We start from the raw sequence: 275,226 nt of genomic DNA on the forward strand, positions 1-275,226 counted from the left end.
TTAGTACGATCCATCTAGGCACATACAGTGGCTTAAAAAAATATTCACCCCTGTTGTGAATTCTGCTCTTGGGTTACCTCCGGTGGTTGTTGGTGGTAATGCAGTTGTCCCTGGGTTGCAATCCTGGGCAGGTGTCCCTGCTGATTGCAGCTCTGACCGGGGTATTTAGGTGTGCAGGATGCATTAGTCCTTGCCAGTTGTCCATTGTTCCTGGAGGTTTTGCATCTCTGTCTGGTTCCTCCTGCCCTGCTGCCAAATCAGCCAAGATAAGTGTCTGGTTTTTGTTTCTTCAGCACACATGCTGTGTGCTTACAATTCAGTGCTATTCAATGTTTTTTCTTGTCCAGCTTAGACTGTGTTTGGATTTTTTCAGTCAAGTTGGATTCTCAGGAGATGCAGATATACATTCCATGTCTTTAGTTAGATGGTGGAATTTTTGTATTACCTGCTGTGGATATTTTTAGGGTTTTAATACTGACCGCTTAGTGTTCTGTCCTATCCTTTCCTATTTAGCTAGAAGTGGCCTCTTTTGCTAAATCCTGTTTTCTGCCTGCGTGTGTCTTTCCTCTAATACTCACAGTCAATATTTGTGGGGGGCTGCCTATCCTTTGGGGTTCTGCTCTGAGGCAAGATAGAATTCCCATTTCCATCTATAGGGGTATTTAGTCCTCCGGCTGTGTCGAGGTGTCTAGGATGTGTTAGGTACACCCCACGGCTACTTCTAGTTGCGGTGTCAGTTTAGGGTTTGCGGTCAGTACAGGTTCCACCTACTCCAGAGAAAGTCTCATGCGGCTCCAAGGTCACCGGATCATAACACACCCCCTTGGCTATTTACCTATTTTTTTACATTACAAATAGTGATGAGCGAGTATACTCGTTGCTCGGGTTTTCCCGAGTATTCTCTGGTTTTCCCAAGTATTCTCAGGTGTCCTCTGAGTATTTTGGCGTGCTCGGAGATTTCGTTTGTGTCGACGCAAGCTCCATGATTTTCGGCTGCTAGACAGCCTGAATACATGTGAGGATTCCCTAGCAAAAAAGCAAACCCCCACATGTACTCAGGCTGTCCAGCAGCCGCAAATCATGCAGCTGTGTCGACAAAAACTAAATCTCCGAGCACGTCAAAATACTCGGAGGACACCCGATCATGATCAGGAAAACCCGAGCCATGAGTATACTCGCTCATGACTAATTACAAACTGTGTTTAAATATTTTTGCAATCCAACTTGTGTATGATGCATCAGCACTACATAGTCTAAGTTGGTGAAGGCAACTGAGAAAAATATAGGCATAAAATAAATTTATGGGATAAAATAAATAAAATTGTCATGTGCATATGTATTCACACCTTTTGCTATTAAGCCCCTACAAATGTCTGGTGCAAGCAGTTATCTTCATAAGTCACATGCTTTGTGATAGAACATCCACTTGTGTGCAATCTAAGTGTCACGTGTCTGTCAGTGTTTACACTTTACCTTTTCTGAAAGGTCACAAAAGCTGCAACACCATGAAGCAAGAGGCACCACCAGGGGCGTAACTACAACAGGTGCAAGGGTTGCAATCACACCCGGAGCCTAGGAGCCCTAAAAGTCCCTTTGGCCTATAGAAAAAGACTATTGCTATTAAAGATTTAAAATATTTTGGCGCCCCGTTGGAGCTTTTGCATCGGGACCCATGAGTTTCAAGCTATGCCACTGGGCACCACTAACCAAAAAACACCATGAAGACCAAGGAGATCTCCAAACAAGTCAGGGACAAAGTTGTTGAGAAGTACAAGTCCGGGTTGGTTTATAAAAAAAATTCCAATCTCTGTTGATCCCCCAGAGCACCATCAAATCCATTAATATCAAATGGAAAGAACATGATACCACAACAAACTTGCCAAGAGAGGGCCGCCCACCAAAACTGACAAGGAGGCTAATATTCAGAGAGGCAGCACAGAGACCAAAGGTAACCCTGAAGGAGCAGCAGAGTCCAAAGCAGAGACTGGAGGATCTGTCCATATGACCACAATAAGTTGTACACTCCAAAGAAGTGACCTTTATGGAAGAGTGGGCAGAAAAAAGCCTTTACTTACACAGAAAAATGTTAAGGCTCATTTATGGAGAAAGGTGGTGTGGTCAGATGAGAGCAAAATTATACTTTTTGGCTACCAAGGTAATTGCTATGTCTGGCTCCAAACCAACACAGCTCATCACCTCATGAACGCCATCCCCATAGTGAAACATAGTGGTGGCACAATCTTGCTGTGGGGATGTTTTTTGGCAGCAGGTAGAGGGAAAATGGTCAGAGTCGAGGAGATGATGGATGGTGCAAAATACAGGGAGATACAGTTTCAGACTGTCAGTGATTTGAGACTGGGAGGAATGTTCACCTTCCAGCAAGACAATGACTCAAAGCTAAAGCAACTCTTGAATGGTTTAAGGGGAAATGTTTAAATGTTTTGGACTGCCTTAGTAAAAGCCCAAACCTTAATCCAATTGAGAATCTGGTCAGACTTGAAGATTGCTGTTCACCAGAGGAAACGTTCTAACTTGAAGGAGCTGGAGCAGTTTTGCCTTGAGGAATGGGCAAAAATCCCAGAGGCCGGATGTGGAAAGCTCCTAGAGACTTATCCAAAGTGAACTGCAGCTGTAATTACCATACAAGGAAGCTCTACAAAGTACTGACTTTAGTGGGGTGAATAGGTATGCATACTGAAGTTTTCAGTTCTTTTGTCCTATTTTTTGTTTGCTTCACCAAAAAGTAAAACCAAATGTTCACGGCTGTAGGAATATTCTTTACATGAACTGATGCAAACCCTCAAGAAAAAAACATTGAAATTCCAGGTTGTGAAGTAGCAAAACACGAAAAATTGCAAGGGGGCGAATACTTTAGCAAACCACTGTAAAACATCATGTTTTCAGCAGCAAATTTCCCTTTATGCAGGACAATACACAGGATAATCTGCTGCAGAACAATAATTTTTAGCTTATTTAGTAGTCATCTTACCTGAAGAGTGAGCATTTTGCTTGTCTGACGAGTCATTGCCGTTAAGACAGGATGAGAAATAAGTGTTCCAAAGAACACCTGTCTAAATTCACCCTTCCATTATCAACTATAATTGGGGTAAGTGAATTTGTTAGGAATGGGGCATGGTACATGCTAAAAGTAAGGGGACGGAGGCAACCTGGTGCATGCCCCAATTCTCTAGGAGCCCCATAGAAATCCTCGCCTCTGTGGTATGTATTACCTTTAGACTATTTGGACTATCATTACATTATTATTCCACTTCTGGAATTCTTTGAACTATTAAAGGGCATATAATTTATTTTTTTGTAAAAGTGTAGAATTGTAATATCAGTGATTAATAAATTAATAATATAACAAGATACTGTAAGTATTGGCTGATTAGTAGTCCTTTTATCCCAAGTTGTTAATAACTCTAAACAGCCATATGTTAGTTTTACCGCTAACACTGTGACCATATCTGCAGCTATCAAATGTCACCACTTCACGAGACCTGCCTACTTATTATACAGCTATAGATAAAACACTAGGCGCACCATAGGGTAGTATAGTATTAAACATTCCTAGTTTTAAGATTGCTCACCTGTTCATGCTGTACATACAGTAGGGTTGGCGAATGGTCGGGTTACTGCAATCTTCCAATTGTTGGTAGACTAGGTCCACCAACATTGCACAGACTAATATTTATATCAGGAGCATCCAGTTATAGGAAGAGGCATGAAATATGTTCTACTGGAATAAATATTGATGCACCTAACTTTGTTGTTTACATACATTTTAAACTTATGATACAAACTTTTGAATCCAACTTGTCGAATTTGATGTTTAGGAATCCGGGAGATTTATCACTTTGGTTGTCACCCAGACCGCTCAGAAACATACAATATCTAAGAACTAGATTAAATTATTGTAAACAATGTAATATAAAAAGACATCTTGGTTTTTTTTTTTTGCAAATGATACAGGTCGCTACTTCTTCATCCTCAACAATCTGAAATGTGAATCAAAACGAACACATCCAGCCCATGAACGGCAGCGCTTCCCAGGACTCACATCCAAAGATGATATTTTAATTTTTTTCTTTTTTTATTAATAAGTAGGAGAAGATACAACGCGTTTTGGATACAGTACATATACTTCTTCAGGAATCATAAAAACACAATACAATTCCTGAAACACTCTGAAATATGGCATGAATGGTTCTTTAACAACTTCCCTATACTCAGTCCCAAAGCCCTGGACATTTGTTCTCAACTATACATGTTTACATCTAAATTTAGCCTGGAAATTAATTCATAAAAATTACATAATTTGGTGTGCACATGATAGAATGATGAGCAGCTGATCTTTATAAGTAATGAGTCACAAAGAGGCCTAATACTATAATTATGATGAAACAGTTACATAATAATGTCACTAGAACAGTGTGTCATACTTTAAATATCTTGATCTTGATTCAGGAAAGAAATATATCTTGGTACCGTGTTAGCCAGTAGATAGAAAAATATTTAGAATTGAGAGTCCTCAGTGGTTGATACCTTTTAATGATCTTTTGATCTTTTGATCTTTTGATCTTGTTTGTGATTTGATGATAAAGATAAAATATTGGTGACATTGACCTTCTATATTAGTGGAAGGTCAGATAGGATTGATTAGGAACCATTGTTACAATCCAGCTTTACCTTTTTGAAAATGGAAGAAACTGATTTCCACTTTAAGCTCTTTTCACACTGTATATTTTTCTTAGTGAAGCTGTTAACTAAAATAGGCTATCACAGGAAGACATAGCACAACCAATCCACTTATTAGGCCCTAAAATCACATTGGTAATCATCCTGTCTTCCTTGTATTCACATCTAACCTTTGATGCAGAGGCCGAAAGGTTGTATCCATGAAGTGAGCAGAGGAAAGATCTTCCAACTAACTGGCTAACAGCAAAAGACTTTGGGAAAGTGATCAAATTTCAGAAGTCCAGAGGTTTGTGCAGAAGAATAATCCAAATAGTCTAGGGGTCAAGTCCAAATAAGTGCACCAGAGCTGTCTATTAGACAATCACTTTCAAGGGACGGGTAAAAGCTGATGATTTAATTAGGGTCCCGTGCAATCCAGTTGCCCTCTAAGCCACCCTGTCATTAGTCCTCAGACTGGGTACAGCTTCTGGCTTTGGGTCAATTCAAATAGGCTACCACAGAGAGATAAGGTGCAAGCCACTCCGCTTAGCATGTCCGAAGGGAATTCGAGTGTTCACCCATCGTCTGGCCCTAGCTGAATATATCCACAGACAGCTGCTGGCTGGTGGAGCGAGCTGAGCATAGAGATGTCTGCTTTCTACGTGAGGACCAGAGATTTAAGGAGAATGACAAAATCGACAGAATGGCTGGGTTCAAGTCCCAAGGTCAGGCAGAAATATGAAGGAGAATGATAATCATACTGGATAGGCTTCAGGTCCAGTAAGGCACCCAGGAGGAGAATGAGCAGCTGTACACATTAAAACAACTGGGCAGCAATGTATTGGGTGCAAACATGATATCAAACATTCATGATTTTATATTTTTCATTAATTGATAATCTCACAAGTATGTGTCCAGTTCATATAGATTTCCATCAATAGTGCCAGAGCGTGGCTATTCCTTTTTATTTAACTAAACCACAGGCTCTATCAATTTCTATGTTTATCCCATTCTATTTCTTTTCTGTACTATTTACATCTATATTTGTCATATTACATTTTTTCGTGACGCAATATTTCTATATAAACTAGGTGTGATTCACACTCCATTAAATCCTATCTAGTCAAGAAAGACACGCACATCCTGATCGCAGGTCAGACACATCATAAGAATTCAGAAGTAACAAATGGAGGCTAAAATAAGATGAAGCAGTAAATATGGATTAACTGTAATTTTTATAGCACTTTAGGTGTCGCTTGCATTGATTTACAGACAGATTTAGCGATTATTTTGGATTCATTTCTGACAGTATTTCAACATTAGTGTGTCATGCTAAAACTAATCACCCATCAACTGTGTCCACTCACCCGGTGTGTCACATTACTAGAAAGGCTATTATATGAATAATCTAAGCTACATAGGGTTAAATGGTTTTATTATTTTTTTAAGTTATGATTCAGCCTGTTTTGCGGTAATGAAAGAAAAATCTCTCATCATGTTCCATGCAGTTATGTTAGGAAGCCTTATTTCATCTGTGTGTTTCTTTTTTTGTGTGTGTGTGTGAACATATCCTTTGGTCTTATGTAGCTATTGCTCGGTACTTCCAGGTTTGTGAAGCTGTAGTTTGGCACTGATAGACCTCTATGTGGCCCTGCCGTACCTTCAGGGGTGGGATTCAGCCGGTACGACCCGGTACGGGGCAGCCGTTTACTAAAATTTCTATCTGCCAGCGTTCCGGTAATTGAAAATTGTTACCACGCCCCCGGACCGCCCCCGGCTACAACAATTATTAGTTTCACGTCTCCGCCTCGCCAGGATTTTACTCCCTGTTGGATCCTATAAACTCAATGTTAGCAGACTTCCTCACTCATACACTTTATGTATATTATAATGTATAATATATATGTGTATGCTTTATACACCTTCATGAGATCAGTCAGTGATCTGCAGACAGAGCGCAGCGCCCGGACGCAGACTCGCCCTCCCGCCTCACATTACCTCATTTTTTCTGGACGTCACTCACAATATCTCCTCTGCTCCACTTCCGGGTGGTGGAATAGTCATGTGACCGCGCATCATGGCGGCCTGGCTGTGGCTTCTCCTGTGTTCAGGTGAGGAGATTGGTCACCAGTGTTACAGCTAGGACGTGTCATGGAGTCTGAAAGCCGCAGAAGCGAAGGCAGTGTTAAGGTGCCGTTACACTAAGCAACTTACCAGCGATCGCGACCAGCGACGTGATCGCTGGTAAGTTGCTGTGTGGTCGCTGGGGAGCTGTCACACAGACAGCTCTCTCCAGCGACCAAGCGACTTCGGCATCGCTGAAACTGTCTTCAGCGATGCCGAAGTCCCCATGTAAAAAAAACAAAAACACTACATACGCACCTTCTGTCGTCCTTCATGTCCCTCGGAGCTTGCCGTACTGACTGTCTCAGCGCCGGCCGGCCGTAACAGCGGTGCCCAGCGGTGAACCGCTGTTACTGCAGGTTCACCGCTGGGCTCTGCTTTACGGCCGGACGGCGCTGAGACAGTCAGTACGGCAAGCTCCAGGGTACGTGACGGACAACAGACGGTGAGTATGTAGTGTTTTTTTTTTTACTTTTACCATGGTATCCATGGTAAATATCGGGTTACTAAGCGCGGCCCTGCGCTTAGTAACCCGATGTTTACCATGGATACCAGTGAAGACATCGCTGGATCGGCGTCACACACGGCGATCCAGCGGTGTCAGCGGGAGAGTTGAGACGAAAGAAAGTTCGTCCACTCTCCCTGCAACCAGCGATATCCCAGCAGGATCCAGATCGCTGCTGCGTGCCAAACATAGCGATATCGCTATGCAGGACGCTGCAACGTCACGGATCGCTGGCGATATCGCCTAGTGTGACGGTACCTTTATTCTGCGTTAGGGCAATCCGTTTAGCGCTAGCGCTTGCGGATTGCGCTAACGCAATGTTTTTGTAGGGGCCGCATTTAGGGGTCGCGCTAACGTCCCCGCTCTCGCAGATCCCCGATCTGCGAGAGTGGGGAACGGACCTCGGGCGCGCCGCGGACGCTGCAAGCAGCGTCCGAGGCGCGCTACAAAAGAACGGCACATCGCTAGCGCGAGCCGAAAAAGGCACGCGCTAGTGATGCGCTACAGGCGAAATTTACATTGCTGTCAATGGGTGCGCTAACGGACCCGTTGCACGGCGTTAATTGCGACATTTTCGCCGTGCAACGCTGTCCGTTAGCGATCACCCACTAACGCAATGTGAACCTAGCCTAAGACTGTCCTGTCACTGCGTTCTGGGACTTGTAGTTCCTGCCATAGCCTTAGAGAATTCTGGCACTTGTAGTTCCTGCCATAATCTCATGTAATTCTGGGACTTGTAGTTCCTGCGGTAACATCAGTGCATTCTGGGACTTGTAATTCCTGCAGTAATCTCAGGTAATTCTGAGACTTGTAGTTCCATCTATAATAATAGGGAATTCTGGGACTTATAGTCCCCGCAGTAATTCTGGGAGTTGTACTTCCTGTAAATGCTGTATTGTGGGGCCTGTAGACCTATTAGCTGAGCTATGCTGGGACTAGTAGTTCCCCTGTGTGCCCATTACATGATCAGGATAGATTTGATTGGCAAACAGAAGAGATCCTGCCCGCACCGTATATTGGGACCACCGCACCGTATATTGGGGACCCCGCACTGTATATCGGGACCACCGCACTGTATATCGGGACCACCGCACCGTATGTTGGGACCACCGCACCGTATATCGGGACCACCGCACTGTATATCGGGACCACCGCACCGTATGTTGGGACCACCGCACCGTATGTCGGGGACACCGCACCGTATATCGGGGACATTTAACTAAGGATGTTGTGGACTGATCAGCTAAAGCACCTTGTACACGGACAATTGTCCTGTGCAGTACATTTGCTTTAGTCGTTTGTTTCTTTGAATGACTTTAATACCGTATGTCACAACGTATTCTTGTCATTAAGGGAGACAAACTGCTTCAAAAAATATGAATCGTGCCACTGGGCGTGGCTTATTAGTATGGGCGGGGTTATTGAAAATGGGCGTGGCCAAAATTCCGGCCGCCGCGACTTAGAGGACCTGTTGTTAAAAATTTGAATCCCACCCCTGCGTACCTTCATATGTGTTTTGCATTGCATTTTGATATTCTGTTTGTCTGTTGCTTTCTTAGAAACATACAGAATTCATGCACAGTCATGGCTGAAAATATTGGCTCCCTTGTTCCACAAAATGAAGTATTACTCCCAGAAAATTATTGCAATTACACGTTTTGTTATACACATGTCTATTTTCTTTCTGCATATTGGAACAGCACAAAAAAAAAAACAGAGAAAAAAAGGCAAATTGGACATAATTTCACACAAAACTCCCAAAATGGGCCTGACAAAATTGTTGCCACCCTCAACTTAATATTTGGGTGCACATTCTTTGGAATAAATAACTGCAATCAATCACTTCCTATAACCACCAACAAGCTTCTTACACCTCTCATCTGGAATTTTGGAGCACTCTTCTTTTGCAGACTGCTCCAGGTCTGTCATATGTGAAGGCGCCTTCTCTCAACAGCAATTTTAAGATCTCTCCACAGGTGTTCAATGGGATCTAGATCCGAACTCAATGCTGCCACTTCAGAACTCTCCAGTGCTTTGTTTCCATCCATTTCTTGAAGTATGTTTTGGGTCATTGTCCTTCTGGAAGACCCATGACCTAGGACGCAAACCTAGCTATCTGACACTGGGCGCTACATTGCAACCCAAAATCTTTTGGTAGCCTTCAGATTTCATGATGCCTTGCACAGAGCCAAGGCACCCAGTGCTCCAGAGGCAGTAAAACAACCCTAAAACATCTTTGAACCACCAAGATATTTGACTGTAGGTTATGTATTCGTCTCTTCGTAGGCATCATTCCGTTTTCGGAAACAATACAATGATGTGCTTCACCAAAAAGCTTGGTCTCATCTGTCCACAAGACACTTTCCCAGCAGGATTTTGACTTACACAAGTACATTTTGGCAAACTGCACTGTAGCTTTTTTATGTCTCTCTGTCCTCCTGGGTCTCCTGCCATAGTGTTTCATTTTATTCAAATGTCGGCAAATAGTTTGGTTCTCAAGTCCTCAGACAGTTCTCTTTTCCTGTTTCTCTTCTCCATGCTTAGTGTGAGACGCACAATGCATAGATTGAGTCAACTTCTCTCTTATATCTGGTTTCAGATGTGATTTTATTATTGCCCACACCTGTTACTTGCCACAGGTGAGTTTGTACGAGCATCACACGCTTTAAACAAAGTTGTTTACCTACAATTTTGCAAAGGTGCCAACAATTTAGTTCTCCCCATTTTTAGAGTTTTGTGTGAAATTATGTCTGGTGTTTTTTTTGTGTTGTTCCAATACACATAAAGGAAACAAAACATATGTAATTGCAATAATTTTCTGGGAGAAATACTTCATTTTCTGGAACAATATCAAGGGTGCCAACACTTTCAGCCATGACCGTATATATATATATATATAAATGGTTCTGCTGCATAAGTGATGCAAACGGATGCAGTGGGACCCTATTGTTTAACCATTTTTAGAAGGAAGAAAAAGGGCATCATGCATAACTTTTTTTGCATTAGAAAACTGGCACAAAATGAAATGCAGACGGACCCCATAATAATTGAGTATTCAATAATTCACTCTGGTCAACTCAAGCAGTCCTTGTAGCAAAAGTAAGCGGATTCATCTTAATAGCCGCCATGTAATACTACATTTTTAATGTAAGTGTAATGTAAGCGAACTGCAAGGCTTGCCACAGCTTCCCCAGTTCATAGTGTTGCTAGGACATGGTCCAGGAGCTGCATTCTCAAAAAGTTTGTCTCTTTTAAGACACCCTCTTAAAAAAGACACATCACTTGCTATTAGTGTGCATTTTTACCAGGTATGAATGCAGTTTTTCTCCTGATTCTGGTGTCATCTTTTTATTTGTTAGTGTGCCTCTACATCGCTGAGATATGGCTCTTTCTTCTCTGTATGTAGATCTAGTCTTTTAAGCCAAGGGTCTGTTCCTCAACTGTTCCCTATGGGTGTCTTTTTGATATAACAATGTTCCATTGGCTAAGAAGACTAAAAGGAACAGATCACTACAGTATATCTCAGTAAGGCCTCATTCAGACGTCCTTTTTTCATGTGTGAGTGCTATCCGTGGTTCACATGTCCGTGATTTTTCGCCGACACAGAGATCCTCGACAAATCTTGGAGACATGTCCGATTTGCATCTGAGGGTCAGATCAAACTTGGCAATGCAAGTCTATGAGTCCGTGAAAAAATTGGACTGCATTTCCGTGTGTCATATGAGAGAAGGTGGAGCTTTTTTTTTTCTACGTACGAGAAAAACAGATGACACTTGGACTACACTCTGATCAAATCTTGATAAAAATAATCAGTCGGTTTTTTCGTAGGTACGAAAAGCTCATGTCTAAATTATGCCTGATCTAGAGGAACAGAAACAAACGCAACAATTCCAGATTCAGAAGAAAAGCTGAATTTTGACAAGCTAAAATCAATGACATAGTAATGGCATGTAACAAACCTGATTTATTAATTTTACTTGCTTATATAGCACTTTACAGACATTACCATCACTGTTCCCATTGGGGCTCACAATCTAAATTCCCTATCAGTATGTCTTTGGAGAGTGGATGGAAACCAAAGAACCCAGGGGAAACCCACGCAAACACGGTGTCTTTGTAGATGTTACTCTTTATGGGATTTGAACCCTGGACCCCAGCGCTGCAAAACAACAGTGCTAACCACTGAGCCACCATGCTGATTCAGTTCTGGTTTACGTGTCAATAAAATGATGACCTATGAATGAGGATGTATGAATCCCTACCATTTTATTCACTTTTTGTGAGGCTGCAGCGTTTTAACACAACATGCTTTTTTCAGCATATTTCCCATAAACATTCCCGGGAATAACACGATAGGGAAAGCTGCATGTACAGAACACTACGCAACTTACATGTATTATTATCCACTTTGTTATACAGAGTAAAATAATTGAGGGACTTTATGGCACAAGCCACGCATGCAGTTTTGTTTCAGTGTACTGATGAAATAGTGGAAACAAACTAAAAGTTGGTGGAATGAGGACAAACTCATCAAGAAGGGAATTATTGATATTGGACAGCACTATGGAATCAATGGTGCTATATATATATAATAATAATATTGGACATGGATGTGGCAGACAATAGGAGCAGAACACTGGCCAGATATGTCTTGTGTGAGCCCTCCTCCTCCTCCAGGGGAGGTACTAGGGATAAGGCAGCCTGTTCTGCAGGAGGCTGGGGCACTGCACACACTTCTGTACTGTGCACCCCACACCATCACACAACACTACAACACACACCATCTGCACACAGGACCTAACACACTGACTACACCTAGGCCACTTGGACACCAGCCTCACAGAAATCTGCTTGCAGGAAAGTTCTTCTACGCTCAGAAAGTTTTCAAAAGTTTTCCAAAAGTTGCTGAGAAGAAATCACATTCCATCAGGGAGCCATCGATCCAGCAGATACCCTCAGAAGATGCCCAGGAGACCCTGAGTTCAGCATGGAGCTCCTGGGTGAGCAGTGTGGCCCCCAGCGACCAGCTCGCAGGACCCAGTGGCTGGTAAGTGCCCTCGCCCATCACTACGGGCTGGACCACGGGCTGGATAATGAGATCATCGTCCTGGCCACCGGCTTGGATCAGTACCTGCAGGAGGTCTTCCATCACCTGGACTGGCAGGCACAGGGCACCGTCTCCAGGGAGGAGTTCCGGAGCCTCTGCATGGTCCTGGGGCTGGAGCCCTGCACTGAGGAGTGTGAGGAGCTGCTGGACGATCTCCCGGAGAGCCTCACTTTCAGACAGTTCCATGCCAGGCTGTGCGGGTACTTCAGCTCCAGAGCCGGCACTGCCCGGCTGCCCGTGGGGAGGGAGAGCGAGCAGATCCAGGAGCAGATCCGGCGGAGAAGCCCGCAGATGGCGAGGAGCCGGGCACGATCTGCCAGCGGAGACCGGCTCCGGAGGCTGGAGGGGGACAACCAGCATCTGCGGCAGCTGCTGGAGGAGCTGAAGGGGGCGCTGCAGAGCAGTGATGCCCGCTGCCTGGCATTGCAAGTAAGTGCCAACACACTGGGGGGCCCCAGGGGGTGAGATCTAGCAGAAGGGACACTATAGCAGACTATTGGATACCAACTGTTGTCACCAATTTATATCTGTATATTATATATCTAACCACTCCACCATTAGTATTTCCAGGTCAGAGATGCTGCTTATGTTCTAACTTATATGTTTTTTGCACCATCTTTTGGACATTACATGCACCAAGTTATATATCCCCCTTTAGCCTTTCAAATGCATGCAAGATTGGGGCCATACTATTCTAACTCTATGATGGTGAGTGCAGAGACTGCAGATGCCCCTATAAGCCCTGCAGCTTAGGGGACACTGTGATGCAGATGAGAAGACCTATGATCATAGATGGGACCTGTTGGAGACTGCTTTATGGTCAACAGACATCAAGTTATGCCACTGGCTATTGCCTTTATTTTGCTGGGTAAACTTTCCACCATTGAGGGAGTGCCTGGCCCCAGGAATACAGAGCAAGCAGGATCATGAACTCTTCTACAGTCATTGCACGTGTACCATGTGAGCAGTGGGAACTACAAGGCTGCATGGAAACTGACCCCCTAAACACTGACCTTCCAGTGGATTGTCTTCTGTTTGACCTTGTAGGTTGTGTTTATGATTATAGAAGATCTGCAGGTGCAGCCGTCCGATCAGGAGCGCCAGTGATCTTTGGGGCAAATTAGAACAAAGTGTTGATAATATACAGTCCTGGCTAAAAGTTTTGAGACTGACATTAACTTTGTTTTAAACCAAGTTTTTCTGCTTGGGTGTTCTAAGGTCTTTGAGTCGGATGTTTCTCTGGTTACTGAAGTGCAATTGTCATCATTTCATATGTTTTTAAACTTTTATTTACAAGTACATCAAATTTATGCAAAAACTCAATATTTACATTATTGACCCTTATTTTTCAAGACTTCTGTCCTTCGTTCTGACATGTAGGATATTGATTTCTGGGCCTAATCCTGACTGATGACAACTTACCTAATCAGTGCTAGAAGTTTATTGCATTTTCTGTATCTTTGTTTGTCCTCCCTCTTTTTGATGATTGTGCACAGGTTCTCACCGAGAGTGAGATCTGGGGAGTTTCTTGGCCACAGACCCAAAATCTCAAAGTTTTGTTCACTGAGCCACTTAGTTATCATTTTTACACTGTGACACGATCTCCATTATGCTGGTAAAAGCATTGTTCATCACCAAATTTCTCCTGGATCGTTTCGAGAAGTTGCTCTTGAAGGATCTATAAATCCCATTCCTTAGGCAAAATTTTGTGTCAGCCCACTCCATTGATGAAAAGCATCCAAACACACATTGTTGAGTCTTTACTTAAAGGGAATCTGTCACCCCTGGACGATTTTGAGCTATTAGAGCATACAGGTAATAAATAGAATGGTTTAACTATTCTTACCCGTGCACCTCCTAGCTTTTGCGCAGTGACTCGCCGGCACCTGCACAGAAGATCGATGAAGACTCTGCCCATAGAAGCGCGGATAAGGTTCACATAACCGCGTGAGGGGAAGGCGCATGCGCAGGATTACAGCGCCGCAACTGCATGTCACAGGTCGGTATGACATGCATGGGAGGGGGTGCCATTATAATGAAGTCAGGAGGCAAGGATTTCTTCCAGGCACCACATGCCCCGGAGCCTGGACGAAATCAATAACATAAAACATTATTATAACTGCATTTCTCAAGATCTACCCGCAGCCATGAGGCATACAGGTAAGCATAGTTAAACCATTCTATTACCTGTATGCCCATAGTTATAGCTCAGAAATGTCCCAGGGGGTGACGGATTCCCTTTAAACTTGATGTATTTGTCAATAAAGTTTAGAATGCTATGAAATGCTGATAATTGTACTTTAGTAACCAGAGCAGTATTTGACTACAAGATCTAAAAACAGTGAACAGCATAGTGTATGAAAACAAAAACAACATTTGTGTCAGTCTCAAAACTTTTAGCTATGATCATATAGCGTATATTCCCCCAAGCTGTTACAGTTTACCCATGGATTCTTTAATGGGTAAATGTGTTAAGCTGTATCACACAGCAGTTTTGTGTGATTGAACAAAACTTGATAAGGTCACAACTGAATTCATTCCTATGGGATCATCAGGAAAGTTTTTTGCCGAATCTAGTTGTAGGAAAGACCTTCTTGATATAACTGGGCGAGATCCAATCAAATATACAGAGCCGTAATGCTGCCCACTGCAAGGAAAATCATAATACCAGGCATAAAAGGAAAGGCGATATGATAATATAGACATTAATATAGATGTATATTACTTCCTATGAATAATTAAATGTCAAGCTGCCCCAAAGTGGGAAAAATTCACTCCCCTAAAGGTGAAGATGTAGTATGATACTGCACATGAATGTAATTTTTCGCAAGTTCTGTTATGTCTTAAAGGTAACCTGTCACCCCCAAAATCGAAGGTGAGCTAAGCCCACCAGCACCAAGGGCTTATCTACAGCATTCTGGAATGCTATAGATAAGCCCCCGATGTATCCTGAAAGATGAGAAAAAGAGGTTAGATTATACTCACCCTGGGGCGATCCCAGTACAATGGGTGTCGCGGTCCCGCCCGGGGCCTCCCATCTTCTTACGATGACGTCCTCTTCTTGTATTCACGCTGCGGCTCTGGCACAGGCGTAATTTGTCTGCCCTGGGCCTTTCTGACCTTTCCCGGCGCCTGCGCACTGCAGTGCTTTGCTCTGCCCTCAACAGGGCAGACAAAGTACGCCTGTGCCGGAGCCGCAGCGTGACTACAAGAAGAGGACATCATTGTAAGAAGATGGGAGGCCCCGGACCGGACCGCGACGCCTATCGGACTGGACCGCAGCGGGACCGCCCCTGGGTGAGTATAATCTAACCTCTTTTTCTCATCTTTCAGGATACATCGGGGGCTTATCTACAGCATTCCAGAATGCTGTAGATAAGCCCCTGATGCCAGTGGGCTTAGGTCATCTTCGATTTTGGGGGTGACAGGTTCCCTTTAACGTGCCACCCATTGGAAGTATCAATCCTAAAAGTCAATATCAACCCTGTAAAGGGCCTTGCTACATGACTTAGAATGTAAAGCGAAACCAGAAACTCCATTTACAGACACATGTTTAAGGGTGTTTGCCCCTGATCAGTGCAAAGCAGGAGAACTGTCCCTGTTAAGAGTGCCAAGCTGGAATAGAGAGACTCGTAAAAAACCCCAAACATGTTTCTGCAAATGAAGATTTTGGTTTGGCCTCTTATTCTAAGAAGTCATGGCGTAAGGCGTTTTAAAGTATCGATACTAACTTTTAGCATTGCCACTTCCAGTAAGCGGAACTAAAGTTCATTTCTTCTTCTCTAAAGAGGCAATTTGCATATTTAAATTTCTAGGGTAGCAGTGCATGGCCTATAAGTCTCCCTATACCACAACTTATTTCTCTCTTCAAGAAAAAACTTTACTCCTTAGAACCCATATCTTAAGGTGGCAGAAACATTCAACAGAATTAAATTAGTGGTGGGAACACCATATAACACACTTTCGTTCACTTTGGCTATTACACTTGTGTAAAGAGGACCTTTCACCAAATGTTTCATACTGAATTGGACATACGCTGTAATAGTGGCCACAGAACAGAATAAACATTTTTTTAAATTAATTTATTTTAATTTTCCATTGCGGAGATATTAGCAATCAGAGAATTTGGCACCTAATGAATTAACTTTTCTAAGTCCAAGTGGGTGTTATCAGACAGTTCTCATGGGGGGCGTGTACTTTTCGCCTGTATGATGCTGATCAATCATAAGCAGGCAGCTAGACTCAAAGGAAAGAAGAATGGCTCCCCCTGACCTCATAGCTTAGAGCAGGTTTCTTAGTGTGAGAGATGTATGACAGGCGGCCCTGATCTCCTGGTCTAAACTCATGCATGACTAGGATGCACAGATGACCAACTACTTTCAGATAAGATCCCTGTGGGGGAAGGAGCAGCACAGCTGAGTTAAGCTGTGTCACATTACAAATCTTTCTATATCAGCTCTCCTCTTCATCTTTGCTGTATTGATCCTCTCCTCACACTGCCTGTTGGGATATGTGTCAATAATCACACTTATGTCAGCTGTGCTCAGGCAAGTTGTACTCCCTCTGCAGTGAGATCAGAGCAGGGTGTTATCACACCTCACACAGGATTACCGCAGAACAGTTTGCTCCTGTATGAGATGTAATGACAACTTTGAGCTCACTGCAGGGCGATTACAAATTGCTTGTGCACAGCCGACATGAGTGTGATTAAATTTGACACATTGAGAAACCGGCTCTAAGCTTTCCTTTGAGTGTTGCTGCCTACTTATGATTGGTCAACATCATACAGGGAGAAAAAGTACTCGCCCACAGGGAAAAAGGTCTGATAACACCCACTTGGACTTAACAAAAAGTTAACTCAGTAGGTCCCAAATACTTTTATCACTAATATCGCTGCAATGGAGAAGCGAAATAAAAAAAAAGCTTTATTCCACTCGTCAGTCACTATTACATCGTGTTTCCAGTTCATCGTGAAAAATTTGGTGAAAGTTCCTTTTTAATCAATCTGGATGAAATACAAAAGATCCCTCTGGGAATCTTCTCTCATTAGTGGGCGAAGCAACTTTCATAAGAATGAAAGGTCTTTTGGCTAAACTTGTTGTTTATTGTGCTTGAAATCATCCATTTCCATGAAGTTTAGCTTAGTGTGTACAGACATTAGAAAACTCATTTAGAAGAGTAAAAATGTGCTGTAGATTATGATGTATGCAAATGTCTTGTCATTAGTATGGCTTACTCAATTCAAGTGGTTAGTCAGGGTCTCAAGCCTGGGATCCCTCACTGGAGTAACACTTCAAAATAAATAGTCATTTAAAAATGGAGTCTCTGCAGTGATAGGACAGCCAGGCATTTTCTCGTAGATGCCATAGCTGCGAGGATTCACCGGTTTTAGACCCGAGACCGGAGGCTATATATGCGTTATACATACTTCCAGCCAGGGGCGCTGCCTCGCTTCTATCGCTTCCGGGTCCGATGGGCGTCGCGGTCCGGTCCGGGGCCTCCCATCTTCTTACGATGACGTCCTCTTCTTGTCTTCACGCTCCGGCGCAGGCGTACTTTGCCTTGTTGAGGGCAAAGCAAAGTACTGCAGTGCGCATGTGCCGGGAAAGGTCAGAGAGGCCCGGCACCTGTGCACTGCAGTACTTTGCTCTGCCCTCAACAGGGCAGACAAAGTACGCCTGGACCGGAGCCGCAGCGTGAAGACAAGAAGAGGACGTCATCGTAAGAAGATGGGAGGCCCCGGACCGGACCGCGACGCCCATCGGACCAGACCACCCCTGGGTGAGTATATTCTAACCTCTTTTTCTCATCTTTCAGCATACATCGGGGGCTTTCCTACAGCATTACAGAATGCCGGTGGACTTAGCTCATCTTCGATTTTGGGGGTGACAGGTTCCTTTAAAATAGAATCTATAGTTTAGCTTCTGAGATTAGATGGTAAATTTACCTAATGTCAGATTGTGTTGGCAGATACCACTCCAGATTGACCTCATACCCTGCTGGTGCTTCATGTAGACAGCCACCCCTCCTTTGACATCTGGATTGAATAGACATATGTCTCCGATTGATTTATTTTTTTTCTTTATAAAGCAGTATTTGCCAGTTTTAGGGTCAGTTGCATAAAATGTGGGGAAATTGTATTCCATATGGTACAGATTATATACCGGAATACTGGCTCCTTACAGCAGAAGACTATTACTCACAGTCACAATTCTGGCTTTGTAATGGCTTATAAGTGTTTACCATATGGAGGGAAAACCAGAAAATCCAAGGCAAAACTAAACATATGCAAAATCAAACCACACATGTGGAATACAGAACACAATGTGATGTGCGGCCAATGCAACATGTCTACCTTTATATATACGATTGGCAAAGAATATGTGTACAATGAGACATGACCGTAATGGCATCTCTGAACTTGGTCCTTGAGAGTAGATGCGAAGCATTATAGTTTATAATACATCTAAAATGTTGGTTTACATAGCCTTATCTATGTATGAAGCTTTTTTTAGGGCAAAGACCCCTTTTGGAAAGTTCACACTTAGCAGTTTTGCTGCTTTTGTAGCGTCACAGAAATTTACAGTAGGGTGCAGATGTTACAGTGTGGATGAAAGGGTTTCCCATTATTCATTCTTAAGAATTAGACTGCCATGAATAAAACTAGTCTATAGGATTCGGCTTCTTAACTTTTTTTTATGAATGTTGTGTATCTATAAGGGTAAGTTCACACTAGGCGTTCTTTCAGCGTTTTCCTTGTTTTTTCTTTCATTTTTCGTGGCATTTTTTATGCGTTTTTGTAGCGGTTTTGGCATGCTAGATTTGTCTCCTGTGCATGCTGATAAAGTTTAGTGCTGAAAAAAGTTCTATTCCATAGAATCAGGTTTCAGCACAAAAAAACGCAGCAAAACCCGATACCTGCATTTTTGGTGCGTTTTTCGTTACCCATTCAAGTCAATGGGTGAAAAACGCTGAAAAAGCTCTGAAAGAAGTGACATGCTCTATGTGCAAAAAAAACACGTAAAGCGCAAAAAAATGACAAAAAAACCCCAATGTGTGTGCATAAGATTTCTGAAATTTCATAGGCTTTGCTGGTACTGTAAAACGCCGCTGAAAAGTAGCATTAAAAAACGCAGCAAAAACGCATAGTGTGAGTTTAACCTAAATAAAAATCCAAATCTCCAGAGACTTCTAATTAACTAATACATATGTCAAAGCTGTTTTTGCTTTCTGATATTGTAGGTTGGCCTGTATAGAAGTCGTACATCGCAGCCCATGGAGGTGACAGCTACCACCGCTGCTAACAGAAGGGTTTTATCCCAGAGCTACACTGTTACAACCAGATGTGTCCAGAGGGAGATCAACGTGATACAGGGCTCCAAAGATGGACAAATAGAGGACGCAAGTACAATGAAGAAGGACTTGGAAGAGAAATTGAGTAAAACTGAGAAAGTTTTGGTTTACTTGGAGGAATCTAACCAGCAACTGTTGAAGGAACAGACAGAGATGAGACGGAAGGTGGAAGATGCCCGTCAAGCAGTCCTGGCATGTTATAGTAAAGTGAAGGACCTGGAAGAAAAATCAAGTAAAGTTCCCATTCTCCAGATGCATATAGACCAGCTGGAAACTGAGCTACAGTATTATAAGTAAGTGATAACATTTCTGGAATTAGGGCATTTTGAAAAGTGCGGAATATTGTTGGGGTATGTTGCAACTTACTGATGCTTAGTGATTCAACTGCCCGGACAGATCTCTAGGATGCAGACACTGTGATAATTTTGTTTTAGCTCCTCCAGTCACCACCCCCAACCTGGACATGTGCATAGAACTGCAAGCAAAGTCCCATTTAGTTAATTCACAGTGCCGTAAGAGTCAATAAAATTTATTACTACCGTGTCGGTTAGTTCTAGGAACTGGTGAAGTTAAACCACCATCAAACATTAATATTAGACATATCTTACCAACATGTCATAACTTAAAGGGTTATTCTCATCTTTCTTCACTTCTCCCCTGGCTCCTGGCTTCCTCGAGATCTGGCTTCCATGGTTGAGCCTCTCACCCGAACTGCACACTATCCAATGCTACTAGCAAAAGCAGGAGCACAAAAACTGGCGGCACCCAGCAATCCAGCCAGTTAGCTTCAAATCAGTGCTTGCAAGCGCTAGAGCAAAGACCTTGTAAGTGCTGCATTCTGTGCCTAGGAATCCTTTTGCCTCTGATAGACTACAGAGGTGGCTGGTAACCTGAGCAACAAACAGTAAACCTTAAAATTAAGAGTCACTCTGTTTTTGAGGCCAGAGAAGATTTTTAATAAAAGGTATGTTGAAAAATTGCTTATTTTTGCAAGCAGTTTTCAATTTTCCCCATCTATGATTATGAGAAAACCCTTTTTAAAGGGCATCTGACAGCAGATTTTTGAGCAAGAGATAGAGGCTGAAGCACAGAATTCTGGGATGTGTCACTTGTCAAAGTGTGTGCTGTTTACTATCTGTGAAGGATTTATCACTAAGAGATTAACAGACTACAGTAGTCTGGTAATGCCCCCTCATGTGATAAGCAGCTCACTGTCTATGGACTTTGTACACAAAGAGCCTTGTGTGGGCAGGGTTAGCAGTGGTGTGGGCGGGGTTAGCTTTCTCAGCTCTGCTTTATTCTAGATTTAAAAGCTCTGATTGTGTGAGAATGGCTGCACTCAACAATCTAGGTGATACATTGATGGATTGAGCTTCTCTTTGCCTACATCATGCTGATCTCAGATGATGTAAAAAAAACCATTGCTGACGGATTCCCTTTAAATAGTGTGAAAAGTTTTATTTTTTATTTACATAACATGGATAAGCGACATAACTTCTGTCAGGGAGTGTAGGCTCAGGCACATGTAAAAGTGCCCCGGTGGAAAGGGCCCCTTATAATGTATTTTTAAAGCGAATCCGTCACCAGGTTTGGCCGTTACGGCCACTGCCTTTCAGGGCTTATCTACAGCATTCTCTACAGCATTCTGTAATGCTGTAGATAAGCCAACGATCCAACCTGCAAGAGAAGAAAAATAACTTTTATTATACTCACTTGCGGGGCGGTCCGGTCCAAGGGGTGTCCCTGGTCTTGGTCCGGTGCCTCCCATCTTCTTGCGATGCCGCCCTCCTGCTTGCTTCATGGTTCCCCGGCATTGGCTCCTGCACAGGCGTACTTATCTGCCCTGTTGAGGGCAAAGTACTGCAGTGCTCAGAGAGGCCCAGCGCCTGTGGACTGCAGTACTTTGCTCTGCCCTCAACAGGGCAGATAAATACGCCTGTGCAGGAGCGCGATGCCGGGAAGCCATGAAGCAAGCAGGAGGGTGGGATCTTAAGAAGATGGAAGGGGCCTGACCAAGACCAGCGACACCCCTTGGACCGGACCGCTCAGCAGGTGAGTAAAATAAAGGTTATTTTTCTTCTCTTCCAGGTTGGATCGGGAGCTTGTCTACAGCATTATAGAATGCTGTATATCAGCCCTGAAAGACGGTGGCCGTAACTCATATCGGCCAAACCAGGTGACAGGTTCCCTTTAATTTACTGGTAATTGCTTGATTTTAGTAGAAAATGCTTTTTAAGTAGAAATCCCGCCAGCATCAGACACAAACTTCCCACATCACAGCAGTGTCACAAATTGTATGTTTCCTGATATTACTGACATTAGCTGGTGATTTTATAGGCATCAAAGAAAATACAAAACTGCCACTGGCAAAAACCAGGAGGCTTTACAGCTCCTCAATTAAGAACCATTATTAATGATTTCTGGCTCTTGATGCCTCTGGGAGTTAACATGTTCTCAAGCAAAAGAACGAAATCAATAAGTATTTTATCTGCAGCAGACTCCTGCCATGGGCGCTGCGACTATAAAACTAATCTGTAAATTATAGCTGTACACAAGGAGAGGCATTGCACCTAAAATTGTCCTGTTTAAATGGGATTAAATCTAAGGCATGCTTAAAGGGGTTTTCCCTTTTCGTAAAGCAATGGTATATTGATTTATGTTTGGTGGGAGTCTGAAATCTGAAACTTTCATTTTCTGAGAATAAAGGGTACACCGCCTTGTTTAGTGCTGACTGAGCCCTCTTCTAATTTTTGCTCTAGCACAGCGATGCTCCCAACCACCCGCTTATGCTGGGATTGGAAGTGAAATTTTACCCTTTTCAACGAAGAAGGAAGAATAGTAATGGAGATGCAGCCCAGTACCAGCCTGTTGTAGCTATTTTTGTTCTGATACAAAGTCAGATATGGCGGATCACCAGTGAGGCTGAATTAAGTGATTAGGTCCTCAAATAACGAGCGCTCAGAGAAAAGGATGACACTTGTGAGCAAGACGATTTCTGTTTATTCACACAAGAAGGCTGTCTCTTATACCATTTACCACAATGTAACGTATGTAGGTCTTTTATTAAATAAAAAATACTTTCACATGACACTAACTATGATACATTACAAATAAAACACAACAGAACAAAACATAAGAACAAAGCTCCAATCAGACGGCAACAAACGACAAAAAGAAACCTACAAATCAGGGACAAGAAAGAAAAATTCCGATAAAATAAAGAAAGCAAAAACAAAAGACAACAAACAAAATACTCTTAACTTACATGAATACCCCTGTAAAAATTATAAATAATAAATAGTATAAAATCATGTAAGACCCCCGGCCCAGCTTCATTCATACTACTATATACAACCCCAACTACATTCACACCGTCCTATATACAATATTATGTACAATATATACACTATAAACACATTATATACAGATTTGTACAATGCCGCAAACACAACAAAACCCTACTGGTCCCACTGCCTCACCTTACAGCCACCCGATTGCACCATCACATTCACCCTACAACAAACCTAAATACAATATAGTGTACAAAATTAACATTTTTTTATTTTTTTTTTCCTTTTTTTCAATATATATACACACCTACTCTAACTATCCCGCCACCCCTGACCCAGCTCTGGCCACAAAGTTCAGGAATTATCCGAGCTAGGATCAGGCCCCAAAGTTTTTCCCCAGGCGGGGCCTGGGCCAGGCCAGATCAGTCTCTTATCACCGCCGTTGAACCCCCCAATCCCCCCACCCAACCTATCTAAGACCCTCTATTATACACACTATATACAATATATACAATACACTATACAAATATATACATAAACCAACATCACAGAACACAACCTACATACTCACCACCCAAGGCTCAAGTTCGATGCCTGCAAACCTTCTATTCAAGGAACAGAAATACAAAACAAAAACCTAGGGTGTAAAGACATCAGCCCACCACCAGGATATAGGAGCGCTAACGGACTAAGGCACCCCGAAGGAGAAACCCCTCCAGAGATGGGCCGCCCTCCGGGCACCCAGTCTTTCGCACTCCAGAGAACGCACCTTCACCAGGGCACCTAGGATGCTGCTACAAACTTCATCTACACGGAGGATTTTACTCTGCGTCGAAACTAAAACTCGTGCGTTCCACGTGAAGTACCTGACCACTGCGCTGACTAAGAATAAAGTGGCTCGGTCCCTTCTCCCGAGGTCTCTGAACGCTCCATAGGCCCACTCTGCATAGGACAGAGTGGCCAGCCGCGGCCAACCAATGGAAGCGCCCACCCTGTTGTACACCTCTGTATTAAAAGGACAATGAAGCAGGAAGTGCTCCATGCTTTCCAGCATGGTAGCACAAGCCTCACGGGGACAATTCCTGTCCTCGGAGCTCCTGTACTTCAAATTGTCCTTCACATACAACTTACCTTGGAAGCAGCGCCAAGTCAAGTCCCAATACTTCTTGGGGATCCTGCTAGAATTTAACAAACTTAACCCAACCTCTAGATCCCGACTTGGGCAGTCCTTGAGGACCAATGGTTTCTGAAAATGCGAAAGCAAGACCCGCATGTCGAGGAGTTTCCTCGGGAGGGACCTCACTTCCCACATTCCCAGACCCCACCGGCGCATCATTTTCAGAACCGGGGTAACATAAGCCGGGAGATGCCCGTGCGGTGTGCGGAGATCCTTCAATCTTCCCCCTGTCTCCCATTCCTGGAAGAAAGGCTGAAACCATCCCTTGCAGGAGAATACCCACGGAGGAGCCCTCTCTTTCCAGAGGTTTGCCACGTTAACTTTCAAAAAGGTGTTCACTAGAAACACCACGGGGTTCACCATATTCAACCCCCCTAGTCTCCTCGTGCGGTAAGTGACCTCCCGTTTGACTAGGTTCAGTCTATTCCCCCATAACATCTGGAAGAACAGACTGTAGACCCGTGTCCAGAGAGGCTCTGGTAAGACACAGACGCTGCCCAGGTAGATTAACAAGGGGAGCAGGAAAGCTTTGCACAGGTCAACCCTTTCCCTCAGGGTCAAAGACCAACCCTTCCATTGGTCCACTCTTTGGGCGACACCTTTGATTCTGCCTTCCCAGTTTTTCGTGGGGTAATCACCCTGGCCAAATTCGATGCCTAGGACTTTGGCATGTTCTTGGGGTTCGGGGAGGGTGTCCGGAAGATCAAACGCGGGATCCCCGCCTCCCAGCCAGAGACTCTCACACTTGTCCTGGTTGACCTTGGACCCGGATGCCTCCGAGTAGCTCTCCACTTCTGACATCACCACCATCGCCTCCTCTTGCGAAGAAACAAAGACAGTAACGTCGTCCGCGTAGGCCACTACCCTCAGGATAGCCTCCGGCGCCACCCCGCCCATCCTCACCCCCGCCAACGGTCCACAATCGACCCTTCTGAGGAAGGGATCGATCGCAAACGCGTAAAGCAAAGGGCTAAGAGGGCAGCCCTGACGGACACCAGATAATGTAACGTATGTAGCCCCCCTCCTTTACCCTGTTACCAATCTCATGATAATTTTATTTACCATGTACCCATAACATGCAGAATCTTAAAAACATTCCATATGAGATAAGATGTATAAACTCCTTGACTATGAGACTACTGTGAGCCCCAGGTCCTGGCTGATCCATTCTGGGCCTGTTTTACTACTTCAGCCAGCCCCCTCCTCTATCCACCCCTTTATGTGCATCACTGGTCATGTGCCGACACAGGATGTTCTGCTTTGCGTTAAAGCCAATGAGAAGAGGACAACTCATTTAAGCCATGATTTCTGCGTGTGCACTGTTAGGCAAAAATCACGTTGTGGTTTGGTTTCCATTCGGTGGGACCATTTGCAGTTGACCCGCTAAGTGTATGGTCAGACATCATAAACCGTACCGTTGCATTAATCTGCTATTAAAGGGAGCATGTCACTAGATTCATGGTGCCCTAGCCTCCAGCAGAATGAATCAGAATATGGTTGCCCGATTGCCACTCAGTATGTTTTACTCTGAAACGCTGCGTGTATGAGAAAACACAGTTTGAAAAGTCATCCAGGGACATGACAAGTCCAGGCTGATCCATGGGCCGCCAGCCCCTCTTCACTTGATTGGTAGATCTCTGTGTGCACACGTGGGAGAGGCCTGTCAATCAGCTGGAGCAATGCGAGGAGATGCCAGCCAGGGACACATCCGGAATAGTCACGGCTCTCCCTAGACACGATGCTTCAGAGTAAAACATACATGGTAGCAATTGTGCATCTCTGTCTTACTTCATGCTGCCTGTGGTTTGGGCAGCATTAATATATTGATAGGTTTCCTTCAACAATAAATTAAGCTATACCACAAGGCGTAATCGTCTCTGCTTTCCAATACAGTTGGGGCTGTGGGATCCCATCCATAAGAGTTCCAGGTAAAGGCGAAAACGGCCACATGTGGTGATGGTAGATGACAGTAGTCACAGGAAGAGCAATCATGTGATTAATTAATTTATATCCAATAGACAACTCTTCTACGGAGCCAATATCGTGTGCATGAAACCCAACAGGCGCCACCTGGAGTATCCTTACATAAATCCTCCAGTCCCAGACACATAAAATTCAACAATAGCCACCTCTTTCTATTCATATTAGCTCGTGAAAAATGCAATAGCCAGACCAGATCCAACGCTGTACACAGACCATATGTTGCTTATCTGAAGATTAATACAAGTTTGACTCAACGCTTTTGGTTACGGCCTGACCACATCTGCTCATTTGTGTAATTAACATCACATTTCTCACAGTTTGTCGTGGCTCAGTGAGAATGAATGGTGACGGCTTTGTTCTATAGACCACAGCCACATCCATCATCGGCATAATAATACTCATGTTGTCAGGAGCAAAAATCTTCTTGGGACAATATACTAAAGACTGAGTGTTAGTAATATAGATTTTACTTTTTGTGTCTTTCTCCGTAATGTACTATATACGGTATTGTGTTGTTTAAAAACTAAAAAACGAACAGTAAGATAGGCAAGTTTTACTCTTGGAGTAACCGTAAAGGAGTTGTCTACTTTGGACAGTCCTATTTTATAATATGTCAAAGTGTTCCACATCGGAGTGTCTCAGCAATTAGCTGCAATATCAGTGGAACCTATATTCTTTGATATTAGAGAACCTTTTAAAATTCAAATTTGCCAGATTCGCCAAATTTTCCCAGGAAATTTGATTTATGGTGAATGGAAAGTACTCAACAGCTTTCAGCTGTTGCGGGTGTGTTGTGGTTGTAACCATTTTGAAACCGCAATGTTCTGACTGCATTTGGAAAATCGTGGCAAATGTTTTTCATTTTTGTTCGATTGTAACAAAAAAAACATACACTGTGAATGCAGCTTTACAGTTTCTTTGCTGTTATATGGTTTTCTATCCTTATCCCGATTACTAAGTTGTGAGCTGTGACATCCTCTAAAAATTCAAATTCACCATAAATTGGCTACTGCATTTCCTGCCCCGGCTTTTATTCAGGCTATTATATCATAATCCCTTTGATTAGATGTGCTATATCATATGATGTCATTATGGTGAACCCTGACCAGTTATACCCGAGGTCATGTGAGCCTAGTCTGGCTAGCGCAGTCTTCTGCATTGTCTAAAATGGCTGCAGCCATTTTTGGCAATACTCACAAAGCAGTTCGCAAATTGGTCAAGTATACCGTGTCCAACAAATTTCCAAAACTTTTACTGTTTTCCATCAAATCAATTCGCTCATCTCTATTTGATATAGATTCCTAAACTAGTCAACTCCATACAGATGTTGTCCACGATCAGATTTAAACTTAGCACCCAAAAGCTGCAAAGCAACAATGCTAGCCACTGGGCCACCATGCTGTCCAAAAGGGATCACACGTGTGACACAAACGTATGCCAATAGTATGGGAGATCCGTTTTATTGCAAAAAAAAAGTCATGAGACAACTGGAAATTGTTAAAAAGTGTTAACCTGGAGGGAAGTGAAAATATTATAATTCATTGCAATGCAGCCAAAAAAACAGGGAGTACTTTTCCTGTGTGTGTTGCACATCTATTTGGTTTGGCACCAAAGGTTCAACATACAAAATGGCTATTGTATAATTTTTTTGCTTCTTTCGTATGAATTTGACTGTACTTATTACCATGTTTCTCCAAAAATAAGACAGGATCTTATATAATTTTTTCCTCCGAAAAATGGGTTAAGGCTTATTTTCAGGTGATGTCTTATTTTTTTTCCATGACCAACAATCCACATTTATTCTTGAACGATATAATCAACATTTATTCAAATCTAATCGTCATCATACACACATATATACGCACACACTGCACATACACATGTATACACAAACACCCACTGCACATATACACTCACCGGCCACTTTATTAGGTACACCATGCTAGTAACGGGTTGGACCCCCTTTTGCCTTCAGAACTGCCTCAATTCTTCGTGGCATAGATTCAACAAGGTGCTGGAAGCATTCCTCAGAGATTTTGGTCCATATTGACATGATGGCATCACACAGTTGCCGCAGATTTGTCGGCTGCACATCCCAAAGATGCTCCATACAAGGCAGGATGGATCCATGCTTTCATGTTGTTTACGCCAAATTCTGACCCTACCATCCGAATGTCGCAGCAGAAATCGAGACTCATCAGACCAAGCAACGTTTTTCCAATCTTCTACTGTCCAATTTCGATGAGCTTGTACAAATTGTAGCCTCAGTTTCCTGTTCTTAGCTGAAAGGAGTGGTACCCGGTGTGGTCTTCTGCTGCTGTAGCCCATCTGCCTCAAAGTTCGACGCACTGTGCGTTCAGAGATGCTCTTAGGCCTACCTTGGTTGTAACGGGTGGCGATTTGAGTCACTGTTGCCTTTCTATCAGCTCGAACCAGTCTGCCCATTCTCCTCTGACCTCTGGCATCAACAAGGCATTTCCGCCCACAGAACTGCCGCTCACTGGATTTTTTTTCTTTTTCGGACCATTCTCTGTAAACCCTAGAGATGGTTGTGCGTGAAAATCCCAGTAGATCAGCAGTTTCTGAAATACTCAGACCAGCCCTTCTGGCACCAACAACCATGCCACGTTCAAAGGCACTCAAATCACCTTTCTTCCCCATACTGATGCTCGGTTTGAACTGCAGGAGATTGTCTTGACCATGTCTACATGCCTAAATGCACTGAGTTGCCGCCATGTGATTGGCTGATTAGAAATTAAGTGTTAACAAGAAGTTGGACAGGTGTACCTAATAAAGTGGCCGGTGAGTGTATATACACACTGCACATACTCATGTATATACAAACAATACACATACACATGTATACACACACACTGCACATACTCATGTGTATACAAACACTGCACATACTCATGTATACACATACACTGCACATACTCATGTATATACACACACTGCACATACTCATGTATACACATACACTGCACATACTCATGTATATACAAACACTGCACATACACATGTATACACAAACATACAAACATTGCACATACACATGTATACACAAACATACAAACACTGCACATACTCATGTATACACACACATTGCACATACTCATGTATACACACACTGCACATACTCATGTATACACATACACTGCACATACTCATGTATACACAAACACCCACTACACATATATATATACACACACATTGCACATACTCATGTATACACACACTGCACATACTCACGTATACACACACACTGCACATACACATGTATACACACACACTGCACATACACATGTATACACAAACATACAAACATTGCACATACACATGTATACACAAACACCCACTACACATACATATACACACACACTGCACATACTCATGTATATACAAACATTGCACATACTCATGTATATACAAACACTGCACATACTCATGTATATACAAACACTGCACATACTCATGTATACACAAACACTGCACATACTCATGTATATACAAACATTGCACATACTCATGTATATACAAACACACATTGCACATACACATGTATACACAAACACACATTGCACATACACATGTATACACAAACACCTACTACACATACATATACACACACACTGCACATACTCATGTATACACACACACTGCACATACTCATGTATATACAAACATTGCACATACTCATGTATATACAAACATTGCACATACTCATGTATATACAAACACTGCACATACTCATGTATATACAAACATTGCACATACTCATGTATATACAAACACTGCACATACTCATGTATATACAAACATTGCACATACTCATGTATATACAAACACTGCACATACTCATGTATATACAAACATTGCACATACTCATGTATATACAAACATTGCACATACACATGTATATACAAACACACATTGCACATACTCATGTATACACACACTGCACATACTCATGTATATACAAACACTGCACATACTCATGTATATACAAACACACACTGCACATACTCATGTATATACAAACATTGCACATACACATGTATATACAAACACACATTGCACATACTCATGTATATACAAACAATGCACATACACATGTATACACACACTGCACATACTCATGTATACACAAACATTGCACATACTCATGTATACACACACACTGCACATACTCATGTATATACACACACTGCACATACTCATGTATACACATACACTGCACATACTCATGTATATACAAACACTGCACATACACATGTATACACAAACATACAAACATTGCACATACACATGTATACACAAACATACAAACACTGCACATACTCATGTATACACACACATTGCACATACTCATGTATACACACACTGCACATACTCATGTATACACAAACACCCACTACACATATATATATACACACACATTGCACATACTCATGTATACACACACTGCACATACTCACGTATACACACACACTGCACATACACATGTATACACACACACTGCACATACACATGTATACACAAACATACAAACATTGCACATACACATGTATACACAAACACCCACTACACATATATATACACACACACTACAAATACACATGTATATACATACACACTGCACATACGTATATACAAACACTGCACATACACATGTATATAATATACACACACTGCACATACATATATACAAACACTGCACATTCTCGTGTATATACAAACTATGCACATACTCATGTATACACACACACTGCACATACTCATGTATATACAAACACTACAGATACATATGTATATACAAATACTGCACATACGTATATACAAACACTGCATACTAGTGTATATACAAACATTGCACATACACATATACACACACACTGCACATACACAATCACACTGCACATACTCACGTTTATACAAACACAACAAATACACATGTATATACACACACACTGCACATACTCATGTATATACAAACACTGCACATGCACATGTATACACACTGCGCATACTCATGTGTATACAAAGACACGTGTATATACACAAACACTGCACATACAGTACATACCAGCCTGCCTCCTATTCAGTTCCTCTAGACAGTTAGACGGCAATTGGTGACATCATGGTCACAGGACCATTATGTCACCAAAGGTCCTTAAGTAGTTTTAGCTTCGAAATAAAAATGCTGGGATGCTTATGAGAATGGGAGCCCTGTGCAATTGACCAGTTTGCCCGCAGCCCACCCACCCCCAAACGCCGGTCCTGACTGTAATTATGGCAGGTCTTATTTTCGGAGAAAAACCGTAGTTTTATGAGGGATTAACAATGCCATTTTAGCTCTCTTTTTCACTCTATTTTTTTCTTCTTCCAGTCACTGTTATTATTTTCTGATTCCAATAATAACCCATGGTGCCTGGCCTTGTATCTTGAGCCATGGTTAGTAAATATATTTCAGCATTCTTTCCATAAAATAATGATGATGTAAATTGGGAGGACTCCAAGTGTCAGCAGATGTGAACTCCACTGTGTTTTTTTCAAATTAGAAGAAAAGCTGAGCTGTTTTCACATTTTATATTGAATAGAGCCTTTAATGTTCCACGCTTTTTTGTAAGATAAAGTCTTTCTTTCTCCCTCTCGATATGTATATAGGACATATTGGCAGCACTCGGGGTCAAGCAGCAGCTGCAAAACATCTACAATTTTAGTATGTGTAATAATAATTCTAAAGACCTTGTAAGACCTCACCTTGAATATGAGGTGCAGTTTGGTACTCAGCACCCCAGTAATGATACAGGAAACCTCACTTGTTTTGGTAACAGTTCCTGGCTATGCTTGGCATAGAGCAGGGGTGGGGAATCTTTTTTCTGCCGAGGGCCATTTGGATATTTGTATCATCCTTCGGGGGCCATACAAACTCCGTCCACAAAGTGCATCCTGACTCTGGCACTGGTTTCAGGACGTAATCTTTCATTGCATGCCCTTCAATGTTCAGTAGTGAACACTGCATGTTCGCACTAACAGAGCACGAAGAAATTAATGAGCTGGCTGTAATCAAAATACACCTCCCTGCCCAAGAATGCGGTCCCTGAGAATCTGCTTGGGGGCCTGATAAGAGGTCATCGAAGGCTGTAAATGGCCCTGGGGCCTGAGGTTTCCCACCCCTGGCATAGAGCATGGATTTCCCAGAAGCGGTGGTATTTCGTTTTTGTCAGCTTCCTGGGTAGAAGGCACTTTGGAAGGTGCTGGATGATCACCTGGACACTAGTTGACTTCATCAATCTTCGTCTTGGCTCTGAATTTCGGAGTAGTCAGTGGCTCACCATACTTGTGAAGTGTGATGACTCTCTCATGACAGAAGTAATACACCTTCTGAATTAGTGAGGGATGGCCTGATATCTTCACCATTGGTTCCACATCAGATGACTTGATTCTCAACAACATCATAATCTTTTTCATATCAGTGATCACCTCCAATGCCTTGAGTTACCTTCGTTCCACATAAATTACCCTTCATAGAGACATCTTTCCCTTGACAGTGGAAATCCAGGATCAAGTGATCCTTCAGGGCTTTGCACAATGTTTCCTTCTGCCCTTTTCATTATTGATGTGCCGGTTCTTGGCAGAGGAGAATAGCTGTACCTCCTCCCTGGTTTAGTATAAGCCATGTACCCCAAATCTGTAGCATAATGACTGGTGAAATTAATCCAACACATACCACATCATGGATGAACCAAACACTTCAAACATCCATGGAAAATAAAGAAAAAAAAATGGAAATAAGGAATGAAAAAGTTGAAACCCAATAGATCAATTACAGATTTCTCTTGTGCTAGAATGTATAGCTTACCCCAATGAATTGTGCTGTTATTTATCTATTTGTCTTCTAAAATATTGTTGGCATCACCACGGGTATGATGAATTTTGATGGTGAGAACATGGTGAGAATAAGTACACGTATCTCAAATTCATAAATGTTTACACTGTGGTAGGTTGGTAACAGGGGGACACAACAAATCTATGAGCTGAACTTATGGTATTATGAAACGCTTGTGTATGCCTATGACCAAGTAAAATATATGATTCACCCTCTATGTCTGACATAAATACCTGAATCAAAATCTGCGAACCTCTTGGGTCAGGAAATGTCAGTGATGTGTTTGCTATGGACTGCTTTGTACATCAGGAGATTCCCCTGGTTTAAAAGGGGTTGTCCTTTTCACTAAAGTAGATCACAAATGTTTTAAAATACCGAAAATAACAAACACAGCAGGTACTTACCCTCCCCAGATCCTGCACGGGCTCTTCTCGGAGTCTCGTGGTTTTGGCTGCAGCATTATTATTATATTCCAGACGAGAAAATAGAGATATATAAAAGATATATAACAGGCATGCTCATGTCCTAACCTAATCGTAACAATAATTCATATATCATATGGATAGGACTTGGATACTCACCTCAAACATCCGTAGAGGTGGGTTGTTGGAGATTCACAGGACAGATTTGCATTAAAAGGGTCTTGGAAGACATGAAAGTATCAATGGATTCAATTATAAAAAAAAATAAAGCACGATTTCTATAAGATCAGCTACCCTTCAAAATCTGTAATAAAAGATGAATAACTAAAATTATTTTGGTACTGTAGGGCTTCAAAGTGAGACTGCGGCGAATTTTCAAGCAGGGATTGCTACTCGGCCACATTGCAATTCCTCCCATATAGTATGCCTCCCTAGTGTAGACAGTAAAGCTCAGAGTTGGTATACATTATGTTGCACGAAAGATCACATCTGTAAGGGCAATCTTACTGTAGTTGGCACTGAAAATGTGGGAAAACAGCAACAGTTCGTGAGTAAAATTGTTCCAAACTCATTATTGGCAAAAGTGGGATATCATCAAGACTATCGGGAACACTTAAATCCAGTTCTCCGACAACGATGATTAAATGAAAGTTGTTTTTTTTACTCATTTCAAAGTCTCATCATAAAGTTCCATCATGGCAGAAGAATATGTAAAAAAAATGCAATAAAATATATTCACCGCAATATGCCAATTTCAACGATTTGTAGTTCATTGACAGCTGCACAGAGCGGTAGTAGTAAGGAGCGACATACTTGGACACCTGCATCAATTAAATGCTTATCTTACTTAATCCACATGTCTTCACCTATATAGACGATACTATGAATGAAGCCACTTCACTACATCGAAAAGACTTGATTCAATCTGACATATTTATTTTAGAAAATATCACATTTTTTTTCTCCGTATGTCCGTATTGCGGAAATATGTTCATTTATCCGTATTCCAGCCATTCTTGTACTTTGTCGCATACAGTTTGCTGCAAAGCCTGTTTGATAGATTGATAATGTTCTTGCATTCGCTCATAAAATACCTTCGTGCATAGGATTACAGTTATTTTTGCCACACTCACACATAATAGAAGTATTATTCTGACACCAAAGGCATTCAGAAGTTCCTTGTGTACAGGTATCTAAAAATGCCTGTCTTTATTTTTTTGGGGTCATAATGTGAGCTCTTACCAACTGTTTAGCAATAGTTGTCCCTTTCCAGTAGACAAATCTTGGTTGTAAAACTACAACATACTGTTTTTAAGTTCTTTTCTAAATTACCATTATTTCAATATAGCTTTCCTAATCAAAAGGAAATTTAAAAAGTATTGTTTCATGACTATCTATCCTCTTGGTCACTCAGTTTTCGTTCAATTCTACTTAGTTCTGCTACTGTCACAATCTCGTCCTCTTAAAGGGAACCTGTCACCCCCAAAATGGAAGATGAGCTAAGCCCACCGGCATCAGGGGCTTATCTACAGCATTCTGGAAAGCTGTAGATAAGCCCCCGATGTATCCTGAAAGATGAGAAAAATTGGTTAGATTATACTCACCTCGGGGGGGCGGTCCGGTCCGATGGGCGTCGTGGTCCGGACCGGGGCCTCCCATCTTCATAGGATGACGTCCTCTTCTTGTCTTCACGCTGCGGCTCCAGCGCAGGCGTACTTTGTCTGACCTGTTGAGGGCAGAGCAAAGTACTGCAGTGCACAGGTGCTGGGCCTCTGTGACCTGTCCTGGCCGGAGCCGCAGCGTGAAGAACAGAAGAGGACGTCATCGTAAGAAGATGGGAGGCCCCGGACCGGACCGCGACGCCCATCAGACCGGAACGCAGAGGGACCGTCCCTGGGTGAGTATAATCTAACCTCTTTTTCTCCTCTTTCAGGATACATCGGGGGCTTTTCTACAGCATTGCAGAATGCTGTAGATAAGCCCCTGATGCCGGTGGGCTTAGCTCATCTTCCATTTTGGGGGTGACAGGTTCCCTTTAATAACCTCTGTTCAAACTTTGCAATCATTCTATCATTGTGTTTATCTTACTCATTATCAGTAATGCCAGAGCCGGCTCCAGGTTTTTGTGCGCCCCGTGCAAAAGAGTCTCAGTGGCCCCTTTAACACATACCATGATTCATGATGCACAGATACTGCAGAGAAATATAGGTATAGTACAATGCCAAAGATTTCACTTACTTCTTACATTACATGAGTGATATATCTATTATAAACTCTACAATAGCTCAGTAACCGGTGAACCCTTGCAATGCAGAGTGTGTGTGCTGGGGAGATTAAAAAGTCTGCAGTCAGTGTGACTGCAGACTTTTCAGTTTAGACTGGATAGTATAGTTATCCATACAGTAATATGGGCTCCATTCAGTATAATAGGCCCCATATATTGCTCCATAAAGAATAATGGACCCCATATCTTGCTCCATACAGGATAATGGACCCCATACATTGCTCCTTACAGAGTAATGGGATAAATATAATGCTTTATACCGAATAATGGACCCCTGTTATGACCCCAATGGCGAGGGTCTCAGAGGAACGTGGAAGTCTGCAGAATACAAAAATCCAGCTCATAGGGCAGTGGTAACTGGGTTGACCATATATCTACTCCTAACGCCAACACTAGAAGTAGCCGGGGATCATTCCTACGTTGATTCTAGATGACACGCGCCAGCCGGAGAATCTAGCTACCCCTAGTAGAGGAAAACAAAGACCTTTCTTGCCTCCAGAGAAGGGGACCCCAAAGCTGGATAGAAGCCCCCCACAAATAATGACGGTGAGGTAAGAAGAAATGACAAACACAGAAATGAACCAGGTTTAGCACAGAGAGGCCCGCTTACTGATAGCAGAATAAAGAAAGGTAACTTATATGGTCAACAAAAACCCTATCAAAATCCACACTGGAAATTCAAGAACCCCCGAACCGTCTAACGGTCCGGGGGGAGAACACCAGCCCCTAGAGCTTCCAGCAAAGGTCAGGATATAGATTTGGAACAAGCTGGACAAAAATACAAAACCAAAACAAATAGCAAAAAGCAAAAGGCAGACTTAGCTGATATAACTGGAACCAGGATCAGTAGACAAGAGCACAGCAGACTAGCTCTGATAACTACGTTGCCAGGCATTGAACTGAAGGTCCAGGGAGCTTATATAGCAACACCCCTAACTAACGACCCAGGTGCGGATAAAAGGAATGACAGAAAAACCAGAGTCAAAAAACTAGTAACCACTAGAGGGAGCAAAAAGCAAATTCACAACAGTACCCCCCCCTTAGTGAGGGGTCACCGAACCCTCACCACGACCACCAGGGCGATCAGGATGAGCGGCATGAAAGGCACGAACTAAATCGGCCGCATGAACATCAGAGGCGACCACCCAGGAATTATCCTCCTGACCATAGCCCTTCCACTTGACCAGGTACTGAAGCCTCCGCCTGGAGAGGCGAGAATCCAAGATCTTCTCCACCACGTACTCCAACTCGCCCTCAACCAACACCGGAGCAGGAGGCTCAGCAGAAGGAACTACAGGCACAATGTACCGCCGCAACAAGGACCTATGAAATACATTGTGAATAGCAAACGACACAGGAAGATCCAGACGAAAAGATACAGGATTAAGGATTTCCAATATCTTGTAAGGCCCAATAAAACGAGGTTTAAATTTGGGAGAGGAGACCTTCATAGGAACAAAGCGGGAAGAAAGCCACACCAAATCCCCAACGCGTAGTCGGGGACCCACACCGCGGCGGCGGTTGGCAAAGCGCTGAGCCTTCTCCTGTGACAACTTCAAGTTGTCCACCACATGATTCCAGATCCGCTGCAACCTATCCACCACAGAATCCACCCCAGGACAGTCAGAAGGCTCCACATGACCCGAAGAAAAGCGAGGATGGAAACCAGAGTTGCAGAAAAAAGGCGAAACCAAGGTGGCGGAACTAGCCCGATTATTAAGGGCAAACTCAGCCAACGGCAAGAATGTCACCCAATCGTCCTGATCAGCAGAGACAAAACACCTCAAATAAGCCTCCAAAGTCTGATTGGTTCGCTCCGTCTGTCCATTAGTCTGAGGATGGAAAGCAGACGAAAACGACAAATCAATGCCCATCCTACTACAAAAGGATCGCCAGAACCTGGAAACGAACTGGGATCCTCTGTCTGACACAATATTCTCAGGGATGCCGTGCAAACGAACCACGTTCTGGAAAAACACAGGAACCAGATCGGAAGAGGAAGGCAGCTTAGGCAAAGGAACCAAATGGACCATCTTGGAGAAGCGATCACATATCACCCAGATAACGGACATGCCCTGAGATAGCGGAAGATCAGAAATGAAATCCATGGAGATATGTGTCCAAGGTCTCTTCGGGACAGGCAAGGGCAAGAGCAAACCGCTGGCACGAGAACAGCAAGGCTTAGCTCGAGCACAAGTCCCACAGGACTGCACAAATGACCGCACATCCCTTGACAAGGAAGGCCACCAAAAGGACCTGGCCACCAGATCTCTGGTGCCAAAAATTCCCGGGTGACCTGCCAACACCGAGGAATGAACCTCGGAAATGACTCTGCTGGTCCACTTATCCGGGACAAACAGTCTGTCAGGTGGACAAGACTCAGGCCTATCAGCCTGAAATCTCTGCAACACACGTCGCAGATCCGGAGAAATAGCTGACAAGATAACTCCATCTTTAAGAATACCAACAGGATCAGCGACTCCAGGAGCATCAGGCACAAAGCTCCTAGAAAGAGCATCGGCCTTCACATTCTTTGAACCTGGTAAATACGAGACAACAAAATCAAAGCGGGAGAAAAACAATGACCAGCGGGCCTGTCTCGGATTAAGGCGTTTAGCAGACTCGAGATACATCAGATTTTTGTGATCAGTCAAGACCACCACACGATGCTTAGCACCCTCGAGCCAATGACGCCACTCCTCAAATGCCCATTTCATGGCCAACAACTCCCGATTGCCCACATCATAATTTCGCTCGGCAGGCGAAAACTTCCTAGAGAAAAAGGCACAAGGTTTCATAACAGAGCAACCAGGGCCTCTCTGCGACAAAACGGCCCCTGCCCCAATCTCCGAAGCATCCACCTCAACCTGAAAGGGAAGTGAGACGTCAGGCTGGCACAAAACAGGCGCCGAAGTAAACCGGCGTTTCAACTCCTGGAAAGCCTCCACGGCAGCAGGAGCCCAGTTAGCTACATCGGAGCCCTTCTTGGTCATATCCGTCAAAGGTTTCACAATGCTAGAAAAATTAGCGATAAAACGACGGTAGAAGTTAGCGAAGCCCAAGAACTTCTGAAGACTCTTAACTGACGAGGGCTGAGTCCAATCAAGAATAGCTCGGACCTTGACTGGGTCCATCTCCACAGCAGAAGGGGAAAAAATGAACCCCAAAAAGGGAACCTTCTGTACACCAAAGAGACACTTTGAGCCCTTGACAAACAAAGAATTTTCACGCAAAATTTCAAAGACCAACCTGACCTGCTCCACATGCGAATCCCAATCATCAGAAAAAACCAAAATATCATCCAGATAAACAATCAAAAATTTATCCAGATACTTCCGGAAAATGTCATGCATAAAGGACTGAAAAACTGAAGGCGCATTGGAGAGCCCAAAAGGCATCACCAAGTACTCAAAATGACCTTCGGGCGTATTGAATGCGGTTTTCCATTCATCACCTTGCTTAATGCGCACAAGGTTGTACGCACCACGAAGGTCTATCTTGGTGAACCACTTGGCACCCTTAATCCGGGCAAACAAGTCAGACAACAGCGGTAAAGGATACTGAAATTTGACAGTGATCTTATTTAAAAGCCGATAATCAATACAAGGTCTCAAAGATCCGTCCTTTTTTGCCACAAAAAAGAATCCCGCACCAAGAGGGGAAGAAGACGGACGAATATGTCCTTTTTCCAGAGACTCCTTGATATATGAACGCATAGCGGTATGTTCAGGTACCGACAGATTAAACAGTCTTCTCTTAGGAAATTTACTGCCTGGGATCAAATCTATAGCACAGTCACAGTCCCTATGAGGAGGCAGTGCACTGGACTCAGACTCACTGAAGACATCCTGATAATCAGACAAATACTCCGGAACTTCCGAAGGCGTAGAAGAAGCAATAGACACAGGCAGGGAATCCTCATGAATACCACGACAGCCCCAACTTGAGACTGACATAGCCTTCCAGTCCAGGACTGGATTATGGGTCTGTAACCATGGCAGCCCTAAAACGACCAAATCATGCATTTTATGTAAAACCAGGAAACGTATCACCTCGCGGTGTTCAGGAGTCATGCACATGGTAACCTGAGTCCAATACTGCGGTTTATTTGCTGCCAATGGTGTAGCATCAATACCCCTAAGAGGAATAGGATTTTCTAATGGTTCAAGAGTAAAACCACAGCGCTTAGCAAATGAGAGATCCATGAGACTCAGGGCAGCACCTGAATCTACAAACGCCATGACAGGATAAGATGACAGTGAGCAAATCAAAGTTACAGACAGAATAAATTTAGGCTGCAAATTACCAACGGTGACAGGACTAACAACCTTAGCTATACGTTTAGAGCATGCTGAGATAACATGTGTAGAATCACCACAGTAGTAGCACAAGCCATTCCGGCGTCTATGAATTTTCCGCTCATTTCTAGTCAGGATTCTATCACATTGCATTAAATCAGGTGTCTGTTCAGACAACACCATGAGGGAATTTGCGGTTTTTCTATCACATTGCACCGAATTAGGTGTCTGTTCAGACAACACCATGAGGGAATTTGCGGTTTTGCGCTCCCGCAACCGCCGGTCAATTTGAATAGCCAGTGCCATAGTATCATTCAGACCTGTGGGAATGGGAAAACCCACCATAACATTCTTAATGGCTTCAGAAAGGCCATTTCTAAAATTAGCGGCCAGTGCACACTCGTTCCAATGTGTCAGCACGGACCATTTCCGAAATTTTTGGCAATACACTTCAGCCTCGTCCTGCCCCTGAGACATAGCCAGCAAGGCCTTTTCTGCCTGAATCTCAAGATTGGGTTCCTCATAAAGTAAACCGAGCGCCAGAAAAAACGCATCAAGATCAGCCAATGCCGGATCTCCTGGCGCCAGCGAAAAAGCCCAATCCTGAGGGTCGCCCCGTAAGAACGAAATAACAATTTTTACTTGCTGAGCAGAATCTCCTGATGAACAGGGTCTCAGGGACAAAAACAATTTACAATTATTCACGAAATTCCTAAACTTAAACCTGTCTCCGGAAAACAGTTCAGGAATCGGTATTTTAGGTTCTGACCTAGGATTTCTGATAACATAGTCTTGTATGCCCTGCACACGAGTAGCCAGCTGGTCCACACTTGTAATCAAGGTCTGGACATTCATGTCTGCAGCAAGCATAGCCACTCTGAGGTAAAGGGGAAGGAGAGAAAAAAAAACAAAACTCAGAATCTTCTTTCTTATAATCCCTCTTCTGCAATGCATTAAACATTTAATACTGGCCTGGCAAACTGTTATGACCCCAATGGCGAGGGTCTCAGAGGAACGTGGAAGTCTGCAGAATACAAAAATCCAGCTCATAGGGCAGTGGTAACTGGGTTGACCATATATCTACTCCTAACGCCAACACTAGAAGTAGCCGGGGATCATTCCTACGTTGATTCTAGATGACACGCGCCAGCCGGAGAATCTAGCTACCCCTAGTAGAGGAAAACAAAGACCTTTCTTGCCTCCAGAGAAGGGGACCCCAAAGCTGGATAGAAGCCCCCCACAAATAATGACGGTGAGGTAAGAAGAAATGACAAACACAGAAATGAACCAGGTTTAGCACAGAGAGGCCCGCTTACTGATAGCAGAATAAAGAAAGGTAACTTATATGGTCAACAAAAACCCTATCAAAATCCACACTGGAAATTCAAGAACCCCCGAACCGTCTAACGGTCCGGGGGGAGAACACCAGCCCCTAGAGCTTCCAGCAAAGGTCAGGATATAGATTTGGAACAAGCTGGACAAAAATACAAAACCAAAACAAATAGCAAAAAGCAAAAGGCAGACTTAGCTGATATAACTGGAACCAGGATCAGTAGACAAGAGCACAGCAGACTAGCTCTGATAACTACGTTGCCAGGCATTGAACTGAAGGTCCAGGGAGCTTATATAGCAACACCCCTAACTAACGACCCAGGTGCGGATAAAAGGAATGACAGAAAAACCAGAGTCAAAAAACTAGTAACCACTAGAGGGAGCAAAAAGCAAATTCACAACAGACCCCATCTAATGCTCCATATAGAATAATGGACTCCATTTAATGCTCCATATAGAATAATGGAGCCCATATAATGTTCCAAACAGACTGTGCCCCATATAATGCTGCATACAGAATAATGGAGCCCATATAATGCTCCATAAAGAATGGGCCCCATATAATGTTCCATACAGAATAATGGACCCTATATAATGCTACGTACAGAATAATGGACCCCATATAGTGCTGTATACAGAGTGGGCCCCAATGTCCCATTTAATGCTCCATACAGAATGGGCCCCAATGCCCCATTTAATGCTCCATATAGAATGGGCCCCATATCATGCTGTATACAGGGTGGGCCCCATTGCCCCATTTAATGCTCCATACAGAATGATGGCACAGTATAATGAGCCCTATATAGTGCTCCATACAGTATAATGATCCCTATATAGTGCTCCATACAGTATAATGAGCCCCATATAGTGCTCCATACAGTATAATGAGCCCATAATAATGCTCTAAATAGTATAATGAGCTCCATATATTGCTCCATACAGAGTAATGTTCCCCATATTATGTTCCATACAGAGTAAGGGACCCTATTTTATGCTCCATACAAAATAATGGACGCCATGTAATGCTCCATACAGAATGGGCCCCATATAATGCTCCATGCATAAAAATAAATAATCAAGTACTCACCATTCCTTGTTCCTTGCTGATCATCTCAGCATCTTCTGACCCTCTGCAGAAGATGCATAAGAGACCAGAGCTGCGAAGAAACAGGGAGACGTAAGTATTTTAAACAGTTCAAAGCACAATGGGTGGTGGCGCCCGCACTACCATTGGGCCCCTCCAACTCACAGACCTCATAGCATGCCGGTGTCCTCAACGGTAAGTGGGCATTCCCCGCTTGCTTAGGGCACCAGCACTTGCTTGGGTGCATCGGCTGGTGACACCGGCCCTGAGTAATGAAAATGTGACATTCCAAAATGATCTGGCTTTTTGGAATGCTGGTGAATGTTTGATGTGAATGAATCTACAGTCTCTTGTTAATAAAGTATTTCTATCAGTATGCTTGGAAAAAAGTGGTATCCAAAAAAACAGTTAACCTAGTCCTCCTTACTCATTGGGCTACGTGGACATGGAGGTCCTGATTCATAAAAACTGGCATTACGCTGGTCTTGGTAAGTGGTCTTGCTGGAGTCAGACTCACCTTTTAATGAATTAGGAGCATCTGACGAGTAGCATGTGCCTCTTGCACCATGCCACAAATGTTATTAAAGCCAGGGACTGGCAAAAGTAACGCCACAATTCATCATGAACTAGACAAGCTGTGACGTCACATCCCTACCTTGCCACAGCTCCAATGATTTTGGTTGGAGCTGGAGGAAACGGTAGTGAAAATGCCTAAAGTCGTAAAATTTTGTGATTTTTCAAAGCAATTTATGACAGAATTCTGGCGTAATCACATTGCGAAATTGAGACTATAGTTTTTAACGGAATCTTTTGAGCAGAAACTTATCAGAAACTCTCCAAATCCTACTCCTCAAAACTGTGCAAAAACTTTTCGGTTTCTTCTCAGTTTCTGCTCTGAAAACTCAGGAAAATGACTCTGTGTGCACATAGACTTACTTAAACATCCAAAAACCATATTGCCAGGTCATTTTTACTGCAGCTATGCTTATCACCAGTTGCCCAGTGACTGAGTTTCTAACTGTTAGGGGTTGAGTTCCCGCCTCTGCACAGGGGAAATCTTGGTCCATCTCCGCTGCGGTCTCCCATCCTTCTCCTGCTGCAGTGGAGCCTTCTCAGCGGAGATGTCGGTCCCAGTGTTCTGCTCAGTCTGACTCTGTGCAAAGGGTTACTGCTGCTTTTCCAGCTTCTGCCTTTGAAGCCAGTGCTGGGCAGCGGCGAGAAGACACTTTTGGGACTAAGTCCCGCTTTTCTCCTTCTGAGCATGCCCAGGGTAAGATCTCTCATTGGAGATCGAGGGTCACATGCTTAGATACTGCAGCAAAGGCCATTGGTTCTCCTGGAAGGTCCTGAAGGTGCTCAGGCTTTGTGGCAGCTTCTCATTGGTCCTTCTAGGAAGGTCTTGTTCGTGCTTCAGCTATAAAAGGCTCGCATGGTCGCACGGCCATGCGCTAGTATCAATTCAAATATGTGCTTTGTGCCAATATGGTTATGCATGAATGTGTTCAGGGACCCGGCTGAAATAAGCCCCTAGAATACCGGCTTCTCCGGTGAGGAGATTGTGTGTGTGCATAGTGCAGCGCCCCAGAGTCCTGGTCGTTGCAGTAATGTCGCTCTGCCACTAAGGGGAGTGATGTTACGTCTGATTGCACTAAAGGAGTTTCTCTGACCAGGTAACACTCACACTACACTTCACACTCCGGCCACCAGGGGGGGTGGTTCTATCTAGTAGGCCACTCCTCACACTCTGGTAAAACTGGAGGTTGGACAGGAAGACAGAGGGAGAAGTAACTGGGAAGAGCTAGTGAGAGGACCTGTCAGGGATGGGATCCTGGCAGACTCCTAAGAGCAGAACTAACCAGTGAACAACGGGAATACAGAAAAGAGGCATTAGGACCAGAAGGAGTCGTGCTGTTAGACCGAGGCAACATCCTTCTGAGGCGCAAACAGTCGGTGGCCGGAACGCCGAGCAAGTAAGAGACTCTAAGTACTACTGCAAACCACGGCCGGACAGCCAATTATAGGTTGGCTGCCTCACACATATCACCTAAGCAGACAACGGAGGCAGCTGTGAGAGAGGGGCGACTCTAGGGTCCCGGAAGAACTCCAGGCCTACCCCGTCATACGGGTGCGTCCTACCATATCATCTGGGGGACGGAGAGAACGAACATTAGAGACAGACAGACTCAGTTGTGAGGACTATCCCGGGAGCTCAGCAGGGAAGGACTACAACACACAGCGCTAGAAGGTAGACACTGATTCCCACCTGTAAAGAGAACTCCTGATGTGCCTTTGGACCGGCCGGTCTCTGACAGCCCTGTTGACAGCACTCTGGACTGAGGACTCTAAAACCTTCAGTAAAGAGGTAAAGAGACTGCAACCTGGTGTCCTCGTTATTTACTACGACCTACACTGCACAGCAATATCACCACCATTTACCACCACCTTTCACTGGACGCCCCTCAGCAGGGTCACGGACCGGGTCTAGCCACCGTGACAACCCCAGAACAGAGACTCAGAGGCCCGGTACCGGGTACCCCTCGGCCCTGCGGCAGTGGGGGCGCTCCAATAACCACTGACTACTATCAGTTCGGCAGCAAGCTTGTGCTCCTGTGAGGCTAACAGGGCGCAGTGCTTTCCTCTCACGGCTGCTCTGTGAGGTAACAGAGCTAGTCTATACCGCCAAACAGTGCCACCATTCACTAGCAGCAGGTTCTCCTGCACCGTGGACCCCGGGCTGCGAACGCACCATTTATAATAAACATCTATTTTTACTCGGTGCCTTCCGCTAGCCCTAACACTAACAGTATGTGAATAGGAAGAAGCAGGCAGGCAGCCTTGCATTCTCCTGCAACAAGTTTATTGGCAACTGTGTAATACATGAGCATGCCTTAGGCTGGGTGCCAACGAATAGGAACTAGCTTTGGACAGACTTTTGGACTTTGGCTCATGTTCGCTGCATTCAAAGCGCTGCTGTCTATTGAACGTAGATAAATCCGCATGTGTTCACTAAACCGTGCGGATTCACAGCATTCAATACATTCCATAGCATCACGGCAAGAGAAATTGACATGCTGCAGTCTGGAAAGACATGCCGCATGTCAGAATCCGCGGGTGATCCGCAGGGATCTGAGGACACATAGTGGGCATGGGATTTCTTGAGATCCCATCCACTATGCTGTAATATCTGTACGCTGCGGTTTTGACACTGCATATCAAACCTGCAGCAACTTTGGATCGTAGGCACATACCCTTATTCTTTTTGTAGCAGTTCGTGGACTATAGGAGGTGTCAGACTGTGGGTCCCTCTCAAGGGCATATGGATGGAGTTGTCCATGTGATTTTTGGGTCACTGTCGCAAATGCAATACTATAATGTATTAAAGTTAAGAAATTGAAATTCTAAGTTTGGAAAAAAAAGGTATTCTACCTCTAGAATATTTACAGTTTCCTTCTTTTAATGACTGATGTGACCTGGGCAATAAAATCAAATGAAAAAATCCAGTACATAACAAATTAGAGAGTTTTATCCATTGAAAGGAAACATGTTTTTCGCTTTAGATAAACATCCTTCACGGAGCTGAACCATGGCCTTATCCTGACCTGAGAGAGGAAGGGTTTAAAGCCCGCCGCCAGTAAAAAAGAAAAAGTGGAAAAAACACAGAATCTGTAGAATAAAAGGGGCGCTGAGCATTGTTAGAGGGCAATCACCAGCTGGAGACAGATGAAAATGCTCAGCTGTGTGTTCCTGCTTTTTATTATCACACAGTGCAAATGTTTCACAAAGGTTCTGCCAAGGAGAAGAGGCTTTTCTGTGCAACAATAAAGTCTGGAAAATGGCAGAGACCCTCAAGCTTTGGCCTAATTCTCTAGAGTGGGACAAGGGCCAGGGAACAGGGGAGCTGTTTGTCTCACCCCTCGACACTGCCAGACAATGGGGAGGAATAATCAGCACTGACAGCTCCAGGAGTTACATTTAATTGGTTTCCTCTTTGTAAATACAATAAAATAGTAGAGAATGATAATAATAACCCTTTATTTAATATGTTGCGTCCTAGAAAAATCAAGTATATTGATTCATTCCAACACTGATATTTCAGGACATATTGCAAGTAGTATTTTGTCAAATGGGGCATTGGAAGAGACCTAGAAAAAATAAGAAATAAAAGGCATTTTGGTATCAGAGTATCTACATAGCGTAGTTCCGAATATTGGCTAACCACCAGAGGAAATGTAGGACATTTTAATGAACGCTAACATTTCTTATAATTGGATAATCCTAGTGTAATGATGACCTAAGGAGAAAAATATATAGTAAAGGAACCTGTAAAAAGAACTTTCCAATATAAATATACTGTATTGCTTTTTTTTCCTGTGCAGAAATAAGTTACATTGGTGGTAGTGATAACGCCACTAGTTTGTCGTCTTGTGTCCAACATCAGGCCATGGTGGACCCATATAGTGTCATTGCTGTTCTTCTCCCAGCTCTGACTTCAAAGTAGTCCGCCTTGGTCGTGCTTTTTCTCTACTTGTCAGTGCAGAAGTGGACAATATGCAGCCACATTTTCCTTCTTTTACATATGAGGAGATCCTGAAGGGAATATAGTGGGCTGGAATGTATCTGCACAATGGATTATTTTATGGCTGCCTGGGGGAGGGAGCCTAGAAGACAAAACTTTGGCGCAGCATCAAGAGTGTGACACCCACAAGATAGCAACAGGGCATAACAGTAATAAACAAACTAAGAAGAGAAATGTAAAAATTGGGGATTAAAATGATTTCTTAAAGGGGTTATCCAGGACTATATAAATTTTTTTCTGTGGGGCTAAGAAGTAACCCAGACCAGCGCAGATCACTGCCGGCACAGAGCAGTGACTGAAGGCTCCTGCGGAGATTCTGTGGCTTCCACTGACATTACATCAACGGAGCAGCGGCTTCTCTTCCAATCTGCTCAATTGACAGGGCGTGACTGCCGATGTCATTCTGATTGACAGCCGGATCCCTGCTTCATAACTGCAGGAAGCCAGCAGTCAATCAGCATGATTTCGGCAGTCAGTCCCATCGATAGAGCAGCCCAGAAGGGAAGCTGCTTTGGTGACGTGGAGCAGCTGAATTTCCGGCAGTAGTTGTCAGTGACCACATCGAGATTGCACTGGATAGTTTTTTGGTTCATAGTAAAAAAAAAAATTTAGTCCCGAATAACCTCATGTACATGTATCTGTAGATACGTAGCAAAAGATCTGGTGTGTATGAACTGACCTGAACACTCTCCACCGAATTTCACATATCCAAAACAGATCCTACTATGATATCATGTCCTTCCCCAGCTGGAATCAACAAACTACAATAAAGTAGGAGTGGTAGTAATAGGGTTAGTGACTATCTAGCTGACCACAAACGTGGGCTTTTCAGTAGATCCATTCAAGCTGAAAATCCAATGTCTTTAGGGACAGTCCAAATGTCCCACAATGTCTTATGGGGAAACTTGAATTTGTCAGGATGGAGAGAAAATTTGAAAGCGAATACATGACAAGTTGTAGTGGACTATGATGTATTTGATAGATTCGTAAAATTAGAATTATCCATTTATTTATATTGAACCTTTGCCAAGTGGCTATTCCACACTGTATACGTGTGGTTTATGTTCTCCGATGAACTGACTTAAGTATATTATTTTCACAAGGACCATCCTCTTATTGGTTTTTACTTGAATTTTAGCTTGATGTTATGGTCAAGATGATACTCTTACATGTACAAACTATGCTATGTACCGTACCTTATAATGATTTTAACAGTTACTGGTTCCCTATTTTGCATTTATTTTCAAAAGGTAGAAATATTTTGGTTGCTTTAATGTTTTCGAACCCTGTCTGATCTTATTGCTTTCAATAATATGAGCAGTGTCAAAGATCTATGGATGCCGCTTATCTCATTTGCTCAACTGAAATAATTCAAGAAAGATAGCTGTCAGCTGAACAGTCATTAAGCCAACTACTGTTTTATGTCTACTGTCAAGAACATAGTACCAAAGGTAAAGGAAGACAATATCAGCAAGTTGTCTCCTTCCCTTATTCAGTTTCATCTTCCAAGTAAAATTAAAAAATATGTAAATAAATCTTTATGTGACTGAGGAGGTCAGCCATATCCCCCCCTTCCATCCTGATGGTACTGTATCAGACTGAAAGACAACTAGTTGCAGCTGGGGCCTCCCCCTCTGCCTCATGAAGGACACAAAAAATAGTTGGCTTAGGGCTTCCACCTTATTTATTAGCCATGTCTACAAAAATAACAACTGATCAGTAAGAAATTAACCACAGAGTTCTCTTCAGAATTTCTACAAAACATGCTTCCATGTTTCAGGAACATGAAGAAAATCCTTCATATTGATAAAGAATGGGGAAAGTTTCCACCTATTTTCCTGGTTTTCTTCATTTCTTGGCTTAGGACTGTTCAAAAATATCCTGTCATCTCCTAAAATGCCATGTACCTGCACATATGGCAGAAATCAGATAAATAGTATTTAAATCGTGTTCGTCTGACTTAGGCTGGCATCACACTCGCAACTACAATGTGAAAAACTTGCACGAGTCTCTCGCCTCATTACCCGGCACTGCCGCCGACACTCGGGACAGAGTATGCGGCTGCATGTATTTCTATGCAGCTGAACGCTCCGGTCCGAACCGCCGGCGGCAGTGCTGGGTATTGAGGCGAGACATTGCAATTTCAAGTGTGACACCGGCCTTATTAGAAGTGGATCGCTCCCATGGGGCCGTGGGGTACTCGGTACCGGGTCTGGTACTTCACAGGGGGATGTCATGGTGGCTGACCTGGTCCGTGGCCCTGGTACGTCCGTGTAAAAGGGAAATGTCTTTAAAGGGGTAAAGTTTGTGTTTGTGACGCCACCTGTGGTATTCGGTCAGGGTGACCGACGCTGCTTTAAGGGGTCCGCTGGGGTGATGTTATGTAGGTTAGATGGTATACCTTCCAACAGGTGAAGTATGTTCCCAGGGCTTCCCGGTGTGTAGATGGTGAGAGGCGCAGAGAAGAACGAGGACACAAGGTTGCAGTCTCTTTACCTTTACTGAAGACTTCAGCATCCACAGTCCAGGGCACTAGATCACAGGGCAGGTTGAGTCCGGCCGGTTTGGAGGCAAGTCTGGAGTCCCCTTTGTCCAGGTGGAAATCAGTAGCCTTCCCTTGCACTGCAGTGGTGTAGTCCCTTACTGCCTATGGCTTCACATAAAGGTCTCACAGATGTGGTGTCTTTCTCTCTGTCCCCCATATAGGATAGAACTAACCCGTATGACTGGTGGCTTGAGGCTGTTTATAGGGACTTTAGCATGCCCCGACCTTCATGGGTTGCCACCGTGCCCCCTGGGTGTAGGGCGGACAGGTAACTTGCAATTAGCTGTCCTGCCGGTCTCTGGAGCAAAGCATAAAGGTCCTTACTCCCTCTGTGTTCCGGCCACCAGGATTCTGCGCGTCAGAAGGAGGCAGCCTGTGTAGGGCTGGTCCCCTTCTGGTATCCTCTTCTTTGCTACAACTTCCTTCATGCTCGCTGCAATACAGTTCTGCTGTCGATGTCTCTTCCTAGGAGCTGCAGCTCTGAGGGCATGCACAGCTCCCTGTCCTTTCTCCTTCATTCACTGACAGGATCCCACCCCTGTCAGGGACCAACTAACTGAGCTGAGCTCAGCCAGCAACTGACTAACTTTCCCTACAGGCGACCAGTTTTACCTATGTGGGGAGTGACCTAATGAATAGGAGCAGAAGCTCCGACTGTTGGCCTGGAGTGTGAAATGTGTTGCATGTTTGTGATACCTGGATGCAGTTATCCTTCATTGCCTCCAAACGTAGCATCACTCTCCCTGAGAGGAAAGCAATAACACTGCGACGACCAGGACCCTGGGGCGCCGCAGAAGCACGGCTACTGGAAGCACGGCTACAGGGAGAAAATGAAGTTATATTCTTCCAGCAGCCGCTCAGCTCCAGTCATCTGGGCGGAGCAGGGAGCCGTTATTGTCACTGCTGAACATACAGTAAATGTGATGTAGTCAGGCCCCCCTGCACATTGGCTGACAGCCTGTTCTGCACACATCCACACATACACATGTGCTGCACGGCAAACTGTCAGTCAAGAAAGGCCGTACTGGGCCCCCCGGGACATCAAGGGAGGCCGCCATGACGGGGTCGCATGGGAACATCAGGGCCACAGGGGTTTAATGGGCACTGCGGGGTTAAATGGGCTGCATAGAGTTTTTTGAATTGAGGAGGGGGAAGGACGAATGAAGGGGGTGGAGTTGAGGAGGTGGGGGCCGAGAGCTTGCACGGGCGGTTAACAGAGAAACCGCCAAAAGAGGACACGTCACCCAGACTGCTGGAGCCTTCTCTTACCGGCCGGTCTGCCATTGTAAGAAGCTCCGGTTTTTTCGGACGTCATGGAGGTGGAAGCGCTCCTGCAGAGCCTCCGCGACGCAGCCAGCACGCAGGGGACTGCGTGGCTGCAACAAAATGTGAGCAGCCTTCTCCAGGGGGTGGCAAGTGGATCTCCCCAGGTCCCCAGCGATGGGCGCCGGCTGCGGCGGTCACGGCCGCCGGCACGCCTAAGCCCTGATGTCCCCCCCCGGGCCCGTCGCCGAGTTAGGAGCCCCTCCGGGGACCCTCCAGCTAGTAGCGCGCGCCGTGGGAGTGCTGGGTCCCGAGGGCGAGCTGGGAGGAATCCAGCCACACGGCGGGGCCTGCAGCAGGGGGAGGTGTCGGCCTCCTCCTCAACATCCGGATCTCGCAGGGTGACAGGAGCAGGAACGGCCGGGATCACTGGATCAGGTGAGCCGGCTCAGCGTGTGACCAGCAGGAGTGACCCTGTACGAGGGCCTGCCCCGCAGGTGCCTCAGCGGGGGTTTCAACGCGGGCGGCTGGCAGCTGGCCTCAGCAGAGCCGCTTCACAAGCTACATCGCAGGGCAGCAGGGGGACGAATATGGAGCGAGTACGTGGGTCGGCGTTGGACGCTGCGAGGGCCCCATCCCCCGTTTCCACAAGCAGGGACCATCACCGGCGCCAGTCCCTGGATACTTCAGGATCTCAGTCCCCAGCACATACTTCCGTCAATCCACCTGGAACACCTGGGAGGCATTCTCAGAACACATCCCGCATGGTCCAGGGCTCTTTGGATCATGAAAAGAGGACAGAGGAGGAGAGGCAGCATCGGGATTCCGGATCGTCGGCTGCCGGGTCCACAGCCCCCGGGCAGCTTGGTGAGAACACCTCATTTTTATCTTACCCCCCTTTGTTAGCGTCCCTTGGGAGTGGTAGTCAGGATGCAGTTTCAGGGGGTGTTAGTGGGGGATTGAATATGCTTATGCACGGTCTGAGAGATTTAGCCCTTCTGTGGGGGTCTGGGGGGGGGGTCAGTCAGTTTCCCTCCCATCCACTGCTTGGTTGGGATGTATGGGTAGGAGTTCTGGCGGTTTTGGTGAGGTATCGAACATACAGGCTAGGGATTTACCAGCAGAAGGTTTAAGGAATGAAAGTAGTGGGGCTGGGGCCGTTTCATCTGCTGCAGCATCAGTGACTAGCCAGGCTGGAGATACTGAAAAGGAGAAGGAAGATACTGTGAGGTTAGACGATACAGCAAGAGGAGAGGTATATGTCTGTTTCGAAGGGCCTTTGGGAGCCCATCTTAAAAGTGAGGTTAGGGAAAAAATATGGAAAGGAGAGTATGTGGAGATTTTTTCTTTGTTGCCGTTGGAGCGTTTTAACTTAGATAGAGTCAGGAGGGATGATTCTAAGAAAGAGGACGAGGAAAGGAGAAGATATAGATTGATTCCGAGAACTTTCACAAATTGGCTGCAGGCGTTTGCCATTTTGGCTAGCGTCATAGGCGAAAAGGCTCCTGAAAATTGTTCGGGACTATTTTGTTATATGGACGCTATAGGCGAGGCTTGCCGTGTTTATGGTGGGCAGGGGTGGTTGAGATATGACGAACAATTTCTTCAGAGGAAGGCTGTTAGGCCTAACATTCGGTGGGACCATAAGGATATCGCTCTGTGGATGCGGGTGATGGTCCCATCCAGAGCTGTACCTAGCACCCAGTCCTTTCCCGGGAGCGCCGGGGGATATAGTCAGTCAGGACACTCAACGGCTATGCAGAAAGGTTTGTGTTTCGCATTTAACGAAGGGGTCTGCAGATTTGGCGCAAAGTGCAAGTTTAAACACGAGTGCACAGTTTGCGGAGGAGCACATGGATCAGCTAAGTGTTTCAGGGGAGGCAGACAGAGAGGAGTTGAGGGATCTGAAAAAAGGAGTGATGCCAATTCGGCTAGCAGAGATGGTACTCTATCTAAGTAGGTACCCAGATAGGACAGCTGCGAGATTGTTGGAAGAAGGTTTCAGGGATGGTTTTCGTATCCCGTCAGTTAACTCGGCAGCAAATTTGTCTAAAAAAAATTTAAAGTCTGCGCGGCAATTTCCAGAGGTGGTGTCGGAGAAGTTAGAAAAGGAGGTCAGTTTGGGCAGGATGGCAGGCCCGTTTGCTTGTCCCCCTATGAGTGACTTAAGAGTTTCACCTCTAGGTATAGTCCCTAAGAAGGAACCCAATAAATTTAGGATGATACATCACCTGTCATTTCCTAAGGGGTCGTCTGTAAATGATGGTATAGATCCGGAATTATGTTCAGTTGTTTATACGTCTTTTGATGCAGCTATGCATTGGGTTCGGTTATGCGGTCAAGGCGCCAAGTTGGCAAAGACAGATATTGAGGCCACTTTCTGTCTTTTACCTGTTCATCCTGACAGTATGCGTTTGTTAGGGTGTTTTTGGAATGGAGGTTATTTTGTTGACCGTTGTCTTCCGATGGGATGTTCCCTATCTTGTGCGTATTTTGAGACCTTCAGCACTTTTTTAGAATGGGTGGTAAAAGATATCTCAGGTTTGAATTCATGCATTCATTACCTTGATGATTTCTTATTCATAGGAGCGGCTCAGACGGCAGACTGTTCTATACTATTGCATTCGATGGAGAAAGTTTCTAAGAGCTTTGGGGTACCATTAGCGGCGGATAAGACAGTGGGCCCTGTGACGGTTTTAAGTTTTTTAGGTATTGAAATAGACACGATGGAGATGGTTTGTAGATTGCCAGAAGAAAAAGTTGGCGCGTTGTGTGATGAAGTGTTCAAGGCGCACATGGCTAAGAAATTGAGATTACGCGAGGTGCAGTCGTTGTTAGGCAAGTTAAATTTTGCCTGCCGGATCATGTCGATGGGCCGGGCATTTTGCAGGAGGCTATCATTGGCTACGGCAGGTGTAAAATCTCCCGTTCATTTTATTAGACTGAGGAAGGAGTTGCGGGATGATTTGGCAGTTTGGGCGCGATTTTTAGAGGATTACAATGGCAAGTCCATCTGGATCGAGCCGGTGATAGATGCTGATGTTTTGGGTCTTTTTGTTGCAGTTGTAGACGGACGCGGTTTTGGTTTGTTTTTTCAAGGTGCTTGGTTGATGACGGAATGGCCTGAATTCTGGAAGGAGCAAAGGTGGACAAGGAATCGGGTGTTGACTTACCTGTTTCCCATTTTGGTGGCTTTGTCGTTATGGGGTGTGGCTATCAGGAATCAAGATACGCTTCCCATGCAGGTCAGAAAGTGAGGCGAGGGTGTTGAATTCGTTGTCAGCGGATTCTCCATTAGTGGTTAAAATTTTGCAACGTATGGTTTTCTTGGGGTTATCGTTTAACTTGTGGATTGTGGCCGAGGTCAGGTCACTGGTGAGTAACTCAGTTGTTGATGCTCTTTCTCATCTCCAGGAGGACCGTTTTCGAGAGCTGGTGCCTCAAGCGGAATCAACAGGCATGGAATGTCCGGTGGAGTTGTGGAATCTTCCTGGCAGACTTTAGAAGGTTTATGGGCAAACTCCTTATCTGATAGGTCATGGAAGCAATACGATCATGCTTGGGGTGTTTGGGAGGATTGGAAAGGTTATTTAGGGGAGCGTTTGCAGGATGAACCCAGGTTGCTGTTGTTGATTGGACACCTAAAAGAAAAGGGTTGGTCCGTTTCTAAATTGAACAAGATGCTAGCAGGATTAGCGTTTGGTTTCAAGGCCCGGGGCGTTAGGGATGTCACAAAATCGTTTTTGGTTTGTCAGGCGTTAAAAGGATGGAGAAAGGGTTGGAAAGTTGAGGATCTAAGACGCCCAGTTTCATATGAGGTTTTATTGGTTTTAGGTACACAGTTGTCTACGATATGTATTTCACAATGGGAGATCGACCTTTTCAGGGTAGCATTTGCTTTAGCCTTTTTTGGTGCGTTTCGCCTTGGGGAGTTGGTTAGCCCCTCCAAAAAAAAGGGAGGGGGACTTCGGAGGGAAGATATCAATGTGTTTAGTGATAGGGTTGAGTTATTATTACGGTCTTCTAAGACCGATGTTTGCGGTAAAGGCTGTAAAATAGCCTTGTTTGCAGTTCCGGGTTCTATCATGTGTCCAGTGTTGTGTGCAAATAATTTCATTAGACGAGATGGTGTGTTATCTAACCCCTTTTTGATACATGAAGATGGTACCTTTTTATCGCGTTTCCAGTTTATTGCTGTGTTCAAGCGGTGTTTGGCAGCTGGGGGTGTGCCGCCTACGGATTACAGCGGGCATTCATTTAGGATTGGGGCCGCGACGGAGGCGGCAAAAAGAGGTTTGGGTGAAGATGTGGTTAAGAGGATTGGACGATGGGAATCAATCAGATTCAGATCTTATATTCGCCCAAACTTAGTGTATTAGCGGTTGTATGCCTTGTACGAATTTTTTCTTACTTGCGTTTTCGTTATTTATTTCAGGCGGCACACCCCGTTTGGTCTGGATTTTAGGCCATTCTTTCGTGTTCTGGGCGGCTCTTAGGGCGGAGGTTCGGCCCGACGGGTGTCAACTGGGCTTTCAGAGAGATTCCGCGACATTGCGTTGGATCGGGAAGCGCGGTATGGTTTGGAGTCAATTCCTGCCGGAGTTTCACCGTTTTGTACGCCTAGATCGGGCTCCGGATCTGGTGGTGGTTCACTTGGGCGGGAACGATTTAGGAAAGAGGCCTTGCCGTGAGTTGATAAAAGACGTAAAATTTGACATGTTGCGGTTATGGGCATCGTTTCCAAGATTGATGGTTATATGGTCTGACATTGTTCCTCGGAAGGTGTGGCGTGGGGCAAGGTCGGTGGAAGGAATAAACAAGGCAAGAATAAAAGTGAACAGGGCAATTTCACGCTTCATGGCACGAAATGGGGCAGTGGTTGTACGACATGTTAACTTAGAGTCGGGAAAAGTGGAATATTGGAGATCTGATGGGGTTCATCTAAACACTGTAGGGATGGACATGTGGTGCCTGGCCATACAGGAGGGCATAGAAACCGGCCTCAGAGTTTGGAGGGACATAAATGTTTGAGGTGGCAGAACATTTATGCTGGTGGCGGGGGAGGGAGGTCCTCGAAGTTGGTGGAAAGGGCGATGGTGGCTTGGAAGGGGGGGGGATCTATATTGGTCCTGGACTCCCCTGGAGTAGTTTAGGAGTGGATGTGGCCGATCATTCGGTGGAACGGATAATTATGGGACTTGGTATTGGATGGTTTTTGGCCGGGCTGGTCATTAGTTGCCTCCGAGCTGGTGCTTCGCGGCTGGGGGTAAGATTAAGCCTGGAGGCCAAAAAGGAATAGTTAATCGGAACATTGGAAACACTTAATTTGTGGCTTCGAGGACCACCCCTTCCTAGTTTGGGTTATTGTTTAATTTTTGTATTTGTATGTTAATAAAAGGCTGCTGTGGCCATTTAATCCAAAATCAGGTGTAATGTCATATTTGTTTTGAGGGAAGAGGGGGTTTAAAAATAATGGTATTATGGTGTGGAGGTGGTATGGATAAGTGAAAGTGGTAAGAAGGGTAAAATATCAGAGGCCTGTGAGTCAAGCGTACCCTGTACGTCAAGGTGCTGAGGAGTAATAACAGCGCTCTATATAGTGAGCGGTGACTGTAACAGCCTTCTGCACCACCTTGATAACTGGAAGTAAGCAATTGCGGGAAGAGTAACTTCATATTCTTCCTTTTTTGCTGCACATCCAGTAAACCAGACAAATATTATTTAAATGCTGTTTAACTGCAGATTACCACTAACGATAAATAGCATTTTTGGTGGTGACAGGTTCCCTATACATTCCTGCTGATTAGTTTCTTGAATGTAAGCTCGCACCTGTAGAATGTAAGCCTGCAAGGGCAGGGTCCTTACCCCTCTGTATCAGTCTGTCATTGTTAGTTTGTTTACTGTAAGTGATATCTGTAACTTGTATGTAACCCCTCCTCATGTACAGGACCATGGAATCAATGGTGCTATATAAATAAATAATAATAATAATAATAATAAAGCCCCCAATACACATTAGATTAATGTTGGACGAAACTACTGACATCAATGAGTTCCTCCGACACTCTAATGTGTATAGCAGTCTTCTCCAACTCCAGCCCTCAAGAGCCACCAACAGGTCATGTTTTCAGGATTTCCTTAGTATTTCACAGGTGATGAAATTCCTGCTTGTGAAGGTGATGCAATTATCACCTGGGCCATACTAAGGAAATCTTGAAAACATGACCTGTTGGTGGCTCTTGAGGAGCGTAGTTGGGGAACACTGGTGTATAGCTTAGACATGCATCATTTTCAGGAGCGTACGCCTACAGGAGGCGGACACTCATACATAGTATACGGCGTCTGGGTGACCACCTCCAGTAGGCGTACACTCCTGAAACTGAAGCACATCAGAGCACATGTTTGCTCTCCCGGCACCATTACAGTCTATGGCCCTGCCGGCATATACGTCCGTAATCTGTTTTGCGATTGGTTCGGACGTAAACCACGATGGGGCCACTGATTGCAATGTGAAAATGCCCTAATACAGAGCAATCTAGAAGAAAATGCAGGATACCGTTGCTGCTGATAAGGACCATCCAAAAGAATAGAAGATGAAGTCAAGGAGCTTTATGTCCTGATGAAGACATCAATTTGGTATTAAAACGCATTGTCTGTATATCTTACCAGAAAAGGAACCTTGCCTACATCTTATATTCATAAGCAATGGAGGAAAGTTTATCTCTTGTTCTCCTCTTTTCTTTTTTCTAGCCTATAATTAAAAATACATCTGAAACTGTGGGTTCGAGGATCTTACATTTTAACTGGCTCATGAAATTGCTTAACATTAATCTTCGTTAAAGTCATTTATGAAAGAAGATGGTTTTACTTAGGAAATATTCAGTGTCTATTCAATTTAACATGCCCCGAATATACAGTATGTCTGGGAATTGTGTTTGTTGCAGATGTTTTCTAGTGATAGATTAATTATATCACGGAACGTTTTTATTGAAAATGTTCGTAGTGTTCTATCAAAGAGCAATTAGCAAACCCAGACTGTTCCCTTAATTTTAGATATTAAAAATAATATATCCCTCTGGGGTTGGTAATTTTAAATAGAGCCCTAAATTGCCTCATTGTCAGCATATACCGCTTTCAGAAGTAATATACAAGCTGTGCTGAGAGGCAAGACTGACTGCAAGCGAGGGGAAACCTTTTTATATCTGGATTTATGTTGAGGGCTATTAAACTTTGCAGCCTTTCTTATATTATGGTAAAAGCTTGGCCTATAATAAACACAGGAAGTGGTCTGTCTGTGTAGCCCCTAACTGCTAACATCTGGAGTCTGTCCCATCGCACTCCTGTACTGAGATCTGACATAGGCCAGGTTGTCCTAAAAGCAAACATCAAAGCTTGAAATGTACACACAAGTACATCAACTTATCAAAAGTCATCAGAGTAGAAAACAAAAAAGTTTATGGTCATTTCTGCGATACTTAAAATAGATCTGAGCAAGTAGACAAGGGTGAGCAACATAGAGCAATCTCTGTGTAGCAGTTCCATCAGTTCATTTTCATTCTATTTTTTCAAACATTTCAGTATATTAAAGAGACTGGTGGAGATTTATCAATACTAATTTTTAGTAGACAGTCCTAAAATGCAGCAGATTTATCATAGTGGTTCATTCTGTTTATTAAATTTGCTCTATAGTTAGATAGTCTAGTCTATGTTTACGCCACCTTTTGGTTGGCTTAAAGGGATTATTATTATTATTATTTATTATTATAGAGCCATTTATTCCATGGCGCTTTACATGTGAGGAGGGGTATATATATAATAAAAACAAGTACAATAATCTTGAACAATACAGGTCATAGCTGGTACAGGAGGAGAGAGAACCCTGCCCGCGAGGGCTCACAATCTACAAGGGATGGGTGAGGATACAATAGGTGAGGGTAGAGCTGGTCGTGCAGCGGTTTGGTTGATCGGTGGTTACTGCAGGTTGTAGGCTTGTCGGAAGAGGTGGGTCTTCAGGTTCTTTTTGAAGGTTTCGATGGTAGGTGAAAGTCTGATGTGTTGTGGTAGAGAGTTCCAGATTTAGGGGTGATGCGCGAGAGAAATCTTGTATACATACATAGTTACATAGTTATTAAGGTTGAAGGAAGACTTTAAGTCCATCTAGTTCAACCCATAGCCTAACCTAACATGCCCTAACATGTTGATCCAGGGGAAGGCAGAAAAAACCCATGTGGCAAAGAGTAAGCTCCACCATGGGGAAAAAAATTCCTTCCCGACTCCACATACGGCAATCAGACTAGTTCCCTGGATCAACGCCCTATCAAGGAATCTAATATATATACCCTGTAATATTATACTTTTCCAGAAAGGCATCCAGGCCCCTCTTAAATTTAATTAATGAATCACTCATTACAACATCATACGGCAGAGAGTTCCATAGTCTCACTGCTCTTACAGTAAAGAATCCGCGTCTGTTATTATGCTTAAACCTTCTTTCCTCCAGACGTAGAGGATGCCACCTTGTCCCTGTCTCAGGTCTATGATTAAAAAGATCATCAGAAAGGTCTTTGTACTGTCCCCTCATATATTTATACATTAACATAAGATCACCCCTTAGTCTTTGTTTTTCCAAACTAAATAGCCCCAAGTGTAATAACCTATCTTGGTATTGCAGACCCCCCAGTCCTCTAATAACCTTGGTCGCTCTTCTCTGCACCCGCTCTAGTTCAGCTATGTCTTTCTTATACACCGGAGACCAGAACTGTGCACAGTATTCTAAGTGTGGTCGCACTAGTGACTTGTATAGAGGTAAAATTATGTTCTCCTCATGAGCATCCATGCCTCTTTTAATACATCCCATTATTTTATTTGCCTTTGTAGCAGCTGCCTGACACTGGCCACTGAATATGAGTTTGTCATCCACCCATACACCCAGGTCTTTTTCATTGACGGTTTTGCCCAGAGTTTTAGAATTAAGCACATAGTTATACATCTTATTACTTCTACCCAAGTGCATGACCTTACATTTATCCCCATTAAAGCTCATTTGCCATTTATCAGCCCAAGCTTCTAGTTTACATAAATCATCCTGTAATATAAAATTGTCCTCCTCTGTATTGATTACCCTGCAGAGTTTAGTGTCATCTGCAAATATTGAAATTCTACTCTGAATGCCCCCTACAAGGTCATTAATAAATATGTTAAAAAGAAGAGGGCCCAATACTGACCGCTGTGGTACCCCACTGCTAACCGCGACCCAGTCCGAGTGTGCTCCATTTATAACCACCCTTTGTTTCCTATCCCTGAGCCAGCTCTCAACCCACTTACACATATTTTCCCCTATCCCCATTACTCTCATTTTATGTAACAACCTTTTGTGTGGCACCGTATCAAAAGCTTTGGAAAAGTCCATATACACTACGTCCACTGGGTTCCCTTGGTCCAGTCCGGAACTTACCTCTTCATATAAGCTGATCAAATTAGTCTGACATGAACGGTCCCTCGTAAACCCGTGCTGATACTGGGTCATGAGGTTATTCCTCTTCAGATACTCCAGTATAGTATCCCTTAGAATGCCCTCCAGGATTTTACCCACAGTAGAGGTTAAGCTTACTGGCCTATAATTACCAAGTTCAGTTTTTGCCCCTTTTTTGAATATTGGCACCACATTTGCTATACGCCAGTCCTGTGGTACAGACCCTGTTATTATGGACTCTTTAAAGATTAAAAATAATGGTCTATCAATGACTGTACTTAGTTCCTGCAGTACTCGGGGGTGTATCCCATCCGGGCCCGGAGATTTGTCAATTTTAGTGATTTTTAGACGCCGCCGTACTTCCTGCTGGGTTAAGCAGGTGACATTTAATGGGGAATTTTTATCACTAGTCATTTTGTCTGCCATGGGATTTTCTTTTGTAAATACTGATGAAAAAAAGTCATTTAGCATATTGGCTTTTTCCTCATCCACCATTTCCCCCAGACTATTTTTAAGGGGGCCAACACTGTCATTTTTTAGTTTCTTACTATTTATGTAGTTAAAGAATATTTTGGGGTTATTTTTGCTCTCTCTGGCAATGAGTCTCTCTGTCTCAATCTTTGCTGCCTTGATTTGCTTTTTACAGAATTTATTTAATTTTCTGTATTTATTTAACGCCTCATCACTACCTACTTCCTTTAATTCTCTAAATGCTTTCTTTTTGTCCCTTATTGCGCCCCTTACAGCTCTATTTAGCCATATTGGTTTCCTCCTATTTCTAGTATGTTTATTCCCATACGGTATATACTGTGCACAGGTCCTATTCAGGATGCTAATAAATGTCTCCCATTTTCTTTGTGTATTTTTGTGTCTCAGGATATTGTCCCAGTTAATTGCACCAAGATCCTCTCTCATCCGTTGGAAATTTGCCCTCCTGAAGTTTAGTGTCCTTGTCACCCCCCTACTACCCATCTTATTAAAGGTTACATGAAAACTTATTATTTTGTGATCATCACTATTCCCCAAGTGACCCCCAACCCTTATATTTGATATGCGGTCTGGCCTGTTGGTTAATATTAGGTCTAGCAGTGCCCCCCTCCTTGTTGGGGCCTGAACCAGGTGTGAAAGGTAATTGTCTCTCATAGTTGTCAAAAACCGATTACCTTTGCTGGAACTGCAGGTTTCTGTTCCCCAATCTATTTCAGGGTAGTTGAAGTCCCCCATAATAATGACTTCTCCTTGAGTCGCAGCTTCATCTATTTGCTTTACGAGGATATTCTCCATTGCTTCCATTAATTTTGGAGATTTATAACAAACCCCTATCAGTAATTTATTATTTTTCCCCCTCCCCTTATCTCCACCCACAGGGACTCTACATTTTCATTAAATTCACCTATATTATCACGCCGGATGGGTTTTAAGGAAGATTTTACATATAGACACACCCCTCCCCCTCGCTTATCTGTACGGTCATTTCTGAACAGGCTATAGCCCTGCAAGTTAACAGCCAAGTCATGGCTCTCATCCAGCCACGTCTCAGATATCCCCACCATGTCATAATTATGCTCCAACAACATTAGTTCTAATTCGTCCATTTTGTTGGCGAGGCTTCTGGCATTAGTATACATGCACTTGATGTTACTCTCTGTACCTCTATTCTTTCTTAAATTACTAACTGTTCTAACCCCACCCCCCATGCCACCGCCACCCCCAACTTCCTTATTTGTGCCCAGGTCTCTATCTGCACTATCTTCCCCTCCTATAAAATGAATACCCCCCCCAATCCCTAGTTTAAACACTCCGCCAACCTTCTAACCATTTTCTCCCCCAGCACAGCAGCACCTTCCCCATTGAGGTGCAGCCCGTCCCTAGCGTAGAGCCTGTAGCCAACTGAGAAGTCGGCCCAGTTCTGCAGGAACCCAAACCCCTCCTTCCTACACCAATTCTTGAGCCACTTATTAACCTCCCTAATCTCCCGTTGCCTCTCTGGCACAATACGATTGTGGGAAGAGGAGATGAGAGGGGAGTAGAGAAGGAGATCTTGTGAGGATCGGAGGTTGCGTGCAGGAAAGTACCGGGAGACGAGGTCACAGATGTATGGAGGAGACAGGTTGTGGATGGCCTTGTATGTCATGATTAGGCTTTTTTACTGGAGTCTTTGGGTAATAGGGAGCCAGTGAAGTCATTGACAGAGGGGAGAGGCCGGGGAATAGCGGGGGACAAGTGGATTAGTCGGGCAGCAGAGTTTAGAATAGATTGGAGGGGTGCGAGAGTGTTAGAGGGGAGGCCACAGAGCAGGAGGTTACAGTAGTCGAGGCGGGAGATGATGAGGGCATGGACTAGGGTTTTTGCAGATTCTTGGTTTAGGAATGTACGGATCCGTGAAATATTTTTGAGTTGAAGTCGGCAGGAAGTGGAAAGGGCTTGGATATGCGGCTTGAAGGAGAGATCAGTGTCAAGGATTACCACGAGACAGCAAGCTTGTGGGACTGGGGAGAGTGGGCAGCCGTTTACTGTAATGGATAGGTTCGTTGGGGGGGGGGTCACGTGAGAAGGGGGAAAGACAATGAATTCTGTTTTGTCCATGTTAAGTTTTAGAAATCTAGCGGAGAAGGATGAAATAGTGGACAGACATTGAGGGATTCTGGTTAGTAAGGAGGTGATATCTGGTCCAGAGATGTAGATCTGTGTGTCATCAGCATAGAGGTGATACTGAAAGCCATGAGATTCTATGAGCTGTCCCAGGCCAAAAGTGTAAATGGAGAAGAGCAGGGGCCCTAGAACTGAACCTTGCGGGACTCCGACAGATAGGGGGCGAGGTGAGGAGGTGGTGTGTGAATGGGAGACGCTGAATGTTCGGTCAGTTAAGTATGACGAGATCCAGGATAGGGCCAAGTCTGTGATGCCAAGGGATGAGAGGGTTTGAAGTAATAGGGAATGTTCCACTGTGTCAAAGGCAGAGGAGAGGTCCAGGAGGAGGAGGACAGAGTAGTGTCGCTTGCTCTTGGCAGTTAATAGGTCATTGGTGACCTTAGTTAGGGCAGTTTCAGTGGAATGGTGTGACCGAAAGCCTGATTGTAAGCGGTCGAAGAGGGAGCAGGAAGATAGATGGGAGGACAGTTCAAGATGGACGTGTTGTTCCAGTAGTTTTGAGGCATAAGGGAGAAGTGATATAGGGTGATAGCTAGATACAGAGGATGGGTCAAGAGAGGGCTTTTTGAGGATAGGTGTGATTGAGGCATGTTTAAAGCTTGAGGGGAAAACACCAGTTGTTAGTGATAGGTTGAAGAGATGGGTTAAAGTTGGGATGAAGACTGTGGCGAGGTTTGGGATGAAGTGGGAAGGGATCGGGTCAAGTGCACAGGTGGTGAGGGGTTGTCCAGGGTTGGTATTCAAGCAGTGGTGGACACAGACAGAAGAGGGCCCTTGTGTAGTAACAGTAATTATGCACAACTCAACTTGTATTGGAGGTGGTAGTGAGCCGCCTTACATCTTACAGGTTACACCAATGAAATGTCCTCCCTTGTTCAAGTCCGCAGGCACTATATGTGACTGTAGACTTGTGGATCCTCGCAGCACACGCACTGCACGCTTTCAGGATTCTCCAATGATGGGAGTGGGCGGGAACATGACAGTAAGTATGTTATTTGTTTACATGCAGTCACATGCTGACTAGACGTACGCAGCCTCACTCAATGCAAGTGAATCGAGTGAGACTGGATATGTCTATTCGGAATGTGACCGTAATTATGCAAATCGTATGCTTGTGGTGACATGACTGCCTGCGTCAGAGACCATGGCAGCGTGCACTGTGCGCACTGTGAGTATTCATAAGTCTGCAGTCACGTAAAATGACTGCATATTTGAACCCCAAGCCTGGACACTCCTTTAATTTTTGGTATAAATGTGTACCACAATTTTGGCACATGGTGTGACACGTTGAGCCATGCCAGCAAGGCACGCCTCTTTTCGTCAATATCATGCCCCATTGTTGAGTAATGTGCAGAAAGTGTCTATAATAATAAATAATAATAATAATAATAAAACACATAACTAAATTTCCAAGGGGAGCATTGCATGACCTATAAGTCTCCTTACAATGCCATGTCAGACGTCTCAGTGAAAAGATCATTTCACCTGACGAAGCAGCGTTTTGTTCTTTTTGGGTGATCGGCAGCCTGTTTACACTGAAATATTATCGTAGCCACCTCTAATAGGTTACAATTGAAAACAGCGTTGTTCCTTTTGGAGGAGTGCTAATTTGCATAAAGTAACTTGTAAAGAATAGATGTGTGTATTTCTCCTACGTGGGATACAGAAATGTAGCCTACTTGGCAATTCTTTGTAATGTGATGCAGCAAGAGCAAAAGTAGGTGAGTTATGGGCTTCAATTAAGGATTGCAAGGGCATTTAATTATTGCTCAGTGACAGTCCAGGCTGTTTAACTATGTCACTGAAACTGATGGGGGAAGAAATAAGTGGTGCATTATTTGTGCACACATTGCACTTCCAGCATCTGTGCCACTCACAGCGCCAATAAAACTGTGCTGACACCATACTAGGCTGTACATCACTCTGCCGCACACTGCTCAGTAGCAAAACCTTTACTTGTACTATTTGCTAAACAGGCTTGATAGATTTACTCAAAAGTAATAATGAGCACTCAACTATAATTCTTGTAATACAGATAATATTTTGTATAAATTGGAACATAAATCACTGCGTGATGTACAGGAATATGATTTGTGTCAAGATCCACTGAATTAAATCTTTGGGCATCTTGCGTTCAATTTATAGCTACCGTAGTTTCTATTAATGAACTGTTCTTTTTTTTATTACTCTATTTTGCTTAGCACTCACAAAATTTGCACTTGCCATTTGCCTTATTTATGATTGGGACAGATTTTTTTCAGATCGGTGCAAAACATAAAAAAATTTCTGTTTAATTAACATGGGTAAAGGGCTAACCAAAGCTGTATCTTGTAAAAAAAAAAAAAAAAAAAAGTCTCTGTCATTTGTTGATGATCACAGATTGTTTTTTTTTGGATGAAAGAATAGACACTGAAACATTACATACACTCGATGCAAGAAAATGCTCGAGTGTTATCCAAATATTTTGGGGGTGCTCAAATAATATGTCCGAGTCCCCGCAGCTGCATGTCTCGCGGCTGTTCGACAGGTACAACACATGCAGGGATTTTACCAATACTTTTAAAGGGAATCCTCAGATTGGCAGGCTATGTAAATGTCCTGTGTCCGGTCCGATGGGCGGTGTTTCGTCTTCCTTCCTCCACCCCATCCTTCCCCGCTGTCCGCAATATTTTCGGGAATTTGAGTAGGTGTCCTCCATAGTTTGCGCTTGCGCAATGCAATCTTGCCTCACGCATGCGCAGTATGCTTTGCCCAACTGCGGGCAAAGCCGAAAAGCATTACTGCGCATGCGCCAGCACACTATGTCTCGAAAGTATTTAGCTGTGTTCCGGGACACAGTGAGCCAGCGCATGCGCAGTAATGCTTTTCAGCTTTGACCGCAGCTGGGCAAAGCATACTGCGCGTGCGCGAGGCAAGATTGCTTTGCGCACGCGCGAACTATGGAGGACACCTACTCAAATTCCCGAAAATATTGCAGACAGCGGGGAAGGATGGGGTGGAGGAAAGAAGAACACCGCCCATTGGACCGGACACAGGGCATTTACATAGCCCGCCAATTTGAGGTGACAGATTCCCTTTAACAATAAAGAACATGCGTCGCTGGTTTCTATTTCATGCATTCAATTTATATTTATGTATATTCATTTTTAGTGTTCATTTCCACTTCAACACAGTCAGCTCAGACAATAACTTGTTAATACATTTTTTATTATTTTTGATGTATAATGATTTTTTTTACAATCTTCATCTCGTAATGTGATTTCAAACTGCTGACGGGCTGAAACGTCACCATGTCATATAATCTTCCTGACCCCCTTTTTTCTCTCTTTCTTTCTTGCGCCTTTTCTCAAATGTCCTATTTATACCTGCTCATGCTGTTTGTATCTTTATTGTGGTTGTCCTGATGAATTAGTTGTGTACTTTGAAACGCGTTGACGAATAAACCACATGCTGCTGTATTGGCATCCTCCATTTTTTCACGGGAACGCAAAACAACCCATTTACTTCTTCTTTTTATGTATTTATAGGATCTAAAACACTACAAGGGCCCATACATGTGTCCAACCCGCAGCTGGGAGCCCTGGTCCAAATTTTGCATCAGAGCTCATAGGACTGAAGTTGCTCAGCTGCGGACTGTTATTCATCATTGTCTCTCATCTGATTTTTATCAGTGTTTGGTTCGTGCGTCAGTTTTTTACCATCAGTGTTTCATGTGTGATTTTCACTTCTGAAAAACTAAGAAAATTGCAAAGCTTCCCCAATTCATTGCAGTGTTGATTACTGACTGCACACTGATAACATCCATATGCTGTCCATTATTTTCACGGACCCATATACTTCAATGGCTCATTTTAATCTGTGACGCGAACCAAAAACGGACATGTCTCTGATTTTTTTTGCAGACACACAGTCCACAAAAAAACAAAACAAAACACGGACATGTGAACAGCCCCACTGATAATAATGGGTACGTGAAGAATCGGTGAAGAATATTAATAGAACACGTGCGTGACTCACTGATGTCACAATGATGCCTTATAACGCTCTGGCATTTCAGAAAAAATTTGGAAGAAACCTGACTAGTCTGATTACGTCTGTGGCCGACATCTTTGTACCCCATTCCAGATGATTGACAGGTGGCATCCATGTGGTATCTGTTCATATCATGGACACATTGGATAAGAGTCTGACATGTCCTTAGTTTTTGTTTTGTGGATATTTGTTACGCAAAAAAAAAAAGTTTGAGTTAATACACCCATAAGTTATAATGTATGATAGCGAATAGCACACATATACAAAACTAACTGTGTGATTGAGACCTAACACAAGATCAGTAACACCCAATTCTGTGTTCTCCTTTTATCTGCTGCTAGGGGAGAGTAAGGAGGCCTCCTTATACATTAGTTAATTGGCCGATCCAAAAAAATATGCAGACACAAAGCTCTTTTATCTAATGTATTTGACTATTTTAGGTTTTGGATGGAAATCTTGCTGAGAGCTGGTCTGGATTTGGTTTACCTAATCTGTAAAATATGTATGTCCAGTTTGTATAAAGTTATGAAGCAGTAAATCATTATTGGAATTATTAAGTATGAAAATAATCATTTTTTTGCACATACAACAGCCTGTAGATTAAAATGAGGAACTCTAATTAAAAATAAGAGCGGCACAAATGCACCAGAGCAGAATTATCAGCCGCATTGTAATTAAGTCTAGTAGTAATTACCTGTAATTATCTCAAATCTGGCCCATAAGAAATAAACGCCTTCACCTTCCTGCAAGAGTTACACCGAAAAGAATATAGTTAGAGAGCGGAGAGAAATCCCTGCACAATGTAAACACCCCCAAGAACAAAGATGCAGTAGAATAATAATAAAGCACACGGGTGACAGACTGACACGTATAGAGTCACTGGCTGACAAGCGCTGACCTTTTGGCTTGTGCTTTCCATCCAGATGGGAGGGCTGGTGCGTGGACAGACTCTCTGATGAGCTATGGAGTTGATCAGGAAGGCAGGTCTGTTAGCCAGAAGGCCAGGACACTGCACGCTCCTCAAGGTTATGGAAATCTTTGGGAAAAGAATTAAGTTTAACGCAAGTCTTTAAAAAGTGAGACGTGTAGTACATACCGTATATCTATTTTGTTTTTTTGGAAATGATGGATAAATGTTGGCACAAACTTGCTGGTAAGGGGAAGGATCTAATAATATACAACTTTCGGACAAATCTCTAAATCGATCAGCAAATTGTCTCTTCAGAGAGGAAGAGGACTAGAACTCTAGTGCCACCTATTGGAAGTAGCAATCCTAAAAGTCAATGTTGACCCTTTACCGAGCCTTGTCACATGACTTAGGATAAAAGCCAAACTATAATCTTAATTTGCAGACACTGTGTTTCGGGGTACTGCCCCTAGTGAGGGCAATGTTTGAGATCTGATTTGGCTGTGTGAGTGGCTTCTGACCGGGATGCAAGAAGTAACTTTTCTCCTTGCGGAGAGTGACATGTTAAGCATGCAGAGGTGAGGAGACTTAAAGCCGCAATGCTCCTCTGGGAAATATGCAAATTGTCTCTTCAGAGAGAAAGAGGACTAGAACTCTAGTGCCACCTATAGGAAGTAGCAATCCTAAACGTCAATATCGGCCCTTTAACGAGCCTTGTCACATGACTTAAGATAAAAGCCAAACCAGAATCTCAATTTGCACTATCTAAGTACACCCCATGAGGACATACACCCTAGTTTTGCTTTTGTGGAATGTTAACGCTAAGCAATTACCCCCTCCATGAATTGGTAGGTTTTTGTGAGTGGTTGTCTCATCAGTATTTTGCACCTATGTTGCCGCCATCTTTATTTCATGGGGTTGCTGCATCCTGCTAGTGCATTCGTTCTGAGACCCGGGCAGGTAAATACTGCTGCCCCCTATTTTTTGCTGTGTTAATTCTTAAACAAGAAATTACAGTAACCACAAAACTCAACAGTATGTCTAACGGAAAAATGTGAATTGTTCTGATAAGAAATTTCTCTATTTAATGTTATTTTAAGAATAGTGCACTATTGTAGCAATATCAGAATGTTTGCTCCGTTGTATTTAAGCTTCTTAAATGGGTTGCCGCTACTGTGATGTTGCTGAGCTATCTTTAGAAGATGGGAAACCCTTTAATCTATCTAGCGATTGCCACATCCAACGAATATTTAAGTGCTTTCCAAACACCACTCCTTTTTCTGTATCCAGACTGAAAATGACAACTTGACACTTTTCGGCACTCCTCCTCTGTCACAGCACACTTGGCTCCTTCCTCACTGAGAATCACAACCTGTATCTTCGTCAGTCACAATGTCATTACTACTCAGTATCATTATTTGGCTGGCACTAGTGAGAAAAAGTAAAACCAGTCAGTCAGCATCTCCTTTCCAAAAGTCTACAGGACTAGGGCCTGGGAATTTCGGTTGAAGGAAGAGGCTGCCATGGATCACAGTTAGGGGAAAAGTAGTGGCCTCATATTAGCGGTGCGTGGCGGCGGCTTTTCTCTAATGGCTCATTAAGAGGTCAGTTTTCCTTTAACAAATGCTATCCATGTTTTTCACTTGTACCTATGGTAGTCTTTGGGTTAGTTCACATGTTCAATTTTATCCTCGAGTGTTCTACAGAAAATTTCACTCGAAGACTTGTGCAATATTGATCCGAGTTTCAGATCAAACTCACCAATTCAATTTTATGGATGCGTGAAAAAATCAGACAGCACTCGGATTCTTGTCTTAGACTGTTTGATAGGAGATGCTTGAAAAAACTTTTTTTTTCATCCCAGAAAAACTGATTGACCTTAGACCAAGCTCTGATGGTAAAAACTGCCACTGACCAAACTCTGATGACGCTGATCAAAAGTACTGATGAAACACGGACCCTTTTTTGAGAATGAGAAAAATCACTGACTTGAAAAGGAGCCCTTATTTAGCATATCTAACTTGCTCGATGGATATATTAAAATGATGACATCTATGGTGGTAGTAAAGATTTTGGAATTGGTCTGGGGGATATCTACTAATGCATAATATAATGTCACAAAAGGAAAGTTGCTTATCTTTAAAACTGACCGTCACATTCAAACATAGACTAGGTGTGAACAGGTGCTAACCTAGAGTCACCAACTCATATACAATCAAATAAATAAGGTAGCATTCTGTAGCGCCATAGCTTGCAAACATGAAATATGAAAATTGAATTGCATTACTGCACTAGAAATATGAAAAATTGAGAAAGCTTAGTGCATAAATTGGCCAATACATGTGTACCTGGTAGCCATGGTAAGGCGTTTCTCGTTACCAGTACCTAACTTAATGCCAATCCTCTCTTACAATAAAATCTTCATCTGTATGGGAACCTGTGAGTCCTCTCTTAGACTGAAATCTATATATCTGTGGAGGGGTAGGGTCCTGCCTTGATTAAAAACACCTGAACATAAAGATTTTGGAATTGGTCTGGGGTTTATCTACTAATGCATAATATGATGTCCCAAAAGGAAAGTTGCTTATCTTTAAATTATATTTTGATCTTACATAGTTTCCACAGCCAGATTTTCTCATTTGGACCCTCTGCATAAAGTGGCTTTCAATTGCTTCCATAACCAAACTACTCACTCTCTTAAAGAAAATGTGCCCCACCTAGACTCTAGACAAGTTATCCAGTTAAGCCCCAACTGGCAACATTACACTAATGTTGGTTAAATCCACCGATATCAAGAGATTCAGCCGACAGTTTAATGTGTATGGAGACACCGGACGCCTGATGTTTGGGAAAGATGTCGATCATGCATGTCCGATTTCGGATTGCCGATCACATAGTTCTCCTGGAGATAAGCCACTAGCCGACATGTCAGTCAGTAGCTTTCTCATAGAGTACACAAGAGTAAACAGGAGTGCTCGGCCAAACGACAGCTTCTGTGGATGGCAGAGTGGACGGAGATGACTGTTGGCTGAACCATCGGCCGAAGCATCGTTCTACCGTTAGTCATCTAATCTGTATGTCTGTATTTAAGCTCTCATTGCTTGAAGTGCAACCCACTGATCCCAGGGGAAGTCAGATTCATATGGTGTAGCTGTTTTCTATTCTCAGGATAAAGATCAGACCTGAGCACTCCCGTGTGATCGCATTTTGCCCTACCATAAAGAACAGAAGACATACCGTACTTCTTTTCTGCCTCTGTTATGTGAACACTGTGGTATCTATTTTATCTTCAGCTTCTTCTTGCTCTATTCTAGCTGATTGACAGGTCTCACCCATGTGTGTACATGTACATAGGAAGAGACCTGTTAATCACCTGGACTGGGGCGGGGAGAAGCTGACCAGGGACATCGCTGGACAAGTCTCGTCTATTCCAATAGTCCATTCTGTTTCTTCAAACTATGTTTCTCTGAAACGCCGTCAGAACATTTCAAAGAAAGCATACCTGGCTACGGTCATGCCACCAGGCTCTTAGTCATGCTGCCTGTTTTTTGGGCAGCGTGAACCAAGCGATAAGTTCCCTTTAATTCCCAAAGATATAATTCTTTGCAGTATTGCTAATCATAGTAGTATCTATATAATACAGTAGTATTTGTTTTATATGACCGCAGTGCTCATACAGTGGTGCCTGCAGGATATCAAACATTTTCCATACAACCACTTTAATCTCACCACTGAGCCCTTTGATGTTCTAGTGGGTCACGTAAACTCCCCGTTGTGCTCTTATGGAAGAACTTCCAATATTCTAAGAAATAGACATAGATTTAGTACAGAACCTAGAAGATATTAGCGAGAAATGGCATCTGCCATGGTGCAAGGTTGTTTAGGGACCACAGCCTGTCCCAATATAAATGATATGAAGACCAGCTGGAGAATACCATCGATTTTCTGTAAGTATGTTTCCTACTCTCGGAAGATTCAGTAGGATAATCCAGGACCATGAAGCATTAATACACAACAGGAACATGATCTGCCCTGGGTGCAGCTCTGTTCTTAAGAGAATATATTACAAGTCTATATTTATTTATTTTCTTTCTACAGAGATAACCACGATTTCTGTAGTCCCAACAGGTTGTACATTTAATTAACTCAATGTTGCACTTGCAAAGTGGTATCTCAGTGACTTAGCTCATTCCATTATCCTGCACAAAAGAAAAAGAAAGTCTAAATAGATCTTAAATATTATAATTAGGGGAAAGCAGATTTGTAGGCAGAATAAAGGAGAGCAAGCAAGCACACAGCTAATTTCATGCCTGAGAGTCTTCAGCATAAACACAAAAAAACAGCCAGAGAATAAACCATCATTACAGCTCGAAGTGAGAAAACATATTTCCCCGAGAGGCTCTGACATCCACAATAGCGCCGGCTAATCCTATTATGAAAATAGGCATTTTCCGCATTAAAGCTTTGAAAGTCTAAGAATGTAAATCGGACTTAAAGCTGTAAGTGATATTATTGACTCGTCCCTTATTTTTATTTGATTGGAAATAATACAATTGGGCAAGGTGATGAGAATGCTTCCGGCATTGAATGGCTGTATGCTCCACAGTGTATCGGTGTGATTGGCTTCTATTACATATCATTGTATTATGTTACCGATGGATTTACATAAATCAGATGTTTGGGCAGAAATATGAGCTTCATCATACACTCCTTAACATTGAATTTGCAATACCAAGTCTTGGGATTATGAAACTAACTGGATCGATAGACAAGTTAATGATATTCAAATGATTGAAACGTGGAAACAATGGCTTTGATTAAGACTGGCTTTCTGTACGCTAGTCATAGTGAGGTGCGTGCAGCAATAACATGCGCCGTAGAGATGCACGCCATTTAATACATTGGTTTAATCTTCTCTGTGGAGTTCGCCTCTGTGTTCATCTCTAAAAATGTTATTCAAATCAGGAAGTGAAGTAGCATTTCTGGTGTAAAAAACGAAGCCACTCCTTAAAAGTTGGACTGGCAGATATAGCCAAGTCCCGTCTCACCCCCGGTCTTCTCCGACTCCAAATATTTTTGTGCAATTTTGCATTACATAAGTATTTTTTGACTTTCAAAAGTGTTTGACAGCAGTTTTCTCCTTAAACACTTTGATGAATCCTTGTCAATTTTAAAGCTTGATAGTGAGGGATTATTTGGGGTTCTCCCCAATTTGTTAATAATTAATGTATCCCTCCAAAGTCTTTTTCTATCCTTTAATTTGGAGCTATGTATTACTAATCATGGCTTTCAGAGAGAGAGTTATTACTATTTAAGGCTCTATGGGGGACTGCTATTTCAGATGGGGGTACTCTGAGAAGATATACTATTGATACCAGTTTGAGTGGCTTTATTACAATTTTTGGCGCCTTGGTAGACTTGCTATTGGGGGTACTATTGAAGAGCACTCACTGTTGAAGTCATACTGGTTGGAACAATTGATGGCACAGTAGGGGTGCATTATCACTCTTGAGGGCACTCTGCCTGGCACAATTATCTTGGAGTGCTGTGCGGGCACTATTACTATTGGGCACACTCTTCTTCTCACAATCTTTTGAAAGCATGGTCATTGTTACTGTCAGCCTGGCACAAATGCGCCTACTAAGTACAATCGAAGAAGTACAAGCAATGCCATAAATATTGGATAGGTTGGGGTCCGTTCTCTGAGACTCCACTCTTTGGAACATGGAGGTATTGAGAGATCTAAATCTGGGACCCAGGGATTAGGGTTGTTTATTATAGCTGCCAGAGGGCCCAATGGACTACATGTTTGGCTTACTCGGCAAGGTAAGATTTGCATGACTATTAAATGAGAAATACACTTTAAAGTTTACTGTGCAGGAATATAGAATCTGTATTTCCAGCTTCATTAAAATAATTGCTTTTTAGCTTACGATGATTAATGCTTTCCATTAATCACTACTTTCTGTATCCTTAATTGGTTAATTGGTTGACATTAACAACTACAGGCAAATTAATTTATCACTGGGTCATATTACCAGCAGAATCTGAAAACGCAATGAAGAACATAATTACTAAGTGCATAAATTTAAGAAAAAGGTTAAATGTCACGTTCATTCGGATAATAAAGTTTGTGATTTTACAAACTAAAGCCTATGGGGGCTAAAAATGCAGTCTAAGATTACTGCTGTTTAGGTGAACCTAGAGTAATTAATCTACGTATAAATAATATAGAAAAAAAAAAGTTTGATTAAAGGGGTTGTCCAGCCACAGACAACATGGCAAGGTGCTGCTAGCAGCTTCTGCAGGGGAATTATAGTATGATATGGAATCTCTTGACATTATTATTCACTTTTTTTCCTCTTCTTATATAAATAAATCATTGTAAGAGTATAACAAAAATGTTTATAATATATTACAATTTTTATTGGATTATATGATTTATTTAATATATCCTTTAAAACTACTAAAATTGACTTAATAGGTTGGATTATTGCACCGTCTTTTGCCTATTATGCATTGCCATTCATATCCACTTTAAAGGGAACCTGTCATGTCTCCAGATGCTGTTAACCTGCAGATATAGGGTTAATCTGAAGGTTAATAGGGTTACAAAGCTGTCTGGAGCGCATCTGCCACAGAGCAAGCTGTCAATTAAAGTGCTTAGACGCGCTTACAGCTACCGCTCACAATGTTGTAACTGATGACTGTAATCGTTCCGGGCATGCCTCTATGACTGAAAGCCAGCGGCTGCCGGGAGGAATAAAGTGAACTGTCGCCTGGTAGCCGCGTTTTCACTAAGGAGGCCTGAAACCTTTGTTAACACTATTATCCTGCTGATTAACCCATATTTACCTGCAGATTAACCCTATATCTGCAGGTTAATAGCAATTGGGGACATGACAGGTTTGCTTTAAAGAAGTTCTTTCACCAGTTTTAGCATGTTTATCTGGCCACATCATTGGATAGTGGCTGCAGAGCTGAATTAAAAGTATTTTTAGTTTTTACACTCTATCTATATTTTATGATAAACCCAGAGATGTTTCTGTGGGGCATGTACTTTTGTCCCCTTCATGATATTAAAATGTCATAAGCAAGAGGCGGGGAAAAATATCATAAGCAAGAGGCAGGGGAAAAAGAACACACCTTTTTCTCAGCTCTGATCTTTTCAGCTAATGTGTAATGTAGAGCAGAGCAGTGTAAATGTAAACACTTCTAGATCTCCTCTGACAGCAGTCAGTGTGGGAGTAAAATATAGCAGAGGTAAATTTGATTACAAACACATCCAGATCTCCCAGCAGGAAAGTCACTGTGGGGGGAAAGAGTACAGCAAAGCTGAGTGTGATTATAAAAACTTCTAGATCTCCTTTTACAACAGTATTTGTGTGGATGGAGGGGCAGAGCTGCAGTTGCAGAGGTGTTTGTAATGAAACTGTAACTAGGACAGACCATACTAAGTTTTTAACGTCTGTAAGGTGCATTAGTTTTACTTCTGAGTTTCGACTAGCTGATTTATGACCACATCAAAGATCAAAACAGCGGAAAGCACGTCAGAAAAAGACAGATAAGATTTATAAATTATCTGTCAAATTGAGCTCACTGAAGGATTCTTGGTTAAGTAATTTTTCAACTATAAGGCTATGTTCACACATTCGGAATTGCCGTGGAAATTTCCGTGGCAATTCCACAACTCCCTGCCGCGGGAAATACGCATGCAGAATTGGCATGCGTATTCCCGCTGAACACAAGCGTTTTGCAAGCGTTTTTAGCTTGCAGAATGCTAGCGTTTTCCAAGCGATCTGTAGCATCGCTTGGAAAACTGATTGACAGGTTGGTCACACTTGTCAAACATAGTGTTTGACAAGTGTGGCCAACTTTTTACTATTGATGCTGCCTATGAAGCATCAATAGTAAAAAGATATAATGTTAAAAATAATAAAAAAAAAAAATCATGATATTCTCACCCTCCGGCGGCCCACGCAGCCTTCCCGATCCTCGCAATGCTCCCGGCAACTCCCGTTCCCAGCGATGCCTTGCGACAATGACCCCAGATCACGCGAGACCACTACGTCATCACAGGTCATTGTCGCAAGGCATCACTGGGAACGGGAGCTGCTGGGAGCATCGCTAAGGCCTGGGCTGGATCCGGGGGCCGCCAGAAGGTATTATAACTATTTTTTATTCCCAGGGCCTGGAGGATAGTCTCCTCTCCTCCACACCCGGGTACCATCCACACATGATCCGCTCACTTTGTGCATGGTGGGCATAGCCCCATGCGGAAAGTAAGCGGATCAATGCATTCCTATGTGTGCCGTAGAAAAATACGCAGCATTAGCACAGCATTGCGGAATCCCATTGAATTCAATGGGTTGTGTTGTGTATGAGTTTTCGCGGCGAAAAAAAAAACGCGGCAAAAATGCATACATAGCCTAAATGTGCAGAAAAACAAAGAGCCTGTAGAATCCAAATGGTTAATTTTTTTAAAATCAAAGCCAATAGCAAAACAAGATTATCCCCAAAGCTGTCCATATCCTTTCAGTGGTCACAATTCGGCCCTCTAGTTTAGTTTTGTTCAGATATTCTCACCTGTGGCCTGGTTCAGAAAACCCATTTATATATTTCCCATTGAGATATTCTGAATTTTTACAGGTGGTCTCTCATTATGACCCTCATGTATTAGCAGCTAGAGAGGTTTAAAAGCTTTTCTCACGCTCTGTAGAACTTGTGTTTATGCGTGCGGGATTTTTATTGAAACAGTGGAAAGGTTCAAGGGTTTGGACATTTTTTTTTTTACAAATATGTTTGAGTCATCATTTTTTGCACTTACTAATATATAAGTATTGCTGATTCCTGTACCTGATAATGTAGCCTTCCTCATGGACTACATGGTTCTCCCCTTTATAAAATGATTATTCATGAAGGGGGAGGCAACCATAACCAGTCCTCCAGTTGAAAACGTTGCACATGATTTTCAATTTGAGGAGGATGATGGACAGGTCTGGTCAATTGCCCCTTCGTCAATTGCCCCTTCATCATCTGCCATTTGGAGGATGTGAGAATTGAGTGGTCTCTGTGGAAGGCTGCACTAAGAAGTGGCACTTCACAAAGGAGGAGAACCTGATAATATATGGCGTTGAATGTAAAGTGGCTGCTAGGGTTGAGCGACTTTCATTTTTTTAAGATCGAGTAGGGTTTTGGGAAACCGGATTTTGTCCAGAGTAGAGTCGAGTGCAGCCGGCCGATTATCGCTAAAAGTCGGGGATCGACCGAAACACGAAACCCAATGCAAGTCAATGGGGAAGCATAGTCGGCAGTGAGTGGAGGCCAGGAAAACACCTACAGTGCCCATTTTAATGCCAAAAACATCCATTCTTGTTTCTGAAGCTTGTCAATCTTAATTAACTTTATAATAATAGTTGGGCATTGGAAATTGGGGGTCATTTGGCCAAAGTTGTGGGGGGAGTAGGGCTGGTTCAAGTTTTTCGTGGGCCCAGGAAACGCGGACTACGTCACGGCGGTGGAGCAGGGAGAGGTAAGTATTTCAACGTTGCAAGTGCTGTGATCCTGAGCAAGCAGGGGGGCCCACTCGTTCGCATTGGCACTGGCACAGGGCCCCTCAAAGTACGGCGGTGTGTTTGCATGGCGGGGGCGCCTCCCACCAGCAGCGACACTTTTGCGTACTCTGAGGGGCCCTGTGCCAGTGACGTAGCCAACGATTATGCCCCCCCCCACCTGATGAAGGAACCTGCACTTTCATCTGCACCTTCCTCTTTGTCCCTGTGTAAGGTGGTATAGCATGCGGGAAGGGGAACCTTACTTTCAGCAGGGTCAGATTCTGGCTGTGTAGAGTGCAAGGGGAATGTAGTGGTCTAGGTCAATGTACCAGCAGACTCATCTAGCAGTGGCTGGGCAATGGGCAGGATGAAGAGGAAACAGATATAGGGCCAAAGAATAAAGTAGGCTAAATGCAGTTCAAAATTGGTAACAGGACTAAACAGGCGGCATTGCTTTGTTCAGTGGAGTAGCAAACCCAAGAGCAGCAGACACTGTTTCAAGGGCCCAACCACACTAGTAGGCCAAATGCAGTTTAATATCTGATAGTATAGGCCGAAAGCCAGAAGGTAGAAGCTCAGCTTTATTCAGTTGAGGACAACACCAGGCAGGGGCAGACACCGTTAGTAGGCCGGAACCACCAATTTTTTAAAAAACAGCAGTTAATCAGAGCCAGAAGGTAGAAGCTCAGCTTTATTCAGTTGAGGACAACACCAGGCAGGGGCAGACACCGTTAGTAGGCCGGAACCACCAATTTTTTAAAAACAGCAGTTAATCAGAGCCAGAAGGTAGAAGCTCAGCTTTATTCAGTTGAGGACAACACCAGGCAGGGGCAGACACCGTTAGTAGGCCGGAACCACCAATTTTTAAAAAAACAGCAGTTAATCAGAGCCAGAAGGTAGAAACTCAGCTTTATTCAGTTGAGGACAACACCAGGCAGGGGCAGACACCGTTAGTAGGCCGGAACCACCAATTTTTAAAAAAACAGCAGTTAATCAGAGCCAGAAGGTAGAAGCTCAGCTTTATTCAGTTGAGGACAAACACCAGGGAGCAGCAAACAGAGGTATTAGGCCCCATCCAGCAATTAAAAAAAAAAAAAAAAACTTAATCAGAGCCAGAAGGTAGAAGCTCAGCTTTATTCAGTTGAGGACAACACCAGGCAGGGGCAGACACCGTTAGTAGGCCGGAACCACCAATTTTTAAAAAAACAGCAGTTAATTAGAGCCAGAAGGTAGAAGCTCAGCTTTATTCAGTTGAGGACAACACCAGGCAGGGGCAGACACCGTTAGTAGGCCGGAACCACCAATTTTTTAAAAAACAGCAGTTAATCAGAGCCAGAAGGTAGAAGCTCAGCTTTATTCAGTTGAGGGCAACACCAGGGAGGGGCAGACACCGTTAGTAGGCCCTAAACACCATTTTCTTGTTTTAAAACAGCACTTAGTGAGAGCCAGAAGGTAGAAGCTCAGCTTTATTCAGTTGAGGACAACACCAGGCAGGGGCAGACACCATTAGTAGGCCGGAACCACCAATTTTTTAAAAAACAGCAGTTAATCAGAGCCAGAAGGTAGAAGCTCAGCTTTATTCAGTTGAGGACAACACCAGGCAGGGGCAGACACCGTTAGTAGGCCGGAACCACCAATTTTTTAAAAACAGCAGTTAATCAGAGCCAGAAGGTAGAAGCTCAGCTGTATTCAGTTGAGGACAACTTGAATTAGGGACTGCAGACAGACTTAGCAGGCTGTCCCCTGTGTGGACCATGCATCCAATACATTAACCCATTGCGCCATAAAGGACACGTAACCTTCCGTGGCCATGCCTACAGGTCCATGTGTCTGTTGTCAGGTGTACCTTTGGACTCACAGATTGACAGAATGCAAGGACAATGCGGTCTTTAACATGCTGGTGGAGGGGTGGGATGGCTTTTCTCGCAAAAGAATTGTCAACTGGGTAGCTCATAGCGTGGTACAGCGTAGTCCATCATGGCTTTATTAATATTAAATAAAATAAAAAAATAGGCTCTATGCACTGTAAAATAGGTTCCAGGGGTACACGGGCAGCAGTGGTCTGGTCAGTGGAGGCCTAGTGGAAGGAGGGACCGCAGACAGGCTTCGAAGGCCTAACATAATAAAATGGGCTGGCTGTAGGCACTGTAAAATAGGTTCCAGGGGTACACGGGCAGCAGTGGTCTGGTCAGTGGAGGTCTAGTGGAAGGAGGGACCGCAGACAGGCTTCGAAGGCCTAACACAATAAAATGGGCTGGCTGTAGGCACTTTATAATTGTTTCCAGGGGTACACGGGCAGCAGTGGTCTGGTCAGTGGAGGTCTAGTGGAAGGAGGGACCGCAGACAGGCTTCGAAGGCCTAACACAATAAAATGGGCTGGCTGTAGGCACTTTATAATTGTTTCCAGGGGTACACGGGCAGCAGTGGTCTGGTCAGTGGAGGCCTAGTGGAAGGAGGGACCGCAGACAGGCTTCGAAGGCCTAACACAATAAAATGGGCTGGCTGTAGGCACTTTATAATTGTTTCCAGGGGTACACGGGCAGCAGTGGTCTGGTCAGTGGAGGCCTAGTGGAAGGAGGGACCGCAGACAGGCTTCGAAGGCCTAACACAATAAAATGGGCTGGCTGTAGGCACTTTATAATTGTTTCCAGGGGTACACGGGCAGCAGTGGTCTGGTCAACGGAGGCCGATTGTAATGAGTGTCTGCCAGTTAGTAGTCAAAAACAACAATTAAATGTGAATGTCTCGCATTAAAACAAAACAAAAACACTAAAGGGTGCAATCATTAGGTTCAGGGGTGGGATCCTCTGCGTTGTTTCAGACCTACTAATTTAGCGCTAAGTATTTACTGTGGTAAATAGAGGACACTGCCCCTGACTATGTTAAGTACCATCATACATGTCAACACAATGGTATTGTCAGTGGCAGGTATGGAAGGATGTCAGCGCATAGACTAAACATTGGTGGAAGTGTGAGAGATAACTGTGGAAGTGGTAGAGCAATGTTTGACCTGGGGGTGGGTGAACTCTCTTGTGGCCGGCGGTACAGGCCCAGGGCCCCTCATGTTACAACAGTGTGTCTGACGTTGGGTGCGCACCACCACCGCCAGAGACACTTTATTGTACTATGAGGGACCCAGTAGCAATGCCGTCGACCAAAAGCAAGCACACCCACCTCTTCAGACAAACAGCAGTCTCACGGGTGCTTGCGCCAAGTCGCGATACCACGGCCCCGTGTGGGGAGTTTGGCCATTTAGGGAGGTGTAAACATGTCGTATGCTGGACAATCAGCTGCAGAAAATTAGACATTAGAAAAGTAATTCACAGTAGTCCACAGGCAAGAGCTTTTCATAGGAAAGCTAGGTGTCGGCCGGGCAAGGTGGGGCAAAAGATTTCGAAATCCAGTTGTGGTTCATTTTAATGAATGTTAGATCGTCAACATTTTGGGTAGCCAGACGAGTCCTTTTTTCAGTTAATATTGAACCTGCAGCACTGAATACTCTTTCTGATAGGACACTTGCTGCCGGGCAAGCAAGCTCCTGCAATGCATATTCTGCCAATTCTGGCCAGGTGTCTAATTTTGATGCCCAGTAATCAAATGGGAATGACGGTTGAGGGATAACATCGATAAGGGATGAAAAATAGTTAGTAACCATACTGGACAAATGTTGTCGCCTGTCACTTTCAATTGATGCAGCAGTACCTGTCCTGTCTGCGGTCATAGCAAAATCACTCCACAACCTGGTCAGAAAACCCCTCTGTCCAATGCCACTTCTGATGTGTGCACCCCTAACACTCCTAGTCTGCTGCTCCCTGGAGCTCGTGTGAGAACGATCACGTGCGCTGTGTGCTGGGAATGCCTGAAGCAAACGGTCAACAAGAGTTGATTGTTTGGTTGCTAATATTAGTTCCAAGTTCTCATGTGGCATAATATTTTGCAATTTGCCTTTATAGCGTGGATCGAGGAGGCAGGCCAACCAGTAATCGTCATCGTTCATCATTTTCGTAATGCGTGTGTCCCTTTTTAGGATACGTAAGGCATAATCCGCCATGTGGGCCAAAGTTCCAGTTGTCAAATCTCCGGTTGTGATTGGTTGAGGGGCAGTTTCAGGCAAATCTACGTCACTTGTGTCCCTCAAAAAAACAGAACCCGGCCTTGCCACGCAACCAATTTCCAGTGCCCCCGGGAAAGCTTCCGCATTAAAAATATACTCATCCCCATCATCCTCCTCGTCCTCCACCTCCTCTTCGCCCGCTACCTCGTCCTGTACACTGCCCTGACCAGACAATGGCTGACTGTCATCAAGGCTTTCCTCTTCCTCTGGTGCAGACGCCTGATCCTTTATGTGCGTCAAACTTTGCATCAGCAGACGCATTAGGGGGATGCTCATGCTTATTATGGCGTTGTCTGCACTAACCAGCCGTGTGCATTCCTCAAAACACTGAAGGACTTGACACATGTCTTGTATCTTCGACCACTGCACACCTGACAACTCCATGTCTGCCATCCTACTGCCTGCCCGTGTATGTGTATCCTCCCACAAAAACATAACAGCCCGCCTCTGTTGGCACAGTCTCTGAAGCATGTGCAGTGTTGAGTTCCACCTTGTTGCAACGTCTATGATTAGGCGATGCTGGGGAAGGTTCAAAGACCGCTGATAGGTCTGCATACGGCTGGAGTGTACAGGCGAACGTCGGATATGTGAGCAAAGTCCACGCACTTTGAGGAGCAGGTCGGAGAACCCAGGATAAGTTTTCAATAAGCACTGCACCACCAGGTTTAAGGTGTGAGCCAGGCAAGGAATGTGTTTCAGTTGGGAAAGGGAGATGGCAGCCATGAAATTCCTTCCGTTATCACTCACTACCTTGCCTGCCTCAAGATCTACTGTGACCAGCCACGACTGCGTTTCTTGTTGCAAGAACTCGGACAGAACTTCCGCGGTGTGTCTGTTGTCGCCCAAACACTTCATAGCCAATACAGCCTGCTGACGCTTGCCAGTAGCTGGCCCATAATGGGACCACTGGTGTGCAACAGTGTCATCTGCCGATGGAGTGGTTGGCCGACTGCGGTCTGTGGAAGAGCTGTAGCTTCTGCAGGAGGACGAGGAGGAGGAGGAGGGGGTGCGAACGCCTACAGCCAACTGTTTCCTAGACCGTGGGCTAGGCACAACTGTCCCGAAATTGATGTCCCCTGTGGACCCTGCATCCACCACATTCACCCAGTGTGCCGTGATGGACACATAACGTCCCTGGCCATGCCTACTGGTCCATGCATCTGTAGTCAGGTGCACCTTTGTACTCACAGATTGCCTGAGTGCATGGACGATGCGCTGTTTAACATGCTGGTGCAGGGCTGGGATGGCTTTTCTGGAAAAAAGTGTCGACTGGGTAGCTCGTATCGTGGTTCAGCGTACTCCATCAGGGCTTTGAAAGCTTCGCTTTCAACTAACCGGTAGGGCATCATCTCTAACGAGATTAGTCTAGCTATGTGGGCGTTAAAACCCTGTGTACGCGGATGCGAGGATAAGTACTTCCTTTTTCTAACCAGAGTCTCATGTAGTGTGAGCTGGACTGGAGAGCTGGAGATCGTGGAACTTTCGGGTGTGCCGGTGGACATGGCAGACTGAGAGACGGTTGGAGACAGTATTGTTTCCGCCGGTGCCCTAGATGCAATATTTCCTCCAACAAAACTGGTGATTCCCTGACCCTGACTGCTTTCGGCTGGCAAAGAATCCTGCACAGATACTGCCGGTGGTGCGGAAAATGGTGGCCTTACAGTGACGGAAGGGATGTTGCGTTGCTGACTAGCTTCATTGGCCGAGGGTGCTACAACCTTAAGGGACATTTGGTAGTTAGTCCAGGCTTGAAAATGCATGGTGGTTAAGTGTCTATGCATGCAACTAGTATTGAGACTTTTCAGATTCTGACCTCTGCTTAAGCTAGTTGAACATTTTTGACAGATGACTTTGCGCTGATCAATTGGATGTTGTTTAAAAAAAATGCCAGACTGCACTCTTCCTAGCATCGGATCCCTTTTCAGGGATTGCAGACTGAGCTTTAACCGGATGGCCACGCTGTCCTCCAACAGGTTTTGGCTTTGACACGCGTTTTGGGCCAGATACGGGCCCGGCAGATGGAACCTGTTGCGATGTTGATGCCTGCTGCGGCCCCTCCTCCACCTCCGCTTCTGAACTACTGCCGCCTGCACCCTGTTCCCCCAATGGCTGCCAATCAGGGTCAACAACTGGGTCATCTATTACCTCCTCTTCGAGCTCGTGTGCAACTTCGTCTGTGTCACTGTGTCGGTCGGTGGTATAGCGTTCGTGGCGGGGCAACATAGTCTCATCAGGGTCTGATTGTGGATCAGTACCCTGAGAGGGCAATGTGGTGGTCTGAGTCAAAGGAGCAGCATAGTACTCTGGCTGTGGCTGTGCATCAGTGCACTCCATGTCAGAATCTACTTGTAATGGGCATGGCCTGTTAAGTGTTTCACTTTCTAAGCCAGGGACGGTATGTGTAAAGAGCTCCATGGAGTAACCCGTTGTGTCGCCTGCTGCATCCTTCTCTCTTGTTGTAGTTTTTGCTGAAGAGGACAAGGAAGCGACTTGTCCCTGACCGTGAACATCCACAAGCGACGCGCTGCTTTTACATTTACCAGTTTCAGAAGAGGAGGCAAAAGAGCTAGAGGCTGAGTCTGCAATGTAAGCCAAAACTTGCTGTTGCTGCTCCGCCTTTAAAAGCGGTTTTCGTACTCCCAGAAAAGAGAGCGTTCGAGGCCTTGTGTAGCCAGACGACGAAACTGGCTCCACAGCTCCAGACTTAGGTGGAATATTTTTATCCCCACGACCACCTGATGCTCCACTACCACTACCATCATTACCAGCTGACAATGAACGCCCACGGCCACGACCTCTTGCACCAGACTTCCTCATTGTTTTAAAAACTTAACCAAAGTAACTTTATTTGTTGCTGTCAAACAACTTACACGGTGAGCTATAACTTCAGTATGATTTCAATATCCCTTAACAAGTTGGTGAGACCACAAGGAAAATCAGGCACAATGTTACACACTCTGTTTTCTGTGGCACCAAATCACAGAGATGCCACACACGCAGGACTGTCACTCAAGCACAAATGTCAATATTAATCTCCCAGTGTTTTATTTATTTTTTTCTTTTTCAGGGAGACTTTAGAAACCAAATAATAAAAAATAAATAGGCTTTCTATGGCCCACTGAGTGAGAGATGGCACACACAGGAGTCAGGAGTGTCACTCAAGCACAAATGTCAATATTAATCTCCCACTGTTTTCTTTTTTTTTTCTTTTTCAGGGAGACTTTAGAAACCAAATAATAAAAAATAAATAGGCTTTCTATGGCCCACTGACTGAGAGATGGCACACACAGGAGTCAGGAGTGTCACTCAAGCACAAATGTCAATATTAATCTCCCACTGTTTTATTTTTTTTTTCTTTTTCAGGGAGACTTTAGAAACCAAATAATAAAAAATAAATAGGCTTTCTATGGCCCACTGAGTGAGAGATGGCACACACAGGAGTCAGAAGTGGCACACAAGCAGAAAGGGCAATATTAATCTCCCACTGTTTTATTTTTTTTTTCTTTTTCAGGGAGACTTTAGAAACCAAATAATAAAAAAGAAATAGGCTTTCTATGGCCCACTGAGTGAGAGAATGCACACACAGGAGTCAGGAGTGGCACACAAGCCCTGACTGAGGCCAATCTTTTTCTCCCACTGATTGATGTAGTGATTTTTTTTCAGGTAGATTTTAGAACCCAAATCAAGCAAAAAAATTAATAGGCTTTCTATGGCCCACTGAGTGAGAGATGGCACACACAGGAGTCAGGAGTGGCACACAAGCAGAAAGGGCAATATTAATCTCCCACTGTTTTATTTTTTTTTTCTTTTTCAGGGAGACTTTAGAAACCAAATAATAAAAAATAAATAGGCTTTCTATGGCCCACTGAGTGAGAGATGGCACACACAGGAGTCAGGAGTGGCACACAAGCAGAAAGGGCAATATTAATCTCCCACTGTTTTCTTTTTTTTTTTCTTTTTCAGGTAGACTTTAGAAACCAAATAATAAAAAATAAATAGGCTTTCTATGGCCCACTGAGAGAGAGATGGCACACACAGGAGTCAGGAGTGGCACACAAGCAGAAAGGGCAATATTAATCTCCCACTGTTTTCTTTTTTTTTCTTTTTCAGGGAGACTTTAGAAACCAAATAATAAAAAATAAATAGGCTTTCTATGGCCCACTGAGAGAGAGATGGCACACACAGGAGTCAGGAGTGGCACACAAGCAGAAAGGGCAATATTAATCTCCCAGTGTTTTCTTTTTTTTTTCTTTTTCAGGGAGACTTTAGAAACAAAATAATAAAAAATAAATAGGTTTCTATGGCCCACTGACTGAGAGATGGCACACACAGGAGTCAGGAGTGGCACACAAGCCCTGACTGAGGCCAATATTTTTCTCCCACTGATTGATGTAGTGTTTTTTTTTCAGGTAGATTTTAGAACCCAAATCAAGCAAAAAAATAAATAGGCTTTCTATGGCCCACTGAGTGAGAGATGGCACACACAGGAGTCAGGAGTGGCACACAAGCCCTGACTGAGGCCAATCTTTTTCTCCCACTGATTGATGTAGTGATTTTTTTTCAGGTAGATTTTAGAACCCAAATCAAGCAAAAAAATTAATAGGCTTTCTATGGCCCACTCAGTGAGAGATGGCACACACAGGAGTCAGGAGTGGCACACAAGCCCTGACTGAGGCCAATATTTTTCTCCCACTGATTGATGTAGTGATTTTTTTTCAGGTAGATTTTAGAACCCAAATCAAGCAAAAAAATTAATAGGCTTTCTATGGCCCACTGAGTGAGAGATGGCACACACAGGAGTCAGGAGTGGCACACAAGCCCTGACTGAGGCCAATCTTTTTCTCCCACTGATTGATGTAGTGATTTTTTTTCAGGTAGATTTTAGAACCCAAATCAAGCAAAAAAATTAATAGGCTTTCTATGGCCCACTGAGTGAGAGATGGCACACACAGGAGTCAGGAGTGGCACACAAGCAGAAAGGGCAATATTAATCTCCCACTGTTTTATTTTTTTTTTCTTTTTCAGGGAGACTTTAGAAACCAAATAATAAAAAATAAATAGGCTTTCTATGGCCCACTGAGTGAGAGATGGCACACACAGGAGTCAGGAGTGGCACACAAGCAGAAAGGGCAATATTAATCTCCCACTGTTTTCTTTTTTTTTTTCTTTTTCAGGTAGACTTTAGAAACCAAATAATAAAAAATAAATAGGCTTTCTATGGCCCACTGAGAGAGAGATGGCACACACAGGAGTCAGGAGTGACACACAAGCAGAAAGGGCAATATTAATCTCCCACTGTTTTCTTTTTTTTTCTTTTTCAGGGAGACTTTAGAAACCAAATAATAAAAAATAAATAGGCTTTCTATGGCCCACTGAGAGAGAGATGGCACACACAGGAGTCAGGAGTGGCACACAAGCAGAAAGGGCAATATTAATCTCCCAGTGTTTTCTTTTTTTTTTCTTTTTCAGGGAGACTTTAGAAACAAAATAATAAAAAATAAATAGGTTTCTATGGCCCACTGACTGAGAGATGGCACACACAGGAGTCAGGAGTGGCACACAAGCCCTGACTGAGGCCAATATTTTTCTCCCACTGATTGATGTAGTGTTTTTTTTTCAGGTAGATTTTAGAACCCAAATGAAGCAAAAAAATAAATAGGCTTTCTATGGCCCACTGAGTGAGAGATGGCACACACAGGAGTCAGGAGTGGCACACAAGCCCTGACTGAGGCCAATCTTTTTCTCCCACTGATTGATGTAGTGATTTTTTTTCAGGTAGATTTTAGAACCCAAATCAAGCAAAAAAATTAATAGGCTTTCTATGGCCCACTCAGTGAGAGATGGCACACACAGGAGTCAGGAGTGGCACACAAGCCCTGACTGAGGCCAATATTTTTCTCCCACTGATTGATGTAGTGATTTTTTTTCAGGTAGATTTTAGAACCCAAATCAAGCAAAAAAATTAATAGGCTTTCTATGGCCCACTGAGTGAGAGATGGCACACACAGGAGTCAGGAGTGGCACACAAGCAGAAAGGGCAATATTAATCTCTCACTGTTTTATTTTTTTTTTCTTTTTCAGGGAGACTTTAGAAACCAAATAATAAAAAATAAATAGGCTTTCTATGGCCCACTGAGTGAGAGATGGCACACACAGGAGTCAGGAGTGGCACACAAGCAGAAAGGGCAATATTAATCTCCCACTGTTTTATTTTTTTTTTCTTTTTCAGGGAGACTTTAGAAACCAAATAATAAAAAATAAATAGGCTTTCTATGGCCCACTGAGTGAGAGATGGCACACACAGGAGTCAGGAGTGGCACACAAGCAGAAAGGGCAATATTAATCTCCCACTGATTGATGTAGTGATTTTTGTTCAGGTAGATTTTAGAACTCAAATCAAGCAAAAAAATTAATAGGCTTTCTATGGCCCACTGAATGAGAGATGGCACACACAGGGATGGCACTCTAGAGGAAATGCCAATCTTAATCTCCCAAAAAAAAAAAAAGAAACTGTCCTACAATTACTATCTCCCTGCAGTAATCTCAGCCAGGTATGGCAGGCAGCAATAAGGAGTGGACTGATGCACAAATTAAATAAAAAGTGTGGACAAACAAAAAAGATAGCTGTGCAGAAAGGAAGGAACAAGAGGATATGTGCTTTGAAAAAAGCAGTTGGTTTCCACAGTGGCGTACACACAGCAATACAGCTATCAGGGAGCCTTCTAGGGCAGTCCAATGAGCTACAGCGCTGAGAGAAAAAAAAATGTAGCTTCCACTGTCCCTGCACACCGAAGGTGGTGTTGGACAGTGGAAATCGCTACAGCACAAGCGGTTTGGTGATTAATGGACCCTGCCTAACGCTCTCCCTGCTTCTAATGAAGCGGCAGCAACCTCTCCCTAAGCTCAGAGCAGCAGCAGTAAGATGGCGGTCGGCGGGAACGCCCCTTTATAGCCCCTGTGACGCCGCAGACAGCAAGCCAATCACTGCAATGCCCTTCTCTAAGATGGTGGGGACCAGGATCTATGTCATCACGCTGCCCACACTCTGCGTTCACCTTCATTGGCTGAGAAATGGCGCTTTTCGCGTCATTGAAACGCGACTTTGGCGCGAAAGTCGCGTACCGCATGGCCGATGCAACGCTGGGATCGGCTCGGTTTCATGAGACGCCGACTTTGCCAAAAGTCGGCGACTTTTGAAAATGAACGACCCGTTTCGCTCAACCCTAGTGGCTGCTGCTGAGTACTGCAGATTAGCTCCTACACGCATGAATAATTGCGGATCTGCAGCACCCGCAAGCAGCTGCTACATATTGAATGGAGCTATGCATCTACATCCAATATTTACATCGGCCACTGCCAGAGCCAATAACACCGGGTCCGTTTCAGGTGTTAGACCCCCACTGATCTGATATTAATCACATACTTCACGATGAGTCCCTTTAAGCCATAAAAGCCATGCGCACAGATCCTGCATGGTACCAATCTAGGCTCTATGATTCTGTATTCTATATCTGAATTTCAGATCTGTATGCAATATAGGTTCCGTATTACAGATACTTACAACATGCATTAATAACATGGGACTTGTGCATGGGGAATAAGTCCCACCACTTCATTAATGAAAACTCATTTCATATCCATAACCACTGTTATGACGTCTCCATATTATTTAACGACCTTTTCTAAACCCTAGTTTATGATATATTTCACCTTGCTTAAGCACATTTTTACATTTTGTCCGTATGCATATTTCGATTTTATTTATTGTGGTCATTTGTAAAAATGACTTGTCCAGATGCAGAATCACGGCTAGGAGTTTCATGCCTGGATTCTTAGAGCCCAGTGTTATTTAGTCATATTTCCATGGTTAATGCTTCAGTACACCAGACAATCGCTGAGGTTTAATTGTGCGGAATCCTTATTATAAGTGTGAATAATATTATGAAGGTGTCTGCCTTATTTCCTGTGTGATGGATAAAAATCAAAGGTTTGTGATATGAATAAAGTGCTGGCGTCCAGGGTTCGAATCAGACTAGGGCAACATCTGTATGAAACTCGCATGTTCAGGCTGTCGACACGGTATTTACATGGCCTTTGATTCTAAAATATTTAATGAAATTCCGTGCTATCTATGCAAATGTACTTATGCATATACCTGAGGTTTGTTGCTCTATCCAATGATACCTTTAGATAGGGCAGCAGCGATGGTGGTTCTGCTTTTTTGCTGCCTTTGCCTTTTAATATTGTATCAGCACCAGATGTGCTCTGACCCATTGTGGCATCTACTCTACAAGACTTCTGAAGGCAGATCCTTTAAGCCCTGTAAGTTGTGAGGTGGGACATTCATGGATCAGGCTTGTTTTTCCAGCACACATCACCAGATGATCGATCAGATCGAAATCTTGGGAATATCGAGACCAAGTCATGACCTTAATCCCTTTTGTTCTTTATACAGCTCCTTTTTTCCAGTATGGCAGGGTACATTATCTTGTCACCATGAAGGGGTGTAAGTTTTCACACCCTCCCCCCTAAAAATTTGCTTTTCGCTCAAAGAATGAATAATATTCAGCAAGTCCAATCTCCAGCCTGTCTGCATGGTTGTGTATCAGGGATGCCCCCTGCAGAGAAGAACCAAGACACACATGCCTCCACCTGATGCAGGACAGAAAGGCTAATGTATGCCTTATATATACATGAAATCCAGCCTGTATGTCTTCCTCTGCCTACTGTCACTGAAAGGAAACATTGATTCCTGAAGCTGAACACTTTCTAGGTGAAATTAATACACTTTACCTGACAAGCAAGCAAATCTCTAATAAACACAACAATAAGATTGACGTAGCGGTGTTCCGTGCTGGAAAAAGTCTGTTGCCAGCTCCTCACACTTGCCTATTTTCTTCTTTACCAGTGTTTCAAGTAGCCAGAAAAATCGTATTATTCTAGAAAGCCAATAGCTGTGATTAGCACAGTCACGGTCATAAAACTTGTTGCAATGGAATCCTACTTAAAATAAAGAAACTTTACCTACTGAGTGTAATGCGTCTGATAAATTACATATATAAATGATACAGGAAAGAAATATATCTTCGTACCGTGTTAGCCAGTAGATAGAAAAATATTTAGAATTGAGAGTCCTCAGTGGTTGATACCTTTAACCACTGAGGACTCTCAATTCTAAATATAAAAATGAAGGATACGTTCTCAAAGGGAGAAAGTGGGCACGTGAAACGCGCATCGGGGGTTGCGGGGAGCTTGTCTTCAGGTCTTGACTCACTATGGGTAAGCATCTAATTTAATGCAGTGTTTTATGTTGGGGCAGCACATGGGTGCAGTTACTACTTAGTGATATCTATGCGTCACTGGGTGTTACCATGTGAATGATAGTTTGCACCTGATGTGGTTGCTTCTGCTTTCCCATGTTATACTATAGACCTGTTGTTTCTCCTTAGTGGACTGGTTTGGTTTCCTCCTTGTTTCATTTTTATTCTTTTTTGGATTATGTTACATGATTGTTTGATTATTTAATAAAATAATTTTATTTTATTTTTTTTTGGTGGTGTTTTTGTTGACTCCTTCCTTTTTTGTGTTGAATATATAAAAATGAGTGTGTGTGTGTGTGTGTGTGGGTGTATCAGTCACGCCCACTTCACTTAGCCCCAACCAATCACTAAGCATGTGTGTGTGTATTAGCCACTCCCAAACCGCATAGCCCCAACCAATCACTAAGCATGTGTGTGTGTTAGCCACGCCCACTTCACTTATTCTTAACCAATCACTAAGCGTGTGTGTGTATCAGCCACGCCCACTTCACTTAGCCCCAACCAATTACTAAGCATCTTTCATTTCACCGCAGCTGTTTAAAAGAACCTGAGCTGTGATTGGTTGCTATGAGCAACAGTTTTCCTTGTAGCCAGTTGTGGTACCTGAGGCCTATTATTCTTAGCATTTCTATGGTGTTATCGTCCTTCTGTAAAGCTGGAAATAACACAATTTATTACCGTGCTGACACAGACCACCCTCATACACAGACTGCAGGGGGCCCGGAATCAGGAACTTCTCTTGTCTGGCATGAAGCATCTCATTAACTTAAAACTTCAAACACAGATTAAAAAAGAAACACAGGATGAATTTCTCCAACCCAGGTATCATTTTAATCTGTGTAACAGCGCCAAGCTGACAATGGTGGCTCTTATGGGATGATGTGAGATATTAGGGGTAGTAGTCCAGTGGCTCTGATGGGATGATGTGGGATATTAGGGGTAGTACTCCGCTGGCTCTGGCTGATTAGATGATGGGGGATATTAGGGGTAGTAGTCTGGTGGCTCTGGTTGATTGGGATATTAGGGGTAGTAGTCTGGTGGCTCTGACAGGATGATGTGGGATATTAGGGGTAGTAGTCCCATGGCTCTGGCTGACAGGATGATGTGGGATATTGGGGTTAGTAGTCTGGTGGCTCTGGCTGACGGGATGATGTGGGATATTGGGGGTAGTAGTCTGGTGGCTCTGGCTGACGGGATGATGTGGGATATTGGGGGTAGTAGTCTGGTGGCTCTGGCTGACGGGATGATTGGGATATTAGGGGTAGTAATCCGGTGGCTCTGACAGGATGATGTGGGATATTAGGGGTAGTAGTCCGGTGGCTCTGGCTGACGGGATGATGTGGGATATTATGGGTAGTAATCCGGTGGCTCTGACGGGATGATGTGGGATATTAGAGGTAGTAGTCCGGTGGCTCTGGCTGACGGGATGATGTGGGATATTATGGGTAGTAATCCGGTGGCTCTGACGGGATGATGTGGGATATTAGGGGTAGTAGTCCGGTGGCTCTGGCTGATGGGATGATTGGGATATTAGGGGTAGTAGTCCGGTGGCTCTGGCTGTTTTGATGATTGGGATATTAGGGGTAGTAGTCCGGTGGCTCTGGCTGTTTTGATGATTGGGATATTAGGGGTAGTAGTCCGGTGGCTCTGGCTGATGGGATGATGTGGGCTATTAGTGGTAGTAGTAGTACGGTGGCTCTGATGGGATGATGTGGGATATTAGGGGTAGTAGTCCGGTGGCTCTGGCTGATGGGATGATGTGGGCTATTAGTGGTAGTAGTACGGTGGCTCTGATGGGATGATGTGGGATATTAAGGGTAGTAGTCCGGTGGCTCTGGCTGACGGGATGATGTGGGAAATCTGTTCATCTTTGCACCGGAAGGAAAAACCAAAAATGTTGTTTACCAAAAGGCTCTTGAATTAGTTAAAAATAAAATACTTTTAATACTTGGGTAATCATTTAGTTAATTTGTGTTGCAAATCTGTAGTGTTGAAAATATGATGGAAAATGTTTTTATGTGCAATATAATCATTATAATTAGTTATAACTATCCACAGTTTGTTACTATGCCCGGGCAATGCCAGGCTCTTCAGCTAGTTTGATAAATAATGTGCTAAACAGTCTGCAAATGACTGTTTAAAAAATACTCCAAACTGCTGGCCTCTAGAAATGTGACTGCAGACTCACAAACCTCACAGCGCGCACACTGCATGCTGTCAGGATTATTTGGTGCTGACGCTGAGAGTTGTTTTGTGAGTGCAAGTAGGCGATTTGCATACTTCTGACCACATTCCAACTAGACTCGTCTGGCCTCGCTTAATACTTTGCATTGAGCGAGGCTGATCATTTCTAGTAGGCACGTGACTGCATGTATGCAAATTACATACTTGCAGTCATGTGCCCACTTCTCCCTGTACCAGAATAGGAATATTCACAAGTCTGCAGTCACATAGAGTGACTGTGAAAACTTGCACCCTAAGACCGGACAACCCCTTTAACTTATTTCCCACTGCCAGTTGTCAAGTGTAATCCATCTTCAGCAGCAAAGATGCTGAGACGAATTACAGTAAGTTGGGACACATCTTAGTCTCCCGGCTCCTACTCTCCGCATATGCATATAGCAATAACAGAGGCACACTTTCTGATTGGGGGCGGTAAGTCATTTCGACAATCGCCGGAGCAATATATGCTGTGCAGTGAGGGAAAGCAAGTATACAGATGAAGAGGAACCACTCACTCCGAAAGAGTGGAAGCCAAGATATACAGTAGAACATGAGAATCAGGACAGTTCCTGGACACATTAGTCCTTGTTCACGCGATGCGTTCCAAATGCATTTGTTGTAATTTTCCAAAAATGCTATAAAATTGCTGCAATTTTCAGGAAATTGCAGTAGAAAGAAGCTTCACCATACACATCATATGACTACGACCTTAGACTGATAAAAAAAAATAGTACATATTTGTTGTTGGAGAAAGGCACTATGCTTTTTTGCAGGTTTTGTGTGTAGGGACCGGTAAACATCAGCGCTTCGTATGTATGTTAGTTACTAATTCCAAAAGTCATTTCCATAAAGGAAAACTAGAGAACGGCTCCTGATTTATAATGATTTTTTTCTACCTTGCATTGAAATGTGTAATTCAGGTTGATTTGTGGATGGTAAGTTATTAGGTAGCATGCTGTGAGCGGTAATGCAAGCGCGTACAAAAGAGCACTTTACATCAATGACATCAGCATGACTGTTTACATACAGTAGCGGGATATCCAGAACGAGATCTTTTCTTGTTCTCTGCAGTAGATCTCTTATTCATTTCTGATCTTATACACCATCAAAGAGAAATATAATTTCCTCTGGATTTATCACAGCAACCTACTGCCGGCAGTAATGGACTTGCTAATGTGGTCAGTGAAATGACTTGCCTTCCATGCACAAAGCGTAACAATGGCTTCGGGATACATATAATTATTCCGAGCAGTCTGTGGTTTTATTTGATATTGAAAATGTGATTACGGGATAAAGAAAGCATCATTTTCACATACTGTGGTATCACTTGGTTTTAACATTCTGATATGGTTTTCACTGTCCTGCTGACTTCTCAGGTAGATGCCAAAAAGATTGATCTAACCAATACAGTTTTACCCACTGTCAGTGCCAACTTTCTTCTCTTTTTTCTTTTCATGTCTGCATTTGGTAACCTGCATTGTTGCTCAGATCTCCCCAATTCCTCCTATTTTTCTAAGTGATGTGATACATTTGTCTCTGTCTTTAGACCAATTCTCCAGTTCTTTTTCTTTTCCTTGTTGGGGATCTTTGTGAGCGCTCTCTTAGAGCTGGTGTAGACGGCCATAGATTCTCTCATCCGAGAGAATTGGGCCAATTATGGATCAGAGTGTCAGCATAGTTTTCTCTGATTCTCTTGGATGAGGAGACGATGGAGAAAACAATTCTCCATCTTCTCCACTCTGTGGTTGCACTGAAATCGGACTCGAATCAAATTCGGGCATGCAGCAATTTTTTTCTGGGATAGACACTGTCCAAGGAAAAAAATTGGACATGTGCACGGCGCCATAGCATAATATTGGGCTAGGTGCGATCTGATGTTTTGTCGAATCGCATTCAGACCGAAAATACAATCGTCGGCATCTGCCCTTTGAACAAAACAAACCTATCTTAGATTTGATGGAGGTAGCTGGTCAATATGTCAATATTCAACACTTTAACAAGTCTTCCAACATGACCAAGAATATGGGCAAAGTCAAAAATTCATCTACAGATAGTTGTTCTAGGGGGCTAGCCCCATTTAGTATAGAGCAAAGTTTGGCTGGATGGATGAAACTCCCCTCATGTAGCTTTCTCCTTCAAAAGGTTTTCTAGGACTAACATTGACATCGCTGGGGGTTGTCTGGGACTAACATGTGAGATTGTTGAGGGTCCAACACTTGGCACCCCCTCCAATCAGTTTATATTTGCTCAGGTATTGGCCGGATGTAAGCAATGTATGGAGCCGAGCCCCGCTGCCGAGTACCGTAGTTTATTTCCCATTCAAATGCATTGGAGATAAACTACAGTACTCAGCAACGTCCACTAAACATGGCTTACATGGGAGTGGGGGAGTCGGACCCCTGCCGATCTCATATTGATGAGATTAAGTTATCAATATATCAGTCTTGGACAACCTTTTTACAAGGGTTTTTCACCCTTGGTGAAATCCTCAGCAGGTGCAGGTGCTTACCAAATCCTACACACCATGAGGATTCACCTCTGCTTACCGGTTCCAGCGGTCATCAAGTGATCCCAGTTATGCAATTTGCTTACTTGTGGTTATGTACTGACTAGTCTCATCCGACTTTTCTCAATAGAAGAGAATTGAGAGAAGCCGGATGAGACTAAACGGCATGTGACCACAGGTATGCAAATCGCATGGGACACACAGTGTAGTACAGCAGGGACGGCGCCAGGTTTTTGTGCGCCCCGAACGAAAGTCTCTGTGGGCCCCTTTAACACATACCATGATTCATCATGCACAGATATGACAGAGAAATATAGGTATAGGACAGTGCAAAAAAAAATTCACTTCTTACAATAGAGATCACTAATGTCATGTATGTAAATTCTACAATAGCTCAGAAACTGGTGGATCCTTGCAGCGCATAATCCATGCACTGGGGGAAATCAGAAGTCTGCAGTCACACAGACTGACACACAGACAGTATATTCTTCCATACAGTATTATGTGCACCACAGAGCGCTCCATACAGTATAATGGACCCCATATATAGCTCCATACAGTATAATAGACCCCATATATAGCTCTATACTGTATAATAGACCCCATATATAGCTCCATACTGTATAATGTGCCCCATATATAGCTCCACACAGCATAATGGACCCCATATATAGCTCCATACTGTATAATGCCCCCCATATATTGCTCCATACAGTATAATGAGCCCCATATATAGCTCCATACTGTATAATGGGCCCCATATATTGCTCCATACTGTATAATGGGCCCCATATATTGCTCCATACTGTATAATGGGCCCCATATATTGCTCCATACTGTATAATGGGCCCCATATGTTGCTCCATACTGTATAATGGGCCCCATATATAGCTCCATACTGTATAATGGGCCCCATATATAGCTCCATACTGTATAATGGGCCCCATATATTGCTCCATACTGTATAATGGGCCCCATATATATCTCCATACTGTATAATGGGCCCCATATATTGCTCCATACTGTATAATGGGCCCCATATATAGCTCCATACTGTATAATGGGCCCCATATATTGCTCCATACTGTATAATGGGCCCCATATATTGCTCCATACAGTATAATGGGCCCCATATATTGCTCCATACTGTATAATGGGCCCCATATATTGCTCCATACTGTATAATGGGCCCCATATATTGCTCCATACTGTATAATGGGCCCCATATATAGCTCCATACTGTATAATGGGCCCCATATATTGCTCAATACTGTATAATGGGCCCCATATATAGCTCCATACTGTATAATGGGCCCCATATATTGCTCCATACTGTATAATGGGCCCCATATATTGCTCCATACTGTATAATGGGCCCCATATATTGCTCCATACAGTATAATGGGCCCCATATATTGCTCCATACTGTATAATGGGCCCCATATATTGCTCCATACTGTATAATGGGCCCCATATATTGCTCCATACTGTATAATGGGCCCCATATATTGCTCCATTCAGTTCTTTAGACAAAACTGCACAGAAAAAATGTGACAAAAACATACATTCCCTTGTTTCCAAGAGCTAAAGAAATACTAACATCAGTGCAAGGTTAAAAAAAAAACAAAAAAACAAGTTCTTTCAAATCTGTTCAGGAGGAGAATATGGGGGATGGGAAACTTTATCTATTGAAGTGTTGCATAAAATCCTTTTCAGGGATAATACAAATAGGGTTGTGAGGTCAGACATGTCAAAGTCATGATGTATTCTATAGGCTTCCACATGGCTGTGTCACAATGAGCCCACACACATGCTGCATACATAGGCATCAATGAAAATGTGGATCTAAGAGATCAAAAATGAATCCATAAAAACATCATATATCATGTCTGTAATTTACGTCCTTAGGCACCAGGGTTCAGCTGCCCCTTGTATTTGATGGCTAACTCATGGCTATGCAAACTTATTTGACGTGCTAAGGGTCTCCATAAATACCCAAAATGTGGAACTCAAAATGTTGGTATGGTGAGAGAGGAGCCTAACGTTGGGCAATACGCACAGTCACATTATTTATACCAAACGCTTAACAATTTATCAAATTAACTTTAGAATTCATCTCATTTTAGAGGAAAATGCGGAATAAAGGATTATAACAGAATTCTATTATTGTGTTTTCTAAACTTGAATAACCAAAGCTATTATTATTTCTGCATAAAATCCAATTACGACTCTATTATCTCTCTGAATTTTCGCACACATTGATTTCTACTACAAATTCTACCATCATTTTCCAAGCACAAAGGAAGCCGGATGAATGAGTCCTGTTTAAAAATTGCCATAGAAACGTATCCCCATCACAAAATACCCCTATCTCTGCCAGATAAGATGCATTCTTTGGTTCTTAGGCAGATCCTTCATTGTGAGCCTTGATCTTTGCCTTAAAGAGAAGCTATCATAGCAAAATGACCTATTGTTTAATTCAGGTTTTTGTGTTACATGTATTTTTTTTTTTTAATTGGCATTTTTTTTTACATGTATCACAATTTTGATGAAAAAAAGTTGTAATTTTCACACTGACCCCTTGGGCTTTTTAGACTATATTTCCTGTGGTTTCAGGAAGAGTTTTCAGCAGGCTCCTTATCATCACAGGCAGGATTACAATGACAGGTAACCCCTCCATTCCCAGCTGATAACACAGGATCCACCATTCACAACAGATGACCCTGTTCCCTTTACAATGACCATAGCAAAGCATAGGATCTTAGTCATCACTCTATTGCTGATTTCAGGAGACTAAACTAACTATCAAATTAAAGGACTTAGTAATACTATGTTAAATATGTAAAATCTGCTGTCTTATAGTTCTTGAAAAAAGTTAGAAAGCAGTGTCCCCTATATGTAAATTGTTCACCAAGAGTCATCTAGGCGGCACTGGTGGGTAGAGAGTCATGGTGTCCTGGCTGTTGTTAGCATGCCCATTCTGCTTTGATTGACATCTAGCTTAGCAGAGGTAGTCCTGATATCGAATGCCCAGGGGGATATTAGCAAACAATGCCTGACGAAGGCAGACGCCGAAACGCGCGTCGGGGTTGGGCGCATCCTCGGTACTCTGCGTATACCTTTAGGTAATTATTTTGGAGGGTCTTATTGGAGACTGTATTTGGGCAGTATATATTTATAAAGATACTATCACTTGGTATTGTATTATCCAGCGATTATGCTGGTCTTTCTCCATCCCTCTCTACACTCTGCATGTGCACCTTAATGATATTATTGTTGTGTACCTTATCCATGCCACCTTTTGCATGCACCTCTTGCAAAAAATTTTTTGGAATGGCAGTATATTTATTAACTCTTTCTGTATTTATTAATTGTTACATATGTTTTCTTCCGTTCCCTATCCATGCATTTATCTGATGCTACTCAATTTTCTGCAGTTTGTCAGTCCCTTCGGTGTGCCCCTCTAAGTTCTGGTATTGTTCCCACCAATTTCTCCCTTATTTTATTTTATCATTTGGTATTTATTTAAATACAATTTTGGTTTTATCACTGGACTTATTTCGGGTGTTTTTCTTCGTTGTTGATGGTATTTTCCGATTGTCCTTGTTTAATTATCCATGTAGACACACACAGAGAGTATTTTGTACTTTTCATTTTATTTCACCTTATATATTATCCCGGATATTTTGTGTGTGTTCTTTGCTTTGAGGTTTTTCTTTGTTATTATCAAACAAAGGCAGAATGGCTGTGCCAACACACAAGACATCATAACCATTCCCTCTAGCTCCGCACAGATGACTCCCAGTGAGTGGTTTACATATAGTGCACTGTTTTATAACTTCTCATTATCCACCGTAAAAGGAAGTTAAGAAACGTGGCACCAAGGACTATGACATCATCGCTTTGGTTTTCTCTCTGAAACTCTAGTGATAGATGATGGCAAAGATGATGGCTCACCGTGAAGAAGCATAGAATGACTTCTGTCTAGACCGCACTTATATTCCTGTTTATTCACGTCGCTCATAGTCATCATTCTCCTGTATATTGCTTAAGGGTATATGACGGCCCCCACTGTGTACAGGTGATAGGTCTCCGGTAATTACAGATGGTCCTGTCACTTTTCGGAGAAGATGCCTTGTCTTGTGATGATGACACTTGGCAGCTCTCACACCTTGTTACTTACAATAAAATTGTTGAACAGGTGTCAATTTAATGAATGTAATAAGCAAAATGAATCATTTGTTTTCCGTACAACTTTCATACTCTCTCTGCCAAAGTAAATAGAATTTTCTCTTCTCGATCCCTCGAGGTCTCACCAGATGCAGAGATTTATGTTAGATTTTGGCTAATCTTTTACAAACTGGTAGCATCTGTTAGATTAAAACTCTTCTTCTCCATTTTATCTGAGTGTTAGACCTTTTTAGCAATCATTATTGTCTTGTCAATATCTTTGAAAATTGGCCAAATGGTGATTTTTTTGTTGTCGCAGTCCTGTCTGCGGGCTTTGGACATGGTGGTATTTAAAAAAAATAAAAAATAAATAATGAATTGTTCTCATTTTTGTGGTTGCTGTAAATCTAGTTAGCAACTCATATTTTTTAAATGGTGAAACCATTGTGTCCTCAGGGATCACGAAAAGGAAATGGCACACGTGTCAGGAAAGGGTTGTGTTGCTTCGTCTCATGTCCTTTTTTTCAGAGGAATCCAATGCCAATACTTACAGCTGATAAGAAAAAAATAATCCTCTTTTCTAGGCTTTAGCTTTGATTTAGAAAGTTCATTATTTTGATCTATTGATTATTATTTCAATTCCAACTTTTTTGACTATTGCCATTTAAGTTACAGTAGAAGTTTTAGAGCAGCGTTCCCCAAATCCAGTCCTCAAGAGCCGCCAACAGATCTTGTTTACAGGATTTCCTTAGTATTGTCCATATGATGGAAATATTATCAAGTCATCAGAAATAGTCACAGGTTCTCTCACCTGAAAATCCTGAAAACATGACCTTTTGGTGGCTCGTGAGTACTGGAACTGGGGGCCACTGTAGATGTTGGCATTGCTGTAAGGCTAGGTTCACATTGCTTAAGGCTAGGTTCACATTGCGTTAGGGCAATCTGTTTAGCGCTAGCGGATTGCGCTAACGCAATGTTTTTTTCGGGGCCACGTTTAGGGGTCGCGTTAATGTTCCCACTCTCGCAGATACCCGATCTGCGAGAGCGGGGAACGGACCTCGGGCGCACCGCGGACGCTGCAAGCAGCGTCCGCGGCGCATCACAAAAGAACGGCACATCGCTAGCGCGAGCCGAAAAAGGCACGCGCTAGCGATGCGCTACAGGTGAAATTTGCATTGCTGTCAATGGGTGCGCTAACGGACCCGTTGCACGGCGTTAATTGCGACATTTTCACCGTGCAACGCTGTCCGTTAGCGTGCACACATTAACGCAATGTGAACCTAGCCTTAGGCCATTATGACTAGGCGGCCATGGACAGATCTGTCCATAGTGAATCATTCTCCTGTACTTAGAGCATTCCTCCCTTGTGTACTTGGTTCTGGAATATATTACTGAAGCAGTACACTAAAGAGAACCAATTAAGACATAACATAGTAGATTGAGCCCAAAGACAAAATCACAAGTAGCCCATCCATGGCTATGCCAGTGGCACCATCTAGACAAGATCAAACTTACCCCTATAGACTTCTTACCTTCTCCATACCTTTAGGAAAATGTCTCGCTTGTTTTTTTGCTGAATAGAGTTCCTCTGTAAAAGGGAGACCTAAAAAGGTGTGGGCCATGCAATAAAAAAGTGATGGAACCAGCCAAGGTTAGGCCTCTTCTTTCCTAAAGCCTTATAGCAGCGACTCGGAGTTCCTCAATACTATGTATGCACATGGACTAAGCCCAGTGTTTTATAAAACCAGCTTAATACAGGTATCTGATGTAGACATCTTTTTATAATGATTTCTTACATATTCATATTATTCCAGGTCAGAAGATAGCAAGGTAAAGCTAAAGCTGACAAACCCAGAGAAAAAGATGATGACCATGAAGCCATATGAATCACTTTTCAAGGCAGAACACAGGTCGCCAAATGAAGATATACCTGCCGATCACAATGGTATGTGATACTTTCCATTCTGGAGCTTTACTATTGACTGGGAGATAAATATACGAAAGGTCATGTCTAATGATGAGCAAATATACTCTTTACTCGAGATTTCTCGAGCACGCTCGGGGGTCCTCCGAGTATTTTTTAGTGCTCGGAGATTTAGTTTTTTCGCCGCAGCTCAATGATTTACAGCTACTAGCCAGCTTGATTACATGTGGGGATTCCCTAGCAACCAGGCAACCCCCACATATACTTATTCTGGCTAACAGATGTAAATCATTCCGCTGCGGGAAGAAAAACTAAATCTCCGAGCACTAAAAAATACTCGGAGGACCCCCGAGCGTGCTCGAGAAATCTCGAGTAACGAGTATATTCGCTCATCACTAGTCATGTCTTATTGATGACACATGGAATTGCAAATCATAGTCAACCTTAATAATTATTATAAAAATTCTCACTCTGGCAGATAAAGATTGGCTACTGCCTCTTTTTTTGTATAAAGGTGATTTATTAAACCGTCAGTTAAAATATATAAATCGAGTTTCAACCGTAAATACCTGGTCGGCTTAGCTATAATTTTAAACCTATAGCTAATATTAAAACTTTCTCAAGCCCCTATTAAATTCAGGTAGAGAGATAGCCCAAGGTTTACATAGCTTTCTTGCCGTTACTTACATTGTCACCCTTGGGTACTGTTGACTAATAAATGCAATGAAGAACGTCTATCTCTCATACAGTTATTTTTTATATTTGAGGTTATCATAAGGAAGATTTTGGGATCTGACTTATAAAGTGACAAGATTTTATTTTCCTTAATAATGAATCATTGACCTGAATTGTAAAATGTGTTATTGTAGCAGAAGATCAGATATTTCGCTCTGTGGAAGGACAAGCAGCATCTGATGAAGAGGAGGACAAGTGGGCAGGGTATCCAGCAGATGCAATGCAAGGGATTTTATCCAGCATCTCATGCTGTGCAAGCGGGTATGTCATCTACAACGCTAGATATAAGATGATACACAAGGTTATTCTTGTGTAATATGGATAAAGGTGTTAGTTTTAGCTATAAAAGAGATAGTTAGAAAGTAAGATATAACAGATTCCCTTTAAAAATATATAAGCAAATATATTCATATTTACTAATGTACACACATTTTACACTAAAAGCACATACCGTACATATTAGACTAACGACAGTCTAAAGTGTATGGAGGCCTCCCCAAATCTCTACATGAGAGATGACATTGGGTGTAGATAAGGGTCCGACATGTCCAGTTTCAGAAGGCCAATCCTTTTGAGCTAGGTGAGATAGCCAGAGACCAAGGTCTATGTTTTGATTTTTTGACTTCAGGGGATGACTTCAGTCTTGAGAAAACCCCTTTGAAGGATAAGTCATGAAAGCACAGATCGTATATAAATGTATGGGTGGCACTGTGGGGCGTCCAATCCAGCCTCCATTCACATGTCGGTCGGTTGCTTTTACTGCCAAATTCTTTAAATGGAGGCCGTAAAACATGGTGTGAAGCTTATTTATGAAAATCCGTAATGATAAAGTTGTTGAAATCAAACTAGTTCACAATCGGCTTCCACAGCTACGAAATGCTCTTTCTTAACAGCTATTTTTCAACAAAATATGTAAAAGTTTATGAGGACCTTTTTATTTGACATAAAAATAAAGTATAACAATACTAGATCATTTACAAACATTTTATCTGTGTTTCTGAAAAGTTCACATTTCCATTCATGACATAAATCACGTCTCTTCTGTGCAACCCGATGATGTACTGTATATTCCCCAGAGCTTCCCTTAATGTCCTACCATAACGCCTGCATTATGCGGAGGTTATATACCTCTATCCAATATCACTTTAAATGCAGTAATAAAAAATAATGTGACGTTCCTTATATTCATGCGGGATTTTATCATCTCAGGTGCGAGGACAGGAGGATATGGAAGCTCTTGACTGATCTTATTGGAAGCGATGTTATTGATCCCCGGGATGTGCCTGCGTTATTGTTGGAAAGGATCTCCAAACTGACTGAAGAGCTGACAGTTAAAGAGCAGGAACTGAGGGATCTAGAAGTGCTGATGGAGGAGGTAATTAAAAGTCAGCGGTTACTGGTGATCCATCCACAGGTGATGACAGCAAGCATCACCTCCGGCCACCTCTAACTAGAGCCAGCTGGGACAACGCTTACGATGTGTTACCAAGATATACGGGCAGTCATTAGGAAAAAGCAGTTTGTTTCTATAAAGAAAGAAAATCATTCTTTCCTATGGAGAAACAAATACCCAACTGTTCTATAGCCTTCAAATGCGCCCTTTTGTGCCATTATACATGCACTTATATTACTCTGCAATTTAGATTTAAAAGGGCACTTCCATCCACGGAATATGCCATAATTGTGCACACCTCAATGGCACCAGCATCTAATTCAAGAACGGGGCCCAGTTGCGAGATTTTGATAGTAGAGAGGTGGTCCGATTTCTCCTACAAATTTATGGAAATTCCAACCAACTCTCCACCGGCAGTGTCACACATAAGGGTGGTGTTCTTTCTGTTTTGTGCAGGTCCAATTACCAGGATTCGCATATATCTGCATCATACAACATTTCTTTTTTTCTAGAATTATTACCTACTTGAAGCATTAATACGGACATATTAACCTTTTAGTACAAAGGTTAGCATGTTCAGGTAATACTAATACTGATTGGCAGCAAGATCTAAACTTCTTCATCGTAGAGCCACGTCAAGAACGGTTCTTCATACTTGTGTTATGGCATCTTTACACATTAGATAAAAGTTGGTCAAACATGTCTATTTGGGCAGAATCGGCCAACCATCTACTGTGTATAGGGGACTCCTCACTGTTCCCTCACAATTTGTATCTGTAGATATGAGGATCGGGCATTTGAAATTCAATTGCCAGATCCTTTTGTTGGAGATTTGCCACTCCTAGATGATTCTGGCAGAAGCTCTCTCTACGAGAACACAAAAATGCTCACCCCAGCCGAGTCTTTTTGTGTATGGTTCAGGCTACAGCTATCTAATGTGTGTGGCTAGTTTTAATTCAATCAGTGGATACCCATTTTTGTGGTGGCTACATAAGGTTGTGGCTACTATCTGGATCGCCTTGCCATATCAGCTGATTATGAAGGTCTCAGGTGGCATTACCCATCAGATAGCTGGGAGAGAAAGCCATTTCTCCTGATTCACCCATAAACATGCACGCTCATCTTAATCAGGCTTTTAAATTCCAAATGCCCAATCCATGTTTTCCTTGTCATCATCTGTTGGGAGAGAGTTATAAGGAACCCATTCACATTAAATGGTCCTGCCAATTTTAAAGAGTCTGGTCAACTTTACTAATGGCTACAGGTGCCTATATCTTTAGTAAATATGCCTTCAGTAGATATAGATCAATTGGTCTACTAATCCAATCTAATCTAATGTCTATAGACATTACATGAATGTTAGTGGACTCTGACAATTTAGGGGCCATCTGCTGAGAGGGTGCCTGTCTAGCCATTGTAGATTTTGAGGGAACAAGTATGGACCAGATGTTGGTTATCATTAAGCCCGATCCTGAGTTTCTTTGGAGGATAGGAACTGCTAAAGTTAAAGTTGTTTGGCAGCTGCATAAATTCCTGCCCAATCCAGCCATATCTCGTATGTGTTGTGTTTGGCTATCTAATACTTATATTTTATTAATATTCCTTTATTCTTTACACAATTTGAGTTGCTTTTTGGTATCCACAGATGTGTCTTTCCTTACCTTTCCTTTTGGCTTTACATATCGCAAGAACAGTAGTGTGAGCGAACAAGCTTTTAAAAAAAAGATTTTTTGATACTCTATTGGGAGTTTATACTGTCTGTGTCTGTGTCCAACCTGTGGTTCTGATGTGGGTTGCAGACTTTTAGGTGATGTGATATTGTATTTGTATCTCGAGAAGTTAAAGTCCTCGATGAAATTTTGTAAAGATAAGGATGGACACACCTAAACATCAACCTTTCGCAGAGATATTGATATTATCCTTTCCATTTTGCTAGATCAAGGAGCCATTCATTGACGAATTGGAAAGAAAGGTCGAGGATATTGAAATACTAAGGATAGACCTTCAGATGCTGGAGACAGAGAGAGTCCGTCTTTCGTTAGTTGAAGAAAAACTTCTTGATGTTTTACAGCTTCTTCAACAGCTACGGAATCTGGTAAGCAATTTGTCATCCAAGCTAAGCAATGCTAACATGATGTCTCATCACAACGACCCCTTAGATGAAAGCAGGCTCAGTGATTGACTGATTAACTGATTTCTGTCGGTTTGGTCGGAAAACCACCCGATGATCAGCAGTTTTAGATGGTGAAAGCCACAGCTGGGGCATAGATTGTACTTTATTGACCATACAATATCATTATTGACAGGTTGACAACTACTACACAAGAGATCTATATAAACAAATGATGAAGTCAGGGGTATATTTGTATTTGGCTAATTACATATTTGTAAAATATAAAATGTCAAATTAAAAAAATAATAGAAATTGCCTTGGAATGTGCTTGACTCTGCTATTCTACAGTAATAAGATCAAAGAAGGTGACAGGAACCCTTTAAAAGGAATCTATCAATAGGATAAACCAACCTTCCTAAGTTATCTATATGGGCATGTAGGTCACAGAAAGATAAATAAAATGATACCTTTATATATGTGATCTGATGTCCTATTCCTGGGAAATTTACGTTTTTTTTCATATGTAAATGAGCTTTTAAGATCTAGGAGCGGGACACAGATGTTCCTGGGAATCTGCCTCCAGAGCTTATTGTAAATGAAAGAAGCATTGCCAGTGTGAGTCATGTAATGACTGACAGTCTGCTTTCCTGTTCTACATGTGTCACACTGGTAATTTCTGTTTTTATTTACAATAATCTCTGGAGGCAGATGTCCGGCCCATAGATCTTAACGACTCTTTTACATATAAGAAAAAAGTGGATTTTTCTTGATTTATCTGCATTAAGATATAAGATCGGAGAAATCCGGGTATATATTTTTCTCAACAATACTTTTTATTGATTTTTAGCATCTATAATTATACAATAAAACTATATACACTTAGTTTACAAACGCTCAGGTTTAGTTTCCTTTCTTCCATTTTCAAAATGAAAGGATCACAAACAGAGTAATTGAAAAAGAAAAAGAGAATAGAAACACATAATTTCTCAACTACCCTCCCTCTACCCTGACATGCAGGATATACTATTTATTTTTCCAGTGTTCACTTCTATCCTATCATCCTCTTGACCAAAGTAACCCTTCGCGTGTTGCACTTCCTTATTTAATCTCTATACATCAGGGTATCATGTTATTCAGCTTCCCATCACCTACAAGCCCATATAGACGGCTTAGGAGGGTTTATCCTACTGACAGATTCCCTTTAGGTCAACGTAATATGACTCGTTAGATGCATTAATTTTTTTTCCAGTTTTCATACGTTTTTATTAGAAACTCCAGGACAATCTTCAATGAGATAATCTTGGGCTTCTGAACTTCTTTTTTTTCCAGCACCTACAATAGCTTTGGCTATACCCTTCTTTGACTCTGCTCATTTTGTTGTTCTCTTCATTACACTGTTTTCTGGAAGTATATTTCTTCTCTACTCAAGGAAAAGCAAAACCCTAGCATGAAGTTTTTCTTATTATGAAATTGTACCACAAATGTGAAATACAGTATTTGCTTGGTCCACAATGGGTTTTATTTGATTTGATAAGTCTAGCAATGCTTTTCTTGAACACTCCATTGAACAGCCTAGGGCATCAGAATAAGAAGGTCTCAACTCTAGATCCTGACGTATATCCCACAAACAAGATGATATTTGCAGCCACAACCAGCAGAGAACTGCTCTTCTCCAGGACAGTCAGAAGCTGTCTCAGACTTGTAGATTTAGAATATTAATACATAATAAAAAATGGATGCTGTGGAAATTCTGAAGAGCAAGAACTATCAGAATATGTAGCGTTTGCCTTTCAGGATTTGGACTTATTCAATTTTCAGCTCCCAGACTCGGTTGACCCTTGTCTGTCATTCAATAGCATTTTATAGATTTTTATAGTCCGTCGTCAAGAATATTTCAAATATTCTGTCAATGCCTCTGCATCCCTCCGCTGTGACTTTCTCAGTCGTTCTCTATGAATATGTATGTGTGTGATTCTCTAGAAGCGCTGAGTCGGAAATAAATATTGTTCTTTTAAATATAAGTAACGGCATGGAGAGAAGCTGGAGGATCCTAAGACAATGTCGGACCATTTACCGCTGAGACACGCTGTAAATATAGTGTTTTCTATGGCGTATCTTTTCTTCAGGACGTTTCATGGAAATGAGACTTTACTTAATGGGCGCCGCAAATTACAGTATTTTAATACCTCTATTTATATGCAGTAGACTTGTTAACATTCGCAACCATTCAGTGATCCATTCTACACCGAGAAACACATTAAGGTAATAAATGTAGAGCATTTCATATTTGTAGCTGTTTGCATAAAACAGGAGGAAAAGTTCACTACGAGTCTTGAGGGTTTTATGTGGCAAGTAGCCATTAGCGAGGATTGCATCTGCCAAAATTCGATTTGGGCCAAATTTAATATGGCGAATCTGAATTTTTGGAAAAATTAGTAGTGAATTAAAATTGTCACACATGGGTTCACTTATTTCTAATAGTCATTGCTCCTTTGACTACAGTTAGATAATAAAACCTAGAATAATAAAAACATACAGCCTACTAATAGGTATAAATATATTTTTGTTGAGTGAAAATATATATTATAAAACATAGAAAAAGTCATAAAACCAATGGGGAGCTACATAACAAAATATGAAAGTTAAGTCAGCTATGGGGCCACACCTAGAAGTATGTAAAAAGCATTTGAAATCGTGATAGACGTAACATACAAAATACAAGGAGCATTGGGGTGCTGAGTCACTTCTCACTGAGAAGTCAAGGAGTCTGAGGTCAAATTCCAGGAGGCTAAAGGTACCTTCACACTGAGCGACTTTACAACGAGAACGACAGCGATCCGTGACGTTGCAGCGTCCTGGATAGCGATCTCGTTGTGTTTGACACGCAGCAGCGATCTGGATCCCGCTGTGATATCGCTGGTCGGAGCTAGAAGTCCAGAACTTTATTTGGTCGTCAGATTGGTGTGTATCGTTGTGTTTGACAGCAAAAGCAACGATGCCTGCAATGTTTTACAATGGTAACCAGGGTAAATATCGGGTTACTAAGTGCAGGGCCGCGCTTAGTAACCCGATATTTACCCTGGTTACCATTGTAAAAGTAAAAAAAAAAACACTACATACTCACCTTCTGATGTCTATGAGAAGAAAACTCCGGCACACTCTAAATGAAGGATTTCAAAGTTTATTTTCCAATGTGATGAAAAAATGGGGTTTCAAAAAATGAATAAACGCATAAATCTTCAATACACTTGATTTGGACACATACAATTTCTTTCTCAACGTTTCGGCTAAAAAGTGCCTTTTTCAAGAGATTAAATGTCCTTCTGAAATATACATAAACACAATGTGCATGAAATTTCATAAACAGAAAATAAATAAACCAGCATCATACAAGAAGATGTCCTATAGAACGATAGAAAAATGAGGGAGAACATTTTATCATGTCCCCCTACTATGTGTGAGAAGTCGAACCACAGTAATGTCACTGGACTAGTTATAAATTCTTGAGGCTTATAATATATAAAAAAATCCCAAAGTAAATATCAGTCTTAGGAAAATGACGGTCCCCTCTGAGTACACATCAAGGAAAAAAAGGGGTAATATACATATATGTATACCAAATGCATGCACTAATTATAGGACACCTCACACCGATATATTCTTTAGAAAACAGACTATTGACTATAGACCGCACCAAAAGGTGTAAAAAAGGTGAGAACCATACTTATGGGTATGAAGAGCCAGGCGGGGAAACCCACTGTTGAAATAAATGTACAAAGAGTTCACTACAAATAAGCGCTGATGTATACATACCAAAAGAGCAAACTAGCGCATGGCCTGCTAGAGTTCTAGGAGTGCGGCTGTATCTGCAATACCTTAAGTAGAGACGTCTCACTGGGGCATGGTATCCAAAACAGAGGACCGGAGAGCCGAGACCGCTGTGTAGGAGGCACGTGTGCAAGTCGGCGTGCTGGCGGCTATTTACCTGATAGGAATGAGAGTGGTTCCGGGTGAGGGAAAGACACGTAAACCGGAAGTAGGTAAGAGCCGGGGGGCCGAGGAAAGCCGGAAAGTACCGAAGCAGTGCGCATGCGCCGTGAGATCCAAAGCCAAGTACTAAGTTCCGCTTGTGCTTGTAAATGCACGCGCTGCTGCCGAGAGCTTCTCTGCACTGACTGTCAGTGCCGGCCGTAAAGCAGAGCACAGCAGTGACGTCACCGCTGTTACTGCCGGGTGCCGGCGCTGACAAATTCAGTGCAGGAAGAGCTCTCGGCAGCAGCGCAGCATTAGCAAGCGCTCCTGCCGAAAGCAGTTTAACCCTGTGGACGCCGGGGGACGTGACAGACATCAGAAGGTGAGTATGTAGTGTTTTTTTTTTACTTTTACAATGGTAACCAGGGTAAATATCAGGTTACTAAGCGCGGCTCTGCACTTAGTAACCCGATGTTTACCCTGGTTACCCAGGTGCTGCAGGGGGATTTCGGCATCGTTGAAGACAGTTTCAATGATGCCGAAGTCGTTCCCCTGATCGTTGGTCGCTGGAGAGAGCTGTCTGTGTGACAGCTCCCCAGCGACCTAAACATCGACGCTGCAGCGATCGGCTCGTTGTCTATATCGCTGCAGCATCGCTGAGTGTGACGGTACCTTTAGTCATAGAAAAAGGGAAAAAAAAAGGATTGTCAACGGCAAAATCTGGGGTCAGGAAACCAAGTTCAGAGTGCGTCAAGGCAAAAAGGGGTAATTCAAATGTGTAGTTAAAAAGGTAAATCCAAGGTCCGGCAACAAAGATCAGAATACAGAGTACAGAGCAAACACATCACCGAGCTTAAAGCTACAACTGGTAATGTCTGATAATAGCCAGCTATATACTCTGGTAATAACCCATAACGGGTGACATCTGTTGAACCCTACAGACCCAGCCAGATTGGGCAGCTGGGTTGTCAATCACAATACTGGCAGCTCAGATAGGATGATTGGGTTGTCACTCACAATACTGACAGCTCAGCATGCCCCTGATCGTATAGGGCGGCTGAGCTGTCACTCACAGCGTGGTGGAATTGTGACAAGTATGACCAAGGTATATATGGTATCTGCAGCGCCCCAGAGTCCTGGTCGTTGCAGTAATGTCGCTCTGCCACTAAGGGGAGTGATGTTACGTCTGATTGCACTAAAGGAGTTCACCTGACCAGGTAACACTCACACTACACTTCACACTCCGGCCACCAGGGAGAGTGGTTCTATCTAGTAGGCCACTCCTCACACTCTGGTAAAACTGGGGGTTGGACAGAAAGACAGGGAGAAGTAACTGGGAAGAGCTAGAGAGAGGACCTGTCAGAGATGGGATCCTGACAGATTCCTAAGAAAGGACAAAAAGTGAGAAAACGGGAATACAGCAAAGAGGCGATAGGACCAGAAGTAGTCATGCTGTAAGATCGAGGCAACATCCTTCTGAGGCGCAAACAGTCGGTGGCCGGAACGCAGAGAAAGTAAGAGACTTTAAGCATTACTTCAAACCACGGCAGGACAGCGAATTATAGGTTGGCTGTCTCACTAAAACACCTAAGCAGACAACGGAGGCAGCTGTGGGAGAGGGGCGACTCTAGGGTCCCGGAAGAACTCCAGGCCTACCCCGTCATACGGGTGCGTCCTAACCATATCATCTGGGGGACGGAGAGAACGAACATCAGAGACAGACAGAATCAGTTGTGAGGACTATCCTGGGGTGCTCAGCAGGGAAGGACTACAACACACAGCGCTAGAAGGTAGACACTGATTCCCACCTGCAAAGGGAACTCCGGATGTGCCGTTGGACCGGCCGGTCTCAGCCAGCCCTGTTAACAGTGCTCTGGATTGGGTACCTCCAAACCTTCAGTAAAAAGGTAAAGAGACTGCAACCTGGTGTCCTTGTTATTTACTGCGACCGGCACCACACCACAACAGCATCACTCTCCACCTTCATTGGACACCTCTCAGCAGGGTCACGGGCTGGGTCTAGCCACCGTGACAACCCCAGACCTAAGACACAGAGGCCCGGTACCGGGTGCCCCTCGGCCCTGCGGCAGTGGGGGCGCTCCATATCTAGTATAGGCAATGTATAACAATACATCTCAGAAATAAGAAATGGAGAACCAATAGTAAATACAGCTATAGAAAATAGTATTGCTAATCGAAAATTATCATAAACATAGCTGAACCTGTCCAATCAGGAGCTCCCACTCCTACGTACGTTTCACCTGAGCTTTCTCCAGTATTGAGGGATACGTTTCGCCTGAGCTTTCTCAAGGAGTCATGCTTTTGCTGCTTTTGATACCCACTCGAAACATACAGTATACTGAGATTACTCTGTTGTGTTTTTTTTGTAGGTTATTAGCATTATATTATGTCTGATAGGATATTTCTTCAGTGTGGATGCTAAATATACCATTAAGTCTTCTCCTGCCATCAATCTTCTATGATGGGAGCAGGTAGTATGAAAACTACCTGTTTTATTGTAATAAATTATTATTGTGCTTGAGTTATTGTAATACATAAAGTTAAATGATAAAAAAAATAGAATAATTAGGGTGCAGTATATTCAAATATATCTGGCCGCCCAAGTTCCTCAATGACTCCCTCAGCAGCTTGTATGTAAAACCAAAATATTATACTTAGAAAGTTCATAATAGCTCAGTGCATAAAGTTTCTGATATAGCCAGCCACCCATAGTGTAACTTTACTGCCGTAGTGCACAAATAATAAGGCTTATAAAAGTGTGAGTCAATGTGAATATACAGTAAACAGTATATTAACCTCTTTGCGACCCAGCCTGTTTTCACCTTTCTGACCCAGCCAATTTTTACAATTCTGACCACTGTCCCTTTATGAAGGTAATAACTCTGGAACGCTTCAACGGATCCCACTGATTCTGAGATTGTTTTCTCGTGACATATTGTACTTTATGATAGCAGTAAAATTTCCTCGATATGACTTGTGTCTTTTTGTGAAAAAAAAACGGAAATATGGCAAAAATTTTGAAAATTTCACAATTTTCCACTTTCAGTTTTTAAGCCCTTAAATCAGAGAGTCATATCGCACAAAATAGTTAATAAGTAACATTTCCCACATGTCTATTTTACATCAGCAGAATTTTGGAACCACAATTTTTTTGTTAGGAAGTTATAAGGGTTAAAAGTTGACTAGTGATTTCTCGTTTTTTCAACAAATTTTACAAAACCATTTGTGAGACCACATCACATTTGAAGTGACTTTTAGGGGCCTAAATGATAGAAAATACCCAAAAGTGGCACCATTCTAAAAACTGAACCCCTCAAGGTACTCAAAACCACATTCAAGAAGTTTATTAACCCTTCAGGTGCTTCACAGGAATTTTTGGAATGTTTAAAAAAAATTTACTTTTTTTCACAAAAAATTTACTTCAGATTCAATTTGTTTTATTTTACCAAGGGTAACAGGAGAAACTGGACCCCAAAAGTTGTTGTACAATTTGTCGTGAGTACGCTGATACCCCATATGTGGGGGAACCATGGCATGGCAGAGCTCGGAAGGGAAGGAGCGCCATTGACTTTTTCAATACAAAATTGGCTGGAATTGAGATAATAATTTTATTTATATAGCACCAACATATTCTGCAGTGCTTGAGATCAGATGCCATGTCGTGTTTGGAGAGCCCCTGATGTGCCTAAACAGTGGAAACCCCCAATTCTAACTCCAACCCTAACCCCAACACACCCCTAAGCCTAATCCCAACCCTAACCATAACCCTAACCACAAACCTAACCCTAACACACCCTTGACCCTAACCTCAACCCTAACCCTAATCCCAACCCTAACCCCAATGGGAAAATGGAAATAAATAATTTTTTTTAATTTTATTATTTTTCTCTAACTAAGGGGGTGATGAAGGTGGGTTTGATTTACTAGTGGGGTTTTATAGCGGGATTTTATGTTTGGCAGCTGTCACACACTAAAAGACGCTTTTTATTGCAAAAAATAGTTTTTGCATCACCACATTTTGAGAGCTATAATTTTTCCATATTTTGGTCCACAGAGTCACGTGAGGTCTTGTTTTTTGCGGGATGAGTTGATGTTTTTATTGGTACCATTTTTGGGCACATAACATTTTTTTATTGCTTTTTATTCCGATTATTAGGAGGTAGAATGAACAAAAACAAGCAATTCATGAAATTCTTTTGGGTGGGCCATTTATACCGTTCCGCGTTTGGTAAAATTGATAAAGCAGTTTTATTCTTCGGGTCAGTACGATTACAGCGATACCTCATTTATATCATTTTTATGTTTTGGCGCTTTTATACAATAAAAACTATTTTATAGGAAAAATTATTATTTTTGCATTGCTTTATTCTGAGAGCTATAACTTTTTTATTTTTCCGGTGATGGAGCTATATGGCGGCTTGTTTTTTGCGGCACAAGATGACATTTTCAGCGCTACCACATTTATTTATATCCGTCTTTTTGATCGAGTGCTATTCCACTTTTTGTTCGGCGGTATAATGATAAAGCATTGTTTGTTTGCCTTTTTTTTAATGATTTTCACTAAAGGGGTTAACTAGTGGGACAGTTTTATAGGTCTTGTCGTTACGGACATGGCGATACCAAATATGTGTAGTTTTATTGTTTTTTTTAATTTACATAAATATATGTATTTATTGGATTTATTTAACTTTTTTTTTCTTTATTTGGGATTTTTTTTTAAATATTTTTGCACATTATATATATATTTTTTTTAACTTTTTACATTGTCCCAGGTTGGGACATTACTATATAAAGTCAGATCGCTGATCTGACACTTTGCATAGCACAGTGTCAGATCAGCGATCTGACAGGCAGTGTAGGAGGCTTGCCGGTGCCTGCTCTCAGCAGGCGCTAGCAGCCACCTCACTGAAGGACCCGGAAGGACCCCGCGGCCATCTTGGAGCTGGGGGTCTCCATGGAGGCCACAGGAACAATGCGATCGCAGATCGCGTTGTTCCAGTGGGAGAGCGCAGGGAGTCCCCTCCCTGTGCGACTGTTCTCTATACTGACAGCGGCATCAGAGGGGTTAAATGCCCATGATCAGTGCTAGCGCCGATCGTGGGCGTTGCTGCGGGGTGTCAGCTGTCACATACAGCTGACACCAGCACCCGATCACCGCGGTGCTCAGCGTGAGGCCGCAGTGATCGTGCCGCCGTACTAGTACTGCTCTGGACGGAAATGCAGTTCCTGCAGAGCAGTATTAGTACGGCGAAGGTCGGGAAGTACCGGGGGGGGGGGGGGGGAAGAAAACAGTGGGCCCCTCTGAAAAATTCATGATGGGGACGTCAACGATTTAAAGGGTAGTCTCAACGTAGAGCGATGATTGACCGTTCAGACCAACAAGCGTGGTTGAGCCACTGGCCAGAACTGTGCACTTTCCAAATGCGGAAGCAGAGCGCAGGGGTACAGCAATTAACCAGCTTCAGGCCACCTCTGATAAGACTGCAGAAGTGTCCGATAACATAGACAATAAGCAGTAAACCGTAAAATTGAAAATACCTCCGTTCTTTGGAATGGAAAGGATGTTTTATAAGATATATATTGCAAAGTTATTTGTTTCTATGAGCACTTTGAGATTTTACTGATTTATGATGTTGGAACAGCACCTTTAAATGTCTTGCATGGTACTGCTGACCTCGCTTTTGTTGCAGAGGTGCCTTAGGGATCACTTAGACATTAGGGTCCGAGGAATCTATAGTATACATTATGATAATGTCCCTCCTAACTTTAACGGTACAATGTCGATTGTGTCCCATTACTGGTGTCCTTGATCCCAACTATTGGGCTCCCATAATAATAAACATATAGAATAATATCATCCATAATCCCATCATACCATTAATATTATCAGTCATAATCCCATCATACTGTTTAATAATTTCAGTGATAATCCCGTCATACTGTTAAATATTACCAGCTATAATCCCATCATACTGTTTAATAATACCATCCATAATCCCGTCATACTGTTAAATATTACCAGCTATAATTCCATCACACTGTTTAATAATACCAGCTATAATCCCATCATATTGTTTAATAATACCAGTCATAATCCTGTAATACTGTTTGATATTACCAGCTATGAGCCCATCATACTGTTTAATAGCACCAGCTATAATCCTATCAAACTGTTTAATATTACCATCCATAATCCCATCCTACTGTTTAATAATTTCAGTGATAATCCCGTCATACTACTTAATATTACCAGCTAAAATCCCGCCATACTATTTAATAGTACCAGCTATAATCCCATCATACTGTTTAATACCAGTTATAATCCCATCATACTGTTTAATCCCAGCTGTAATCAATTCGTACCATTTAATACCAGCTATAATCCCGTCATACTGTATAACACCAGTTATAATCCCATCATACTGTTTACTCCCAGCTGTAATCAATTCGTACCATTTAATATCAGCTATAATCCCGTCATACTGTTTGATATTATCAGCTATAATCCCGTCATACTGTTTAATCCCAGCTATAATCCCATCATACTGTTTGATATTACCCTAAGGTATCCTCCCAGCCCTGTACTGCCACCATAATATACTCCATATCTCTATATTTTCCCTTAAATATATATATTTCCCTGTAAAATGTGCGGGAGGAAACCACAGAACCAGCCGGTGTCAGACAGCAATGGATGCCAGATGGAGGACAGAACAGAGGTGTGACCAGAGCCTGCTTTCTAGTTGTCCCACATTGTATTGAATTTGTCTGTGATTTCTTTGCCGCCATCAATCAAAATATTAAGAAATCAGCAAAAAAAACCCTTCTGTAATATTCTATTAGGCATGAAGCCACGACATCTCATTTAGTTCCAGCTGAGACAGTGCGGAGTAATGTGTGCAGCGCTCATTATATCGTGCCGATGCCATTGTGGAATGCCGCCATAAATCAACACGCCGTTATTTGCATTTTGTCCCTTGCTTTGGATTCTGTGCACCTTAGTGATGGATTGTCACAAGTCACTCATTTTATTTTTATGGTTTTATTTTAGGAAATCCCTCATCAGGAATTGGGAAGAGTTTTATTGAATACCTTGGAGAGATGCCGAGAGCCGAGGCACGGTAAGAGAATAGATGAACGGACGATGGCCACTGTCCATACTGAGGATAGTACTGGCCAGCTGGACTTTTACATGGTGGCACCATTTCATTAACAGGTCTCAATAATGGTAGTTGTTAACTTCTCACAATGACTGTGGTGGTCTTTTTTCCTTCCCGACACGGCAGTTTTCTTTATTTGCTCTTTATTTTTTTCCTGTCCTTCTTCCAAGAGCCATAACTTTTTTTCCCATCAATATATTTGTTTGAGGGCTTGATTTTTTTTATTATTTTTTTTATTTTACGGGACGACTTGTAGTTTTTAATGACCATCCATTTCATCAAGTGAAGTACTTGAAAGCAAGAAAAAAAATTTCAAATGCGGCACAATTGCATAAAAACAAAAAAACAAGTGCAATTCCACAATTGGTTTTTGAGTTTTGTTTTTCCAGCGTTGTTTAAAAGATAAAAATGACCTGGTATATGATTTAAAAAATTAGGGAATTTGTAAAAAAAATTGCTTTTGTCATCATTTCCTGAGACCCGTAACATTTTCAAATTTTGGTCGATGGAGCTGTGTATGGGCTTGTCTTCTGTGCCCTGCTCTGATGCTTCTATTGAATCCATTTGGGAGTAGATAGGATGTTTTGATCGACTCTTATTGTATTTTTTTTTTCACTGTGTTGGAGAGGCTGAAAAACGTCAATTTTAGTGTTTTCATCTAATTTCTCATTACGCCATTTACTGATTGGGTTAATTTTGTATTTTGATCAGACTTTTATGGATGTAGTGATGCTGCATATGTGTAATTCTTATTTTATATTTTTTTAATGTATTTTTTACGGGGATGATTTTAATTTATATATATATATATTTTTTTTTTAAATTATTTTCTTCTGTATTTTGTAGTCCCCTCTAAGGGACTTGAACCTGTAATCATCTGATCACTTGTACTATACAGAGCAATACCATAGGGGTGCAGATGGCCAGTTATAACAGTAAGCCCGCCGCCGCCATACCACACACTTTAAATGTTGCTGTCATAGATTGACAGGTTAACAGCCGCAGGTGGAGCTCCACTTTCACTTGCGGCTATTAACAGCAGATGATGGCTGACTAAATGCTTAGGCTGAGAATCCGTCAAGTTTACTATGTTGTTCTGATGTTTTTCTTTGTGGACAGTGACAAGCAAGGCCTGGCATGTCAGAGTGAGGAGACTTATAAGCCATACATGCTCCTCTGGGAATTCAAATATGCAAATTGCCTCTTGTTAGAGAGAAAGAGGAGTGGAACTCTAGCGCCACCAACTGGAAACAGAAACTTTTAGGGGCAATGCTAGCAATAAAAGGCACTAGAGTTTTAGTCTTCTTCCTCCCTGATATACTATATATATATATATATATATATATATATATATATATATATATATATATATATATATATATATATATATATATTAGTGGAGGTGCGTTTTCTTGAATTATTTTCACCAGGTAATGATTTTGTCAGAATGTACTTAATTATGCAGTCACTAATATAACCTTTTAATGCCTTTTCTTTTCTTTTTTTTAGGAAAAGAACACATCTTTGATGTTTTGGACACTTTATACCATGAATTATCAGTCTGCGAATTACTTCATCACCAACACAGTGAAGAAGAAATAGAAGAAGAAGAAGAGGAGGAGGAGAGCGGGCAGTCGCTGACTGGCTCCATCGTCATATCTTGCTAAACAACAGCACCATCTATGGGTCATTGGTGACAGTGCATCTCGGGTGAAGGCGGAACTACACCGTGAGAAACTGTGAGTTTCATCAGGGCAATAGGATTGGTTGACAAGGAGAAACCAACACTAATCAATCTCCCTCAAGCTCCACTATCTGAATCACACAGGGTTCGGGGGCGAAGAATTTCGGGGAAGCAAATGAGCGCGTGAACCACTTTCATTGGCCGACAGAGATGAAAAATTATTTATTCTGCTCTACCTGCAGATGCTCTACGTGTCTGAGAAGAGTTCATCACTCAGCGCTGCCGGTGACACAGTGACAGAAAATTGGAATATATTTCAAAATTAAAATGAAAATACAGCATTAAAAATGACAGATGTCCCCAGGCGAGGAGCGCCCGGCTGTAATGGACGGCAGAGCTAATAAACTTATGGTTCACCAGTTTACACATCCCATGACTGGGACTAGTGATGATGTATGATGTATGATGAAAAGATCGATAAATCTCACAAATGGCTCTGTAAGGGACAAAGCTGACGGAGCAATGAAGTGATGACATTACATGTCACTATAAGCTACCAAACTTCATTTGTTTCTCCCCTGTGATCATTTCTCACCTACATATTCTATTGTATACACTGTATAAAAGGGTAAATGTCTGAGTTAGGCCGGGATCAGAAGAGCAAATGCAAAATTGTCCGCATTTCATCAAGAAAAACAAACAATTATTCATCTCTATTGACCATTTTCTACATTATGGCTGCAGGATGATTTGTCTGAGAATGTATCAGTGACCTCATTCTGAGGGGGAGTTTAAAACTCTGATTTTTGCAAACTCGTTTGTGCTGATTTACGACCACAGATCACATCAAAGTTGAGCTGAACATTGATGTGGTCATAAATCAGCTGAGAAGAGCTCAGAAAAAAAGATAAGAGTTAGAAACTCTCCATCAGAATGAGCTCCCTGATAGATTTTCAGCAGCCATCAATGTGCCTGTAAATGTCAAACACTGCAACATTTTTCATCAAACTAAAGTCCATATTTTAGCCCTAGTACATACAATGAAGTAAAAATAAACTTTTCTTCAAAAGGTGTCCATATCCTGTAAGAGATACTTATAATAAAAAAAAAATAAGATAACAGAGTTAGAAACTCTCCATCAGAATGGGCTCACTGATAGATTTTCAGATAAATCATTCTGTAGTCATCATTGTGCAGGAAAATAAATAGCTGCTAAAAGACAATTGGTGCAACATTTTTAATTAAACCTAATTTTTTTAAAGGGATTCTGTCAGCTGGTTTTTGCTACCTCATCTAAGAGCAGCGAAATGGAGGCAAAGAGAAGCGGTATCCAACAATGTATGGCTTAGATTGCTGGGTGCAGCCGTTCTCACACAATTAGAGGTTTTAAATTTAGAATGAAGCAGAGCTGAGAAAGCTAACCCCGCCCACACCACAGCTAACCCCGCCTGCACAAAGTCCATAGACAGCGAGCTGCTTATCACAGGAGGGGGCGTTGCCAGACTACTGTAATCAAGGTTAACCTCTTAGTGATAAATCCTTCACAGCTAGTAAACAGCAGCACACACTTTGACAAGTGACACATCCCTGAATTCTGTAGTTCAGCCTCTATCTGCTGCTGTGTTCAGATTATATAGTAAAACCTACCGATAGATTCCCTTTAAAGCCAAATTTAAGTAAAAAAAAAAAAATTCTCCTTTTAAGGCATCATGGATATGAACATTATGTATACATTACTCTATCTGTCCATTAAGTAAAACTTCAGCTAAGCAATCCATCAACATTCCCAGGGTATTGAAGATAATCTGTGCAAATTGGTGACATGTAGAAATGTATTTACATCTGACAGATCATTACATTAGAGTTTATATGTAGATTACATTCCATAGAACTTGATATTTTAATAAAAAAGGTTAATAAAGAATATATTTTTTTCATCTTTTTCACCCCTGAGGGTATTTCAATAGAAATGTGCTTTCTTTTTATTAAATATGTCTTAAAAGTATTTGATCATCTTGAAGCTTGGCACTTATAATCATATTCTCATTCCATGCAGGTCTATTTTTACAGAGCCTCCCGACTGTGCCAGTAAATAAAATATGCATATATTTCATCGGAGTTAATAATATCTGTTGTGTTCAATAAATGATCTTGTTTTTTCGACAGGTAGTCATAATTATATACGACATAAATCATTATATGATAAAACACTTTTTTTGGTGCTGGTTGGGCGGGGGGGGGGGGGGGGGGGGGGGAGAGAAGTTCAACTTTATCAAAACCAAAGAAATGAGCTGTAACATTTGTTGGGACAAGTGCTGAGTATAGGTGCACATTCACACTGTGGCCATTAAACAGTCAAAACCTAAGATAAAAACAAAACGCGCAAATGCTCTGTATTAAGTAAGTAGTAATAGTGAATAGCATAGGGTATCAAGATAGTGTTAACTAAGTAGTTATCACTATCTTGATAAAAAAAAAACAGAAAATCCATTCTACTGTGACAAGGTGTACCCAATCTGGACATACCTATCTCTAATATTGAACCTTTCGATGGTTAAGCCTACGCTACCCTAACATGGATGGGGCAGAGCATGACCCAGGCCCGACTGTTCAGATACCTGCCTATGGGAAGCTATATACTGAACATGAAATATCCATCTATATTCATAGTAGCCTTTTTGGCTACTGTTACCCCCATCCAGAAATTTGTCCTGATATAACACAGGTAAAGATGTATTAATAATCCCCTTGATGCTATTAATCTGGGAACTATATTGGATAGATAAAATAGTTTTGGGTATTATACTAGAATTATTAAATAAGAATTTATTTTTTTTGTATTGTAGTCAATTAATTCACTCCTATTTTCGGTTGCTATAATATTTGTAGCACAGTTCAAGGTCCATTTAAGATAACCTCTGTTAGTCAATATTTCCTCGGTGTTATACATTTCACGTTTGCAACTTGCATTGCCGTTACAATTACGGAGAACCCTTGTAAATTCACCCTCCGGAACGGATTTGGTAGTGTGCCTAGGGTGACAACTGGTAGTGCGCAAGATGGTATTGCCCACAACAGGCTTTCTAGACATGAATGATGAAATGGTATGATTGGAAACCCCGTAAATTGTAAGTCTAAAAAGGTGTTATTTGTGAGATCTGAAAAATACGTAAATCTAAGATTGTGTTCATTGGTAATAATATAATGGAAAAAAATTTAGGAATATTGGATGTTTCTCTGCATCAAATAAGTAAGAGGTCATCTATAAATCTCCCATACCAATGAATCCTATCAAAGAACGCATTATGTGAGTTATATAGAAATTCTTCCTCCCAAAAGGCCATGACCAAATTGGCTAGCGATGGTGAAAATTTGGCCCCCATCGAAACCTCCCTATGTTGTAGATAATATTTGTGAACAAAAACATAAAATTGTGATCCATGAGAAAATGTGCAACCTGAATATTATAAGATTGGCTGCAGTTAGTCACCAGTTACCACTTCAGGGCTGTCCAACTGATCGTAGGGTCAGAGGCACGGGCTTGCGGTACAGGAGGGCAAAGACAAAAAGGTGACCAGACGGTCCAAGGTCGAGGCTGACAGCACAGGTTCAGGATAAGTAACTGAGATCTGGGGCAGAGAGGTCAGACAGGAAGGGTAGGCAAGCTGGGTCAGTAACTGAAGAAACAGAAACACACAAGCACAAACAGATCACTAGCAAGACAAACAGGATAGGAACCAATGTTTGGGACAAAAGTGGTGGGAGGAGATGCCAGATACAGAGCCTGCATGTAGAAAAGCCACGGAGACACCATCACGTGTTTCTCAACGCAAGCAATACATGACCAGGTCTTTCACCGGGAAGGAACAACCACGGGAAGGGCGGCATCCAATAAAGGAAAACCACCTATGCCAAAACATGGTATCCATCCACAAACAACTGTTTCAGGGTATTTGCCCCTCATCAGTGTGGAGTAGGAAACTGGCTATTAGGAACAGTGCCTAGTGAAAAGGCTATAAACGTAAGGATGAATGACCTCGGGGAGATCAAAACATCCAACACCGCGGAGACACCATCACATGTTTCTCAACGCAGTGATCCAGAACACTGCCCCCATCCCTCATGGGAAATATGCAAATGCATGTAGAAAAGCCGCGGAGACACCATCACGTGTTTCTCAACGCAAGCAATGAACAGCCAGGTCTTTCACCGGGAAGGAACAACCACGGGAAGGGCGGCATCCAATAAAGGAAAACCACCTATGCCAAAACATGGTATCCATCCACAAACAGCTGTTTCAGGGTATTTGCCCCTCATCAGTGTGGAGTAGGAAACTGGCTATTAGGAACAGTGCCTAGTGAAAAGGCTATAAACGTAAGGATGAATGACCTCGTGGAGATCAAAACATCCAACACCGCGGAGACACCATCACGTGTTTCTCAATGCAGTGATCCAGAACACTGCCCCCATCCCTTATGGGAAATATGAAAATGCATGTCGAAAAGCTGTGGAGACACCATCACATGTTTCTCAACGCAAGCAATGAATAGCCAGGTCTTTCACCGGGAAGGAACAACCACGGGAAGGGCAGCATCCAATAAAGGAAAACCACCTATGCCAAAACATGGTATCCATCCACAGACAGCTGTTTCGGGGTATTTGCCCCCACACTGAGGAGGGGCAAATACCCCGAAACAGCTGTCTGTGGATGGATACCATGTTTTGGTATAATTTGTTGGCACATAATGGTTTTTAGCACTTTTTAATTCTTTTTTTTTAGGCATCAACAAAAACATTAAAGAGGTTGTCCACTACTTCATCATTGCTGGCCTATCCATTATTGTCTAATCAGTTGGGGTTCGAAACCCGGTACCTCCGCAGATCGGCTGCTATCGGTGTTGGCAGTGGAGAATGCTGTCTGGAAATGCTCAATTGCAGAGCATCCAAGAATGCACATCCAGCTGAAGTAGGGGTTGTCATAAGCAGCATCTGCACTACGGTGCCATTTTATTGAAGACACTCTTCAGCATAATGGCGCCATTGTGGGGTATGCGCAATCGCTAACTCCGGCGCAACACTGCACAGGAATCAAGGCTCCGGATAGAAAGACACATCTTAAGTTACATTATAGATGTATATTTTATGTCACCGTTGCGCTCATAGCAAAGCTGTAATTCTACTATATAGAGGCGATCTGAGCATCGCCTCTATGTAGCGGAGCCTATCCCTTGGAGGCTATTGAAGCATGCCAAAAGTAAAAAAAAAATGTTAAAAAATATGAAAAAATAAAAACAAATAAAAGTTCAAATCACCCCCCTTTTGCCCCATTCAAAGTAAAACAATAAAAAAAATCAAACCTACACATATTTAGTATCGCCGCTTTCAGAATCGCCCGATCTATCAATAAAAAAAGGGTTAACCTCATCGCTAAACGGCGTAGCGACAAAAAAAAGTTAAAACACCAGAATTAAGTTTTTCTGGTCGCCATGGCATTGCATTGAAATGCAATAATGGGCGATGAAAAGAACGTATCTGCATCAAAATGGTATCATTAAAAATGTCAGCTCGGCATGCAGAAAATAAGCCATCACCCAACCCCAGATCATGTAAAATGGAGACACGTATTCTCGGAAAATTGCGCAATTTTTGTTTTTTAAGCAGAATTTGGAATTTTTTTCACCATTTAGCTAAAAAAAAAAAATAGACATATTTGGTGCCTATGAGCTCATAATGACCTGGAGAATCATAATGGCAGGTCAGTTAAGCATTTAGTGAACCTAGCAAAAAAAGCCAAACAAAAAACAAGTGTGGGATTGCACTTTTTTTGCAATTTCACCGCACTTGGAAATTTTTCCCGTTTTCTTGTACATGACATTGTAAAACCAGTGGTGTCGTTCAAAAGTACAACACGGCTCCCCAAAATAAGCCCTCACATGAAAATATTGACGGAAAAATAAAGTTATGTTTCTGGGAAGGAGGGGAGTGAAAAACGAAAACGCAAAACCGAAAAAAGCTCCAGGGGTTAAGGGGTTAAATCATTAACAAACTGGTTGAATCGTTAGTCAGTACCAGAACATAAGCACAATGACAAAATAATAAATTTGATGAACAGATTACATTAGATTAAAATACAATTCTTTTAAAAAATGGCCATAAAAGATAAGATTGGTGTAATACATGTGACGGGGAACCTATCGCGGTGCCGATCTCCTGATGATGCCTTTTATCATTGAATTTAAAAGCATTATCAATAAATATGAAATATAATGCTTCACTGATAAGTTCCATTAATTGTTCATTTGCATTTGTGTTAAACAGGATGTCTTGGACCGCATGAATATCCCTGTCATAGAGAATCCTGGTGTAGAGACTTTTAACATCAATCGAAGCCTAAAGGAAATCAGGTTGCCATGTAAAGTCTTTAAAAGTGCTCAAGAAATAGTTTGTTTCCCTTATATAGGATGGTACGTCACTGCACCTAGTCATCATTAAGGGTCATAGGATTCTGGCGGCGGGTGACAAAGGAGAATTTTAAAGTCGTGTATAAAAGTTATTTTTATAACACCCAAAGTCCCAGGAAAATAACAAATTTATTCTCGATGTTGTTCTGAATCACTGGATGAGCTTAGCATATGCTAAATTCACACAAGTGTATAAAAAACATCCGATTTTCATATGATTTTCATCCATTAAAGATGATTATTTTTATCCTTTTTGTCATATCCATGTATGTTATCCGTATGTAATCTGTGAGCACTTTTTTCCATTTGTATGGCTTCCATATGATAAATCAGCAGTAAATAAAATTTACAAGACCAATGTATCCTTAAAAATTGGATGCAAAACATCTGTATGATATACTGATTTTTTGCACACCCATAGGCTTGAGAAGGTGAGTCTCATCCGAAATACCAAAGAGAATGGTATTATCTGAACAGCGCTATAGAATAACATTGATACAAGTGCTGTCTGTGTGAGGTCTGTTGAGGTCGTGTGAGGACAGCAGTAAGATGGAAAATACTGTGTTTTGAACCTACACATAGGAAGTGCTGTGATTTGGTTTCCCTTCAGTTACTATTCTGTCACTTGTGTTATTTTTTTTTAAAGTACTTTATTTCTAACCTTTGTTAGACTAGTAACGGCTCCCAAACAAGCCATGAGACTGGGTGTTAGGAGTTGAGTTCCTGCTGCTGCACAGGGGGAATCTTGAACCTTGTCTGCTGTGGTCTCTCATTCTGCATCAGCCGCAGTGGAGCCTGCTCAGCAGAGACGTCGGTCCCAGCGTCTTGCTCAGTCTGGTTCTGTGCAAAGGGTTACTGCTGCCTTTCCAGGCTCTGCCATTGTAGCCTGTACTGATCAGCGGCGAGCAGACGTCTCTGGGACTAAGTCCTGCTTTTCCCCTTCTGAGCATGCCCAAAGGAAGACCTCTCAGTGGAGGTCTGGGGTCACATGCTCAGGTACTGCAGCAGCTCCTATTGGTCCTCTAGGAAGGTCCTGAAGTTGCTCAGTTACTGTAGCAGTTCTCATTGGTCCTCTAGGAAGGTCCTGAACTTGCTGCAGCTATAAAAGTTTCTCATGGCCGCACGGCCATGCGCTAGTATACTCTTGTTTATGTGTCTGTGTTGTGAGTGAAAGTCGCTCTTAATCATCCCCTCCCTTGTATTTGAATGCTCGCGTAAGGAGGAGGATTGTAATCTAGCGCCCAACTTTACCAACATAGTACACAAACAGCGTCTATTTCTGTGACCGCCAGTGTGGCGCCGTGCGCTATCACCGCGCTTTCCAAACCCAAGTGTGGGTGGTTAGTGGCGTCCGTCAGTGCGGCACCGCATGCACTCTCGTGCTACTTTATTATTATTTCCGTTACGTGCAGTACTGCGGCCCTGTGACGCAACAGGGTTCGCTTCTTTCACACAGGGTGAAGCTAACCCGTGTGTATTCTCATTGTACCGCCATATAGTCCGTCATTGCTTAGCAGCAGGTTCCAACTCTGCACGGTGGACCCTGGGCTGCGAACGCACCTTATTCCTTTTCTCTAATTATTTGGTGCATTCTGCTAGCCCTAAATTTATACTAGTGCCAGGGTCTGGCTAAGTAATGATGGACGAACAGCGATTGCAGGGGTACATCCAGCTGCTGGAGGGAAAGTTGGCGGCTCTCCAGCGTGCAACCTCAGCGGCGGATGTTACCGCAATAGCCGTTCAGGCTGCCAGCGTGGCTGCGGCAGCTTTACCCACTGCCATCTCTGTTCTGACCTTATCTCACCTCCCACTGCCAGAGAAATACTCTGGTGACAGTAAATCCTGTAGAGGTTTCGTGAGCCAGTGCGGTGTACACCTCAAGCTCCTGGCTGCACGTTTCCCACAGAGCGGGCAAAGGTGGGATTCATAATTTCTCTGCTGTCGGACAGGGCATTGGAGTGGGCTACGCCGCTGTGGGAGCGTGACGATCATGTGGTGCAGAGTGCTCCTCGGTTTTTGAGCACTCTGAAACAGGTCTTTTTAGGACCCCAAGTCACCCATGATACGGTGCTCCAGCTGCTGGCATTGACTCAGGGTTCATCCATAGTCAGCCATTCTGCCGTCCACTTCCGGACATTAACGTCTGAGCTGGAATGGTCGGATAAAGCCCTTATCCCGGTATTTTGGAGAGGGCTGGCTGACCATGTGAAGGACGCTTTGGCCACTAGGGAGATTCCTGCCACACTGGAGGAGTTCATAGCTATGTCAACCCGCATCGACCTTCGTTTTCACGAGCGAAGGTTGGAGCGAGCCCAGTGTAGGCAAAGGTTTCGGCTGGCTCCCACCTTCGCCAAACCTCAGGAATCTCCGGTCCAGGCATCCGAGTCACATGAGACCGTAGAGGCGTTGCGTGCGGGATCTAAATCCCAATCCGCTTGTGCACTTATGGTCTGTCATGTTTGCCGGCAGTCAGGACATCTTGTCTCCAAGTGTTCTCAGCGGTCAGGGGAACGTCTGCGTCTAGTGGTAGTTGGAGGAGGAACACTAGACACGGAGACATTTTCCTCTAAATTGTCCTTCAAGGGGACAATTACCATAGGCCCATCCACTCTTATGGTAGAGCTTTGCCTGGACTCCTGGGCGGAAGGTAATTTCATGTCATCTGCTTTCGCCCAGCGTCACGCAATACCCCTGGTGATGCTCGCCAAACCTGTGACCGTTCGAGTGGTAAATGGGTCGACACTACCCTCACAGATTACACATCAGACCATTCCATTCACTCTTTCAATGTCTCCATCACATCAGGAGATTATCTCCCTATTAGTCATTCCTGAGGGGATTGATGAGGTCCTGTTGGGGATACCATGGCTTCGCTATCATTCTCCTCATATAGAGTGGTCCACAGGGAAAATTTTTGGATGGAGTAAATCATGTGAGGGTAGATGTCAGAGGGAGTGCGTTCAGGTTGCCTCTACAGAGGTACCCGCAGATCTTTCCTCTCTCCCCAAGCACTATTGGTCCTATGCGGACATGTTCTCCAAAAGGGCTGCGGAGACCCTTCCGCCTCACCGCCCCTATGACTGTCCTATTGACCTCTTGCCTGGTGCTGAGCCTCCCCGGGGTCGAGTCTATCCGTTATCTCTCCCGGAGATGGAGGCAATGTCCCAGTACATTCAAGAGAATCTGGCAAGAGGATTCATTAGGAAGTCAGTGTCACCTGCAGGGGCTGGGTTCTTCTTCGTGCTGAAGAAGAATGGAGAACTACGTCCATGCATAGACTACAGGGGTCTTAACGGCATCACCAATAAGAATAAATACCCACTACCCCTGATATCTGAGCTTTTTGATAGGCTACGGGGAGCAAGGGTATTTACTAAGTTAGATCTGCGGGGTGCTTACAACCTGATTCGCATCCGTGAGGGGGACGAATGGAAGATGGCTTTTAACACCAGGAATGGGCACTATGAATATCTGGTGATGCCCTTCGGGCTCTGTAATGCCCCAGCCGTTTTCCAAGACTTTGTGAACTACATCTTCCGGGAGATGCTCACCACCTCGGTCGTAGTCTATCTGGATGATATTCTCATCTACTCTCCAGATATTGACTCCCTTCGGAGAGATGTTCGCAAAGTCTTCGACCTCTTTCGGGCAAACTCCCTCTACGCCAAGTTGGAGAAGTGTGTGTTTGAGCAGGAGTCCTTGCCTTTCCTTGGCTATATCATCTCTGCCCAGGGATTGGCTATGGATCCTGCCAAGCTACAGGCTGTGATAGACTGGCAAGAACCCCATTCTCTTAAAGCGGTGCAGCGCTTTATGGGGTTCATTAATTACTATCGCCAGTTCATCCCACACTTCTCAACTTTGGTAGCTCCCTTGGTTGCCCTCACCAAGAAGGGAGCACATCCCAAGTTGTGGTCAGAGGAGGTCTCCAAGGCCTTTCTCTTGATTAAGTCACACTTCGCTAGCGCTCCTATCCTGCATCGCCCCAATGTAGATAAGCCATTTATTATGGAGGTGGATGCCTCATCTGTTGGTGCTGGAGCAGTCCTCTTACCAAAGGATGCTCAAGGTCGAAAGTATCCTTGCTGCTTCTTCTCCAAGACCTTTTCACCAGTGGAGAGGAATTATTCAATCGGGGACAGGGAGTTGCTAGACATGAAGCTGGCTTTCTCAGAGTGGAGACACCTCGTGGAGGAAGCTCGCTTTCCCTTCCAAGTGTTCACAGACCACAAGAACTTGGTGTACCTACAGACAGCTCAGCGGCTGAATTCTCGCCAGGCTAGATGGCCCCTGTTCTTCTCCCGGTTCCATTTTACTCTCCATTTTCTCTCTGGGGAGAAGAACATTTGTGCCGACGCTGTCTCTCGCTCAGTAGTGTCATCTGAGGAGGAGCCTCGGCTTATTGTCCCTTCCGAGAGCCTGAGAACTGTGGCTCCGGTTTTGCTAGAGTCTGTGCCCCCAGGCAAGACTTTCATTTCATCTAATTTGTGACCGGAGGTTCTCTCTTGGGCTCACTCGTCCAGGTTGGGTGGACATTTTGGGACCAAGAGGACATCTGAGCTTTTGGCGAGGACGTACTAGTGGCCGCATATGGCCCGTGACGTCGGGGACTATATTCGGGCGTGTGACTCCTGCGCCAAGAATCGGTCTCCTCGGCAACGGCCTGCTGGGCAACTTTACCCCCTGCCAGTGGCAGACAGGCCCTGGGAGATGGTCGGGATGGACTTCGTGGTGGGCTTACCCAAGTCTCGTAACTGCACCATTATCTGGGTTGTCGCCAATCATTTCTCTAAGATGGTGCACTTGTGGCCGCTTCCACGGTCTTCTGCACGGGCCTTGGCGACGTTGTTCATTAAACATATTTTCCATTTACATGGCATGCCTGATAAAATTGTCAGTGACCGGGGTCCCCAGTTCGCGTCTCGGTTTTGGAGAGAGTTCTGTCGTTTACTCAGCATAGAACTAAATCTCTCCTCTGCATATCATCCCGAGACAAATGGGTTGGTAGAGAGGGCCAACCAGACTCTGGTGACATATTTGCGACATTTTGTCTCTGCTAGGCAGGATGACTGGGCATCTTTGCTACCTTGGGCAGAATTTGCTCTGAACAACGCCGTAGCTGATTCTACTGGACAGACTCCTTTTCTCCTTAATTACGGCCACATCCGCGTGTCCCTGTGGCCATGCCTGTGTCATCCACTGATTCCAGGGTGGCAGACTGGGCAGTGGAGGCATGTGACATTTGGGACCGCACACAGGATGCCATTCGGGCTTCCAAGGAGAGAATGAAGGTTTCTGCCAATGCTCACAGGCGCCCCGCTCCGACCTTCGCTCCTGGTGACTTAGTGTGGCTCTCCGCCCGTAACATCAGGCTGCGTGTTGGGTCCACTAAGTTTGTGCCTCGCTACATTGGTCCTTTCAAGGTTCTGGAACAGGTTAACCTTGTGGTCTACCATTTGGCTATTCCTCCACGCCTTGGTATCACCGACACCTTCCACATCTCCCTCTTAAAGCACGTCTATATGTCCCGGTTTTCTGAGTCATCTGCCGAGACATCGGGTTCGTCCACAGATGAGTACGAGGCGCATGCTATCGTGGGGTGCAAGGTAGTACGTGGCAAAAAATATTATCTGGTGGACTGGAAGGGCCACAGTCCTGAGGACAGAACCTGGGAACCTGTAGAGCACATTCGGGCTCCGCTGCTCATTTCAGCCTTTGAACGTAGTGAGGCCCAAGGAGGGGGTGCAATGTTAGGAGTCGAGTTCCCGCCACTGCACAGGGGGAATCTCGAACCTTCTCTGCTGCAGTCTTTCATTCTGCATCAGCCGCAGTGGAGCCTGCTCAGCAGAGACGTCGGTCCCAGCGTCTCGCTCAGTCTGGTTCTGTGCAAAGGTTTACTGCTTCCTGTTGTGAAATTGGATTCTGGGCTCCCCCGGTGGCCACTTGTGGAATTGTACTTGTGTGCATCATCCCCTCTTTTCACCTGCTCCTATCAGGATGTGGGAGTCGCTATATAACCTTGCTCCTCTGTCAGTTTCATGCCGGTCAACAATGTAATCAGAAGCCTTCTGTGCATGTTCCTGCTACTAGACAACTCCTAGCTAAGTTGGACTTTTGTCCTTGTGTGTTTTTGCATTTTGTTCCTGTTCACAGCTGCTGTTTCGTTACTGTGTCTGGAAAGCTCTTGTGAGCGGAAATTGCCACTCTGGTGTTATGAGTTAATGCTAGAGTCTTAAAGGGAACCTGTCACCACGTTTTTGGAAGATGGGATAAAAATAGCGTTAAATAGGGGCAGAGGTGGGCATTACATTAGTGTGTGTGTTATGCGTTTATTACCCACCTAAGTTGCCGAAATAACTTTGCAAAGTCTCCGTTTTCGCCTGTCAATCAGGCTGGTCAGGTCACATGGGCGTGGTGTCTTCACCCAGATTTGGCGTAGTTTTCCGTTGGTGGCGTAGTGGTGTGCGCATGCCCAAAGTCCGGAATCCTCTTCCAGGGGATTTAAAATAGCGCGGTGTTCGTTATTGCATTGGTGATCGGTGGGCGCGGCCATCTTCCTTTGGCCGCGCGTGCGCAGAAGCGGCGCTCTGCTGGCCGCGGCTTCAGGAAAATGGCCGCGGGATGCCGCGCGTGCGCAGATGGATATCGCGGCGGCCATTTTCCTGAAGCCGCGGCCAGCAGAGCGCCGCTTCTGCGCACGCGCGGCCAAAGGAAGATGGCCGCGCCCACCGATCACCAATGCAATAACGAACACCGCGCTATTTTAAATCCCCTGGAAGAGGATTCCGGACTTTGGGCATGCGCACACCACTACGCCACCAACGGAAAACTACGCCAAATCTGGGGGAAGACAACGCCCATGCGACCTGACCAGCCTGATTGACAGGCGAAAACGGAGACTTTGCAAAGTTATTTCGGCAACTTAGGTGGGTAATAAACGCATAACACACACACTAATGTAACGCCCACCTCTGCCCCTATTTAACGCTATTTTTATCCCATCTTCCAAAAACGTGGTGACAGGTTCCCTTTAAAGTAATTTCTGGATGGTGTTTTGATAGGGTTTTCTGCTGACCATGAAAGTGCCCTTTCTGTCTTCATGCTATCTAGTAAGCGGACCTCGATTTTGCTAAACCTATTTTCATACTACGTTTGTCATTTCATCTAAAATCACCGCCAATATATGTGGGGGCCTCTGTCTGCCTTTTGGGAAAATTTCTCTAGAGGTGAGCCAGGACTGTCTTTTCCTCTGCTAGGATTAGGTAGTTCTCCGGCTGGCGCTGGGCATCTAGGGATAAAAAACGTAGGCATGCTACCCGGCCACTTCTAGTTGTGCGGCAGGTTTAGTTCATGGTCAGTATAGTTTCCATCTTCCAAGAGCTAGTTCTCATATATGCTGGGCTATGTTCTCTCGCCATTGAGAATCATGACAGTTTGACCGGCCCAAAAAAGGGTTAAATTACTGGCTGAGAAAGGAGAGAAAAAAGAAGTCTGCTACAATTTTTTTTTTTTTTTTTTTTCCCTCTAGTTCTGAGTGTGCTCTTAATTGAATCACTTGCTAGTCTGCCTATACTGCAGCCTTCCTCTCTTTCTCTCCTTCTAATCCTTGAATGGCTCTGTGTTCACCTGTTTCAAATGGATCTTCAGAGTGTAGCTACAGGTTTGAATAATCTCGCCACAAAGGTACAAAATTTGCAAGATTTTGTTGTTCATGCACCTATGTCTGAGCCTAGAATTCCTTTGCCTGAATTCTTCTCGGGGAATAGATCTCACTTTCAAAATTTTAAAAATAATTGCAAATTGTTTTTGTCCCTGAAGTCTCGCTCTGCCGGAGACCCTGCACAGCAGGTCAGGATTGTAATTTCCTTGCTCCGGGGCGACCCTCAGGACTGGGCTTTTGCATTGGCACCAGGGGATCCTGCGTTGCTCAATGTGGATGCGTTTTTTCTGGCCTTGGGGTTGCTTTATGAGGAACCTCATTTAGAGCTTCAGGCGGAAAAGGCCTTGATGTCCTTGTCTCAGGGGCAAGATGAAGCTGAAATATACTGCCAAAAATTCCGCAAATGGTCTGTGCTTACTCAGTGGAATGAGTGCGCCCTGGCGGCGATTTTCAGAGAAGGTCTCTCTGATGCCATTAAGGATGTTATGGTGGGGTTCCCTGTGCCTGCGAGTCTGAATGAGTCCATGACGATGGCTATTCAGATCGATAGGCGTCTGCGGGAGCGCAAACCTGTGCACCATTTGGCGGTGTCTACTGAGAAAACGCCAGAAAATATGCAATGTGATAGAATTCTGTCCAGAAGCGAGCGGCAGAATTTTAGACGAAAAAATGGGTTGTGCTTCTATTGTGGTGATTCAACTCATGTTATATCAGCATGCTTTAAGCGTACTAAGAAGCCTGACAAGTCTGTTTCAATTAGCACATTACAGTCTAAGTTTATTCTATCTGTGACCCTGATTTGTTCTTTGTCATCTATTACCGCGGACGCCTATGTCGACTCTGGCGCTGCTTTGAGTCTTATGGATTGGTCCTTTGCCAAACGCTGTGGGTATGATTTGGAGCCATTGGAGGCTCCGATACCTCTGAAAGGGATTGACTCCACCCCATTGGCTAGTAATAAACCACAATACTGGACACAAGTGACTATGCGTGTTAATCCGGATCACCAGGAGGTTATTCGCTTTCTGGTGCTGTATAATCTACATGATGTTTTGGTGCTGGGATTGCCATGGCTGCAATCTCATAACCCAGTCCTCGACTGGAGAGCTATGTCTGTGTTAAGCTGGGGATGTAAAGGAACTCATGGGGACGTACCTTTGGTTTCCATTTCATCATCTATTCCCTCTGAGATTCCTGAATTCTTGTCTGACTTTCGTGACGTTTTTGAAGAACCCAAGGTTGGTTCACTACCTCCGCACCGGGAGTGCGATTGTGCCATAGACTTGATCCCGGGTAGTAAATACCCTAAGGGTCGTTTATTTAATCTGTCTGTGCCTGAACACGCGGCTATGCGAGAATATATAAAGGAGTCCTTGGAAAAGGGACATATTCGTCCTTCGTCATCTCCCTTAGGAGCCGGTTTTTTCTTTGTGTCTAAGAAAGACGGCTCTTTGAGGCCGTGTATTGATTATCGACTTTTGAATAAAATCACGGTTAAATATCAATATCCGTTACCACTGCTTACTGATTTGTTTGCTCGTATAAAGGGGGCCAAGTGGTTCTCTAAGATTGATCTCCGTGGGGCGTATAATTTGGTGCGAATCAAGCAGGGGGATGAGTGGAAAACCGCATTTAATACGCCCGAGGGCCATTTTGAGTATTTGGTGATGCCTTTTGGTCTTTCAAATGCCCCTTCAGTCTTCCAGTCCTTTATGCATGACATTTTCCGCGATTATTTGGATAAATTTATGATTGTGTATCTGGATGATATTCTGATTTTTTCGGATGACTGGGACTCTCATGTCCAGCAGGTCAGGAGGGTTTTTCAGGTTTTGCGGTCTAATTCCTTGTGTGTGAAGGGTTCTAAGTGTGTTTTTGGGGTTCAAAAGATTTCCTTCTTGGGATACATTTTTTCCCCCTCTTCCATCGAGATGGATCCTGTCAAGGTTCAGGCTATTGGTGATTGGACGCAACCCTCTTCTCTTAAGAGTCTTCAGAAATTTTTGGGCTTTGCTAACTTTTATCGTCGATTTATTGCTGGTTTTTCTGATGTTGTAAAACCATTGACTGATTTGACTAAGAAGGGTGCTGATGTTGCTGATTGGTCCCCTGATGCTGTGGAGGCCTTTCGGGAGCTCAAGCGCCGCTTTTCTTCCGCCCCAGTGTTGCGTCAGCCTGATGTTGCTCTTCCTTTTCAGGTTGAGGTCGACGCTTCTGAAATCGGAGCTGGGGCGGTGTTGTCGCAGAGAAGTTCCGACTGCTCCGTGATGAGACCTTGTGCCTTTTTTTCCCGTAAATTTTCGCCCGCCGAGCGGAATTATGATATTGGGAATCGGGAGCTTTTGGCCATGAAGTGGGCTTTTGAGGAGTGGCGTCACTGGCTTGAGGGGGCCAGACATCAGGTGGTGGTATTGACTGACCACAAAAATTTAATTTACCTTGAGTCTGCCAGGCGCCTGAATCCTAGACAGGCGCGCTGGTCGTTGTTTTTCTATCGGTTTAATTTTGTGGTGTCTTACCTACCGGGTTCTAAGAATGTTAAGGCGGATGCCCTTTCTAGGAGTTTTGAGCCTGACTCCCCTGGTAATTCTGAGCCCACAGGTATCCTTAAAGATGGAGTGATATTGTCTGCCGTTTCTCCAGACCTGCGGCGGGCCTTGCAGGAGTTTCAGGCGGATAGACCTGATCGTTGCCCACCTGGTAGACTGTTTGTTCCTGATGATTGGACCAGTAGAGTCATCTCTGAGGTTCATTCTTCTGCGTTGGCAGGTCATCCTGGAATCTTTGGTACCAGGGATTTGGTGGCAAGGTCCTTCTGGTGGCCTTCCCTGTCACGAGATGTGCGAGGCTTTGTGCAGTCTTGTGACGTTTGTGCTCGGGCCAAGCCTTGTTGTTCTCGGGCTAGTGGATTGTTGTTACCCTTGCCTATCCCGAAGAGGCCTTGGACGCACATCTCGATGGATTTTATTTCGGATCTGCCTGTTTCTCAGAAGATGTCTGTCATCTGGGTGGTGTGTGACCGTTTCTCTAAGATGGTCCATCTGGTTCCCTTGCCTAAGTTGCCTTCTTCTTCCGAGTTGGTTCCTCTGTTTTTTCAAAATGTTGTTCGTTTGCATGGTATTCCGGAGAATATCGTTTCTGACAGAGGGACCCAATTCGTGTCTAGATTTTGGCGGGCATTCTGTGCTAGGATGGGCATAGATTTGTCTTTTTCGTCTGCTTTCCATCCTCAGACTAATGGCCAGACCGAGCGGACTAATCAGACCTTGGAGACATATTTGAGGTGTTTTGTGTCTGCGGATCAGGATGATTGGGTTGCTTTTTTGCCTTTGGCGGAGTTCGCCCTCAATAATCGGGCCAGCTCTGCCACCTTGGTGTCCCCGTTTTTCTGTAATTCGGGGTTTCATCCTCGATTTTCCTCCGGTCAAGTGGAATCTTCGGATTGTCCTGGAGTGGATGCTGTGGTGGAGAGGTTGCATCAGATTTGGGGGCAGGTGGTGGACAATTTGAAGTTGTCCCAGGAGAAGACTCAGCTTTTTGCCAACCGCCGTCGTCGTGTTGGTCCTCGGCTTTGTGTTGGGGACTTGGTGTGGTTGTCTTCTCGTTTTGTCCCTATGAGGGTTTCTTCTCCTAAGTTTAAGCCTCGGTTCATCGGCCCGTACAAGATATTGGAGATTCTTAACCCTGTGTCCTTCCGTTTGGACCTCCCTGCATCCTTTTCGATTCATAATGTTTTTCATCGGTCATTGTTGCGCAGGTATGAGGTACCGGCTGTGCCTTCCGTTGAGCCTCCTGCTCCGGTGTTGGTTGAGGGTGAGTTGGAGTACGTTGTGGAAAAGATCTTAGACTCTCGGGTTTCCAGACGGAAACTCCAGTATTTGGTCAAATGGAAGGGAAACGGTCAGGAGGATAATTCTTGGGTCACTGCCTCTGATGTTCATGCCTCCGATCTTGTCCGTGCCTTTCATAGGGCTCATCCTGATCGCCCTGGTGGTTCTGGTGAGGGTTCGGTGCCCCCTCCTTGAGGGGGGGGGTACTGTTGTGAAATTGGATTCTGGGCTCCCCCGGTGGCCACTTGTGGAATTGTACTTGTGTGCATCATCCCCTCTTTTCACCTGCTCCTATCAGGATGTGGGAGTCGCTATATAACCTTGCTCCTCTGTCAGTTTCATGCCGGTCAACAATGTAATCAGAAGCCTTCTGTGCATGTTCCTGCTACTAGACAACTCCTAGCTAAGTTGGACTTTTGTCCTTGTGTGTTTTTGCATTTTGTTCCTGTTCACAGCTGCTGTTTCGTTACTGTGTCTGGAAAGCTCTTGTGAGCGGAAATTGCCACTCTGGTGTTATGAGTTAATGCTAGAGTCTTAAAGTAATTTCTGGATGGTGTTTTGATAGGGTTTTCTGCTGACCATGAAAGTGCCCTTTCTGTCTTCATGCTATCTAGTAAGCGGACCTCGATTTTGCTAAACCTATTTTCATACTACGTTTGTCATTTCATCTAAAATCACCGCCAATATATGTGGGGGCCTCTGTCTGCCTTTTGGGAAAATTTCTCTAGAGGTGAGCCAGGACTGTCTTTTCCTCTGCTAGGATTAGGTAGTTCTCCGGCTGGCGCTGGGCATCTAGGGATAAAAAACGTAGGCATGCTACCCGGCCACTTCTAGTTGTGCGGCAGGTTTAGTTCATGGTCAGTATAGTTTCCATCTTCCAAGAGCTAGTTCTCATATATGCTGGGCTATGTTCTCTCGCCATTGAGAATCATGACAGCTTCCATTCCAGGCTCTGCCATTGTAGCCTGTACTGATCAGCGGCGAGCAGACGTCTCTGGGACTAAGTTCTGCTTTTCCCCTTCTGAGCATGCCCAAAGGAAGACCTCTCAGTGGAGGTCTGGGGTCACGTGCTCAGGTACTACAGTAGCTCCTATTGGTCCTCCAGGAAGGTCCTGAAGTTGCTCAGTTACTGTAGCAGTTCTCATTGGTCCTCTAGGAAGGTCCTGAACTTGCTGCAGCTATAAAAGTTTCTCATGGCCGCACGGCCATGCACTAGTATACTCTTGTTTATGTGTGTGTGTTGTGAGTGAACGTTGCTCTTTAATCATCCCCTCCCTTGTGTTTGAATGCTCGCGTAAGGAGGATGATTGTAATCTAGCGCCCGAATTTACCAACATAGTACACAAACAGCGTCTATTGCTGTGACCGCCAATGCGGCGCCGTGCGCTATCACCGCGCTTTCCAAACCCAAGTGTGGGTAGTTAGTGGCGTCCGTCAGTGCGACACTGCATGCACTCTTGTGCTACTTTATTATTATTTCCGTTACGTGCAGTACTGCGGCCCTGTGACGCAACAGGGTTCGCTTCTTTCACACAGGGTGAAGCTAACCCGTGTGTATTCTCATTGTACCGCCATATAGTCCGTCACTGCTTAGCAGCAGGCTCCATCTCTGCACGGTAGACCCCGGGCTGCGAACGCACTTTATTCCTTTTCTCTAATTATTTGATGCGTTCCGCTAGCCCTAACACTGGGTAGTCATGGCCTCATAGAACCCATTCATACAATAAAAACACAAAACGCTTTAATTGTGGATAAAAATGGCCGTGTAGTTTATTTAGGGTTACATAAATTAATTAATCACCAATAAATAAACTCCATAAATTATAAAACCAAAGTACCAAACTTTTCCAATAAACCAATCCACCCAGACATGGGTGATTTTCCCACAATTAAACTACACGACAGTAAATTTACAAGAATTCAGGGGAGGGAGGGTGGGGTCTTCTTTATCTTCTTCCGCTGACAGAATGACCAGATACCACAAAACAGGTGTGTATATATTCAAAAAAAGAGCGGCAAAGCTGCTTACAGCCAATAGAAAACCGTTACAATAGCTGCCAAACATACCAGAAAAAACTGGATAAAACCAGTTTCACACTTTCAGAGATGACTGACCTGACCTTTATTTGACCTTTCTTCTGACAGAAAGTCATATTAAATGACAGGGTCCATGAGGCCATGAGACCCCCGCTATATTTCTTTCAGGTTTACGCGGGGGGGCTAACATGGCCTCATAGAACCCATTCATACAATAAAAACACAAAACGCTTTAATTGTGGATAAAAATGGCCGTGTAGTTTATTTAGGGTTACATAAATTAATTAATCACCAATAAATAAACTCCATAAATTATAAAACCAAAGTACCAAACTTTTCCAATAAACCAATCCACCCAGACATGGGTGATTTTCCCACAAGGCCATGACTCAGCGAGACATGGCCCCCCCCAAACCACACAGCCATTTTTCAATGATAGTTTGTAAGTCCAAATTAAAAATATCAAGGCCAATATCAGATAAATGAACCAAATCAGGCCTATAAAGGCCCAGTAAAAAACCCTCCAAATCCAAATGCCGGAATGAAAACCCTGAAATTAAAAGAAAAAATTTTTCCATGGATTTATTGACCCTTCTCCGGATTTTATCTAAAAAAGAAAATTAATTGTTGTGCCACAAAAGTCTGGGAATAATCTTGAAAAAACAAAGTTTGAATCAGGCAGAATTTGTTTAAGATAAATAAAATCGGATCGCATGGCCGATAATAAGTCAAGAGTCCTGATTTTTCCAAGATCATTCCCAGCTACATGAAATATAATTAAATCAGGGGAAGGAAATTTAATTAGCCATTTCTTCACTTCAGCAACCAGGCAATGCCATTTCAAGCCGCGAACTCCATGCCACCAGACCTGAATATCAGAAGGATTAAAGGATAAATATTTAGTATAAGATCATTGGCTGGCCCTCTTCCTGGCCCAGAAGATAAAAGAGTGTCCGACTATCCAAATGACTAGCGGACCTGAAAGAAAAACAATAATTAATAGTCATAAAGATCATGTCGTACATATAATTTGAACCTTTTGGAGTTCCATCTTCCCAATTCCTTTATCCCTGAATCAGAAAGCCCGGCCCTAGAGGCCTCCGTAGCTGCTCCGATTCTAAACGAATGAGATGTGATTTTAAGGTGTTTTTTACCCAAAAAGCTTAAACATTTCTTTAGGACAAAATTAAATTGAAAGACCGTAACCGGAGAAAAATCACTATGAATGAATAATGGGCCCTGTCCCATAGGTCTGACCTTAATCCAATTTGCCATGTTATCAACAGGGCAAATGATTGAGACATGGATTGCTTTAATGTTCAACCTAGATCCCCTGCCTAATTGATCTGTCTTTAATTTTATTATAAATAAAATTAAAAAACGATTCATGAATCTGGACATCCAAAATCATGAGTCCTGAAGGCTCCGATTTCTTAACAGAAACCACCTCACCAACGCGAAGTGCTCCAAAAAAGGACAGAGAAAAAATAGAGCTAAATAATAAGGCTTCCTCAAAACTTACATAAACGTGGATGAGACAGGAGCACAATTCTTTCAATAAAGACAGGGAAATAGGTGGTCTCGAGTCAGGTATAAAATTGGTTTTCCTAAAGCCTTTTAAAAACTGCTTACTGGGAAAAGATTAGTTAAAGCAATACTGCCAGAAAGTTTAAAGGAAAAATGAAACTCCTGCTAGGCATTTCGCTATTGCATAGTAAGACAAACCGTTTTCTACTATCGATTCAGCAAACTTTAGTGCTGCTACCGGATTAGAAACTGTTGGGTCAAAATAATGTAGGTTGCAAAAATTGTTCCATTTCAGCCATGCAGCCGAATAGTCAGCCCATGATCTATTAGATAACGATTTTTTGATAAAATACTGTATCAGAGTGCAACCATGTCCCAAATTGAAAGGGGTAAGAGGGTCCTTCCGAATCCACGTTGGGAACCTGCAGGAAAAAATTCGACCACTGACGATTTTGTAAAGAGTCAGTTATGAAAAGAAATTTGCTCTTTCCCAACTTTGCTTTCAGGCATTGTAAGACCAATTGTCTCAAAATTCTGTCAGCAAAAGTATTTTTAGAAGATAACGTGTTGATAGAAAAAAAAAATAAAAAATAAAAAAAATAAAACTACTGCCTGGTTAGTGGAAAGGAGTAAAATCCTGGAATTCTGCATTAGTGATCCCCAAATAAATATTCCTGCAAAAATAGAAAATAAAAGTTCCAACACATTACGTTTGAAGATAGTTTCTTAGACACCCAACTTATTGGCCACTGGATGGACATCCAATGAGAGTCAAATAAAATACTGAAGCCACGCTGGCTATCCGCTGTGAAAAGAAAGGGAAAAGAATCGCCAGAGACAAAAGATCTGCCATTATGCTCTGACAAAAAGGAGAGCCAAATTCTAGCATCTTCCTTTAGGTCAGAATGGATACTAACATGCGAATGAGGTGAAGATACACCTTTAGTGGCATCCTATAAACTTCTGCCAAAAGCCCGACCTATAGGAATGACGCGAACCGCAAAATTCAATAGACCTAACAATGATTGAATTTCCTTAAGAGTGACCTTGCTCTTGGCTAAAAAATTTGATAACGCAATGCGCAGTTTAAAAATTTTCTCATCAGGAAGTCAGATTCCATTTTTTGATAATCAAGAGTGATTCCCAGAAACTCGAGGGATCTAGGCAGACTAACTGTTTTTTTTTTTTTTTGAGCAATAGGAACACCAAAGTGCTCACACATTTGGATAAATTTATTGAGGGTATCTTCGCATATTGAGGAACCATAAGGACCGATAAACAAAAAATCGTCTAAATAATGGAGGATACCTGCATCCTTACAATTAGTTTGTAAAACCCAATGAAGAAATTAAGAAAAACTTTCAAAATACGAACATGACAAAGAAAAGCCCATTGGCAGGCACTTATCAAAAAAAAAAAAAAAAAAAAAAAAAAAAAGCAGTCATCAAAATAAAAATCTAAAGAATTAAATCCACACGGGTGAACAGGAAGAAGTCTAAAAGCAGACTTAATATCTGACTTGGACATTAAAGCATTAAAACCAAATTTCTTGAGGATAAGTGGTGAATTAGCCGGAAAGAGCCCTCATCTATTTTTTTTTTTTTTTTGGCATAATACCCAATGGTGATATATGGAAATTAACAAACAGCGGGGTTAAAAAAGGGCCTGAAACTCTGCTTAATTGAATTTCATTAATAATTTTATCCCTAGCTACCTCAGGGTGAGCCTTTAAAGAGGGTAAATTAGGAACAACAAAACAACCCGCCCCTTTAAATTGTGGGATAAATAATCATTCAGAAAAACCATTAAAAAGCAGCTCACTGGTCTCCTGGTTGGGATATTTGCTTAGCCATACTGACATGTTTGCCAGAATCACTGGCATCTGTGCTTTTTGAATTAGGCTCCTTACGTGAGGACTGTTGACCTGCTTGTTACTTAAAACATTTAGACATAGGGTGTGAGTTACCACAGAACGAGCACTCATGGCGGAATCTACAGTTGTTCCACTTACAAAAGGAATCGTTGAAAGCGAAACAAACACCGCATTTACTTGAACTAGAAGGGGTGAACGGATAATTTGTGCCTGAAAGCTTCATCATAATTCCAGCTTCCAGGATTATGTCCAAGTGCTGAAATATCTTGCTGCAGAAATGGGGAGATTTTTCACCCAAAACTGCAGCAAAAACAGAAAAAGCTTGCACCCAGTTATTGAAAGATTTAAAGATGGATAAAATGATTATTCCAAATAAGCTCTTTAACAGAAGGGCTTAAATGGAATCCTAAGGGAGACAGCTCACATGTCAGAGCTTCTTTAAAAGAGTTAACAGGGGCGGTGTTAGCTGATGAAATGTCAGAGATTGCAGCACTGTGTACAGCTGATGTGACAGCAAGGGGGGGGGGGAATAGCTTCTTTTAAAGTTTCAGCTAACACTTTCTTTATGATGTCTTTTTAATGTGAGTGTGGGACAGACAAAGAAACATTGAAAGTCTCACCCCTCGATGAATGCTGGTCGTTTCTCTGCTCCATACAGCAGCTGGAGCTCGAGCCCTCCATGTTGGGCAAGCTCATATGGGAAGCTGCTGTAAGCGGCGTTTCTTCATCCTCTTCTGAGTGTGATGACAGGGGATCCTCCCGAACCGGTGGTCTGGACCGCAGCAGCAGAAGCCACCGCTGTTGTAGAATCCAATGACACCGCAGCGCTTTTACGGCTGCGGTGTGTTGAAGACATCCCGGCCGCTTCAGATGAGGCGGTCGGCGCTCTGTCATGACGCTCGTGGTGGAAGTCTCGCGCTGGGCTGCGAGAATTCTGAGGAGGGCGGCGCCGCAACTTCCTTCTTCCTTCTTGGACACTGCGGCTGGAAGCAGGCGGCGACGCCGAAGGAGAGTATGGGGTCCTTTGCCTCCTGCGCCTCCCTGAAGCGGTGGGTGTCGGCAGGACCAGAGAGGCTTGACACGGCGACCGAAGGGTATCTTCTGGAGGATGAGGGACAGCATCGGCAGGCGCTAAGATAGGTTTCATAGCCAGGCACTGCCTCAGCCAGTCCGCTCCATCCTTGCCGTCGGCTCTAGTCAGGAACTGTTGCAGGAGATTCTCCATCCTGGGGTATGTGTCTTCTTTATCTTCTTCCGCTGACAGAATGACCAGATACCACAAAACAGGTGTGTATATATTCAAAAAAAGAGCGGCAAAGCTGCTTACAGCCAATAGAAAACCGTTACAATAGCTGCCAAACATACCAGAAAAAACTGGATAAAACCAGTTTCACACTTTCAGAGATGACTGACCTGACCTTTATTTGACCTTTCTTCTGACAGAAAGTCATATTAAATGACAGGGTCCATGAGGCCATGAGACCCCCGCTATATTTCTTTCAGGTTTACGCGGGGGGGCTAACAAGAGGTTGAAGGTCAAGAGCGTACGTCATAGAGCATTGAGACAAAGGTGCTGTCAGGAAACAGTCCGAGGCCAATATTCTAAGAAGGTAGTGGATCAGGACAAAAGGGCTAGGCAATTGGATGGTCAAGACAAATCCCAGGTTGTGGAGCAAAGATCAGAGTACATTGAAAGCCATTAGTTATTTTCTTCTCAAAGCACAGAAATACAGAATTAAAGGATATATAAAATAGTATTTAACTGTAGCTATAGATGTAATCTGCAGAAAAATAACAATTTAAAATGTGCTGCAGTCTGATTGGGAGAGCGGCTACAGGGAGAAAATGACATAATATTCATCTTGCAGTCACTGCTTCCAGTCATCGGGGTGGGACTGTGTTAATGAATAGTTAGCGCCACTACACAGTGAGCTCGCTGTAATCACTCCCTGCTTCTTGACTAGTATCCTGCTCTGCATCCCTAGTACACAAACCCCACCAGCCCATAAATTATAGTCCCAAGTCCTATGCCTAGCAGTCAACAAAACATGAAAAGTGCTACTGTGTACGGTATATATACAGTAAAACAGTATAAAAGCTAAAAGCATGTACTGAGAATTATACATATCTAATATATAATTGCCTAGAATACTACTTCCTGCAATTTGTGCCAACTTCCGTGGCTTTGTCCGGAGCTAATGTCCGGAGATAATGTTCGGAGCTAATGTCCGGAGCTAATGTCCGGAGATTAATTGCCTAGAATACTACTTCCTGCAATTTATGCCAACTTCCGTGGCTTTGTCCGGAGCTAATGTCCGGAGATAATGTCCGGAGCTAATGTCCGGAGCTAATGTCCGGAGCTAATGTCCGGAGATAAGTGACGTCACCAGTGTCCTACACCCAGGCTGAGCACAGGGGCCCCAGGCAGCATATGGGGCCCCAGGCAGCATATGGGGCCCCAGGCAGAGCACAGTAGCCCCAGGCAGAGCACAGGGGCCCCAGGCAGCATATGGGGCCCCAGGCAGAGCACAGTGGCCCCAGGCAGAACATGGGGCCCCAGGCAGAGCACAGGGGCCCCAGGCAGAGCACAGGGGCCCCATGCAGCATATGGGGCCCCAGGCAGAGCACAGTGGCCCCAGGCAGAGCACAGGGGCCCCAGGCAGCATATGGGGCCCCAGGCAGAGCACAGTGGTCCCAGGCAGAGCACAGGGGCCCCAGGCAGCATATGGGGCCCCAGGCAGAGCACAGGGGCCCCAGGCAGCATATGGGGCCCCAGGCAGAGCACAGTGGCCACAGGCAGAGCACAGGGGCCCCAGGCAGCATATGGGGCCCCAGGCAGAGCACAGTGGTCCCAGGCCGAGCACAGGGGCCCCAGGCAGCCTATGGGGCCCCAGGCAGAGCACAGTGGCCCCAGGCAGAACATGGGGCCCCAGGCAGAGCACAGGGGCCCCAGGCAAAGCACAGGGGCCCCAGGCAGCATATGGGGCCCCAGGCAGAGCACAGGGGCCCCAGGCAGCATATGGGGCCCCAGGCAGAGCACAGTGGCCCCAGGCAGAGCACAGGGGCCCCAGGCAGCATATGGTGCCCCAGGCAGAGCACAGTGGTCCCAGGCAGAGCACAGGGGCCCCAGGCAGCATATGGGGCCCCAGGCAGAGCACAGTGGCCACAGGCAGAGCACAGGGGCCCCAGGCAGCATATGGGGCCCCAGGCAGAGCACAGTGGTCCCAGGCAGAGCACAGGGGCCCCAGGCAGCCTATGGGGCCCCAGGCAGAGCACAGTGGCCCCAGGCAGAACATGGGGCCCCAGGCAGAGTACAGGGGCCCCAGGCAGAGCACAGGGGCCCCAGGCAGCATATGGGGCCCCAGGCAGAGCACAGGGGCCCCAGGCAGCATATGGGGCCCCAGGCAGAGCACAGGGGCCCCAGGCAGAGCACAGGGGCCCCAGGCAGCATATGGGGCCCCAGGCAGCATATGGGGCCCCAGGCAGAGCACAGTGGCCCCAGGCAGAGCACAGGGGCCCAAGGCAGCATATGGGGCCCCAGGCAGAGCACAGTGGCCCCAGGCAGAACATGGGGCCTCAGGCAGAGCACAGGGGCCCCAGGCAGAGCACAGGGGCCCCAGGCAGCATATGGGGCCCCAGGCAGAGCACAGTGGCCCCAGGCAGAGCACAGGGGCCCCAGGCAGCATATGGGGCCCCAGGCAGAGCACAGTGGTCCCAGGCAGAGCACAGGGGCCCCAGGCAGCATATGGGGCCCCAGGCAGAGCACAGGGGCCCCAGGCAGCATATGGGGCCCCATGCAGAGCACAGTGGCCACAGGCAGAGCACAGGGGCCCCAGGCAGCATATGGGGCCCCAGGCAGAGCACAGTGGTCCCAGGCCGAGCACAGGGGCCCCAGGCAGCCTATGGGGCCCCAGGCAGAGCACAGTGGCCCCAGGCAGAACATGGGGCCCCAGGCAGAGCACAGGGGCCCCAGGCAAAGCACAGGGGCCCCAGGCAGCATATGGGGCCCCAGGCAGAGCACAGGGGCCCCAGGCAGCATATGGGGCCCCAGGCAGAGCACAGTGGCCCCAGGCAGAGCACAGGGGCCCCAGGCAGCATATGGGGCCCCAGGCAGAGCACAGTGGTCCCAGGCAGAGCACAGGGGCCCCAGGCAGCATATGGGGCCCCAGGCAGAGCACAGTGGCCCCAGGCAGAGCACAGGGGCCCCAGGCAGCATATGGGGCCCCAGGCAGAGCACAGTGGTCCCAGGCAGAGCACAGGGGCCCCAGGCAGCCTATGGGGCCCCAGGCAGAGCACAGTGGCCCCAGGCAGAACATGGGGCCCCAGGCAGAGTACAGGGGCCCCAGGCAGAGCACAGGGGCCCCAGGCAGCATATGGGGCCCCAGGCAGAGCACAGGGGCCCGAGGCAGCATATGGGGCCCCAGGCAGAGCACAGTGGCCCCAGGCAGAGCACAGGGGCTCCATCAGAACATGGGGCCCCAGGCAGAGCACAGGGGCCCCAGGCAGAGCACAGGGGCCCCAGGCAGCATATGGGGCCCCATGCAGAGCACAGGGGCCCCAGGCAGCATATGGGGCCCCAGGCAGAGCACAGTGGCCCCAGGCAGAGCACAGGGGCCCCAGGCAGCTTATGGGGCCTCAGGCAGAGCACAGTGGCCCCAGGCAGAACATGGGTCCCCAGGCAGAGCACAGGGGCCCCAGGCAGAGCACAGGGGCCCCAGGCAGCATATGGGGCCCCAGGCAGAGCACAGGGGCCCCAGGCAGCATATGGGGCCCCAGGCAGAGCACAGTGGCCCCAGGCAGAGCACAGGGGCGCCAGGCAGAACATGGGGCCCCAGGCAGAGCACAGGGGCCCCAGGCAGCATATGGGGCCCCAGGCAGAGCACAGGGGCCCCAGGCAGCATATGGGGCCCCAGGCAGAGCACAGTGTCCCCAGGCAGAGCACAGGGGCCCCAGGCAGCATATGGGGCCCCAGGCAGAGCACAGTGGTCCCAGGCAGAGCACAGGGGCCCCAGGCAGCCTATGGGGCCCCAGGCAGAGCACAGTGGCCCCAGGCAGAACATGGGGCCCCAGGCAGAGTACAGGGGCCCCAGGCAGAGCACAGGGGCCCCAGGCAGCATATGGGGCCCCAGGCAGAGCACAGGGGCCCGAGGCAGCATATGGGGCCCCAGGCAGAGCACAGTGGCCCCAGGCAGAGCACAGGGGCTCCATCAGAACATGGGGCCCCAGGCAGAGCACAGGGGCCCCAGGCAGAGCACAGGGGCCCCAGGCAGCATATGGGGCCCCATGCAGAGCACAGGGGCCCCAGGCAGCATATGGGGCCCCAGGCAGAGCACAGTGGCCCCAGGCAGAGCACAGGGGCCCCAGGCAGCTTATGGGGCCTCAGGCAGAGCACAGTGGCCCCAGGCAGAACATGGGTCCCCAGGCAGAGCACAGGGGCCCCAGGCAGAGCACAGGGGCCCCAGGCAGCATATGGGGCCCCAGGCAGAGCACAGGGGCCCCAGGCAGCATATGGGGCCCCAGGCAGAGCACAGTGGCCCCAGGCAGAGCACAGGGGCGCCAGGCAGAACATGGGGCCCCAGGCAGAGCACAGGGGCCCCAGGCAGCATATGGGGCCCCAGGCAGAGCACAGGGGCCCCAGGCAGCATATGGGGCCCCAGGCAGAGCACAGTGTCCCCAGGCAGAGCACAGGGGCCCCAGGCAGCATATGGGGCCCCAGGCAGAGCACAGTGGTCCCAGGCAGAGCACAGGGGCCCCAGGCAGCCTATGGGGCCCCAGGCAGAGCACAGTGGCCCCAGGCAGAACATGGGGCCCCAGGCAGAGCACAGGGGCCCCAGGCAGCATATGGGGCCCCAGGCAGAGCACAGTGGTCCCAGGCAGAGCACAGGGGCCCCAGGCAGCATATGGGGCCCCAGGCAGAGCACAGGGGCCCCAGGCAGCATATGGGGCCCCAGGCAGAGCACAGTGGCCCCAGGCAGAGCACAGGGGCCCCAGGCAGAACATGGGGCCCCAGGCAGAGCACAGGGGCCCCAGGCAGAGCACAGGGGCCCCAGGCAGCATATGGGGCCCCAGGCAGAGCACAGGGGCCCCAGGCAGCATATGGGGCCCCAGGCAGAGCACAGCGATATTTTGGACCACTGTGCGGTGTTTCAGACCCCCTGTGTGATGTCTGAGGCCCTGTTCTTAAGTATATTAAAGATTAAAGTAACGTATATTAAAGTATATTATAGATCAAATTTGACACGTTTATGAGCACCATTGAGTGATATACTCAAGAATGACATAATTTTTCAACATTTTATGGTTTCAAACTGTAAACACTCAGAGTTTTTTTTACTTCAACCAGAAAACCTTAACGGTTCATAAAAAACTTGACTGTTCAGGATATGATAAAAGTCATAGTATTCTGAATCTTTAACTTATAAAGATACCTTTACATGGGGTGATTATTGGTTCCAGAGAGGCTTTTGGCCGATAATCGTACACATGGCTGGTGACAGGACAATACAATATAAACGTTCAAAGGTAAACACTGATAACATTAAAATCTAATATATAATTGCCTAGAATACTACTTCCGGCAATTTGTGCCAACTTCCGTGGCTTTGTCCGGAGATAATGTCCGGAGATAAGTGACGTCACCAGCGTCCTACACCCGCTCAGGGTGGACAAAGATATATGCCTTCGTGGTGCGCGGCACTTTTCTGATTGGTTGCCGCCTGCCGCGAGCGACCAATCAGAAATGTGCCGTACTGTGACACACTCCGCCCGCCATTTTGGTGTGATTTTTGAATTTTTACCTCACAGCAAGTTTGTACTGCGTGGAGGCGGTCCCAGTGACGTCGCTCTTCAAGCTCCTGCCGAATTTCGTCAAAAAAATGATACCATTTACCAAAACTATATATATTTAGTTGTGAAGTGGTTCAGTGACATTTTCACACCAATTTTGAACTTTTGTTTGGTGTTTTCTCCATATACTGCCTATTATTCACTGACTGTTATACTGAGAGACTGCCGTTTATTAACCTCTTCTTTGCCACACTGGGTATATTGCTCTATTATTTGCCACATAAGGACATTGTCCATTATTGCCCAGCAATTTCTCTGCAATATAAACTGCCTATTTATTAATATCTGTATTCCTGCAAAGAACTATTGCCTATTATTAACTGGCTATTTTCCTACTACCTGACACTGCCTCTTATTAACCTGTTGTTTGCCACCACCACGCTTAAAGCTGTTTAGCTTATCCAACATGAGCTCTAATAGTAAGGATACTAATGAAACAGAGCCCAAAGCTGCTGATGGCGCACGTAAGATTAGGTCTGATATAAAGTATACTAATAATGCAGAGCAAAAAGACGCCGATGCCGCACGTAAGCGTAAACAGCGTGCTAACAAGAGTACAGAGGATAGATGCAAGCGCCTGGACACTGTTAAGTATAGTAATGACACAGAGTCCAAAGCTGCTGATGGTGCACGTAAGATCAGGTCTGATATAAAGTATGGTAATGATGCAGAGCGAAAAGCCGCCGATGCCGCACGTAAGCGTAAACAGCGTGTTAACAAGAGTACAGAGGATAGATGCAAGTGCCTGGATACTGTTAAGTATACTAATGACACAGAGCCCAAAGCTGCTGATGGCACACGTAAGATCAGGTCTGATATAAAGTATGGTAATGATGCAGAGCGAAAAGCCGCCGATGCCGCATGTAAGCGCAAACAGCGTGTTAACAAGAGTACAGAGGATAGATGCAAGCGCCTGGATACTGTTAAGTATACTAATGACACAGAGTCCAAAGCTGCTGATGGCGCACGTAAGATCAGGTCTGATATAAAGTATGGTAATGATGCAGAGCGAAAAGCCGCCGATGCTGCACGTAAGCGCAAACAGCGTGCTAACAAGAGTACAGAGGAGAGATGCAAGCGCCTGGACACTGTTAAGTATACTAATGACACAGAGCCCAAAGCTACTGATGGCGCACGTAACATCAGGTCTGATAATAAGTATACCAATGACGCAGAGCGAAAAGCCACCGATGCTGCACGTAAGCGTAAACAGCGTGCTAACAAGAGTACAGAGGATAGATGCAAGCGCCTGGACACTGTTAAGTATACTAATGACACAGAGCCCAAAGCTGCTGATGGCGCACGTAACATCAGGTCTGATAATAAGTATACCAATGACGCACAGCGAAAAGACACCGATGCTGCACGTAAGCGCAAACAGCGTGCTAACAAGAGTACAGAGGATAGATGCAAGCGCCTGGACACTGTTAAGTATACTAATGACACAGAGCCCAAAGCTGCTGATGGCGCACGTAACATCAGGTGTTGTGATTCGGTTCGTGGGCTCCCCCGGTGGTCTCTTGTGGTACTGGTGTCCTGCAAGCTTTGCCTTCTCAGTTCACCTGTTCCTATCAGGATGTGGGAGTATCCTATTTAACCTTGCTCCTCAGTCATTCTAATGCTGGCCATCAATGTATCCAGAGTGATTCTGTTGCATGTTCCTGCTCCCAGTTTTCTGCTCAGCTAAGTTGGACACTTTAGTCCCTAAGTCTATTTTTGTATGTTTTGTCCAGTTTGCACTTATGTGAATCTCTGCAGCTGGAAGCTCTTGTTGGGCTGAAATTACCACTCCAGTGGCATGAGTTGTCACATGAGTTAAGGTAATTTCAGGATGGTGTTTTGAAGGGTTTTGCAGCTGACCGCGAAGTCCTCTGTTGTATCTTTCTGCTATTTAGTTAGCGGGCCTCTCTGTGCTAAATCTGCTTTCATACTACGTGTGTCTTTTCATCTGCTCTCACCGTTATTATATGTGGGGGGCTGCTATCTCCTGTGGGGACATTCTCTGGAGGCAAGCCAGGACTGTGTTTTCTTCTACCAGGGGTAGTTAGTTCTCCGGCTGGCGCGCGGCATCTAGAGACAACGCAGGAATGCCCCCTGGCTACTTCTAGTGTGGTGTGTAGGTTTAGCATCGCGGTCAGCTCTAGTTTCCATCACCCGAGAGCTTGTCCGTTTATTCTATGCTTCTGATGTTTCCTTGCCATTGGAAACCATAACAGTATGGCCAGCCAAAATGTTTAATCTATAGGCTGAAGCAGGAGAGAAAAGGAACTGTGTGAAACCTTTTTTTTTTTTTTTTTTTTTTTTTTTTTTTCTTCCTCTGAAGTTGCACTCCAGCTCTAATTGCAGTCTCCTGTTTTCCTCTCCTCTTAACCCCTGAATGGCTCAGACTTTATCTGTTGAAATATGGATCCCCAGAGTCTGGCTACCAATTTGAATAATCTTGCCTCTAAAGTTCAGAATATACAAGATTTTTTGTTACATGCTCCTCGGTCTGAACCTAAAATTCCTATACCGGAGTTTTTTTCTGGAGATCGATCTTGTTTTCTAAATTTTAAATACAATTGTAAATTGTTTCTTTCGCTGAGATCTCATTCTCCTGGAGATCCTGCCCAGCAAGTAAAAATTGTTATTTCTTTACTGCGGGGTGACCCCCAAAATTGGGCATTTTCATTGGCACCAGGGGATCCTGCGTTGCTCAATGTGGATGCGTTTTTTCTGGCTTTGGGGTTGCTTTATGAGGAACCAAATTTGGAGATTCAGGCTGAGAAAGCCCTAATAGCCCTCTCTCAGGGGCAAGATGAAGCCGAAATATATTGCCAAAAATTTCGAAAATGGTCTGTGCTTACTCAGTGGAATGAGTGCGCTCTGGCGGCAATTTTCAGAGAAGGTCTCTCTGATGCTGTAAAAGACGTCATGGTGGGGTTTCCTGTGCCTACTGGTCTGAATGAGTCCATGACAATGGCAATTCAGATTGATCGGCGTTTACGGGAACGCAAACCTGTGCACCAGTTGGCGGTGTCTTCTGAAGAGGCACCACAGAGTATGCAATGTGATAGCTTTCTGTCCAGAAGCGAACGACAGATTTATAGGCGCAAAAATCATTTGTGCTTCTATTGTGGAAATTCTACTCATGTTATATCAGCATGCTCTAAACGAACAAAGAAAGTTGATAAATCCTCTGCTATTGGCACTTTGCAGTCCAAGTTTATTTTGTCTGTAACTCTAATTTGTTCGTTATCTTCTATTGTTGCGGATGCGTATGTGGATTCTGGCGCCGCTTTGAGTCTTATGGATTGGTCCTTTGCCAGGCGCTGTGGGTTTGATCTAGAGCCTCTGGAAGTTCCTATACCTTTAAAGGGTATTGATTCTACACCATTGGCTAGTAATAAACCACAATACTGGACACAAGTGACTATGCGTATGACTCCAGACCATCAAGAGGTGATTCGCTTCCTTGTACTGTATAATCTACATGATGTGTTGGTGCTGGGATTGCCATGGTTGCAAACTCATAACCCAGTCCTTGACTGGAAAACAATGTCTGTACTAAGCTGGGGATGTCAGGGAAATCATGGGGACACATCTTTGGTCTCCATTGCTTCATCTATTCCCTCTGAAATTCCTGAGGTTTTGTCTGATTATCGTGAGGTTTTTGAGGAATCTACTCTTAATTCTCTTCCTCCTCACAGAGATTGCGATTGCGCCATAGATTTGATCCCTGGCAGTAAATTTCCTAAGGGTCGTCTATTCAATCTGTCTGTACCTGAACATGCTGCCATGCGAGAGTATATTAGGGAGTCCTTGGAAAAGGGACATATTCGTCCTTCTTCGTCTCCTCTTGGAGCGGGGTTCTTTTTCGTAGCTAAAAGCGATGGTTCTTTGAGACCTTGTATTGATTATAGACTCTTGAATAAGATCACAGTCAAGTATCAGTATCCTTTGCCATTGCTGACAGATTTATTTGCTCGCATTGAGGGGGCGAAGTGGTTCTCTAAGATTGATCTTCGCGGTGCGTATAATTTGGTGCGAATTAAGCAGGGGGATGAGTGGAAAACCGCATTTAATACGCCCGAGGGCCATTTTGAGTATTTGGTGATGCCTTTTGGTCTGTCAAATGCCCCTTTGGTCTTTCAGTCTTTTATGCACAATATTTTCCGTGAATATCTGGATAAATTTATGATTGTGTATTTGGACGATATCTTAATTTTTTCGGATGACTGGGAATCTCATGTTCAACAAGTTAGGAGGGTTTTTCAGGCTTTGCGGACCAATTCTCTGTTTGTTAAAGGTTCAAAGTGTGTTTTTGGGGTTCAGAAGATTTCTTTTTTGGGGTACACTTTTTCCCCCTCTTCTATTGAGATGGATCCTGTGAAGGTTCGGGCTATTTGTGACTGGACGCAACCGACTTCTCTTAAGGGCCTTCAGAAATTTTTGGGTTTTGCTAACTTTTATCGTCGATTCATAACTGTTTTTTCTAGCGTTGTCAGGCCTTTGACTGATTTGACTAAGAAGGGTGCTGATGTTGCAGATTGGTCTCCTGCTGCTGTGGAGGCCTTTCGGGAGCTTAGGCGCCGTTTTTCTTCTGCTCCGGTGTTGTGCCAGCCTGATGTTTCTCTTCCTTTTCAGGTGGAAGTTGATGCTTCCGAGATCGGAGCGGGGGCGGTTTTGTCGCAGAAAAGTTCGGATTGTTCAGTGATGAGACCTTGTGCGTTCTTTTCTCGAAAATTTTCGCCCGCCGAGCGAAATTATGACGTCGGTAATCGGGAGCTTTTGGCGATGAAGTGGGCATTCGAGGAGTGGCGTCATTGGCTTGAGGGTGCTAAACATCAGGTGGTGGTCTTGACTGATCACAAAAATTTGATTTATCTTGAGTCGGCCAGACGTCTGAATCCTAGACAGGCGCGCTGGTCGTTGTTTTTCTCCCGGTTTAATTTTGTGGTTTCGTATCTGCCGGGTACTAAGAATGTGAAGGCGGATGCCCTTTCTAGGAGTTTTGAACCTGATTCCCCTGGTGATTCTAAACCTACGGGTATACTTAAGGATGGGGTGATATTGTCTGCTGTCTTCCCAGACCTGCGACGTGCTTTACAAGAGTTTCAGGCGGATCGGCCTGATCGTTGTCCGCCTGGTAGATTGTTTGTGCCGGATGAGTGGACCAATAGAGTCATCTCGGAGGTTCATTCTTCTGCGTTGGCAGGTCATCCGGGAATTTTTGGTACCAGAGATTTGGTGGCTAGGTCCTTCTGGTGGCCTTCCCTGTCTCGGGACGTGCGTACTTTTGTGCAGTCTTGCGATGTTTGTGCTCGGGCCAAGCCTTGTTGTTCTCGGGCTAGTGGGTTGTTGTTGCCCTTGCCTGTTCCTAAGAGGCCTTGGACACACATCTCTATGGATTTTATTTCTGATCTCCCTGTTTCTCAGAAGATGTCCGTCATTTGGGTGGTGTGTGACCGCTTTTCTAAGATGGTTCATTTGGTGCCCTTGCCCAAGCTGCCTTCCTCATCTGAGTTGGTGCCCCTGTTTTTTCAGAATGTGGTTCGGCTGCATGGTATTCCGGAGAATATCGTTTCCGACAGGGGATCCCAGTTTGTGTCCAGATTTTGGCGGGCGTTTTGTGCCAGGATGGGCATTGATTTGTCTTTTTCGTCTGCATTTCATCCCCAGACAAATGGCCAGACGGAACGTACTAATCAGACCTTGGAGACTTATTTGAGGTGTTTCGTGTCTGCTGATCAGGATGACTGGGTCTCCTTTTTGCCGTTGGCTGAGTTTGCCCTTAATAATCGGGCCAGTTCTGCCACTTTGGTCTCCCCTTTCTTTTGCAATTCAGGGTTCCATCCTCGTTTTTCATCTGGTCAGGTGGAGTCTTCGGATTGTCCTGGAGTGGATACCATGGTGGATAGGTTGCATCGTATTTGGGGGCAGGTGGTGGACAATTTGGAGTTGTCCCAGGAGAGGACTCAACGTTTTGCTAATCGCCATCGTCGTGTTGGTCCTCGTCTTCGTGTTGGGGACTTGGTGTGGTTGTCCTCCCGTTTTGTCCCTATGAGGGTCTCTTCTCCTAAGTTTAAGCCTCGGTTCATCGGTCCTTATAAGATTTTGGAAATTCTTAACCCTGTGTCTTTTCGTTTGGACCTCCCAGCATCCTTTGCTATCCATAATGTCTTCCATCGGTCATTATTGCGGAGGTATGAGGTACCACTTGTGCCTTCTGTTGAGCCTCCTGCTCCTGTGCTGGTTGAGGGTGAGTTGGAGTACGTGGTGGAGAAAATCTTGGACTCCCGTGTTTCCAGACGGAGACTTCATTATCTGGTGAAATGGAAGGGCTACGGTCAAGAGGATAATTCTTGGGTTACAGCTTCTGATGTTCATGCTTCTGATTTGGTCCGTGCCTTTCATAGGGCTCATCCAGATCGCCCTGGTGGTTCTTGTGAGGGTTCGGTGCCCCCTCCTTAAGGGGGGGGTACTGTTGTGATTCGGTTCGTGGGCTCCCCCGGTGGTCTCTTGTGGTACTGGTGTCCTGCAAGCTTTGCCTTCTCAGTTCACCTGTTCCTATCAGGATGTGGGAGTATCCTATTTAACCTTGCTCCTCAGTCATTCTAATGCTGGCCATCAATGTATCCAGAGTGATTCTGTTGCATGTTCCTGCTCCCAGTTTTCTGCTCAGCTAAGTTGGACACTTTAGTCCCTAAGTCTATTTTTGTATGTTTTGTCCAGTTTGCACTTATGTGAATCTCTGCAGCTGGAAGCTCTTGTTGGGCTGAAATTACCACTCCAGTGGCATGAGTTGTCACATGAGTTAAGGTAATTTCAGGATGGTGTTTTGAAGGGTTTTGCAGCTGACCGCGAAGTCCTCTGTTGTATCTTTCTGCTATTTAGTTAGCGGGCCTCTCTGTGCTAAATCTGCTTTCATACTACGTGTGTCTTTTCATCTGCTCTCACCGTTATTATATGTGGGGGGCTGCTATCTCCTGTGGGGACATTCTCTGGAGGCAAGCCAGGACTGTGTTTTCTTCTACCAGGGGTAGTTAGTTCTCCGGCTGGCGCGCGGCATCTAGAGACAACGCAGGAATGCCCCCTGGCTACTTCTAGTGTGGTGTGTAGGTTTAGCATCGCGGTCAGCTCTAGTTTCCATCACCCGAGAGCTTGTCCGTTTATTCTATGCTTCTGATGTTTCCTTGCCATTGGAAACCATAACAATCAGGTCTGATAATAAGTATACCAATGACGCAGAGCGAAAAGCCGCCGATGCCGCACGTAAGCGCAAACAGCGTGCTAACGAGACTACAGAGGACAGACAGAAGCGCCTGGACACTGTTAATGCTGCTTGCAATAAACGCATTACTAATGAGTCTTTTGAGGACAAAACTAATCGATTAAGTAATAAAGCTGCTGCTGCACGCTCTCAACGTTGCAAACATAATATTTCCACGTCCTCAGTCATAGATTCTGCCCACAATACAGCTTCTTTGTCTCCATTCATAGAATGTGTGCAGCCTCAAGCTCCTTTAACCGTTGGTAAATCTGCACGTAAGCGCAAACACTGTCCTACTTACACTCCAAATGATAAACGCCGTCGCCTGTACACCGTTAAGTCTGCTTATAAGACATGCTTCACACCTGACTCTTCTAAGGCAACAAACAAACCATTACCAAATGCAGCTGGTGCACGCCGTGAACAGCGCAAAAAAAACGCTTGCACCTCCATATTAATAAACCCTGACCACGATACACCTTCCAACTCCTCAGTGATTGAATCTGTGGACAGTGAAGATCCTCTACCAGGTCCACGCTTTATATATGTTGGCTTAAAGAAACATTCCAATGCTCCGTTACCACAACCTGTACCTCAACATCCTACAGGTTTTACTAATGATGACAGTACCATAGTAGAACACTCCTGTGGTCCTATGAACTATTTATGTGAACATTGTCAAGCATTACATTTTAATGCTGAGATACCAGCAGATAAAAATTTTACTCTGTGTTGTCACAAGAGTAAAGTGCATATACCTATACCCCAATATCCCGAGGTCTTTAAACGATTGCTGACAGGGGAGAGTGAGTTCAGTAAGAATCTCATGGAAAATATTCGTAGTATTAACAGCTCATTTGTTTTCGCCTCCATGGGTGCCAATATATCCCCTCCACCTGGACATGGCCCTTACTGTTTCCGTATACATGGACAAATATATCATCGTACTGGAACCCTACATCCCAGTGATGATCAAGTTCCAGCTTATGCCCAACTGTATATTTTGGATACCGCTACCGAATGAACAACGTTTAAACTGTGAACAAAATCAAAAATGTCATCCCACTTTGATGAGTATAATTGCTCTTCAGTTAGACAATGTGAATCCCTTTGTTGCTGCCTACAAAATGTTACGAGATGTGGAACATGAAGAACATCTTAAAGCTGAAGCTAATGGCACTCTCATGCCAAATATCATCATGGCCCTTAAACAAGATCGGAATCAAGACCCTCGCCGATATAATAATCCAACTGTCAATGAAGTTGCTGTCGTATTTGAAAATGACAATGGAGAGCCACCATTTAATCGTGATATTTTAATACATTTACAACCGGACCCCAAAAATCCTTTGGCGCCAAGAACACAACAGGTCAGCATTCTACACAGTAATTTAGATGCTTTACTCTATCCTTTATTTTTCCCTAACGGAGACCAGGGCTGGCATGATGGCCTCAAGCAACAAGGGCAAAGTCCACGCAGAGTTACACAACTGCAATATTACTGCTATGTGCTGTCTGTCCGTAATCAGTTTAATCCACTCCTGAATGGTGGCAAACTCACTCAGCAGTACTTAGTGGATGCTTATGTGAAAATCGAGGCAAATCGCCTAAATTATATCCGTCAACACCAAAAGGATTTGAAAGTAGAGGATTATTGTGTACTCCAGGAACATCTCCAGAAAAAATCCATTGAGAAGGGCATCCCCATTGGAAAAACGGTCATTTTACCATCTTCGTTTGAAGGCAGTCCCAGGAATATGCAGCAGCGGTACCAGGATGCCATGGCTATTGTGACTAAATATGGTCGTCCTGATCTATTCATCACCATGACCTGTAATTCGAAATGGAATGAGATTACTGAGAATTTGGAACCTTGGCAGCGTGTGGAACATAGACCTGATTTGGTGGCACGTGTTTTCAAAATAAAACTGGAAGCACTCTTAAAAGACATTAACAACGGATTATTTGGGAAAGTTTGCGCTATGGTTCATGTAATTGAATTTCAAAAACGTGGCCTTCCACACGCTCACATTTTGATTATTCTGGACAGCAACTCCAAATTAAGGACTGAGGAGGACATAGACAATACAGTGTGGGCTGAAATTCCCAATCCTACCCACTACCCTCAGCTCCATAAAATTGTTCTCCAACATATGATTCATGGTCCGTGTGGAGAACACAACCCAAATTCTCCCTGTATGGATCTGGGGAAGTGTACAAAAGGTTTCCCTAAAGATTTGCAACCAAGAACCATCATAGCTAAGGACGCCTATCCTACTTATCGCAGACACTTTGGCCCATCTTTTCAACACCATTCTAACATGATTGACAATTCGTGGGTGGTTCCATATAATCCGTTCCTGCTATTAAAATACAAGTGCCATATAAATGTCGAAGTTTGTGGTTCCATTCAGACTGTGAAATATTTATTTAAATACGTCTACAAAGGACATGATAAAGCCAATCTTGAAATCTGCCAGACTAACATCCAACATGATGAAACACACCAATTCATGGATTCAAGATATGCCAGTGCACCAGAGGCAGCTTGGCGAATATTCTCATATCCAATGCATAAACAATCTCATAGCATCATTCGCCTTGCTGTACATCTACCGCATTCTCAGCCACTCTATTTTCATGAGGATGACTCTATTGGAAACATCAAACAAAAGCTCCATCAAAATTCTACACTTATGGCCTACTTCAAGCTTAATCAGAACGACCATCATGCTCATATTTATTTATACCGTGAAATTCCCGAAAACTATGTTTGGAAAGAAGGTTCTTGGGAAGTTAGAAAGCGAGCAGGTGGTTCTGTGATTGGACGAATGTATACTGTCAGTGTGAAAGACCAAGAACGCTACTATTTAAGATTGTTATTGTTACATGTCAAAGGTGCAACCAGTTTTGACAGCATAAAAACTGTACACGGAGTCACACATGAAACCTTCAAAGATGCGGCATTAGCTCTTGGCTTACTATTTGATGATAGTCTGTGGAGAAATACATTACTTGATGCCAGTATTCTCAACATGCCAGCACAGCTACGTGACATGTTTGCCTACATTTGTATTTTTGGTCCTCCAGCTAAACCTCGGGACTTATGGGATGAATTTAAGGAACACTTTGTAGAAGACTACTGCTATGCATACCACTCCGACACTCTGGAGTGTGTCAATTGTGAAGGCTATGCTATGACAGATGTCCAACATGTTCTTAAAGCTCATGGCAAAACTTATACTGATTTTAATTTGCCACGTCCAGTCAAGAAACAACACCTCCTCCCACAGTATGATAAAGATTATGAGTTATCAGCAGCTGCTGAAATGAAAGCTACTCTAAATGAGGACCAACTTTTTGCTTTTGATGCTATCACTCAAGCTTTAGAAGACACTAATTCTACAGCAAAGTGTTTTTTCCTTGATGGTCCTGGTGGCAGCGGAAAAACGTACCTATATCATCTACTCCTACATCAGCTAAGAGGACAAGGAGACATTGTGTCACCTGCTGCCACTACTAGAATTGCCGCCAACTTGCTACAAGGTGGACGAACCATTCATTCTCTTTATGGGATTCCAATTCCTGTGAATGAAACATCTGTTTCCAGGATTAAGAATGATACCGATGCAGCAAAAGATTTGCACAGCACTAAACTTTTTATTATTGATGAGTGCACAATGCTATCCAAATATGCATTGCATGTCATTGATAGAGTTTTACGTGATGTCATGACAACAAATGTAGCTCACAAAGAAAAAACACCGTTTGGAGGTAAAGTGATTGTTTTTGGAGGCGACTTTAGACAATGTCTTCCTGTCATCCCTCATGGGACAAGAACTGATGTTGTAGAGAGCTGTATAAAATATTCACAACACTGGCAACATTTTACTCGCCTGCCACTTATTAACAACATGCGCTCCATTGATCCTCACTACAGCAGTTGGTTGCTTCAACTGGGAAATGGTGGACTATCTAATGAACATAACCTTGGAGATGATGTAATTGAAATTCCTCCAGACATGGTATGCACTGGCTCTTTAATAATTGAAATTTTTGGAGATAATCTTTGTATTGATGTGAATGACACCGAAAGCATAAATACAGCTGCATCTCATGCAATTTTATGTCCAAAAAATGAGGACGTTGAGAAAGTCAATTCCCAAGTCATGGATTTATTGATAGGTGACTATACTGAATATATCAGTGATGATTCCATCGATCCTGATGAAGCTGATGACCTCGATCAATACCCACTTGAGTTTTTGAATTCACTAACACCAACTGGAATGCCTTCACATCGGCTGAAACTTAAAATTGGCACCATTGTCATGTTATTACGTAATCTGAACACGAACAAAGGTCTCTGCAATGGTACGCGGCTCATTGTCACTGCCTTACATGCCAATATCATACTGGCTAAAGTAATTAGTGGGTCAGCAGCAGGAAATGTGGTATTCATTCCACGAATTGATTTGTGTCCATCAGAGACTGGATTACCTTTTAAATTAAGACGGAGACAATTTCCCATCAAGCCCGCATTTGCAATGACCATAAATAAATCTCAAGGCCAGACCCTCCATCGAGTTGGCATTTATCTACCAGAACCTGCTTTTGCCCATGGTCAATTGTATGTTGCTTTTTCCAGGATGAAGCAATGTTGCAATGTGAGGGTTAAAGTGGTTAATACACCACTTCAAGGACAATTATTGGCTGATAGTACTAAAGTCTTCACACGTAATATTATCTACAAAAATATTTTAGTTTAAAGTTACTTTTCTTTTTTTTCATTATTCGGTTTTTCTAATAACATAGACAGCAATAGGCAAATTCTATGTATAGAGATAAGGAAAAAAAACAAAAACAAAATTAGTGTAGCCATAGACATATAGATTTTAAGTACTTATGTAGGAAATACGTATATAACATACGTACTCATTAGCATATAGGGTTAATAACTCTATATCATATCTACATAAATTTAGAAATATGATATATCAATACATATTTTTATAGGTAAGTAGAACACACATTAAGTACAAGATGTAAGATGTGTATCATCCAAATGCCTGTATTTGGTGATAGGAACCTGTATTTGAAGCTCCAGCAGTATAGCTGCTGAGAGATTTCATTTTGTTTTTAAAAAGGGTGAGGTTTTTGTGAACAGGTAAGAGACGGGTGCGATGGCTGTTCACACACATCTCTATCTCCAGGTGTGTTCTGTACATAGAAATAGATATATAGATAGGTACATATTTAGATAGATAGGGAAAGAATAGAGATTTTGCTTTCACATCAACATTTTTCTGCTATTTGGAGAATTTATGGTGGAAAAAAGGCTATTTCTGCACTTCCTGCCTAAGGGCTGACCCACGCCACTCTTGCTGTAAGTTGCATGCAATGTATACGGAATTTGTACTTCACTTGCGGCAGGTGCGGCACATGTGGTTTCTGCAGTTTTCGCCACAAAATTTCCACTTACCAGTGTTTTTGTTGTGGCTGCATTTAATGCAATTGTCGAAGCCGCGTTTGCCGCATTTACTGCAAGTTAACTCCAAGCTTCATCTACATTGCATGGCACTTGCTGAAAGTGTGTTGTAGGTCAGTTCTTTGGTGCCAAGTGTGGAAGTTGTATTGTTTTTAACATTACTTCTGCAAATATCAGAAACATGCAGATGTGAAAGAGGTTTGAGTATTAAGAAATAGGAATCAGTTAGTTAGGACCCATCAGTTCAAAGGCTACCGTGACGTGGTTGATGGGCATGCTTATATTAGCCCATCGGTGTACTATGAACGTTGATTTCTTAAATTTTACACTTCTGTAAAAATAAACACAAAAAATTTGGATACACAAAAAGGCTTTTATTTCTGTTGTACTTATTAGAATTATTTAAAATGAAGGCTTAGCTAAGCCCAAGAGATGATTAAAAACGTTTCATACCAACCCATCAGATGTAAAATTACTGTGAAAATACCTGATGGGCACACAAGTATGCGCCAGTATGGGTACTAAGAGCTTTTCCACATAATAATGAAATATTTTAAAATGTCATAGAACATACCAATATACATAGTTATTGATACATATTATTTATTACTTACATTATTGTTCTTAAGCAAAGAACCGTTGTTGTGGCATTTGCCACAACACGCAAAGTTGTTGTCTGATGTCTTTCATCACTCCCCTCATAAGCATGTTCATGGATCCTGTGTAACTGTACCTTAAATAACAAGAATTGTCAAGAGCTGGTGAGTGCAGCCATTTTTTGTTCTTTCTTACTATTATTTATTAATTGTATTATTCTTACATTTGAATAAATAAAGTATATATGGATTCTAGACTCCCGATTCTTTAGAATCGGGCTGCCATCTAGTAGTATATAAGACTGGAGAAGTTGTACTGTGCAGTGTATATATGAAAGCAGGTATCAGGATGCAGTAATGGTTGGAGGCAGAGCAAGGGTTAACAGAGGTATTTAATATAAAAGCATTACTCCCCCCTGCAACTCAGGTGATAGCACCGATGGTTCCGGACATGGCTCTCCTCCTTACATAAACACAGTATTAAAGCATGTGTTGAGAATTATACATAGTATATAAGACTGGAGAAGTTGTACTGTACAGTGTATATATACAGAACCCTATCTTGTGTAAATGCACTTGCTTTTTATTTATCTAGTTACAGCACGGTATTTTGCTCATTTTGTTTTTTTGTAGGTTTTGTATGCTTTATGGCCAATGTGAACATGCGTTTATGTGGTGCATGTATACCAACTTAAACCAAGCTCAATTTTTGTGTTTTTTTCTCTGTGTTTTTGTATTCTGTGTGAGCAGGGGTGTGGCCTCCCTCTCCTGAGATGGAAATTACATTTAAAGGCTTCCTCAGACTGGTGCCCACAGGTCGGGACCCAGTCCTTTTGTCTGCCCTTATTCACACTCTGAGGTCAAGTCTGACACATGGTAAGGATTTTAAAATTAGACAACGTAGGACCGTCCTGATCAGGGTCATTTTGTCGACAGTGAATGGCTTGCATGCTATTTTGATCAAAACAGTATTACTAAGAACCCTGTGTTATTTATACACACTTTTGCTTTTTACTTATTTAGCTGCAGCAGGGTTTTTTGCTCATTTTGTTTCCTGTAGGTTTTGTATAGTGTATATGCACAGTATAAAAGCAAGTACCGAGAATTATACATAGTAAATACAAGAGATACTTGATGATGAAGTTCAATAATTAATCATTTTATTTTTTTTCTCCTAGCAGTATGTTTTGAGTTGTGGGAGGAAACCGGAGTACCCGGGGAAAACCCACACAGACACGGGGAGAACAAACAAACTCTGTGCAGATGGTGTCCCAGATTTCCACCCAGGAGCACCGCGCTGCTCGCCAACAGTGCTAATCACTGCGCCACCGTGCCGTCCTGTAGTCTGATGGTCCTACATCTCCAAGCAGCATGCCAGCCAGGTGAGTTATGGGGCAGCAATAGAGAATGCAGGACACTATGGTCTCTGATATGTAACAGAGTAGATGGAAGGGTGGGATAACAACAGACCCCGCCTGTTTCTTCAGACCACACCCAGGTCCGCACCTCCCTGACCCAGTAGTCAGGTATTGGGGGGGAGGGGACTACATTATATTTCCATTGCTGTTATTTCTGCGGCTTTCAATGCTCTTCCACCTGCTGCTGATATAGGAGAAGCCACAGAACAGCCGCTGGTCCTCTGGGGTTACAGGTGGTTTCTGAGCTTCAATGCCAGACATCACTTGGTCCAATTCCATTTGTTTGCTGGTTTCCAAAACTGGGATCTATAGAAGAAAGACAAATCAGTCTGGTTACTTCATTAGGTATTTAATTATATCTGTCCCCTCCTGAGGGCACCTGTACAGATTGTGGATGAGCCGTGGTAACCGTGTGCAGATTACCGCTAATCGCCATGATGCATCGTTACCTGCAGCTTGAGAACAAGTCAACTACTGGTGCTGCCTGGCAATCTGCGGTATCCACATCTGCTACAACTGCACCATAAAGCTGTGTTCACACGTTGCAACCACATTGGGTTGTTTTGCCGCAGTATCAACAAAAATGCATATTTTTGCCATGTTTTTTTCCCCAAAAATTGGAAAGCATTATGGCTTTTTCGAAAAAAAAAAGCACAGTGTGAACGCAGCCTAACGGATCCAAGTTATTCACTAAGTGTAAAAGCCTGTCCATCCTGCCCCATACTGTAATTCTTCCCATTTACCAGCAGGGGAGGATAAACACATTCTGGCCTACACTATGTAGGATTGTTACTCATTATTTGAGTATTTCTTACACATATTATCACATTACACAGACGAGGAGGTGACATTATAATAAAATAACGCTGTGCACTTACAGGTGTCATTGTAAATGGTGGACGTGACCTTCCCGTCTCTAATTCCTTCCAGTTTATGGTCGAGAAGAATGGATGTCCTTTTAAATTACTGCAAACATCCTGCCTCTTCTTTGGTGTTTTACACAAGAGCTGCAAATACCGTAAATAAGAATCATTATTATATCACAAGTAATAATATAAATAATCTCAGAAAAAAAGCAGTTACAGAATTATTTTCTCATTTTCTTATAGAAAGATGAATTATTGAAAACAACCATTGCTAAAAAGAAATACGATAGGACAGGACAGGATAATACCGCACAGGACAGGATGGTACAGGACAGAATCGCATAGCATAGGACAGGATAGGATAGTACAGGATAGTACAGGATAGGATATTAAAGTACAGGATAGGATAGTACAGGACAGGATAGTACAGGATAGGCCATCAGTAGTCGATCAGTCAGGGACCGATACCCAATAATCCTGATGATTAGCTGTGTGGAGAGGTTTTGGTGAGCGCCCAGCCTCTTTATTGTATAAATTGGCCTGTAGATGAGAACGCTGTACATATAGGAGAGGCTGTCCTGGGGCTCCAGCATTGTCCCAATTCTTCTATTGGATAAAGCTGAAATACCCAACAGTGGTGATGAAATGTGCTGTATATTATCAAAACTCATGACTGGTCTATCCTTCCTATGTCTCCAGGTATAAGTGTCTATTTACTCACTCTCTCTATGACATCCCTGAGCTGAGAATCCATGGTGTACGGATAGCAAGGTTTATCACATGTCACTGAACGGGCAAGCCTTCGAGAACACTGACCAGAGTAAAACGGGTAATATCCTGTGGCCATTTGGAAGACTATGACCCCAAAAGCGAACAGGTCGACCGTGTAATTAAAGGGCTGTCGACGAACCATCTGTGGAAACATAAGATTAGAAGAGTAAGTTAGTACATTGTCCATCCTGGGAGAGAGAAAACAACCGTGGTACTGGTAGTGTTTTTCCACACCTAAGCCCCCATACATAGAGTATTACATGTCGGCCAAAAGATCATTTGGTTGATAGCTACCTCTGAAGTCGAGAAGCCCCAGTACACATTAGACTGTTTATTTTTCATGCTTTTCTTGTACAGCGCTATCTTATTCCACAGCGCTTTACATACATTATTATCACTGTCCCCATTGGGGCTCACAATCTAAATTCCTTATCAGTATGTCTTTGGAGTGTGGGAGGAAACCGGAGAACTCAGAGGAAACCCACGCAAATACGGGGAGAACGTTCTAACTCTTTGCATATGTTGTCATTGGTAGGATTTGAACCCAGGACACCAGTGCTGTAAGGCTGCAGTACTAACCACTGAGCCACCGTGCTTCTCTGGGTTGATCTTTCCGATATAGTCCAGTTCGGCTGACTTTAGTCTAATATGTATGGGGGCCCTTACACAGTCCATCTATTAGTTAGCGTTAGTAAATGTGGGCCGCTGTGGTGATAGATCTGTGATTCCACAAGCTCCACATTAAGTGAGAACTGCAGGTGGATAATAAAGTATGAGATATTAGTAGTCACATAGTCACCTCAGGAGCCATATAGCCAGGAGTGCCGAAAAATTCACTGATCTTCTGAGAGCCAAATACATTCATAGCAGCAAGGCCGAAATCAGCAATCTTAGCGTGTCCATCGCCGTCCAGAAGAATGTTGTCTGGTTTTAAATCCCTTAAAAAAAGAAAGAAAAATAGTTCTGTGAATCAGACATAGATGAGCTGTAGTGCTGGGGTTACTGTGGGGGCTTCACAGGACCACTCACTAAACACTGGGGGCAGATTCACTAATCCTATCTTGTGTAGACATATACCAGGCTGTCTGAAAATGCGCCAAATTCATCACAGTGACTGTTTGACAAATTAGGAGCATCTTCAGAGACTTTTGTCCGATGTTACACCACTATTGTTTTCATTACATAGAGCCAATCATTTTCACAAAAATCTGGTTACAGTTTATTTGCACGTTGTGACATTGTAAGCCACATGGATTCCTATCAAACTATTCCCATTTCCATAAAAGCCTTGACCCCTCTTCGAGTGAGCCCCAAAAAGTGTCCAAAACACTTCATGAATGTGGTACACGTCATGTTCACCTTATTTTTGGCACAAATAACACCACAATTCTGGCACATTTAACTATTTCCCATAGTAAATATTTCCCTACGTATAAAAAAAGAAATGACTTATTACCGGTGAATAATCCCCCGACTGTGGAGAAACTCTATTCCACTCAAGATTTCTGCTGCAAGGAACCTAATAAGGAAGAAAAAAATCCTATCAGCATTAATTGTTCTACTGAACCACTAATAACTATGAGGGGAGACAGCGGCCACAGAAATCACAGAGCGGCTGTTCTCTTACCTGGTCGTGCAGACATCCAGGGGGGCTCTGTATTTGATAAATGCAGTCAACTCGCCACCAGTCAGATATTCCATGGCATAAAATGCATAGTCCTGTGCGAGAGGAGGGAAGATGATGGTAAAAAATGCAGATTTTATCCATCCTGATAACATTTACTATGGTTCTGGGACCTCTACTGTGTGTCCAGAAGACATGTCTCCTTGTCTGCACACACTGGAGAGGTGTCCAGGGTGAAAACTAAGTCAAAATCCTCTAATGATAGCCACCAGTAATGGCGCCCAGGGCATACAGGCACACAGAGCATGCAGCAGGGCTATTCATTTGAACAGGCAAAGATTGAATTTACAATCTAATGAAAGCAACTGGACATGATGGGGAGAAAGGAGAGAATTTTTAGAAGGTGAGGAGTGTCTTACCGCTGTCTGGAAGGTCCCATAGGCATGTGTGAAGAATCTGCTGCCTTCAGTGATTTCCAGGACCTCTCTCTCTAAGCGGAGGGTGTCTTTAGCGTTCTCCAACAATTCCCTCTTCTTGACCATCTTGACAGCCAGCTGAAGTCCGCTGGGTTGATGTGTTGCCAGCATCACCCTGCCAAAACTGCCTTCTCCAAGCTTCCTGGTAAAGATGAAACTCTCCAGGGAAAGACAGGCAGTCACTTGCTCTGAAGGGCTGGTGGTCTGAGCACCGATTACACCTAGAAAACAAAACAGATATAAGAACCAACAATTAATCTTACAGTCACACTCACATATAATGCTTCAAGAAATTGGCAATTTTTTTCAATCTTTCATAAACTTTGAACCCTGATGAACCTGGTTACCACCATGTTCTGGCTGGAGAGCCCCAAGTATAGAAGGTGGAGAGCTGTGATGTAAATGGTAAGATGTACAGGATACGATTATGTCATTAGGTTACATTTTGTAAAATAAATGAACACCGTATATAAAACATGGATGTGGCCTGTGACTAAATGACCATAGATTTTACCTTCTGGAGCTTGATCGATGGATTTGTCAGTCTCACGTCTTCTCTTTGTGGTGGTCTCAGTGTCAGATGTCCTCTTTCTCTTAAGTTGTTCTCTACAACTTTGATTTTCAGCTCTCTCATGATGTAGGTGAGAGCTCCTGGTTTTAGCTGATCCGCTAAACCTTATTTCAGAGGTAACATCCTTTCCACTCTCAGATTCCACCATTCTTCCTCTCTTATTTGGGGGTGTATCTCCTCTCTCAGGAGAAGTGTTCCCTCTTTTTTTCCCCTTTTTAAGGGTCTTTATCTCTGGTGGATATCCAGAAGATGTTGTACAGGGATCATCTGTTTTCTCAACAGGTACGTCCTGTACAATGTCCTGAGAAGTTTCCACAATTTTTCCTCTCTTATTTGGGGTTTCATCTTCCTTCTCAGGAGATGAGTTCCCTCTTTTTGTCCCCTTTTTAAGGGTCTTTATCTCTGGTGGATATCCAGAAGATGTTGTACAGGGATCATCTGTTTTCTCAACAGGTACGTCCTGTACAATGTCCTGAGAAGTTTCTCCTCGCTGAGAAAAACTCTCTTCCGTGCATCTCTTTTTAGCACTCCTCTTATTCTTTTCACAACACTTCCTTTTTCGTTCCATGATAAATTAATATCAATGATAACGAATTTTCTAAGTGCGCAAAAGTTGTCTTCACTCTCCAACAGTTGAAGGTAAAGTAAGAATAATGACAACGGAATCCTTAACCTAACAGTCACCTAGTATTGTGACATCATCGCCATTGTGACATCATCAGCCAGAGTGTAAGCGTTGATGTCATCAGCTGCTGCAGGACTAAGTTTGGCATAATCAGATGACCTAGTGTAAGAACAGTTTAGTTTCTCATAGTAACATAGTTAGCATTTTTCAATATCCTACTCAAGGACCCTAAATGTTTTGCATCTATTCAAAAAACTGTAAACACTTGGAAAAAATACAAGAACTGATGCAGCAACAAATACAAGGATTAATTACCAAATAAACAAATAAATACGTTTCTTTATTCAATATACAAAATTGCTGGACATGATCTCATTAAAATAATATATGAAGAAAAGCATGTTAAAATAACAATCGGAGACTCAGGTCTCCAGAGTACCAAAAATATTAGACAGGTGTTTTTTATGTTATGGCTGATGGGTTCAAATCTGCAGTGATGCACATGAATGAAAATAGGAACAAATCCTTATATTTCACATTGTGCCCCCGCCGCCTCCGTCCCACAGCCCTGTGTGGTGTAGAGGCCACAGTGACATTTTATCTACATACAACAGTATATAAAATCTCCACATTCTCCAGTGGTTTTTATACGCAGTGACGTTTTGTCCACAGTGATATTATTCCCTGCAGGAGCCATAGGATGACGTAGTTGCATGACTTTATCTCTCTATGGATGTAATGTTACTGTATTATTACTGCGAGAAAAAAGTGAAAAGAAACTGTCCGGTGCTAGGAATCACTTTTCTGCCATTAGGAGAGCGGCTGTGTCATGTATATAATGGATCTTCCAGGATACAAGACCATAAGGGCGGTGCTGGACACTGTATAAGGTGTAGTCCACATACCGGATCTTCAGAGAAAAGAGTGTCAGTCACCCTGGAAGTAAAATGTACTTATATTTTATTGCTGTGCAGCGGTAGATGGGACGTGCATGCAGATAACATTAAGAGGCAACCGCCGTTTCGCACTGTGACTGACGCTTCATCTGGCCCGACTCTATCATGGCGTCAGTATAAATTGTGCAATGGCCCCTTCTGTAATTTCCTTTTGTGTGGAATTTTCTAACCAGGTGGTTTTCCTATCACTAAAGCGGCTCCTCACTGAAATATCTTTCTTTAATGTGATTGCGTTTCGGGCCACTACTTTAAAATCTGGATAATTTTGAATTATATGACATTTTTTTATATAAATATCTGATTTTATAGCTGCATGTAAAGGACTGTTTTTAAAAAGCAAAAGTCATTTTCTATTTTTTTTTTTTTCTTAAGAGCTTCTTGTCTTCAGAGCTTCTGTGACTTCATGTTTTGGTACCCTCTTTTTGTTAATCTTTCTTTTAATTCCATGTCCTGTTCCTTGAATTTCTCCATAATATTATCAGGGGCTGGCTGGCACTTTTCAGCCTAGGGGGCAATCACAAGGCAGTGGCCCTCGAGTTGTAGTTGCCCACCTTTGCCCTACTTATCGCTGGCTGTTGCATTAAAGCATCAGAGATAACAGGCTTTAAAAACAGGCTTGTACATAGATATATAAATAGAATGGAGCTTGCTGCACTGATATGGGAGCAGAACCGAGCTTACTGCCTACATAGATACTGTAACAGAAGCAAACTGACTACATAGACACGAGAAGGATGGATTACTACTAGTGATGAGCGAATATACTCGCTACTCGAGATTTCTCCAGCACGCTCGGGGGTCCTCTGAGTATTTTTTAGTGCTCGGAGATTTCGTTTTTATTGCCGCAGCTGAATGATTTACATCTGTTAGCCAGCATAAGTACATGTGGGGATTCCCTATCAACCAGGCAACCCCCACATGTACTTATGCTGATGTAAATCATTCAGCTGGGGGATGAAAACTAAATCTCCAAGCACTAAAAAATACTCGGAGGACACCCGAGCGTGTTGGAGAAATTTCGAGTACCGAGTATATTCGCTCATCACTAATTACTACATAGATAAGACAGCAGAAAATACCTTACTAGAGAGATATAGGAAGAGAACCGAGCTTACTACAGAGATATGGGAGCAGAACCGAGCTTACTACAAAGATATGGGAGCAGAACCGAGCTTAGTACAGAGACATGGAAGCAGAACAGAGCTTAGTACAGTGATATTGGAGAGGAACTGAGCTTACTACTACAGAGATATGGGAGCAGAAGTTAGCTTACTACAGAGATATGGGAGCAGAACGGAGTTTACTACAGAGATAAGGAAGCAGAACCGAGCTTACTACAGAGATAAAGGAGCAGAACCGAGCTTACTACAGAGATAAGGAAGCAGAACCAAGCTTACTACAGATGTAAGGGAGCAGAACCGAGCTTACTACAGAGATAAAGGAGCAGAACCGAGCTTACTACAGAGATAAGGAAGCAGAACCAAGCTTACTACAGATGTAAGGGAGCAGAACGGAGTTTACTACAGAGATAATGGAGCAGAACGGAGTTTACTACAGAGATAATGGAGCAGAACGGAGTTTACTACAGAGATAATGGAACAGAACAGAGTTTACTACAGAGGTAATGGAGCAGAACGGAGTTTACTACAGAGATAATGGAGCAGAACGGAGTTTACTACAGAGATAATGTAGCAGAATTGAGTTTACTACAGCGATAAGGGAGCAGAACAGAGCTTACTACAGATGTAAGGGATAAGAACTGAGCTTAGTACAGAGCTATGGGAGCAGAACTGAGCTTACTACAGAAACATGGGAGCAGAACGGAGCTTACTACAGAGATATGGGAGCAGAACGGAGCTTACTACAGAGATATGGGAGCAAAACCGAGCTTACTACAGAGACATGGGAGCAGAACTAAGTTTACTAAGTTTTCTACATAGAACCAACAGAACCAAGCTTACGGCATGCATATGGTACCAGAATCTAGATTGCTACATCGATACAGTACGAGAACCAAGCTTACTGCTTAGATATTGTACCATAACTGAGCTTACTTACAAACATACATATATCTCTAGAAACACTGACAAGTAAACACACAGTATGGCAGGGACATTGCTGGGGTTCTAAAAGATCAGGGGTCCAAGCCCCAAAGTTCATGTCTCCCCATCTAACCCCCCTATAGCCATTTAAAAGAGCATCTATACATATATAATTACAGTATACCACTGTTGCAAATCAAAAACATACAATGCAAAGACCAATATTATCAAAATTACTACTATAAAAGATCAAAACAATAAAACTAATCAATGTCCACCACCATCACCACTACACAGTGAATACATAACATACAGTCATGGCCAAAAGTATTCACACCCCTGCAATTCTGTCAGATATTACTCATTTTCTTCCTGAAAATGAGTGCAAACACAAATTCTTTGGTATTATTATCTTCATTTAATTTGTCTTAAATAAAAAAACACAAAAGAAAATGAAGCAAAAAGCAAAACATTGATCATTTCACACAAAACTCCAAAAATGGACCAGACAAAAGTATTGGCACCCTCAGCCTAATACTTGGTTGCACAACCTTTAGCCAAAATAATTGCGACCAACCGCTTCCGGTAACCATCAATGAGTTTATTACAATGCTCTGCTGGAATTTTAGACCATTCTTCTTTGGCAAACTGCTCCAGGTCCCTGATATTTGAAGGGTGCCTTCTCCAAACTGCCATTTTTAGATCTCTCCACAGGTGTTCTATGGGATTCAGGTCTGGACTCATTGCTCACCACCTTAGAAGTCTCCAGTGCTTTCTCTCAAACCATTTTCTAGTGTTTTTTGAAGTGTGTTTTGGGTCATTGTCCTGCTGGAAGACCCATGACCTCTGAGGGAGAAACAACTTTCTCACACTGGGCCCTACATTATGCAGCAAAATTTGTTGGTAGTCTTCAGACTTCATAATGCCATGCACATGGTCAAGCAGTCCAGTGCCAGAGGCAGCAAAGCAACCCCAAAACATCAGGGAACCTCCACCATGTTTGACTGTAGGGACCGTGTTCTTTTCTTTGAATGCCTCTTTTTTTCTCCAGTAAACTCAATGTTGATGCCTTTGCCCAAAATCTTTACTTTTGTCTCATCTGACCAAAGAACATTCTTCCAAAACGTTTTAGGCTTTTCAGGTAAGTTTTGGCAAACTCCAGCCTGGCTTTTTTATGTCTCGGGGTAAGATTGAGTTTACAGGAGAAAAAAAGAGGCATTCAAAGAAAAGAACACGGTCCCTACAGTCAAACATGGCTGAGGTTCCCTGATGTTTTGGGGTTGCTTTGCTGCCTCTGGCACTGGACTGCTTGACCGTGTGCATGGCATTATGAAGACTACCAACAAATTTTGCAGCATAATGTAGGGCCCAGTGTGAGAAAGTTGTTTCTCCCTCAGAGGTCATCGGTCTTCCAGCAGGACAATGACACACTTCACTAGAATGGTTTGAGAGAAAGCACTGGAGACTTCTAAGGTGGCCAGCAATGAGTCCAGACCTGAATCCCATAGAACACCTGTGGAGAGATCTAAAAATGGCAGTTTGGAGAAGGCACCCTTCAAATATCAGGAACCTGGAGCAGTTTGCCAAAAAAGAACGGTCTAAAATTCCAGCAGAGCATTGTAAGAAACTCATTGATGGTTACCGGAAGCGGTTGGTCGCAGTTATTTTGGCTAAAGGTTGTGCAACCAAGTATTAGGCTGAGGGTGCCAATACTTTTGTCTGGCCCATTTTTGGAGTTTTGTGTGAAATGATCAATGTTTTGCTTTTTGCTTCATTTTCTTTTGTGTTTTTTAATTTAAGACAAATTAAATGAAGATAATAATACCAAAGAATTTGTGTTTGCAATCATTTTCAGGAAGAAACTGAGTATTATCTGACAAAATTGCAGGGGTGTGAATACTTTTGGCCATGACTGTAATATAATATGACTAGTGTTGAGCGATACCTTCCGATATCGGAAAGTATTGGTATCGGATTGGATCGGCCGATACCGGCAAAATATCGGATCTCACCGATACCCGATACCAATGCAAGTCAATGGGACGAAAATATCGGAATTAAAATAAACCCTTTCTTTCCTTGTAGGTTCATTCTATATGAAGGAAAACAAATAAGAATAATGTAGGATGTATTGGGGGAGGTGGCGGAGACATTAAAGGCACAGAGGTTTAGCCCAATCTAATAGAATAGCAGGAATTTTAATTTCTTTTTAAGACGTTCGGAGTTACAAAGATATTGACTATGTTAAGATTTTTTTTATTTTGTCAGATATTGATGTTTCACTACTTCCACGCCCTTCACCCTCTTTTTTACTTCTCCCACACTTTCTTCTTCATCATCATCAGCATCTTTGACATCAACTTCTTCTTCACCTTATTCATCTTCTTCTTCATCTTCTACCTATTTTTTTTTGTTACATTGTTCATATTCTTTTTATTTAACTATTATTCTTCTTCATATTCAACTTCTTCATCATATTCTTATTTGTGACAGGCATTCCCGTAGTTGTTATCTATAAAAGTTTGAAGATTACACCTTCCATTCTGCCTGTCACAAAAGAGTTACATTTGTCCGCGTTCAGTTTGGCCTGCAGAATCAGGCTTTATCCAGGGGCACCACGAGGAGGAACGGACTCACCCCCATACACTGCTTCGTCGTCTTCTGCTTATAATTTAGATAATATCTTTTGCTCTGATATTTAGTGTTATGCTTAATGTTCTTCTGCTCTTTGTTCTGCAGCCTCTTGTTCTTCTGCTTCTCGGTCTCCCATGTCGTCGTCGTCTCCAGGGTCGTCGTCTCCGGGGTCGTCGTCATCGGGGTGGTCTTCAGGGTCATAGTCTCCAGGGTCATCGTGATCTCAGTGGTTGTTGTCTCTGGTGTCGTCGTCATCTTAGGGGTGATCTTCCGGGTCATCGTCTTTAGGGTCTTGAACTTGGAAATGTAGCAGAAGGTACAAGAAGGCTGAGAAAATGCCGAGAAACAGCTGATGGAACTGGAACTCGGATGGCTACCCGAAGGTCCAAGAGCCAATGGAACTACCGAGGACCAGCTGACGTTACTGGAACCCGGTTACTAAGCAGGAGGTACCCGTGCCAGAGAGCACTACCAAGGACCACCTGACGTTGGTGGAACTCGGATACCCAGAAGGAGGCACCTAAGCCAAAGGCTCTGCCCGGAACCAGCTGACGGTACTGGAACCAGGATGGGGAGCAGAAGGTACAAGAGCAAAAGACACTGCCGAGAACCAGCTGATGGTACTGGAACCCGGATGGGTAGCCGAAGGTCCAAGAGCCAATGGAACTACCGAGGACCAGCTGATGTTACTGGAACCCGGTTACTAAGCAGGAGGTACCCGTGCCTGAAAGCACTACCAAGGACCACCTGACGTTGGTGGAACTCAGATGCCCAGAAGGAGGCACCTAAGCCAAAGGCTCTGCCCGGAACCAGCTGACGGTACTGGAACCAGGATGGGGAGCAGAAGGTACAAGAGCAAAAGACACTGCCGAGAACCAGCTGATGGTACTGGAACCCGGATGGGTAGCCGAAGGTCCAAGAGCCAATGGAACTACCGAGGACCAGCTGACGTTACTGGAACCCGGTTACTAAGCAGGAGGTACCCGTGCCTGAAAGCACTACCAAGGACCTCCTGACGTTAGTGGAACTCAGATATCCAGAAGGAGGCACATAAGCCAAAGGCTCTACCCGGAACCAGCTGACGGTACTGGAACCAGGATGGGGACCTATTCAAGCGTGTCTTCCTAGAGCCCCAACTAGTGGTGTTGGAGCAAAGGGTCAGCAGGGGGAGCAGAGTGTAGGCCGAAGCCTGCACTGGAGGCTTTGGAGGTCTGTTGTGTCTGCGTGGCGTTTGCAGGACACGATGCCGGCTACACCGCAGGGGAACAGCTGGCGTTGCTGAACCCCACTGGCACATTGGCGGGTGTTTTTCTCTGTGCAGCCAGCACTTCCGGGCACCAACTGGCATTGTTAGAGCCCAGGGTCAGCAGGAGGAGCAGAGGGAGCAGAGTGTAGGCCGAAGCCTGCACTGGCGGCAGCTTTGTGTCTGCGTGGCGTTTACAGGACACATTGCCGGCTACACAGCAGGGGAACAGCTGGCGTTGCTGAACCCCACTGACACATTGGTGGGTGTTTTTCTCTGTGCAGCCAGCACTTCCGGGCACCAACTGGCGGTGTTAGAGCCCAGGGTCTGCAGGAGGAGCAGAGTGTAGGCCGAAGCCTAATTGAACCAATTTTAAAGGTAACCTTTAACCCCCCCTCAGGTGTTACAAACTAGAAGAGCCACACCTTGGGCAGCAGTAGTGCTGCACAAGTCAAAGGTTGCTCTTTTAATTTTGTTCCTTGCACACGCTGAATGAAACGCGTATAACATTTAGCCCCTTACACAGTCAAACTGTCTTGGAGGCGGGAGTTCCCTTCGTAATGAGACGCAGCACAGCTGTCAAAAATACCACCTTGGTGCTGGGCGCGGCCTCCTGAGCATCGCATTTTGCTGTACAGGAGTCTGCGCTGTCGTGTTATCCCTTGGCCCTGCGCTGTTAGCGCTGCCCATCTTCTGACATCATTTAATGTCGGCCGGTGCGGTTCGCGATGCCCATGAATCCCAGCCCCGCAGTGTCTTTTCATTAATTCACACTGCGGGGCTGGGATTCATGGCCTTGCGCAGTCAATATGTTCGCCTCTCACTCGTGTCCTTACACGTGCTTCAGACTGTGCGGCGTCAGCTGATCCCTTATCGCATGCCATGGCCTTGTAGCCGTACATTCTGAAGAAGGCGGAAGGAGATGAGTGACAGGCGAAGATATGCACTGCTCATGCCCATCAATCACACCCTCGCAGTCAAAATAAATAAGACACCGAGGGGCGTTGTGTCAGCCAGGGTGGCCGCAGAGGCGCAGCCAGCCAACCAATGATGTCAGAAGACGGGCAGTGCTACCAAGGGGGTTGCAGCGTGTCATTACAAAGGAAAGTCACACCTCAGGGACGGTTTAATGGTCTCAGGGGACTCATTTAATACATGTTGAGTTCGACGTGTGCAAGGACAATAACTGAATGAGCCACCTTGTACAAATGCAGCATTACTGCTGTACAAGGTGGCTGTTATACATACAAACGCCTGGGGGGGGACAGGTTCCCTTCAATTTCAGTTGTTGTGTCTGCGTGGCGTTTGCAGGACACGATGCTGGCTACACAGCAGGGGAACAACTGGCGTTACTGAACCCCACTGACACATTGGCTGGTGTTTTTCTCTGTGCAGCCAGCACTTCCGGGTGCCAACTGGCAGTGTTAGAGCCCAGGGTCAGCAGGAGGAGCAGAGGAGCAGAGTGTAGGCCGAAGCCTGCACTGGAGGCAGTTGTCGGTCTGTTGTGTCTGCGTGGCATTTGCAGGACACGTTGCCGGCTACACAGCAGGGGAACAGCTGGCGTTGCTGAATCCCACTGACACATAGGCGGGTGTTTTTCTCTGTGCAGTTACCACTTCCGGGCACCAACTGGCGGTGTTAGAGCCCAGGGTCAGCAGGAGGAGCAGAGTGTAGGCCGAAGCCTGCACTGGTGGCAGCTTTGTGTCTGCGTGGCGTTTGCAGGACACGTTGCCGGCTACACAGAAGGGGCACAGCTGACGTTACTGAACCCCACTGACACATTGACGGGTGTTTTTCTCTGTGCAGCCAGCACTTCCGGGCACCAACTGGCGGTGTTAGATGTTGTGAATTACGTTCTTGGGCTCCCTCCGGTTGTTGTAAACGGCACTTTTGTGAATTCTGCCCTTGGGCTCCCTCCGGTGGTTTTAAGTGGAACTGCTGCTCCTTGGATTTAGCAGTAGCAGCTGCTTCCACTAATCGTCTCTCCTGGCTCTGCTATTTAGCCTGGCTCTAATCTTCAGCCAGTGCCAGCTGTCAATGTTTCTTGGTTGGATTCAGATCTCTCCTTGGATTTCCCTGATAGTTTGTCCAGTTCAGCAAAGATAAGTCCTTGCTTGTTCATTTGTTGTCCACTTGCTGTGGACTTAATTGTTCAGCTCATTTTATGTTTTCTCTAGTCCAGCTTGTCAGTATGATATATTCAGTTTAGCTGGAAGCTCTGGGGAAGCAGATTTGCCCTCCACACCATTAGTCAGGTGTGGAGATTTTTTGTAAACTCTGCGGTGGATTTTTCTAGCTTTTAATACTGACCGCACAGTATTCTTTCCTGTTCTGTCTATCTAGTTAGAAGTGGCCTCCTTTGCTAAATCCTGATTTCATTCTGTGTATGTAATTTCCCTCTCCACTCACAGTCAATATTTGTGGGGGGCTGTCTATCCTTTGGGAATATTCTCTGAGGCAAGATAGCTTTCTGTTTCCATCTTTAGGGGTAGTTAGTCCTCCGGCTGTGACGAGATGTCTAGGGAGTGACAGGAACATTCCACGGCTACTTCTAGTGTTGTGTTAGGATCAGGAACTGCGGTCAGTACAGATACCGCCTCCTCCAGAGCTCGTCCCATGTTGCTCCTTAACCACCAGGTCATAACAGTACAGCTGGCCAGCAATGTATTGAATGCATGTCAAAAGAAGGAAAAAAAAGTTCTGAGCCATTTTTTTTTCTGCAGCCTGTTTTGTCTTTTTTTTCCCCTTAATCTCTGGGTGGTTCAGGATTTTGGCGCTGACATGGATGTTCAGGGTTTGTTCTCGCGTGTGGATCAACTTGCTGCAAGGGTACAGAGTATCCAAGATTACGTTGTTCAGACTCCGGCTTTGGAGCCTAGAATTCCTACTCCTGATTTGTTTTTTGGGGACAGATCCAAGTTTTTGAACTTTAAAAATAACTGCAGATTGTTTTTTGCTTTGATACCCCGTTCCTCTGGTGACCCCATTCAGCAGGTGAAAATTGTCATCTCTCTGCTGCGTGGAGACCCTCAGGATTGGGCATTCTCCCTTGAGTCAGGGGATCCAGCACTGCTTAATGTAGACGCATTTTTTCAAGCGCTCGGATTACTGTATGACGAACTTAATTCTGTGGATCAGGCAGAAAAAACCTTGCTGGCTCTGTGTCAGGGTCAGGAAGCGGCAGAATTATACTGCCAGAAATGTAGAAAGTGGTCTGTGCTCACTAAATTGAATGAGGATGCCCTGGCAGCAATTTTCAGAAAGGGTCTTTCTGAGGCCCTTAAAGATGTTATGGTGGGGTTCCCCACGCCTGCTGGTTTGAGCGAATCTATGTCTCTAGCCATTCAGATTGATTGGCGCCTGCGCGAGCGTAAGGTAGTGCACCATATGGCAGTGTCCTCTGAGCAGAGTCCTGAGCCTCTGCAATGTGATAGGACTTTGACTAGAGCAGAACGGCAGGAATTCAGACGTCAGAATAGGCTGTGTTTTTACTGTGGTGATTCTGCTCATGTTATTTCTGATTGCCCTAAGCGTACTAAGAGGGTCGCTAGGTCTGTTACCATTAGTACTGTACAGCCTAAATTTCTCTTGTCTGTTACCCTGATTTGCTCATTATCGTCCTTTTCTGTCATGGCATTTGTGGATTCAGGCGCTGCCTTGAAGTTAATGGACTTAGAGTTCGCCAGACACTGTGGTTTTTCCTTGCAGCCTTTGCAGAGCCCTATTCCCTTAAGGGGCATTGATGCTACACCATTGGCCAAGAATAAACCTCAGTACTGGACTCAGCTGACCATGTGCATGGCTCCAGCACATCAGGAAGATTGTCGTTTTCTGGTGTTGCATAATTTGCATGATGTTGTTGTACTGGATTTTCCATGGTTACAGGTACATAATCCGGTGCTGGATTGGAAATCTATGTCTGTGACTAGTTGGGGTTGTCAAGGGGTACATAGTGACGTTCCTTTGATGTCAATTTCCTCTTCCCCCTCTTCTGAAGTTCCTGAGTTTTTGTCGGATTTGCAGGATGTATTTGATGAGCCCAAGTCCAGTTCCCTTCCTCCTCATAGGGACTGCGATTGTGCTATTAACTTGATTCCTGGCTGTAAGTTCCCTAAGGGCCGACTTTTCAATCTGTCTGTGCCAGAGCATGCCGCCATGTGGAGTTATGTTAAGGAGTCTTTGGAGAAGGGGCATATTCGGCCCTCTTCGTCACCGTTGGGAGCGGGATTCTTTTTTGTTGCCAAGAAGGATGGATCCTTGAGACCCTGTATTGATTATCACCTTCTTAATAAGATCACGGTCAAATTCCAATACCCTTTACCTTTGCTTTCTGATTTGTTTGCTCGGATTAAGGGGGCTAGTTGGTTTACTAAGATTGACCTTCGAGGGGTGTATAATCTTGTTCGTATTAAACAGGGTGATGAATGGAAAACAGCATTTAATACGCCCGAAGGCCATTTTGAATACCTTGTGATGCCATTCGGGCTCTCTAATGCTCCATCTGTGTTTCAGTCCTTCATGCATGATATCTTCCGGAATTATCTTGATAAATTCATGATTGTATATTTAGATGATATTTTGATTTTTTCCGATGATTGGGAGTCTCATGTGAAACAGGTCAGGATGGTATTTCAGATCCTTTGTGCTAATACTTTATTTGTGAAGGGGTCTAAGTGCCTATTTGGAGTTCAGAAGGTTTCTTTTTTGGGTTTCATTTTTTCTCCCTCGGCTATAGAAATGGATCCTGTTAAGGTCCAAGCTATTCATGATTGGATTCAACCCACATCTGTGAAGAGCCTTCAGAAATTTTTGGGCTTTGCTAATTTTTATCGCCGTTTCATTGCCAACTTTTCCAGTGTGGTTAAGCCCCTCACCGATTTGACGAAGAAAGGCGCTGATGTGATGAATTGGTCCTCTGCGGCTGTTGAGGCCTTTCAGGAGCTTAAACGCCGATTTACTTCTGCCCCTGTGTTGCGTCAGCCGGATGTTTCTCTTCCTTTTCAGGTTGAGGTTGACGCTTCTGAGATTGGGGCAGGGGCCGTTTTGTCTCAGAGAAGTTCTGATGGTTCTTTGATGAAACCGTGTGCCTTCTTCTCCAGAAAGTTTTCGCCTGCGGAGCATAATTATGATGTCTGCAATCGGGAGTTGTTGGATATGAAGTGGGCATTTGAGGAGTGGCGACATTGGCTTGAGGGAGCCAAGCCCCGCATTGTGGTCTTGACCGATCATAAGAATCTGATTTACCTCGAGTCTGCCAAGCGGTTGAATCCTAGACAGGCTCGATGGTCCCTGTTTTTCTCCCGTTTTGATTTTGTGGTCTCGTATCTTCCGGGATCTAAGAATATTAAGGCTGATGCCCTCTCTAGGAGTTTTTTGCCTGATTCTCCGGAAGTCCTTGAGCTGGTTGGTATTCTCAAGGAGGGGGTGATTCTTTCTGCCATCTCCCCTGATTTACGGCGGGTGCTTCAGGAATTTCAGGCTGATAAGCCTGACCGCTGTCCAGTGGGGAAACTGTTTGTTCCTGATAGATGGACTAGTAAGGTAATTTCTGAGGTTCATTGTTCAGTGTTGGCTGGTCATCCTGGGATTTTTGGTACCAGAGATTTGGTTGCTAGGACCTTTTGGTGGCCTTCCTTGTCGCGGGATGTGCGTTCTTTTGTGCAGTCCTGTGGGACTTGTGCCCGGGCCAAGCCTTGCTGTTCCCGCGCTAGTGGGTTGCTTTTGCCTTTGCCGGTCCCTGAGAGGCCCTGGACGCATATTTCCATGGATTTTATTTTGGATCTTCCTGTTTCCCAGAAGATGTCTGTTATCTGGGTGGTTTGTGACCGGTTTTCTAAGATGGTCCATTTGGTACCTTTGCCTAAATTGCCTTCCTCCTCTGATTTGGTTCCATTGTTTTTTCAGCATGTGGTTCGTTTGCATGGCATTCCGGAGAATATTGTGTCTGACAGAGGTTCTCAGTTTGTTTCTAGGTTTTGGCGGTCCTTTTGTGCTAGGATGGGCATTGATTTGTCTTTTTCTTTGGCGTTTCATCCTCAGACAAATGACCAAACTGAGCGAACCAATCAGACCTTGGAAACCTATTTGAGATGCTTTGTGTCTGCTGATCAGGATGATTGGGTGGCCTTCTTGCCGTTGGCCGAGTTTGCCCTTAATAATCGGGCTAGTTCGGCTACTTTGGTTTCGCCCTTCTTTTGTAATTTTGGTTTTCATCCTCGTTTTTCTTCAGGACAGGTTGAGCCTTCTGATTGTCCTGGTGTGGATTCTGTGGTGGACAGGATACAGCAGATTTGGACTCATGTGGTAGACAATTTGACGTTGTTTCAGGAAAAGGCTCAACGTTTTGTTAACCGCCGTCAGTGTGTTGGTCCCCGGCTTCGTGTTGGGGATTTAGTCTGGTTATCTTCTCGTCATGTTCCTATGAAGGTTTCTACCCCTAAATTCAAGCCTCGCTTTATTGGTCCCTATAAGATTTCTGAGATTATCAATCCGGTATCTTTTCATTTGGCCCTTCCAGCCTCTTTTGCCATCCATAATGTTTTCCATAGATCTTTGTTGCAGAGATATGTGGTGCCCGTTGTTCCCTCTGTTGATCCTCCTGCCCCGGTGTTGGTTGAGGGGGAGTTGGAATATGTGGTGGAGAAGATTTTGGATTCTCGTTTTTCGAGGCGGAAGCTTCAGTATCTTGTCAAGTGGAAGGGTTATGGCCAGGAGGATAATTCTTGGGTTGTTGCCTCCGATGTCCATGCCGCCGATTTGGTTCGTGCTTTTCACTTGGCTCGTCCTGATCGGCCTGGGGGCTCTGGTGAGGGTTCAGTGACCCCTCCTCAAGGGGGGGTACTGTTGTGAATTCCGTTCTTGGGCTCCCTCTGGTGGTTGTAAACGGCACTTTTGTGAATTCTTCCCTTGGGCTCCCTCCGGTGGTTTTAAGTGGAACTGCTGCTCCTTGGATTTAGCAGTAGCAGCTGCTTCCACTGATCGTCTCTCCTGGCTCTGCTATTTAGCCTGGCTCTAATCTTCAGCCAGTGCCAGCTGTCAATGTTTCTTGGTTGGATTCAGATCTCTCCTTGGATTTCCCTGATAGTTTGTCCAGTTCAGCAAAGATAAGTCCTTGCTTGTTCATTTGTTGTCCACTTGCTGTGGACTTAATTGTTCAGCTCATTTTATGTTTTCTCTAGTCCAGCTTGTCAGTATGATATATTCAGTTTAGCTGGAAGCTCTGGGGAAGCAGTCAGGTGTGGAGATTTTTTGTAAACTCTGTGGTGGATTTTTCTAGCTTTTAATACTGACCGCACAGTATTCTTTCTTGTTCTGTCTATCTAGTTAGAAGTGGCCTCCCTTTGCTAAATCCTGATTTCATTCTGTGTATGTCATTTCCCTCTCCACTCACAGTCAATATTTGTGGGGGGCTGTCTATCCTTTGGGAATATTCTCTGAGGCAAGATAGCTTTCTGTTTCCATCTTTAGGGGTAGTTAGTTCTCCAGCTGTGACGAGATGTCTAGGGAGTGACAGGAACATTCCACGGCTACTTCTAGTGTTGTGTTAGGATCAGGAACTGCGGTGAGTACAGATGCCACCTCCTCCAGAGCTTGTCCCATGTTGCTCCTTAACCACCAGGTCATAACAGTTAGAGCCCAGGGACAGCAGGAGGAGAGGGAGCAGAGTGTAGGCCAAAGCATGCACTGGAGGCAGTTTTCGGTCTGTTGTGTCTGGGTGGCGTTTGCAGGACAGCCTGACACCAGCCTGACACCAAATGATGTCAGAAGACGGGCAGCGCTAAGTGTGCCTGGCCAAGGGATAACATAACAGCGCAGGCTCCGGGACAGAATCAAACAACGCTGAGGAGGTGGCGCACGGCGCCAAGGGGGTAGGAATGACGGCTGTGCCGCGTCACATTACAAAGGAAAGTCCCACCTCCGGGACGGTTAAACGGTGTGAGGAGACACATTTCATAAGTGTTGGGTTCAGCGTGTGCAAGGAGCACGAAGAAAATAGGCACCTTTTCCTTGTGCAGCATTACTGCTGCACAAGGTGGCTCTTTCGGTAACAAATACCTGGGGGGGAGAGGGTAAGGTTCCCTTAAATTTCAGTTGTGCCAGCGTGGCGGTCGCATGACACGTTGCCGGATACACAGCAGGGGAGCAGCAGGCGTTACTGAACCCCACTAACACATTGGCGAGGTGTTTGGCTCTGTGCAAACAGCACTTCCGGGCAGCTACCAGCAGTGTTGGAGCCCAGGGACAGCAGGAGGAGCAGAGTGTAGGCCGAAGCCTGCACTGGAGGCATGTAAATGTCTGTTAGTGTGCCAGCGTGGCGGTCGCATGACACGTTGCCGGATACACAGCAGGGGAGCAGCTGACGTTACTGAACCCCAATAACACGGCAGCAAGTGTTAACTGTGCATCCTGAACTTCCAGGCACCAACTAGCGGTGTTAGAGCCCAGGAACAGCAGGAGGTGCAGATTGGAGGTATTGCCGCACACACAGCTGGGGAACAGCTGACGTTACTGAACCCCAATAACAGAGGAGCGACTGTTGACTGTGCGGACAGCACTTCCAGGCACCAACTAGCGGTGTTAGAGCCCAGGGACAGCAGGAGGAGCAGATTGGAGGTATTGCCGCACACACAGCTGGGGTACAGCTGACGTTACTGAACACCAATAACAGAGGAGCGACTGTTGACTGTGCGGGCAGCACTTCCAGGCACCAACTAGCGGTGTTAGAGCCCAGGGACAGCAGGAGGAGCAGATTGGAGGTATTGCCGCACACACAGCTGGGGAACAGCTGATGTTACTGAACCCCAATAACAGAGGAGCGACTGTTGAATGTGCGGACAGCACTTCCAGGCCCCAACTGGCAGTGTTGGAGCCCAGGGACAGCAGGAGGAGCAGATTTGTTTTGCCAGATACACAGCTGGGAATCAGCTGACGTTACTGAAACCCAATAACACGGCTGCAAGTGTTAACTGTGCAGCCAGCACTTCCAGGCACCAACTAGCGGTGTTAGAGCCCAGGAGGAGCAGAGGAACACAGTGTAGGCCGAAGCCTGATTGGAGCAAGTTGAAAGGAAACCTTTAACCCCGCCCCCAAGGCGTTTGTAGCTGAAAGAGCCAGCTTGTACAGCACAAAGGATGCAAAAGGAAAAGGTGGCTCTTTTCATTATGCTCCTTGCAAACACAGAACTAAACACTTATAAAATGTGTCCCCTGATACCGTGAGACCATCCCGGAGGTGGGACTTTCCTTCATAATGGGACGCAGCACAGCCGTAATTCCTACCCCCTTGGCGCCGTGCGCCACCTCCTCAGCGTTGTTTTATTCTGTCACGGAGCCTGCGCTGTTATTTTATCCCTTGGCCAGGCACACTTAGCGCTGCCCGTCTTCTGACATCATTTGGTGTCAGGCTGGCTGCGCCTGTGCGGCAGTGCTGCCCGAGATCCCGCCTCGCAGTGTCATCTAATGTAATCCCACTGCAGGCCTGGCATCCATGGGCATGCGCAGTGCATATCCTCGCCTCTCACTCCCCTCCCTCCGGCTTCTTCAGACTGTGCGGCGTCACGGCCGTGGCATGCTATTAGGGATCAGCTGACGGTGCACAGTCTGAAGAAGGCAGAGGGAGATGAGTGACAGCCTGAGGTGAAGATATGCACTGCGCATGCCCATGGATCCCAGGCCCGCAGTGTGATTAAATCAGAAGACACTGCGAGGCGGGATCTCGGCCAGTGCGGCCGCACAGGCGCAGTCAGCCTGACACCAAATGATGTCAGAAGACGGGCAGCGCTAAGTGTGCCTGGCCAAGGGATAAAATAACAGCGCAGGCTCCGTGACAGAATAAAACAACGCTGAGGAGGTGGCGCACGGCGCCAAGGGGGTAGGAATTACGGCTGTGCTGCGTCACATTACGAAGGAAAGTCCCACCTCCGGGACGGTTTTACGATATCAGTGGACATATATAGCTGTGTAATATAGCTGTGTAATATAGCTGTGCCATATAGCTGTGTAATATATTTGGGGTGAGATTTGCGATATTATTATAATATTATTTTTGTTAATTTCTACCCATTTCTTATTTATTTTCTATCATAATATTATGTAGGCACACAAGTATATGTGCAGATGTTGGCGATCTGAGAGTGGATGGGTTACATCCACAGTACTAGAAGGATTAGATCCTTGGTTTTACACAGCCAGTAAACATCTATCTCGGCTTTATATGCTGCTCGATATTATATAATCCTCAGACGATCTGATTTAGGCTTGTTTATTTACATTCATTCCTACGCTGTGTCCCTTGGTTGAGCGCATGCGTCGTCTGTGTCCGGGAGCTCCGGTTCCTCGCATCCATGTATCTGTGGTTACGCTGGGTACTCCGCCCCCATGCGGCCGGTCATGTGATGCGGGTGCCGGAACTTCCGGACCTCCGGACTGCGCATGCGCCGAGTAGATCCGGGACGCAGCGTTCGGCAATAGTTCACTATAAAAACCCCCTCTTACTCCGGTTAAGTTAACCCCTGACGAAGGAGAGAAATTTCCGAAACGCGCGTCGGGTGCGCAGGAATAGCTATTGGTCCCCCCAGGTATATATGCACGTGGTTTTGCTGCACTTTATGTCACTTATCTTTTAGCACATCGTGGCAGTAGTTGAGGTATGGTATCTACTTTCAGCATATGCTGACACAGTAACCAATATCCTCTTGTGAGGCATTGCACTTTTTGCACTTTAGATTTTGCACCTTATATGATTTTTTATGTGGTTTTCTATATCCTGTTATTGAGTGAGACATACAATTTTATCTTATATATCTTTTGGTGCACTTGGTCACTTTATTATATACATTAAGTGACCTCTATCACATGTTTTATATTTATTTATTTATTTATTTTTTCTTTTTATTGTATGGTGCATACTCTCCACGTGCAGTACTAAGTTGCAGCAATAACTTGCAAAATCCTGATATTTTGATGGGGACTGAGCTGTAATTTAACTTTTTATCCCGCTGTTTCAACATCTATGTATGTTTTTAACGATTTTTGTTACCACTATCAATCCCATTAATAAAATATATATTTCACTATTCTCATGGGTGTATAGTTTCTTCTATCTTTGATCCATATTGTATTGCATTGCTTCTAATCCTTAATAATCGGGCTAGTTCGGCTACTTTGGTTTCGCCCTTCTTTTGTAATTTTGGTTTTCATCCTCGTTTTTCTTCAGGGCAGGTTGAGCCTTCTGATTGTCCTGATTGTCCTGGTGTGGATTCTGTGGTGGACAGGTTGCAGCAAATTTGGACCCACGTAACCGCCGTCGGTGTGTTGGTCCCCTGTTATGACCCCAATGGCAGAGGGTCTCAGGAATAAATACCAAGTCTGCAAACACAAAAAACCAGCTCATAGGGCAGTGGTAACTGGGCTGACCATATATCTAATCCTAGCACCACAAATAGAAGTAGCCGGGGAACGTGCCTACGTTGGTTCTAGACTTCTCGCGCCAGCCGGAGAACTAACTAACCCTAGAAGGGAAAAGAAAGACCTTTCTTGCCTCCAGAGAAAAGACCCCAAAAGTTGGATACAAGCCCCCAACAAATAATAACGGTGAGGTAAGAGGAAAAGACAAACATAAGAATGAGCTAGGTATTTAGCAAAGAGAGGCCCACTAGCTAATAGCAGAATATAGTAAGATGACTTATATGGTCAGCAAAAACCCTATTAAAATATCCACGCTGGATATTCAAGAACCCCCGAACCGTCTAACGGCCGGGGGGAGAACACCAGCACCCTAGAGCTTCCAGCAAGGTCAGAAATCAAATTTAGTACAAGCTGGACAAAAATAGTAGCAAAGCAAGTAACTCAAAAAACAAAGAAGCAAGGCTTAGCTTAATTTTGCAAGAGCCAGGACCAGCAGACAGGAGCAACAGAAGGATCTGATTACAACGATGCCAGGCACTGGACTAAGGATCCAGGAAGTTAATATAGCGACACCCCTGGACTAACGACCCAGGTGAGTGCCAAACAGAAAAAAAACAATCCCAGAGTCATACCACTAGTGACCAGAAGAGGGAGCCAAAAAGTCTAATTCACAACAGTACCCCCCCCCCTTAAGGAGGGGTCACCGAACCCTCACCAAGACCACCAGGGCGATCAGGATGAGCAGCGTGAAAGGCACGAACTAAATCGGCCGCATGCACATCAGAGGCAACCACCCAGGAATTATCCTCCTGACCATAGCCCTTCCACTTGACCAGATACTGAAGCCTCCGCCTGGAGAGACGGGAATCCAAGATCTTCTCCACCACGTACTCCAACTCGCCCTCCACCAACACCGGAGCAGGAGGCTCAACAGAAGGAACCACAGGTACAACGTACCGCCGCAACAAAGACCTATGGAACACGTTGTGAATGGCAAACGACACAGGAAGATCCAAGCGAAAGGACACAGGATTAAGGATTTCCAATATCTTGTAAGGACCGATGAAGCGAGGCTTAAATTTAGGAGAGGAGACTTTCATAGGAACAAATCGAGAAGACAGCCATACCAAATCCCCAACACGAAGTCGGGGACCCACACCGCGGCGGCGGTTGGCAAAACGCTGAGCCTTCTCTTGTGACAACTTTAAGTTGTCCACCACATGATTCCAGATCTGCTGCAACCTATCCACCACAGAATCTACCCCAGGACAGTCAGAAGGCTCCACATGTCCCGAGGAAAAACGAGGATGGAAACCAGAGTTGCAGAAAAATGGCGAAACCAATGTAGCGGAACTAGCCCGATTATTAAGGGCAAACTCAGCCAACGGCAAGAAGGTCACCCAATCATCCTGATCCGCAGAAACAAAACACCTCAAATAAGCCTCCAGAGTCTGATTAGTTCGCTCCGTTTGTCCATTAGTCTGAGGATGAAAGGCAGACGAAAACGACAACTCAATGCCCATCCTAGCACAAAAGGATCGCCAGAACCTGGAAACAAACTGGGATCCTCTGTCAGACACAATATTCTCAGGAATGCCGTGTAAACGAACCACATTCTGAAAGAACACAGGAACCAGATCGGAAGAGGAAGGCAGCTTAGGCAAAGGTACCAAATGGACCATCTTAGAAAAGCGATCACATACCACCCAGATGACAGACATGCCCTGAGACACCGGGAGATCTGAAATGAAATCCATGGAAATGTGTGTCCAAGGCCTCTTCGGGACAGGCAAGGGCAAGAGCAACCCGCTGGCACGCGAACAGCAAGGCTTAGCTCGAGCACAAGTCCCACAGGACTGCACAAACGACCGCACATCCCGTGACAAGGAAGGCCACCAAAAGGACCTAGCCACCAGATCTCTGGTGCCAAAAATTCCCGGATGCCCTGCCAACACCGAAGAATGAACCTCAGAAATGACTCTGCTGGTCCACTTATCAGGAACAAACAGTCTGTCAGGTGGACAAGAGTCAGGTCTACCAGCCTGAAATCTCTGCAACACACGTCGCAAATCCGGAGAAATGGCTGACAAGATAACTCCCTCTTTAAGAATACCAACTGGTTCTGCGACTCCCGGAGAGTCAGGCACAAAGCTCCTTGAAAGAGCATCAGCCTTCACATTCTTTGAACCTGGTAAATACGAGACCACAAAGTCAAAACGGGAGAAAAACAATGACCAGCGGGCCTGTCTAGGATTCAGGCGTTTAGCAGACTCGAGATACATCAAATTTTTGTGATCAGTCAAGACCACCACACGATGCTTAGCACCCTCGAGCCAATAACGCCACTCCTCAAATGCCCACTTCATGGCCAACAACTCCCGATTGCCAACATCATAATTCCGCTCAGCAGGCGAAAACTTCCTCAAGAAAAAGGCACAAGGTCTCATCACAGAGCAAACAGGGCCTCTCTGCGACAAAACGGCCCCTGCCCCAATCTCAGAAGCATCCACTTCAACCTGAAAGGGAAGTGAGACATCAGGCTGGCACAAAACAGGCGCCGAAGTAAACCGTCGCTTCAACTCCTGGAAAGCCTCCACGGCTGCAGGAGCCCAGTTAGCAACATCAGAACCTTTCTTGGTCATATCCGTCAAAGGTTTAGCAATGCTAGAAAAATTAGCAATAAAACGACGGTAGAAGTTAGCAAAACCCAAGAACTTCTGAAGACTCTTAACTGACGTGGGTTGAGTCCAATCATGAATAGCACGGACCTTGACTGGGTCCATCTCCACCGCAGAAGGGGAAAAAATAAACCCCAAAAAGGGAACCTTCTGTACTCCAAAGAGACACTTTGAGCCCTTAACAAATAAAGCATTCTCACGCAAAACCTGAAACACCATCCTGACCTGCTCTACATGCGAGTCCCAGTCATCAGAAAAAAACAGAATATCATCCAGATAAACGATCATAAATTTATCCAGATACTTCCGGAAAATATCATGCATAAAGGACTGAAACACTGAAGGAGCATTAGAGAGCCCAAAAGGCATCACCAAGTACTCAAAATGACCTTCGGGCGTATTAAACGCGGTTTTCCATTCATCTCCTCGCTTAATGCGCACAAGGTTGTACGCACCACGAAGATCTATCTTGGTGAACCACTTGGCACCTTTAATTCGGGCAAACAAGTCTGACAACAGAGGCAAAGGATACTGAAATTTAACAGTGATTTTATTCAAAAGCCGATAGTCAATACAAGGTCTCAAAGATCCGTCCTTCTTGGCCACAAAAAAGAATCCCGCACCAAGAGGGGAAGAGGAAGGACGGATATGCCCCTTCTCCAGAGATTCCTTGATATACGAACGCATTGCGGTATGCTCAGGTACAGACAGATTAAATAGTCTTCCCTTAGGAAATTTGCTACCTGGAATCAAATCTATGGCACAGTCACAGTCCCTATGAGGAGGAAGAGCACTGGACCTGGACTCGCTGAATACATCCTGGTAATCAGACAAATACTCAGGAACTTCCGAAGGAGTAGAGGAAGCAATAGACACCGGCGGGGAATCACCATGAATACCCTGACAGCCCCAACTTGACACAGACATTGCCTTCCAATCCAAGACTGGATTATGAGTCTGTAACCATGGCAAACCCAAAACGACCAAATCATGCATTTTATGCAGAACAAGAAAACGAATCACCTCCCGATGTTCAGGAGTCATGCACATGGTTACCTGTGTCCAAAACTGCGGTTTATTTTCCGCCAATGGCGTAGCATCAATACCCCTCAGAGCGATAGGATTAACCAACGGCTCAAGAACAAAACCACAGCGCTTGGCAAATGACAGATCCATAAGACTCAGGGCAGCACCTGAATCCACAAACGCCATAACAGGGTAAGAGGACAATGAGCAAATTAAAGTCACAGACAAAATAAATTTAGGTTGCAAATTACCAATGGCGACAGGACTAACAACCCTTGTTAGGCGTTTAGAGCATGCTGATATAACATGTGTAGAATCACCACAGTAAAAACACAACCCATTCTGACGTCTATGATTTTTCCGCTCATTTCTGGTCTGAATTCTATCACATTGCATCAAATCAGGTGTTTGTTTAGACAACACCACCAGAGGATTAGCGGTTTTGCGCTCCCGCAAACGCCGGTCAATTTGAATAGCCAGCGCCATGGAATCATTCAGACTTGTAGGAATGGAGAAACCCACCATCACATTCTTAATGGCTTCAGAAAGGCCATTTCTGAAGTTTGCGGCCAGAGCACACTCATTCCACTGAGTAAGCACGGACCATTTCCGAAATTTTTGGCAATACACTTCAGCTTCATCCTGGCCCTGAGAAATAGCCAGCAAGGCTCTTTCTGCCTGAACCTCAAGATTGGGTTCCTCGTAAAGCAATCCGAGCGCCAGAAAAAACGCATCAATATTTGCCAATGCCGGATCTCCTGGCGCTAGCGAGAAAGCCCAATCCTGAGGGTCGCCCCGTAAAAAAGAGATAACAATTTTAACTTGCTGAACTGAGTCTCCAGATGAACGGGGTCTCAGAGATAGAAACAATTTACAATTATCCCTGAAATTCCTAAACTTAAATCGGTCTCCAGAAAACAGTTCAGGAATAGGTATTTTAGGTTCAGACATAGGACTACTGGTAACAAAATCTTGTATGCTTTGCACACGAGCAGCAAGCTGGTCCACACTTGTAATCAAGGTCTGGACATTCATGTCTGCAGCAAGCTCAAGCCACTCAGAGGTAAAGGGGGGGAAGAGAGGAAAAAAAAAAAAATTCAGAATTTCCTTTCTTATATCCCACTTCTGCAATGCATTAAACATTCAATGTAGGCCTGGCATACTGTTATGACCCCAATGGCAGAGGGTCTCAGGAATAAATACCAAGTCTGCAAACACAAAAAACCAGCTCATAGGGCAGTGGTAACTGGGCTGACCATATATCTAATCCTAGCACCACAAATAGAAGTAGCCGGGGAACGTGCCTACGTTGGTTCTAGACGTCTCGCGCCAGCCGGAGAACTAACTAACCCTAGAAGGGAAAAGAAAGACCTTTCTTGCCTCCAGAGAAAAGACCCCAAAAGTTGGATACAAGCCCCCAACAAATAATAACGGTGAGGTAAGAGGAAAAGACAAACATAAGAATGAGCTAGGTATTTAGCAAAGAGAGGCCCACTAGCTAATAGCAGAATATAGTAAGATGACTTATATGGTCAGCAAAAACCCTATTAAAATATCCACGCTGGATATTCAAGAACCCCCGAACCGTCTAACGGCCGGGGGGAGAACACCAGCCCCCTAGAGCTTCCAGCAAGGTCAGAAATCAAATTTAGTACAAGCTGGACAAAAATAGTAGCAAAGCAAGTAACTCAAAAAACAAAGAAGCAGGACTTAGCTTAATTTTGCAAGAGCCAGGACCAGCAGACAGGAGCAACAGAAGGATCTGATTACAACGATGCCAGGCACTGGACTAAGGATCCAGGAAGTTAATATAGCGACACCCCTGGACTAACGACCCAGGTGAGTGCCAAACAGAAAAAAAACAATTCCAGAGTCATACCACTAGTGACCAGAAGAGGGAGCCAAAAAGTCTAATTCACAACAGTCCCCGGCTTCGTGTTGGGGATTTAGTCTGGTTATCTTCTCGTCATGTTCCTGTGAAGGTTTCTTCCCCTAAATTCAAGCCTCGCTTTATTGGTCCCTATAAGATTTCTGAGATTATCAATCCGGTATCTTTTCGTTTGGCCCTTCCAGCCTCTTTTGCCATCCATAATGTTTTCCATAGATCTTTGTTGCGGAGATACAGTGAGGCAAAAAAGTATTTAGTCATTCAGCAATAGTGCAAGTTCCACCACTTAAAAAGATGAGAGGCGTCTGTAATTTACATCATAGGTAGACCTCAACTATGGGAGACAAACTGAGAAAAAAAAATCCAGAAAATCACATTGTCTGTTTTTTTATCATTTTATTTGCATATTATGGTGGAAAATAAGTATTTGGTCAGAAACAAACAATCAAGATTTCTGGCTCTCACAGACCTGTAACTTCTTCTATAAGAGTCTCCTCTTTCCTCCACTCATTACCTGTAGTAATGGCACCTGTTTAAACTTGTTATCAGTATAAAAAGACACCTGTGCACACCCTCAAACAGTCTGACTCCAAACTCCACTATGGTGAAGACCAAATAGCTGTCAAAGGACACCAGAAACAAAATTGTAGGCCTGCACCAGGCTGGGAAGACTGAATCTGCAATAGCCAACCAGCTTGGAGTGAAGAAATCAACAGTGGGAGCAATAATTAGAAAATGGAAGACATTCAAGACCACTGATAATCTCCCTCGATCTGGGGCTCCACGCAAAATCCCACCCAATCCTATTTGCATAATACAGTGCCCAAATCTTATAAAAGTGGTCAGCAGAGGTGTTACTTGCTAGAAAGGATGTTGATTGCAGCAGATAGGTCTTCGAAAATAAAGGGCAAGTTAGATGATGGAATTAAGGTGTGAGGGGCAGACAGGTCATCAGTGTTAGATAAAACACCACACTCCATTGTATCCTGATGGAAAGCAATGCAATAGCACACAGCAATGATGTAATTGATCTGGACACTCGGTAGTCTTGGCAAGAAGATACCTTACCTGAAAAGCACTCTATGATCCCTCACACTACATGCCTGTGCATGGACTATGTTGAATTGATCTTGCTTCACATACTGCCTATTAATTTGTCAGCTTATGCCCCTTGTTTTGACGCCTGGCCTAAACTCTTAACTTTACCACTATTACTCCATTTGAATCTGTCACTTCTGGTGGATCTTCTTGTCCTGACCCACGGCTGTTGGACTGAGGTGCCAAGGGCCCACCAGTAACCAACCCCAGGGCCCCAATTTTCAGCTACATGTAAATGTGACATTATCCTCAATCACAAATTTATATAACAATAAACTGGGTAGATTGTTAATTGAATAAGATGCCACCTTTGCCTGTACATAGTGATTCAAGTATATTGTACCTAAGTACTGATCATATGAGAGGGAGGTGGGATACACAAGGGCCCACCAGAGGATTCTTTTGCTTTCCTGTGGGCCAGTTAAAGCCTGGCTCCGTCTGCCTATGCTCTTGTAGTGAAGGCCCCTTTTGCTCACAGTCATGATCCGTCATGTGCAGCCGTAAAGCTGGTAATGCACTGCTCTATTATGGTATGTATAGCTCTGTAATACAGTTTTTAATATTACATATATACATTTACAGTCAGCTCAGCTCCTCGCTCATTTAAGGGTCGTTTCATGTCAATGAGACGTAATGTATGTGCTTATACATGATTGGAAGAGTTCTGTACTGTGCGTCTATACGGAAGTAATTACATAATTCCCTGTTTATCTACTTATTGAACACTCTAAGGGCTGTTAGTAAGGCTTTTACATTGATATGCAGGCACTGAGAAGAATATTAACCCCTTCATGACCCAGCCTATTTTGGCCTTAATGACCTTGCCGTTTTTTGCAATTCTGACCAGTGTCCCTTTATGAGGTAATAACTCGGGAACGCTTCAACGGATCCTAGCGATTCTGAGATTGTTTTTTCGTGACATATTGGGCTTCATGTTAGTGGTAAATTTAGGTTGATAATTTCTGAGTTTATTTGTGAAAAAAATGGAAATTTGGCGAAAATTTTGAAAATTTCGCAATTTTCACATTTTGAATTTTTATTCTGTTAAACCAGAGAGTTATGTGACACAAAATAGTTAATAAATAACGTTTCCCACATGTCTACTTTACATCAGCACAATTTTGGAAACAATTTTTTTTTTGCTAGGAAGTTATAAGGGTTAAAATTTGACCAGTGATTTCTCATTTTTACAACAAAATTTACAAAACCATTTTTTTTAGGGACCACCTCACATTTGAAGTCATTTTGAGGGTTCTATATGGCTGAAAATACCCAAAAGTGACACCATTCTAAAAACTGCACCCCTCAAGGTGCTCAAAACCACATTCAAGAAGTTTATTAACCCTTCAGGTGTTTCACAGCAGCAGAAGCAACATGGAAGTAAAAAATGAACATTTAACTTTTTAGTCACAAAAATGATCTTTTAGCAACAATTTTTTTATTTTCCCAAGGGTAAAAGGAGAAACTGGACCACGGACGTTGTTGTCCAATTTGTCCTGAGTACGCTGATACCTCACATGTGGGGGTAAACCACTGTTTGGGCGCACGGCAGGGCTCAGAAGGGAAGGAGCACCATTTGACTTTTTGAATGAAAAATTGGCTCCAATCTTTAGCGGACACCATGTCGCGTTTGGAGAGCCCCCGTGTGCCTAAACATTGGAACTCCCCCACAAGTGACCACATTTTGGAAACTAGACCCCCCAAGGAACTTATCTAGAAGCATAGTGAGCACTTTAAACCCCCAGGTGCTTCACAAATTGATTCGTAAAAATGAAAAAGTACTTTTTTTTCACAAAAAAATTATTTTAGCCTCAATTTTTTCATTTTCACATGGGCAACAGGATAAAATGGATCCTAAATTTTGTTGGGCAATTTCTCCTGAGTACACCAATACCTCACATGTGGGGGTAAACCACTGTTTGGGCACATGGTAAGGCTCGGAAGGGAAGGAGCGCCATTTGACTTTTTGAATGAAAAATTATCTCCATCGTTAGCGGACACCATGTCGCGTTTGGAAAGCCCCTGTGTGCCTAAACATTGGAGCTCCTCCACAAGTGACCCCATTTTGGAAACTAAACCCCCCAAGGAACTCATCTAGAGGCATAGTGAGCACTTTAAACCCCCAGGTGCTTCACAGAAGTTTATAACGCAGAGCCGTGAAAATAAAAAATAATTTTTCTTTCCTCAAAAATGATTTTCAGCCCAGAATTTTTTATTTTCCCAAGGGTAATAGGAGAAATTGGACCCCAAATGTTGTTGTCCAGTTTGTCCTGAGTACGATGATACCCCATATGTGTGGATAAACCACTGTTTGGGCGCACGGCAGGGCTCGGAAGGGAAGGCACGCCATTTGGCTTTTTGAATGGAAAATTAGCTCCAATCATTAGCGGACACCATGTCGCGTTTGGAGAGCCCCTGTGTGCCTAAACATTGGAGCTCCCACACAAGTGACCCCATTTTGGAAACTAGACCTCCCAAGGAACTAATCTAGATGTGTGGTGAGCACTTTGAACCCCCAAGTGCTTCACAGAAGTTTATAACGCAGAGCCGTGAAAATAAAACATGTGTTTCCTTTCCTCAAAAATATTTTTTTAGCCCAGAATTTTTTATTTTTGCAAGAGTAACAGGAGAAATTAGACCCCAAAAGTTGTTGTCCAGTTTCTCCTGAGTACGCTGATACCCCATATGTGGGGGTAAACCACTGTTTTGGCACACGTCGGGGTTCGGAAGAGAAGTAGTGACGTTTTGAAATGCAGACTTTGATGGAATGCTCTGCGGGCATCAGGTTGCGTTTGCAGAGCCCCTGATGTGCCTAAACAGTAGGAACTCCCCACAAGTGACTCCATTTTGGAAACTAGACCCCCAAGGGAACTTATCTAGATGTGTGGTGAGCACTTTGAACCCCCAAGTGCTTCACAGAAGTTTATAACGCAGAGCCGTGAAAATAATAAATGTGTTTCCTTTCCTCAAAAATATTTTTTTAGCCCAGAATTTTTTATTTTTGCAAGAGTAACAGGAGAAATTGGACCCCAAAAGTTGTTGTCCAGTTTCTCCTGAGTACGCTGATACCCCATATGTGGGGGTAAACCACTGTTTGGGCACATGCCGGGGCTCGGAAGGGAAGTAGTGACGTTTTGGAATGCAGACTTTGATGGAATGGTCTGCGGGCATCATGTTACGTTTGCAGAGCCCCTGATAGGCCTAAACAGTAGAAACCCCCCACAAGTGACCCCATTTTGGAAACTAGACCCCCCAAGGAACTTATCTAGATGTGTGGTGAGCACGTTCAACCCCCAAGTGCTTCACAGAAGTTTACAACGCAGAGCCGTGAAAATAAAAAATCATTTTTCTTTCCTCAAAAAATATGTTTTAGCAAGCAATTTTTTATTTTCACAAGGGTAACAGGAGAATTTAACCCCAAATGTGGGGGTAAACCACTGGGCGCACTGGGCGCACGTCGGGGCTTGGAAGGGCGGGAGCACCATTTGACTTTTTGAACGCAAGATGGCTGGAATCAATGGTGGCGCCATGTTGCGTTTGGAGACCCCTGATGTGCCTAAACAGTGGAAACCCCTCAATTCTAACTTCAACACTAACCCCAACACACCCCTAATCCTAATCCCAACTGTAGCCATAACTCTAATCACAACCCTAACCCCAACACACCCCTAACCACAACCCTAACCGCAACACACCCGTAACCCTAATTCCAACCCTAATCCTAACCCTAATCCCAACCGTAACCCTAATCCCAACCCTAACCACAACTGTAACCCCAACACACCCCTAACCCTATCCATAACCCTAACCACAAGCCTAATCTTAACCCTATTTCAAACCCTAGCCCTAATTCCAACCCTAACTCTAATTCCAACCCTAACCCTAAGGCTATGTGCCCACGTTGCGGATTCGTGTGAGATTTTTCCGCACGATTTTTGAAAAATCTGCAGGTAAAAGGCACTGCGTTTTACCTGCGGATTTACAGCAGATTTCCAGTGTTTTTTTGTGCGGATTTCATCTGCGGATTCCTATTGAGGAACAGGTGTAAAGCGCTGCGGAATCCGCACAAAGCATTGACATGCTGCGGAAAATACAACGCAGCGTTTCTGCACGGAATTTTCCGCACCATGGGCACAGCGGATTTGGTTTTCTTTAGGTGTACATGGTACTGTAAACCTGATGGAAAACTGCTTCGAATTCGCAGCGGCCAATCCGCTGCGGATCCGCGGCCAATCCGCTGCGGATCCGCGGCCGATCCGCTGCGGATCCGCGGCCGATCCGCTGCGGATCCGCGACCGATCCGCTGCGGATCCGCGGCCGATCCGCTGCGGATCCGCGGCCGATCCGCTGCGGATCCGCGGCCGATCCGCTGCGGATCCGCGGCCGATCCGCTGCGGATCCGCGGCCGATCCGCTGCCGATCCGCTGCGGATCCGCGGCCGATCCGCTGCGGATCCGCTGCCGATCCGCTCTGTGTGCACATGCCATAACCCTACCCCTAACCCTAACCCTACCCGTAACCCTAACCCTAACCCTACCCCTAGTTCTAACCCTAGTTCTAACCCTAACCCTAATGGAAAAAGAAAAAAAAATATTTTCTTTATTTTATTATTGTCCCTACCTATGGGGGTGATAAAGGGGGGGGGGTTTATTTATTATTTTTTTATTTTGATCGCTGCGATAGAACCTACCACAGAGATCAAAATGTACTTTGTAATGAATCTGCCGGCTGGCAGATTCGGCGGGCGCACTGCGCATGCGCCCGCCATTTTCCAAGATAGCGGCGCCCATGGAGAAGACGGCCGGACACCGGGAGGGACATCGAAGCTAGGTAAGTATGGGGGGGTGGGATCGGAACACGGGGGGGGGGATCGGAAGACCGGGGGAGCGGACAAGAGGACCGGGGGAGCGGACAGGAGGGAGGAGGGGAGCGGACAGGAGATCGGGGCAGAAAGGACGACTGGGGGGTCGATCGGTGGGGTGGGGGGGGCAGATCGGGGTCTCCAGCCATGGCCGATGCTATTGCAGCATCGGCCATGGCTGGATTGTAATATTTCACCATTTTCATAGGTGAAATATTACAAATCGCTCTGATTGGCTGTTTCACTTTCAACAGCCAATCAGAGCGATCGTAGCCACGGGGGGGGGGGGGTGAAGCCACCCCCCCTGGGCTGAAGTACCACTCCCTCTGTCTCTGCAGATCGGGTGAAAATGGAGTTAACCCTTTCACCCGATCTGCAGGGATGCGATCTTTCCATGACGCCACATAGGCGTCATGGGTCGGATTGGCACGGGTTTTCATGACGCCTACGTGGCGTCAAAGGTCGGGAAGGGGTTAAAAGAATATATAGTGTCATGTTAAATATAAACAGTACTAGCATTTTGGTTTTAGGGGTCGAGTTCCCACCTCTGCATAGGGGGAATCTCGAACCATCTCCGCTGCGGTCTCCCATTCTTCTCCAGCCGCAGTGGAGCCTGCTCAGCAGAGACGTCGGGCCCAGCGTCTGGCTCAGGCAGATACTCTGCATCTGGCTACTGCTGTTCTTCCAGGCTCTGCCATTGTAGCTAGTACTGGTCAGCGGCGAGGACTCGCATCTGGGACTAAGTCCTGCTTTCTCCCTTCTGAGCATGCCCAAAGGAAGACCTCTCATTGGAGGTCGGGGGTCACACGCTCAGGTCTTGAAGCAACTCCCATTGGTCATGTATACTTGTGGTCAGGGCCCGGCTGAAATAAGCCACTAGAATACAGGCACTTCCTGTGAGGAGTTTGTTCGCATGTATTCAGGGCCCGGCTGAAATAAGCCATTAGAATACCGGCACTTCCGGTGAGGAATTGTTTGTGTGTTTCTCTGACTGCATGACCACTGACTGTTATCAGCTCAGCAGTTAGCTGTGTACTCCTGTGAGCTTAACAGGACACAGTGCTTTTCTTTCACGGCGACTCTGTGAAGTAACAGAGGTCGCGTATACTGCCATATAGTGCCATTTGCTAGCAGCAGGTTCTCCTGCACGGTGGACCCTGGGCTGCGAACACACTAATAATAACATCTATATTTACTCGGTGCCTTCTGCCAGCCCTATCAGTGAGGGCCATTGTAAAACCTTCAGCTTGCGCCTTTTGAGGTAGGCTAATGTGGATTTTGACGTGTGTTTAGGATCATTATCTATTTGTAGAAGCCATCCTCTTCCTCTTTTCAACTTCAGCTTTTTACTGACGGTTTTATGTTTGCATCAAGAATTTGTTGAAATTTCATTGAATCCATTCTTCCCTCTACCCATAAATTGATCCCTGTGCCATTGGCTGCAACATAACCCCAAAGCATGATTGATCCACCCCCATGCTTAACCCCTTACTGACCTCGGACGGGATAGTACGTTCGAGGTCATCTCCCCTGCTTTGATGCAGGGCTCCGCGGTGAGCCCGCATCAAAGCCGGGACATGTCAGCTGTTTTGAACAGCTGACATGTGCCCGCAATAGGTGCGGGCAGAATCGCGATCTGCCCGCGCCTATTAACTAGTTAAATGCCGCTGTCAAACGCAGACAGCGGCATTTAACTACCGCATCCGGCCGGGCAGCCGGAATTGACGTCATCGCAGACCCCCGTCACATGATCGGAGGTCGGCGATGCTTTAGAATGGTAACCATAGAGGTCCTTGAGACCTCTATGGTTACTGATCTCCGGCAGCTGAGAGCGCCACCCTGTGGTCGACGCTGACAGCACACCTGATTTTCTGCTACATAACAGCGATCTGATGATCGCTGTTATGTAGCAGAGCCGATCGCGCTGTGCCTGCTTCTGGCCTCCCATGGAGGCTATTGAAGCATGGCAAAAGTTTTAAAAAAAAGTTAAAAAAAATGTGAAAAAAATAAAAAATATATAAAAGTTTAAATCACCCCCCTTTCGCCCCAATCAAAATAAATCAATTAAAAAAAATCAAACCTACACATATTTGGTATCGCCGCGTTCAGAATCGCCCGATCTATCAATAAAAAAAAGCATTAACCTGATCGCTAAATGGCGTAACGAGAAAAAAATTCGAAACGCCAGAATTACGTTTTTTTGGTCGCCGCGACATTGCATTAAAATGCAATAACAGGCGATCAAAAAAACGTATCTGCACCAAAATGGTTTCATTACAAATGCCAGCTCGGCACGCAAAAAATAAGCCCTCACCTGACCCCAGATCACGAAAAATGGAGACGCTACGAGTATCGGAAAATGGCGCTTTTTTTTTGCAAAGTTTGGAATTTTTTTTCACCACTTAGGTGAAAAATAACTGTCATGTTAGGTGTCTATGAACTCGTACTGACCTGGAGAATCATAACGGCAGGTCAGTTTTAGCATTTAGTGAACCTAGCAAAAAAGCCAAACAAAAAACAAGTGTGGGACTGCACTTTTTTTGCAATTTCACCGCACTTGGAATTTTTTTCCCGTTTTCTAGTACAGGACATGGTAAAACCAATGATGACGTTCAAAAGTACAACTCGTCCCGCAAAAAATAAGCCCTCACATGGCCAAATTGACGGAAAAATAAAAAAGTTATGGCTCTGGGAAGGAGGGGAGTGAAAAACGAACACGGGAAAACGGAAAATCCCAAGGTCATGAAGGGGTTAATGGTTGGTGAAATGTTCTTTTCCTGATTTTCTGTGCCCTTTTTTTCCACACATACCTTTGATCATTGTGGCCAAAGAGTTCTATTTTAACCTCCTTGGTCCATAGGACTTGTTTCCAAAATGCATCAGACTGGTTTAAATGTTCTTTGGCAAACTTCTGATGCTGAATTTTATGGTGAGGAGGACACAGGAGATATTTTTTTCTGATCACTCCTCCATGAAGGCCATATTTGTGCAGTTGTCCCTAAACAGTAAAACAATGTTCCACAAATCCAAAGTCTACTAAATCTTTCTGAAGGTCTTTTGCAGTCAAGCAGGGGTCTGATTTGCCTCTGTAGCAATCCTAAGAGCAGCTCTCACTGAAGTTTTGCATGGTCCTCCAGACCATATCTTGACCTCAAATATTCTGGTTATTCTGAGGAAAGGGCAAATTGAAAAGGCTTTGCTATGTTCTTATAGTCTTCTTCTGGTTTGTGGGCTTCCACAGTTTTCATTATCAGAGTGCTAGGCAGCTGCTTAGAAGAACCCAAGGCTGCAGTTTTTGGCCAAAGGTTAGAGGAGGTTATATAAAGCTGGGAAATTTGCATCACCTGGCCTTTCCTAACAATGATAGTGAACAAGCCATAACCCTAACAGGTCTGAAATCTTCGTCAAAGTTATCTGAGCACACAAATCTCCAGGGGTGCCCAACTTTTACATTGGGCCATTTTCCCTTTTGTAATTTTTAAAATGTAAAAAATGACTATATATATATATATATATATATATATATATATATATATATATATATATATATATATATATATATATATATATATATATATATATATATATATATATATTCTAGCTGTACTAATGACTGCTGTTAGCAAAATAGAATGTGTTAACAAAAATTTATTCTGCACACAAAAACCACAAAACAAATAGATAGAAATGTAATTATTAAAAGGCAAAAACTAAGCTAATAGAAGCATTTCTTAACATATATTAGCTTTGTTATACTGAGAATGTCTTTGTTGCCTATATTAACCAATCAGAGCTCAGATTAATTAACTGTAGCAAAATAGAAGCTGAGCTGTGGTTGGTTGCTATTGACAGCCTGATAAATCCCCAGCCAACAGTAAGCCCACCCCCTGGCAGTATATATTAGCTCACACATACACATAATAGACAGGTCATGTGACTGACAGCTGCCGGATTCCTATATGGTACATTTGTTGCTCTTGTAGTTTGTCTGCTTATTAATCAGATTTGTATTTTTGAAGGATAATACCAGACTTCTGTGTGTTTTAGGGCGAGTTTCATGTGTCAAGTTGGGTGTGTTGAGTTGCGTGTGGCGACATGCATGTAGCGACTTTTGTGAGATGAGTTTTGTGTGGCGACATGCGTGTAGCAACTTTTTGTGTGTCGAGTTGCATGTGACAGGTTAGTGTAGCAAGTTGTGTGCAGCAAGATTTGTGCATGGCGAGTTTTGCGCGTGGCGAGTTTTATGTGTGGTGCGTTTTGAGTATGTGCAGGTTTTGTGTGAGGCAACTTTTGCATGTGGTGCAACTTTTGTACATGTGGCAATTTTTCTGTGTGTGCAAGTTTTGCATGAGGTGAGTTTTCCATGAGGTGAGTTTTGCACGTGTGGCGAGTTTTGCGTGAGCCTAGTTTTGCATATGGCGAGTTTTGCATGTAGCGAGTTTTGCGCGTGGCGAGTTTTGAGTGGTGACTTTTGTGTTTCGACTTTTATGTGGCAAGGTTGGTGTGTGGTGAAATGTGTGCTGAGGGTGGTATATGTGTTCAAGCACGTGGTAGTGTGTGGCGCATTTTGTGTGTGTGTTCATATCCCCGTGTGTGGTGAGTATCCCATGTCGGGGCCCCACCTTAGCAACTGTACGGTATATACTCTTTGGCGCCATCGCTCTCATTCTTTAAGTCCCCATTGTTCACATCTGGCAGCTGTCAATTTTCCTCCAACACTTTTCCCTTCACTTTTTCCCTATTATGTAGATAGGGGCAAAATTGTTTGGTGAATTGGAATGCGCGGGGTTAAAATTTCACCTCACAACATAGCCTATGACGCTCTCGGGGTCCAGACGTGTGACTGTGCTAAATTTTGTGGCTGTAGCTGCGACGGTGCAGATGCCAATCCCGGACATACACACATACACACATACACACATTTAGCTTTATATATTAGATATACCTGTATGTAATCTCCTGTATATAGTATATACATGTGTGTCATCTCACCTATATATAGTATATATCTGTGTGTCATCTCCTCCTGTATATAGTATATACCTGTATGTCATCTCCTCCTATACATAGCATATACCTGTATGTCATCTCCTCCTGTATATACTATATACCTGTAGGTAATCTGTTCCTGTATATAGTATATACCTGTGTGTCATCTCCTCCTGTATATAGTATATACCTGTATGTCATCTCCTCCTGTATGTAGTATGTACCTGTATGTCATCTCCTCCTCTATATAGTATATACCTGTGTGTCATCTCTCCTGTATATAGTATATATCTGTGTGTCATCTCCTCCTGTATATAGTATATACCTGTGTGTCATCTCCCCTGTAAATAGTATATACCTGTGTGTCATCTCCTCCTGTATATAGTATATACCTGTATGTCATCTCCTCCTGTATATACTTTATACCTGTGTGTCATCTCTCCTGTATATAGTATATGCCTGTGTGTCATCTCCCCTGTAAATAGTATATACCTGTGTGTCATCTCCTCCTGTATATAGTATATATCTGTATGTCATCTCCTCCTGTATTAGACCTCGTTCACACGTTATTTGGTCAGTATTTTTACCTCAGTATTTGTAAGCTAAATTGGCAGCCTGATAAATCCCCAGCCTACAGGAAGCCCACCCCCTGGCAGTATATATTAGCTCACACATACACATAATAGACTGGTCATGTGACTGACAGCTGCCGGATTCCTATATGGTACATTTGTTGCTCTTGTAGTTTGTCTGCTTATTAATCAGATTTTTATTTTTGAAGGATAATACCAGACTTGTGTGTGTTTTAGGGCGAGTTTCGTGTGTCAAGTTGTGTGTGTTGAGTTGCGTGTGGCGACATGCATGTAGCGACTTTTGTGAGATGAGTTTTGTGTGGCGACATGCGTGTAGCAACTTTTTGTGTGTCGAGTTGCATTTGACAGGTTAGTGTAGCAAGTTGTGTGCAGCAAGTTTTGCGCATGGCGAGTTTTGCGCGTGGCGAGTTTTATGTGTGGTGCCTTTTGAGTATGTGCAAGTTTTGTGTGAGGCAACTTTTGCATGTGTTGCAGCTTTTGTGCATGTGGCAATTTTTCCGCGTGTGCAAGTTTTGCGTGTGGCGAGTTTTCCATGAGGTGAGTTTTTCACGTGTGGCGAGTTTTGCATGTGGAGAGTTTTGCGCGTGGCGAGTTTTGAGCAGCGACTTTTGTGTTTCGACTTTGATGTGGCGAGGTTGGTGTATGTGTGGGGAAATGTGCGCTGACGGTGGTATATGTGTTCGAGCACGTGGTAGTGTGTGGCGCATTTTGTGTGTGTGTTCATATCCCCGTGGTGGTGTGGTGATTATCCCATGTTGGGGCCCCACCTTAGCAACTGTACAGTATATACTCTTTGGCGCCATCACTCTCATTTTTTAAGTCCCCCTTGTTCACATCTGGCAGCTGTTAATTTGCCTCCAACACTTTTCCTTTCATTTTTTCCCCATTATGTAGATAGGGTCAAAATTGTTTGGTGAATTGGAAAGCGCGGGGTTAAAATTTCACCTCACAACATAGCTTTGACGCTGTCGGGGTCCAGACGTGTGACTGTGCAAAATTTTGTGGCTGTAGCTGCGACGGTTCAGATGCCAATCCCGGACATACGGACATACACACATACACACATTCAGCTTTATATATTAGATATATATATATATGCCCAAAACACAAAGGAAATGTGTCATCTTTAACTTTAGCTCTTTTTTGGATCATTTAATCTTCAACTTGCTTAACTGTTCCCAATAACAGTAATTTTGACCAGGGGTGCCCAAACTTTTACATGCCCTTGTAATTTTATTTTATTTATTTTTTAAATTTCCTTCTTTTTAATGGAGGAAATGGTGGATGATTTGAGTTTTCATATATTGTATTTTTTCACATTTTTTAAAACATTTCTTTTAATTTTATTTTTTTAGTCTCCTTGGGGGACTTAAATCTGTGATCATCTAATTGATTATCCTATATATTGCAATACCATAGTATTTTAGTATATAAAGAAAATCATGGTACTCTATGAAGCACAGCCACCGTCATGGCAGGCACAGGGGCCTTCAGCATTCCCCCTTCTGGCATAACAACCCACCCACACCCTGCTATTGCATCAAGGGGGAAAAGTGGGTAATGAGTGCCTAAAACAGCACAGTCTACGGGCCATACACCTTAAATGCTGCTTTATAAGGATTTATGGGGTTAAGCAGATGTTGGATGTGTAACAGAGCTGGCATTTGCCAGGTCCTGAGCCCAATCCATATATAGGCCACTGTTATGATACCTATAAGTACGTCCAATGTCAGTAAGAGGTTAAAGGGTAGTTTGAAATTATCACACTTGTATAGAAAAGCTCTAACTTTTTGCATGACATGAAAAGAGTGGTTTTGGTCTATCTAAGTCATTAAATTTGACAGATTTTGTCCATTACCTTTTTCAGAGTTGAGTAGCAGGAAGCCAAAGATCAGCCACAAGTTTAGGGAGAGTCAAGTGAAACAAGAAAAACCTAGTGAAATATGAGAAGACTTTGAATGGTGCTTATGTTGATCTTCTTTTGCTTAACTTTGCTTTTAATAAACCTCCAAGATAGTGACTGGAGCAAAAAAAAAAAAAATTAATATGAACACCAACATATGATGTGGAACACTGTTCTTTTAAATCCGCAAAAAGGAAATTCTTTCCAATTTTGAACCAGCTCAACATAAAACTTTTAATGCTGACATTAGGCCGGCAGTTCTGGTCTCCAGGTAACTAAAAACAATCATTGTATATTTGGATTCCCAGATGAGTCAACGCAAGCAGACAGTTCTCTCGGTCTTTGTTAGACTTCTACCTGCGCTAGCAGCAGGGGATTTATACCAAGCAGATTGATTGCATTGATTAATTGTCTCTACTGTTCTCTTCGGACCTGGAATATTGAACAATCCAACTTGCTGCTTGTTTGAACAGAATTAATTTCCGAGTTGTAGTACACTGTGTGGTGAGACTCACGTACTGTACTTTTGAGCCCTCAGTCCCACCTTTAAAAAATATCTAATATTTCTATTCTTCATTGATTCTCTTAAAGAGAATCTATCACTAGTGTTGAGCGATACCTTCCGATATTTGAAAGTATCGGATAGTATCGGCCGATATCCGAAAGATATCGCCGATACCGATACCCGATACCAATACAAGTCAATGGGACACAAATATCGGAAGTGATCCTGGATGGTTCCCAGGGTCTGAAGGAGAGGAAACTCTCCTTCAGGCCCTGGGATCCATATTCATGTGTAAAATAAAGAATAAAAATAAAAAATAGGGATATACTCACCCTCGGACGCGCCCTGGTTGTAACCGCTGCAACCAGCAGCCTCCGTTCCTAAGAATGAGCGCGTGAAGGACCTTCGATGACGTCGTGGTTTGTGATTGGTCGCGTGACCGCTCATGTGACCGCTCACGCGACCAATCACAAGCCGCGACGTCATCTAAGGTCCTTCACGCGCTCATTCTTAGGAACGGAGGCTGCCGGTTGCAGCGGTTACAACCAGGGCGCGTCCGAGGGTGAGTATATCCATATTTTTTATTTTTATTCTTTATTTTACACATGAATATGCATCCCGATCCCGATTCCCGATATCGCAAAAATATCGGAACTCGGTATCGGAATTCCGATACCGCAAATATCGGCCGATACCCGATACTTGCGGTATCGGAATGCTCAACACTATCTATCACATTATACTTGCAGTCCGATCTGTGGACACCATGATGAAGAGAAGGATAAGCTGAGTAGAATGATGTATAAGTTTGTTGGAAAAGATTCAGTATAATTTGTATTTTAGTCATTGAAATCCCTGGTGTTTGTATGTACAGTATATGAGTCCAGAGGGATGTCCTAAAAGTGATTGACAGCTCTCTCTGCTTGCACAGTCATACAGGCAACATATATGAAAATAACAGAATCAATCCAACGTTTCGACACCTATGCCTTTTTTAAGTACCGTATGTCTGAATGTATAAAATCAAACACATTTCTTACATAAGTTAGAAGAACATATATACAAAATAAAGTAGTATATTTATGTAATAGAAAGTCAAAAACTACAATGAATCCTGAACCCTTTTATTTTTCAGGTGATCAGTGTGAATATAATTAAACTCATAACATTAATCAATTTCATGCACGGGATATTATAATGAAACATGCCAAATGCTTATAGATACATTTCCAACCACAGGTGGATGTGTGTAGATTTGCAGACCTATTATCAGACCTAAAGGAGAAATAAAAATACAATATGTAAGTTGAGATTCTACAGTGTCCATGATGCGGAGAAAAGGGAAGAAAAGACACAAAAAAAGAAGAAGAAAAAAGGTAAAAAAAAAAAATAGAAATATATGAAAAATGAAGAAATAAAAAAAGAAAAAGCATGAAAAAAATAAACCAAATGAAAAAAAGGTGAAATAAATAAATACAATAACAAGGGGGGAGGAAATAAAAAAGAGAACATGGAAAGTCACACAATGTTAATGAAAAAATGATAATGAGAAAACAATAGTGGGTCACTGCTCTATGTGCGAGATAATGTATTGGTCTCATGCCGCATTCATGTGCCTATGTGATCACTAAAATAGTGTTACTTCCTGCAGATCATGACTCTTTGTGGGCTTCGATTTATAGCATTGTACAGTATATCTATATGTGATTTAATCCATTCTTGTTTATTAGAAGGTTATTCCTTAAAAAACAAGATATTCTTTATCCATAGGATTGAGGATAACTTGCTGATCAGGGTTTCACCATTAGGACCCCCTGTATTCCAGATAATGAGGTTCTGAAGCCCTATGTTGAATGTAGTGGAGATGTGCATGCTTGGCCATCTCCACTAGACCACCATTGTATTGCAGCAATACACACTGCCAACCAATTAGAGGCCAGCATCTAACATTGGCGTGTACGTGACCGGGGGCGCATGGCAGTGACGTCATGTGCTCTTGTTGCTTGCACACTGAATTCAGCTGCCGGCTTCAGAAGATGTCCCACAGCGTTGGAGTGGAGGGAAGATGAGTGTTAAGGTGGCTTGTGTTAAAGGGTTTTTTTAATTTTAGGGAATGTGCACATGGTAAGTAATTGGCAGCGCTTTGGATGAAGCACATGTCCGCTGCCGACTTTTGAACGCGAGTGATTCCGCATGTGTTCATTGAATCGTGTGGAATCACCGTGTCCAATACATTGTATGGGTGAGATTTATCTTGCAGAGACTGAGCATCTCCACAAGATAAATAGACATGCTGCGGTTTGGAGAGAAGCATGTCAGTCTCCACGGGTGAGCCGCGGGCGTTGGTACACACAGTGGGCATGGAAGTTCTTGAAATCCCAACCACTATGCTGTAACGTCTGGACGCTGCAGATGTACCCACTGTCCAACCCGCAGCGTTTACTGACCGTGGGAACATACCCTTAAAAATTTGTTAGAATGAAAAAAATGTTGTCTCCAGCGTAGAGATTCAAGCCGTTAAAATCTCAATTTTATTTAGGACATTCTTAAAACCATAATCTTAGACTTCTGCAACTAATAGGGTCCCTGCTAATCAACCAATGCGTTTCGACCTACCATGGTATGAATGAAATTTGTGGCACATCATTACAATATGGATTACTATATGAGCAGTGGAGACAGGGCTGGCGTAAGCACCCGGCGCACCCGGGCAAGTGCCGGGGGCCTGAGCAGGCAGGGGGCCCACTTGCCATCAGGGACACTCGCGTGCTATGGGAGCTTGGTGCCATCCCCGCGATTTGGACACCCCCCTGCTTGCTCCGGGCCCGGCATTTGCGATACTCATCACCTCTCCCTGTTCCAGCGCTGTAGTGTCTTCCATCCTCTGACTGTGACGTTCAGGTCAGAGGGCGCGATGACGTCACTAGTATGCACCCTCTGCCTGAGCAGTCACAGCTCAGAGAGCATGAAGACGCAATACTGAGGAGTCCAGAGCAGAGCAACTATAAGCAACGAGAGGTGAGCATTTCATTTTTTTTTTATATTTGGAGTAATATATGGGGACCATCATAAGGGGCCCATATATGGAGCATTATATGGGGCTAATTCTATATGGAGTATCTTATGGGGCCAATAATATACGGAACATCTTATGGGGCCAATTCTATAGGGAGCATCTTATGGGGCCAATTTAATATAGATCATCTTATGGGGCCTATTCTATATGGAGCATCTTATGGGGCCAATTCTATAGAGAGCATCTTATGGAGCCAATTCTATAGGGAGCATCTTGTGGGGCCAATTCTATAGGGAGCTTTAATATGGGGCCAATTCTATATGGAGCTTCTTATGGGGCCAATTCTATATGGAGCATCTTATGGGGCCAATTCTATAGGGAGCTTCTTAAGGGGCCAATTCTATATGGAGCTTCTTAATGGGGCCAATTCTATATGGAGCTTCTTAATGGGGACAATTCTATATGCATCTTATAGGGCCAATTCAATATGGAGCAGTATATGGGGCCAATAACATTGGAGCAGTATATGGGGCCAATTACATATGGAGCAGTATATGGGGCCAATAATATGTGAAGCATTTTATGGGACTAATTATTTATGGAGCATTTTATATGGCCAATTATATGTGGAGCATTATACATGGAGCATCTTTTGGGGCCAATTATTTTTGGAGCATTATATGGGACCAATCATATACTGTAAGGAGCATTATATGGGACCCATTCTATAAGGAGCATTATATGGGGCCAATTCTGTATGGAGCATCATATGGGACCCATTCTGTATGGAGCAATATATGGGACTCAGTATACTGTATGGGCCAATCATATACTGTATGGAGCATTATATGAGGCCCATTATATATGGAGCAATAGATGCTGCCCATCATATACTGTATGAAGAATTACATGTGGCTCACTATACTGTATGGAGCATTATATGGGGTCAATTCTGTATGGAGCAATATATGCAGCTCATTCTGTATACAGCACTCTGTGGTGCCCATTATACTGTATGGAGCATTATATGGGGCTCATTATTCTGTATGGAGTACTACGTGCAGCCAATTATACTGTATGGAGCACTATATGGGACCATTATACTGTATGGGGCAATATATGGGGCTCATTATTCTGTTTGGAGCAATATATGGGGCTCATTATTCTGTATAGAGGACTATACTGTCTGGTTTCTGAGCAAATGTAGAATGTACAATAGATGTCACTCATGTAATGTAAGAAGTAAGTGAAATCTTTGGAATTGTACTATACCTATATTTCTCTGCCGTATCTGTGAATTATGAATTGTGGTATGTGTTAAAGGGACCCACCGGGACTCTTTTGCCCAGGGCCCATGAAAACCCCGAGCCGGCCCTGAGTGGAGATACTACCTCTATGAATCTCCCACCACCCAAAGACCACGAGAATAAGGGGGTTCATCACTCTTTTAGGTTTCTCCTGCAGATCTGCACTTAGGTTAATCAGGCTGTAGAGAAAACTGCAGCCATCCCCCTTCACTTCACTAGCTAGATCTTAATGCAATTCCCCTGCACAGCACTGTGCAATTTAACTGTGAAGAGAAAATTAGTGAAGGGGTTGCACCTCTTAATCAGAGCTTAAGCCCCTTGATTCTCAGGATTGGCAGGGGTCCTATAGATCAGGATGCAAATGGTCATAAAGTGATGTCAAATATATTATTATTATTATTATTATTATTAAAACCCAAATGTTATTTAACCCCTTTACCCCCAAGGGTGGTTTGCACGTTAATGACCGGGCCAATTTTTACAATTCTGACCACTGTCCCTTTATGAGGTTATAACTCTGGAACGCTTCAACGGATCCCGGTGATTCTGACATTGTTTTCTCATGACATATTGTACTTCATGATAGTGGTAAAATTTATTTGATATTACCTGCGTTTATTTGTGAAAAAAATGGAAATTTGGCGAAAATTTAGAAAATTTCGCAATTTTCCAAATTTGAATATTTATGCAATTAAATCACAGAGATATGTCACACAAAATACTTAATAAGTAACATTTCCCACATGTCTACTTTACATCAGCACAATTTTGGAACCAAAATTTTTTTTTGGTAGGGAGTTATAAGGGTTAAAAGTTGACCAGCAATTTCTCATTTTTACAACACCATTTTTTTTTAGGGACCATATCTCATTTGAAGTCATTTTGAGGGGTCTATATGATAGAAAATAACCAAGTGTGACACCATTCTAAAAACTGCACCCCTCAAGGTGCTCAAAACCATATTCAAGACATTTACTAACCCTTCAGGTGTTTACAGGAATTTTTGGAATGTTTAAATAAAAATGAACATTTAACTTTTTTTCACCAAAAATTTACTTCAGCTCCAATTTGTTTTATTTTACCAAGAGTAACAGGAGAAATTGGACCCCAAAAGTTGTTGTACAATTTGTCCTGAGTACGCCGATACCCCATATGTGGGGGTAAACCCCTGTTTGGGCGCATGGCAGAGCTCGGAAGCAAAGGAGCGCCATTTGACTTTTCAATGCAAAATTGACAGGAATTGAGATGGGACGCCATGTTGCGTTTGGAGAGCCACTGATGTGCCTAAACATTGAAACCCCCCACAAGTGACACCATTTTGGAAAGTAGACCCCCTAAGGAACTTATCTAGATGTGTGGTGAGCACTTTGACCCACCAAGTGCTTCACAGAAGTTTATAATGCAAAGCCGTAAAAATAAAAAATCATATTTTTTCACAAAAATGATTTTTTCGCCCCTAATTTTTTATTTTCCCAAGTGTAAGAGAAGAAATTGGACCCCAAAAGTTGTTGTACAGTTTGTCCTGAGTACGCTAATACCCCATATGTGGGGGTAAACCACTGTTTGGGCGCATGGCAGAGCTCGGAAGGGAAGGAGGGTCATTTGACTTTTCAATGCAAAAATGACTGGAATTGAGATGGGACGCTGTTATGATCTGGTGACCTTGGAGCCGCATGAGAGACTTTCTCAGGAGTAGGTGGAACCTGTACTGACCGCAACCCTAAACTAACACCGCAACTAGAAGTAGCCGTGGGATGTACCTAACACGTCCTAGACATCTCGACACAGCCGGAGGACTAAATACCCCTATAGATGGAAATGGGAATTCTATCTTGCCTCAGAGCAGAACCCCAAAGGATAGGCAGCCCCCCACAAATATTGACTGTGAGTATAAGAGGAAAGACACACGCAGGCAGAAAAACAGGATTTAGCAAAAGAGGCACTTCTAGCTAAATAGAAAAGGATAGGACAGAATTCTAAGCGGTCAGTATTAAAATCCTAAAAATATCCACAGCAGATAATACAAATATTCCACATCTAACTAAAGACATAGAAAGTATATCTGCATCTCATGAGAATCCAGCATGACTGAAAAATCCAAACAAAGTCTAAGCTGGACAAAAACACAATAAATTGCACTGAATTGCAAAGCACACTGCAATGTGTGCACAGAGACAAAAAAACAGACACTTATCTTAGATGAATTGGCAGCAGGGCATGAGGAGCCAGAGAGAGATGCAATCCCTCCAAGTACAATGGACAACTGGCACTGACTCATGGATCCTGCACACCTAAATACCTAATAGAGCTGCAATCAGCAGAAACACCTGCCCGGATTACAACCCCAGACAACTGCACTACCAACAACCACCGGAGGGAGCCCAAGAGCAGAATTCACAACAGTACCCCCCCCTTGAAGAGGGGTCACCGAACCCTCACCAGAGCCCCCAGGCCGATCAGGACGAGCCAGATGAAAGGCACGGACCAAATCAGCAGCATGGACATCAGAGGCAAAAACCCAAGAATTATCCTCCTGGCCATAACCCTTCCATTTGACAAGGTACTGAAGCCTCCGCCTCGAAAAGCAAGAATCCAAAATCTTCTCAACCACATACTCCAACTCCCCATCAACCAACACAGGAGTAGGAGGATCAACAGAGGGAACAACGGGCACCACATATTTCCGCAATAAAGATCTATGGAAAACATTATGGATGGCAAAAGAGGCCGGAAGGGCCAAACGAAAAGACACCGGATTGATAATCTCAGAAATCCTATAAGGACCAATAAACCAAGGCTTAAACTTAGGGGAAGAAACCTTCATAGGAACATGACGGGAAGACAACCAGACCAAATCCCCAACCCGAAGCCGGGAACCAACACACCGACGACGGTTAGCAAAACGCTGAGCCTCCTCTTGAGACAACACCAAATTGTCCACCACATGAGCCCAAATCTGCTGCAACCTGTCAACCACAGAATCCACACGAGGACAATCAGAAGGTTCAACTTGCCCCGAAGAAAATCGAGGATGAAAACCAAAATTACAAAAGAAGGGCGAAACCAAGGTAGCCGAACTAGCCCGATTATTAAGGGCAAACTCGGCCAATGGCAAGAAAGCCACCCAATCATCCTGATCAGCAGACACAAAGCATCTCAAATAAGTTTCCAAAGTCTGATTAGTTTGCTCGGTCTGGCCATTTGTCTGAGGATGAAATGCAGAAGAAAAAGACAAATCAATGCCCAGCCTAGCACAAAAGGCCCGCCAAAACCTAGAAACAAACTGGGAACCTCTGTCAGACACAATATTCTCCGGAATACCATGCAAACGAACCACATGCTGAAAAAACAACGGAACCAAATCAAAAGAGAAAGGCAATTTAGGCAAAGGCACCAAATGACCCATCTTAGAAAACCGGTCACAAACCACCCAGATAACCGACATCCTCTGGGAAACCGGAAGATCTGAAATAAAATCCATAGAAATATGCGTCCAGGGCCTCTCAGGGACCGGCAAAGGCAAAAGCAACCCACTAGCACGGGAACAACAAGGCTTGGCCCGCGCACAAGTCCCACAGGACTGCACAAAAGAACGCACATCACGCGACAAAGAAGGCCACCAAAAGGACCTACCAACCAAATCTCTGGTACCAAAAATACCAGGATGGCCAGCCAACACAGAACAATGAACCTCAGAAATCACTCTACTAGTCCATCTATCAGGAACAAACAGTATCCCCACTGGACAGCGGTCAGGTTTGTCAGCCTGAAATTCCTGCAGAACCCGTCGCAAATCAGGGGAAATGGCAGAAAGGACCACCCCTTCCTTCAGAATGCCGACCGGCTCAAGTACCTCAGGAGAATGAGGCAAAAAACTCCTAGAGAGGGCATCAGCCTTAATATTCTTAGAACCCGGAAGATACGAAACCACGCAATCAAAACGGGAGAAAAACAGGGACCATCGAGCCTGTCTAGGATTCAGCCGTTTGGCAGATTCGAGGTAAATCAGATTTTTATGATCGGTCAAGACCACAATACGGTGCTTGGCTCCCTCAAGCCTATGTCGCCATTCCTCAAACGCCCACTTCATAGCCAACAACTCCCGATTGCCGACATCATAATTGCGTTCAGCAGGCGAAAACTTACGGGAAAAGAAGGCACACGGTTTCATCAAGGAACCATCAGAATTCCTCTGAGACAAAACGGCCCCTGCCCCAATCTCAGAAGCGTCAACCTCAACGTGAAACGGAAGAGAAACATCTGGCTGACGCAACACCGGGGCAGAAGTAAATCGGCGTTTAAGCTCCTGAAAGGCAGAGACAGCCACAGAGGACCAATTCGTTACATCAGCGCCTTTCTTCGTCAAATCGGTCAGCGGTTTAACCACACTGGAGAAGTTAGCAATGAAACGGCGATAAAAATTAGCAAAGCCCAAAAATTTCTGAAGCCTCTTCACGGATGTGGGCTGAATCCAATCATAAATGGCCTGAACCTTAACCGGATCCATCTCTATAGATGAGGGAGAAAAAATGAAGCCCAAAAAAGAAACCTTCTGCACTCCAAAGAGACACTTAGACCCCTTCACAAACAAAGCATTATCACGAAGGATCTGAAATACCATCCTGACCTGTTTCACATGAGACTCCCAATCATCGGAAAAAATTAAGATGTCATCCAAATATACAATCATGAATTTATCAAGATAATTCCGGAAGATATCATGCATGAAGGACTGAAAAACAGATGGAGCATTAGAGAGCCCAAATGGCATCACAAGGTATTCAAAATGGCCTTCGGGCGTATTAAACGCAGTTTTCCATTCGTCACCCTGCTTAATACGAACAAGATTATATGCCCCCCGAAGGTCAATTTTAGTAAACCAACTAGCCCCCTTAATCCTGGCAAACAAATCGGAAAGCAAAGGTAAAGGGTATTGAAACTTGACCGTGATCTTATTCAAGAGGCGATAATCAATACAGGGTCTCAAGGAGCCATCCTTCTTAGCAACAAACAAAAATCCCGCTCCCAACGGTGAAGAAGATGGACGAATATGCCCTTTCTCCAAAGACTCCTTAACATAACTCCGCATGACGGTATGTTCCGGCACAGACAGGTTGAAAAGTCGGCCCTTAGGAAACTTAAAGCCTGGAATCAAGTCAATAGCACAATCACAGTCCCTATGTGGTGGAAGGGAACTGGACTTGGGCTCATCGAATACATCCTGAAAATCAGACAAAAACTCTGGAACTTCAGAAGAGGAGGAAGAGGAGATTGACATCACAGGAACGTCATTGTAAACCCCCTGACAACCCCAACTAGTCACAGACATAGACTTCCAATCCAACACAGGATTATGTATCTGCAACCATGGAAAACCCAGCACAATAGCATCATGCAAATTATGCAACACCAGAAAACGACAATCTTCCTGATGGGCTGGCGCCATGCACATGGTCACCTGTGTCCAAAACTGGGGTTTATTTTTAGCCAAAGGTGTAGCATCAATGCCCCTTAAAGGAATAGGGTTCTGCAAAGACTGCAAGGGGAAACCACAACGCCTGGCAAATTCAAAGTCCATTAAGTTCAAAGCGGCGCCTGAATCCACAAACGCCATGACAGAAAATGACGACAATGAGCAGATCAAGGTCACAGATAACAGAAATTTAGGTTGTACAGTTCCGATGGTAACTGAACTAGCGATTCTCTTTGTACGCTTTGGACAGACTGAAATGACATGAGAAGCATCGCCACAATAAACACACAACCTATTCTGACGTCTGAATCCTTGTTGTTCCGTTCTGCATAGGCTCAGGCATCTGCTCTGAGGACAACGCCACAGCGCGCACAGTTCTGCGCTCCCGCAAGCGCCGATCAATCTGAATGGCCAGAGACATAGAATCACTCAGACCAACAGGCGTGGGAAACCCAACCATAACAACTTTAACAGATTCAGAAAGACCCATTCTGAAAATTGCCGCCAAAGCATCCTCATTCCATTTAGTCAGCACAGATCATTTTCTAAATTTCTGACAATACAATTCTGCCGCTTCTTGACCCTGAGACAGGGCCAACAAGGTCTTCTCTGCTTGATCCACAGAATTTGGTTCATCATATAATAATCCTAGAGCCTGAAAAAAGGCATCTACATTAAGCAAGGCCGGATTCTCAGATTTCAGGGAAAATGCCCAATCATGAGGATCGCCACGCAGCAGGGAGATGACAATTTTAATCTGCTGAATTGGATCACCAGAGGAACGAGGCTTCAGAGCAAAAAACAGTTTACAGTTGTTTTTAAAACTCAAAAATTTGGACCTGTCCCCAAAAAACAAATCAGGAGTAGGAATCCTAGGCTCTAAAAGCGGAGTCTGAGCAATATAATCAGAAATATCCTGTACCCTAGCAGCAAGCTGGTCTACACGAGAAACCAATCCCTGAACATCCATGCTAGCGCAAGACTCCTCAGTCACCCAGAGGAAAAGAGGGAAGAAAAGACACAGCAGGCTACAGAAAAAAAAATGGCTCTTTCTTCCCTTCTTCTGAGATGCATTTAACTCATTGTTGGTCAGTTGTACTGTTATGATCTGGTGACCTTGGAGCCACATGAGAGACTTTCTCAGGAGTAGGTGGAACCTGTACTGACCGCAACCCTAAACTAACACCGCAACTAGAAGTAGCCGTGGGATGTACCTAACACGTCCTAGACATCTCGACACAGCCGGAGGACTAAATACCCCTATAGATGGAAATGGGAATTCTATCTTGCCTCAGAGCAGAACCCCAAAGGATAGGCAGCCCCCCACAAATATTGACTGTGAGTATAAGAGGAAAGACACACACAGGCAGAAAAACAGGATTTAGCAAAAGAGGCACTTCTAGCTAAATAGAAAAGGATAGGACAGAATTCTAAGCGGTCAGTATTAAAATCCTAAAAATATCCACAGCAGATAATACAAATATTCCACATCTAACTAAAGACATAGAAAGTATATCTGCATCTCCTGAGAATCCAGCATGACTGAAAAATCCAAACAAAGTCTAAGCTGGACAAAAACACAATAAATTGCACTGAATTGCAAAGCACACTGCATGTGTGCACAGAGACAAAAAACCAGACACTTATCTTAGATGAATTGGCAGCAGGGCATGAGGAGCCAGGGAGAGATGCAATCCCTCCAAGTACAATGGACAACTGGCACTGACTCATGGATCCTGCACACCTAAATACCTAATAGAGCTGCAATCAGCAGAAACACCTGCCCGGATTACAACCCCAAGACAACTGCACTACCACCAACAACCACCGGAGGGAGCCCAAGAGCAGAATTCACAACAGTACGCCATGTCACGTTTGGAGAGCCACTGATGTGCCTAAACATTGAAACTCCCCACAAATGACACCATTTTGGAAAGTAGACCCCCTAAGGAACTCATCTAGATGTGTTGTGAGAGCTTTGAACCCCCAAGTGTTTCACTACAGTTTATAATGCAGAGCCGTGAAAATAAAAAATAAAAAATGTTCCCACAAAAATTATTTTTTACCCCCAGTATTGTATTTTCCCAAGGGTAACATGTTTGATCACAGTGTGCCTGGGGTTAATGTGCCGGGGGCGGTCTGTGACTGCTCCTGGGACATAGTGCCGGATGTCAGCTGCGGTAGTCAGCTGACACCCGGCCGCGATCAGCCGCGCTCCCCCCGTGAGAGCGGCTGATCGCTCTGGACGTACTATTCCGTCCTTGGGAAGTAGGGCCCACCCCACATGGACGGAATAGTACGTCCAATGGTAGAAAAGGGTTAAGAGAGAATGTTTCACTTTAACACTACAGATACTGGACTTTGACAATATATTTGACAATATATTTTTTCTATGTTAAAAGTAGTGTTGAGCGATACCGTCCGATACTTGAAAGTATCGGTATCGGATAGTATCAGCCGATACCCGAAAAGTATCGGATATCGCCGATACCGATACCCGATACCAATACAAGTCAATGGGACACCAAGTATCGGAAGGTATCCTGTATGGTTCCCAGGTTCTGAAGGAGAGGAAACTCTCCTTCAGGCCCTGGGATCCATATTAATGTGTAAAATAAAGGCCGCGACGTCATCTAAGGTCTTTCAAGTGCTCATTCTTAGGAACGGAAGCTGCCGGTTACATCGGTAAGGTCCAGGCTGCGTCGGAGAGGTGAGTATATCAATATTTTTTATTTTTATTCTTTATTTTACACATTAATATCGATCCCGATACCGATTCCCGATATCACAAAAGTATCGGATCTCGGAATCGGAATTTCGATACAGCAAATATCGGCCGATACCCGATACTTGCGGTATCGGAATGCTCAACACTAGTTAAAAGGTATGTTGATAGGCAGGAAATTCAAGAGATGACTCTGTTTGGGCAATCTAAAGGATCAATTAGATTCTCAGGGGATGTTGTTGGTTGTCCTGTAGGGAACAGACTTCACTTTACAGAACTTGACTCAGAGGCTGCCGTCACACCAGCAGTATTTGGTCAGTATTTTACATCAGTATTTGTAAGCCAAAACAAGGAGTGGAACAAATAGAGGAAAAGTATAATAGAAACATATGCACCACTTCTGTATTTATCACCCACTCCTGGTTTTGGCTTGCAAATACTGATGTAAAATACTGACCAAATACTGCTAGTGTGACGGCAGCCAGACTGTGGTCTTCTCAATGGTTTATTTTCGTAAACTGAAGCTGACATCACTTAGAAAAGATCTTCCGCCATCGTTTATCATACATGAGGTTCATTCATTCCTGATCAGGAAGTTTACTGCTGATTTACTCATTAATTATTGTTTACATTGCTCTGACTCAATCCACTGCTGTGAGAGGAATACACCTGTCATAGACAATGAAAGACAGATAGCCTGGGAGCTCTGGGCTTAAATTGCCTGTCTAGTTCTGACACGCGAGCAGCAGGGAGCACTTACTTCAATGTAGTAGTACACTTCACTCCACATCTGCTAGTGCTTTGACCTTGAATTCTACACAGAACATGATCCAGTGTAATCTTTTTTAATAAGATTGATGTCCAAAGGGATACAGGTCCCTCTCCAGATTGCCCTATATATAGATTAGACATCCTGTGCATATAATAGATGATTCAATGGCTTAGACAAAGTTTCCATTCTGGGGATTAAAGAGAACCTGTCACAAATATGCAATATTTTTTCTGTGTAAGTGACACCGTCCATCTGAATCTAGTGTTTTGCATTTGTTCCTACACATCTCTACTCCTAAAAAAAAGTAGGAACAGAGTTAACAGAAGGCTTGAAAAGGAAGTGATTTTAGTGTAAAACAGGTGTCAGGTTAATTTTCAACTAAGTCACATGACTGTGTCATGTCAGAGGCAAAGTCTCTCAGAAGCAAGGATGGTCAGAGGTTCACCAATCTGTGAACGGAGTCTAAAAATTTTAAAACAATTTCAGAAAAATATTCCTTACCATAAAATGTCAAAGACTTTGAATATGTTACCATCTACAATACACAATATCATAAAAAAATTCAGAGATTGGTGAGAAATCCATGAGCACATGGGACAAGACCAATGCTCGTTATTAGGTGCTCATGATTTACAGAACCTCAAGTGCCAAAACATGAAAAACAGGCATGATTGAGTCATGCAAATCACTAAGTAGAGTATATGCCTATTTTTTACTTTTAAGAATATTTATAAAAGTGTAAACCATTGAAGATAGTCATAAATTATATATAGGTATGGAAAAGAGGAGTAGTATGTGAAATAAAATATACAGTAATTTTCATTGATTTGATAATATATAGAGACATTAAAAGAAACTATAGTCATCCTATATATTTAAATTGTAAGTATACAGCTCTGGCAAAAATTAAGAAACCGCTGCAAATTGTTCAGTTTGTCTGATTTTTCTCTTTATAGGTATTTTTTTAGTAAAATGTAAATTTTTATTTTATTTTATAAACTGCTGACAGCATGTCTCCAAATTTCCAAGCAATAAATTTTGTATTTTTTTTCTGAAAAGGAGAAATGGTAAAAATTACAAAAAAAACACCCCAGTGCTTTCAGACCTCAAATAATGCAAATAAAACAATTTCATAATCATTTAGAAACAACAATACTAATGATTAAACTCCGGAAGAGTTCAGAAATTAATATTTTGTGGAATAACCATGATTTGTAATCACAGCTTTCATGCGTCTTGGCATGCTTTCCACCAGTCTTTCACATTGCTTCTGTCACAAAAATGTAAGCAGTTTATCTTTGTTTGATGGCTTGTGACTATCAGTCATCCTGTTGATTACATTCCAGAGGTTTTCAATGGGGTTCAGGTCTGGAGATTGGGCTGGCCATGACAGGGTTTTGATGTGGTGGTCTCTTAATTTTTGCCAGAGCTGTATAACTTAGACCGCTGTTGTGTGTCATAAATTTGTAAGGTATTCCACAGCAGTGGTCTAGTGGAAGTCTGAATATGTAGTGACAGAGAATTGTTTTTATTTATATCTGCCCAAGTAGGGCTATGGCCAAAGGTCCCTTGGATAATACATTTGACCATTTGTTATTATAGGGATAATAAGATAGTAAATCTAAGTAGAACCCTCATATATATATAAATATATTTAATACAAAGAAGATATGTGAAAGATACATGTGAATTAAATGCACAACTTATTGTAGGAGAATGTTGGTATTATAATCCATAGCTAGGTGTGAGGGCAGTGGGTGTGGACCACTGCGCCACCGGCAGTGCTTACCCTGTAGAGGCATGGCTAAGTGGCTACCTGGTCTTCGCTAGAGGCTCTGATGGTGAGGTTAGGCTTGGGCCATTATGTTAGCCACCAGGTGCCACTCCAGGGCAGTACCCGTACCTGCAACAACTGAACGAGTCAAGGAAGGTGTTAGGGTTTGCGGAACGCACCGAATATATTTATTCATGAGATTGGTGCGTTCGCAACCCGGGATCCACCGTGCAGGAAATATCCTGCCGCTAAGTGAATGGCGGCACAATATGGCGGTATTAACCAGCTCTGTTAGCTTCACAGGGTGGCCGAGAAAGCAAAGCTCTGTGCCCTGTTAACTCTCACAGAGACACAGGCTAACTAGCCAGAAGAGAGCAGTCAGTGGTCATGCATGCACACAACACTCCTCGCCGGAGGTGCCAGCATTCTAGGGGCTTATTTCAGCCGGGTCCCTGAATACTCTCATACACAATCTCCTCGCCGGAGGTGCCAGCATTCCAGGGGCTTATTTCAGCCGGGTCCCTGAACACATTCACGCATATGACCACAGTTGTTATGATCCGGTGACCCTGGAGCCGCATGAGACTATCTCTGGAGTAGGTGGTACCTGTACTGACCGCAATCCTAATACTGACACTGCAACTAGAAGTAGCTGTGGGATGTACCTATCCAGGCCTAGACACCTCGACACAGCCGGAGAACTAAATACCCCTAAAGATGGAAATGGGAAATCCTATCTTTCCTCAGAGTAGAGCCCCAAAGGATAGGCAGCCCCCCACAAATATTAACTGTGAGTTTAAGAGGAAATACGTACACAGGCAGAAAAGACAGAGTTTAGCAAAAGAGGCCCTTCTAGCTAGATAGTAAGGATAGGACAGAGTTCTAAGCGGTGAGTATTAAAACACTAGAAAAATCCACAGCAGAAGATACAATATGCTACATCTAACTAAAGACATAGGATGTATATCTGCATCTCCAGAGAAACCAGCATGACTGAAAAAATCCAAACAAGTCAAAGCTGGACAAAAACACAATAGATTACACTGCACATAAAAGCACACTGCATGCGTGCTACAGAGAACAAAAACAGGACACTTATCTTAGCCGAAATGACTGCAGGGCAAGTGGAGCCAGACAGAGATGCAACCCCTCCAAGATACAATGGACAACTGGCAGGGATTGATGGATCTTACAAAGCTAAATACCTAATAGAGCTGCAATAAGCAGAAACACCTGCCCGGCCTATAATCCAGAGACCACAGCACTACCACTAACAACCACCGGAGGGAGCCCAAGAGCAGAATTCAGAACAGTACCCCCCCTTGAAGAGGGGTCACCGAACCCTCACCAGAGCCCCCAGGCCGATCAGGACGAGCCAGATGAAAGGCCCGAAGCAAATCAGCAGCATGGACATCAGAGGCAAAAACCCAAGAATTATCCTCCTTGCCGTAACCTTTCCATTTGACAAGGTACTGAAGCTTCTGTCTCGAAAAACGAGAATCCAAAATCTTCTCAACAACATACTCCAACTCCCCATCAACCAACACAGGAGCCGGAGGATCAACAGAGGGAAGAACGGGCACCACATATTTCCGCAATAAAGATCTATGGAAAACATTATGGATAGCAAAAGATGACGGAAGGGCCAAACGAAAAGACACCGGATTGATAATCTCAGAAATCCTATAAGGACCAATAAACCGAGGCTTAAACTTAGGAGAAGAAACCTTCATAGGAACATGATGGGAAGACAACCAGACCAAATCCCCAACCCGAAGCCGGGAACCAACACACCGACGACGATTAGCAAAGCGCTGCGCCTCCTCCTGAGACAACACCAAATTGTCCACCACATGAGCCCAAATTTGCTGCAACCTGTCAACCACAGAATCCACACCAGGACAATCAGAAGGCTCAACCTGCCCCGAAGAAAAACGAGGATGAAAACCAAAATTACAAAAGAAAGGTGAAACCAAGGTAGCCGAACTAGCCTGATTATTAAGGGCAAACTCGGCCAATGGCAAGAAAGCCACCCAATCATCCTGATCAGCAGACACAAAGCATCTCAAATAAGTTTCCAAAGTCTGATTAGTTCGCACGGTTTGGCCATTTGTCTGAGGATGAAATGCGGAAGAAAAAGACAAATCAATGCCCAGTTTAGCACAAAAGGCTCGCCAAAACCTAGAAACAAACTGGGAACCTCCGTCGGACACAATATTCTCCGGAATACCATGCAAACGAACCACATGCTGAAAAAACAATGGAACCAGATCAGAAGAGGAAGGCAACTTAGGCAAAGGCGCCAAATGAACCATCTTAGAAAAACGGTCACAAACCACCCAGATAACCGACATCCTCTGGGAAACAGGAAGGTCTGAAATAAAATCCATAGAAATATGCGTCCAAGGCATCTCAGGGACCGGTAAAGGCAAAAGCAACCCACTAGCGCGGGAACAACAAGGCTTAGCCCACGCACAAGTCCCACAGGACTGCACAAAAGAACGCACATCCCGCGACAAAGAAGGCCACCAAAAAGACCTACCAACCAAATCTCTGGTACCAAAAATACCAGGATGACCAGCCAACACAGAACAATGAACCTCTGAAATCACCCTACTAGTCCATTTATCAGGAACGAACAGTTTCCCCACTGGACAGCGGTCAGGTTTGTCAGCCTGAAATTCCTGAAGAACCCGTCGCAGATCAGGAGAGATGGCAGAAAGAACCACCCCTTCCTTTAGAATGCCGACCGGTTCAAGGACCTCTGGAGAATCAGGCAAAAAGCTCCTAGAGAGGGTATCAGCTTTAATATTCTTAGAACCCGGAAGATACGAGACCACGAAATCAAAACGGGAGAAAAACAAAGACCATCGAGCCTGTCTAGGATTCAGCCGCTTGGCAGACTTGAGGTAAATCAGATTTTTATGATCGGTCAAGACCACAATACGATGCTTGGCTCCCTCAAGCCAATGTCGCCATTCCTCGAACGCCCACTTCATAGCCAACAATTCTCGATTGCTGACATAATTACGTTCAGCAGGCGAAAACTTTCGGGAAGAGAAGGCACACGGTTTCATCAAGGAGCCATCAGAATTCCTCTGAGACAAAACGGCCCCTGCCCCAATTTCAGACGCGTCAACCTCCACCTGAAACGGAAGAGAAACATCTGGCTGACGCAACACCGGAGCAGAAATAAATCGACGCTTAAGCTCCTGAAAGGCAGAGACAGCCGCAGAGGACCAATTCGTCACATCAGCACCCTTTTTCGTCAAATCGGTCAGGGGTTTATCCACACTGGAGAAGCTAGCAATGAAACGGCGATAAAAATTAGCAAAGCCCAAAAAGTTCTGAAGATTCTTCACGGACGTGGGCTGAATCCAATCGTGAATGGCCTGAACCTTAACCGGATCCATCTCTATAAATGAGGGAGAAAAAATAAAGCCCAAAAAGGAAACCTTCTGTACTCCAAAAAGACACTTAGACCTCTTCACAAACAAAGCATTGCCACGAAGGATCTGAAAAACTATCCTGACCTGTTTCACATGAGACTCCCAATCATCGGAAAAAATTAAAATGTCATCCAAATATACAATCAAGAATTTATAAAGATAATTCCGGAAGATATCATGCATGAAGGACTGAAAAACAGACGGAGCATTAGAGAGCCCGAAGGGCATCACAAGGTATTCAAAATGACCCTCGGGCGTATTAAACGCAGTTTTCCATTCGTCACCCTGCTTAATACGAACAAGATTATATGCCCCTCGAAGGTCAATCTTAGTAAACCAACTAGCCCCCTTAATCCTAGCAAACAAATCAGAAAGCAAAGGCAAAGGGTATTGAAATTTGACCGTGATCTTATTCAAGAGGCGATAATCAATACAAGGTCTCAAGGAGCCATCCTTCTTGGCAACAAAAAAAAATCCCGCTCCCAATGGTGAAGACGATGGCCGAATATGCCCTTTCTCCAAAGACTCCTTAATATAAGTCCGCATAGCGGTATGTTCAGGCACAGACAGGTTGAAAAGTCGGCCCTTAGGAAACTTACAACCTGGAATCAAGTCAATAGCACAATCACAGTCCCTATGCGGTGGAAGGGAACTGGACTTGGGCTCATTGAACACATCCTGAAAATCAGACAAGAACTCTGGAATTTCAGAAGAGGGAGAAGAGGAGATTGACATTAAAGGAACGTCACCATGGACTCCCTGACAACCCCAACTAGTCACGGACATAGATTTCCAATCCAACACCGGATTATGTACCTGCAACCATGGAAAACCCAGCACAATAACATCATGCAAATTATGCAACACCAAAAAGCGACAATCCTCCCGATGGGCTGGCGCCATGCACATGGTCACCTGCGCCCAAAACTGGGGTTTATTTTTAGCCAAAGGTGTAGCATCAATGCCCCTTAAAGGAATAGGATTCTCCAAAGACTGCAAGGGGAAACCACAACGTCTAGCGAATTCAAAGTCCATTAAATTCAAAGCGGCGCCAGAATCTACAAACGCCATGACAGAGAATGACGACAATGAGCAGATCAATGTCACAGATAACAGAAATTTAGGTTGTACCGTACCAATGGTAACTGAACTAGCGATTCTCTTAATACGCTTAGGGCAGACCGAGATGACATGAGAAGCATCACCACAGTAAAAACACAACCCATTCTGACGTCTGAATCCCCGTCGTTCAGCTCCAGACAGAATCCTATCGCACTGCATAGGCTCAGGCATCTGCTCTGAGGACAACGCCACAGCGCGCACAGTTCTGCGCTCTCGCAAGCGCCGATCAATCTGAATGGCCAGAGACATAGAATCACTCAGACCAACAGGCGTGGGAAACCCCACCATAACATCTTTAACAGATTCAGAAAGACCCTTTCTGAAAATTGCCGCCAAAGCATCCTCATTCCATTTAGTCAGCACAGACCATTTTCTAAATTTCTGACAATATAATTCTGCCGCTTCTTGACCCTGAACCAGGGTCAACAAGATCTTCTCAGCATGATCCACAGAATTTGGTTCATCATATAACAACCCTAGAGCTTGAAAAAAGGCTTCTACATTAAGCAAGGCAGGATTCCCAGATTCCAGGGAAAATGCCCAATCCTGAGGATCGCCACGCAGCAGGGAGATAATAATTTTAACCTGCTGAATGGGATCACCAGAAGAACGAGGTTTCGCTTCAGAGCAAAAAACAGTTTACAGTTATTTTTAAAACTCAAAAATTTAGACCTGTCCCCAAAAAATAACTCCGGAGTAGGAATCTTAAGCTCTAAAACCGGAGTCTGAACAATATAATCGGAAATACCCTGAATCCTAGCAGCTAGTTGGTCTACACGAGAAGCTAATCCCTGAACATCCATGCTAGCACACAGCTCCTCAGTCACCCAGAGGAAAAGAGGAAAGGAAAGGCAAAACAAACTACAGAAAAAAAAATGGCTCAGGACTTTTCTTCCCTTCTTCTGAGATGCATTTAACTCATTGTTGGCCAGTTGTACTTTTATGATCCGGTGACCCTGGAGCCACATGAGACCATCTCTGGAGTAGGTGGTTCCTGTACTGACCGCAATCCTAATACTGACACCGCAACTAGAAGTAGCTGTGGGATGTACCTATCCAGGCCTAGACACCTCGACACAGCCGGAGAACTAAATACCCCTAAAGATGGAAATGGGAAATCCTATCTCGCCTCAGAGCAGAGCCCCAAAGGATAGGCAGCCCCCCACAAATATTAACTGTGAGTTTAAGAGGAAATACGTACACAGGCAGAAAAGACAGAGTTTAGCAAAAGAGGCCCTTCTAGCTAGATAGTAAGGATAGGACAGAGTTCTAAGCGGTGAGTATTAAAACACTAGAAAAATCCACAGCAGAAGATACAATATGCTACATCTAACTAAAGACATAGGATGTATATCTGCATCTCCAGAGAAACCAGCATGACTGAAAAAATCCAAACAAGTCAAAGCTGGACAAAAACACAATAGATTGCACTGCACATAAAAGCACACTGCATGCGTGCTACAGAGAACAAAAACAGGACACTTATCTTAGCCGAAATGACTGCAGGGCAAGTGGAGCCAGACAGAGATGCAATCCCTCCAAGATACAATGGACAACTGGCAGGGATTGATGGATCCTACAAAGCTAAATACCTAATAGAGCTGCAATAAGCAGAAACACCTGCCCGGCCTATAATCCGGAGACCACAGCACTACCACTAACAACCACCGGAGGGAGCCCAAGAGCAGAATTCACAACACACAGTGGCACAAAGCATGTAACTTTAGAAGATACTAGTGCATGGCCGTGCGGCAATGCGAGCCTTAAATAGCTGCAGCACGTACAGGACCTTCCAAAAGAGGACCAATGAGAAACTGCTACAGAGCCTGCGTACCTACAGGACCTTCCTAGAAAGACCAATAGATTTGGCTGCAGTACCTGAACATGTGACCCTTGATCTACAGTGAGAGATCTTACCCTTGGCATGCTCAGTGTGTGCAAAGCAGGACTTAGTCCCAGAAAAGCCTGTTCGCTGTAGATCAGTGCAGGGTACAATAGCAGAGCCTGGAGAGGCAGCAATAACCCTTTGCACTGAATCAGACTCAGTGAGACGCTGGGACCGACGTCTCCGCTGAGCAGGCTCCACTGCGGCCGATGGAGAATGGGAGACCGCAGCAGACACGGATCGAGATTCCCCCTGTGCAGCAGAGGAAACTCGACTCCTAACATTACCCCCCTCCTAGGGCCCCCCCTCCTTGAGCCTCGCTACGCTCAAAAGCTGCAATGAGCAGCGGAGCCCGAATGTGCTCTACAGGCTCCCAGGTTCTATCCTCTGGACCGTGACCCTTCCAATCCACCAGATAAAATTTCTTGCCACGTACCACCTTGCACTCCATGATTGCATTCACCTCAAACTCATCCGTGGATGAACCCGATGTCCTGGCAGATGACTCAGAAAACCGGGACAAATGAACGGGCTTTAAGAGGGAAACGTGAAAGGTATCGGTGATACCAAGGCGTGGAGGAATAGCCAAACGGTAGACCACAGGGTTCACCTGTTCCAGAACCTTGAACGGGCCAATGTAGCGAGGCGCAAACTTAGTGGACTCAACTCGCAGCCTGATTTTACGGGCGGAGAACCACACTAAGTCGCCAGGAGCAAAGGTCGGAGCGGGGCGCCGGTGTGTATCAGCCGAGACCCTCATTCTCTCCTTGGAGGCCCGGATGGCATCCTGTGTGCGGTTCCTGATGTCACGTGCCTCCACCACCGAGTCTGCCACCCTAGAATCGGTGGATGACACGGGCATGGGCACAGGGACACGCGGATGCTGGCCGTAATTAAGGAGAAAAGGAGTCTGACCAGTGGAATCGGCTACGGCGTTGTTCAAGGCAAATTCCGCCCAAGGTAGCAAAGATGCCCAGTCATCCTGCCTAGCAGAGACAAAATGTCGTAAGTATGTCACCAGAGTCTGGTTGGTTCTCTCTACCAACCCATTCGTCTCGGGATGATATGCAGAGGAGAGATTGAGCTCTATGCTGAGTAAACGGCAGAGCTCTCTCCAAAACCGAGATGCAAACTGGGGACCCCGGTCGCTGACAACTTTATCAGGCATTCCATGTAAGCAGAAGATATGTTTAATGAACAACGCTGCCAAGGCCCGTGCAGAAGGTAACCGTGGTAGCGGCACCAAATGCACCATTTTCGAGAAATGATCGGTGATGACCCAAATGATGGTACAGCCGCGAGACTTGGGCAAACCCACCACAAAGTCCATCCCGACCATCTCCCAGGGCCTGTCTGCCACCGGCATGGGGTAAAGTAACCCAGCAGGCCGTTGTCGTGTAGACCGATTCTGGGCGCAGGAGACACATGCCCAAATATAGTCCCCGACGTCACGGGCCATATGCGGCCACCAGTACGTCCTCGCCAAAAGCTCAGATGTCCTCTTAGTTCCAAAATGTCCACCCACTCTGGACGAGTGAGCCCAAGAGAGAACCTCCGGTCGCAAATTCGCAGGTACGAAAGTCTTGTCCGGGGGCACGGACTCTAGCGAAACTGGGGCCACAGTTCTCAGGCTCTCAGAGGGGACAATAAGCCGAGGCTCCTCATCCTCCTCCTCAGATGACACTACGGAGCGGGAGAGAGCGTCGGTATGAATGTTCTTCTCCCCAGAGAGAAAATGGAGAGTAAAATGGAACCGGGAGAAGAACAGGGACCATCTGGCCTGGCGAGAATTCAGCCGCTGGGCCGTCTGTATGTACACCAAGTTTTTGTGGTCGGTGAATACTTGGAAGGGAAAGTGAGCTCCCTCCAAGAGGTGTCTCCACTCAGAAAAAGCCAACTTCATTGCTAGCAACTCCCTGTCCCCGATGGAATAATTCCTCACCGCTGGTGTGAAGGTCTTGGAGAAGAAGAAGCAAGGATGCTTCCGACCTTGAGCATCCTTTTGGAAAAGGACTGCTCCAGCACCAACGGATGAGGCATCCACCTCCATTATAAATGGCTTATCTACATTGGGGCGATGTAGAATAGGAGCGCTAGCGAAGTGTGACTTAATCGAAAGGAATGCCTTGGAGACATCCTCCGACCACAACTTGGGATTTGCTCCCTTCTTGGTGAAGGCAACCAAGGGAGCTACCAAAGTTGAAAAGTGTGGAATGAACTGGCGATAGTAATTGATGAACCCCATAAAGCGCTGCACCGCTTTAAGTGAATGGGGTTCCTGCCAGTCCATCACAGCCTGTAGTTTGGCAGGATCCATAGCCAAACCCTGGGCAGAGATGATATAACCAAGGAATGGCAAGGACTCCTGCTCAAACATACACTTCTCCAACTTGGCGTAGAGAGAGTTTGCCCGTAAGAGGTCGAAGACTTTGCGAACATCTCTCCGGTGGGAGTCAATATCTGGAGAGTAGATTAGAATATCATCCAGATAGACTACGACCGAGGTGGTGAGCATCTCCCGGAAGATGTCGTTCACAAAGTCTTGGAAAACGGCTGGGGCATTACAGAGCCCAAAGGGCATCACCAGATATTCATAGTGCCCATCCCTGGTGTTAAAAGCCGTCTTCCACTCGTCCCCCTCATGGATGCGATTCAGGTTATAAGCACCCCGCAGATCTAATTTAGTAAATACCCTTGCTCCCCATAGCCTATCAAAGAGCTCAGATATCAGGGGTAGTGGGTACTTGTTTTTAACGTTGATGGCGTTAAGACTCCTGTAATCAATGCATGGACGTAATTCTCCACTCTTCTTCTGTACGAAGAAGAACCCAGCCCCTGCAGGTGACACTGACTTCCTAATAAAACCCCTTGCCAGATTTTCTTGGATATACTGAGACATTGCCCCCTTCTCCGGGAGAGATAACGGATAGACCCCGGGGAGGCTCAGCACCAGGCAAGAGATCGATAGGACAGTCATAGGGGCGGTGAGGCAGAAGGGTCTCCGCAGCCCTTTTGGAGAACACGTCCGCATAAGGCCAATAGTGCTTGGGGAGAGAGGAAAGATCTGCGGGTACCTCAGTTGTAGCAACCTGAACGCACTCCCTCTGACATCTACCCTCACAGGATTTACTCCATCACAAAATTTTCCCTGAGGACCACTCTATATGAGGAGAATGAAAACAAAGCCAGGGTATCCCCAACAGGACCTCATCAACTCCCTCAGGAAGGACCAAAAGAGAAATAATCTCCTGATGTGATGGAGATACAGAAAGAGTGAAAGGGATGGTTTGGTGTGTAATCTGTGAAGGTAGTGTTGACCCATTTACCACCCGAATGGTTATTGGCTTGGCGAGCATCACCAGGGGTATTGCGTGTTGCTGAGCGAATGCAGATGACATAAAATTACCCTCCGCCCCAGAGTCCACGCAAAGCTCTACCATAAGAGTGGATGGGCCTATGGTAATTGTCCCCTTGAAGGACAATTTTGAGGTAAACGTCGCCGTGTCTAATGTACCTCCTCCAACTGCCACTAGATGCTGACGTTTCCTCGACTGCTGCGGACACTTGGAGGCAAGATGTCCGGACTGCCGGCAAACATGACAGACCTTAAGGGCACGAGCGGCCTGGGACTTAGACCCCGCTCGCGACCCCCCTATGGCCTCATGTGACTCGAGCGCCTGGACCGGAGATTCCAAAGGTCTGGCGAAGGTGGGAGCCAGCCGAAACCTCTGCTTTCACTGGGCTCGCTCCAACCCTCGCTCGTGAAAACGAAGGTCTATGCGAGTTGATATAGATATGAGCTCCTCCAGTGTAGCGGGAATCTCCCTAGTGGCCAAAGCGTCCTTCACATGGTCAGCCAGCCCCCTCCAAAATACTGGGATGAGGGTTTTATCTGACCACCCCAACTCAGACGCTAAAGTCCGGGAGAGAATGGCAAATTGGCTGACCATGGTCGAATCCTGAGTCAATGCCAGCAGTTGGAGCGCTGTATCATGGGTGACTTGAGATCCTATGAAGACCTGCTTCAGAGTGCCCAGAAACCGAGGAACACTCTGCCCCACATGATCGTTGCGCTCCCACAGCGGCGTAGCCCACTCCAAAGCTCTGTCCGATAGGAGAGAAATTACAAATCCCACCTTTGCCCACTCTGTGGGAAAACGTGCAGCCAGGAGCTCGAGATGTATACCGCACTGGCTCACGAATCCCCTACAGGACTTACTGTCCCCAGAGAATTTTTCAGGCAACGGAAGGTGGGATAAGGTCGGAACAGAGGTGGCAGTGGGTAAAGCTGCTGCAGCCACGCTAGCAGCCTGAACAGCAATTGCGGTAACATCCACCGCCGAGGTTGCACGCTCGAGAGATGCCAACCGGCTCTCCAGCAGCTGGATGTACCCCTGCAATCGCTGTTCGTCCGCCATTACTTAGCCAGACCCTGGTGCTAGTGTACTGTTAGGGTTTGTGGAACGCACCGAATATATTTATTGATGAGATTGGTGCGTTCACAACCCGGGATCCACCGTGCAGGAAATATCCTGACGCTAAGTGAATGGCGGCACAATATGGCGGTATTAACCAGCTCTGTTAGCTTCACAGAGCGGCCGAGAAAGCAAAGCTCTGTGCCCTGTTAACTCTCACAGAGACACAGGCTAACTACCCAGAAGAGAGCAGTCAGTGGTCATGCATGCACACAACACTCCTCGCCGGAGGTGCCAGCATTCTAGTGGCTTATTTCAGCCGGGTCCCTGAATACTCTCATACACAATCTCCTCGCCGGAGGTGCCAGCATTCCAGGGGCTTATTTCAGCCGGGTCCCTGAACACATTCACGCATATGACCACAGTGGCGCAAAGCATGTAACTTTAGAAGATACTAGCCCATGGCCGTGCGGCCATGCGAGCCTTAAATATCTGCAGTAGGTACAGGACCTTCCAAAAGAGGACCAATGAGAAACTGCTACAGAGCCTGCGTACCTGCAGGACCTTCCTAGAAAGACCAATAGATTTGGCTGCAGTACCTGAACATGTGACCCTTGATCTCCAGTGAGAGATCTTACCCTTGGCATGCTCAGTGTGTGCAAAGCAGGACTTAGTCCCAGAAAAGCCTGTTCGCCGTAGATCAGTGCAGGGTACAATAGCAGAGCCTGGAGAGGCAGCAATAACCCTTTGCACTGAATCAGACGCAGTGAGACGCTGGGACCGATGTCTCCGCTCAGCAGGCTCCACTGCGGCCGATGGAGAATGGGAGACCGCAGCAGACATGGATCGAGATTCCCCCTGTGCAGCAGAGGAAACTCGACTCCTAACAGAAGGGATACAAAGTAAAGAGGGCACAGGCAGAGATGTAGTCAGACAGTCTGATGTTGGGGCAGGCAGCACAGGTTAAAATACATAGCCGGGCTCAGGAGTGCAGAGGTCAGACAAGGCGAGAAGACAAGCCAGGTCGGTAATTGGAGAGATAAAACAAAACAGCTTGACTGAGAACTAGATATGAACTGCAAACTGGAATCAAAGCTCAGGCAAGGAGTGGAGAAAGGAGTGGACTAATATATCCCCTGCTAGCAGGGGATAAGCGGGGGGAGCTAAACTCTGCAGGACACAGCAAGGTTAAATTCCTGCAGAAATTGGCCATGCCTCCCTATAGCCAGGTGGAGACAGCAGGAAGATGCAGCAGTCCTGGGAGTGCTGCAAGAGGCAACTCAGCAAAACGGCCTGATACAAGGAGAAACAAAGCAGTGACCATAGTGAGTAGGATGGTGCTGAGAAGGTTGGCAGGTGTTACATTAATATGATTTCTTATATTAGAGCTTAAACTGAATGTTAATATTTTTTATTTTGTTTTTAAAATGCTCTGTAGTAGAACAGATGTGACACAATGTTATTCAAATAGTTCATACATCTGTTATTATAATGCAACAATTATTGCACCATATACTTGGAAGTACATTCTAACAAACAGTCAATATCAGGCTGGCATGAATTCAGCAGCGTTCCGTCTCCTCTACCACCTAAGAAGCCTCAGCGCTAAGTCACCTGACAGTATAAGTCAGAGAGCGGCATTCCACGTGGTTTCAGTAACATCGTGTGTCTCCACTTGTGCTACTTTGGGGCAGTAGATAGATGTCAATTTTGCTGTCCCAGCATTCAGTTAGCCCTCTCTCGAATTAGGCTGTCTGTCCCTCGGTTAAACCCCTAAGTTACAGATCAGCACCAAAGTTGCCAACTTGACTTTATATTTTTTTCTGGACAGCTTATCGAAAAATCTCGGACATGTAAAATTTAGATTTGCCACAATATATTCTGTTTAGAAAGGGACATTAATTCCTGTTTAAAAATCCTCAATTAAATGCATAGTTCAAGTCCATTTTCATTATAGACATTGTAATCAGAATAATGCAGGAGGAGCGATAACATTATATGATGAAGACTATCAACACTTGATTATAGCTTTTATGAATGTTTGTATCAGACATTATGTGGTGCAAAATATCCACATTTAATTTATGAATTTCTAGGTGTTTGCATCAGACATTACTTGATGGAGAATGTCCATATTGGAATTTTAAAGACTTTCAATAATTATATCAAATTATTAAAAGATAAATTAGAGCAGAACAAGCCACTGAATAATGCAGCACTTTACTATGGTTGTCACATGAGGAGAGGAGACATAAGGAGGTAAAAAAGACAGCTGTTTCGAGTAAACTACGCTTCTTCTGCTCTCATTTAACTTTTCATGCTTTTTTGCTCACAATTTTGGACTGCTATATCTCTAACTGAGCACAATATATCTGGTAATCCGCACTCATTGTTGGCCTTAATGCATTCCTGGAGGTTGTGTTAGCAGTGCCAGCATTTCTGCCTTTTGTTTTTTATCAAATTAATCATCATTATTTTAGACTGGAGTACTCTTGTGTTATTAATATTCATTCTAATTATAAGTCAGTAATTGTTATTATGAACTATTCCATTTAATCTCATATTTACTTTAACAAGTAGTATTGAGGAATTAGTATAGATAAATGTGTCTAAGTTGGACATTACAAGTCGATAACTAGAGTATAAGCCTATTTTTTATTTTTAAGAATATTCACAGAAGTGTACACCAACAGTACACAGTGACACCAGAATTCGCTAGTTTAAAGCAGAATTTACTGAGGAATTCAAATGAAAAATTAAAGAATGGAAACATCGTAAATATATTCGTGATCTGAATGATTTTGAGACAGGACAGATGTATAAACAGAGAGTAAAAACGAGGAATCAAAGACTTTTTGCCAACAGCTCAAGAAATACCGATATCTAAGAAACAGGCAATTCAGAGTCAGGAAACTCAGTGAACGAGAATAGGACAGGTACTAAGAGAAAATGTGGTCCTAAAACAAATTTTAAACAAAAGAAAAACCCTGCACCTAAATATGGCTATATACGAGATTAAACGAACCATGTTTAAAGGAAAGAAGCAATACCCTATATGGGTCAATTATCGTCCTATATTATACAACCATGAGAGATACGAATATGAGACAACTACATTCGAGAATACATTGAAGATGTCAACAAAGGGAACCAATGGACAAATGATTCCAGTAAATGGCACCATAATCCCACATGTAACAATACCATCACAAACCACTTTATCGGGTCGAGATCCAGCCCTTCAAATATCATTGATACCACAGATAAATCAACGAATAACCACCCCAAATCATCTGAGCACTCAGATTACAACACCTACCACAATGGCTCCATTCCGTATCTTCACAGGTGTAAGACAGCCAAGTGGTATTTTAGGGTTTCGCCATCCGAACCATTGAGCTCCGATATAAAGTATGTGAAGGAAAGTACAGCGATTGAATTGGAAAATTCTAGCATAGTCGAATCAAGAGATGATCTTCAAATTTGTAATCTGTCCTCAATTTATATAGATGAGAGTCAAATTTCCCTGTTACAAAAAGGCCTTTCTTTCACACCGATACTATCCTTTGATCTCTTCCTTTGGACAAAGGTTGTGAATTTATTTGCCAAAAAGTTAGCTCTACATAAATACCATGAAAATAAGGAGAGGTGTCCCAAGTTGTTAAGTTAAAAAGAGGAAGAAGTGATTACACGTTGGAGGAATTCCAAGGAAGTGATATGCAATATCAAAAAAGTATTTAGAATTGAGAGTCCTCAGTAGTTGATACCTTTTAATGGCTAACAGAAAAGATGGTAACAAATTGCAAGCTTTCGAGACTACTCAGGTCTCTTCATCAGGCAAAGACTAAAGGAAATTCTGAAGAATCACATATTTATGCACAACATAGCACAAAAAAAAAAAACCATGGATAAGACAGGTGACATGAAGCAGAATTACCATGAGTGATAAACAGTTATATCCATAAATATTGGACCAGTTCTTAGATAAGGATTGTTTTATTGTCCTCTTATTGGGGTCTGGTTCTGTTGAGATGACCCCTCATAGTCTGAGGGGCAAGTTCCTTAGTTGATGTAAAAGACATAAATCCATGCGACACATTCATTCCTGCATTAAGACTGTCAAAGGTCGTCCTCAGTTTATATTCCCACACTCTTCTGTCTCTCTTAGATTTGAAGCTACCTTTTAACGCAAGTAATTTCATGTCCATAATATTATGATTTGGGAGACAAAAATGTATTGCCACAGGTAGATCCATTCTTTTTTCTCTTATTGTGTGGCGGTAAGAATTAATTCTTGTTCTAAGCTTTTGCCCTGTCTCCCCCACATACAGACCCCCAGTTGGACATTTAGTACAAATAATTAGGTACACCACATTAGAAGTGACGCAACTGAAAGTACCTGGTATCTTGTAGTCCTGATGTGAATTTATCTTGTCCATGGTCATTATAAATGGACAGGTTTTACATTTTTTATGACTGCAAGGAAAGGTACCTGCAGCTGCTGGAGAGGACAGGTGTTGTGAATTCCGCTCTCGGGCTCCCTCCGGTGGTTGTAAGTGGCACTTTTGTGAGTTCTACTCTTGGGCTCCCTCCGGTGGTTTTAAGTGGAACGGCTGCTCCTTGGATTTAGCAGTCAGCGGCTGCTTCCACTGATCATCTATTCTGGCTTGGCTATTTAAGCCTGGCTCTATCCTTCAGCCAGTGCCAGTTGTCCAATGGTTCCTGGTGGGATTCACATCTCTGCTTGGATTTCCCTGATGTTCTGACCAGTTCAGCAAAGATAAGTCCTTGCTTTGTTCTTTTGCAGTCCATATTTTGTGGACTTTATCGTTCAGCACTTTCTATGTTTTTTTCTAGTCCAGCTTGTCTGTATGGATTTATTCAGTTAAGCTGGAAGCTCTGGAAAGCAGATTTACCCTCCACACCTTTAGTCAGGTGTGGAGATTTTTGTAAACTCTGTGGTGGATTTTTCTAGTTTTTTTAATACTGACCGCACAGTATTCTGTCCTATTCTATCTATCTAGCTAGAGTGGCCTCCTTTGCTTCATCCTGGTTTCATTCTGTGTATGCCATTTCCCTCTCCACTCACAGTCAATATTTGTGGGGGGCTGTCTATCCTTTGGGGATTTTCTCTGAGGCAAGATAGCTTTCCTGTTTCTATCTTTAGGGGTAGTTAGTCCTCCAGCTGTGACGAGGTGTCTAGGGAGTGACAGGAACATCCCACGGCTACTTCTAGTGTTGTGTTAAGCTCAGGAACTGCGGTCAGTACAGGTACCACCTCCTCCAGAGCTCGTCCCATGTTGCTCCTAAACCACCAGTTCATAACAGACAGGGAGCTCTTGACAATGATGCTTCTTAGATTTGGGGGCTGCCTAAAACACAGTAGTGGGGGGTCTGGAAAAATTGATTGAAATCAGGCATCTTTTTGTAGTAAAGGTTGTAATTTCCGTGCAGCTCCCCTTAGCACCTCCAGATTTGGATTGTAGGTAACTACTAGAGGTACCCGGTTATTTTCTTCTTTAGGTTTGTAATGTAGCAGGTGATTCCTTAATATTCTGGTGGCTCTTGTAATCTGGTTTTCAATTATTCTTGGATTCAAAAAGGTCTTTCTGAGGCGACTAAGGTGTTCATCCCTATCCATTGGGTTGGAACATATACGATTGTATCTGATGGCTTGGCTGTAGACAATGGAGTTTTTTATGTGTTTTGGATGGAAACTGTCCCATTTAAGGTAACAGTCTCCATCCAAAACAAGGAGAATGACCATCCAGCTTGTTATCACCGCACATTTCCTGCATCTCTGATGGTTGGGAGTTGCATTAGTGCCTATGGCACAGGCAGCTTGCCTATCTGGAACAGCAATATCAATGCTTAGCATTATGTAGAGGGTTTAGAACAACATATGCTCCCATCTAGACAATGTCTATTTTATGAAAGACCTTGCATACTTCAGCAAGACTATGATAAACCACATATTGCATCCATCACAACTGTATGGCTTTGCATAAGAAGAGTTTGGGGGATGAACCGGTTTGTTGCAGTCCAGACCTTTCACCACTAAAAATTATTTGGCAAATTATGAAATAAAAAATTTGGCAAGGAAGACCCTCGAAATGTTAAGCAGCAAGAACCCTATATCAAGCAAGAACTGGACACCATTCCTCTTCTAAAACTCCAGCAATTGTTCTCCTCACTTCCCATACGACTACAGACTGTTGGAAAAAGAAGAGGAGATGCTACTGTATATAATGGTAGTCATGGCTCTGTCCAAATTTTTTTGAGATGTGTTGCTGTTATCGATTTCCAAATAAATAAATTTTTTCAAATGAAATGGAAAAATGTCCGACTTTCAACTTCTGATCTGTGTCCTATCTTCTGTTGTGAATAAAATATGGCTATAGAACATTACCAATCATTGCATTCTTTCTTCACATTTTAAAAACTTTTTGGGAATTGGGGTTATACTTTATCATTGAAAACTGAGATTTAGGGTGCCTGCAGGACGAGCATACGAAAATATTGTCCAATTATCATCCAGAAAACTTGGACAATTGTTTTATAATTTTCATCAAATTTTCATCTCTTTTTCCATCCGTTTGTTTGGATACAGTTACCTTGCTTTATAAGTCTATCTGAAAATACTGGATGCCACTCTGACGGGCTGTGTGGGATTTGTTTTTTTTCTCGCACCCATAGACTTGAATATGTGAGCCTCATCTGAGGCTCGGCTGAAAGTTGTGCATGCTGCAATTTGTTTCTCACAGACACCCTGACCGAGAAAAAAATCATTAATCTGAACAGCGTTGTTGAATAACGTGGGCACACGACCGATTTATATGCTTGTCTGCATGGACCCTTACAGCTGCAAAATCGATTCATGATGTAAATCTCACATGATATTGCAAATAAGCTCCCAAGAGAACAGTTGTCATATTCCACTGCTTGTAGAAATTACCATTTTATAACAATAGCAAAATACAGTTACAAAAAGAAAAATATAAATCCACGCACAGGATTTACTTTAAAATCATTGCACGTTCTGAAACTTTAAGAGATAGATGCAAAGGCAACTTTTGCTAAAAGTCTCTTTACCCTTATGCTGCCTTTGCTCAACATAAAATTGATCTTATGAATATCTGGATTGACTGTGCCTGCCCCACAATCCTATTCAGCACTGCCGAGAACCTGTTATACGTTCCCTTTCCTAGTCACATCGATTTTTGGTAGGTCATTCCCCAATCTTTCCATCTCTAACAGCTAGAGAACCCGATTGGCACCTCAATAAGCCCTGCCTCGTGATCCATGTCACATAATCAATGGCTTTAAAATTGTTCAATTTTCTCTGGATAAACCCCATAGGTGATATGTCTGCACAAGTTATGTGGTATACTTGTAAGTCTGCAATTAGTAGGAAATTCATTTCACTAGCCACACGTGAAAAAGCACTGATAACAATATATGGAGCACAGAGGCGTAGCTAGGGTTTTGGTTCAGGGGGTGCAAAACTTCTGAGTGGGCCCTTAACCGGGTAGCCTTGATTACAACTGGGTGATGCCCCCAAAAAGTAGATGTAGGAGAACTCTCAGTCTTCCCCACTCCAGGCCTAGCAGATATTCACCAATGGCTAAGCAGCGAAGATTCCCTAGGAGGCAATGACGAAGGAGGCACGCCTGCGACTGCAGAGGGATGGCGTGAGTGAATAGGGCCGTCACTTCCAGTTGTGACATACGGTACTGGGGTTTGGCCGGGAACAGGACAACAGGTTTGGAGAGGGCCATTGGGGCATGGGAGGCTCAGCGCGCTTTAATAGACTTTGTAAGAAAGAGACTTGCGGTCTAGGGTGGAAACCTGGTGACCCCCGCTAGGGCCATCATTCCAGAGAGAGAGCGACACAATCTGCATGGTAATTCCCATGAACGGGCGTACCACCTTCGTGAAGAGGACTTTAGTATTGCATAGTGAAGAACGTCTGATGCTAATTTTCTTGTAACATCATCTGGTTTATTGTTTGATTCGCCTTACCAACTGTTTACAATTGCTGGAAATTCCTATTGTATTCAAACCATATTATATCGTTCACTGACTGTTCCCGCCTTGCGTTATCTGTCCGTTACATCCGGTCACCTGCATTACACAAAGATTAGAGCATGCCTAGAAATCTATCCTACATAAGTTAATGAGTCAGAGCCAAAATCCAAAAAAGAGCAGTTAAACCGCACCCTATAAACACAACGCCTCTATGGGCATGAGGGCGCACGTCAACACCAGGGGGTCCACCCCGGAAATAAAGTCCATATCCAAAAAGTAAAAAGGACAGCACCACAATGGACAGTGAAAAAAGCAGCTTACATTTTATTCTGCCTCCTGCGGCGACGTTTCGGTCAAGAGACTTGATAAAGATCTCTTGACCGAAACGTCCCGCAGGAGGCAGAATAAAATGTAAGCTGCTTTTTTCACTGTCCATTGTAGCGCTGTCCTTTTTACTTTTTGGAAATGAGTCAGAGCCAGTCAATTGCTGTCTGTGCTCATGTATCTACTGAAAAGAACCAAAAGTTTGAGCCTAATATTAGGTCCAGTAGCCAGTGTAAACAATTCTGAAGACATCTGAAGAAAGAAGTTTCTAATTTGCAATCATTATTGTCTCTTATCTTCTTTTAAACAGCTGAAAATGTCCTGGTATGTGATACCAATTATGTGTAAAGTAACAGAATTGATCTGTACAGTGAGGATTTAATTGGCTGCAGATCGGGTATAATGCAGATGCTGACGGCAACAAACTGCTTGGTACAATGAATGGGCCTATACAAAGATTCCCATGATGCAGACGGCGAAAAGTTCCAATTAAATGGCTTTGTTATATAGACACAAATACATGGTAAAAGTGTGAAAGAGGCATCTGCTTTAATTGTTTGGTCTCAATTATATCCGGTACAGTGAACAGAAGATATTGTCCCTTTGAATGTAAATTAGAGGCATTATTCTCATATCTGCAGATGTTGGTTGTAACAGACTCCGTTATGTTCAAAGTAAAAATGTGACCAATCACCATGAAATGTGCAGGAAGGGAGGACATTAGGTACATTTCTAGTGTGCAGCGATACCCAGCAGTAGCTCTGTGAAATGACTTTTCATTATATACTGTTTAGGAAAGGGTGCATCATATATTTTGGAATGCAACTCTGGAAAGAAAAAAACAACCTTACTTATACAGATATACAGTTAGGTCCATATATATTTGGACAGAGACAACATTTTTCTAATTTTGGTTATAGACATTACCACAATGAATTTTAACCAAAACAATTCAGATGCAGTTGAAGTTCAGACTTTCAGCTTTCATTTGAGGGTATCCACATTAAAATTGGATGAAGGGTTAAGGAGTTTCAGCTACTTAACATGTGCCACCCTGTTTTTAAAGGGACCAAAAGTAATTGGACAGATTCAATAATTTTAAATGAAATGTTCATTTTTAATACTTGGTTGGCAATGACTTTGTTGGCAATGACTGCTTGAAGTCTTAATCTCATGGACATCACCAGACGCTGTGTTTCCTCCTTTTTGATGCTCTGCCAGGCCTTCACTGCGGTGGTTTTCAGTTGCTGTTTGTTTGTGGGCCTTTCTGTCTGAAGTTTAGTCTTTAACAAGTGAAATGCATGCTCAATTGGGTTGAGATCAGGTGACTGACTTGGCCATTCAAGAATATTCCACTTCTTTGCTTTAATAAACTCCTGGGTTGCTTTGGCTTTATGTTTTGGGTCATTGTCCATCTGTAGTATGAAACGACGACCAATCAGTTTGGCTGCATTTGGCTGGATCTGAGCACACAGTATGGCGGCTCTGAATACCTCAGAATTCATTCGGCTGCTTCTGTCCTGTGTTACATCATCAATAAACACTAGTGACCCAGTGCCACTGGCAGCCATGCATGCCCAACCATCACACTGCCTCCGCCGTGTTTTACAGATGATGTGGTATGCTTTGGATCATGAGCTGGACCACGCCTTCGCCATACTTTTCTCTTTCCATCATTCTGGTAGAGGTTGATCTTTGTTTCATCTGTCCAAAGAATGTTCTTCCAGAACTGTGCTGGCTTTTTTAGATGTTTTTTTAGCAAAGTCCAGTCTAGCCTTTTTATTCTTGATGCTTATGAGTGGCTTGCACCGTGCAGTGAACCCTCTGTATTTACTTTCATGCAGTCTTCTCTTTATGGTAGATTTGGATATTGATACACCGACCTCCTGTAGGGTGTTCTTCACTTGGTTGGCTGTTGTGAAGGGGTTTCTCTTCACCATGGAGATTATTCTACGATCATCCACCACTGTTGTCTTCCGTTGGCGCCCAGGTCTTTTTGCATTGTTGAGTTCACCAGTGCTTTCTTTCTTTCTCAGGATGTATCAAACTGTAGATTTTGCCACTCCTAATATTGTAGCAATTTCTTGGATGGGTTTTCTCTGTTTTCGCAGCTTAAGGATGGCTTGCTTCACCTGCATGGAAAGCTCCTTTGACCGCATGTTTACTTCACAGCAAAACCTTCCAAATGCAAGCACCACACCTCAAATCATCTCCAGGCCTTTTAGCTGCTTAATTGAGAATGACATAACGAAGGGATTGCCCACACCTGTCCATGAAATAGCCTTGGAGTCAATTGTCCAATTACTTTTGGTCCCTTTAAAAACAGGGTGGCACATGTTAAGGAGCTGAAACTCCTAAACCCTTCATCCAATTTTAATGTGGATACCCTCAAATGAAAGCTGAAAGTCTGACCTTCAACTGCATCTGAATTGTTTTGTTTAAAATTTATTGTGGTAATGTCTATAACCAAAATTAGAAAAATGTTGTCTCTGTCCAAATATATATGGACCTAACTGTAATTACATATACTTTTGCAAGTGTTCCTTCAATGCATCTAAAATAAAAAAGAAGTAACTTTGCTAACTGTCTTTGGGCCCCCACACACATTTGATAGGTGACTGTCGAACAATCGTTCACCTTTCCTGACTTCCCATGCATAGAAACGCTCGGCTGAGGGCTCCATTGCTCCTTTGCTCTGTTTGATAGACTTCACTGGCAGTGTCTTATCTCAGGAGAACAAAAGCCTTTGGAAATTTACAGCAGCTTATCTCCTAGAGAGCTAAAGGGTCAACTGATGAATTTCCCCATACACTTTTACTGTCAGTTGATTCCATCAATATAGGCGCGATTTGGCCAGTTTCCGTCTAATGTGTATGATAGACCTTTAATTAAATGTATCCCTCGTTTTATGTCTACAGCTCCTATATAGACCAATGTGATATCATAATTACAGGCTACAAATAAACCTTATGTCATGGGTTTACCGTGACAGAGAGGAGCCAGAAGATGGCAGCACCTGATTTATCCTACTCTGGCACTATTTAGAAGCACTTCACCTAAATATTAAATGGTGTAAATTTCTTTTAGCAGAGGTTAATCTGCTCAGTTGAGAGCTTCTGAAAGCTTTTCTGCATTAAGGCTCTCAGCTGTGCACTGTTAGCCACTCCCATCCCCTATATAATCTGGGCCCTGGCTAGCATTCATTGTCAGAGCTAGCTTATGCTGCATGGCTGGAGATTGTTGGTGGTTGTTGCTGGAGAAGGCGTGTGGTGGGTTTATTTGTGATTGTTGCTAGGTATTGAGTGTGTGATAATTCCCTTTCTTTTCTTACTTTGGTTTAACCCCATCCTCCACTCCCCGGTGTTTACCTCTGTTGTTTGTGTGAGTATATTTGTATGATTGGTATTTTCCTTTATCCCTGTTCATATTATCTTGTTAGTCTGGTTGGCGTATTACAGTACACTACTACTCCCCTCTTCCCTGGGTGCGGGATGGGTGCAGACTGAGGGCAGATTCAGGATCTAAGGCAAGGTACGTGGCCCTAGCATCTTCACCATCAGAAATAATTGTGGGGACAGGACAAGCTAGGGTGTCTCTAGCCTTAGGGACAGGGAAGGAGCCTCTGGTCCAGGGACACTGGACAACAGAGTTGTGACATCCTGCATTTAGCCTGATCTTTCAATCATGTCTTACTACCTTCCATTCCATCAGTACCTTTTTACTAGTAACCTACTGATGCTAAAAGTGACTGGTGAACACAGACAGAAAAGGGCCCCTGTGCACGAAAAGTACACAGTCTGCACCAATGATATGTACACCCCTGGTAAAAGGGCATATGGAAGAAAAATTACCTATACCTGTAAAATTAGACTACATATGGTGTTTGTCTGTAGCCATTCTCCTTGGAAACACATTGATTTGCACAACAGCTGTATGCACAAAATGATTTTCCGCCATATTACAGCAACAGGTCCATATTTCTATTGCTAAAATGGCACAAAAATTATTGGCTGTTCGTTTGCTATCAGCACCAGAAGGATACAGCGGACTCAAAACCAGTCCTATCTCAGAGAGGTGTGATCAGTGTTTTGCTAGTAAATTTACTTTTCTAGGACCGATAATAGTCAAACGGCACAAAATATTTGAGAGAATTGATCCACACAGGGTCAAGATCTAATCAAATTTCCTTAAAGTTATAGTTCCGCTCAATTTGCAATTGGATTCATAGTTCACAAAAAAAGTGCATGGCCACCATTTTGGTGAACCATTTACAGCTGGCAAATGGTTATAAAAAATAACTCATGCTCACCTCACTGCTCATCTCTCTTCCGGCCCTCCTGCTCTCTTCCTTGCTTTCTGTTCTCTTCTTTCTGCCACTGTGCGTCATATCTCTGGACTTTCACTATAGGCTATGACTCCTGGCCGCGATCAGGCCTCGGGGGCACATCGTAAGGTCATGACTCCACAACATGCGGAAGTTTCGGAAGAGGATGGAGATGCAGTGCACAACAGCAGAAAGAAGAAGCCTGGACAGCTAGAAACGAGCAGCGGGGTGAATGGAGAATTGAGGAGTAAGGTGATCATTAGTTTTTGTGTTGTTACATCTTACATTTATTATTCTCTAAGGCCTGGAGAGATCCCAGAGCATAATAAAGAACAGTCAATCAAATCAAATTTTGGGGAAAATAAAACAAAGCCGGCGAATTCAAATCTCAAATGATCGGCTCATCACTACATTTTGACTATGAGAAGTATGAGCCTGTAGTTTTAATTTAATGTCTTTAAACAGGACATCATACTATGACCACTCATCCCATTTAAGGAATCTCTTGTGTGAAAATGCGAGGATTTGTAATAAAGTTGTCATAACCAAAAATTTGAATTGAAAGAGTGGTGTCCATATTACCCCATTCTACTGTTCCCTGGGTTACAAAAAATCAGTAAGTCACGATCCATGTTTGGATCTGTGGAAGATCTGGCCTCTCAGATTAAAACTTTTTTCCTTTCAGGCTATCGTGGGTTAATGCAGTTTTTGCCCAGTGGCCGCTGGTGTAATTACATTGCTGCCTAGTCTGCTTATGCATGTAGTGACCACTCCCACCATCATTTAACCCCTTCATGACCCAGCCTATTTTGACCTTAATGACCTAGCCGTTTTTTGCAATTCTGACCGGTAATAACTCAGGAACGCTTCAACAGATCCTAGTCGTTCTGAGACTGTTTTTTCGTGACATGTTGGGCTTCATGTTAGTGGTAAATTAAGGTCGATAATTTTTGCGTTTATTTGTGAAAAAAATTGAAATTTGGCGAAAATTTCGCAATTTTCAAATTTTGAATTTTTATTCTGTTAAACGAGAGAGTTATGTGACACAAAATAGTTAATAAATAACATTATCCACATGTCTACTTTACATCAGCACAATTTTGTAAACAAAATTTTTTTTGCTAGGAAGTTATAAGGGTTAAAATTTGACCAGCTATTTCTCATTTTTACAACAAAATTTACAAAACCATTTTTTTTAGGGACAACCTCACATTTGAAGTCAGTTTGAGGGGTCTATATGGCTGAAAATACCCCAAAGTGACACCATTCTAAAAACTGCACCCCTCAAGGTGCCCAAAACCACATTCAAGAAGTTTATTAACCCTTCAGGTGCTTCACAGCAGCAGAAGCAACATGGAAGGAAAAAATGAACATTTAACTTTTTAGTCACAAAAATGATCTTTTAGCAACAATTTTTTTATTTTCCCAAGGGTAAAAAAAGAAACTGGACCCCAAAAGTTATTGTACAATTTGTCCTGAGTACGCCGATAACCCATATGGGGGGGGAACCACTGTTTGGGCGCACGACAGGGCTCAGAAGGGAAGGAGTGCCATTTGACTTTTTCAATGAAAAATTGGCTCCAATTTTTAGCGGACACCATGTCACGTTTGGAGAGCCCCTGTGTGCCTAAACATTGGAGCTCCCCCACAAGTGACCCCATTTTGGAAACTAGACCCCCCAAGGAGCTTATCTAGATGCATAGTGAGCACTTTGAACTCCCAGGTGCTTCACAACTTGATCCGTAAAAATGAAAAAGTACTTTTTTTTCACAAAAACTTTTTTTAGCCTCAATTTTTTCATTTTCACATGGGCAACAGGATAAAATGGATCCTTAAATGTGTTTGGCAATTTCTCCTGAGTACACCGATACCTCATATGTGGTCACAAACTACTGTTTGTGCACACGGCAAGGCTTGGAAGGGAAGGAGCGCCATTTGACTTTTTGAATGAAAAATTAGCTCCAATCGCTAGCGGACACCATGTCGCGTTTGGAGAGCCCCTGTGTACCTAAAGATTGGAGCTCCCCCACAAGTGACCCCATTTTGGAAACTAGACCCCTCAAGGAACTTATCTAGATGCATAGTGAGCACTTTGAACCCCCAGTTGCCTCACAAATTGATCTGTAAAAATGAAAAAGTCCTTTTTTTTCACAAAAAATTTCTTTTAGCCTCAATTTGTTCATTTCCACATGGGCAACAGGATAAAATGGATCCTAAAATGTATTGGGCAATTTCTCCTGAGTACACTGATACCTCACATGTGGGGGTAAACCACTGTTTGGGCACACGGCAGGGCACGGAAGGAGCGCCAATTGACTTTTTGAATGAAAAATTAGCTCCAATCGTTAGCGGACACCATGTCGCATTTGGAGAGCCCCTGTGTGCCTAAATATTGGAGCTCCCCTACAAGTGACCCCAATTTGGAAAATAGACCTCCCATGGAACTAATCTAGATGTGCGGTGACCACTTTAAACCCCGAAGTGCTTCACAGAAGTTTATAGCGCAGAGCCGTGAAAATAAAAAATCATTTTTCTTTCCTCAAAAATTATTTTTTAGCCCTCAATTTTTTATTTTCACAAGAGTAACAAGAGAAATTGGACCCCAAAAGTTGTTGTCCAGTTTGTCCTGAGTACGATGATACCCCATATGTTGGGGTAAACCACTGTTTGGGCACACGTTGGGGCTCGGAAGGAAAGTAGTGATGTTTTGGAATGCAGACTTTGATGGAATGGTCTGCGGGCATCATGTTACTTTTGCAGAGCCCCTGATGTGCCTAAACAGTAGAAACACCCATAAGTGACCCCATTTTGGAAACAAGACCCCCCAAGGAACTTATCTAGATATGTGGTGAGCACTTTGAACCCCCAAGTGCTTCACAGACGTTTATAACGCAGAGCCGTGAAAATAAATAATCATTTTTCTTTCTCAAAAATTATGTTTTAGTAAGCAATTTTTTTATTTTCACAAGGGTAACAGGAGAAGTGGACCCCAATATTTGTTGCCCAGTTTGTCGTGAGTACACTGATACCCCATATGTGGGGGTAAACCACTGCTTGGGCACACGTCGGGACTCGGAAGGGAAGTAGTGACGTTTTGAAATGCAGACTTTGATGGAATGGTCTGCGGGCGTCACGTTGCGTTTGCAGAGCCCCTGATGTGCTTAAACAGTAGAAACCCCCCACAAGTGACCCCGTTTTGGAAACTAGACCCCCAAGGAACTTAGCTAGATGTGTGGTGAGCACTTTGAACCCCCAAGTGCTTTACAGAAGTTTATAACGCAGGGCCGTGAAAATAAAAAATTACTTTTCTTTCCTCAAAAACTATGTTTTAGCAAGCAATTTTTTTATTTTCGCAAGGGTAACAGGAGAAATTGGACTCCAATAGTTTTTGCCCAGTTTGTCCTGAGTATACTGGTACCCCATATGTGGGGGTAAACCACTGTTTGGGCGCACGTCAGGGCTCGGAAGGGAGGGAGCACCATTTGACTTTTTGAACGCAAGATTGGCTGGAATCAATGGTGGCGCCATGTTGCGTTTGGAGACCCCTGGAAAAATACAAGTAAATATATTTTCTTTATTTTATTATTGTCCCTACCTATGGGGGTGATAAAGGGGGTTCATTTACTATTTTTTTTAATTTTGATCACTGTGATAGGTTTTATCACAGTGATCAAAATGTACCTGTAACGAATCTGCCGGCCGGCAGATTCAGCGGGCGCACTGCGCATGCGCCCACCATTTTGGAAGATGGCGGCACCCATGAAGCAGACGGACGGACACCGGGAGGCTCGGTAAGTATGAGGGGGGATTGGAGCACGGTGGGTATCAGAGCACAGGGGCAGGGCCGGCATCAGCACCCGGGCAAGTGCCGGGGCCCTGGCGAGATGGGGGGGCCCATTTATGGTAGTACACTGTCACTACCTCCCTGCTGTGTGTGTGACTACAGTGACTCGTCTCATATCAAATGAAATCCCTCCCTTCATCATTCATCATCCCCGGCGCCCGGCAGCGCCTCGGCAGCAGGGGGCACAGAGCTCTGTCTGAGCCGTTTCGCTGGCGCCTGGCGCTGCGCAGCTGCAATAACAGCAATACTCACCTCCGCCGGCCCGTCACCATGGATACACAATACAGAGAGTCACTTCCGGGCGACGCTGGGTCATCTGTCCTGTTACTTCCGGCCGGCTCGTCATCCTAAGAGCAAGAAGACAGAGCCGTTCCATTCGCTGCCTTCCAGAATCCATTCCACGTCGTCCACCATCCAGGACATGAGGACAGGTCCAGCAGCGGCAGCGCCAAGCAGGAGAAGACGAGCAGCAGCTGCAGTGAGGTGCCCTGTGCACGGTCAGTCGGTGCACCCTCTCCTGTGTGTCAACAACGAGGGTGACGGGCCGGCGAAGCAGTGAGTGAGTGACTCGTCTTCGGTGACGGTCCCAACGCTGCGCAGGGCGGGGGGGGGGGAATGAATGGGATGCAGCCTGCTGCTGAGCCAAGGTCTGCTGCGTGACTGACCCTTTTACTTTACAAATCTGATCTCAGCCAGTCACCAGTGTCACCCATTTTAGGTGTTGCCGGAAACACCCCCCACTGATCCCCTCTTTAAGATATATTTATACATGGCTGATTTCTTGCAGACATTTAATAAATGACAATCTGATCCCTATGTGAATGTTGTTTTGATGTATATGGATTTTCCCAAAACCCATTCAGATGAATGCGACCATCCTAGAAATTTCAGCAGCCACCCGTCTCCTCAGAAATCTCGTGGAAGCTGGGGATGGCTTCCCCCTTCTGCCATGTCCAGGGAGTGTAGTCAGTGTTCCTTTATCTTTGAACTTGTGAACTCTGTTTCATGCTATATCTCTAGTGGGGGATACTATTCAGAAATATATCCTTAGGTCAATTTAAAACAAGCTTAATTTGGTGGAAAATCTCATACCTTATATACTACGTCACGGGGCTGTGCTATTACTACGTGCGCTGTGCTGTATACTGCATGCGTGGGCTGTGTGTTATATACTGCGTGCGTGGGCTGTGTGTTATATACTGCGTGCGTGGGCTGTGTGTTATATACTGCGTGCATGGGCTGTGTGTTATATACTGCGTGCGTGGGCTGTGTGTTATACACTGCGTGCGTGGGCTGTGTGTTATATACTGCGTGCGTGGGCTGTGTGTTATATACTGCGTGCGTGGGCTGTGTGTTATATACTGCGTGCGTGGGCTGTGTGTTATATACTGCGTGCATGGGCTGTGTGTTATATACTGCGTGCGTGGGCAGTGTGTTATATACTGCGTGCGTGGGCTGTGTGTTATATACTGCTTGCGTGGGCTGTGTGTTATATACTGCGTGCGTGGGCTGTGTGTTATATACTGCGTGCGTGGGCTGTGTGTTATATACTGCGTGCGTGGGCTGTGTGTTATATACTGCGTGTGTGGGCTGTGTGTTATATACTGCGTGGGCTGTGTTATATACTGCGTGGGCTGTGTGTTATATACTGCGTGGGCTGTGTGTTATATACTGCTGTTGTGAAATTGGATTTTGGGCTCCCCCGGTGGCCACTGGTGGAATTGAACTGGTGTGCATCATCCTCTCTGTTCACCTGTTTCCATCAGGATGTGGGAGTCGCTATTTAGCCTTGCTCCTCTGTCACTTCCATGCCGGTCAACATTGTAATCAGAAGCCTTTCTGTGCATGTTCCTGCTGCTAGACAACTCCCAGCTAAGTTGGACTTAGTCCTTGTTTGTTTTTGCATTTTGTTCCAGTTCACAGCTGTAGTTTCGTTTCTGTGTCTGGAAAGCTCTTGTGATCTGAAATTGCCACTCTGATGTTATGAGTTAATACTAGAGTCTTAAAGTAATTTCAGGATGGTATTTTGATAGGGTTTTTCAGCTGACCATGAAAGTGCCCTTTCTGTCTTCCTGCTATCTAGTAAGCGGACCTCAATTTTGCTAAACCTATTTTCATACTGCGTTTGTCATTTCATCTAAAATCACCGCCAATATTTGTGGGGGCCTCTGTCTGCCTTTCGGGGAAATTTCTCTAGAGGTGAGCCAGGACTATATTTTCCTCTGCCAGGATTAGTTAGTCCTCCGGCCGGCGCTGGGCGTCTAGGGATAAAACGCAGGCTACGCTACCCGGCTACTGTTAGTTGTGCGGCAGGTTTAGTTCATGGTCAGTTTGGTTTCCATCCGTCCAAGAGCTAGTTCGTATGTTTGCTGGGCTATGTTCTCTTGCCATTGAGAACCATAACAGTTTGACCGGCCTGAAGGGTTAAATTAATTGATAGAGAAAGGAGAGAAAAGAGAAGTCTGCTGAAGATTTTTTTTTTTTCTCAGTTCTAAGTGTGCTTGTAATTGAATCTCTTGCAAGTCTGCCTATATTGCAGCCTTTCTCTCTCTCTCTCTCCTTCTAATCCTGGAATGGCTCTGTGTTCACCTGTTTAAAATGGATATTCAGAGTTTAGCTGCAGGTTTGAATAATCTCACCACGAAAGTTCAAAACTTACAAGATTTTGTTGTTCATGTTCCTATATCTGAACCTAGAATTCCTTTGCCTGAATTTTTCTCGGGGAATAGATCTTGCTTTCAAAATTTCAAAAATAATTGCAAGTTGTTTTTGTCCCTGAAATCTCGCTCTGCTGGAGATCCTGCTCAGCAGGTCAGGATTGTGATTTCTTTGCTCCGGGGCGACCCTCAGGATTGGGCTTTTGCATTGGCTCCAGGGGATCCTGCGTTGCTCAATGTGGATGCGTTTTTTCTGGCCTTGGGGTTGCTTTATGAGGAACCTCAGTTAGAACTTCAGGCGGAAAAGGCCTTGATGTCCCTATCTCAGGGGCAAGACGAAGCTGAAATATACTGCCAGAAATTCCGTAAATCGGCTGTGCTTACTCAGTGGAATGAGTGCGCCCTGGCGGCGAATTTCAGAGAGGGTCTCTCTGATGCCATTAAAGATGTTATGGTGGGGTTCCCTGTGCCTGCGGGTCTGAATGAGTCCATGACAATGGCTATCCAGATCGATAGGCGTCTGCGGGAGCGCAAACCTGTGCACCATTTGGCGGTGTCTACTGAGAAGACGCCAGAGAATATGCAATGTGATAGAATTCTGTCCAGAAGTGAACGGCAGAATTTTAGACGAAAAAATGGGTTGTGCTTCTATTGCGGTGATTCAACTCATGTTATATCAGCATGCTCTAAGCGTACTAAGAAGCTTGATAAGTGTTGTGAAATTGGATTTTGGGCTCCCCCGGTGGCCACTGGTGGAATTGAACTTGTGTGCATCATCCCCTCTGTTCACCTGTTCCCATCAGGATGTGGGAGTCGCTATTTAACCTTGCTCCTCTGTCACTTCCATGCCGGTCAACATTGTAATCAGAAGCCTTTCTGTGCATGTTCCTGCTACCAGACAACTTCCAGCTAAGTCGGACTTTTGTCCTTGTTTGTTTTTTGCATTTTGTTCCAGTTCACAGCTGCAGTTTCGTTTCTGTGTCTGGAAAGCTCTTGTGATCTGAAATTGCCACTCTGATGTTATGAGTTAATACTAGAGTCTTAAAGTTATTTCAGGATGGTGTATTGATAGGGTTTTCAGCTGACCATGAAAGTACCCTTTCTGTCTTCCTGCTATCTAGTAAGCGGACCTCGATTTTGCTAAACCTATTTTCATACTACGTTTGTCATTTTCATCTTAAATCACCGCCAATATATGTGGGGGCCTCTGTCTGCCTTTCGGGGAAATTTCTCTAGAGGTGAGCCAGGACTATATTTTCCTCTGCCAGGATTGGTTGGTCCTCCGGCCGGCGCTGGGCGTCTAGGGATAAAACGCAGGCTACGCTACCCGGCTACTGTTAGTTGTGCGGCAGGTTTAGTTCATGGTCAGTTTAAGTTTCCATCCTTCCAAGAGCTAGTTCCTATGTATGCTGGGCTATGTTCTCTTGCCATTGAGAACCATAACAGTTTGACCGGCCCACAAAGGGTTAAATTAATTGGCAGAGAAAGGAGAGAAAAAAGAAGTCTGCTGAAAAATGTTTTTTTTTTTTTTTTTTCCTTCAGTTCTGAGTGTGCTTTCAATTGAATCACTTGCAAGTCTGCCTATATTGCAGCCTTCCTCTCTCTCTCTCCTTCTAATCCTGGAATGGCTCTGTGTTCACCTGTTTAAAATGGATATTCAGAGTTTAGCTGCAGGTTTGAATAATCTCACCACGAAAGTTCAAAATTTACAAGATTTTGTTGTTCATGTTCCTATATCTGAACCTAGAATTCCTTTGCCTGAATTTTTCTCAGGGAATAGATCTTGCTTTCAAAATTTCAAAAATAATTGCAAGTTGTTTTTGTCCCTGAAATCTCGCTCTGCTGGAGATCCTGCTCAGCAGGTCAGGATTGTGATTTCCTTGCTCCGGGGCGACCCTCAAGATTGGGCTTTTGCATTGGCTCCAGGGGATCCTGCGTTGCTCAATGTGGATGCGTTTTTTCTGGCCTTGGGGTTGCTTTATGAGGAACCTCATTTAGAGCTTCAGGCGGAAAAGGCCTTGATGTCCCTATCTCAGGGGCAAGATGAAGTTGAAATATACTGCCAAAAATTCCGTAAATGGTCTGTGCTTACTCAGTGGAATGAGTGCGCCCTGGCGGCGAATTTCAGAGAGGGTCTCTCTGATGCCGTTAAGGATGTTATAGTGGGGTTCCCTGTGCCTGCGGGTCTGAATGAGTCCATGACAATGGCTATCCAGATCGATAGACGTCTGCGGGAGCGCAAACCTGTGCACCATTTGGCGGTGTCTACTGAGAAGACGCCAGAGAATATGCAATGTGATAGAATTCTGTCCAGAAGCGAACGGCAGAATTTTAGACGAAAAAATGGGTTGTGCTTTTATTGTGGTGATTCAACTCATGTTATATCAGCATGCTCTAAGCGTACTAAGAAGCTTGATAAGTCAGTTTCAATTGGCACTTTTCAGTCTAAGTTTATTCTATCTGTGACCCTGATTTGTTCTTTATCATCTATTACCGCGGATGCCTATGTCGACTCTGGCGCCGCTTTGAGTCTTATGGATTGGTCCTTTGCCAAACGCTGTGGGTATGATTTAGAGCCTCTTGAAACTCCTATACCTCTGAAGGGGATTGACTCCACCCCATTGGCTAGTAATAAACCACAATACTGGACACAAGTAACTATGCGAATTAATCCGGATCATCAGGAGATTATTCGCTTTCTTGTGCTGTATAATCTACATGATGTGTTGGTGCTTGGATTGCCATGGCTGCAATCTCATAACCCAGTCCTCGACTGGAACGCTATGTCTGTGTTAAGCTGGGGATGTAAGGGGATGCATGGGGACGTACCTTTGGTTTCCATTTCGTCATCTATTCCCTCTGAGATTCCTGAATTCTTGTCTGACTATCGTGACGTTTTTGAAGAACCTAAGCTTGGTTCATTACCTCCGCACCGGGAGTGCGATTGTGCCATAGATTTGATTCCGGGTAGTAAATACCCTAAGGGTCGTTTATTTAATCTGTCTGTGCCTGAACATGCTGCTATGCGAGAATATATAAAGGAGTCCTTGGAAAAGGGACATATTCGTCCTTCGTCATCTCCCTTAGGAGCCGGTTTTTTCTTTGTGTCTAAGAAAGATGGCTCTTTGAGGCCGTGTATTGATTATCGGCTTTTGAATAAAATCACGGTTAAATATCAATATCCGTTGCCACTGCTGACTGATTTGTTTGCTCGCATAAAGGGGGCCAAGTGGTTCTCTAAGATAGATCTCCGTGGGGCGTATAATTTGGTGCGAATTAAGCAGGGGGATGAGTGGAAAACCGCATTAAATACGCCCGAGGGCCACTTTGAGTATTTGGTGATGCCTTTTGGCCTTTCAAATGCCCCTTCAGTCTTTCAGTCCTTTATGCATGACATTTTCCGTGATTATTTGGATAAATTTATGATCGTGTATCTGGATGATATTCTGATTTTTTCGGATGACTGGGACTCTCATGTCCAGCAGGTCAGGAGGGTTTTTCAGGTTTTGCGGTCTAATTCCTTGTGTGTGAAGGGTTCTAAGTGCGTTTTTGGGGTTCAAAAGATTTCCTTCTTGGGATACATTTTTTCCCCCTCTTCCATCGAGATGGATCCTGTCAAGGTTCGGGCTATTTGTGATTGGACGCAACCCTCTTCTCTTAAGAGTCTTCAGAAATTTTTGGGCTTTGCTAACTTTTATCGTCGATTTATTGCTGGTTTTTCTGATGTTGTTAAACCATTGACTGATTTGACTAAGAAGGGTGCTGATGTTGCTGATTGGTCCCCTGCTGCTGTGGAGGCCTTTCGGGAGCTTAAGCGCCGCTTTTCTTCCGCCCCTGTGTTGCATCAGCCTGATGTTGCTCTTCCTTTTCAGGTTGAGGTCGACGCTTCTGAAATCGGAGCTGGGGCGGTTTTGTCGCAAAGAAGTTCCGACTGCTCCGTGATGAAACCTTGTGCTTTTTTTTCTCGTAAATTTTCGCCCGCCGAGCGGAATTATGATATTGGGAATCGGGAGCTTTTGGCCATGAAGTGGGCTTTTGAGGAGTGGCGTCATTGGCTTGAGGGGGCTAGACATCAGGTGGTGGTATTGACCGACCACAAGAATTTGATTTATCTTGAGTCCGCCAGACGCCTGAATCCTAGACAGGCGCGCTGGTCGTTGTTTTTCTCTCGGTTTAATTTTGTGGTGTCATACCTACCGGGTTCTAAGAATGTTAAGGCGGATGCCCTTTCTAGGAGTTTTGAGCCTGACTCCCCTGGTAATTCTGAACCTACAGGTATCCTTAAGGATGGAGTGATATTGTCTGCCGTTTCTCCAGACCTGCGGCGGGCCTTGCAGGATTTTCAGGCGGATAGACCTGATCGTTGCCCACCTGGTAGACTGTTTGTTCCTGATGATTGGACCAGTAAAGTCATTTCTGAGGTTCATTCTTCTGCGTTGGCAGGTCATCCTGGAATCTTTGGTACCAGGGATTTGGTGGCAAGGTCCTTCTGGTGGCCTTCCCTGTCACGAGATGTACGAGGCTTTGTGCAGTCTTGTGACGTTTGTGCTCGGGCCAAGCCTTGTTGTTCTCGGGCTAGTGGATTGTTGTTGCCCTTGCCTATCCCGAAGAGGCCTTGGACGCACATCTCGATGGATTTTATTTCGGATCTTCCTGTTTCTCAGAAGATGTCTGTCATCTGGGTGGTGTGTGACCGTTTCTCTAAGATGGTCCATTTGGTTCCCCTGCCTAAGTTGCCTTCTTCTTCCGAGTTGGTTCCTCTGTTTTTTCAAAATGTGGTTCGTTTGCATGGTATTCCGGAGAATATCGTTTCTGACAGAGGAACCCAATTCGTGCTAGGATGGGCATAGATTTGTCTTTCTCGTCTGCTTTCCATCCTCAGACTAATGGCCAGACCGAGCGGACGAATCAGACTTTGGAGACATATTTGAGGTGTTTTGTGTCTGCAGATCAGGATGATTGGGTTGCTTTTTTGCCTTTAGCGGAGTTTGCCCTCAATAATCGGGCCAGCTCTGCCACCTTGGTGTCTCCTTTTTTCTGTAATTCGGGGTTTCATCCTCGATTTTCCTCCGGTCAGGTGGAATCTTCGGATTGTCCTGGAGTGGATGCTGTGGTGGAGAGGTTGCATCAGATTTGGGGGCAGGTGGTGGACAATTTGAAGTTGTCCCAGGAGAAGACTCAGCTTTTTGCCAACCGCCGGCGTCGGGTTGGTCCTCGGCTTTGTGTCGGGGACTTGGTGTGGTTGTCTTCTCGTTTTGTCCCTATGAGGGTTTCTTCTCCTAAGTTTAAGCCTCTGTCATGTTCTCAATGGCAAGAGAACATAGCATCAGCATATATAGGAACTAGCTCTTGGAAGATGGGAACTGAGCTGACCATGAACTAAACCTAACGCACAACTAGCAGTGGCCGGGTAGCATGCCTACGTTGATTCTAGATGCCCAGCACCAGCCGGAGGACTAAATAATGCTAGCAGAGGAAAATATTAGTCCTAGCTCACCTCTAGAGAAATACCCCGAAAGGAGACAGAGGCCCCCCACATGTATTGGCGGTGAATTAAGATGAAATAACAAACGTAGTATGAAAATAGGTTTAGCAAATTTGAGGTCCACTTACTACATAGCAGAAGACAGAAAGGACACTTTCATGGTCAGCTGAAAACCCTATCAAAACACCATCCAGGAATTACTTTAAAACTCTGGCATTAACTCATAACACCAGAGTGGCAATTCCTGTTCACAAGAGCTTTCCAGACACAGTAACGAAACTACAGCTGTGAACTGGAACAAAAATGCAAAAACAAACATGGACAAGAGTCCAACTTATCTAGTAGTTGTCTAGGAGCAGGAACAAGCACAGAGAGGCTTCTGATAACATTGTTGACCGGCAAGCAACTAACAGAGCAGCAAGGTTATATAGCGACTCCCACATCTTGATGGGAACAGGTGAACAGAGAAGATGAAAACACCAGTTCAATTCCACCAGTAGCCACCGGGGGAGCCCAGAATCCAAATTCACAACAGTACCCCCCCCTCAAGGAGGGGGCACCGAACCCTCACCAGAACCACCAGGGCGATCAGGATGGGCCCTATGAAAGGCACGAACCAGATCAGAGGCATGAACATCAGATGCATTCACCCAAGAATTATCCTCCTGGCCGTATCCCTTCCACTTGACCAGATACTGGAGTCTCCGTCTGGAAACACGAGAGTCTAAGATTTTCTCCACAACGTACTCCAACTCACCCTCAACCAACACCGGAGCAGGAGGCTCAACGGAAGGCACAACCGGTACCTCATACCTGCGCAATAATGACCGATGAAAAACGTTATGAATAGAGAAGGATGCAGGGAGGTCCAAACGGAAGGAAACAGGGTTAAGAATCTCCAATATCTTATACGGGCCGATGAACCGAGGCTTAAACTTAGGAGAAGAGACCCTCATAGGGACAAAACGAGAAGACAACCACACCAAATCCCCAACACAAAGCCGAGGACCAACACGACGGTGGCGGTTGGCAAAAAGCTGAGTCTTCTCCTGGGACAACCTCAAATTGTCCACCACCTGCCCCCAGATCTGATGCAATCTCTCCACCACAGCATCCACTCCAGGACAATCCGAAGATTCCACCTGACCAGAGGAAAATCGAGGATGAAACCCCGAATTACAGAAAAACGGGGACACCAAAGTGGCAGAGCTGGCCCGATTATTGAGAGCGAACTCTGCCAATGGTAAAAAAGCAACTCAATCATCCTGGTCAGCAGACACAAAACACCTCAGATATGTCTCCAGGGTCTGATTAGTCCGCTCGGTCTGGCCATTCGTCTGAGGATGGAAAGCGGACGAAAAAGATAAATCTATGCCCATCCTAGCACAGAATGCCCGCCAAAATCTAGACACGAATTGGGTCCCTCTGTCAGAAATGATATTCTCAGGAATACCATGCAAACGAACAACATTTTGAAAAAACAGAGGAACCAACTCGGAAGAAGAAGGCAACTTGGGCAGAGGAACCAAATGGACCATCTTAGAGAAACGGTCACACACCACCCAGATGACAGACATCTTCTGAGAAACAGGCAGATCTGAAATAAAATCCATCGAGATGTGCGTCCAAGGCCTCTTAGGAATGGGCAAGGGCAACAATAATCCACTAGCCCGAGAGCAACAAGGCTTGGCCCGAGCACAAACGTCACAAGACTGCACAAAGCCTCGCACATCTCGTGACAGGGAAGGCCACCAGAAGGACCTTGCCACCAAATCCCTGGTACCAAAAATGCCAGGATGACCTGCCAACGCAGAAGAATGAACCTCAGAGATAACTCTACTGGTCCAATCATCAGGAACAAACAGTTTATCAGGTGGGCAACGATCCGGTCTATCCGCCTGAAACTCCTGCAAGGCCCGCCGCAGGTCTGGAGAAACGGCTGACAATACCACTCCATCCTTAAGGATACCTGTGGGCTCAGAGTTACCAGGCGAGTCAGGCTCAAAACTCCTAGAAAGGGCATCCGCCTTAACATTCTTAGAACCCGGTAGGTATGACACCACAAAATTAAACCGAGAGAAAAATAATGACCAGCGCGCCTGTCTAGGATTCAGGCGCCTGGCGGTCTCAAGATAAATCAAGTTTTTGTGGTCAGTCAATACCACCACCTGATGTCTGGCCCCCTCAAGCCAATGGCGCCACTCCTCAAAAGCCCACTTCATGGCCAAAAGCTCCCGATTCCCAACATCATAATTCCGCTCAGCGGGCGAAAATTTACGGGAAAAGAAGGCACAAGGCCTCATCATGGAGCAGTCAGAACTTTTCTGCGACAACACTGCCCCAGCTCCGATCTCAGAAGCGTCGACCTCAACCTGAAAAGGTAGAGCAACATCAGGCTGACACAACACAGGGGCAGAGGAAAAACGGCGCTTAAGCTCCCGAAAGGCCTCCACAGCGTCAGGGGACCAATCAGCAACATCAGCACCCTTCTTAGTCAAATCGGTCAATGGCTTAGCAATATCCGAAAAACCAGCAATAAATCGACGATAAAAGTTAGCAAAGCCCAAAAATTTCTGAAGACTCTTAAGAGAAGAGGGCTGCGTCCAATCACAAATAGCTTGAACCTTGACAGGATCCATTTCAATGGAAGAGGGAGAAAAAATATATCCCAAAAAGGAAATCCTCTGTACCCCAAAAACACACTTAGAACCCTTCACACACAAAGAATTAGACCGCAAAACCTGGAAAACCCTCCTGACTTGCTGGACATGAGAGTCCCAGTCATCCGAAAAAATCAGAATATCATCCAGATACACAATCATAAATTTATCCAAATAATCGCGAAAAATATCATGCATAAAGGACTGGAAAACTGACGGAGCATTTGAAAGACCAAAAGGCATCACTAAATACTCAAAGTGGCCCTCGGGCGTATTAAATGCGGTTTTCCACTCATCCCCCTGCCTGATTCGCACCAAATTATACGCCCCACGAAGGTCAATCTTAGAGAACCACTTGGCCCCCTTTATGCGAGCAAACAAATCAGTCAGCAACGGCAATGGGTATTGATATTTTACAGTGATTTTATTCAAAAGCCGATAATCGATACATGGTCTCAAAGAGCCGTCTTTTTTTGACACAAAGAAAAAACCGGCTCCTAAGGGAGATGACGATGGACGAATATGTCCCTTTTCCAAGGACTCCTTTATATATTCTCGCATAGCAGCATGTTCAGGCACAGACAGATTAAATAAACGACCCTTTGGGTATTTACTACCCGGGATTAAATCTATGGCACAATCGCACTCTCGGTGCGGAGGTAATGAACCAAGCTTGGATTCTTCAAAGACGTCACGATAGTCAGACAGGAACTCAGGAATTTCAGAGGGAATAGATGATGAAATGGAAACCACAGGTACATCCCCATGAGCCCCCTTACATCCCCAGCTCAACACAGACATAGCTCTCCAGTCGAGGACTGGGTTGTGAGATTGCAGCCAAGGCAATCCTAGCACCAAATCATCATGTAGATTATACAGCACCAGAAAGCGAATAATCTCCTGGTGATCCGGATTAATACGCATAGTTACTTGTGTCCAGTATTGTGGTTTATTATTAGCCAATGGGGTGGAGTCAATCCCCTTCAGAGGAATAAGAGTCTCCAAAGGCTCTAAATCATACCCACAGCGTTTGGCAAAGGACCAATCCATAAGACTCAAAGCGGCGCCAGAGTCGACATAGGCGTCCGTGGTAATAGATGACAAAGAGCAAATCAAGGTCACAGATAGAATAAACTTAGACGGTAAGGTGCAAATGGAAACAGATTTATCAAGCTTTTTAGTGCGCTTAGAGCATGCTGATATAACATGAGTAGAATCACCACAATAGAAACACAACCCATTTTTCCGTCTAAAATTCTGCCGCTCGCTTCGGGACAGAATTCTATCACACTGCATACTCTCTGGCGACTTCTCAGTGGACACCGCCAGATGGTGCACTGGTTTGCGCTCCCGCAAACGCCTATCGATCTGAATAGCCATTGTCATGGACTCATTCAAACCCGCAGGCACAGGGAACCCCACCATAACATCCTTAATGGCATCAGAGAGACCCTCTCTGAAAGTCGCCGCCAGGGCGCACTCATTCCACTGAGTAAGCACAGACCATTTACGGAATCTTTGACAGTAAATTTCTGCTTCATCTTGCCCCTGAGATAGGGACATCAAAGTTTTTTCTGCCTGAAGCTCCAAATGAGGTTCGTCATAAAGCAACCCCAAGGCCAGAAAAAACGCATCCACATTGAGCAACGCAGGATCCCCTGGTGTCAATGAAAAAGCCCAGTCTTGAGGGTCGCCCCGGAGCAAGGAAATCACAATCCTGACCTGCTGTGCAGGGTCTCCGGCAGAGCGAAATTTCAGGGACAAAAATAATTTGCAATTATTTCGAAAATTCTGAAACCCAGATCTATTCCCCGAGAAAAATTCCGGCCAAGGAATTCTCGGCTCAGATACAGGTGCATGACAAACAAAGTCTTGCAAATTTTGTACCTTCGTGGCGAGATTATTCAAACCTGCAGTTACACTCTGAAGATCCATTACAAACAGGTGGACACAGAGCCATTCAAGGGTTAAGAGGAGGTAAGAAGCAGCTAGACAGCAATTAAGGGCTAGGCAGCAAAACTCTGAGGGGAAAAAAAAAAAAAAAATTCCCTTAAACACTTCTTTTTCTCCTGCTTCAGCCCAAACAATTAACACTTTGTGGGCCGGTCAAACTGTCATGTTCTCAATGGCAAGAGAACATAGCATCAGCATATATAGGAACTAGCTCTTGGAAGATGGGAACTGAGCTGACCATGAACTAAACCTAACGCACAACTAGCAGTGGCCGGGTAGCATGCCTACGTTGATTCTAGATGCCCAGCACCAGCCGGAGGACTAAATAATGCTAGCAGAGGAAAATATTAGTCCTAGCTCACCTCTAGAGAAATACCCCGAAAGGAGACAGAGGCCCCCCACATGTATTGGCGGTGAATTAAGATGAAATAACAAACGTAGTATGAAAATAGGTTTAGCAAATTTGAGGTCCACTTACTACATAGCAGAAGACAGAAAGGACACTTTCATGGTCAGCTGAAAACCCTATCAAAACACCATCCAGGAATTACTTTAAAACTCTGGCATTAACTCATAACACCAGAGTGGCAATTCCTGTTCACAAGAGCTTTCCAGACACAGTAACGAAACTACAGCTGTGAACTGGAACAAAAATGCAAAAACAAACATGGACAAGAGTCCAACTTATCTAGTAGTTGTCTAGGAGCAGGAACAAGCACAGAGAGGCTTCTGATAACATTGTTGACCGGCAAGCAACTAACAGAGCAGCAAGGTTATATAGCGACTCCCACATCTTGATGGGAACAGGTGAACAGAGAAGATGAAAACACCAGTTCAATTCCACCAGTAGCCACCGGGGGAGCCCAGAATCCAAATTCACAACAAGCCTCGGTTCATCGGCCCGTACAAGATATTGGAGATTCTTAACCCTGTGTCCTTCCGTTTGGACCTCCCTGCATCTTTTTCTATTCATAATGTTTTTCATCGGTCATTGTTGCGCAGGTATGAGGTACCGGTTGTGCCTTCCGTTGAGCCTCCTGCTCCGGTGTTGGTTGAGGGCGAGTTGGAGTACGTTGTGGAAAAAATCTTGGACTCCCGTGTTTCCAGACGGAAACTCCAGTATCTGGTCAAATGGAAGGGATACGGTCAGGAGGATAATTCTTGGGTGACTGCCTCTGATGTTCATGCCTCCGATCTGGTCCGTGCCTTTCATAGGGCTCATCCTGATCGCCCTGGTGGTTCTGGTGAGGGTTCGGTGCCCCCTCCTTGAGGGGGGGGTACTGTTGTGAAATTGGATTTTGGGCTCCCCCGGTGGCCACTGGTGGAATTGAACTTGTGTGCATCATCCCCTCTGTTCACCTGTTCCCATCAGGATGTGGGAGTCGCTATTTAACCTTGCTCCTCTGTCACTTCCATGCCGGTCAACATTGTAATCAGAAGCCTTTCTGTGCATGTTCCTGCTACCAGACAACTTCCAGCTAAGTCGGACTTTTGTCCTTGTTTGTTTTTTGCATTTTGTTCCAGTTCACAGCTGCAGTTTCGTTTCTGTGTCTGGAAAGCTCTTGTGATCTGAAATTGCCACTCTGATGTTATGAGTTAATACTAGAGTCTGTTGTGAAATTGGATTCTGGGCTCCCCCGGTGGCCACTTGTGGAATTGTACTTGTGTGCATCATCCCCTCTGTTCACCTGCTCCTATCAGGATGTGGGAGTCGCTATATAACCTTGCTCCTCTGTCAGTTTCATGCCGGTCAACAATGTAATCAGAAGCCTTTCTGTGCATGTTCCTGCTACTAGACAACTCCCAGCTAAGTTGGACTTTTGTCCTTGTGTGTTTTTGCATTTTGTTCCTGTTCACAGCTGCTGTTTCGTTACTGTGTCTGGAAAGCTCTTGTGAGCGGAAATTGCCACTCTGGTGTTATGAGTTAATGCTAGAGTCTTAAAGTAATTTCTGGATGGTGTTTTGATAGGGTTTTCTGCTGACCATGAAAGTGCCCTTTCTGTCTTCTTTCTATCTAGTAAGCGGACCTCGATTTTTGCTAAACCTATTTTCATACTACGTTTGTCATTTCATCTAAAATCACCGCCAATATATGTGGGGGCCTCTGTCTGCCTTTTGGGAAAATTTCTCTAGAGGTGAGCCAGGACTGTCTTTTCCTCTGCTAGGATTAGGTAGTTCTCCGGCTGGCGCTGGGCATCTAGGGATAAAAAAACGTAGGCATGCTACCCGGCCACTTCTAGTTGTGCGGCAGGTTTAGTTCATGGTCAGTATAGTTTCCATCTTCCAAGAGCTAGTTCTCATATATGCTGGGCTATGTTCTCTCGCCATTGAGAATCATGACAGTTTGACCGGCCAAAAAAAAGGGTTAAATTACTGGCTGAGAAAGGAGAGAAAAAAGAAGTCTGCTACAATTTTTTTTTTTTTTTTTTTTTTTCCTCTAGTTCTGAGTGTGCTCTTAATTGAATCACTTGTTAGTCTGCCTATACTGCAGCCTTCCTCTCTTTCTCTCCTTCTTATCCTTGAATGGCTCTGTGTTCACCTGTTTCAAATGGATCTTCAGAGTGTAGCTACAGGTTTGAATAATCTCGCCACAAAGGTACAAAATTTGCAAGATTTCGTTGTTCATGCACCTATGTCTGAGCCTAGAATTCCTTTGCCTGAATTCTTCTCGGGGAATAGATCTCACTTTCAAAATTTTAAAAATAATTGCAAATTGTTTTTGTCCCTGAAGTCTCGCTCTGCCGGAGACCCTGCACAGCAGGTCAGGATTGTAATTTCCTTGCTCCGGGGCGACCCTCAAGACTGGGCTTTTGCATTGGCACCAGGGGATCCTGCGTTGCTCAATGTGGATGCGTTTTTTCTGGCCTTGGGGTTGCTTTATGAGGAACCTCATTTAGAGCTTCAGGCGGAAAAGGCCTTGATGTCCTTGTCTCAGGGGCAAGATGAAGCTGAAATATACTGCCAAAAATTCCGCAAATGGTCTGTGCTTACTCAGTGGAATGAGTGCGCCCTGGCGGCGATTTTCAGAGAAGGTCTCTCTGATGCCATTAAGGATGTTATGGTGGGGTTCCCTGTGCCTGCGAGTCTGAATGAGTCCATGACGATGGCTATTCAGATCGATAGGCGTCTGCGGGAGCGCAAACCTGTGCACCATTTGGCGGTGTCTACTGAGAAAACGCCAGAAAATATGCAATGTGATAGAATTCTGTCCAGAAGCGAGCGGCAGAATTTTAGACGAAAAAATGGGTTGTGCTTCTATTGTGGTGATTCAACTCATGTTATATCAGCATGCTTTAAGCGTACTAAGAAGCCTGACAAGTCTGTTTCAATTAGCACTTTACAGTCTAAGTTTATTTTATCTGTGACCCTGATTTGTTCTTTGTCATCTATTACCGCGGACGCCTATGTCGACTCTGGCGCTGCTTTGAGTCTTATGGATTGGTCCTTTGCCAAACGCTGTGGGTATGATTTGGAGCCATTGGAGGCTCCGATACCTCTGAAAGGGATTGACTCCACCCCATTGGCTAGTAATAAACCACAATACTGGACACAAGTGACTATGCGTGTTAATCCGGATCACCAGGAGGTTATTCGCTTTCTGGTGCTGTATAATCTACATGATGTTTTGGTGCTGGGATTGCCATGGCTGCAATCTCATAACCCAGTCCTCGACTGGAGAGCTATGTCTGTGTTAAGCTGGGGATGTAAAGGAACTCATGGGGACGTACCTTTGGTTTCCATTTCATCATCTATTCCCTCTGAGATTCCTGAATTCTTGTCTGACTTTCGTGACGTTTTTGAAGAACCCAAGGTTGGTTCACTACCTCCGCACCGGGAGTGCGATTGTGCCATAGACTTGATCCCGGGTAGTAAATACCCTAAGGGTCGTTTATTTAATCTGTCTGTGCCTGAACACGCGGCTATGCGAGAATATATAAAGGAGTCCTTGGAAAAGGGACATATTCGTCCTTCGTCATCTCCCTTAGGAGCCGGTTTTTTCTTTGTGTCTAAGAAAGACGGCTCTTTGAGGCCGTGTATTGATTATCGACTTTTGAATAAAATCACGGTTAAATATCAATATCCGTTACCACTGCTTACTGATTTGTTTGCTCGTATAAAGGGGGCCAAGTGGTTCTCTAAGATTGATCTCCGTGGGGCGTATAATTTGGTGCGAATCAAGCAGGGGGATGAGTGGAAAACCGCATTTAATACGCCCGAGGGCCATTTTGAGTATTTGGTGATGCCTTTTGGTCTTTCAAATGCCCCTTCAGTCTTCCAGTCCTTTATGCATGACATTTTCCGCGATTATTTGGACAAATTTATGATTGTGTATCTGGATGATATTCTGATTTTTTCGGATGACTGGGACTCTCATGTCCAGCAGGTCAGGAGGGTTTTTCAGGTTTTGCGGTCTAATTCCTTGTGTGTGAAGGGTTCTAAGTGTGTTTTTGGGGTTCAAAGGATTTCCTTCTTGGGATACATTTTTTCCCCCTCTTCCATCGAGATGGATCCTGTCAAGGTTCAGGCTATTGGTGATTGGACGCAACCCTCTTCTCTTAAGAGTCTTCAGAAATTTTTGGGCTTTGCTAACTTTTATCGTCGATTTATTGCTGGTTTTTCTGATGTTGTAAAACCATTGACTGATTTGACTAAGAAGGGTGCTGATGTTGCTGATTGGTCCCCTGATGCTGTGGAGGCCTTTCGGGAGCTCAAGCGCCGCTTTTCTTCCGCCCCAGTGTTGCGTCAGCCTGATGTTGCTCTTCCTTTTCAGGTTGAGGTCGACGCTTCTGAAATCGGAGCTGGGGCGGTGTTGTCGCAGAGAAGTTCCGACTGCTCCGTGATGAGACCTTGTGCCTTTTTTTCCCGTAAATTTTCGCCCGCCGAGCGGAATTATGATATTGGGAATCGGGAGCTTTTGGCCATGAAGTGGGCTTTTGAGGAGTGGCGTCACTGGCTTGAGGGGGCCAGACATCAGGTGGTGGTATTGACTGACCACAAAAATTTAATTTACCTTGAGTCTGCCAGGCGCCTGAATCCTAGACAGGCGCGCTGGTCGTTGTTTTTCTCTCGGTTTAATTTTGTGGTGTCTTACCTACCGGGTTCTAAGAATGTTAAGGCGGATGCCCTTTCTAGGAGTTTTGAGCCTGACTCCCCTGGTAATTCTGAGCCCACAGGTATCCTTAAAGATGGAGTGATATTGTCTGCCGTTTCTCCAGACCTGCGGCGGGCCTTGCAGGAGTTTCAGGCGGATAGACTGATCGTTGCCCACCTGGTAGACTGTTTGTTCCTGATGATTGGACCAGTAGAGTCATCTCTGAGGTTCATTCTTCTGCGTTGGCAGGTCATCCTGGAATCTTTGGTACCAGGGATTTGGTGGCAAGGTCCTTCTGGTGGCCTTCCCTGTCACGAGATGTGCGAGGCTTTGTGCAGTCTTGTGACGTTTGTGCTCGGGCCAAGCCTTGTTGTTCTCGGGCTAGTGGATTGTTGTTACCCTTGCCTATCCCGAAGAGGCCTTGGACGCACATCTCGATGGATTTTATTTCGGATCTGCCTGTTTCTCATAAGATGTCTGTCATCTGGGTGGTGTGTGACCGTTTCTCTAAGATGGTCCATCTGGTTCCCTTGCCTAAGTTGCCTTCTTCTTCCGAGTTGGTTCCTCTGTTTTTTCAAAATGTTGTTCGTTTGCATGGTATTCCGGAGAATATCGTTTCTGACAGAGGGACCCAATTCGTGTCTAGATTTTGGCGGGCATTCTGTGCTAGGATGGGCATAGATTTGTCTTTTTCGTCTGCTTTCCATCCTCAGACTAATGGCCAGACCGAGCGGACTAATCAGACCTTGGAGACATATTTGAGGTGTTTTGTGTCTGCGGATCAGGATGATTGGGTTGCTTTTTTGCCTTTGGCGGAGTTCGCCCTCAATAATCGGGCCAGCTCTGCCACCTTGGTGTCCCCGTTTTTCTGTAATTCGGGGTTTCATCCTCGATTTTCCTCCGGTCAAGTGGAATCTTCGGATTGTCCTGGAGTGGATGCTGTGGTGGAGAGGTTGCATCAGATTTGGGGGCAGGTGGTGGACAATTTGAAGTTGTCCCAGGAGAAGACTCAGCTTTTTGCCAACCGCCGTCGTCGTGTTGGTCCTCGGCTTTGTGTTGGGGACTTGGTGTGGTTGTCTTCTCGTTTTGTCCCTATGAGGGTTTCTTCTCCTAAGTTTAAGCCTCGGTTCATCGGCCCGTACAAGATATTGGAGATTCTTAACCCTGTGTCCTTCCATTTGGACCTCCCTGCATCCTTTTCGATTCATAATGTTTTTCATCGGTCATTGTTGCGCAGGTATGAGGTACCGGCTGTGCCTTCCGTTGAGCCTCCTGCTCCGGTGTTGGTTGAGGGTGAGTTGGAGTACGTTGTGGAAAAGATCTTGGACTCTCGTGTTTCCAGACGGAAACTCCAGTATCTGGTCAAATGGAAGGGATACGGTCAGGAGGATAATTCTTGGGTCACTGCCTCTGATGTTCATGCCTCCGATCTTGTCCGTGCCTTTCATAGGGCTCATCCTGATCGCCTTGGTGGTTCTGGTGAGGGTTCGGTGCCCCCTCCTTGAGGGGGGGGTACTGTTGTGAAATTGGATTCTGGGCTCCCCCGGTGGCCACTTGTGGAATTGTACTTGTGTGCATCATCCCCTCTGTTCACCTGCTCCTATCAGGATGTGGGAGTCGCTATATAACCTTGCTCCTCTGTCAGTTTCATGCCGGTCAACAATGTAATCAGAAGCCTTTCTGTGCATGTTCCTGCTACTAGACAACTCCCAGCTAAGTTGGACTTTTGTCCTTGTGTGTTTTTGCATTTTGTTCCTGTTCACAGCTGCTGTTTCGTTACTGTGTCTGGAAAGCTCTTGTGAGCGGAAATTGCCACTCTGGTGTTATGAGTTAATGCTAGAGTCTTAAAGTAATTTCTGGATGGTGTTTTGATAGGGTTTTCTGCTGACCATGAAAGTGCCCTTTCTGTCTTCTTTCTATCTAGTAAGCGGACCTCGATTTTTGCTAAACCTATTTTCATACTACGTTTGTCATTTCATCTAAAATCACCGCCAATATATGTGGGGGCCTCTGTCTGCCTTTTGGGAAAATTTCTCTAGAGGTGAGCCAGGACTGTCTTTTCCTCTGCTAGGATTAGGTAGTTCTCCGGCTGGCGCTGGGCATCTAGGGATAAAAAAACGTAGGCATGCTACCCGGCCACTTCTAGTTGTGCGGCAGGTTTAGTTCATGGTCAGTATAGTTTCCATCTTCCAAGAGCTAGTTCTCATATATGCTGGGCTATGTTCTCTCGCCATTGAGAATCATGACAAGAGTCTTAAAGTTATTTCAGGATGGTGTATTGATAGGGTTTTCAGCTGACCATGAAAGTACCCTTTCTGTCTTCCTGCTATCTAGTAAGCGGACCTCGATTTTGCTAAACCTATTTTCATACTACGTTTGTCATTTTCATCTTAAATCACCGCCAATATATGTGGGGGCCTCTGTCTGCCTTTCGGGGAAATTTCTCTAGAGGTGAGCCAGGACTATATTTTCCTCTGCCAGGATTGGTTGGTCCTCCGGCCGGCGCTGGGCGTCTAGGGATAAAACGCAGGCTACGCTACCCGGCTACTGTTAGTTGTGCGGCAGGTTTAGTTCATGGTCAGTTTAAGTTTCCATCCTTCCAAGAGCTAGTTCCTATGTATGCTGGGCTATGTTCTCTTGCCATTGAGAACCATAACAGATAAGTCTGTTTCAAGTGGCACTTTACAGTCTAAGTTTATTCTATCTGTGACCCTGATTTGTTCTTTATCATCTATTACCGCGGATGCCTATGTCGACTCTGGCGCCGCTTTGAGTCTTATGGATTGGTCCTTTGCCAAACGCTGTGGGTATGATTTGGAGCCTCTTGAAACTCCTATACCCCTGAAGGGGATTGACTCCACCCCATTGGCTAGCAATAAACCACAATACTGGACACAAGTAACTATGCGGATTAATCCGGATCACCAGGAGATTATTCGCTTTCTTGTGCTGTATAACCTACATGATGTGTTGGTGCTTGGATTGCCATGGCTGCAATCTCATAACCCAGTCCTTGACTGGAAAGCTATGTCTGTGTTAAGCTGGGGATGTAAGGGGACGCATGGGGACGTACCTGTGGTTTCCATTTCATCATCTATTCCCTCTGAGATTCCTGAATTCTTGACTGAATATCGTGACGTTTTTGAAGAACCTAAGCTTGGTTCATTACCTCCGCACCGGGAGTGCGATTGTGCCATAGATTTGATTCCGGGTAGTAAATACCCTAAGGGTCGTTTATTTAATCTGTCTGTGCCTGAACATGCTGCTATGCGAGAATATATAAAGGAGTCCTTGGAAAAGGGACATATTCGTCCTTCGTCATCTCCCTTAGGAGCCGGTTTTTTCTTTGTGGCTAAGAAAGATGGCTCTTTGAGGCCGTGCATTGATTATCGGCTTTTGAATAAAATCACGGTAAAATATCAATATCCGTTGCCACTGCTGACTGATTTGTTTGCTCGCATAAAGGGGGCCAAGTGGTTCTCTAAGATAGATCTTCGTGGGGCGTATAATTTGGTGCGAATTAAGCAGGGGGATGAGTGGAAAACCGCATTTAATACGCCCGAGGGCCACTTTGAGTATTTGGTGATGCCTTTTGGTCTTTCAAATGCCCCTTCAGTCTTTCAGTCCTTTATGCATGACATTTTCCGTGATTATTTGGATAAATTTATGATTGTGTATCTGGATGATATTTTGATTTTTTCGGATGACTGGGACTCTCATGTCCAGCAGGTCAGGAGGGTTTTTCAGGTTTTGCGGTCTAATTCCTTGTGTGTGAAGGGTTCTAAGTGCGTTTTTGGGGTTCAAAAGATTTCCTTTTTGGGATATATTTTTTCCCCCTCTTCCATCGAGATGGATCCTGTCAAGGTTCAGGCTATTTGTGATTGGACGCAACCCTCTTCTCTTAAGAGTCTTCAGAAATTTTTGGGCTTTGCTAACTTTTATCGTCGATTTATTGCTGGTTTTTCTGATGTTGTTAAACCATTGACTGATTTGACTAAGAAGGGTGCTGATGTTGCTGATTGGTCTCCTGCTGCTGTGGAGGCCTTTCGGGAGCTTAAGCGCCGCTTTTCTTCCGCCCCTGTGTTGCGTCAGCCTGATGTTGCTCTTCCTTTTCAGGTTGAGGTCGACGCTTCTGAAATCGGAGCTGGGGCGGTTTTGTCGCAGAGAAGTTCCGATTGCTCCGTGATGAGACCTTGTGCTTTTTTCTCGCGTAAATTTTCGCCCGCCGAGCGAAATTATGATGTTGGGAATCGGGAGCTTTTGGCCATGAAGTGGGCTTTTGAGGAGTGGCGTCATTGGCTTGAGGGGGCTAGACATCAGGTGGTGGTATTGACTGACCACAAAAATCTAATTTATCTTGAGTCCGCCAGACGCCTGAATCCTAGGCAGGCGCGCTGGTCGTTGTTTTTCTCTCGGTTTAATTTTGTGGTGTCCTACCTGCCGGGTTCTAAGAATGTTAAGGCGGATGCCCTTTCTAGGAGTTTTGAGCCTGACTCCCCTGGTAATTCTGAACCTACAGGTATCCTTAAGGATGGAGTGATATTGTCTGCCGTTTCTCCAGACCTGCGGCGGGCCTTGCAGGAGTTTCAGGCGGATAGACCTGATCGTTGCCCACCTGGTAGACTGTTTGTTCCTGATGATTGGACCAGAAAAGTCATTTCTGAGGTTCATTCTTCTGCGTTGGCAGGTCATCCTGGAATCTTTGGTACCAGGGATTTGGTGGCAAGGTCCTTCTGGTGGCCTTCCCTGTCTCGAGATGTGCGAGGCTTCGTGCAGTCTTGTGACGTTTGTGCTCGGGCCAAGCCTTGTTGTTCTCGGGCTAGTGGATTGTTGTTGCCCTTGCCTATCCCGAAGAGGCCCTGGACGCACATCTCGATGGATTTTATTTCGGATCTTCCTGTTTCTCAGAAGATGTCTGTCATCTGGGTGGTGTGTGATCGTTTCTCTAAGATGGTCCATTTGGTTCCCCTGCCTAAGTTGCCTTCTTCTTCCGAGTTGGTTCCTCTGTTTTTTCAAAATGTGGTCCGTTTGCATGGTATTCCGGAGAATATCGTTTCTGACAGAGGTACCCAATTCGTGTCTAGATTTTGGCGAGCATTCTGTGCTAGGATGGGCATAGATTTGTCTTTCTCGTCTGCTTTCCATCCTCAGACTAATGGCCAGACCGAGCGGACGAATCAGACCTTGGAGACATATTTGAGGTGTTTTGTGTCTGCAGATCAGGATGATAAGGTTGCTTTTTTGCCTTTAGCGGAGTTTGCCCTCAATAATCGGGCCAGTTCTGCCACCTTGGTGTCTCCCTTTTTCTGTAATTCGGGGTTTCATCCTCGATTTTCTTCTGGTCAGGTGGAATCTTCGGATTGTCCTGGAGTGGATGCTGTGGTGGAGAGGTTGCATCAGATTTTGGGGCAGGTAGTGGACAATTTGAAGTTGTCCCAGGAGAAGACTCAGCTTTTTGCCAACCGCCGGCGTCGGGTTGGTCCTCGGCTTTGTGTTGGGGACTTGGTGTGGTTGTCTTCTCGTTTTGTCCCTATGAGGGTTTCTTCTCCCAAGTTTAAGCCTCGGTTCATCGGCCCGTACAAGATATTGGAGATCCTTAACCCTGTGTCCTTCCGTTTGGACCTCCCTGCATCTTTTTCTATTCATAATGTTTTTCATCGGTCATTATTGCGCAGGTATGAGGTACCGGTTGTGCCTTCCGTTGAGCCTCCTGCTCCGGTGTTGGTTGAGGGCGAGTTGGAGTACGTTGTGGAAAAAATCTTGGACTCCCGTGTTTCCAGACGGAAACTCCAGTATCTGGTCAAATGGAAGGGATACGGTCAGGAGGATAATTCTTGGGTGACTGCCTCTGATGTTCATGCCTCCGATTTGGTCCGTGCCTTTCATAGGGCTCATCCTGATCGCCCTGGTGGTTCTGGTGAGGGTTCGGTGCCCCCTCCTTGAGGGGGGGGTACTGTTGTGAAATTGGATTTTGGGCTCCCCCGGTGGCCACTGGTGGAATTGAACTGGTGTGCATCATCCTCTCTGTTCACCTGTTTCCATCAGGATGTGGGAGTCGCTATTTAGCCTTGCTCCTCTGTCACTTCCATGCCGGTCAACATTGTAATCAGAAGCCTTTCTGTGCATGTTCCTGCTGCTAGACAACTCCCAGCTAAGTTGGACTTAGTCCTTGTTTGTTTTTGCATTTTGTTCCAGTTCACAGCTGTAGTTTCGTTTCTGTGTCTGGAAAGCTCTTGTGATCTGAAATTGCCACTCTGATGTTATGAGTTAATACTAGAGTCTTAAAGTAATTTCAGGATGGTATTTTGATAGGGTTTTTCAGCTGACCATGAAAGTGCCCTTTCTGTCTTCCTGCTATCTAGTAAGCGGACCTCAATTTTGCTAAACCTATTTTCATACTGCGTTTGTCATTTCATCTAAAATCACCGCCAATATTTGTGGGGGCCTCTGTCTGCCTTTCGGGGAAATTTCTCTAGAGGTGAGCCAGGACTATATTTTCCTCTGCCAGGATTAGTTAGTCCTCCGGCCGGCGCTGGGCGTCTAGGGATAAAACGCAGGCTACGCTACCCGGCTACTGTTAGTTGTGCGGCAGGTTTAGTTCATGGTCAGTTTGGTTTCCATCCGTCCAAGAGCTAGTTCGTATGTTTGCTGGGCTATGTTCTCTTGCCATTGAGAACCATAACATACTGCGTGCGTGGGCTGTGTGTTATATACTGCGTGGGCTGTGTTATATACTGCGTGGGCTGTGTGTTATATACTGCATGGGCTGTGTGTTATATACTGCGTGCGTGGGCTGTGTGTTATATACTGCGTGGGCTGTGTTATATACTGCGTGGGCTGTGTGTTATATACTGCGTGCGTGGGCTGTGTTATATACTGCGTGGGCTGTGTGTTATATACTGCGTGGGCTGTGTGTTATATACTGCGTGCGTGGGCTGTGTGTTATATACTGCGTGGGCTGTGTTATATACTGCGTGGGCTGTGTGTTATATACTGCGTGGGCTGTGTGTTATATACTGCGTGCTTGGGCTGTGTGTTATATACTGCGTGCGTGGGCTGTGTGTTATATACTGCGTGGGCTGTGTTATATACTGCGTGGGCTGTGTGTTATATACTGCGTGGGCTGTGTGTTATATACTGCGTGCGTGGGCTGTGTGTTATATACTGCGTGGGCTGTGTTATATACTGCGTGGGCTGTGTGTTATATACTGCGTGCGTGGGCTGTGTTATATACTGCGTGGGCTGTGTGTTATATACTGCGTGGGCTGTGTGTAATATACTGCGTGCGTGGGCTGTGTGTTATATACTGCGTGGGCTGTGTTATATACTGCGTGGGCTGTGTGTTATATACTGCGTGGGCTGTGTGTTATATACTGCGTGCGTGGGCTGTGTGTTATATACTGCGTGAGCTGTGTTATATACTGCGTGGGCTGTGTGTTATATACTGCGTGCGTGGGCTGTGTGTTATATACTGCGTGGGCTGTGTTATATACTGCGTGGGCTGTGTGTTATATACTGCGTGGGCTGTGTGTTATATACTGCGTGCGTGGGCTGTGTGTTATATACTGCGTGCGTGGGCTGTGTGTTATATACTGCGTGCGTGGGCTGTGTGTTATATACTGCGTGGGCTGTGTTATATACTGCGTGGGCTGTGTGTTATATACTGCGTGGGCTGTGTGTTATATACTGCGTGCGTGGGCTGTGTGTTATATACTGCGTGGGCTGTGTTATATACTGCGTGGGCTGTGTGTTATATACTGCGTGCGTGGGCTGTGTTATATACTGCGTGGGCTGTGTGTTATATACTGCGTGGGCTGTGTGTAATATACTGCGTGCGTGGGCTGTGTGTTATATACTGCGTGGGCTGTGTTATATACTGCGTGGGCTGTGTGTTATATACTGCGTGGGCTGTGTGTTATATACTGCGTGCGTGGGCTGTGTGTTATATACTGCGTGGGCTGTGTTATATACTGCGTGGGCTGTGTGTTATATACTGCGTGGGCTGTGTGTTATATACTGCGTGCGTGGGCTGTGTGTTATATACTGCGTGAGCTGTGTTATATACTGCGTGGGCTGTGTGTTATATACTGCGTGCGTGGGCTGTGTGTTATATACTGCGTGGGCTGTGTTATATACTGCGTGGGCTGTGTTATATACTGCGTGGGCTGTGTGTTATATACTGCGTGGGCTGTGTGTTATATACTGCGTGCGTGGGCTGTGTGTTATATACTGCGTGCGTGGGCTGTGTGTTATATACTGCGTGCGTGGGCTGTGTGTTATATACTGCGTGGGCTGTGTGTTATATACTGCGTGCG

At 44.3% G+C, this 275,226-nt stretch overlaps 1 protein-coding gene across 1 annotated transcript; it reads left to right on the forward strand.

The window, feature by feature from the left end:
- Nucleotides 1-12,032: 12,032 nt before the first annotated feature.
- Nucleotides 12,033-119,325, forward strand: EFCC1 (EF-hand and coiled-coil domain containing 1). The gene is made up of 8 exons (XM_077278784.1): nucleotides 12,033-12,842; nucleotides 19,656-20,059; nucleotides 101,677-101,807; nucleotides 102,656-102,782; nucleotides 103,731-103,896; nucleotides 105,851-106,009; nucleotides 117,072-117,141; nucleotides 118,690-119,325. Exons 1-8 carry the CDS (start codon nucleotides 12,294-12,296, stop codon nucleotides 118,845-118,847), a joined length of 1,764 nt encoding a protein of 587 aa, XP_077134899.1. The 5' UTR covers nucleotides 12,033-12,293; the 3' UTR covers nucleotides 118,848-119,325.
- The last annotated feature ends 155,901 nt before the right edge of the window (nucleotides 119,326-275,226 follow it).

This window comes from Ranitomeya variabilis, chromosome 8 (genome assembly GCF_051348905.1).
Source record: "Ranitomeya variabilis isolate aRanVar5 chromosome 8, aRanVar5.hap1, whole genome shotgun sequence".
Lineage (NCBI taxonomy): Eukaryota > Metazoa > Chordata > Amphibia > Anura > Dendrobatidae > Ranitomeya > Ranitomeya variabilis.

Bases quoted from the DNA above. Each gene is read 5' to 3' on its own strand.
- EFCC1 (XM_077278784.1), top strand. From the start codon at position 12,294: ATGGAGCTCCTGGGTGAGCAGTGTGGCCCCCAGCGACCAGCTCGCAGG. The intron at 12,843-19,655 runs GTAAGTGCCAAC...CTGATATTGTAG, and splicing joins CCCGCTGCCTGGCATTGCAA to GTTGGCCTGTATAGAAGTCG. The intron at 103,897-105,850 runs GTAATTAAAAGT...CCATTTTGCTAG, and splicing joins TAGAAGTGCTGATGGAGGAG to ATCAAGGAGCCATTCATTGA.